This window comes from Triturus cristatus, chromosome 9 (genome assembly GCF_964204655.1).
Source record: "Triturus cristatus chromosome 9, aTriCri1.1, whole genome shotgun sequence".
NCBI classification, from domain to species: Eukaryota; Metazoa; Chordata; class Amphibia; order Caudata; family Salamandridae; genus Triturus; species Triturus cristatus.
In genome coordinates, this window is record NC_140592.1 from 13,936,785 (window position 1) to 14,180,577 (window position 243,793).

Sequence of the window (243,793 nt, forward strand, 5' to 3'; positions counted from 1 at the left end):
GCCTGCTACCCTCCCATGCCGCTCTAGGCTGGACCCTGCTACCCTTCAATGCCACTCTAGGCTGGAGCCTGCTACCCTCCCATGCCGCTCTAGGCTGAAGTCTGTTACCCTTCCCAGGCCACTCTAGTCTGGAGCCTGCTATCCTTCTCATGCCACTTTAGGTTGGAGCCAGCTACCCTCCCATGACGCTCTCGGCTGGACCCTGCTACCCTTCAATGCCACTCTAGGTTGAAGTCTGCTACCCTACCATGTTTCTCTAGGCTGGAGCTTGCTTCCCTTCCCACTTCATACTGGAGCCTGCTACCCTTCCCGTGCCACTCTGGGCTGGAGCCTGCTATCCTTCAATGCCACTCTAGGCTGGAGCCTGCTACCCTTCCCGTGCCACTCTGGCCTGGAGCCTGCTACCCTTCAAAGCCATTCTAGGCTGGAGCCTGCTACCCTCCCATGCCGCTCTAGGCTGGACCCTGCTACCCTCCCATGCCGCTCTAGGCTGGAGCCTGCTACCCTCCCATGCCGCTCTAGGCTGGAGCCTGCTACCCTTCCCGTGCCTCTCTGGGCTGGAGCCTGCTACCCTTCAATGCCACTCTAGGCTGGAGCCTGTTACCCTCCCATGCCGCTCTAGGCTGCAGTCTGCTACCCTTCCCAGGCCACTCTAGTCTGGAGCCTGCTACCCTTCCCGTGCCACTCTGGGCTGGAGCCTGCTACCCTTCAAAGCCACTCTAGGCTGGAGCCGGCTACCCTTCAATGCCACTCTGGGCTGGAGCCTGCTACCCTTCCCGTGCCACTCTGGGCTGGAGCCTGCTACCCTTCAATGCCACTCTGGGCTGGAGCCTGCTACCCTTCACAGGTCACTCTAGGCTGGAGCCTGCTACCCTTCAATCCCACTCTGGGCTGGAGCCTGCTACCCTTCCCGTGCCACTCTGGGCTGGAGCCTGCTACCCTTCCCGTGCCACTCTGGGCTGGAGCCTGCTACCCTTCCCAGGCCGCTCTAGGCTGGAGCCTGCTACCCTTCAATGCCACTCTGGGCTGGAGCCTGCTACCCTTCCCGTGCCACTCTGGGCTGGAGCCTGCTACCCTTCAATGCCACTCTGGGCTGGAGCCTGCTACCCTTCACAGGTCACTCTAGGCTGGAACCTGCTACCCTTCAATCCCACTCTGGGCTGGAGCCTGCTACCCTTCCCAGGCCGCTCTAGGCTGGAGCCTGCTACCCTTCCCGTGCCACTCTGGGCTGGAGCCTGCTACCCTACAAAGCCACTCTAGGCTGGAGCCTGCTACCCTTCCCGTGCCACTCTGGGCTGGAGCCTGCTACCCTTCAAAGCCACTCTAGGCTGGAGCCTGCTACCCTTCCCGTGCCACTCTGGGCTGGAGCCTGCTACCCTTCCCAGGCCGCTCTAGGCTGGAGCCTGCTACACTTCAAAGCCACTCTAGGCTGGATCCTGCTACCCTACAAAGCCACTCTAGGCTAGATCCTGCTACCCTTCCCGTGCCACTCTGGGCTGGAGCCTGCTACCCTACAAAGCCACTCTAGGCTGGATCCTGCTACCCTTCCCGTACCACTCTGGGCTGGAGCCTGCTACCCTACAAAGCCACTCTAGGCTGGAGCCTGCTACTCTCCCATGCCGCTCTAGGCTGGAGCCTGCTACCCTCCCATGCCGCTCTAGGCTGGAGCCTGCTACCCTCCCATGCCGCTCTAGGCTGGACCCTGCTACCCTTCAATGCCACTCTAGGCTGGAGCCTGCTACCCTCCCATGCCGCTCTAGGCTGAAGTCTGTTACCCTTCCCAGGCCACTCTAGTCTGGAGCCTGCTATCCTTCTCATGCCACTTTAGGTTGGAGCCAGCTACCCTCCCATGACGCTCTCGGCTGGACCCTGCTACCCTTCAATGCCACTCTAGGTTGAAGTCTGCTACCCTACCATGCTTCTCTAGGCTGGAGCTTGCTTCCCTTCCCACTTCATACTGGAGCCTGCTACCCTCCCATGCCGCTCTAGGCTGGAGCCTGCTACCCTTCCCGTGCCACTCTGGGCTGGAGCCTGCTATCCTTCAATGCCACTCTAGGCTGGAGCCTGCTACCCTTCCCGTGCCACTCTGGCCTGGAGCCTGCTACCCTTCAAAGCCATTCTAGGCTGGAGCCTGCTACCCTCCCATGCCGCTCTAGGCTGGACCCTGCTACCCTCCCATGCCGCTCTAGGCTGGAGCCTGCTACCCTCCCATGCCGCTCTAGGCTGGAGCCTGCTACCCTTCCCGTGCCTCTCTGGGCTGGAGCCTGCTACCCTTCAATGCCACTCTAGGCTGGAGCCTGTTACCCTCCCATGCCGCTCTAGGCTGCAGTCTGCTACCCTTCCCAGGCCACTCTAGTCTGGAGCCTGCTACCCTTCCCGTGCCACTCTGGGCTGGAGCCTGCTACCCTTCAAAGCCACTCTAGGCTGGAGCCGGCTACCCTTCAATGCCACTCTGGGCTGGAGCCTGCTACCCTTCCCGTGCCACTCTGGGCTGGAGCCTGCTACCCTTCACAGGTCACTCTAGGCTGGAGCCTGCTACCCTTCAATCCCACTCTGGGCTGGAGCCTGCTACCCTTCCCGTGCCACTCTGGGCTGGAGCCTGCTACCCTTCCCGTGCCACTCTGGGCTGGAGCCTGCTACCCTTCCCAGGCCGCTCTAGGCTGGAGCCTGCTACCCTTCAATGCCACTCTGGGCTGGAGCCTGCTACCCTTCCCGTGCCACTCTGGGCTGGAGCCTGCTACCCTTCAATGCCACTCTGGGCTGGAGCCTGCTACCCTTCACAGGTCACTCTAGGCTGGAGCCTGCTACCCTTCAATCCCACTCTGGGCTGGAGCCTGCTACCCTTCCCGTGCCACTCTGGGCTGGAGCCTGCTACCCTTCCCGTGCCACTCTGGGCTGGAGCCTGCTACCCTTCCCAGGCCGCTCTAGGCTGGAGCCTGCTACCCTTCAATGCCACTCTAGGCTGGAACCTGCTACCCTTCCCGTGCCACTCTGGGCTGGAGCCTGCTACCCTTCAAAGCCATTCTAGGCTGGATCCTGCTACCCTTCCATGCCGCTCTAGTCTGGAGCCTGCTACCCTCCCATGCCGCTCTAGGCTGGACCCTGCTACCCTTCAATGCCACTCTAGGTTGAAGTCTGCTACACTTCAATGCCACTCTAGGCTGGAGCCTGCTACCCTCCCATGCCGCTCTAGGCTGAAGTCTGCTACCCTTCCCAGGCCACTCTAGTCTGGAGCCTGCTATCCTTCTCATGCCACTTTAGGTTATGTTATGTTATGTTAAATAGTTTATGAATCACCCCGAGGGGGTCTGTCAGCGCTTGCGAAGCTGTGCAAGATGGGTGGTGTGATGTTATTCTGCGAAGAGGGTGGTTTTCAGAGTCTTTCTGAACTTGAGGTAGTCAGAGCATTGTCTTAGAGGTAGGGGGAGCTGATTCCATATTAAAGGTGCTTGGTAGGAGAAAGATTTACCTCCTAACCATGTTCTTTTTATCCTCGGGATAAGCAGCAGGGATTTGGAACGGGATCTCAGGTCGCGTCTGGGAGTATATTGGTGGAGCCTCTCAGCAAGGTACGGAGGGCCAGGGCCCCACAGTGCTTTATGTGTCAAGCAACAGAGCTTGAACTTGACCCGTTTCCGCACTGGCAATCAATGAAGTTGTTGGAGCAGAGGGAGTGAGGCTGATCTGTACGGTGCATTGGTGACTAATCGTGCAGCGGTGTTTTGCACCACTTGCAGACGGCTAAGGGCAGATTCATTAGCAGCGACCATGAGGGCGTTGCAGTAGTCCAATTTACTCAGTACAAGGGCCTGTACGAGTGTCTTGCGGAAAAAGTCCGGAAGATAGAGAAGGGCTTTCCTCAGGAGGCTCAGTGCCAAAAAGCAGGCACTGACTGTATGAGAGACATGGTCTTTCATAGACAAAGCTTGATCAAGTCACACACCAAGGTTTTTTACGGTCAGTTTGGGCGGAGGAGCAGGGCCCAGTTCAATTGGCCACCAGGTAGGTGACCACATAATGGGAGCATCTCTATAGAGGATAATCTCCGTTTTGCTGGCGTTCAACTGAAGAAAGTTGCCGCTCATCCACTGCGAGGTGGCCAGCATACCTGAGGAGAAGGATGCTTGGGCTGTCAGAGGGGATTTGTCAAATGGAAAAATAAGTTGGGTGTCATCCGCATAAGATACAGGGATGAACCCTAGTGTTCTCAGAAGTGAAGCAAGGGGGGCCACATAGATGTTAAACAGCGTAGGGCTCAAACAGGAGCCCTGTGGCACGCCCTGGGTCAGGTTTTCAGTGGTGGAACGAAATGTGCCCAGATTAAGAGTTTGTGTATGGTTAGAAAGGAAGCTGGTTACCCAATTCAGCGCCCTTCCCCCCAGTCCGGTCTCCCTTAATCTCCCAAGCAAGGTCGGATGGTCCACCGTATCGAAGGTGGTGGAAAGATCTTAAAGGACCAGTATGGCAGACTGTCCTTGATCAAGTGTGAGTCTGATGTCGTCGGTGACGGCTACCAAAGCGGTCTCCGTGCTGTAGTTTGCACGGAAACCCGATTGGGACGGGTCAAGGTAGCCAGTCACTTCGATATGGTTCGAGAGATGTTTGTTCACATGCTTTTCAAGGACCTTGCTCAGATAGGGGAGGAGGGAGATAGGACGAAGGTTGGAAAGGTCGTCCATTGGAATTTTGTTGTTTTTGCGCAACGGAATGACCTGGGCTGCTTTCCAGATGGAGGGTACCAGGCCTTTTCCTAAGGAGGAGTTGAGAAGAGAACTGACAGAGTCTGCAAGCATATGTGCAAGGGATGCCGAGATTTTTGCAGGCATAACATCTAGGGGGGAACCAGATTTAACCTTGCACATAAGTGCAATAGTCTCCTCCCATGAGAGGGGGGGGAAGGACAGCAGGGTTGCGTGGTCGGCATTCTGAGGTTTGAAGGTGTCGTCAAACATTGGTGTGTTACGGGTTTTTGAAAATTTATCGTAAATGGTATCAATTTTTTGTATAAAGAAAGAACTAATTTTAATACAAAGAGGCTGGGAGAGGTTGTCGTCTAAGTCACAGGCTTTAGAGCAGATAAAATCTTGCAGAATTTGCTGAAGAATTTTGGGGGTGTTGCCTGCCTGCCTTAGCTGCCAAGCTATGTATGATCTGCGGGCCTGTTTAATTTTGTTGTGGTCCAGAGTGAGAGCGGCTCTATAGTTCACTTTGTCAGTGTCTCGGTGGGTGCGACGCCACCTTCTTTCCAGGTTTTTGCAGCGGCTTTTAGTCATGCGTAGTTCGGGAGTAAACCAGATGGCCAGGGTACTTCTGGGGGCTTTAGTACAGATCTTTAGAGGAGCAATAACATTGATGGTCGCTAGGGCGGTGGTATTGAAGAGGGTAAGATTTTCTTCAAGGTTATTGGTCAGGGGATACCTGGGGGGTATAAAAGCTAAGGGAAAAGACTCCGGGCTGATTTTGTGCCATTGTCTATAGGAAAATTGAGTGTGTGCTGCCGTTGTAGGGGGCGCGTGGAGACACTGCACTTGGAAGTTAATGAGTGCATGGTTCGTCCAGCACAAAGGGCGGGGGGCTTCGCAGGTAAGCCGGTCAGTATTAGTGAAAATAATGTCAATGGTGTGACCTGCTACATGCGTAGGACCATCATTCATTTTAGTGAGGTGCAATGTGGATAGGTCGGCAAAAAAGGATGATACTTCAGGAAGCGTAGAAATTTCGCTGTGTATATTAAAATCTCCTAACAGTAAAACATTACTGGAGGCCATCACATGAGGGCCTATTATTTCCATTAGTTGGGTGGAAAAATCCTTAATAGGGCCCGGAGGACGATATACCAGTGCCCCTCTCCATAAATCATGTGGGACCATTTCCATCTTGAAGATCAGAATTTCGATTTGAGCGTTAATGCATTGTTCGAGATTCGTAATTTTTACACGCTCATTGTGAATAATGGCAACCCCCCTCCAGTTTTCAACTGCCTGTCAAGTCGCAAAATCCTATAGCCTTCTGGAATGGCGACCGTAATTGCAGGGCCACTGGTAGGTTTCAGCCAAGTCTCGGTCAGGAAACCCACATCAGATGAGTCGGTGTTTAATATATCCCAGATCTCTATGGCGTGTTTTGGGAGCGATCTTACGTTACCCAAAAAGCCTTTCCATGAGCTACAATGTGTAATCTTGGGGATCGGGATATGGCTGGTGGTGTTAGTAGCCCGGAGGGCATAGGACGCTGTAGCGTGCTGCCCAAGAGTAGGTGATAGAGGGGCATTGTGTAGGATTTATGTATAAGATTTACTTTGGAATCTGCATTGAATACAGGAAAAAGGCCCTTCCAAAAATTGCAGCCCCACATTGGGGCAAATCATGCTGGGCGAGAGATACTTATCTCGAATAAGCCTGAGTTCTGCCCCACTATATGCGGGGTTGCTCTTACAGGAATTGGATGCTGCATTGGCATAGTCGCTGGCGCCTGGCGATGTCCTGGCGCGGATGGGCACAGACGGGCTTGCCTTTGGCGCGCCCGCTGCGCGCGCCCGCTGCACGCGCTCGCTGCGTGCTTGCACCATGACCCTCTTTGTAGCGTGTGGGAAGCAGACGCTAGACTGCTCCCCACGTTACTTCCAAGATGGCGGGCGGGCGGGCAAGAATCGAATAATTCAGCGTTTTTTAGAGGAACGTGAAATAAGTATGCCACAGTGAAATAAATGCAAGTTAAAATTTCTGAAAATGAAAAGCACTGTTAAAAACTCAGAGATAAAAGCTACCTTGCAAACAAAGATAAAAGCGCTCCAACCCCTCACGCAAACGATGCAGCCTCGATCTCCCGGCTCAAGCCTCAGGCGATGTCGAGCCTCGAGGTTGGAGCCCGCTACCCTCCCATGCCGCTCTAGACTGGACCCTGCTACCCTTCAATGCCACTCTAGGTTGAAGTCTGCTACCCTTCAATCCCACTCTAGTCTGGAGCCTGCTACCCTCCCATGCCACTCTAGAATGGAGCCTGCTACCCTACCATGCTTCTCTAGGCTGGCGCTTGCTTCCCTTCCCACTCCATACTGGAGCCTGCTACCCTTCACATGCCACTCTAGACTGGAGCCTGCTGTCCTTCTCATGCCACTCTAGACTGGAGCCTGCTGTCCTCCTCATGCCACTCTAGAATGGAGCCTGCTGTCCTTCTCATGTCACTCTGGGCTGCAGCCTGCTACTCTTCCATGCCACTCTATGCTGGAGCTTGCTACCCTTCCCATGCCACTCTAGTCTGCACCCTCCTACCCTTCCATGCCACTCCAGGCTGGAGCCGCTATCCTTCCATGCCGCTCTATGCTGAAGCCTGCTGCCCTTCCTATGCCAGTCCAGACTGGAACTTTCTACCCTTCCCATGCCTCTCTAGACATCAGCCTTCTACCCTTCCATCTCACTCTAGGCTGGAGCCTGCTACCCTTCCATGCCACGCTAGACTGGAGCCTGATACCCTTTCCATGCTACTCCAGGCTGGAGCCTGCTACCCTCCCATGATACTCTAGGCCTGATCCTGCTTCCCTTCCATGACACTCTAGGCTAGAGCCTGCTACGCTTCCCATTCGACTCTAGTCTGGAACCTGCTACCCTTACCATGCCACTCTAGGCTGGAGCCGCTACCCTTACCATGCCACTCTATGCTGGAGCCTGCTACACTTCCCATGGCACCGTGGGCTAGAGAGTGCTACCCTTCCTATGACACTCTGGGCTGGAGCCTACTACTCTTTCCCATGACACTCTAGGCCAGAGCCTGCTACCCTTCCCATGCCACTGTATGCTGGAAACTGCTACCCTACCATGCTACTCAAGGCTGGAGCCTGCTACCCTTCCCATGCCACTGTATGCTGGAAACTGCTACCCTTCCATGCTACTCAAGGCTGGAGCCTGCTACCCTTCCCATGCTACTCTAGACTGGAACCTGCTACCCTCCCATGACACTCTAGGCTGGAGCCTGCTACCCTTCCATGCCACTCTGGGCTGGAGCCTGCTACCCTTCCATGCCACTCTATTCTAGAGCCTGCTACCCTTCCTACTCGACTCTAGGCTGGAACCTGCTACCCTTACCGTGCCACTCTAGGCTGGAGACGCTACCCTTCCATGCTACTCTAGGCTGAAGCCTGCTGCCCCTCCCATGCCCGTCTAGACTGGAGCCTGCTACCCTTCTCATGTAACTCTAGGCTGGAGCCTGCTACTCTTCCATGCCACTCAATGCTGGCGTTTGCTACTCTGCACCGTCCACGCTAGACTGGAGCCTGCTACCCTTCCATGCCACTTTAGGGTGGATCCTGCAACCCTTCCATAACACTCTATGCTGGAGCCTGCTATCCTTCCCACGCCACTCTAGGCTAAAGCCTGCTACTCGTCACATGTCGCTCTAGGCTGGAGCCTGCTACACTTCCATGCTACTCTATGCTGGAGCATGCTACGCTTCCCATGCCACTCTACACTGGATTCTGCTACCCTTCCTGTGCTACCCTAGGCTGGACCTTGCCACCTTTCTCAAGCCACTATAGGCTGGATCCTCCTACCTTTCCCATGCCTCTAGGATGGAGCCTACTGCCCTTCCCACTCTAGGCTGGAGCCTGCTACCCTTCCCATGCCACTCTAGGCTGGAGCCTACTGCCCTTCCCACTCTAGGCTGGGGCCTGCTACCCTTCCCAGGCCACTCTAGACTGGAGCCTGCTACCCTTCCTGTGCCACTCCAGGCTGGAACCTGCTACTCTTCTCATGCCACTCTAGACTGAAGCCTTCTATGCTTCCGTGTCACTCTAGGCTGGAGCCTGCTACCCTTCCCACTGCAGACTGGAACCTACTACCCTTCCCACGCCACTCTGAACGAAGCCTTCTACGCTTCCGTGCCACTCTAGGCTGGAGCCTTCTACCCTTTCCTGCCGCTCTCGGCTGGAGCCTGCTACCCTTCCATGTCACTCTAGACTGGAGCCTGCTACCCTTTCAGGCCACTCTAGACTTGGGGCTGCTACCCTTCCCACTCTAGGCTGGAGCTTGCTACCCTTCCCACTCCAGACTGGAGCCTGCTACCCTTACCATGCCACTCTAGGCTGGAACCTGCTACTCTTCCTGTGCCACTCTAGAATGGAACCTGCTACCCTTCTCCTGCCACTCTAGGCTAGAGCCTGCTACCCTTCTCATGCTAATCTAGACTGGAGCCTTCTACCCTTCTGTTCTGCTTGGGTTTTCGGATCAGATAGAACCCGCTCATCAGAGCCTCACTAACCCAGCCAGAACGTTACCCCCTCCCTAGAACCTATTTACAATAGTGCAACCACATATATCTATCACCTAAGGACAGGGAATTCCTACTATACATACCACGACCTCTTATAATCGGCGGCCTCGCGATCCCATACGGATCCAGACCTCTCTACCCAGACGGCAGTCTCAGCACAATCGGCGGCCTCGCGATCCCATACGAATCCAGACCTCTCTGCCCATACGACAGTATCACAAGTGGCGGCCTCGCGATCCCATACGAATCCAGACCTCTCTACCCAGACGGTAGTCTCAGCACAATCGGCGGCCTCGCGATCCCATACGAATCCAGACCTCTCTGCCCATACGACAGTATCACAAGTGGCGGCCTCGCGATCCCATACGAATCCAGACCTCTCTACCCAGACGGCAGTCTCAGCACAATCGGCGGCCTCGCGATCCCATACGAATCCAGACCTCTCTGCCCATACGACAGTATCACAAGTGGCGGCCTCGCGATCCCATACGAATCCAGACCTCTCTACCCAGACGGCAGTCTCAGCACAATCGGCGGCCTCGCGATCCCATACGAATCCAGACCTCTCTGCCCATACGACAGTATCACAAGTGGCGGCCTCGCGATCCCATACGAATCCAGACCTCTCTACCCAGACGGCAGTCTCAGCACAATCGGCGGCCTCGCGATCCCATACGAATCCAGACCTCTCTGCCCATACGACAGTATCACAAGTGGCGGCCTCGCGATCCCATACGAATCCAGACCTCTCTACCCAGACGGCAGTCTCAGCACAATCGGCGGCCTCGCGATCCCATACGAATCCAGACCTCTCTGCCCATACGACAGTATCACAAGTGGCGGCCTCGTGATCCCATACGAATCCAGACCTCTCTACCCAGACGGCAGTCTCAGCACAATCGGCGGCCTCGCAATCCCATACAAATCCAGACCTCTCTGCCCATACGACAGTATCACAAGTGGCGGCCTCGCGATCCCATACGAATCCAGACCTCTCTACCCAGACGGCAGTCTCAGCACAATCGGCGGCCTCGCGATCCCATACGAATCCAGACCTCTCTGCCCATACGACAGTATCACAAGTGGCGGCCTCGCGATCCCATACGAATCCAGACCTCTCTACCCAGACGGCAGTCTCAGCACAATCGGCGGCCTCGCGATCCCATACGAATCCAGACCTCTCTGCCCAGACGACAGTATCAGCACAATCGGCGGCCTCGCGATCCCCTACGAATCCAGACCTCTCTACCCAGACGGCAGTCTCATACAACAGTTCATCCTATGATCACCATAACATACAAAAAGGGAATCAGTCTCACTATTCATCAGATCACACAAGGATTGCCAGTTCGAGCATAGCCTGTTCTCCGGTTCGAGGGGCTCCTCTTTCCCTTATTCAGTTACCACTTACCTGATCAGGGTTAACATCTGTTCATGTAGCCGCAGCTGACTAGAAGAATAGGCTACCCTCTCATACAAGAACACGCAGCACATGTTGGTTCACTACAAACTGGGTACTTTATTACTCATTACATACGCAATCACATAACATTACAATATAACACATAACCTGCAAAGAAAAGTGAAAGATTAAGTTGTACACTCTAATAAGAAAGGGTCGACATCACCTTAGTAGTGTGTAGCCTGCACTCAGTGGTCATCTAGGTTCCCTTCTCGTCTGTCCCTCGGCTCGCCTGGAAGTCACACCTCCGCAGTCACGGATACATGTCTGCACCACTATGCGCTGTTCTCTTCACCCTTCTCCGAGTCACTGGGACCTCTTCCTTATCGGCTACTCTCTCCTCTCTGGCTATTCTGCTAGGAGAGTATCTGTCTCTCGGTTCTTCTCCGCCTTCAAGATGGCGTCTGTCTTCCCTGGAATAAGTAATAGCTTTACTGCTAACGGCTAGATGCCGCCTACGGACTGAACATGTAACTGCCTCAGACTTTCACTAATATAGAGGTGCGTTTCCTCATGGAAAATTCCGGCCCGTAACCTGCCGCCCACCAAATTCTTGTACCTCCCCGTACCAAGGACACTTTCCCAGCCGGCCGGCCTGATGTAGTGTCTTCGGCATGAAGAAAAATACAATCCTTCGATAAGGGCCGGCCTGAACCGGTTCTCTCCAAGCGAATAACACCTCATAACTAAAACATTACATTTGACCTAGAAGCATCCCAAGCTGCCGGAGCAGAAAGAAAGATGGAGTCTCTCCCGTTTGAGGCCTACCAGGCCTGAATTCAGCACGGCTCCATGAAATACCCTCACTACAGGACAGGTTATCCCTAATACTAACGAATCTATCCCCTAGGCTATGTGTGCAAGCCCTGATCTATGGGGAAGAGCACAGGATCATGTCGAAGTGCCTAGTAAATAGGCTCCATTCACTACTCTAACCCTTAGACTTGAATGGTAAGAGACTGAAGTCACATTCAATCACTTTTCAACACAAGAAGGCCGGGAAAATCGAGCAGAACATTTCACCCTTGACTTCAGTCTATTATACATTCACTAAACAGAACTAATATCTGTGGAAGAATAATATGAAACAAGACTAACGGATCTATGTCTAGTACCAGGTGTGCAGAATTGAAATAGTGAAGGAATACACTGAATAAAGCAACAGATAGAAATCAAAATGCCGATAGTAATCAGAATACCTCCTAATATCTGACGTAACATATGCAAATCAGGTAACCAATTAAAGAGCCAGTCAAACCAGCCCTGGTCAATGTGTTTTCTAACTTCTTCTGTCAAGTCATGTAGTTTATCAATGTGAGCTTGAATGGATTTTGTATGATCCGACAAGTTAAAACAACAAAGACCCTCAAAATCAGAACAATCGTGTCCATGTTTAAGCAAAAGATAATCAATGGCCGCTCGATTTTGCAAGATAGCTCTACGTTCACCCTGGGCGTCTAATAGCATGTCAGACAGGACTGTAGAAGTATGATTAATGGATTTTACCATCCAGCAGGCCATTTTCCCAATAGATTTGGCATTATAAACTGCCAAGGCAGGAACACCAACAATTGAAACAGCCAGGCTAAGGTATTCAGACTTGGAATATAAATGCAAAGATGAGTCACAATCCTCCTGTAACCTCACTGTATCTCGAATCACACGAGAGTTGGCATTCGGATGTGATGAAAACATTAACAAGCTCAGTCTAGTAATGGCACAAGGGCCTCCAGAAATATTGGCGGGGATATATGGCCAGGAAGTATTACCACATGAGAAAAGCCATCCGGCAGGTAGTAACATCGTGCGATAATGACTGGGGGTAACTACCATACTCTTGCAAGTCATGTCATTCTGAACAGAAGTACATGTTTTCGGTGTCCTTTGAAGGCACAAAGTTCGTTCATGAGCGGTGAATGAAGTGGCACCTTTCAATCTTAAACGCATACATTCAGAAATCGCACTAGGATCACAAGTAAGGAAAAAACACAAATCACCCTGTGTGATATTATAGGTAACTATTTGGGACTGGATGGCGGGTATCGGGTCTGACAGTACAGTACACAAGGGGCAATACTCATGGGTAGCGAAGTCGCCCAGAAGAACATTGGGGCGAGCATTCGATATATTAAAAATATGAGTCAAAGTCTCTAATGAAGCAGGGACAGCAACTAAACAAGTCGCTAGAATGTCAGTCACCGATCTCATCGGTGTCAAGCAGAAATGAGGGGCTTTAGTTACTCGTTTGGCTAACGTAGTCCAAAAGTTCGACGACGAATCCCACGCAGCGAAGGAACGCGACACTCTGGTTCTCAACTCAGCCCGGGTTGATGGGATCCCTCCTCTCTCGTCGTACCAGCCCAAAAGGAGTCCAACACCGACACATCCTGCAGCAACAGTCCAAAGAATGATCTGAAAGAAAATCAAATACAGGCATTATTCATTCTCGTAAGTAACATTTGTCAGCCGGGACTGCTTCCCAGCTATCTTTCCCTGGTCTCATAACTAAAATGGTGTTGTCTTGACCGGTTGCAATGACTTCTGCTTGTTCAGGGGGATTCTTAGGCGACTGCACCCAAACTCTGGCCCCAGGATTATCTGTGGAGCCAAAACCTTTCTGGCCTCGTACAGTTAGCAACGTTGGGGCAGTGCCTTTAGTGATCTCACCACTGAAAACAGGCATAATTAGCAATTGAGCCACTCGGTCAGTCTGATGTATCAGTAAGTCAACCTCACTGCTATTCAGCAGGAGCACCTTAATCTCTCCCTGATAATCACTATCAATGATTCCTCCAAGCACCTGAATGCCTTTTACAGCCAGCCCCGATCTAGGGGCTATTAATCCGAAATTCCCAGTTGGTATATGAACACCAACACCAGTTTCAATGATGACTCGATCCTTACTTTTTATAACGGTGTTATCCATGGCATGCAAGTCTAAACCTGCCGACCCTGGGGTCGCTCTACATGGAGCCAAAGCTCCGGGAGTAATCTCCCAGTACATCACAGTCTCTCTGATTTCATTGGGCTTAGCATCAACATTCGGAGGAAACAAACGCATAAGTGGGGATTCAGCATTTAGAAAAGGACGGTTATTCAAAATCAATAGCGCTTGAGGCAAAAAGTCTCGCCAATTCTTATACTTGTCATCTGTTAATTTACGTAACTGATCTTTCAGCAGTCCATTCAACCTCTCCACAAGACCCGAGGCCTGTGGATAATATGGTATATGAAACACCCATTCAATATTGTTTTCCACACAGAATTCCTGTACCAATCTTCCACGAAAATGGGATGCATTATCAGATTGAATTTGGAATGGCACACCATAATACATCATAATCAATTCCAATGTTTTAATAGTATTCAATTGGGTAGCTTGCTTACAGGGAAGGGCCACCAACAGGCCACTGTATGTATCAACAATAGTGCAAACATATTGACAATTCCTACTCCTAGGAAGTGGACCAATGTAATCAATCTGCCAAATTTGAGCGGGCAATTTCCCGCGATGTAAATGACCTTTAACAGTTTGGGGCACTTTGCGCTGCCTGATATGCTGACAAATGGGACAATGTAAAATAACATTTTTGATTAAATCTAGGGGAATATAAATTCCTCGATCAGCAGCCCACCTGCTAGTGGCTTTCTCTCCAAAGTGTCCTGCTTTCTGGTGGGCCCATTTCGCCAATCCCGCAATATCAGAATCTTGCCTGTCCACCACTGCCTCAGCAATTTTAGATTTCTCATCTGCAATATTATGAAAGAATTTGTCAAGAGAGTCTATCGGGGTATGAGCATCCACATGGAAGATTGTAACAGTACTCTGTGGGAGCATTTCCCAAATCTCCTGCCATAATTCTTTTCCCCACAGTTCTTTTGAATGGATTTTCCAACTATGGGAATGCCAAGTCGGTAACCAAACTGCCAGTCCATTGGCAGTAGACCAAGAATCGGTGAAAATATGACATGTGCCAGGTAACTCTTGTTTCAGAACTTGATAAACAGCATAGAGTTCAGCAAATTGACTGCTCTTACCCTCACCAGTTGTGCTCAGCAATTTTTGTGTGATCGGATTATAGGACACCGCCTTCCAATGCCGTTTCGTCCCTATGAACCTTGCTGAACCATCCGTAAACCAGACATGGTTTCTGTCCTCCGCCGACAAATCATCAAAAGGTCTACCCCACTTAACAGGAGACTCCTGTACTAAAGGTACGGAACATTCACTCTCAGTCTCAGTCGATGGCGCCCGCGCCACCTGCTCATGCAAAGATGCAACTCCTTTTTGTCCCACACGTGCCCTGTCTTGTATATACCATTTCCATTTAATCACACTCGCCTCTTGAGCATGTCCAATTCGGTGAGTTTTCGGCAAACTCATAACCCACTGCATGATAGGAATTTCAGGTCGCAAAACTATATCATGTCCCAAAGTCAATTGCTCGGTATCCACCAGAGCCCAATAACATGCAAGTAACTGTTTCTCAAAAGGTGTATAACGCTCACCAGCATCAGGTAACTTTTTAGTCCAGAAACCTAACGGTACTCTACTCTTGCCTTGTTTCTGCCACAAACTCCAATTCGCATAAAGGCCTTGTACAGACACATTCAAATCCACATCACCATCACATACAGGCCATAAATCCAGAGCATGCTGAATTGCTTCTTTTGCCAGACTGAACGCATCTTGCTGTGGTTTATCCCATTGAAATGCATTCTTTTTACGAGTGACCTGGTAAAAAGGGGCCAATATTTGACTCAAATGAGGAATATGCTGGCGCCAAAAACCAAACAAACCAATGAAGCTTTGGGCTTCTTTCCTATTCCTCGGAACTGCAAAATCAAGATTTTTCTGTTTAACCTGAGGGATCACTTCTCGGTGCCCCTCATGCCAATTAATACCCAAAAATTTCACAGCCTGGGACGGACCTTGTAATTTATCCGGGTTGATTTCCCAACCTTTCTCACGCAGGCACTCAATGACTCTGTCCAATTGGGTCTGAACTTCCTCTTGTGTTTCGCCTTGGATCAAAATATCATCAATATAGTGACATATCTGAATTTGCGGATGAACCGGTACCTCAGCCAAATGCTCTGCCACCAGCCGGTGACATATCGTAGGACTATGCACATAGCCCTGGGGAAGACTTCTAAACGTCATCTGACGCCCGTTCCACGTAAAACTGAATTGTTCCTGACACTCAGGGGCAATCGGAATCGAAAAGAAAGCATTAGCAATATCAATGGACGCATACCATGTACCTGGATGTTTTTGGTTTCTTTCAATTAGGGTAATAACATCCGGTACTGCAACAGTCAAAGAGGGTGTGTGTCTATTCAATTCTCGATAATCAACAGTCATGCGCCAAGAATTATCACTCTTACGTACAGGCCAAACAGGATTATTCCAAGCAGAAGTAACTGGGGTTATAACTCCTGCATCCACCAACTCCTGAATAGTGGTACTAATCTCTTCATGACCACCTGGAATACGATACTGCTTCTGACGAACCACTTTTGTCGCCTGGGGAACTTTTATGGGGGGCATTCTTAAACGACCAACCCGTACAGGCCTGGACGATATATAATGTTTAGTTCCAAATTGGTAACATCCATCATCTAAGTGCAAAGTCATTCCTTTCAAAATATCAATTCCAATTATGAATTCTAAGAGTGGTACCACTAATACAGAGTATTCTTTTCTAGGAATTCTACCTATTCTCATTTCAAGTAAAGTTTGGACTGCGGGAGTTTCCTTTCCACCTAATCCGGTAATTGTAAAAGGCTGACCTTTAAACTTCTTTGATTTTCCATGAATAAGAATGGCCTCCGCTCCTGTATCTACCAATGCTCGGGCCCTTTGGACATTACGATGTCTCCAATAAATATCAATATCTACATAGGGTCTATTATCTCTGTGAGCCCATCTGTGTACTGGAGCTTGACCTATTTCCTAGTCATTTTTACTGCGTTCTGTGTACCAGGATAAATCAGGATAAAGACTCTCACGTTTCCCAGGTATCGATACCTCCTGTTCATATCCATCTCCATTACGAAATGGATTCCTGTTCTCTGCATTGTACTGCGGGTTTCGATCGGCCAATATGTGTCGATCCTCTCTCCTTCTCAACTCAGGGGATTGATCCCTATCATCTCTACGTCTGCTGTTAACATAATCATCTCTCCCCCTCTCTCTTTCCCCCTCTCTCTCCCTGTCTCTCTCACGACGGGGGGACAAATCACGTACATAACGTCGATCATCACGACGATCAGAGCGCCCACGGCGGTCGTCATCACCGCTACCGTCAGAAAAACCACGATCACACTCAGTTGTCCGAACACGCCGGGCACCCTCCTTTCGATCCAAGCCACGTTTGCGAAACATTTCCCACAAACGAGAAGTAGTCTCACCATCAATGTCCTCCTTCCGCACACCATCGGCCATAAGACCAAAAAACATATCACGTCTAGTAAGTTTATCGTCACCAGGAGTACGAGTGTCAGGCCGGGACTGCCGTTCAGGTTTAAACCACTCACCCAACTCACCGAGTTGGCGTACCGATTCCAGTACCACAGATAACATGTTACCAGTCTGATTAATCAATAAAGTCATCATGACCTGCTTATAAGCAACAGGGGAAGAACGAATAATACGATTCCGCACAGAAGATGTCAAGAAACCATCAAGCAACCTGTCAGCAGTATTTAGAAAAATTGCCGTTTTCATCACCTCCTCTTTGAGACGTTGCGCAGCATCGCGCAAAGTATACCACGGTTTGTCATTCACAGGCCAGTCAGACTCAGTAGGATATTTTTGATTACAACCCTCAGTCGCCAATTGAAGCAAAGAAATTTGACCACCAACATTAAAGTTACGAAAATGATCCTGTACAGTAGAATCCGAACTCAAGGAACAAAACTTCAAACAATCGCCAGCATCCAACATAATGCCAGCAGCGCCCAGTTCATAAAGGCGCACCATCCATGTGAGTAAGGTCTCACCAGCTCGCTGCCGAAATCGCTGCAAAATATCACTAATTTCTTGTTGAGTAAAATCCTCCAAAGAGTCTAAAGCAATACCATTCGGAGCACCGGGAGCCTGCTGCAACTTCCGCCGAAAAACTGGATGCACCGAGACCGCGGGACGAGCATCACAAGGAGCTCGACCAGTACACGTAGAGGAACAATCAGTGTAAGAAGCATCGACCCCGCTCGAAGGACGAGCGCAATCACGGGGTGCACCATCAGAGGCGCAAGAAGCAGACTTACAATCACGGCCGGAGCGAGAGGACTCGCGCTTGGCAGACTCCTCACCCGAGGAAGGAGAATCACTCGAGTTCCAGATATTACCATCCCATTCATCAGGATTCCAATCCAGTCCGGCTTTCGCCACGACCAGACGCACCTTTCGCGTCGAAACCCGACCACGCCGATTCTTGTATTTATAACGAGCAATTCGCACAGCCGCCCTCTCGGCAATAGTTTGGTACGTCTCAAGTTTATCAGCAAGCAACTTATTTTGACACCGCAACAAAGTATGAGCATTCTGAATCTCAACAAAGTTCGCTTCCAAATCCTTATGCAAGTTCTGTAACTTCAACAACCTCTCATGCAGAATCCTGTACGCAGACAGAACAATCCAACCTCTGCGCCCCAAAACGGGAAGCTCATCACCCTTAGATACCGGCGCCTTCTGTAAACAAGTAATCACATTAGCCGGCTCCGCCAGCTCCAAAAAAGAATTCCAATTCTCACTCAAACCAGTAGAATCAGCCCACTCACGGGCTAAGGCTTCATAAGGCGTTGAATCCCAGCCGGGAATATCAACGGGCAACTTAAAAGTAGATTTCGACTTTCTAGAAAACATCTCGGAAAAGAAAGAAAAAGAGAAAAAGAAAAAGAAGAAAGAGAAAAGAAAACTACACACAATTATATACAAATAATATACAAACGAAACCACGCACGCGCCGAAAGCAAACACGATACAACCACAACGCACACAGGTTTCGTAAACGGTTCGTGACGCCAAATGTTCTGCTTGGGTTTTCGGATCAGATAGAACCCGCTCATCAGAGCCTCACTAACCCAGCCAGAACGTTACCCCCTCCCTAGAACCTATTTACAATAGTGCAACCACATATATCTATCACCTAAGGACAGGGAATTCCTACTATACATACCACGACCTCTTATAATCGGCGGCCTCGCGATCCCATACGGATCCAGACCTCTCTACCCAGACGGCAGTCTCAGCACAATCGGCGGCCTCGCGATCCCATACGAATCCAGACCTCTCTGCCCATACGACAGTATCACAAGTGGCGGCCTCGCGATCCCATACGAATCCAGACCTCTCTACCCAGACGGTAGTCTCAGCACAATCGGCGGCCTCGCGATCCCATAGGAATCCAGACCTCTCTGCCCATACGACAGTATCACAAGTGGCGGCCTCGCGATCCCATACGAATCCAGACCTCTCTACCCAGACGGCAGTCTCAGCACAATCGGCGGCCTCGCGATCCCATACGAATCCAGACCTCTCTACCCATACGACAGTATCACAAGTGGCGGCCTCGCGATCCCATACGAATCCAGACCTCTCTACCCAGACGGCAGTCTCAGCACAATCGGCGGCCTCGCGATCCCATACGAATCCAGACCTCTCTGCCCATACGACAGTATCACAAGTGGCGGCCTCGCGATCCCATACGAATCCAGACCTCTCTACCCAGACGGCAGTCTCAGCACAATCGGCGGCCTCGCGATCCCATACGAATCCAGACCTCTCTGCCCATACGACAGTATCACAAGTGGCGGCCTCGCGATCCCATACGAATCCAGACCTCTCTACCCAGACGGCAGTCTCAGCACAATTGGCGGCCTCGCGATCCCATACGAATCCAGACCTCTCTGCCCATATGACAGTATCACAAGTGGCGGCCTCGTGATCCCATACGAATCCAGACCTCTCTACCCAGACGGCAGTCTCATACAACAGTTCATCCTATGATCACCATAACATACAAAAAGGGAATCAGTCTCACTATTCATCAGATCACACAAGGATTGCCAGTTCGAGCATAGCCTGTTCTCCGGTTCGAGGGGCTCCTCTTTCCCTTATTCAGTTACCACTTACCTGATCAGGGTTAACATCTGTTCATGTAGCCGCAGCTGACTAGAAGAATAGGCTACCCTCTCATACAAGAACACGCAGCACATGTTGGTTCACTACAAACTGGGTACTTTATTACTCATTACATACGCAATCACATAACATTACAATATAACACATAACCTGCAAAGAAAAGTGAAAGATTAAGTTGTACACTCTAATAAGAAAGGGTCGACATCACCTTAGTAGTGTGTAGCCTGCACTCAGTGGTCATCTAGGTTCCCTTCTCGTCTGTGCCTCGGCTCGCCTGGAAGTCACACCTCCGCAGTCACGGATACATGTCTGCACCACTATGCGCTGTTCTCTTCACCCTTCTCCGAGTCACTGGGACCTCTTCCTTATCGGCTACTCTCTCCTCTCTGGCTATTCTGCTAGGAGAGTATCTGTCTCTCGGTTCTTCTCCGCCTTCAAGATGGCGTCTGTCTTCCCTGGAATAAGTAATAGCTTTACTGCTAACGGCTAGATGCCGCCTACGGACTGAACATGTAACTGCCTCAGACTTTCACTAATATAGAGGTGTGTTTCCTCATGGAAAATTCCGGCCCGTAACCTGCCGCCCACCAAATTCTTGTACCTCCCCGTACCAAGGACACTTTCCCAGCCGGCCGGCCTGATGTAGTGTCTTCGGCATGAAGAAAAATACAATCCTTCGATAAGGGCCGGCCTGAACCGGTTCTCTCCAAGCGAATAACACCTCATAACTAAAACATTACATTTGACCTAGAAGCATCCCAAGCTGCCGGAGCAGAAAGAAAGATGGAGTCTCTTCCGTTTGAGGCCTACCAGGCCTGAATTCAGCACGGCTCCATGAAATACCCTCACTACAGGACAGGTTATCCCTAATACTAACGAATCTATCCCCTAGGCTATGTGTGCAAGCCCTGATCTATGGGGAAGAGCACAGGATCATGTCGAAGTGCCTAGTAAATAGGCTCCATTCACTACTCTAACCCTTAGACTTGAATGGTAAGAGACTGAAGTCACATTCAATCACTTTTCAACACAAGAAGGCCGGGAAAATCGAGCAGAACACCTTCCATGCCACTCTAGACTGGAGCACGCTATCCTTTGGTGCCGCTCAAAGCTGGAACCTGTTATCCGTCCCACGCCACTGTGGGCTGGTGCCTGCTACCCTTCCCGTGCCACTCTGGGGTGGAGCCTGCTACCCTCCCATGCCGCTCCAGGCTGTAGCCTGCTACCCTTCACATGTCGCTTTAGGCTAGAGCCTGCTACCCTTTCCATGCCACTCTGGGTTGGAGCATGCTTACCTTCCCACACCACTCTGGTCTGGAGCCAGCTACCCTTCCATGCTGCTCTGGGCTGGAGCCTGCTACCCTCCCATGCCACTCTCGGCTTGAGCCTGCTACCCTTCCATGCCACTCAGCTGGAGCATGCTCCCTTCCCACGCCACTCTCGGCTGGAGCCTGCTACCCTTCAAACGCCACTCTGGGCTGGAGCCTTCTATCCTTCCCATGTCACTCTGGTCTGGAGCCTGCTACCCTTCCATGCCACTCTGGGCTGGAGCCTGCTACCCTTCCCATCCACTCTCGGCTTGAGCCTGCTGCCCTTCCATGCCGCTCTCGGCTGGAGCTTGCTACCCTTCCCACGCCACTCTCGGCTGGAGCCTGCTACTCTTCCATGTCACTCTCGGCTGGAGCCTGCTAACCTTTCATGCTACACTAGACTGGAGCCTGCTACTCTTCCCATGCCACTCTGGACTGGAACCTGCTACCCTTCCATGCTACTCTGGGCTGGAGTCTGCTACCCTTCCCATGCCACTCTTGGCTTGAGCCTGCTACTCTTCTCATGTAGCTTTAGGCTAGAGCCTGCTACCCTTTCCATGCCACTCTCGGTCGGAGCCTGCGTACCTTCCCACCCCACTCTGGGCTGGAGGCTGCTACCCTTTAATGCTACTCTGGGCTGGAGTCTGCTACCCTTCCCATGCCACTCTCGGCTGGAGCCTGCTACCCTTCTCATGTTGCTTTAGGCTAGAGCCTGCTACCCTTTCCATGCCACTCTGGGCTGGAGCCTGCGTACCTTCCCACCCCACTCTGGGCTGGAGGCTGCTACCCTTCCATGCTACTCTGGGCTGGAGTCTGCTACCCTTCCCATGCCACTCTCGGCTTGAGCCTGCTACCCTTCCATGCCACTCAGCTGGAGCTTGCTCCCTTCCCACGCCACTCTCGGCTGGAGCCTGCTACCCTTCCATGTCACTCTCGGCTGGAGCCTGCTACCCTTCCATGTCACTCTGGGCTGGACCCTGCTACCCTTCCCACGCCACTCTGGGCTGGTGCCTGCTACCCTTACCAAACTACTCTGGGCTGGAGCCTGCTAGCCTTCTATGCCATTCTGGGCTGGAGCCTGCTACCCTTCCCGTGCCACTCTAGGCTGGAGCCTGCTACCCTTCCCATGGCACTCTCGGCTTGAGCCTGCTACCCTTACATGCCACTCTCGGCTGGAGCTTGCTACCCTTCCCACGCCACTCTCAGATGGAGCCTGCTACTCTTCCATGTCACTCTGGGCTGGAGCCTGCTACCCTTCCCTTGCCACTCTGGGCTGGTGCCTGCTACCCTTCAATGCCACTCTAGGCTGGAGCCTGCTACCCTTCAATGCCACTCTCGGCTGTAGCCTGCAACCCTCTTATGCTGCTCTAAGCTGGAGCCTGCTACCCTTCCATGCCACTCTGGGCTGGAGCCTGCTACCCGTCCCGTGCCACAGTGGGCTGGAGCCTGCTACCCTTCAAAGCCACTCTAGGCTGGAGCCTGCTACCCTTCCCGTGCCACAGTGGGCTGGAGCCTGCTATCCTTCCATGCCACTCTGGGCTGGAGCCTGCTACCCTTCCCGTGCCACAGTGGGCTGGAGCCTGCTACCCTTCCATGCTACGCTAGCGTGAAGTATCCAAGTGTGGGGGAAGCATGCATACAATGACACCGTTCCTATGCCTCCCCTAGCGAGGAGTGGAATTCTGACACATTCCCAGCTTTACAAAACTCTGTAAATCTAGATGCGCATTAGGGTCCATGGATGTTGCGTGGAAACATCCACAGCAACACCCATGGAACTCCTCTTTCACGCAGAGTAATGAGTGAAAAGGAGCCATATTTACAAGGACAAGAAAAGTTACACAGCGTGACTTAATGTGGCTTGTAAATGTGGGCAGGCACAGTGCGCTGCCGGTGTGTCAAAGAAAAGAGGGGCACCTCAGCCGTATTTATTAAACATTTAATAATCAAACCATTTTATACACAGTATGCAGAAAGTCCGGTGTGTTACGGTACATATGTCTTGTTTGCTATCCTTAACGTATTTCTAATACATAGACAGTCCTATCCTAAGCTAAGCATTCACCACAAATACATTATCTTTCTGCGTATCTCTGTTTGAGCCTACGGCAAGGTCAATGACTGGCCCCAGATCCTGAACAAACTATGCCCGCACCCCACCCGGAGTGCCCGTGAGCAAGGGGGGCCCGTTCACCGGGAGGGTACTTCCCCCCGAGCACCCCTTATGCCCCGCCGATTATCTCCATAAGGGGCCCTTGCAGTTATGCGCAGTTTACTTGCACCCTTGTGCGAGTGCGGGGTGGCAAACCAGCCTACCGGAAAGCGTAACTCCCATCCCGCTACACCCTTCCAGCCAACCGGCTGTAACTGCCCCTCGACTTCTATGAGAGACCACTTGCCCTTCCCTCTGTGGCGTCCCCATTAAAAAATGGTGCAGCCCGCTAAGAGACCTTAAATTTAATCTGACCAATCATGACCTTACCGCCACAGGCCTGCATAGTTGCCCGACTATCAGGCATCCCGCCGGGGAGGCAGCCGGACACCTCCAGAACCACTACGGCTGGTGGTGTCTCCCTGCTGGCTAGATGCAAGCTGCGTTCTAATTGGATGACTGACTCGTCCAATCATACATCAGTGCGGCTCTGTACGATCATTAGTCTGCCCCATACACCCGGTCTCTGTTCCGGAAGAGTCTCAGACCTTATTTAGAAAGGAACGCCCTTTAAATAAACTGCAGGCAGTGCAGGCCCCTGGCACTGCTGGGCCCCGGTGGCACTGCACTGGCTGCACCTTATTTTTTATGTGCTTCATTGAAGTTGCCGCATCTCTGTAAATCAGCCCTGGTTTGCGTTATAAAGACTGTAAAAATATAAGCAGCAAGCTTAACTTACTAAGCCAACGTAGGTTAGCACGGTGGCACGCATTAACTCGCTGAGCCATCCTGGCAGCTCTCCGTAGATTTCCCGCCATATCGAGGATACACAGGGATATCCACATTCTCTCCGAAGGACACCTGGTGACTTTAAAGCTCTGTGGTCGAAGGAGAGCATCGCTTTCAATGAGACATCTCTCAAAGATGTTCACCAATCACACCCTCGTTCTGCCGCTCTTGGCTCGTCAGTGTCTATCCACGTGGGTATTTGTACAGCACACAGCATACACCTCTGTGCAGTTTGCACGATTCGACAGCACTGTCCTGTCCCCTTCGCACCCCAGGTGTGGGGCAACGCTTTGTCCTGAAGCCCCCCTCCCCCCCCCCCCCCCCCCCATGCTCTCTGCGGTGTGTGACAGTCTCTTCACACACCCTGGAAGTGTCTGTCTGCTGCGAGAGGCCCCTCCTCTTGGGCTGCACAGAGCTGCACTCAAAGCGCGGCAGCACACTCAGGGCCATCTTGAAATGAAATTGTGAGTGCCCGCGGGTGTGAAGGCGCCAGGACCCTCAAGCAGACAACGAGAGTGAAGACAATAGTTCACCCAAATATAAGAGTGAAGGAGCCATGAAAACAAGCCTGAAAAACCCTGTTAATTGTTAAACAACCCTGTTTTGAGAGTCGTGTGAAAGGTTAGTAGGGTGTGGATACATGGCACCCCATGCTTGAGGGGCATGGGGTGCCATAGTTTGGCAGTAGCCACTGCAACCCTCCCGCCTCCCCAAGTGGCTCTTCTGACTTTTAGTACAAGATTAGCCAGAGAGGATGAGTTTAATGTTCGTTGGGTGCACCCTTGCAAAGCTGGCTAATAGATTCTGCTCTGTCTATCTATCTTAGCAGCATTATAGGCCCCGCCTACACAACCACTCACAGGAATAAAAATGTCTAACGGAAAATTCGTGTTAAATTCTGGTCTGCTTGGGGCCCCTATGCAACTGCCCCGCGTGCCCATGCGTTAAGAGGGCACTGAGCGCACTGCAGCGCCCTGCGTGCCAGGCAGCTGAGCTGGTTTCCTCCCGGACCCTCCCTGGTGGTCTGTGGCCGCTGTTCAGAGCTCAGGTGAGCATTGTACAAACACCTCTTGCATTTGGTGAAAGACTATAATGCTGCATTATGCATAATACAAATCTATGCCACAGACAGGGTACCATGACAACTGACTCAAATCACTGGTGACGTCGTCATGGTAGATGGAGGGCACCAGTGTTTCTAAGTTGATGTTAAAAAAACAGTCCGTTTTGATAAGCGCTTCTCAATGCCTTGGTATCATCTGCAGTCTTAAGGTGAAACGATTCCTCGCGTTAATAAACAGACTGTTTTTGAATTTTGAACAGACTCTGGCTTTTATTACATGACATCATTTGCGTGATTTACATGACAAATATTTTCAATGTTCATTTGGTGCACGGACTCTCTGAGGCAAGCCCGGCTTTTCAACACTCGGCTCTGGCTCCCTCTAAGAACTTGTCGACCACCTCTGATGTTATACCGTTTACACCCCCGACCCCCTCCCCACTACCATCCCCCACTTCACCTCCGAATCCAGTGTGGTATGCTCTCAAAGGTAGAAGCCTGCCTGCAGCCCTCTGCCCCTCCACCCCCCCTGCTCCCCCAGCAGTGTGCACGTTCAGTGCCAGTCCGCAACGCTCTGCCCCCAGCGGCATGCACGTTCAGTGCCAGCCTGCAGCCCTCCTTCCCCAGTGGTGTGCACGTGCAATACCGTGACAGCCCGCAGCCCTCTGCCCCTCTTACCCAAGTGGTGTGCACGCTCAGTGCAGCCCGCAGTCCTCTGCCCCCCAGAGGTGTGCACGCTCAGTGGTAGCCCGCAGCCTCTGCCCCCCCCCGCCCAGCGGTGTGCACGCACCCGTGTGAACCCACCTCACCTCCCCCCCTCGCCCCAGCGATGTGCCGACGTGCACACAGCCCTGTGCCTCCCTCCTCATCCCAGTGGTGTGCACGCTCATTGGCAGCCCAAAGGCCTCCCCCCCTCCCTGTGGTGTGCACTTTCAGTGCAGCCCGGAGCCCCTAACCCCTCCCCCACCCCAGCGGAGTGCACGCATAGAGCTAGCCAGAGCCTCCACCTGCTGACAGTCGCAGACTACAGCGCATGGTGCGCGCGTGTGAGAAGTTGGCCTGATATATGCTGTCCACTAGTTCTAGTGGGCACCTTGTATCAGTCCAAACATCCCCTTATGGTGATAGGTTAATGACAACCTTTATTGAAAGCTCTCCTAGTGGTAGCTATGGAGAGCAGCCTTCAGGCTAAGTCTTGAAGGAGTGTAAAGCAGCTTGTTTTACCAGTCTATAATCTCTTGAATGACCAAATGAAAGGACAACCACACCAGGTATATATTTTAAATATATGTATTTAAGATAAAACACACCCCTCTAGTCTCTTTATGAGGCTGGAGTTCGAAGTACTTAAGTTACAAGTCAGTGTTCCACAGTAAAAGCACAAATACACGTTTGGGCCCGAGGGGCGTACCAAACCATATACCAATAAAGTGGTATAAGAACCACGACTGAACTAGACACAAGGCCTACAGCCTGTAGAAGTGCTTGGACACCACAAGGAACCACCCAAGGTAGTGACACAGGGGACCCACGGGGGACGCGTGCAGTGTGAGAACACAGCCGCGAATCGACGTTAACTTCAATGGGGAAAGTCGCGGTTGGAAATTTAGAGCTTAAGGACACTTAGAGGATGACTACGAGCGAACCCTTTTGGACTTAGAGGTGTCTAGGGCCAACACCCACGGGAGCAACGGACTACTCGAGTTACCTCACCAAGGGAAGCCGGGTGGATAGGTGTCTTTTGGTGTCGGGTCGTGTCACTGATTTCAATGGAAGCTGCTCAGGAAGTGCTGCTGCCGAGAAGACGAGAAGTGTCTGAAGCGATCCAAGGCCGGATCGAGGATGGAAGGAACCTGAAAGCAGAGGGGACAGAGTCTGGGTCTGGGTCACTTGCCAGTGACCAGGGGCATAGTCCAATGCCCACAGATGTCGGGTGCTTCAGGTGAGTTGATGGGTGTCTTGATTCTGCAGCCACGAGGTCCAGGAGGTGTCGAAGATGACCAGGAGCTGGATTCGAGCTGTCCCACGAAGTCTGTTGAATGCTGCAGTGTCGGCGACCAGATTGGACCCAACAAGCCTTGGCAACGGCAAGTCACTTGGAAATAGAAAAAGGAAGTTGGTGCAGACCAGTGAGGTCTGGGGGACTCACCCAGCGAGGGTAAGTCGGGGCACGTCTGGAGCAACCAGGAAAGCCCAATCAGAAGAGGAGTTGCCTTCGTGGGGGCCTACTAGCCAACGGGCTAGCGATCACGAAGGAAGCTCAAGCGGTCACACTGGAAACTGGCCCATGGGTCACTCGTGGAGTGGAGGCCAGAAATCTTCGGTGCAGGAGGTGCTCAAGGCTGGGGCTACTCGGAGCCCAAAGCACAACTTCAAGGAAGACCAGGAAGATGATGGATCAGCAAAAGATCACGGTGTCCAGGGATCACGGTTCCACGTCACCCACGATAGCCACAGGTCTCAGCTTTGCTGTGGACTCAGGGTAGCCTCGGGGAAGTCTGGAAATCCACCCCTGGGGATGCAGAGACTTCGGCGTCCGGAGAGAGCTTCAGAATTGCAGACCGGACAGTTGCTTCTTTGGTGCCTGCCAAGCAAGGGAGTCACTCCTTGACCTCAAGGGAGATTTCTTCAGTCTTCTAGTTAAAGTAGAACGTCGAAGGTCCAGGATATATGTTGCAGAGTTTCGTCCAGGGTAATCTAAAGTCGGAAGGACTGGGTTCCCATACGTATACTAAGATTGGGGGTTGGACATACTCTAGGGACCCACCTATGGGAGGGTTTGGAAAGAGGGGTGGGTACACCCATTTCCTTTTGTCCATTTTTGCGCCAGAGCAGCAAACTGATTGCAGACAGGTGCTCAATCAGTTCAGAAACATGTTTTCTCTGACTCCAAGTCAGACTACCTGGTGCACTCATGAAGTGGACACTGGGGACAGTCTGCCTATTAAAAATAAGATTTATAGGCAACCTGACCATGTCAGGGACTGTATCGGGACAGAAGTCCAGAAAATGTTGGATTTGGGAGTTATTGAACCCTCAGATAGCCCTTGGGCTAGTCTAGTGGTCCTTGTGCCAAAGCCTCACACCAGTGGTGGGAAAAGAGAGATGAGGTTTTGTGTGGACTACAGGGGTCTCAAGGCAGTCACTAGGACTGATGCCCATCCAATTCCAAGGGCAGATGAGCTTATAGATACTTCGGCCTCAGCCAAGTACCTTAGCACATTTGACTTGACAGCTGGCTACTGACAGATCAGACTAGCTGATGATGCAAAGCCCAAAACAGCATTTTCGATCCCAAGTGGGCACTACCAATTTGTTGTGATACCCTTTGGTTTGAAGAATGCACCTGCCACTTTCCAAAGGTTGGTGAATACAGTTCTCACAGGTCTGGAAGCCTACAGTGCAGCTTATCTAGATGATATTGCTGTCTTTATCTCCACCTGGGAGGATCACCTGGTCCACCTGAGGAATGTTTTGGAGGCCCTGCAAAAAGCAGGCCTAACTATCAAGGCTACTAAGTGCCAGATAGGGCAGAGTCAGGTTGCGTACCTGGGCCACCTTGTAGGTGGAGGTCAGGTTCAACCACTGCAGAGCAAAATCCACACCATCATGGACTGGGTTGCTCCAACTACCCAGACTCAGGTGAGAGCCTTCTTAGGCCTGACTGGGTACTATAGGAGATTTGTCAAGGGGTGTGGATCAATAGTAACACCCCTGAATGACTTAACTTCTAAGAAAATGCCCAAAAAGGTTCAGTGGGCAGCTAGATGTCAAAAGGCATTTGATGACCTGAAGCAGGCCATGTGCACTGCTCCCATTCTACAGAGTCCTGATTACTCCAAGAAGTTCAATGTCCAGACAGATGCATCTGAATTGCGGGTAGGGGCTATACTGTCACAATTGAATGATGAAGGTCAGGATCAGCCAGTAGCTTTCATAAGCAGAAGGCTTACCCCTAGAGAGAAACGTTGGTCAGCCATTGAGAGGGAGGCCTTTGCTGTGGTTTGGGCTCTGAAGAAGTTGAGGCCATACTTGTTTGGTACTCACTTCCTAGTTCAGACAGACCATAAGCCCCTCTTATGGCTAAGACAAATGAAGGTTGAAAACCTCAAACTGCTTAGGTGGTCCATTTCCCTACAGGGGATGGACTTTACAGTGGAACATAGACCTGGGAGTAACCATGCCAATGCAGATGGACTCTATAGGTATTTCCACTTAGAACATGAAGACTCAACTGGTCAAGGTTAGCTTAATGTCCCTGCGTTTGGGGGGGGGGTGTGTAGGAGAGTAGGATCTGCTTCACATGGGTACCCCCACTTTTTGCTGGTGTTTCACTATTTTTCGACCTTAGTCTGGCTGTGGCCCTGCCAATCAGGACCACAGCCTAGCTGCTTCCTCTCTCAAATGGGTTCCATGTACATTAGGTACATTTCTAATTGGATTCTGGAGTGCCTTATAAGCCCCTAGTATATGATATACTATGTACCGAGGGCATAGGTACCTCAGAGGCCTACCAGGGGATGAAGCATGTATTATGCCACCCCTGGGAAGGACTCCAAAATTACACCACAGGTCTGCTACTGCAGCCTGGGTACGGTGGTGCTTGCACCCCTTACTGTGGTATAGGCTACCTATATCACTACCATTGCACACACATATAAAACCTATAAGTCACTCCTATGGCAGGCCTTAACAATCCTGGAGGCAGAGTGCTTGGTTTTTATGTGAGAGGGTGCCCCTGCATGGGCAGAGCCCCTCTACAGCGTTCGGAGTACCTCCTCTGATACTGTTTGTGTTGCAGCCTGACCATATACTCTTAAGTGCATTAAAACCTTGCGGTAAATGCTAACTTTGAACTGGCTGCACGGAAACATGTTGTGTTTGGTGTCAAATGCTTTGGAATACTATTTTTTTTCTCTCAAAACCCTAATAAAACTACACTTTAAAATTCAGGAAGACGGACTGGCGGGGAATGTAATTCATCAGGAAATTACATCTCCCGTACAGGTGAATGATCTAATCTCGTTGCCAGGGGAAGCGGGGGGGGGGTTCTAATGCGTGTGCAGCAGTATTTACTTCAGGGTGTCCATCTGGGTCATATATGAATCCTGACTTTGTAGCTTTAGGCGCCCCTGCACAATCTTCAGCCCCTATGAATTTTAACATCCCCCCAAATTTGGCAAATCGGCCACAGCGTCCTGACAAGCCTAGCCTTGCGCGGTGTTCTAGCGCTAGTAACAACATGGGAGGTAATGGGGGGCAAAGCTCCATCTCAGCTCTTCCCCCCAACACGCAGCTAGTGGAAGAGGAGGGGGCTATTATTACTCCCCAGGTTAATTTACAGCCCGATTGCCAACCCTTTGTTGTGGTGCTTACTGGGGTCCCTGTGCTTAAAGCTGGTAAACATGAAACGTATAATGAATTAAAAAATAAAACTATGTTCTGGTTGAGGGAAAATAGACCGCTTCCTAGTTTTTTGGATGGTCAGATCCTTCATGTAAGACGGGTTACTTGGCTGGGAGTCAGGCCCAAAGATCTGTGGGGTGAATGTATTATAGTTAATTTTTCAGACGCCAGGGTAGCCAGCTTCATCTGCAGTCATTTTTACAGGGATGGTAACTCAGGAATCAACACCTGCACCCTGAACTACTTCTATCCGTATCAAGCAACCCTTTGGCCAGATAGCACTTCGAACTGGGGGGGAAGGGTTAAATCGTATCCTCAATCCACCTTTCCTCCCCATAGTTTGCTTTCAAAGTTTTCAGGTACAGATTCTCGTTGGCAGAGGTGGGGCTGTTGACCTAAAGTCTTGCATACTGCGGGGAGGGCTGCTATTCCAGTTGTTTTTCCTGTAAGCCGTAGTCTGATGCATTTAGCAGGTTCAATGGTGCCTGCTAATCCCTATGCTCCTTTGTCTTCCCCTTCTCCTGGTTTATTGAATGAGGCTGTACTGGATTATTGCCATCTAGAGAACAAGTGTACGATGATAGGGTCTGAGGGCACAATATGTGAGTCGTGTGTTGGGCCCAGTATGGCTCCACAACATCTGCAAGTGGTTCAAGATAAAATTAAAGGTGACTTGAGGATAGTTAGCTGGAACATAGCTGGCATCGCCAGAAATTTAGACCTTCTGGACTGGAACATCTTCATTGAGTCTTTTGGAATATGTATTTTCCAGGAGACTTGGTGTCTGGAGCCTTGTTATAAGGTTGGCTATGCCACCTATTTTGTTCCCGCAATTTCCTCTATCACAGGGAGAGGTCGCCCTTCGGGTGGCCTGCTCATCTGGGTCAGTATTGCCTTGGGCCTCCAGATTAGGTCTGGGGTTTCTAAGTCCCCAGATTTCATGAGAATTTCGCTTACCGGATCGCACAGAGGGCGGTCCCTGGAAATCTTTAACATTTATGTTAGAGGTGGTAATAGTGGTATGTCATTGCCACTTATATCAGGGCTGGAAGACGAACTTATTCGGTGTAGTCCTGATATGCATATTTTGGTTGCTGGAGATTTTAATTGCACTTTTGAGCCTCTTGCTGTAGATGACATTCTGGGTATTGCAGAGGAGGATCTGAGGAGAGATATCCCACCTTTAGCAATAGCACCTATAAAAAGGTGGACCAAACGGGCCATGCAGCTTAATGCCCTAGTTTTGGAATATGTTTTAAGGGCGGCAAATGGCAGAACAACTTCGGACCGCTGTGGAGCACATACGTTTAACAGGGTCGGCCATTCCTCTAGAATAGATTATGTTTTATTGGACCTTAAGCTCTGGGTTCATATGATTGACATGGCTGTCCTTCCATCTATAGACAGCGATCATAACCCACTTTCTTTGTCACTCTCCCCTATGCTGTCAGCCCGTATTCGCTCTCAAGAAGTTCCAGTTTTGCGGTCAACTGGGGAAGTCTGTCCAGCAAACTGTGGGAGGCGCCTTAAGTGGCAAAAGGTCATTTTGGACGTGGGGAAGGTTCAGGAAATAGGTCTGACCTTGACTAAGGCTATGTTAGGACTAGGAACCGGCCCCCTGACCTACCCTGACGTTTCCTCCATCTTTTGTGACACTATTGAAGCCCTGGGAGAGTTATTTGTGATACGGAATAAGGGTTCTTCAACAAGAGTCTGTAGGGAATCTGGGGGCAACTATGGATGGTATTCCAAGGAATGTCGGAGAGCGAAAAGGGTTTTAATTGAAGCTGTGAAGTCCAAGAGTTCTGAGTTGATTGGCGTGGCTAGAATGGAATATAGGTATGCTATCAGTATCGCTAAGAAAGAGTGGGACGATAAGTTCTGGTGTGATTTGAAAATGGCTAGTGCTGGGAGGAACTCGAGGGTTTTTTGGGACCTAGTTAGGTCGAGGAACAGGCCGGCTGACTCTCTGTTAACTTGTAACATCTCTGAGGAGATGTGGTTTAATCATTTCTCCAAACTTTATTCTCCCTCCCAGGACGATACCAGTGGGATGATTGTCTTACCTTCTCTGAGCCCTCCTGGTTCGAGCGAAGATGTTTCTTTTACGCCTAAGGAGGTGGAGAAGGTTATTAACTCTCTTGTCCCCAACAAAGCTTCAGGCCCAGATGGGATACCGGGGGATCTGTTCCGTCTTAACTTAACGGAATGGGGGTTACTTATCTCTTCATTATTAAATGCTTCGTATTGTGGTGCAGCACTTCCTGATTCCTGGATGGGTGCTGAGGTCTTTCCGATCTTCAAGAAGGGGGGCCGGGACGACCCAGCTAATTACCGGCCCATAAGCCTAATTGACTCTTCCCAGAAAGTGGCGGGAAGGTGGTTCTGGGGAGAGTGCTTCAGTGGGTGGATGACATGAAAATTCTCTCAGACCTACAGGCTGGGTTTAGATCAGGTACCGGGACTATTGAGCAGACATTTAGACTGATGCTTTTGTATTGGAAAGTGGTTGTCCTGGGTAAAGGCAGTTTGTATCTTGCCTTTATTGATTTACGTTCCGCATTTGACCTTGTCTCTCGGGGCTGTTTGTGGAAGGTTCTGTCGGAAATGGGAATGCCCGCATATTTATTATCCTTGGTAATGAAGCTCCATACAGGAAATTTTGCACAGGTGAGGTGGGGCAAGCAGGGGGAGAAGACTGCTAGAATACCGGTGAATAGGGGTGTCCACCAGGGGTGTGTGCTTGCTCCCACTCTGTTCACCTTGTATGTGAACGGTGTGGTGGAGCATCTTTTTGAAAATCCTACCGATTCACCATCCCTGGCGGGCAAGAGAATACCCACCTTACTATTCGCCGACGACACCCTGCTTATCTCCAAATCCCCGATGGGCTTACAAAGTCTCCTTGACAGTTTCCAAACTTTTTGCGAGAAAAGGGGTCTTCAAATTAACACAGATAAAACTAAATATCTGATCCTTAATCCCCCGAAGAAACTTGGAAAATTTCCAATTTTAAATGGGGTGCCTTTGGAAAGGGTCAAGGAGTTTGATTACCTTGGTATCCGTCTCACTGATACCATGCGGTGGACTTCCCATCTCCAGAAGATGTTGCTGAGTCATAAAAGGGTGATAGGGGCTCTTCTTAAAGAGCAACGATTATCCACCTCAAAACCCATCGCTCCTGTGTTGAACATCTACACAGCCAGAGGGGTTAGTGCGGCCCTGTATGGTGTTGAGCTATGGGGTTTGCAGAACACTGACCTACTAGCATGTTCAGAGAGTAAATTTCTGAAAGATTTGTTGTCCCTCCCTTATAGTACCCCGTCCTTACCTCTATTCATGGATATGGGCTGCCGCTCTATTAGCGATCAGGCCAGGCTTCGCCCCTTGCTCCTCTGGGCTCGCCTATGGAGAGTCCCTGAATTAGTGAGTTATGCAGATGGGCTGAGGGAGATTTTATCGCTGCCTGGCTGGTCAAAAATCGGGTGGTTAAGGGATGTTAAATTTTTGCTGGGGGAATTGGGTCTCTGGGAGTCATGGTATTCCAGGTCTGCCCCTCCCAAATCCGCCTTGAAGAAGATTTTTTGGAATTGGGTAGTGGGTAGGAACAATTCTAACCCAAATTTATGTAGATCTTCCAGCGAATTCTTCTTGGTTAAGGATGTGTCGTTTCGGGAACCCTATCTCGACATAATTTCAAAATCCAGAGACAGGGCCTTGTATATCAAATTTAGAATTGCTGCTGAGCAGTGAGGCTGCCTGCCAAGGCCACGCCATCAACTGACCCATCATCAGGGTTCTGTGAGAGGAGATCAGGGAGTGGGTCACTCTCTTCCTCCTGTCCCTCATCAGTAGCCATGAGCAAGCCAATGTCAGCCCTGTCTACATATGGCTTTAGCCTGTTGACATGGAGAACCCTGTGGGGACTCCTGGGGGTTCCTAGGGCTACCAAGTAGGTAACCTCTCCCTTCTGTCCAACAATAGTGTGGGGTCCACTCCTTTTGTCTTGGAGAGCTGCTGGGGCCACAGGCTTCAACACCCACACTTTCTGTCCTGGCTGGTAAACAGTCAGTACAGCATTTTGGTCATGCCAGGCTGTTTGCAGTTTCTGGCTAGCCTCAAGGTTTTTTGTTGCCTTTTTCATGTACTCAGCCATCCTGGAGCGGAGACCAAGTACATAGTCCACTATGTCTTGCTTTGGGGGCTTGAGAGGTAACTCCCATCCTTCCTTCACCAAACACAATGGACCCCTGACAGGGTGACCAAACAAAAGTTCAAAGGGGCTGTAGCCAACCCCCTTTTTTTAAGGCAGGGCAAGAGAAGGTCCTATTTTCGCCTAAGCTTTTCTGGGAGCCCTTTAATCATGCCCTTTAAGGTTTTGTTGAACCTTTCAACTAAACCATTGCATTGTGGGTGATAGGGGGTGGTGAATTTGTAAGTCACTCCACACTCCTTCCACATTGCCCTTAAGTATCCAGTCATGAAGTTGGTACCTCTGTCTGATACCACCTCCTTAGGAAAACCCACTCTTGAGAAAACTCCCAACAGGGCTCTTGCCACCACAGGTGCTGTAGTGGTCCTAAGGGGTATAGCCTCTGGGTACCTGGTAGCATGATCCACTACTACCAGGATAAACATGTGCCCAGATGCTGTTTGGGGATCCATGGGACCAACAATGTCAATCCCCACCCTTTCATAGGGCACCCCCACCACAGGTAGTGGTATCAGGGTGGCCTTTGTAGCCTTTGTAGTGCCACCTGCTTTGCCACTGGCTTGGCAGGTTACACAGGAGCGACAAAACTCCTTTGTGTCTTCAGACATGTAGGGCCAGTGAAAGTGAGGGACCAGTCTGTCCCAAGTCTTGTTCTGGCCCAGGTGACCTGCTAAAGGGATATCATGGGCTAGGGTCAATAGGAAGCCCCTGAACTTCAGAGGTATAACCAACCTCCTGGTGGCACCAGGCTTGGGGTCTCTACACTCTGAGTACAGGAGTCCATCATCCCAATACACCTTATGGGTACCACTAGCACTCCCAGCAGCCTCAGCAGCAGCTTGCTGTCTGAGGGGTCCAAGAGAGGGGCAGCTGTGCTACTCCTGGCTCAGATCTGCCCTGGAAGGTCCCCCTGTCCCCAAGAACTCCACCTGATCAGGTTCAAGCTCCTCTGGGACAGTTCCTTCTTCAGGACTGTGATCATCTCCCTCAAGAGACTGATCCTCCTTCTGAGTCAGGGGGGGAAGGCTCTGCCTTAACCCTTCTGCTCCTCCTCTTGGATGGCACTTGGTCCATTATTCCAGAATCCAAGACCTGTTCAGTTTCAGACATTTTGGCCTGTGACCTGGTCACAGCAAACACATCTGCAGGGATGCCCACCATTTCTGCATGAGTCCTGAGCTCTACTTCTGCCCAAGCTGAAGTCTCTAGATCATTGCCAAGCAAGCATTCAACTGGTAGGTCTGCACTCACCACAACCTTCTTAAGGCCAGTTACCCCTCCCCAGGAAAAGTTAACAACTGCCAGAGAATGGTCTGTTCTGACATTGCTAGCATTGGTCACTTGGTACATTTCACCAAGTATAATCAGCCCAGGGTCCACAACATCTTTTGTCACCATAGTGACACTTGCTCCTGTGTCTCTGAATGCCAAAGCCTGTACTCCATTGATTAAAGGCTGTTGCCTGTACTTGCCCAAGTTACTGGACTCACAGAGGGGGTCATATCCATGCCCCCCTCACAGAGAAGAACAACCTGAGTGGTTTCTCTGACTAGGCCAGAACCCAACTCAGTACCCAGGGTCAACCCTACTAAACCCTTTGGCTGTGTATTCCCACCACCAATTGTAACTGCACTAGGGGGAGCAGGTGCCTTATGGGCATTGGTGCGGGCTGGAGTATTCTCTTTGGACTTGGTGTAGTCACTGGTACCGTGTGTCTTTTGCTTACAGACTTTGCACCATGGTTTCTTTTGGCCTTTCCCTTTGTTAGTTCTTTGGGTCACCACCTTGGTTCTGTACCTTCTGCCTCACCCTGGTTCTGACCCATTTGTCTGCCTTCTTTCCCAATTCTTGGGGAGAGGTCAGATCAGAGTCTACCAGGTACTGGTGCAACAGCTGATTTTGACAGTTATTAAGAATAAGCTCCTTCATTATCAGATTGCACAATCCTATGAAGTCACACACTTTACTGCCCAATAACCAACATTTCAGAGCCTTAGCAGCACAGTCAACAAAGTCAACCCAGTCTTGATTTTGTGCCTTTTGGGTATGCCTGAACCGTAACCTGTATTGTTCAGTGGTTAGGCCAAACCCATCAATCAGAGCACTTTTCAAGACCTGGTAATCATCAGCATCCTCTTCTCTTACAGCGAGGAGCTTATCTCTACCTTTGTCTGCAAAGGAGAGCCATAAGATTGCTGCCCACTGACCTTGAGGGACCTTCTGTACTTTACAGGCCCTCTCCAAGGCAGTTATCCATTTGTGAATGTCATCCCCACTCTGGTAGGGAGGGACAATCTTACTTAGGTTTCTATGGTCATAAGACCTCTTCTTATCTCTAGGGAAATTGCTGCCACCAAGGGACTCTAGTCCCTCCTTTTTGCTAGCTCTATAGAGCTCTAAAGCTTCCCTATCTAAGGCCATCTGCTGCTTTCTGAGGTTGAACTTGTCTTGCTCATACTTCAGCAGTCTCTCTCTCCTCTCCCGGGAGGTTTCCCTCCCTCTATGAGAAGGAACAGAGGTCCCAACAGATGAGATAGACTGGACAGACTCCATTGAAAGAGATCTATCCCTTCTAACCCTAATTTCAACTCTTCCTGGAGGGACAAAGAGGGGAGCATTGTTGTCATCCTCCTCATCCTCATCCAGGGGAACTGGGTTCACCAGATCCTGATCATTGTCATCAGTCTGGTCAGCAGTAGAGGTGGGGTCAGGGGAGTTTCCACCCCTAGGTCCACCTTCAACTGTTGCCCCACCCACTCTGCCTACCCCTTCAGGCCCACTAGGCCCTGAGAGATCATCTAGCCTGAGTATCTTTAAGAGATGCTGGGTGGTTGGGCTTTTGCCTGTCTTCAGCTTCCTAATGGAACATAAGGCCCTAAGCTGTGCAAAGGAGAGATCCTCATATTTATAGGGGAGAAGCTCACTGGCTTCTGGCAGGGACCCAATGGTTCCTGGCTGATTAGACATTACTAGTGTGGTGTGGTGTATTGCACTACCTACACTAGTGTGACCTACTAAACTCTCTTGAGTTGTAGAAAGGGTGTGCTATCCCTTAACACACAACTCTCAGTTCAGTCAAACTTACTGTATACTAAACTTAATATTAAATGTACCTAAGGTACCTTTAGTGGTTTTCAGTTGATCAATTCAATTGAGATTATCTGGTAAAACAATAGCAAGCTGGAATCCCACACGCTGCACACCAATGTGAGAAGTTGGCCTGATATATGCTGTCCACTAGTTATAGTGGACACCTTGTATCAGTCCAAACAACCCCTTATGGTGATATGTTAAAGACAACCTTTATTGAAAGCTATCCTAGTGGTAGCTATGGAGAGCAGCCTTCAGGCTAAGTCTTGAAGGAATGTAAAGCAGCTTGTTTTACCAGTCTATAATCTCTTGAATGACCAAATGAAAGGACAACCACACCAGGTATATATTTAAAATATATGTATTTAAGATAAAACACACCCCTCTAGTCTCTTTATGAGGCTGGAGTTCGAAGTACTTAAGTTACAAGTCATTATTCCACAGTAAAAGCACAAATACATGTTTGGGCCCTAGGGGCGTACCAAACCATATACCAATAAAGTGGTATAAGAACCACAACTGAACTAGACACAAGGCCTAGAGCCTGTAGAAGTGCTTGGACCACAAGGAACCACCCAAGGTAGTGACACAGGGGACCCACGGGGGATGCGTGCAGTGTGAGAACACAGCCGCGAGTCGCCGTTAACTTCTATGGGGAAAGTCGCGGTTGGAAATTTAGAGTTTAAGGGCACTTAGAGGATGACTATGAGCGAACCCTTTTGGACTTAGAGGTGTCTAGGGCCAACACCCATGGTAGCATCGGAGTACTCGAGTTACCTCACCCAGGGAAGCCAGGTGCATAGGTGTCAAATGGTGTCGGGTCTCGTCGCTGTTTTCAATGGAAACTGCTCAGGAAGTGCTGCTGCCGAGAAGAGGAGAAGTGTCCGAAGTGATCCAAGGCCGGATCAAGGATGGAAGGAACCTGAAAGCAGAGGGGACAGAGTCGGGGTCACTTGCCAGTGACCAAGGGCACGATAGTCCAATGCCCACAGATGTCGGGTGCTTCAGGTGAGTTGACGGGTCTCTTGATTCTACAGCCACGATGTCCAGGAGGTGTTGTCGATGACCAGGAGCTGGATTCGAGCTGTCCCACGAAGTCTGTTGAGTGCTGCGGTGTCAGCGACCAGATTGGACCCAACAAGCCTTGGCAACGGCAAGTCACTTGGAAATAGAAAAAGGACGTCGGTGCAGACCAGTAAGGTCTGGGGGACTCACCCAGTGAAGGTAAGTTGGGGCATGTCTGGAGCAACCAGGAAAGCCCATTCAGAAGAGGAGTTGCCTTCGTGGGGACGTACTAGCCAACGGAATAGCAATCACGAAGGAGCCTCGAGCCGTCGCACTGGAAACTGGCCCACGGGTCACTCGTGGAGTGGAGGCCAGAAATCTTCAGTGCAGGAGGTGCTCAAGGCTGGGGCTACTCGGAGCCCAAAGCACAACTTCTAAGAAGACCAGGAAAATGATAGATCAGCAAAAGATCACGGTGTCCAGGGGTCACGGATCCACGTCACCCACGATAGCCACAGGCCTCAGCTTTGCTGTGGACTCAGGGTAGCCTCGGGGAAGTCTGGAAATCCACCTCTGGTGTCTGGCAGGAGGTTCAGAATTGCAGACCGGACAGTTGCTTCTTTGGTGCCTGCCAAGCAGGGGAGTCACTCCTTGACCCCAAGGGAGATTTCTTCAGTCTTCTAGTTAAAGTAGAACGTCGAATGTCCAGGATGTGTGTTGCAGAGTTTCGTCCAGGGTAATCTAAAGTCACAGGGACTGGGTTCCAATACTTGTACTAAGTTTGGGGGTTGGACATGATCTAGGGACCCACCTATGGGAAGGTTTGGAAAGAGGGGTGGTTACACCCATTTCCTTTGTCCAGTTTCGTGCAAGAGCAAGGGCAGGTAGCACCTGCAACCGGTTTGAACTGGACTATGCACAGGGACACCAAGTGTGCCCCCAGTGCAGGACTTCAAAGCACCAGAGAGTGCTCCCGCTCAGCCCCAATACACATCTGCCTGTCTGGGGAGGTGGTTACACCTCCCTGGGACAGGAAACCTATTGTCCCGGCCTCCCCTGCCGGAGTTTCGGTCAGCAGCAGGAGGCCAGACCCGTGTCTGTGGCGGTGGCATCCATTTTATGATGCCAGGGCTGTAGAAAGTCTTTACCGGGTTAGACCAGTGTGAACATGTCTCTCCCTCTAGAAGGGTGGAATGCAACCCCGCCGCCAGAAGTGGCGGGGGGTAGTATTCCAAAGCATTTGACACCAAACACGACATGTTTCCGTGCAGCCAGTCCAAAGTTAGCACTTACTGCGAGGTTATAATGCACTTAAGAGTATATGGTCAGGCTGCACCACAAACAGCATCAGAGGAGGTACTCCGAACGCTGCAGAGGGGCTCTGCTCATGCAGGGGCACCCTCTCACATAAAAACCAAGCACTCTGCCATCAGGATTGTTAAGGCCTGCCATAGGAGCGACTTATAGGTTTTATATGTGTGTGCAATGGTAGTGATATAGGTATTCTATACCACAGTAAGGGATGCAAGCACACCCTTACCCAGGCTGCAGTAGCAGACCTGTGGTGTCATTTTGGAGTGCTTTCCAGGGGTGGCATAATACATGCTTCAGCCCCTGGTAGGCCTCTGAGGTACCTATGCCCTAGGTACATAGTATACCATATACTAGGGGCTTATAATTCACTCCAGAATCCAATTAGAAATGTACCTAATGTACATGGAACCCATTTTAGAGAGGAAGCACCTAGGCTGTGGTCCTGATTAGCAGGGCCACAGCCAGACTAAGGTCGAAAAACAGTGAAACATCTGCAAAAAGTGGGGGTACCCATGTGAAGCAGATCCTACTCTCCTACACAGCGCTTCCCGGAGTAGAGATACCTGGGATGTACCGCAGGCAGGTGCTGGCGCCGTCTCGCGCCCTGGATCTGTTTAAAGGGGCACCTGCAAGAGCTATTTACTCTGTTTCACCCAACACCATGCCACACCTCCCTCACCCGACCCACGCACCACTTCTCCGGGCTGAAGGTGACTCCGTTCCAGGTGTCACAAACTCAATAACTGAAGGATAGTTATTAACAAGATAAATCTATCCAGCTCGGCCACTAGAGGGTTCCACCGGAAGTCTGTTTTTGCAGTCTTCTTTCATGACAAAACTTCACAGATCAACGCTCGGAGGATATTCTCATTAAATAAGGAATCCGCATTCAAATGCACACATGCGCGTGCATATTCAGCGTTTTAATGTCATATTATTCATATTCACACTATCTTTCGTCCGACTATGCATTGGATGCTCAGTGAGTCGGGCAGGAGACAGGGGTCATACAGTGCCCGCAGACCCCCCCACCGCCTTCAACAGGGAGACACGCTCCCCCATCTCTAACAACCAGCATCCACATCTGTGCAGGAACTGGGTTATCGCACAATCCTCACGCCAGCTGCACTTATAGGGGGGCCGCCTCTCTCTCTGGGGCTCTCTGCAGTTTGCCCTAGCCTAGAGCATACGGAAAGCAAGGGGCCGGAGGCAGGTGTAAACGGTACTCTACTGCACCTCACCGCCCGGCACAGAATCCTCCGGACGGCAGAAGACCGAGCCCCCACCCCTCCCCTGCGGTAGGGCTTCACTCAACGAGTTAGTGATAAAACTACCAATGTCAACACCCAGACAGAGCAGAGCGAGCATCACCGCCCAAAGAAAATGACTTTCCCTCCCACAGTACAGCAAGTTTCACCACCCAGACAAACAGCACGTATTCCCGTCTGCACAAGAGCAAACTTCACCACCCAGACAAACAGCACACATTCCCGCCCACACAAGAGCAAACTTCACCACCCAGACAAACAGCACGTATTACCGCCCGCACAAGAGCAAACTTCACCACCCAGACAAACAGCACACATTCCCGCCCACACAAGAGCAAACTTCACCACCCAGACAAACAGCACGCATTCTCGTCCGCACAAGAGCAAACTTCACCACCCAGACAAACATCATGTATTACCACCCGCACAAGAGCAAACTTCACCACCCAGACAAACAGCACACATTCCCGCCCACACAAGAGCAAACTTCACCACCCAGACACACAGCACGTATTACCGCCCGCACAAGAGCAAACTTCACCACCCAGACAAACAGCACGTATTACCATCCGCAGTATAGCCAACTTCGAGAGAGAGAGTGTGTGTGTGTGTGAGTGTGTGCGTGTGCGTGTGTGTGTGTGTGTGTGTGTGTGTGTGGTTTAAGCTATTGGCATTGTAAATTACAATGCCTTTAATTGATGTTTTTAAAAAGAAAACAAAAAGAAAAGGCATTGTTATTTGCACTACCAATGGCTCAAACTTGCGCCAATGCGAGACCTATTGCATTGTAAATGTTTGTTTAAATGTGTTATCGAGCACCCCATACAATTGCATCTGCAGGCCGTCTTCTCCCCCAGCCGTTGTTTTTAATTAACCCCCCTTTTAACCCACCACGTCGTACTCCCAGCTCTCTGTTGCTTTACTCACCCCCCTGCTTCAGCCATCTCTCGCACCCTCACTCCTGTCACCAGAGGTACTGGAGCATTTTACATGAGCTCCATTTACATCACACGCAGGCACTTTCATTTTTCTTGCTATCATGTACGGGAGTATTAAGTGGTTTGCCCAGGATCACACGATGTGGCTCTTTTAGAGTGGTTCACCACGCTTGTGTGAGGGAGAAGTGATTTGCCCAAGATCACAGGATGTTGAGCCGATGCCGAAACTCGAACCCGCTTCCCCAGTTCCAAGGAGAAGGCAGGAATGACAACCGCCTGAAAATGAAAGGGGTCAGCTTTCTTCCAATAACTTTTCCATGTGTATCATTTACATTCCCATGCCACGTGCATAACACTCACTGCGCCTGCAATCTATTCCACCCATGAGTCATGTTTACTTCTCAGTCAGGCCGGCAGTAAAGCTTCCACTTTTACATTGCTTCACCACACTTGTCTGAGGATTAGGTGATTTGCTCAGGATCACATGATGTTGCGCTGATGCCAAGACTCGAACCCGCTTCCCCAGTTCCAAGGAGGAGGCACGAATGAGAATTACCTGAAAATAAAAGGGGTCAGCTTACGTTTAATACCTTTCCATGTGTATTATGTCTCTTCCCGCCCCCTGCATAATGCTCACATCAGACACTCCATGCCACCCGCAGACCATAAACAAATATAAATCCTTTACCCAAACTCTACCCAACATTAGCCATGCCAGTTCGTATATGTAAATGTTCACACAATACTAGCCAAGCCGTCAGCACAAGCAGCGTGCATACTTGCACAGTATTTGTGTAGCTTAGACCCTGCTCTCAAGCTGCAGCGCGTTTTTGTTTATAGAAAACACCCCCTGCTGCTTTTAACGCACCACTTCCTAGCCACAGCTCTCTGCTGTTTTACCCACCTCCCTCCTTCAGCCACCTCCCGCGCCCTCTCTCTTCCCCAAAGGTATTGGAGGGCTTTACAAGAGCGCCATTTACATTACACACAGCCACGTTCATGTTTTTTTAATTACACACGGGGGATTAAGTGATTTGCCCAGGATCATAGGATGTTGAGTCGACGCCGGGACTTGAACTCGGTTCCCCAGCTCTAAGGCCGGCAGCTCTGCCTTCAACATGCGCGTGTTAACCCACAAACCCCGCCCAGCGTCATTGTTTTTAACAACCCTCCTGCTTTTAAAACACCGTCTCCCCCTCCCGCGCTCTGTGATTTACCCCCCCTCATTTCCAAACAGAAAAAACATGCATAAGTAATTGAAACGCTCTTAAGGGCATAATCCGAACGTCAATATTTCCTGAATACTCCAAAACAACAGTAATACAAGCATTGATAAAGCCAAAAGATCTCGCATAGGATTTGCCAATGCTTGTTTCCTTTTTTTAAACACACTCAATGTATGGGCATGTTTTTCCCACTTACTGTGTGTTTTCCAACTTCTTCCAGCACATTTCTTTTCATAACATTATTAACGTCAATTTACAACACCTTTTTCCATCAAGACCCTCTCAGTTTTGTACAGATTTCCCCTTCCGCTTTTTCTTCTGTGCACTTTAAGATTGAAGCCTTTGCGATACTTCTAGTTGCACATTTCAAGCCTCATTTACAAGCCCTTTGCGCCGCCGGTGCGTCACTTTTATTGACCCATCGGCAGCACAATGGGCTTCTCCATATTTACAAGGCCATGTAAAGCCACCCTGAGTGACGTTCATGGTCTTGTAAATATGTCTCCCTTTCGCACATTACTCTGCGTGAAGGGGGCGTTCCATGGGAGTTGCTGTGGGTGCTCCCATGCAACATACATGGAGCCTGACACATTCCCAGATGTTGGAAATGGCCCTTTTTGCAGGGGTATCCTCAAACATTTTGCTTTTCCTCCTATTTTTTCCTGACCTGTCTATGTTGGTTTTAGGACTCTGGACACTTTGCCACTGCTGATCAGTGCTGAAGTGCTTATGCGCTCTGTGTAAACAGTATTATGGATTGGTGTTTCCATGATTGGCAGATCTGGTTTACTGGTCAGTCCCTAGTAAAGTGCACCGAGTGCGCCAGGGCCTGTAACTCAAATGCTGCTAGTGGGCTGCAGCATTGATTGTGCCACCCACATGAGCAGCCTATAAATGTAACTCAGACCTGTCACTGCAGTGTCTGCGTGCAGTTGTGACTGCCATGTCGAACTGGCAAGTGCACCCACTTGCCAGGCCCTAATCCTCCCTTTTCTTACATATGGCACCCCTAAGGTACGCCCAAGGTACCCCTGTGGGCAGGATGTGGTGTATGTTAAAGGTAGGACATGTACTAGTGTGTGTGACATGTCCTGGTAGTGAATTACAGTGCATTTCGTTTTTCACTGTGGAAAGGCTATCTGTCCCTTAGGGTAGAATGGGAGTTTATTTATAACATCTTATAAATGGAACTTTCCATTGGGACAAGATGGGATAGTAAAGTTTAGTATGCCTGAACTCAGAATATTAAGATGCATCTTCTTGTAAAGATAATTTTTATATTGTGTGTTTGAAAATACCACTTTTAGAAAGTAGGTATTTTCTTGCTTAGCCATCCTGTGTGCCTCTGCAGGTTTGTGTATTGACTATCTGGCTTTAGAGTGACAGGGGCTGGGGATGTGTATTCTCTCAGACTGCCACCAGGGGGAGGGGGTGATGTGTGTCTTGCCTTTCCTGAATGAGTCTGGGTTGGGCTGAATAGATCTGGTCTGCATTCAGGGTAGTGGGAGGAGTTTTCACTAGCATCTGAATAGGCCAGGTCTGCATTCAGGGTAGTGGGAGGAGTTTTCACTAGCACCTGAATAGGCCAGGTCTGCATTCAGGGTAGTGGGAGGAGTTTTCACCAGCACCTGAATAGGCCTGGTCTGCATTCAGGGTAGTGGGAGGAGTTTTCACCAGCACCTGAATAGGCCTGGTCTGCATTCAGGGTAGTGGGAGGAGTTTTCACCAGCACCTGAATAGGCCTGGTCTGCATTCAGGGTAGTGGGAGGAGTTTTCACCAGCACCTGAATAGGCCTGGTCTGCATTTAGATTGGTTGGGGGAGATTTCCCTTGCACCTGAATGGGCCTGGTCTGCCTTGAACAATGTTGCCTCCACCTTCTGCCGGGAAGCTGGACCAGAGAGGACAGAACTGGTTTGTACTAAGCACAGACACACTGCCTGAGAGAACAAAGGGATTTTGAGTATAAATAACGGGGCCCAGACCCCAGAATTTTAGAACTCGCTGGAATCAAGGAACCTGCCAAGACGAAGAGCTGGAAGAGCTGCCAGGAAGAGTATTGCCCCTTTGCTGTGTTGTTGCTGTGTTGGGTTGGCCCTCAGCTGCTGCTTCTGCCTGGGCAGTGAAAGGACTGGACTGAACTTTCTTTACTTGTACTGAGTATCTCCAAGGGCCTGAACCGAGCTGGCCTCCTGTTGAGAAGTCTCAGGGACTGCAAAGACTTCACCAACCTCTGGGTACCACTGTTTCTGTTGCCACAGAGAGGGGAAATGCAACAGACTCCATCGCCGACTCCGTCGCTGACTCTGTGTCCTGATTCACCGCAGAAGGCACCGTTCGCATCTCGCACCACAACCCTAGTCTCACCGACGACGACCGACGCCACTGCCACCAAGCCGCTGCTTGCACCATGACCTGCCACCAAGCCGCTGCTTGCACCATGACCTGTGGGCACCGCACTCTGCACCGCCTTGCTTCACTTCGCCATCATGGTCTCACTGACGCCGTCGCTGCTGCTGCTGACTTCGACACCTGTGACCGCATCATTTCTGGGGGTACCTCTCGTAAGTTTCACGACGCACTGCCTCATCCCACGAAGCAGTCTGGGCTGACAAATGCCAGCTCCCGCTAACCGGCTCTGTCGCTTGCACCGCACCCTGCCATCACCGCATCGAGCACCGCCTTGCCCTACACCATAAGCCTTTGTCTCACCAACGCCGTCTGGACGATCATCACCGAGCCGCTGCCTGCACCACATAGAGAGGGCACCACACCCTGCACCGCTTACATTTTGCAACACAACTGCAACGGTTGTCGCGACTGGCTCGAACCAACGTGCCAGCCGTAATGAGAAAGGGACTGTCACAGAGTCTGTCCACGCTTTCGCTGGTCCGTATCGACGCGGTTGGCTGGAACTGTTAGACTCTGTTGTTTTCAGCATCGAGGTAGCCCGGACGGAGCTACTGACTTGTACAAACTGTGTTTTTAGGTATTTCTGCAAGTTTAAGGATATCTTGCAAAGTATATATTTTTAAGTACTGTATGTTGGATTCTTATCGGTTTGGTCTTGTTTTGGAATATTAAAATATTGGATATTTATCTAAACTGGTGTGGTGTCCTTTTGTAGTGTTTTCACTGTATTCCTGTTGGTTATGTGCAAATGCTTTACACACTGCCTCTGAGATAAGCCTGACTGCTCGTGCCAAGCTACCAAGGGGGTGAGCAGGGGTTATTTTAGGAGTGTAACTCCCTTACCCTGACTAGGAAGAAGGGTCCCTACATGGACAAAGGTACCTGCCTCTGCCAACTAGAGACCCCCATTTCTAACACCAGATTTACACCATTTTGTAAAGCTGGGAATACATCTGAATCCTATGCTTAGGGGTGGCTTAACGAGAAGAAATACTTTTATTTCTCCACATTCTTCGTCATTCTACTGCACGCATAGAAAGAGGAAAATGCCATCAAAGATTGTTTTTGTACAGGAAAGTGTCCCTTCAATCCCCACAATAAAGGCACCCTTGCAATATGACGCAAGAGTGCATGTGCTGACGCATGGTAGCCAATTGTGCGCCAGCGCAGGGGAAAATACACGGATGCATCGTATTTTTATTAATACGACGCATCCCTGTGCTTTTAAAATGATACATCTCGGCACAGGAAAACGGTTGCGGTGCCGCACTACATTATTTTGCAGTTAGCACTCTCATAATAAAAAATATATATATAATACAGTTTTCTTAAGCATTCCATGAGAGTACACACAATTTTACCATTGTGTGGGGCTCATTTACACGCCCTGTGCACCTCTGAAACATCACTTTTTGAGACGTTCCGGTGCCACACTGGGCGTAGCCATACCTACAAGGCTGGGATCAAGGTGTGCCATGCCTCGCCAGTACCACAGCTGCCCAGTGGCCACTTGTCATACACCACACCTCTGAAGCTCCTGAGTTTTTAGTAATAAAAGGCACATTTTACTCTGGAACTTGTGGTTTCATTATTAGCATTGTAGGTGTGAGCTCAAAACTCAAGCTCAAGAAACAAAATCTGCTTCAGTATAAAAAATGGATTCTGTTGAGATGACTCATTGAAGCACTGAAGAGATACACGTTGGTACAACCCCAGCTCCAGGACGAAGGTGACCGTCGCAGTCACCTCAGAGAGGCGGGGGCACCGGAACCCCCCAGTCTCCTGAGTGAGGCAAGGGGCACCGAATGAGGTCCATCAATACAACCACACCCCCTCCCAGTCACCTGAGAGAGGCAGGGGCACTGGAGAAGTTCATCGACACCCCCCCCCCCAACGGAGGAGGTCCATCGGTGCCACCCCCTAGTCACCTGAGAGAGCAGGTGGCACCGGATGAGGTTCATCGACACCCCCCCCAGACACCTGAGAGAGGCAGGGGGCACCGGAGGAGGCACATCAACATCCCCCCCCATCAAATTAGAGAGGCAGGGGGCACCAGAGGAGGCCCATTGACCCCCCCCCCCAACTGGATAAGGTCCATCAACATCCTGCAAGACCCCCCTTGAGAAGTTAAATTCACGCCTGCCGTTGATGTGCTGACTGGAGGGGCTGACATGGACACCCCAGCACTGCCCTCAACAGCTAGAGGGAGTGAGTGTGAAAATTATTCTGGGAATTGTAGTCCCAGCAATATTAGGATTTTACTTGAGCTGAAGTCTGCATGTCCTTACAGCTGTATAATCAGCCATTCCTGCAATGTTAGTGTTACAGTCAGTGGCAGAAGTGGGCGGGATCGGAGGGCACGGCGTGTCCCTACTTTTTAAATTTAAAACAGTCCGTTCCCCTACTTCTTTATTTTTAAAATGCGTCACAGGATGGCAGGGATGGTCCGAACGTAAAAAATATGATGTGATCATCCAGCGCTGTGTGGTGCACATTGAGGAAGGCCTCTGTAGTTGCCACGACCCCCCCCCTCCCCCCCCCCCTCTGTATCTGTGGCCAGGGGCCTGCGCAGCAACACTGTAGGAGCCCTGCTGCACTGTAGGAGCAACCAATCAGCGCACAAAAGCGGCTTCCTATGATGGCCCTGCTGCTACAGTGTGATTTACACTTCATTTAGTGAGGAGGCCACCAGCCTGCCCCCACTTTGACCAATACAATGGTCACATTAGGACGCATTGGCGGCCCCGCCCTTGACCTCATCTGCCCTTTATTTTCGGGCTCACCCAGACTGATGACGCCACAAGGAAAGGAAGAGCACTCCAGTGTAGAATTCCTGGCAGACTGTACCCAAACCTTGGCGCTTTTAACATAAATAACTGTAGAAAACATTTAATGTCTTATAAACTGTTTTCCTTATTTTATTTTATTTTATAAAATGTGTACTGCTGCTCTGTCTGTGTTCAGGGATGTGGTCTTTTTAAAAATACTGTTTACCTTTTTTTAAGGATATAACATAACAGCAGCCGGAGGTGTCCAGTTCTGTGACACCGAGCACCAGAGCCCCTTGTAGACTCCATCCAGGGTCGGACTGTGAAAATAAATAGGCCCAGGCACCAAGGCCAGACTCCTGAATGGGCAGCGAGCTGGAGGGGTGGGACACAGGTTTTGTTAATGGGGGCTGCAAAACCGGCCCCAAGTAACAAAACAAGCATTGAAAATGCAATAGGTCTCGCCTTTGATTAAGTTAAAGCCATTTGCTTTGCTAATAGTATTGTATTCTAGCTTTGCATTATTTAGTTTATATTTGTGATATGTGCATATTTGTATATATTTGGTCTCCCCTCGCCCCTTTCGTCTGCCTCATGCTATTGTAATCCTCACTATACGAAATTAACACTTACTATTCTATTCATTCACCTCCCAAATCTGAAACACTGCTCTTTTCCTACTAACACTATGCTTTAAACTACTACACAGCTAACAAAACAATTCTAACTACATACAACTAATCACAAATATACACTAAATAATGCAATGCTAGAATCCAAGACTTATTGCATTTTCAATGCTTGTTTATGCTATCTTTATCCATTCACCTCTCCTCCTACTCCCCTGGTCCCACCTGAGGGGACAGAAGTACATCGCGCGCCCTTGTGTTTCTTAAAGAGCCCCCGTTTGTAATCTGTGAGCAGACACGTTTGTCCCGACCCAGCTGCAAGCTGCCGGAGACAGTCAAACTACAGGATACTGGGGCTGCATAAGAGGGTCACACTGCAGGGTACTGGGCTGCGTGAGAGGGTCAAACTACAGGGTACTGGGCTGCGTGAGAGGGTCCCACTGCAGGGGACTGGGGCTGTGTGAGAAGGTCACACTGCAGGGTACTGAGCTGCGTGAGAGGGTCAAACTACAGGGTACTGGGGCTGCGTGAAAGGGTCACACTGCAGGGTACTGGGCTGTGTGAGAGGGTCAAACAACAGGGTACTGGGGCTGCATGAGAGGTTCAAACTACAGGGTACTGGGGCTGCGTGAAAGGATCACACTGCAGGGTACTGGGCTGCATGAGAGGGTCACACTACAGTGCACTGGGGCTGCGTCAGAGGGTCACACTACAGTGCACAGGGGCTGCCTCTGGTGAAGACGCTCACAAAACTACGAACAATTTTCTATAGATTCATTGTGTACTCCCTCCCCCCAGCAAGCTCTGTCTTCACTCCTAGATGGACCTGCCCTCTAAGCACGACTAAAAATATTGCAAAAGGGCAGGCATGCCGCACAGCCCGGGTGTGCGTGGAGCGGGGAGGGGGGTGGTGACGGTCACGATAAGCAGCTCAGAAGATGTTGTCTAGAGTGACTCTTTCTATGCAAGGAGATGTAAATGCTGCATTCTGCTCCCAAAAGCTGTCCAAAATATTTAATATATAATCTGGCACTTTCCATTGAAAAGCATCTCACGGCAGCTCTGCCTGCTGTTGCTTGGGGGTGGAGGGTTGTTAATGGTAAAATATTAGGAAGATTAACCCCTTCATTCGCTTTGGTCTGTTTCAGAAACACAGCCCCGTGCTTAAGAGTCACAAGATATACTCTTAGCCCCAGATCACCCGGAAACAATACGAACTACACACAACTCATTCTCAATCGTTAAACTACACACATGCCCAGAAGGATACATATTGCACCATTCAGTCGTAACATACATGAACGCATGGACAGTCATCCCAGATTGCAAACTACACACACACACACACACACACACGCCACAGAATATACGACAAATGTATCACTATGACACAATTTACACTTAGCAGAAATCACCAGAGATAAACTACACTCGTCACCACAAAACATGAATTTGTTAAAGAAGAATAAATATAAAAGGCACGCATCATTACCGAATAAACGCTACAAACGAATGTAATCACTAAATATTAAAAAATGCCACGCACATCTTCGTATGGAAATATGTGGTGCACACACATCATCATCAAATACCCAAAACTACAGATAACCGTCACCATCAAAACAAGCCTAAAAACTAGAATAAAGAGTTGAATGTGCACACATACTTTTCAGAGCTAATACATTGCTCGGCCCATGGTCAACAGGATAAACAACATACAAAACCACCTCAGAACAGAAGCTACACAAACATCAGCGAAAACGTTTTGAAGTTCAGTCGTCTTTGTCGCCAGAGTAAACAAGTACCGTCCCCGGAAGAAGGTCAAGGCAGCCAACCCGGCTGCCAATCCGGGGGAGAAGCTGTGCAGTGCCGGCAGGAGTAACAGCTTCAAGCCTGCCGTGAAGAAGAGCATCAGCAGCGGCGGCTGATCCGAGGGCTGTCCACATGGGCCGTTGGAAAAGTGGACTTCAGCGCGCAAGTCCATTTAAACAAAGATGGCGTTGGGCTGTCCAGGCGAGCACATGTGCACATGTGTCTGTCCGTGCGCGTGCATTTTTTTGTCCCTCCATACGCGTTTACATCTAGCTTTCAAATCTGAATCGATTACAAAAGGTCCTTGCATGGCGAGCGTTGCGCTGCACACTACTAACGCCAGGCGAGACCTAAACAGCAGGACTGTCCAGCACAATGACTCACTTCTCACTCTCAAAAACGCATAAATCACTGCAGAGTTCCTTGTAAACCCAGCAGTTTTCATGCAACAATAAAAGAGTCCAGATTGATGGTTGATTTTCCTGTTGCAGAGAGATCAAAGTATCGTCTATTGCCAGTTTTGACTCATCTATTGTAGGGTTAATATGCCTGCGGCAAAGAACGTGTACTATACAGATCACAAAACTGTATTTAATGTGCATAGCTCAGTGAGTTACTGCTTTTGTCACAGAGATCCTTTAGTTACTTGCAATCGTAATAAATCTAGCACCTTGAGCTATGACCTGCCATCAAAGAGCTGCATGTGAGCTGCATGGTTCATGTTTGGAAGTTTTGTTTTCTTCCCCAGTCTTTCATTATCCTAATACTGCTAAAATGGGTTTGTTTGGGTAGAAATACATTCTTATTAGTAAATCCAACCACTGTGTTACATTTTGAATCCTGGGTCTGGGCTTCTCCAGATCTTTAAAAATGCCTACCAGAATTGATGGCATGTGAATCCGACACCTTGTAGTCCCTTTTGTCTTGTATAACATTTTCTAAACACTGATTTACACACGTATGATTCATTGTCTCTGTATGTGTGCATGATGTAAAGTGCTCCAAGTCCCTACACTGGTATGAGAGGCGCTTTAAAACAAATGAAATACTTGTGCGAGGAAATATGGGGAGAGGAGGGGCAGTGTTGGAGGGTGATAGTGACAGAAACATTCAAGAGCCCCATCAAGATGTTGTATCCCTTTTTGTTTTTCTTTACTTTTGTTGATATTTATGTAAAAAGGGTATATCCTGAAGTCCCTTTTGTGCAGTCTGATCTTCTGTAATTTAGCGGAGCCCCTGTGGGCCAGTCAATGTTTTTTGACCTGCTCGATCTTTTTTGAATACTAGCGGCCGGCCCAGGAGGTTGTAGGCCCGTGCTTGTACCCTTTTTCTCTGCACAATAAAAACTTTAAAAAAAAAAAAAAAAAAAAAAAAAAAGATTGTTGTATCCTGGTGCACTGCAAGGTCATCATATACTGCGCCCTAAAAGCAAATACGATTGAATATATAATAAAATGTGTTGTAGAATGCACCATTTATGTCATTTTTTTCAACATTTTCTTGTAGTGGTCAGGGTCACTTGCTGCGTTTGCTCGCAACACACCGTACAGGGAATGGACACAATTTGCCAGGGCTGCTTCGGGTTCCCAGTTTGGCCCTGTCTGGCACCAAATTAAAAGTGCCCCATTTAGCAAATGAGATATCTAAACAAGCATTGGCCAAGCCAATAGGTCTTGCCTTTGGGACCTCTTAGGTTTGTGAATTTCTTTTAGCCTTTTACTCTCAAGAGCTCTCTCAAGTTTTTTGTTGATAGGAGAATTAGCCAAGCAGGACAGTTGCAACGGTATCCTTTGCAGGACACTTGAATACATAATGTCGATGTTTGAGCAGCTAGCTGGCTGACATGAATGTGGAGCAGCCCTTGTGGGTTTCCGTGAGTCAGATCAGATTCTCTTTAAGAGTCCCTTTATCTTCTGAGCCCCGCTTAACCCCTTTCTTGCTGTCCACAAGTGCAACAAAGGCACACCTGTGTACAGGAGGAGACCTGTATTCATGTCCTGAAAGTTTGAGGCAAAAAACACTCATTGATTTCTGAACAATGAGCGTAAAAGCGTTAAGGTAACCATGTCGTTCCTGCTTATATTTTGCATGCTTTACATAATCTTGCATTGCCTATGAGTGTTTGCTTTTTTCATGATGTTGTTACTTTTTTTCAGGCAATGCATAGTTTGAATTGAGTCACATCCAGGTGTTTATAATGTGGAACAATTGGGCTGTAGCTGAAGGCAGTGCAAGTTTCTCTCAGGGGGCAGAAAGGTGCTCAGGGGGGAGAGGATGGTGCACTATGCCCGAATTTGGAACTGGGGAACCAGGATCAGGGTTCATGGTCAGACCACCAGGCCACACTCTTGAGGGAGCACATTCCCCAACTAGACCATAGAAGCGCTGGTCTCTTAGCACCGGCAGGTGGACCCTACCCGTGGCCAGTGGGGGTTAACCTTGAAGACCGGCCACCACAATCCATACTGAAGGTCACCTCCAGTCTTGCGTGCAGGCCTACGAAGCAGCACACCCTAGAGCAACAGTGACTTTGCCACTGAGGTCGCAGGACCCTTGAGGCCAGTCCGCCTCACCCATTGGTGCCTCCGTTGGCCTTGTTCCCGCAATAGTAGTGTAACTCACCAGGGATCGGCAATGGAGGAACGGCACATTTACGAGGCGCATGCAGCAATGGAGGACAAAATGATGTTGCAGCGTTGACTAAAGTATGCCGCAAAGAAAGACTGCAGTGCAATGTGGTGCATTTTCTGATACTTTATTATTTTGACATTGTTACACATACTAAGAGTCTCTGCAAAGCTTTCGCCTCATTAATACCAGTTTAACATTCAAGTGCAGCGGTGAGAACGGTGACCAGGCAACCTTTGTAGAGGGCCCTCCACTTCACAGCAACACAAGTCATGTTCTTTTGATCTGTTTGAGCTACAAACTAGTTTTTTTAGTTACAACCATCAGATTATGCAGCAGATGATGTATTATGTGGCAAATACGACAGAGCTATAATTATGTTGAAAACATTTGGAAACTAGGATATTTTGCCTTTCATGTTTGAACTTCTCTCACGCAGTCTCTGGTGGGTGGTATTTCTGGACATCTACAGGGCTCGTGAAGAGACAAAGGTGGTTGCAGGGGATGGTAGTCTGAAGGGAGAAGATAACTGGTTGAGATAATCCGAGGACCACTACCTACTTCTGACTCTACCAATGTTTGAGTCTCATAATTTCAGAATTGATAAACTTGCAATTCTCATTGCTTACTACCTTCAGTAGTAATTACACAAACTGCTAATATAATAGTTGTGTCTCGTTCATCTGATACTGTTAAAAGCAAATGCAAACCCAACAGGTCTGGGTTGTTTTAGGTGTATACATTATTTTTTTGGAGCTCTTTCTAGATACAATAACAGGAAACTAAGAGGCAATTAAGAGGCATCCAATGCTGGCTTCAGAATGACGTAATCCCCGGTGCTCCCCAAAACATGGGGTCTCCTGTCATAGAATTTAAACCCACATTTTATATTCAGAAGTGGTTAGAAAAAGGGAGGAGAAGTGCTAATGAAGGAAACTGCATGGCTCAGAGACAACTGGCGCCTGGTTCCACTTAGAAGAGTATTTGGGACATTCTGTGACTGAAAACCTGTCCCACATTGTAAATGTATTTTAACGTCAATAACTCATTTATTAATCCTCAAATAAACGTGTATCCATTGGTTGTATTAAGTAACGTTATAAGCTGTAACTGGTCAGTGAAATGCCAAATATACTAAAAATTGGTTTGTTTTGCTCTTTCTAGCGACACCTCTGACTCCGCCCACTGACCCAATCCTCTGGTTATTTCCTCCCCCTGATGCTCCGCCCACAGTTCCCCTACGTTTCTTTCCTTACTTTGACCACTGCATGGAAGAGACGTGTGCACCCCGGCAGCTGCTCACCCTGGCTGCCCCTGGAGGCCGAGAGGTGCACGGAGCTTAGCACTGCCCATGTGCGTCCTGGCCTGTCTTATGAGTGTGTCTCTGCCTGAGAGCATGGCCTCACTCACTAGTGAGTTGTGAATATATTTGGTGAATGAGTCTAGTGGTCACATTTCCCAGGACTCTTGCGTCTGTGCTCTGCCCCTTTCCAGCCTCCTCCTCCTGTCTCCATACAGTGTCAGCCCCCTCCCGCTGCTCACAAGAGCCTTTTGTTGAGACCTCGACGCCACCGGATACTGAACCACTGATCCCTTGTGCACAGGACACTTTGGGTTTTCAGGGGGGTCCCGAGGTCTGCCTCTGGTTCTGAGGGTGCCTGCGCTACCTGAACCCCCATCTTTTCTTGTCAGCAGGTTACCAACACGGATGTCCCCGATAGCTACCTTTGTGACTTACCGCCAACCCATGTGAGGACACGGGATGACGACGCATGATGTGACCATGGCTATCTTTGGCGCCCGATGCAACACACCGGATTGGATGAAATAGATAAGCTGCAACCAGTGGCTGAGGCTGTAAATGGAACCTCCTCACGTGTCAATCATCAGTGTCTCTGCCTTTAGGAATGTGCCCTCCCTCCTCCCCCCTCAGCAGGGAGTGAGCAGCCCCTCGCCTGCTTGGGTCCTGTCTGCTCGGCCTGAGCACCGGAGGCCCGGCTCTCCTGCTTGTAGGGTCCCTGCTGCTGCCGGCGCCTGCCGCGCCACAGGACTAGGAAGTACAGGTGCAGGATTCAGTGCCAGGAGCCCTGCATTACCAAGGCCAACCTCCCACTTCACTTGCAGATAACATCAGGGGAATGTAATATGTGCCGGTCGTGCCGTACAAAGGCAATGTGTGCCGGTAATGCAGTACAAAGGCAATGTGTGCTGGCCGTGCAGTACAAAGGCAATGTGTGCTCATCATGCGGTACAAAGGTAATGTGTGCTGGTCATGCAGTACAAAGGCAATGTGTGCCGGTAATGCAGTACAAAGGCAATGTGTGCTGGCCGTGCAGTACAAAGGCAATGTGTGCTGGCCGTGCAGTACAAAGGCAATGTGTGCTCATCATACGGTACAAAGGTAATGTGTGCTCATCATGCAGTACAAAGGCAATGTGTGCCGGTAATGCAGTACAAATGCAAGGTGTGCTGACCATGTAGTACAAAGGCAATGTGTGCCAGTAATGCACTACAAAGGCAGGGTGTGCTGGTCGTGAAGTACAAAGGCATTCTGTGTTCGTCACCCAGCACAAAGGCAATGTGTGCTGGTGATGCATTACAAAGGCAATGTGTGCCAGTAATGCAGTACCAAGGCACGCTGTGTCGGTAATGCAGTTCAAAGGCAATATGTGCCAGTAATGCAGTACAAAGGCAGGGTGTGCTGGCCGTGCAGTACAAAGGCAATGTGTGCTCATCATGCAGTACAAAGGAAATGGGTGCCAGTAATGCAGTACCAAGGCACGCTGTGTCGGTAATGCAGTTCAAAGGCAATGTGTGCCAGTAATGCAGTACAAAGGCAGGGTGTGCTGGGCGTGCAGTACAAAGGCAATGTGTGCTCATCATGCATTACAAAGGCAATGTGTGCCAGTAATGCAGTACCAAGGCACGCTGTGTCGGTAATGCAGTTCAAAGGCAATGTGTGCCAGTAATGAAGTACAAAGGCAGGGTGTGCTGGGCGTGCAGTACAAAGACAATGTGTGCTCATCATGCGGTACAAAGGAAATGTAGGCCAGTAATGCAGGTCAAAGGCAAGCTGTGTCGGTAATGCAGTACAAAGGAAATGTAGGCCGGTAATGCAGTACAAAGGAAAGGTGTGGTGGTAGTGCAGTACAAAGGCAACGTGTGCCGGTAATGCAGTACAAATGCAAGGTGAGCTGGTCGTGCAGTACAAAGAAAATGTGTGCCGGTAATGCAGCTCAAAGGCAATGCGTGCTGACCATGTAATACAAAGGCAATGTTTGCCAGTAATACAGTACAAAGGAAAGGTGTGCTGGACGTGCAGTACAAAGGCAATGCGTGCCAGTAATGCAGTACAAAGGCAAAATGTGCTGGCCGTGCAGTACAAAGGCAATGTGTGCTAGTCATGCAGTACAAAGGCAATGTGTGCCAATAATGCAGTACAAAGGCAAAATGTGCTAACCGTTCAGTACAAAGGCAACGTGTGCTCATCATGTAGTAGAAAGGAAAAGTGCGGCAGTCATGCAGTACAAAGGCAATGTGGGCTAGTCATGCAGTACAAAGGCAAGGTGTGCTAGTCCTGCAGTACAAAAGCAGTGTGTGCCAGAAATGCAGTGCAAAGCAAGGTGGACTGGTTGTGCAGTACAAAGGCAAGGTATGTTGGTCACGCAGAGCAAAGGCAATGTGTGCTGGTCACACAGTACAAAGACAATGTGTGCTGGTCATGCAGAGCAAAGGCAATGTGTGCTGGTCACACAGTACAAAGGCAATGTGTGCTAGTCATGCAGTACAAAGGCAATGTGTGCCAGTAATGCAGTACAAAGGCAAAATGTGCTGGCCCTGCAATACAAATGCACTGTGTGCTCATCATGTAGTAGAAAGGAAAAGTGCGGCGCTAATGCAGTACAAAGGCAATGTGTGCTAGTCATGCAGTACAAAGGCAAGGTGTGCTGGTCGTGCAGTACAAAAGCAGTGTGTGACAGAAATGCAGTGCAAAGCAAGGTGGGCTGGTTGTGCAGTATAAAGACAATGTGTGCTGGTAATGCAGAGCAAAGGCAATGTGTGCTGGTCACATAGTACAAAGGCAATGTGTGCTAGTCATGCAGTACAAAGGCAATGTGTGCTGATCATGCAGTGCAAAGGCAATGTATGTTGGTCATGCAGTACAAAGGCAATATGTGCTGGTCACACAGTACAAAGGCAATGTGTGCTGGTCATGCAGAGCAAAGGTAATTTGTGATGGTCACACAGTACAAAGGCAATGTGTGCTAGTCATGCAGTACAAAGGCAATGTGTGCTAGTCATGCAGTACAAAAGCAATGTGTGCTGATCATGCAGTGCAAAGGCAATGTGTGCTGGTCATGCAGTAGAAAAGCAATGAGTGCTGGTCATGCAGTAGAAAAGCAATATGTGCTGGTCATGCAGTACAAAGGCAATATGTGCTGGTAATGCAGAGCTAAGGCAATGTGTCCCAGTCATGCAGAGAAGAGCCAATGTGTTCTGCTCGTGCAATACAAAGGCAATGTGTGCCGGCCTTGCAGTACAAAGGCAATGTCTGCTGATCACACAGAGATAAGCCAATGTGTGCTGCTCATGCAATACAAAGGCAATGTATGCCGGCCGTGCAGTACAAAGGCAATGTGTGCTGGTTATACAGAGCAAAGGCAATGTGTCCTGGTCATGCAGTACAAAGGCAATGTGTGCTGGGATTGCTGTACAAAGGCAATGTGTGTTGGTATTGCTGTACAAAGGCAATGTGTGCTGGCAATGCAGTGCATGGATAATATGTGGTGGTCGTGCAATACAAAGGCAATGTGTGCTGGTCATGAACAGCAAAGTCAATGTGTGCTGCTCATGCAGAGAAAAGTCAATGTGTGCTGCTCATGCAGAGAAAAGTCAATGTGTGCTGCTCGTGCAATATAAAGGCAAAGTGTGCTAGTCATGCAGTACAAAGGCAATATATGCTGGTCAAGCAGGGAAATTCAATGTGTGCTGCTCGTGCAATACAAAGGCAATGTGTGCCGGCTGTGCAGTACAAAGGCAATGTGTGCTGGTTATACAGAGCAAAGGCAATGTGTCCTGGTCATGCAGTACAAAGGCAATGTGTGCTGGTTATACAGAGCAAAGGCAATATGTCCTGGTCATACAGTACAAAGGCAATGTGTGCCAGTAATGCAGCACAAAGGCAAGCTGTGTTGGTAATGCAGTACAAAGGAAATGTATGCTGCTCGTGCAATACAAAGGCAATTTGTGCTGGTCATGCAGTACAAAGGCAATGTGTGCCAGTAATGCAGTACAAAGGCAGGGTGTGCTGGCTGTGCAGTACAAAGGCAATGTGTGCTCATCATGCAGTACAAAGGCAATGTGTGCTGGTATTGCTGTACAAAGGCAATGTGTGCTGGCAATGCAGTGCATGGATAATATGTGGTGGTCGTGCAATACAAAGGCAATGTGTGCTGGTCATGAACAACAAAGTCAATGTGTGCTGCTCATGCAGAGAAAAGTCAATGTGTGCTGCTCGCGCAATACAAAGGCAAAGTGTGCTGGTCATGCAGTACAAAGGCAATATATGCTGGTCAAGCAGAGAAAAGTCAATGTGTGCTGCTCGTGCAATACAAAGGCAATGTGTGCCAGCCGTGCAGTACAAAGGCAATGAGTGCTGGTTATACAGAGCAAAGGCAATGTGTCCTGGTCATGCAGTACAAAGGCATTGTATGCTGGTAATGCAGTACAAAGGCATTGTATGCTGGTAATGCTGTACAAAGGCAATGTGTGCTGGTATTGCTGTACAAAGGCAATGTGTGCTGGCAATGCAGTGCATGGATAATATGTGGTGGTCGTGCAATACAAAGGCAATGTATGCTGGCCAGGAGGTACAATGGCAATGTGTGCTGGCAATGCAGTGCATGGATAATATGTGGTGGTCGTGCAATACAAAGGCAATGTGTGCTGGTCATGAACAGCAAAGTCAATGTGTGCTGCTCATGCAGAACAAAGGCATTGTGTGCTGACCAGGAGGTACAAAGGCAATGTGTACTCATCGTGCAGTACAAAGGCAAAAGGCTGTCTTGGTCATGCAGTCCAAAGGCAAAATGTGATGGTCATGCAGTAGAAAGGCAATGGGTACTGGTCATGCAGTGTAAAGGTAATGTATGCCGGTCATGCAGTGCAAAGGTAATGTGTGCCATTAATGCAGTGCAAAGGTAATGTGTACTGGTCATGAGGTAGAAAGGCATTATGGGCTGGTCATGCAGAGCAAAGGCAATGTGTGCTGGCCGTGCAGTACAAAGACAATTTGTGCTGGTTATGCAGAGCAAAGGCAATGTGTCCTGGTCATGCTGTACAAAGGCAATGTGTGCTGGTAATGCTGTACAAAGGCAATGTGTGATGGTCATATAGAGCAAATCCAATGTGTGCTACCATGTAGAGCAAAGGCAATGTGTGCAAAGGCAATGTGTGCTTATCTTGCAATACAAAGGCAATGTGTGTTGGTCATGCAGTACAAAGGCAATGTGTGCTGGTCATGCAGTAGAAAAGCAATGAGTGCTGGTCATGCAGTAGAAAAGCAATATGTGCTGGTCATGCAGTACAAAGGCAATATGTGCTGGTAATGCAGAGCTAAGGCAATGTGTCCCAGTCATGCAGAGAAGAGCCAATGTGTTCTGCTCGTGCAATACAAAGGCAATGTGTGCCGGCCTTGCAGTACAAAGGCAATGTCTGCTGATCACACAGAGATAAGCCAATGTGTGCTGCTCATGCAATACAAAGGCAATGTATGCCGGCCGTGCAGTACAAAGGCAATGTGTGCTGGTTATACAGAGCAAAGGCAATGTGTCCTGGTCATGCAGTACAAAGGCAATGTGTGCTGGGATTGCTGTACAAAGGCAATGTGTGTTGGTATTGCTGTACAAAGGCAATGTGTGCTGGCAATGCAGTGCATGGATAATATGTGGTGGTCGTGCAATACAAAGGCAATGTGTGCTGGTCATGAACAGCAAAGTCAATGTGTGCTGCTCATGCAGAGAAAAGTCAATGTGTGCTGCTCGTGCAATATAAAGGCAAAGTGTGCTAGTCATGCAGTACAAAGGCAATATATGCTGGTCAAGCAGGGAAATTCAATGTGTGGTGCTCGTGCAATACAAAGGCAATGTGTGCCGGCTGTGCAGTACAAAGGCAATGTGTGCTGGTTATACAGAGCAAAGGCAATGTGTCCTGGTCATGCAGTACAAAGGCAATGTGTGCTGGTTATACAGAGCAAAGGCAATATGTCCTGGTCATACAGTACAAAGGCAATGTGTGCCAGTAATGCAGCACAAAGGCAAGCTGTGTTGGTAATGCAGTACAAAGGAAATGTATGCTGCTCGTGCAATACAAAGGCAATTTGTGCTGGTCATGCAGTACAAAGGCAATGTGTGCCAGTAATGCAGTACAAAGGCAGGGTGTGCTGGCTGTGCAGTACAAAGGCAATGTGTGCTCATCATGCAGTACAAAGGCAATGTGTGCTGGTATTGCTGTACAAAGGCAATGTGTGCTGGTATTGCTGTACAAAGGCAATGTGTGCTGGCAATGCAGTGCATGGATAATATGTGGTGGTCGTGCAATACAAAGGCAATGTGTGCTGGCCAGGAGGTACAATGGCAATGTGTGCTGGCAATGCAGTGCATGGATAATATGTGGTGGTCGTGCAATACAAAGGCAATGTGTGCTGGTCATGAACAGCAAAGTCAATGTGTGCTGCTCATGCAGAACAAAGGCATTGTGTGCTGACCAGGAGGTACAAAGGCAATGTGTACTCATCGTGCAGTACAAAGGCAAAAGGCTGTCTTGGTCATGCAGTCCAAAGGCAAAATGTGATGGTCATGCAGTAGAAAGGCAATGGGTACTGGTCATGCAGTGTAAAGGTAATGTATGCCGGTCATGCAGTGCAAAGGTAATGTGTGCCATTAATGCAGTGCAAAGGTAATGTGTACTGGTCATGAGGTAGAAAGGCATTATGGGATGGTCATGCAGAGCAAAGGCAATGTGTGCTGGCCGTGCAGTACAAAGACAATGTGTGCTGGTTATGCAGAGCAAAGGCAATGTGTCCTGGTCATGCTGTACAAAGGCAATGTGTGCTGGTAATGCTGTACAAAGGCAATGTGTGATGGTCATATAGAGCAAATCCAATGTGTGCTACCATGTAGAGCAAAGGCAATGTGTGCAAAGGCAATGTGTGCTTATCTTGCAATACAAAGGCAATGTGTGTTGGTCATGCAGTACAAAGGCAATGTGTGCTGGTCATGCAGTAGAAAAGCAATGAGTGCTGGTCATGCAGTAGAAAAGCAATGAGTGCTGGTTATGCAGAGCAAAGGCAATGTGTGCCGGTCATGTAGTAGAAAAGCAATGTGTGGTGATCCAGCTGGTAATGCAGAGCAAAGGCAATGTGTGCTGCCCGTGAAGTACAAAGGCAATGTGGGATGGTTATTCAGAGCAAAGGCAATGTGTGCTGGCAATGCAGTGCCTGGATAATATGTGGTGGTCATGCAGAAGAAAGGCAATGTGTGCCTGTAATGCAGTACAAAGGCAATGCAGGCCAGTCATGCAGTAGAGAGGTAATGTGTGCCGGAAATTCAGTAGAAAGGCAATGCGTGCCGGTCATGCAGTAGAGAGGTAATGTGTGCTGATAATGCAGTACAATAGAACAATACCCAAAGGAGTAGGCTTGAAATGCAGTTTGCTATCAATGTTGCAAACCATCCTTTAGGAGGTTACCTCACAAATCTCGTCAAGGTAACACGTTTTCCACGTTAGGACCAGTGCAGTGTGTCCGCTGTGTTTTGGGATGCACTATTTCCCACCAAGACAGTGAAGGGAGTTCACCACAAGTCATTTTGACCTGGGCTTTGAAGAGGTCTCCGCCCCCTCCGTTTGAAGTGTTGACCCCCACACTAGCTTTGCGTCTTCTTACCATCCTGATCCGGTTCTTCCTGTATTCTTCCTACTCCGTTCCATAAATGGACTTCAATAAGTATGACTGAAGCCTTTCACGGCTGTGTTAAAATCTCTAAAAGTGATAAAGAAGGCTGGGTTATGGGCTTGCTGTGGGTCTGAGGGAAGCTTTTATTGCAGTTGTAATGTGAAGGAAACTTGTACCACAGATGTGGTATGAGGGAAGATTGTAGTACAGCGGTGATGTGAGGGAAGTTTCTACTTCAGATGTCATGTGAAGGAAGATTGTACGACAGATGGAATTTGAGGGAAGCTTGTACTGCTGCTAAGATATGAGGGAAGCTTGAACTACAGGTGTAATGTGAGGGAAGCTTGTACTACAGCTGTGATGTAAGGGAAACTTGTATTGCAGCTGTGATGTAAGATTGTACTACATCTGTGATTTGAGTGAAGCTTGTATTACAGGTGTGTTGTGAAGAAGATTTTACTACACTTGTGACCCAAGGGAAGCTTGTGCTACAGATGTGATGTGAGGAAAGATTGCACTGCAGTTGTGATGTGAGGGAAGCTTGTCCTACTTCTAACTGTGATGTATCTTTGTGCCCGAGTAAAGTTTGCACGACTGCTGCACCTGTGCTGCATGTGAGGGAAGCTAGCATTGCTGCTGCAAGTATGCAGCTGTTCTTTCAGGGTTACTGAAGCTTGCACTGCAGCTGCTTTCGTAGAGATGCTGCTTGTGACAGATACTAATATTGTTACTGCATATTATGCTTGCAGTAGTGAATTAGAATAAAAACTCTAGGGCCCCGTTAGGAAGCTGGCTCTGTATATACTATAACAAAGTAGGGTATAGTGTGCACAGAGTCCAGTAGATCCCCAGAGGTAGGCAGAGGTAAAAGTAGATAATCACTAACGGCTCTATTTGTGGTAGTGTGGACGAGCAGTTAGGCTTATCAGAGGGTGTGTTAAGCATTTATTAGAACATTGGAATGTGGAGCCCTCCATTAAATACAATGGAGTGCTCCGGGCTTCTACGGGCTGGTAAAAGCCTGCAGACCACCTTGTGTTTGATCACAGCTGCTGCTGTGAACAAAGGCCTCTCGGAGCCCGAGGGGATTTAAGCCCCCTCGAGCTTCGAGAGGGCTTTGTTTTATTTGTTAGAACATTCTGCCCTCTAGTGGCAGAATGTTCTAATAGCCTTATAGCCCCCCGTAGCTGGGCTATAACGGCCATTAATGCCCCGCTCGCTTGTTGATTTGATTGATTTGTTGTCTAGTATAGCGCTTGAATCACTCTCGGGAGGGTGTCTCAGCGCTCGGGATATGCAGTAGGAGCAATGGCATGGGGCTTCAGGCTTAGGACAGGGCTGTTTTCAGGATTTTCCTGAACTTCCAGTGGTCAGGGCATTGTCTTACATCAAGAGGAAGTTGATTCCAGATGAGGGGGGCCTGGTAAGAGAAAGATTTTCCTCCCGTTCTTGCTTTTTTTATCCTGGGGATTTTGAGGAGCGATTTGGAGCTAGAGTGCAGAGTCCGGTGTGGGGTATAATGATTAAGTTTCTCCGCCAGATAGGAGGGTCCTTTTCCCCAAATCGCTTTGTGTGTAAGACAGCATATCTTAAATTTCACGCGTTGTCGTATGGGCAGCCAGTGTAGTTGGTGAAGGAGGGGGAGAGAGACTGATCTATGAGGGGGCATTGACTCGTTGGCTGCGATCAGAAGGGCAGTGCAGTAATCTAGTTTACTCAGTACCAGGGTCTGAGTGAGGGTCTTTCTGGTAGAGTCGGGGAGGTAGGGAAAAGCTTTCCTTAGAAGGCCTAGGATGTGGAAGCATGAGCCCACTGTGTGTGTGACGTGTTTCTTCATGGAGAGGGTCTGTTTGAGGTACACTCCGAGGTTCTTGACGGTGGTCGCCGGGGTTGGTGGGGTGCCTAGTTCTGGGGGCCACCAGTGGTGTGTCCAGAGGAGAGGGGCGTCTCCGAAGAGCAAAACCTCCGTCTTCCCGGCATTCAGCTGGAGGAAATTGCTTTCCATCCAACGAGATATAGCCAGCATGCTGGAGGAGAAGGTGGATTGAGCTGTCTGTGAGGTTTTGTTAAAGGAGAATGTAAGTTGGGTATCGTCCGCGTAGGATATTGGGACGAACCCATGGTTCCTTAAGAGAGTTGCCAAGGGGGCTATGTAAATGTTGAACATAGTTGGGCTAAAGCACGGTCCCTCTGGTACCCCATTGGTGAGTACTTGTGGTTTGGAACGGAAAGGGCCAAGGTTGATGGTCTGGGAACGGTTGGAGAGGAAGCTGATCATCCATTTCAGGGCCAACACCCCAATCCCTGCCTCCCTGATTCTCGTGAGCAAAGTCTGGTGGTCGACTTCGGCTCGGGCCTTTAATGCTGGAGCGGGCCTTTAATGGCCGGTATAGCCGGTATGGCGGGCTATAAGGCTATATTGTACTCACTCAGACAAGAACTGATGGCACACACACAGGACTGAATCTAGACCAACTAGGTAAGTATAAAAAAGTATACTTATGTTTTATTTCTGGAACCAAGCAGGACTTGGCACCGGTAGGTAAAATGTACTTTGAAAGGCAAGGCTGTACGCAGAAATGGAATTGGAGATGAAATTGGTATTGTTACAGGTTTGTATTTGCTTTCAAAACAGTACAGAATACGTTGAAAATACTTTGGATTACCTTTGCATTACTTTTTAGTTACATCGACTACTCAGCATGATATGCCTAGATATCACACTGTGGGTCCTACAATACAGAGGTAAGTAAGACAATTTACTTTTCAAAGCACAGGTACTTTTGTGTCATACAGAAAAGACATCGACAAAATATTTCAGAGGAAAAACCACAACATGGGTTCATATGGAGAAAAAGATATTGGCTTGCAGGTAAGTAAATGACTTACAAGGTTGTGTGTCTGGGGTTAGAACCAAGGTTCAAGGAGGCACTTGAGTTGCACCACCAGCGGCACGGGGGCAGCCGGATACAGTGTGCCAAGGAGACGTCGGGAGCCCCGTTGATTTCAATGGAGATCTCCAGTTCGGAAGAAAGGCTGGAGGCTCGGGCAAGGAGGTTTCCTGTGAAGGACATCTAACCTGAGCTTCAATTGGAATTCCATAGAGCATATTATCAAGCCCATTATCGCCGTTTTAGCGGCAGTTTTCTGCCGCTAAAGCAGCGATAATTGTATCGCCTGGCTTGATAATATGCCCCTTAGTGAGGATTGATAGATAGCTCGCCGGGTTTGTGTGCCTGATTCAGCTTACCATTCCAGTGACATCATCTGCGCTGCCCGTATAGAAATGACCCCATTGGCGGTGCTTTCTCGGGGGTTTACCGCTGCCACGTACCGAGACTGTCAGTTTGACCCAACCCCTCTGCGTGGGACCGGCCTCCAGGAAGTGAGAGCTGGAAGTATTCAGAGGGTTAACCTCGGAGAGAGAGCGCCCTGCTGGGCCTGGGATCCGTAGCTCCCTGTGAAGCCATCAGCCCTGCCAGGCTGAACCCCCATCCTTCCCTGCGTTGCACACCCTTGGCTGTCGGGCTCCCGTCTCTGCAGCTTTGGATGCGCCTCTTTCCCCCGGATCGGGCTGTCGAGGTTCTTGTGTTTTGTGCTCGGTGAGACAGAGCTCTCTGATCGGGGAGGCCTGCCCATCTCACGCATGCACCGCAGGGGCGGCCCTTATCTGAAGCGCCTGCTAACAGCAAGCGAACCTTCAAAGAGCAGCCTGCAGGGGGCGCTGTCAGCTCCCCTGCTGAGCAGTGCGTCTGGCAGCAAGACAGCTATGCTGTCAGTCGGCTGATGCCTGGGGGTTACATGTGAAGGGGTGTCCCCGACCTATACAAGGACATAACAAATCCCAGAGGAGCCCAGCGCTGCAGGATGTGTGCATTACATATGGAGTGAGGCACCCCTCCAGCACATTACAAGGGCATTACACAGCCCTGAGGAGCTCAGTGCTGCAGGATGTGTGCATTGCATATGGAGTGAGGCACCCCTCCAGCACATTACACAGCCCCGAGGAGCTCAGTGCTGCAGGATGTGTGCATTACATACGGAGTGATGCACCCCTCCAGCACATTACAAGGGCATTACACAGCCCTGAGGAGCTCAGTGCTGCAGGATGTGTGCATTACATATGGAGTGATGCACCCCTCGAGCACATTACACAGCCCACAGGAGCTCAGTGGTGCAGGATGTGTGCATTACATATGGAGTGATGCACCCCTCCAGCACATTACAAGGGCATTACACAGCCCTGAGGAGCTCAGTGCTGCAGGATGTGTGCATTACATATGGAGTGAAGCACCCCTCCAGCACATTACAAGGGCATTACACAGCCCTGAGGAGCTCAGTGCTGCAGGATGTGTGCATTACATATGGAGTGATGCACCCCTCCAGCACATTACAAGGCCATTACACAGCCCTGAGGAGCTCAGTGCTGCAGGATGTGTGCATTACATATGGAGTGAGGCACCCCTCCAGCACATTACAAGGGCATTACACAGCCCTTAGGAGCTCAGTGGTGCAGGATGTGTGCGTTACATACGGAGTGATGCACCCCTCGAGCACATTACAAGGGCATTACACAGCCCTGAGGAGCTCAGTGGTGCAGGATGTGTGCATTACATATGGAGTGATGCACCCCTCCAGCACATTACACAGCCCCGAGGAGCTCAGCGCTGCAGAATGTGTGCATTACATATGGAGTGATGCACCCCTCGAGCACATTACAAGGGCAATACACAGACTGAGGAGCTCAGCGCTGCAGGATGTGTACATTACATATGGAGTGATGCACCCCTCGAGCACATTACACAGCCCCGAGGAGCTCAGCGCTGCAGGATGTGTGCATTACATATGGAGTGATGCACCCCTCGAGCACATTACACAGCCCCGAGGAGCTCAGCGATGCAGGATGTGTGCATTACATATGGAGTGATGCACCCCTCCAGCACATTACAAGGGCATTACACAGCCCTGAGGAGCTCAGTGGTGCAGGATGTGTGCATTACATATGGAGTGATGCACCCCTCGAGCACATTACAAGGGCATTACACAGACTGAGGAGCTCAGCGCTGCAGGATGTGTGCATTACATATGGAGTGAGGCACCCCTCCAGCACATTACAAGGGCATTACACAGCCCTGAGGAGCTCAGTGCTGCAGGATGTGTGCATTACATATGGAGTGATGCACCCCTCCAGCACATTACAAGGCCATTACACAGCCCTGAGGAGCTCAGTGCTGCAGGATGTGTGCATTACATATGGAGTGATGCACCCCTCGAGCACATTACACAGCCCACAGGAGCTCAGTGGTGCAGGATGTGTGCATTACATATGGAGTGATGCACCCCTCGAGCACATTACAAGGGCATTACACAGCCCTGAGGAGCTCAGTGGTGCAGGATGTGTGCATTACATATGGAGTGATGCACCCCTCCAGCACATTACACAGCCCCGAGGAGCTCAGCGCTGCAGAATGTGTGCATTACATATGGAGTGATGCACCCCTCGAGCACATTACAAGGGCAATACACAGACTGAGGAGCTCAGCGCTGCAGGATGTGTACATTACATATGGAGTGATGCACCCCTCGAGCACATTACACAGCCCCGAGGAGCTCAGCGCTGCAGGATGTGTGCATTACATATGGTGTGATGCACCCCTCGAGCACATTACACAGCCCCGAGGAGCTCAGCGATGCAGGATGTGTGCATTACATATGGAATGATGCACCCCACCAGCACATTACAAGGGCATTACACAGCCCTGAGGAGCTCAGTGCTGCAGGATGTGTGCATTGCATATGGAGTGAGGCACCCCTCCAGCACATTACACAGCCCCGAGGAGCTCAGTGCTGCAGGATGTGTGCATTACATACGGAGTGATGCACCCCTCCAGCACATTACAAGGGCATTACACAGCCCTGAGGAGCTCAGTGCTGCATGATGTGTGCATTACATATGGAGTGATGCACCCCACCAGCACATTACAAGGGCATTACACAGCCCCGAGGAGCTCAGCGATGCAGGATGTGTGCATTACATATGGAATGATGCACCCCTCCAGCGCATTTCATGGGCATTACACAGCCCTGAGGAGCTCAGCGCTGCAGGATGTGTGCATTGCATATGGAGTGATGCACCCCTCGAGCACATTACACAGCCCCGAGGAGCTCAGTGGTGCAGGATGTGTGCATTGCACATGGAGTGATGCACCCCTCCAGCACATTACAAGGGCATTACACAGCCCTGAGGAGCTCAGTGGTGCAGGATGTGTGCATTGCATATGGAGTGATGCACCCCTCGAGCACATTACAAGGGCATTACACAGCCCTGAGGAGCTCAGTGGTGCAGGATGTGTGCATTACATATGGAGTGATGCACCCCTCCAGCACATTACACAGCCCAGGGGAGCTCAGCGATGCAGGATGTGTGCATTGCATATGGAGTGATGCACCCCTCGAGCACATTACAAGGGCATTACACAGCCCTGAGGAGCTCAGTGGTGCAGGATGTGTGCATTGCATATGGAGTGATGCACCCCTCCAGCACATTACACAACCCAGGGGAGCTCAGCGCTGCAGGATGTGTGCATTACATATGGAGTGATGCACCCCTCCAGCACATTACACAGCCCACAGGAGCTCAGTGGTGCAGGATGTGTGCATTGCATACGGAGTGATGCACCCCTCCAGCACATTACAAGGGCATTACACAGCCCTGAGGAGCTCAGCGCTGCAGGATGTGTGCATTACATATGGAGTTATGCACCCCTCCAGCACATTACACAGCCCAGGGGAGCTCAGCGCTGCAGGATGTGTGCATTACACATGGGGTGATGCACCCCCACATACATTACATATCGAGTGATGTCTCTCAACGGTACATTATAAGGATGTTACAAGTCGCCAAGGAGCTCAGTGTTGCAGAAGGTTTGGATTACATATGGAGTGATATGTCTGCAATTCTACATTATATATTGGATAACATACCCCCTTCTGTCACCGAGGAGTGACGTAAAAGGATGGACAAAACTGTTAATAAACCGGATGAATTTTGACAAACATCACTGAGTACGTGGGTATTTTCTCACAAGGCTGTGCAACTCTTCCGTGACACGCAAAGGGCGTGTTACATGCGTGTGATTATTTCAGAAGGCGCATTCGGAACGGAACGTCCAAAGATTGTATGCACGCCAAACTGCCAAACAAACATAATGAATTTTTGGGAACTTTAAGGGTGTGCTTCAGGTCTATTTCTAACGTAACTTTATAATGCCGTTCCAACCATGTTAGCACCCCAACTACAAAGCAATTGGAGTCATGAAGAACAATGGAGACACGTCAAAGATTCTCCGAACTAACATCAGTGAAAAATAAGGGTCTAGCCACACTTGTCGTGAATGTCTTTTGAATAATTTTGATATTTGTTTTTTATGCATACCGTGTTTCATTGTTCAATTTCTGTTAACACATCACAAGAGAATTATGGGATATTGAGTATTTTTGTTACGCTGCCAACGAGGGACGGCCGTCATTGCTGCTGAAACTCTAGAGGGGTGGGGCATGGGAGCCATGTGACACTAGTTGAGTACAGGTGAGGAAGGTAGCGCTCAATTTAAAAATGGTGACGCACCGCGATCGCGTTTAGTATGGCGCTTGAGTCCTGGGGCGAATAGACTGCTCGTGAAGTTGCCAGTCACTTACAGGAAAACATAGGGGATTGTTTTGTTTCATCACAGGAGGTTGGGGGTAGATGAGGGAATGTGTGAGTGGGAAGTCCAACGTTTGTTAGAGTGAAAGTTTAATCACAAGGGATTCGAGGGAGTCAATTTACTTTTGGACACTATCTGGTTCGTTTATGTTGAAGCTAAAGGGGTTCGTACAATAGTCTCGCAGAGATAACGTGGGTGTGAGGGAGTCTGTTTCGAATTATTTTGATGTTCTAGAAGGGAGGATTATGCTTTATGTCATGGGAAAATAAGAGGTATAAAATGAGTTCAATATTGTAATTTTGTATTGAATGTCAACTTGTGGGATTGACGCATATTTTAAAATTATTGTAGATACCCGTGAAGAAGGTCGTTGACCGACAGAAATGCATTGGGTGAACTAAATGTGACGGAGTAATGAAGTTTGTTCTACGTGCCTATGAATAGGCCCGGTTGGGCAATTCTTGTGCAATTTAAGATGTTTGAAAAGACGATAACTTTGTTTCTTTGGCGTGACGTAAAAGGATGGAGAAAACTGTTAAAAAACTGGATGAATTTTGACAAACATCACTGAGTACGTGGATATTTTCTCACAAGGCTGTGCAACTCTTCCGTGACACGCAAAGGGCGTGTCACATGCGTGTGATTATTTCAGAAGGCGCATTCGGAACGGAGCGTCCAAAGAGTGTATGCACGCTAAACTGGCAAAACATGATGAATTTTTCGGAACTTTAAGGGTGTGCTTTAGGTCTTTTTCTAATGCAACCCATCACCTTTCCCACAAACCCCTTACATCCTTCCTGCAAAGCTGTATCATATGATAGACAGAGCATATTTGCACACGTGAAGACTAAAAATAGAATCTCTGGTGGAAGATTGAACACATCAAATAAGCTGATAAAAGTTTGCTGCAAAAAAATATCAGAATAAGTTTATTACGTGATTTATTTTTTAACAAAATGGTACAGTAGCTCAGAACGTGTACAAATATTCCATCAGTTCTGTAATTGCCTAAAGAGTGCAAAAAATAAACGTATTGCCTTAAATATTTCCTTATCAAGGTATAGCTAGAAAAACAGAGCAGACAAACGAAAAGCAAGTTTTATTTTGCCCGTTAACCAGCTGTTTTAATTATGCTCCCTTCTTGACTTGACCTCACAGCAGTCAATGTGACATTAGCACTCAACAGTAACCAGGTATTACAGTTGAGTTCTGAAGTAATTTATTTTACAATAAGCGACTGGGTGTGTCACAAGTCCCCTATAAAGGGATTAGAGAGGGGTTTTTATACTGAGATTACAGAGTCCATGGGATACACGCAGGGCCGGACTGTGAATCGAAACCTGCCCTGGCAAACTGCTCGGTCATCCCCCAGGAGGGAGAAGTGGGGGGGGGGGGCGGGCGAGCGGTTTGCTACGGCCGGTTTCGGCTGATTTTGTTACAGGGGGCCGATATTGCCAGCCCCCAGTAACAAAAACAGCCCCCAGGGGGGCCAAATCTGGCCCCCACCCTAGCGGCCCACCGTGGAAATGCCCGTAGCCTGCTATGGCCAGTCCGGCCCTGGTTCCACGGCTGTCGCCAGTGGGCGTGACCCTAGTGCTGCGGAATGTTTTATGCCCAGGAGGTAAGAACCATGCTGTAGTGTTTAGAAGAGCTGTTGTTTGTCAATGTGTGCACCTGAATATGACTCGTTACTACGCGAGTCATTACATCGCGTGGCATTACAACGCGGTCGTTTCAAGGACCGCGTTGTTACCATGCAATGTCATTACTACGCAAGTCATTACATCGACTTGCAGTAGATGGCGCGCTGACATTAAAAATATATAATTTACTATTCCAACTCCAACGTACGCAACAGTAGGGAAGGTGTTGGAGTAGTAAACTATAGTATTTCTAATGTTAGCGCGCCAACTACTGCAAGTCGATGTAATGACTTGCTTAGTAATGGCATTGCATGCTAACAACGCGGTTGTTGTAACGACCGTGGTGTAATGACATCGCGGTGTAATCACCGCGATGTAAAGGTCGTTTCCCTGTGCACCTATGTGCTCCCTGGTTATTTTTCCTTTAGAGACGGGGGTACTTGTTGTTAATAGTTTTTGTTTTCAGTCTGTAATAAGTAGAGCTGCACATTACAGTCTGCCAGGGGTTGGTTTGGACCCTGGGCTCGGTGTGGGGGGGGAGGGGGCAGTTCTGGTAACCAAGTGCAACAAGCACTGCTTGTGGGAACAGGGTTGGATGAAAAACCCAAGAGACAGCTGTTGTCTTTTTGATGCTAAATGTCTTTTTTGAGTTGAAGTGCATATTACGTGAGCTGAGCAGGGCAGGTGGGGTGTTTCACGCAATAGATTACATATGATAAACGTTATATTATATTTCAAGCCACAGGGAGGTCTGTGATTATATAGAGGGATGAGACTCCTGGTTCAGTGACTTGAAACACCCATTTTATGTAGAGCTAGGGCATTTTATTCCATATAATACATGGTGCTAGTGGCTCTCCTCTGCATTTGTACATAAAACGTTTTTTCTTGTGTGGTGACCACTCCAAGCCCAGATACGTCTAGTTACTCACGATTCTATAGGCAGACAATGGGAGTGAGTGGCAGTGAGAGGCGGTCATTCGCTCAGTATCAGACACTGTGACCTGGGGATCTGCTTCATGTGAACATCTGATGAGTGCTAGTGCTGTGCCAGGGGATCACAAAAAGATCCAAGACGATGGAAGGGAAGATAGAGGTGGGGCTGGTGGTTTGGACTCATCGCAAGAGCAACGAGGAGATCCAGGCCGTGTCCGCATCCTGTAGGTCCCAGAGAAGACCAGGCGAAGGAGAGCGAACTGCGGCAAAGTTTGTGGCTGGCTGCACGCTTGCATCTGCCTGGGGTTTGAGGTCTTCCCAGGCAGCAATGAGGGATCCTCCTGTCCCATGAGAAGAACGCGGCGAATGCGGCGAATGCTTTCATGACTCCTGTGAACGGCAGCAGGCCACCCTTTGAATTAGATTGACCTAAGGCTTTAAGTGGGAGGAAAAAAGTGAGGCGTCTCTAAAGGGGGTGTGGCCTATTCAATTAAGGGCGTGGCTGACACACCTACATTTCTACGCTTTCTATAGTGCACCACTGACCATTTTTGTGGTTTCTCTCTGCACGCTCTGTTATTGCATCCAGATGTATAACACAACAACTGACTTGCACCTAAAACTAGCCAGGACGATTGGCTTTGTCAATGCTTGTTAGTTGTTTCAGATAAATGTGTAACAACAATCATATTGTTCTAAATAATATATATTGCAAGGGTTTCAATTCTGTAACTGTGAGACTTTGTATTAAAGATTACTGAGGCCTGAGGAAGGGCTAGTGGTCTTCAGTGTCTCGGTCACTCCCGTTATGCTCACTCCCTTTTTCTCTTCACTCCTCCCTCTGCGTATCTCACACCTCATCTCTCTCCTCTTTGGCGCCCTCTTTTCACTCTCTCGTGAATGCACCTCCTCCCACCACCTATATTCCACTACCCCCAAACACACAACACACCGACTCATTCTTTTACTTTAACGTGTCAACATTTTGACAACTGTTTACTTTCTTCACACACATTTGCACAGAATTACAGTTGCATCTGGAATATGCGACCACTGCTCTGTGAGATCTACAAATAGGCAAAGGATTGGATGACCATATATTCTGTACACCTGACCCACTGACCGGCACTGTGAGGTCGCACAACTCCCGAGCTCTCAATCGCGACTCGTTATAGACACCCGAAGGAGACTCGGTTCAAAGTACGCACTGTCCTCAGAGGTGGGCGAGCCACTTATAGCTCGAGCCTGAAGTTTGGCTCTGGCTCAAGGTTCTGTTCGACCCTCGAGCCGATAACGAGCCGAGCTTTCATGTGGCTTCTTTCTGCCTTTCTCCCTCTGCCCAGGATGTGGTGTTACGGCCGGAGCGGCAGACTGCGGAACTGAGAAGCCAAGTTCGAGCCTCGGCGTTGGATCAATATCTTGTGCTTTTGGGCGAACCACTTAATCTATAATCTCTCCCCGTGCCTATAAACAAGGCACGTGACCTTGTTTAATGTAATTGGTGCTCTCGTAATGCTCTTGAATACCTTCCGGTCGAGTTTGAGTTATAATTGAAAAACTGCTGAAAAACGCACTAAGAGGTAAAACCAAAGGGGCTTTATTTATCCGCACCTTGCACCTCTAGAGCGCCACTTTCTGTGATGCTCTGGCAGCGCAAGGTAAAAAAATCATGTCTATAAGGCCATGCAAAGGCACTTTGCATGGCTTCGAATGGCCTCATAGATGTGGAGTAAGGCAAGGCAGCGCAAATCGCTGTGTTACCTTACTCTGCATGACGGAGGCGTTCCAAGGGCGTTGCGGTGGGTGTTCCCACGCAACACCCATGTATTTTGACGCTTCCCCAGATTTATAAGATCATGTAAACCTGGGGATGCGCCAAAGACTTATGCCTCCCAAGGTGAGGCATAACGAGGACAAATAACTTTATTTCTCCTAGTTTCTCCCCTCTTTCCATGTGTGCTACATTCTGCAGCACACATAGAGGAAAACGCCTCTCATGAATGTTTTTGTGCAGGAAGGTGCCCCCTCCTTCCCCAAAACAATCCTGCTGACAGCACAGGCACCCTTTCATCATGGTGCCAGAGTGCCTGTGTTGGTGCAAGGCTGCCGAAATGGCACCAGCACAGGGGAAAAGGACAGGAATGCACTGTATTGGATAAATACGGTGCAATCCTGTCCTTTCAGTTTGGCGTAGGGCAGCGTAGCAAGGTGACTTGCTGCGCTGCTGTGAGAAAGTGCCTCTTTTGCCTGATTTTGATGTGGTTTTAAATGTAGTGCACAGGGTTCCTGCCAACCAGGTCCCCTGTACCAGTGCTCTTTCCCCAAAAACAAATCACTAGATGGCACTTCTGCCCTCCGTAAGTCCCTAGTAAATGGTACTCTGAGTACCTAGGTTCTGGGAGCTGAAGAGGGTCCCATGGGTCCCACTTCACTAGGACCATGCCACTGCCCTTGCAGCTTGCATGCCCCTATGAGGGAGAAAACAACAAAGTCGATCTGGGTGCCATGCCAGCTAACACTGTCTGAAGGCACAGGCAAGTCACCCCTCTGGCAGCCACACAGCTCTAAGACAGGGTGCACTATACCACCGGTGAGGGCATATCTGCATGGGCAGGTGTGCCCCTACAATATTGGGGTCCATTTCCTAATATTGTAAGTGCTAGTGAAGTCATAAAGAGTACATGGGCTAGAAACTCGACAACTCGAGTTCCACAGCACAATGATGGCTTCACTGAAAACAGGAGTGTTTGATACCAAGCTATTCCTCTCAATACATCCACACTGATTCCAATGTGGGATTTATTGTGCCATGTACCGAAGGCGCGCTTAAGGCAAGCTCGTCTGCGCTCGTCCGCGACGAGAACGCGCCTAGCGCCACAAACCCTGCCCAATTCAGCCCGCAATCCCCCTGCTACACCCGGGACGCACTGCTCAATCTACGAGGGTACGCGCACGAAGGTAAGCTCACCTTTGAAGAGACTGCTTCTCCCTTAACTGACTTCACCCACAAGGGCCTAATCGCAGGAGGCCTCCTGAACGTCAGATCTCTACCGAAGCATGCCACTGAAATCAATCTCCTTATAGAGTCACACCACCTAGACGTACTTTTTCTAACCGAGACTTGGACACATGCCAACTGTGAGACCGACTTAGCATCCGCTTGCCCTTTAAACTTTAACATCCTACATCTCCCCAGATCCAAAGGCCGCGGTGGCGGAGTTGGCGTCATCTTCCGAGCCTCGTGGCAATTGAACACCATTGACATAGACCCTGTACCCAGAATCGAGCTCTTTGGTCTGACTATAAACTGCCACCCAGGAGTCACCTTTACGGTGATCATCTGCTATCGACCGCCTGGTGCGTTTTCCCTCTCGCAACAGCAAGCGCTCCTCACGATCATCACAAACATGGCAACCTCCCATAACAAACTTATTATTCTAGGAGATTTCAATCTCTGGCCAAACGGCAGCCTAGACATAGGTTTAGACAACCTTCTGCTGTCCTGTGAGAGCATGGGGCTTCACCAACTGATAAAGGACCCCACTCACTCCGCAGGCAACCGTCTTGACCTTATCTTTTCAAGTCCTGGTCTATCTCAAGTAGGCGACATTCTGCCTATGAGCTGGACAGACCACTCGCTCATTAAACTTTACATCAACAACGCCACAATAAGAAAGCCCAAGAATCACTCTCCACCACAATTTTCTTATCGAAACTGGAAAGCTCTAGAAAAACTCAGCACCTCCACCAAAGTTTTCGAGGTGCAGGATAGTTTCTCTCCTACCAGCTCGGTGGAAAACAATTACAGATCCCTTAGCTCGAGAATTACCTCCATCGCGGACTCGGTTGCCCCTCTAAAACACTGTAAACCCAAAGGTAGAGCACCTGCTCCCTGGTACAATGACTCCCTGAAAACCCTCAAATCAGCCTGTAAACAGGCTGAGAGAAAGTGGAGACACGGATACTGCGACAACAACAAAGCCCTCTGGAAAAACTCACTCCGTGATTACAAATCTGCCATCGCAGAGAGTAAATCGAATTATTACTGCTCCACCATAGCCAACGCGGCCAACAGTCCAAAAAGTATATTTCAGATCCTGGATAATATTATACATCCTGACTGCGTCAAAAACTCCATTCCCCCTTCTCAGACCCTTTGTGATAACCTTGCTCAGTTTTTTACCGACAAAATTGAGACTATCATCAACAATCTGGCAACGCCCCCGTTACATATCCACCCCACCCTTCCTGAAGCTGGCTCCACCAATCTTGATTCTCCGAGGTCAGCCTGCCCTCCTATGAATAGGCTCCTGGCTTTCCCCTTGATCTCTCAAGCAGAACTTGAGAAAGTGGCACTGGGCATCACCTCGGGATCTCCCCTTGACCCTCTGCCTCCGAAAATCTGGAAAGCATGTGGGCACGAATTATTCCACACTCTCCGGATGATTTGCAATCAATCTCTCAGCTGTGGTCTCGTCCCCATCCCCTGGAAGCAGGCGCTCATCACCCCGCTATTAAAGAAACCTACGCTAAATCCAGAATGTTTGTACAACTTCCGCCCCATATCACTTCTGCCTTTTCCGGTGAAGGTGCTTGAACGTTGGGTCAGCAACTGCCTCTCAGCCCACCTCGAGCAGCACCACGTGTTGGACGAATTCCAATTTGGTTTTCGCCCAGCCCATGGCACTGAAACTGCTGTGCTCACTGCCATGGAGGAGCTTCGAATGCGTGCAGACAGGGGCCAAGCCGTGGCCTTGATTTTATTAGACCTGTCTGCCGCATTCGATACTGTCAATCATGGGACCTTGCTTGAGAGGCTGAGAGAGGCAGGGATCGACGGCACGGCCCTGCTCTGGTTTCATTCATATCTCAGTGACAGGAAACAGGCTGTATTCCTTGCCCCCTTCCGATCGGTCTTCTCCCCTGTCCCTCACGGTGTTCCTCAGGGCTCCTCCATCAGCCCGATTCTTTTTAATGTTTACTTGAAACCACTGGTCACTTTAATCAAATCGCACAATATGACCACAGTAAACTATGCGGACGAAACCCAGCTCCTTTTCTCTTGGGAGGGCGAAGACTCCATCTCTTTAGAAGCCTTCCATAACTGTTTAAGAAACACCGCAGGCTGGTTGCACCGGAACTCCCTCCAGTTCAACTCCTCGAAAACCGAGGTTCTGTTCTGTCCCGCGAACCGCATACCCCGCCCTCTGCCTGCTGAGTTCTGGCCCCCGGAAAACTCTAACAACCCGCCACCTGTTACCAGTGTTCGCAACTTGGGCGTCATGCTAAATCACCAACTGAGCATGGAAACGCAGGTCTCAAGAACAGTCGCCACCTGCTCAGCCCTTATGCGCTCACTGCGCAAAGTCCTGCCTCTACTACCACCTTCTGCCCGAGCATTGATAGTCAGGTGCACTATTCTTAGTCGCCTTTGTAGGAAGGTGGATATCTGACTATGGTTACCCCCAACTTTTTGCCTAGTGTCTAGCTGGTTTTTCGACTTAGTTGGCCTGAGATCCTGCCATTCAGGGTCTCAGGCTGTCTGCTCTCTCTGTAAAATGGACTCCATGTACCCTAGGTACATAACCAATTGGTAAGGATCACCTTATTGGACCCTGTACAGTGTACCCTAGGTACCCAGGGCATAGGTGTACCCTAGGCCTCCCAGGGGCTGCAGCATGTATTATGCCACCCCTGGTCTGGCCTTCCAATCAGACACAACTGGCTGATCACTCAGCTGGGGCAAGGTCGTGTAATCACCCCTTGCTTAGATATAGTATGCCTATATCTACCCTTATATATAGACACATGTGTACCTATCAGTCACTCCTATGGCAGGCCTTAACAATCCTGGAGGCAGAGTGCTTGGTAACATGTGAGATGGTGCTCTAGCATGAGCTGAGCCTGTCTGCAGCTTTCGGAACCATGTCCTTATAGCTGTTCTATGATATAGCCTACCATATACTCTTAAAGTGCCTTATAATCTTAAACGGTTATGGTAACTATGGTTTGGCTTTATCAAAACATGTCGTGTAAGGTGTCTAACACTTTGGAATAATACCCCCATACCATTTCTGGTGATGAGGATATTATTCCTCCCTTCTAGAGGGAGAGACATGTTAAAATCCTACTTTGCTGTTTAACTCTAACCAAAGCCTCAGCATCACAAAATGGATGCTGCTGCCACAGACACAAGTCTGACCTCCTGCTGCTGGGAGTGATCCCAGCCAGGGAGGCCTGGACAATAGGTTTCCTGCTTGGGGAGGTGCTAGCACCTCCCCAGACAGCCTTTAGTGTATTGGGGCAGGGTGGGCTGAAAGGAATGAGACATGCCTGGGGCACACAAGGTGTTCCTTGCATAGTCCAGTTCAAACCGGCGCTGGGGCACTCCAGCCCCAGCTCTGGCACGAAACTGGACAAAGGGAAGTGGGTGTAACCACCCCCTCCCAGGTCCCACCCATAAGGCGTGACCTAGCAGGTATCCCAGCCCCCCAGATTAGTATAAGAGTGGGAGTTGGGCCTCAAGACTTTAGATTATCCTGAACCTGCAAAACTGAACAGAAACTCTGGACCTTCGACATTAGACGAAAGAAGAAGACTGAAGAATCTCCCTTGTAGCCAAGGAGTGGCTACCCTGTGCAAACAGGCACCACCAAGAGACTACCCTTTGCTTTGCGACCGTTCTACGAGGAACCGACTGCAGAGCCCGACCAGAGCCTTGACTTCCAGACTTCTCCGACCCTCATCCACATCTGCAGCAGAGCTGAGATCCGTGGAGGCGACGAGCGACGTGGGACCGGCTACCTGGAAAAAGTGGCTAGTAACTTACAGCGCAGCTTCTGAGGTACCCTCGAAGTTGTGCACCGGGGATTGAGAAGCCCCAACCCCAAGCACCATCTGCACCGAAGATCAGCCCCCCACACTCCACGAGTCCTGCGTGGGGCCCTTCAGCATTTTCCTGCTTGCCGCGTCTGTCCGGTTGCTTGCCCGCTGGCTAGTGGCCTTTGTGACGACGCACCCTGAAATCTTCTGCGCTGGTTTGGCTCCTCCAGACTGGCTCCCGCTTCTCTGCAAAGAAGAAGCACCCCAGACCTTCCTGGTCTGCACCAGAAGCAAGTCCTTTGTTCTTCGTGGGTTCCGCTTGCCAAGGCTTGGTGAGTCCTAGTCCAACTTCGACGCCGCCGACAGCAAGAGCCTTCGTGGGACAGCTCGCCTCCTGGTCCTGGTCGCCCTCGACGCTTCCTGGTCCTCCTGGCTGCAGCGACAAGCTTCACCTTCACCTGCAACTCTTCACGACATCGCCTGGTTCCTTCCTGGTTCCACGTGGTCACTGGCTAGTGACCTTGACTCTGTCCCTTCTGCTTGCAGGTTTCTTCTCTTCTTGATCCCAGCCTTGGGATCCACCGGACACTCTTCACTGACTGCCTGTCAGCATCTTTCTTCAGGCATCCATAGGAGTCGACGACGAAAACGACGCATCTTCACCCCTATGCACCCGCAGCCTGTGGGCTAGGTAACTTGGGTACTCCGGTGCTCATCAGGATAGTGACTATCCTAGTGTCTAGTTTTCAAGTCTCAACTTCCTAGCTACTCCGGAAGTGTCCTAAATCTACCGTTTTCTAAACTGTACTATTGCTATTGACTTTTACGCATTACGCGTGAGTGTTTCCACTCTGCACACGAATCCCGTGGGCCTCCCACTTCCTAACTAACGCTAGTGTAGTGTAGCCCCAGCGATTCCCTAGGCCTAGGCCTATTCTATTTCCGTGACAGTGGTTCTTATACCACTTACTTAGTATATGGTTTGCGTGGCCCCTAGGGCCTAACTGTATTACTTACCTGTGTGACTTAATGTATGCATAAATAAGACTGTGTTGTACTTACCTCTAATCTCATAAAGAGTGCTGAGGGTTTGCTTAGAATAAATACACTTTATTTTATATATATATCTGTTGTGGTGTCCTTTCATTTGGTATTCAAGGGATTATATATGGTATCACAGCTGGCTTCACATGCCATTCAGAGTTTAGCCTAAGACTGCTCTTGTCCATGCTACCACTAGGATAGCTGGTCTATAAGGTTGACTTTACAACCAATCACCATAAGGGTATTTGGACTGATATAAGGTGTACACTATAACTAGTGACATCATACATCAGGCCAACTTCTCACATTGGTGAGCAGCGGTTGGGATCTGAGCTTGCTGTTGTAATACCATTGTAATCTTGAGATACTAAATTGAAAGATCACACAGATATTGTCTAGGTACATATAACATAGATTATAATACTTAAGTCCTACTGGACTTTGTAGTTGTAGGTTGAAGGGAGTAACACACCCTGACTACAACTACTAGAGAGGTTTAGTAGATACAACTAGTGTAGGTAGGTGCACACACCACACCCTCACTAGATCATGTCTCTGAGAGGAGATCAAGTAGATGCTCCCTCAGGAGGATCAGGTCTGCAAAAGACCCCCTCTAGATATGATACCTTAACATTTCAGGAGATGAGACACTTGTGTACCTCCAGAGGAATAAAACAGGGTGCAAACCCTACCCTCCTTCAGTTAAGACAACTCCTAGAGGAGTATGACATTATTAGGGCATCTCAGGCAGGTACCCTAGGTACAGAGGAGGGTCTACCCACCACAGAGGAGTCAGAGGAGACTTCAGATGAAGAGGTAGACAGCCAGGGCTAGGCTAACCTAAGCTTACATGGGAGTTTGCATGGGGTCCCCCCTTACAGACCCCCAAGTAGGCTTACACAGAGAAGCAGGAGGGACATATCCCCTTCAAGGGAATCCATCCACTCCCATGTCTCTAACATCTCTAATGCTTCCTCTCACAGGGGAATGACTTCCCATGAGAGAAAGGAGCATGAAGCCAGAATGAGGGAAGCTAATCTGAGGATTCAGAGGGAAGAACTTGCCCTTGCCAAAGAGAAGCTTGCTCTGGCTAGAGAACAAAAGTTAAGTGGGTTAGAACCCACTGGTGGCAGCAACATTCCTAGAGATAGGGATAGGTCTTATGACCATAGAAACCTAAGCAAGATAGTCCCCCCATATCAGAATGGGGATGACATCCACAAGTGGATGACTGCTTTGGAGAGGGCCTGCAAAGTACAGCAGGTTCCCCAGAGTCAGTGGGCAGCTATCTTGTGGCTCTCCTTTTCTGACAAAGGTAGAGACAAGCTCCTCACAGTCAGTGATGAGGATGCAAAGAATTACAAAGTCCTGAAGAGTGCTCTGATAGATGGGTTTGGCTTAACCACTGAGCAATATAGGTTGTTGTTCAGAGACACCCAGAAGACACAGACACAGGACTGGTCTGATTTTGTGGATTGTGCCACTAAGGCTTTGGAAGGTTGGTTAACTGGCAGCAAGGTGCAGGACTATACAGGATTGTACAACTTGATTATGAGGGAGCAGATCCTTAGTAATTGTCAGAACCAGCTTCTCCATCAACACCTGGTAGACCCAGATTTGACCTCTCCCCAAGAATTGGGAAAGAGGGCAGATAAATGGGTCAGGACCAGGATTAGGCCTAAAAATCAGGGTGGTGACCAAAAGAAAGATACCACCAAGCCTCAAGAGAAGGGTGGGGATAGAGCAAAAGAGAAATCTTCCTCAGGGCCCCAAAACTCCACACAGGGTGGTGGGTCCCAAGCTCCCTCCTCTACCACAGTTAAAAAGCCTTACTGCCATGTGTGTAAAACACCTGGGCATTGGAAAACTGACAGCAGTTGCCCACAGGCTAAAAACAAAACTGTTCCTCCAACTACTCCTGTCACACAACCTATTACTGTCAGCAGTAATCCCCCAGGTGGTGGGAGTGCCCCCAAAAATTTGGTTGGGTTTTTTTGGGGAACACAGGGGGATCCTGGCTTAGCCAATTCCCCTACAGCAGCTACTCTTGTCTGTGATGGTGGCATGGGGTTTGCCAACTTCACTGCCTGTCCCAACACTTTGGGTAGGTACAGACAGGAACCCTACATCAATGGTAGAAAAGCTGAGGCCTACAGAGACACTGGAGCTAGCATCACTATGGTGGCCCATAGGCTAGTTCCCTCTGAGCAGCTTTTGCCTGGTTTCTCATACCAGGTAACTAACATTGATGGCAACCAGAACAGTCATCCCATGGCAGAGGTATGTCTCAGCTGGGGAGGTGTCACTGGCCCTAAAAGGGTGGCAGTGTCTCCAACCTTGCCTGTGGACTGCTTACTGGGGAATGACTTAGAACTCTCAGCTTGGGCTGGAGTTGAACAAGACACCCATTCCAAAATGGTATGCCTTTCACAAAAGGGTAGTGGGATTGTGCCAGCCACAACCCCTGTCCAAGTAGATTTCCTCCCTGAAAAGGTTGGAAGGGCAGTGGTAGCCACAGCCCAGGCAAAGACAGACTTCCCTGTAGAGACTGGCAGAGCTGTGACAGTCACAGCTCAAACCCAAACTGAGTGCCTCCCTGAAAAGGTTGGCAAGGCTGTAATGGTCTCAGCCTATACTCAGACTGACATAGGTGTAGTGAAGCCTGAAACTATGGATCACTCCACACAAACAGAGAGTAGTGGGGAGGAAGAAAAGTCTCCCTCTCCCCAGACATTAGGAAAAGGTCAGCCTCCTCAGGGATCTGACCTCACCCCTTGTGAAGGAACTGCCCCAGAGGTAGCCAGGCCTGGCCTGGCAGAGCCTCTGATGTCAGTGGCCCCTTCCAAGGTGGGACCCAGTCTGGTGCAGGTAGCCTGCCTCTCTCTACCCTGCCTCAGTCAGCCCAGGGCTGCAGAGGTCAGGGAGGCCAGTGGACCCCAAGAGGGCCCCTGTCCACAAGAACCCCCCCATCAAAAGAATGAGGATTGCCTGGCTAGTAGCCCTAGTCAGGTGATGGGTAAAAACATTCCTGAGGGATCCCCTTTACAGGTAGTTAGGGACCTCCCCCAGAGGGATTCTGTTGGGCACAGGCAAACATGGGACCTTAGGGCCCCAGACCTGACCTGTCCCTCCAGTAAGCCCACAAAAGGGACCCAGCCTCCAGCTTTAGGTAGCCAGAGGCTGACCCTGAGAGCACAGTGCAACTCAGTTAGAGAAAGAAAGGCATCCATGGTGGAGGATGATTGGAGGAAGCTGAGGCCTCACTTTGAGGACACTCACTTCAGTACTCCATCTCAACACCAGCCTTTTACTTTGCCAAGACACACCCAAGGTAGAGATTCCCCATGGTGGAGACCCTATGATACCTTTAGGATGAGGGATTGCTTAGTGGACCATGAGACAGGGGGTAACCATGCCAGTGCTGGTTCTTCCTTATATGGCCACTCAGGCAATAGAGGCTTACCTTGTCAAGGCCAGCCTTATCTCCTTTCGTTTGGGGGGGGGTTGTGTAGGAAGGTGGATATCTGACTATGGTTACCCCCAACTTTTTGCCTAGTGTCTAGCTGGTTTTTCGACTTAGTTGGCCTGAGATCCTGCCATTCAGGGTCTCAGGCTGTCTGCTCTCTCTGTAAAATGGACTCCATGTACCCTAGGTACATAACCAATTGGTAAGGATCACCTTATTGGACCCTGTACAGTGTACCCTAGGTACCCAGGGCATAGGTGTACCCTAGGCCTCCCAGGGGCTGCAGCATGTATTATGCCACCCCTGGTCTGGCCTTCCAATCAGACACAACTGGCTGATCACTCAGCTGGGGCAAGGTCGTGTAATCACCCCTTGCTTAGATATAGTATGCCTATATCTACCCTTATATATAGACACATGTGTACCTATCAGTCACTCCTATGGCAGGCCTTAACAATCCTGGAGGCAGAGTGTTTGGTAACATGTGAGATGGTGCTCTAGCATGAGCTGAGCCTGTCTGCAGCTTTCGGAACCATGTCCTTATAGCTGTTCTATGATATAGCCTACCATATACTCTTAAAGTGCCTTATAATCTTAAACGGTTATGGTAACTATGGTTTGGCTTTATCAAAACATGTTGTGTAAGGTGTCTAACACTTTGGAATAATACCCCCATACCATTTCTGGTGATGAGGATATTATTCCTCCCTTCTAGAGGGAGAGACATGTTAAAATCCTACTTTGCTGTTTAACTCTAACCAAAGCCTCAGCATCACAAAATGGATGCTGCTGCCACAGACACAAGTCTGACCTCCTGCTGCTGGGAGTGATCCCAGCCAGGGAGGCCTGGACAATAGGTCTCCTGCTTGGGGAGGTGCTAGCACCTCCCCAGACAGCCTTTAGTGTATTGGGGCAGGGTGGGCTGAAAGGAATGAGACATGCCTGGGGCACACAAGGTGTTCCTTGCATAGTCCAGTTCAAACCGGCGCTGGGGCACTCCAGCCCCAGCTCTGGCGCGAAACTGGACAAAGGGAAGTGGGTGTAACCACCCCCTCCCAGGTCCCACCCATAAGGCGTGACCTAGCAGGTATCCCAGCCCCCCAGATTAGTATAAGAGTGGGAGTTGGGCCTCAAGACTTTAGATTATCCTGAACCTGCAAAACTGAACAGAAACTCTGGACCTTCGACATTCGATGAAAGAAGAAGACTGAAGAATCTCCCTTGTAGCCAAGGAGTGGCTACCCTGTGCAAACAGGCACCACCAAGAGACTACCCTTTGCTTTGCGACCGTTCTACGAGTAACCGACTGCAGAGCCCGACCAAAGCCTTGACTTCCAGACTTCTCCGGCCCTCATCCACATCTGCAGCAGAGCTGAGATCCGTGGAGGCGACGAGCGACGTGGGACCGGCTACCTGGAAAAAGTGGCTAGTAACTTACAGCGCAGCTTCTGAGGTACCCTCGAAGTTGTGCACCGGGGATTGAGAAGCCCCAACCCCAAGCACCATCTGCACCGAAGATCAGCCCCCCACACTCCACGAGTCCTGCGTGGGGCCCTTCAGCATTTTCCTGCTTGCCGCGTCTGTCCGGTTGCTTGCCCGCTGGCTAGTGGCCTTTGTGACGACGCACCCTGAAATCTTCTGCGCTGGTTTGGCTCCTCCAGACTGGCTCCCGCTTCTCTGCAAAGAAGAAGCACCCCAGACCTTCCTGGTCTGCACCAGAAGCAAGTCCTTTGTTCTTCGTGGGTTCCGCTTGCCAAGGCTTGGTGAGTCCTAGTCCAACTTCGACGACGCCGACAGCAAGAGCCTTCGTGGGACAGCTCGCCTCCTGGTCCTGGTCGCCCTCGACGCTTCCTGGTCCTCCTGGCTGCAGCGACAAGCTTCACCTTCACCTGCAACTCTTCACGACATCGCCTGGTTCCTTCCTGGTTCCACGTGGTCACTGGCTAGTGACCTTGACTCTGTCCCTTCTGCTTGCAGGTTTCTTCTCTTCTTGATCCCAGCATTGGGATCCACCGGACACTCTTCACTGACTGCCTGTCAGCATCTTTCTTCAGGCATCCATAGGAGTCGACGACGAAAACGACGCATCTTCACCCCTATGCACCCGCAGCCTGTGGGCTAGGTAACTTGGGTACTCCGGTGCTCATCAGGATAGTGACTATCCTAGTGTCTAGTTTTCAAGTCTCAACTTCCTAGCTACTCCGGAAGTGTCCTAAATCTACCGTTTTCTAAACTGTACTATTGCTATTGACTTTTACGCATTACGCGTGAGTGTTTCCACTCTGCACACGAATCCCGTGGGCCTCCCACTTCCTAACTAACGCTAGTGTAGTGTAGCCCCAGCGATTCCCTAGGCCTAGGCCTATTCTATTTCCGTGACAGTGGTTCTTATACCACTTACTTAGTATATGGTTTGCGTGGCCCCTAGGGCCTAACTGTATTACTTACCTGTGTGACTTAATGTATGCATAAATAAGACTGTGTTGTACTTACCTCTGATCTCATAAAGAGTGCTGAGGGTTTGCTTAGAATAAATACACTTTATTTTATATATATATCTGTTGTGGTGTCCTTTCATTTGGTATTCAAGGGATTATATATGGTATCACAGCTGGCTTCACATGCCATTCAGAGTTTAGCCTAAGACTGCTCTTGTCCATGCTACCACTAGGATAGCTGGTCTATAAGGTTGACTTTACAACCAATCACCATAAGGGTATTTGGACTGATATAAGGTGTACACTATAACTAGTGTCATCATTCATCAGGCCAACTTCTCACAGCCTTGACTACTGTAATGCCCTTCTGTTTGAATCCCCAGCGACACTGCTGGACAGACTCCAACGAGTTCAGTCGGCAGCAGCCAAACTGGCTCTTGGTTGGACCAGGAGATCCTCGGCCACCGCTGACTTGGCCGAGCTGCACTGGCTGCCTTTGCAGCAACGCATTGCCTTCAAAGCCCTTTGCTTGGTCTTTAAGGCACTACACGGCGCAGGACCCAGACCTCTTCAACGTCTGTTCTCGTGGTACATCCCCACCAGAACACTTAGGTCTACAACCGCCTGCCTTGTGAAAGTACCTAGATGTAAGAAGGCCAGGACTGGGGGAAGATCGTTCAGAGTAGCTGCAGCCAAGCTGTGGAACAGTCTGCCTGCCGATATTCGCCAAATCCCCCATCTCCTACCCTTCAGGAAACGAATCAAAACATGGCTCTTTCCTCCACCCCTCTAAGCCCGCCAGCCATAGTTCAACCCCCCCGTCTAAAAACCCAGGAGTTAGTTACCAGCGCCAGGATACCTGCCAGGTGACAGCCGCGCTCTATAAATATTTTAAATTAAATTAAATTAAATTAAATGTACCCAGAGGGTACCTCAGAGGATCCCCCCTGAGAACCTGCCAACCCTGGTGCGGTCTCTGACCGGCTGTAGGCAGCCTGCCACCACCAGGTATGTTTCTGGACCCCTGGGTAGAGAGCCCCTGCTCTCTGGGACCAGAAACAATGCACAACCTGGGCAGAGGTGTCATGCCTCCTTCCCCAGGACAGACCAGTGCTCAAAGGTGGGAGCTTCAAAGGCCTGCTGGCTTTGTAATATGACCCCCAGCCTCTGCTGCTAGCAGCAGATGGCAGCCACTGGTTTACACCCCCACTTTAGGCGGGAAAAGCGGTGGGAAAACTCAAGAAGAATAGGAAGTGTGCCCAACTCTGCCAACTACACCCCTAAGGTGGAGGAGTCGAGGTGAAGCACATCTTTCAGTCCCCACCATCTTAAAGATGGGGGGACCCCTCCAATCAGGGCTAGGTCTATGTACCCATCTCACAGGAAGATGGCATAATAGAGGGCGTTGTCACCCCAGGTAAGATACCCATTGGCCCTACCCACTACTCCCCTAAAATGGCCCCTAAATCTAGTATTGAGATGGCTCCTCAGACCTGAAAGCTAGATCTGCGATGACCTGAGAAGAAAGAAGACGACCCTGCAGAGAACACTGAAGACGACGACTGCCTTGGCCCCAGCCCTACCGGCCTGTCTCCAGCTTCTGATAACCTGCGACTTGACTTGCAGCCACACACACTGCTGCCTTAAAAAAAGACTTCAATCTCCCATGGACAGTAGACCAGTCCAGAAGAAACCTACTCCAAGGACTCCGGATACAGACGGTTTCGCGTTTCCTGCCCTCTCTGCACCTGACGCACACGGCCCAAGTCTAAGTGGCTCACCTGTACAGTGAAGTCTCCCCAGCGATCCTCATGTCCAGCGTTGGCTGACCACTCCTAACCTCCACAACAGCACCTGCAGTGTGAATCCAGAGGCTCCCCCCGACGGATTTAGTAAGAAGACTACGACGTCAAAAGGCAACCCTGCACCTGAAGCTTCTGAGCCTTGGTGAGCTGAACCGATGGCGCCCCTGTGACCCCCTACATCTCTACTTACCTCTGCTATCATTCGTCCTACTCCTGCAACCGCCGGTGCCACGCCTGCAGCTTCTTTGCCGAAAGAACAATCCCCTTTGAAAAACATTGGGCGCCCGATGTCGAAATTTGACCCTGCACACGGCGGCCCCTGTGCCACTGGTGGTGTATATTTGGTGCTGCTTTGTGGCCCTCCCCTGTGCTTAAACTAACCTCCTCATCTTGGCCCCTCCAACAGATATACTTACCTGCAGGCAGTGTGGCTCCTGGCACCCCCTGTCTCCATTGGAAAGCATTGGGCCGAACTCCGATTTTGACCTTTGCACCCGGCCGCCCCTGTGCCTCTGGTGGTGCAGCTTTGGTACTTACCTGACCCCTGTCCCTTGCTGACTTTTGGCTCTGAAGACTGGGGTTTGTAATTGGAGTACTTACCTGTTTAACCACAATATTGTTTTCCCCATAGGATAACATTGGACTGTGTTGAAAAGTGTTTAAGTGTCGATTTTTCAAAGTGAAAATTAATTTTGATTAAAAACTTACTTACCTTATGACAAAGATCTTTCTCTTAAAATAAAATACAAACAAAGTATAATTTTATAAAATTTGTCTGGATCTCCTTCTTGAGTCGTGTGTCCATTATTGGTCAATGTTGTGCAATAAATGCCCTACACTCCTCTGTGTTAGCCCTAAGGCTGCTCGACCGCACTACCACTAATGGAACACTATGGGGCAGATCTATATTGGAGATGCGCCACTTTTACGCCGCCGTTGCGTCACTTTTGTGACGCAGCGGCGGTGTAAACCCTGCGCCACGTTGCGCCATATTTACATCGTGACGCATCTATGGAGATGCGTCACGATGTAAAGCCCTGCGCCACGTAAAACCTGCGTCAGGTTTCACGTGGGCGTGTCGACAGAGGGGGGGGGCGTTCCGTCGCAGGAACGCCCCTGAAAAGTGACTCAGTCAAATCTATAAGATTTGACTGAGTCACTTTCCCAACGCTGATGCGCCAAAACCCTGCGCTTGCTTGAAACAGGCGTAAGGCTTGACGCACCATGTTAGGGATAGGGTAGGTTGGAACAGTGCTGGAGTTGCGTTGCGCTTGCGACGCAACTGAAGCACTGCGCCAACCTTACGCCATCGGATGCGTCACGCATCTGTTTATTCCTGCGCCATGATGCGCCGCATTGTAAATGCGGCGCATCATGTGTGGCGCAAGGGTAAACTTGCGTGACGCATCATTCCTGGCGCATCCTTGCTGATTTGCAGGGATGCGCCAGGAAACATAAATCTGCCCCTATGGGTTTTACATTGAGCCCTGTACACTTTTGGGGAACTCCTGGACTCTATGCACGGTATTACCACCTGGTGGCGAGATCATATACCGAGCCAGCTTCTTAAAGCTGCCCCACGCCAAGCCCCCGTAAATGATGGCCAAAGCTGTGATGTAAAGAAAGACAAACATATATTCATTTACTGGCTGAATTATCCAAAATGAAACCAGCAAGCTTGGATGAATCACAGCTTCCCTACGTAAATTGATTGATCTTGAGAAAATATTTTTTTTACCAAAACAATTTATTTTCCTTATTGTGTGTGAAAGCACTTTCAAATACGTGTGTTCAGACTGCCAGCGTCTATAATGTGCCCTAATAATGTCAAAGCTTCCACGTGTTAAAGAAATGCACTTTATTGAATTTTGAAGTGCCTTTATCATATTTGCATGCGATATTTGTTCAGGGCTCGGCTTGTGCACGGGCTCGAAGATCCAAGGCACACTCTTGGCTCGGCTCTGGTACGGCTTTCCCTGTTAATTTGTTGCTTCTCCCACCTCTAACTATACTAGAGTAATGTGCTACACGAAAACACAAATCTGGAAATAGCTTACTTAATCTTGCATTCCCTAAGAGTGTTAAACATGCGAAATATAAACAGGGACTAAACCGCTGACATGAACTATGTTCACGTTTTTTTACAATCATTGTTCAGAAATCGATCAGTGTTTTTGCCAGTGAGGTTAAGGACATGAAAATAGGGACCAATAGGGACATGGCACACATCCCTATGTATAGAAGTTACAAAAAAAGGGGGTGCACTCCTAAATGCATCAAGATTATTCAGACTGTTTGTGGTGCTGCAGCAAGCAAGAGTTGTCCACGAATGCTGTAAATGATTCAGTTAATAACAAGTCAAAAAACTTGTGTATGCTGCGCACTGTTCACCTGGTGTGAAAACACCGTAATTTAAACATAAGTTCAAAAACTAGCTTGACTGTATTCTCAGAAATACTTCTTTAATTCATATGAACCTTATTTTCCTGTGTGATTCTACAAAACATTTTTCACTGAAACATTTTTGATTACACAGAGAAACTTTTTACAACAGGCATCTATTACTTGTAGATGCTAATTTCCCAAAAGATATCTCACATGTACATTTATATATACAACGATTTGAAAGAGCCCAATGCATTTCGGAACCACTCGGTTCCTTCCTCAGGGGCAGTTCTGAAAAACATGAATAGAACAATATGTTGTCATGTATAATTTTTTGTAAATGAAGGCTCAAGAAACACAATGTACCGTAATGAATGCTGTGTCGTCTTTAAACTAAATACGTCAGCGCCATCAAAAACTATTTGAAACAATTTGTATGTGGAAAATTCATACCTTCAGTGGAAGTTATGGTGATTAATGCCTAACCAACCTATTGAGTAAAGAGCAGGACATATCAGCCGTTATTCTTAGTGAAGAGGCAGATGGTGAAAATTTTTGCAAACAAACCGATGGTTTGTTGAAATACATGTGTATGCGTTTACTGAAGCTTACCTCATTGGCTTTTGCACACCGTCTACAACATAAAACATCAATATTGCCACATTAGTCTGTGCTGAAAACACAGGTGATGAATATATGGTATGTACATAGATCTATAACCCAATGTATGTAGAAATTGGGAAAGCGTCCTTACCTTTAAGGCGCTAAATGTGTCAGGTATGTTCTGAAAAGATAGCAGAACACAAAAAGAAATATGAACAAAGAGGTTATCCTGAGAAGACACTGCAAGAATGTTTACAAAGAGCATCTAACAAAGATCGCCAGGATCTTTTCACCAGTAACCCAAAGACTAAAACTAACAGCATCGTATTTGTATCCAAATATACGACAAGCTCTCTAGCCATTAAAAGAATAATTAACAAGAGATGGGAACTATTAGCTCCCGAGCCAGATTTTAACAACATATTCCAAGAACCACCATTACATGCCTACACAAGAGGGAAAAACTTGCGAGAATTATTGTCTCATACGAATAATCAAGATATACCTACAACGCCTAAAGGAACTCTTAAATGTTCTAATTGCTCTCACTGTAATAATGTAATAGTGGGGCATGAGCTAACACACCCATCTACAGGTAAAATTATACCATTAAGACACACAAGCGATAGTAACACAAACAATGTTATATATGGTATAAAATGTCCGTGCGGCAAATTCTATGTTGGAAAAACAGAGCGCAAAATCAAAATCCGACTTACAGAACACAAGAGTCGAATAGGAACCAAAAATCTTAACTCCGCATTGGCTGCACATTGGGCTGAAGCAAATCATTCAATTTCTCAACTTAGATTTCAGATCATAGAGCAAGTTAAAAAACAACCAGGAGTAGATAATAACATTAAATTACTTCAACGAGAAGTATATTGGATCAAATTTCTGGATACCATGACCCCAAAAGGGATGAATGACAGATTAGACATGTCATGCTTTATATAATATCATGACCCAAGTGGGGATCAGTACAATCACATTAGTAGGATTGTAATAAAATCAAGTACACACAGTGAGTGTTTTAGTAAGCAGGCGCATACTTTGTGATTACTGAATGTATTATTTTATTGTCACATGGGTCTCCATAACATTATGGTTTGCACACAAACAAATTCAGTCACACAACACACTGCAGATAGAAGGACTGTTCATATTTTGTAGGAGCATCTAGCATCTTGCAGACCTACTCAGTGAATTTCACTGATACCCATTTTTTCTTTTTCGGCTCCACTTGCGTAAGAAGATACAACTAGGATTGTTCTGGAGATAGATTTTTTTACAGGTTATTTAAGATTATGGCTCTTCAACTAGATTCTTTATTACACATATATCAACACTCTGGTTGATCCCATCTTGCTGAGTGATTTTGTTGTTTTTCACGCTGGAGTATATAAAACTTATAGCTCATATCTCACCATCATTTAACCAGACTACATATTATACACATATTAATATTCCGGGTGAACCTTATACTCTGAGTGTTCATCGTTGCTAATAACGCTGTTGTTTCCGAATTCCACTTTTTATAATTCATTATCATTTTAGTCAGAGATCATCGTAAAATGGCGTTTAAATTATACGCTTTCTAACCTACTTGTGCAGATTTAGTATCTCTTTTATGTTCTCGTTTAGTATTACACCCACCTGGTAGGACTACGCGAACAGTCACGGTCTCTGTTATCGATCTACCATTTGGTGAATATTAGTTAGCTGTAAGAAAATTATTAGGTCGTCATCATATATACATTTATATTTTTACATCGTTTGAATAGTAGACTCTGAGTGTTTATTGTTGTTTCAAACGCTGACATTCACGAATCTGATCACGTATTTCTTACTGGTACAATTACATTTTAGAGCCAGAGTTCCATGCCAATATGGCGCCTAAGTAATGCGCTTTTTAGATTCAACACATGCAGATTGAGTCCCTCGTTTATGTTTATGTCGAGTACCACATCCGTTCGGTTGAAAAACGTGAGCATTCACGGTCTTTTTCACCAATCGATTTCACGAAGAAAACTAAATTGCCGGATGATCGTTACTTTAAGGTACGAATCTAATGCGCGCAGCATGCTGTTGAATCGATATATTCTATATCTTGGGGCTGATTGACCGACATTGCTTTTCGTATCTTGTTTACAGCTCACTGACACATTTAGCGCCTTAAAGGTAAGGACGCTTTCCCAATTTCTACATACATTGGGTTATAGATCTATGTACATACCATATATTCATCACCTGTGTTTTCAGCACAGACTAATGTGGCAATATTGATTGATTTATGTTGTAGACGGTGTGCAAACGCCAATGAGGTAAGCTTCAGTAAACGCATATACATGTATTTCAACAAACCATCGGTTTGTTTGCAAAAATTTTCACCATCTGCCTCTTCACTAAGAATAACGGCTGATATGTCCTGCTCTTTACTCAATAGGTTGGTTAGGCATTAATCACCATAACTTCCACTGAAGGCATGAATTTTCCACATACAAATTGTTTCAAATAGTTTTTGATGACGCTGACGTATTTAGTTTAAACACGACACAGCATTCATTACGGTACATTGTGTTTCTTGAGCCTTCATTTACAAAAAATTATACATGACAACATATTGTTTTATTCATGTTTTTCAGAACTGCCCCTGAGGAAGGAACCGGGTGGTTCCGAAATGCATTGGGCTCTATCAAATTGTTGTATATATAAATGTACATGTGAAATATCTTTTTGGAAATTAGCATCTACAAGTAATAGATGCCTGTTGTAAAAAGTTTCTCTGTGTAAGCAAAAATGTTTCAGTGAAAAATGTTTTGTAGAATCACACAGGAAAATAAGGTTCATATGAATTAAAGAAGTATTTCTGAGAATACAGTCAAGCTAGTTTTTGAACTTATGTTTAAATTACGGTGTTTTCACACCAGGTGAACAGTGCGCAGCATACACACGTTTTTTGACTTGTTATTAACTGACACATCCCTATGTGCCATGCCCCCATACACTGCATGAGATATAGGTAAGTCACCCCTACTGCACGCCTTACAGCCCTAAGGCAGGGTGCACTATATCTCATGCATGGACATATCTACATGAGCAGATATGACCCTACAATATCAAGTCCATTCTTGGATATTGTAAGTGCACAGGGAAGCCACAGAGAGTACATGGACTGAATACCAAACATCTTATATTAATAAATCCTCACTAATGCCAGTGTTGGATTTATTAATACACGCACACATGGGTCACCTTAGAGGGTCCCCTGAAAACCTACTAAACACTGGTGTGGTCTCTGACTAGTCTCAGGCAGCGTGCCACCACTAGACGTATTACTGACCTCATGGGGTGAGAGTCTGCGCTCTCAGAGGCCAGATACAAAGCCTCCTCTGGGTGGAGGTGCGTCACACCTCCTCCAGGACAGGATGGCATTCCAGGGCAGGAGGCTTCAAAGGCGATGCCACCTTTGAAATGCAACCCAGGCAGCTCCAGCTACTGGAGGATGCCAACCCCCGTCTTCCTCCACATGTTGCAGGAGTACAGGGGGGGAAGTAGGTAAATTAGGAGGTGGGTCTCCATTCAGCCAGCACCACCCCTAATGTGGGGCAGGGAATGTGGACCCCACTGTTCATTTCCCTCCATCTAGGTTTGAGGGGGAATAAGCCAATTAGGGTCAGGAAGTGGTCACTTAGAGGCTGTAGACACCCTAAAGGTAGGTCGCCCATTGGCTACCACCTATCTCCCTCTTTAAGACCCCTGAAGTTAGTATTTAGGTTGCATCCCTGGACCCTGAACTGAGAGTCAACGGGCACAGAGAATTAAAGGACAATGAAGAGCTTCCGGTCCAAAGACTGCAGCCCCGCTGCAGAATGTTTCAGCCAAACCCTGTCTGCTGCCGTAAGGACTCGACAATTGTGGTGTGCTGTCTCATCCTGCAACTGTAAGGTTTCCAAGAAACCTGGAGCTCTTCCAGCCTTCTATAAATCACCAAAAACTCCCTTGCAGTGGAGGTACCTGTAAAGATCTCTCCAACACAGGAATAGAGTTGGTAATCTTTATTTGCAGTACAGAGTTTCAGGTACCTCCAGCTTGCTCCACCAGCCTCTCAGCTCCAACCCTTTTCTTCAAAGAACAACATTCCATCCTAGCAACAAGCCTTACATTTTATCTTAAAGAAATCCCCACATATCTTCCCCCCTACATGGATTGACAATAAAAATTAAAATGCGAAACATAGCCATTCAAGAAATACAACAAAAATGCGGAACTACATTAGTCATGCAAGCTCTCAAGGAGCCTTTGCATTTAGAAACATTCCCAGTACTCCAAGCAGATCCATCTGTTAAAATAAGCACATTTTTCTTAACTGATTTCACCTGTATAGTTTGCGTGAATTTACTCTCCCCTTTAATGACAATTCCTCCTCTCCTCACAGCAACCCAATGTCCTACTTTTATGTCGGAATCCTTCACTCCTTTTTTCAAGTTGTAATAATTTGTAGCAGTTTCTTGCTGCTTCACTACACTATCTTCCACTGCAGCACGGTCAACCCACACACATTCTTTGTTTTTAAGCCATCCAGGAACTTCTTTTACCCCAGGTTCACGTCCCTTTAGAGGGACAAATGGAGAGACTCCAGTAATTGAATGTGGTGTCACTCTATACGACCACACTAATTTCTTAAGTTCCTCAGACCATGACAACCCATTAGTTATCGAGAGTTGAATATTTTCCATAAGCAGGCGATTCATTCTTTCAACCAAACCATTAGCCTGCGGCCTGAACATAGCAACCCTCTCATGAACAACACCTAATTTACAGAGGAAATCTCTCATTCTTTTGGAGACCAACTGGACTCCATTGTCCGATACAAGAGTTTTAGGTATTCCATCATTCATGAATGTCCTTTCCATAAATCTGATAACTTTTTCAGTCTCAATACAGTCAGTAGATTCAACAACAAACCATTTGGAATGGTAATCCACAAGAACCATTAAAAATTTGCTACGTGAACCAAGCTTGGAAATGGGACCGAGAAAATCAATCGCTAACCTCTCCCATGGACGCTTTGGAAATTCCACACAAGCAAGGGGAGGTTGCCTTACAACTTTCATTTTGTCGCTCCTTGCACATGCATAACATTCCTTAACAACCTCCTCTATGTCTCTGTCCATCCCCGGCCACCAGAAAGATTGCCGGACACGCCTCTTAGTCATGTTCCTCCCTAAGTGCCCCTCATGAGCTATGCTCATTATTTTGCTTCTTACACTGGCCGGTGGCACCAATGTGTTCCTTCTCCACAACTTCCCTTCACTTACGCTCAACTCAGTCTCAACCTGGCAGTAACTTCTGAAAAGAATATGTTGGCAGTAATCCTCTCTCTATCCTCCTGATACACAATTCATGACTCGCTGTAGTATCTCATCACTCAACTTGGCAGAATCCCACTCCTCCTTATCAAAGGCTTGTTCTTCATTACATCTGATCACATCCACACTATCATCTAAGTCTTCTTCAACAACATCCACTGGCATTCTAGACAAACAGTCGGCTACTACATTCTTCAAACCTTTCACGTACTCCATTTCAAAATTGTACTCAAGCACAGATAATATCCACCTAGAGATCCTGGGAGTCACATTTCCTTCCAGACCTCTACCACCCTTAAACAAATGCACTAGAGGTTTATGGTCAGTACGGACCTTAAAAGGCAAACCCCAGACAAAATATCGGAAATGCTTGATTCCCCAACAGCACGCCAGAGCCTCCTTTTCAATCATGGAATATGATACTTCCGCTCCCTGAAGCCTTCTAGAAGCAAATCCTATAATTCTTTCCACTCCATCATACACTTGAGACAAAACTGCCCCAATTCCTACAGCACTCGCGTCAGTGGTGATAAAAGTTCTAGCATTAACATTAAAGTGTCCAAGAGTGGGTGCATGAAGGATACAACTCTTCACACTATTGAATGCTTTCTCACACATATCGTTCCATTCAAATGCAACTCCATTCTTCATCCACAACGTTAACGGTTCAACAATCTTTGTAAATTCATTCACGAACTTAGAACAGTATTCTGCTAATTCTAAGAAGGATTTCAGCTGATCCTTATTTTTTATTTTTTTTATTTTTATAATAATATTTTATTAAATTTTGTCAAGCACACAGATAGATTCACATTTGTGTCCGCAGCTCAGCTGATCCTTATTGAGGGGACTAGGAGCATTATTAATAGCTGAAACTATACTTTTTTTTAGGTTTTATCCCTTCCTTGGCTATCTCGTGTCCTAAGTAGGTCACACAACTTTTTTTAAGTTGATATTTTTCTCTTTTTATAGTCAAACCATGACTTTCCATACGTTTTAAGACTTCATACAACACTTCGTCATGATGATTACTATCCTTCCCTACTATCAGCACATCATCTTGGAAGCACAAAACATTCTTTATATTGACAAAAATCGCTTGCATGACTCTCTGAAATACCGCTGAGGCAGACGCCAAACCAAATGGCATTCTACGATAACGAAATGCACCCAGGGGCGTTACAAACGAGGTAAGGTGTCTTGATTCTTCGCTGAGAACAATTTGATGATAGGCCGCAGACATATCAATTACACAAAAAATCACTCCCCCACCCATGGCAGTTAACATCTCAGATATATTAGGTAGGGGTTGCCCGTCGACCCAAATATTCCTACTTAAATCGCGCAAGTCAACACACAAACGAATCTTGGCACCGCCATCCTTGGGCGCGACCACAATGGGCGCCAGCCATTCTGTGGCCTCAATAGGTTCAATAATCCCCTCCCGTAACAATCTGTCGAGTTCATCTTGAAGGGGACCTCTCATCAAATGAGGAACATTCCTCACTTTATGAACAACTGGTACTGCATTCTTTTTGAGAATGATCTTATGAGAAAAATTCACAAGCCTTCCCAACTTATCAGAGAAAACGTTGGAACAACTGTGGATTTAACGGGTTCAATGGCATTGGGATTCAGCATTATTCCTAAATCTTTTTGATGGCGCCAACCTAATAAATTGGAACCTTGTTTTGTAAGATAGACTCCCCCATAGACTTTCCTTCCTGCGAAGCCAATCACCATCCACTTCAGCCCTAAGATGTCAATGGTCTTACCACCATAACCTACTGCTTTAATGTCCGGTTTACTCCAGGATTCTACATCGCTCATGTCACCCCACACTTTAAGATATATATCTTTAGATAGCAATGTGTATAAACTTCCTGAATCAACTAGCATTCTCACATTATTCATATCAAAGCTTATGATACAGTGTGGTTTTTCTAATTTGTCCGTGCTTTCAGTAATGATATCGATACTACAAACAGTGTTGGAACATCCTTCATCAGAAATAGAGAAACCTTCAATACACAACATAACTGCTTGAATGTTTTCGCAAGTATCATCAACCTCATGTACATACTGAGTTTTGAAATTGCACACTTTAGCAAGGTGACCCCTCTTCACACATGCTCATATTGCATTCCTAGCCATTCATCTGGTGCTAGAAACAATATGTACTGGAGCACCACACCGGTAACACTTGAAGACACGTGTGTTGGTCCGTGGAACCATATTGCTGGAATGGGGAACTTCAGCGGGCTTATTGAAAGACTTAGGTTGCAACTTCCCCACAGGGATTAGCAGGGGAGATGCAGTTCACAGCACGCTGGGTAACAGGAACACACCACAACACAAGTCTCAAAAGTAGTGTATCGAGCAGGACACGCAGAGGAGATGCAGTTTCAATACAGAAGGGCATATAGTCTTACAGTCAGAAGCGCTGGCAAAGGGCAGTAAAGAAATAGTGTAAAAATTCTGGATTTTCATGAGATACGATGTACATACCAGTTACTCAGTATCTTGAGTCATCCAGAGAAACGCTGGGTTCTTGAGAAACACGAAGTACATATCAGAAACTAGATATGTCAGTTATTCTTCCAGGGGTGGAGGTACTTGCTGTCTGCCCCCCGCGCAGAACGGTTCACTCGTCGCCAATGTAAGGATCTCTCCAACACAGGAATAGAGTTGGTAATCTTTATTTGCAGTACAGAGTTTCAGGTACCTCCAGCTTGCTCCACCAGCCTCTCAGCTCCAACCCTTTACTTCAAAGAACAACATTCCACCCTAGCAACAAGCCTTACATTATATCTTAAAGAAATCCCACAGTACCATTCCAATTCAGCCTGCAGGCACCGAACCGCAAAATCCGGTTGTACTGACTTGCTGCTCCCCGGTGACTCTGATACAGTACCTAAACCAAAGTGGTACACTAGCTTCAGTGGGTCAGACCTGTCTTCCCACCAAGTTTGGAGACGCCAGGACCTAACAGAGCCATGCTGCACCAATGCTCAGGGCACCAGACCCTCTGCAGCGTACACCGAGATAAAGCGAGTCCAATCTGCACTCCAACTGCCCAGGAAGCAAGCAACCATCAAGGGACATCAAGACCCCTGACACCCATTTTGTGACTGGCCCAGCTGTCCCAGAATTGCCTCTCTAAGCTGCCTGCTCCTGATTGTGAGGACATCTTCACGCGCACAACATGGCTGACCTATCTGCTCTGCACCCAGCCAGGCGGGCCTTGGTAAAAATGATCCAGCTGTGCTTCTGTGGTCCTGAGGCCCTTGTGACCTGCTCCCTCTAGGGGGACCCCTCAGACTTACCTCTAAGTCCACTGGTGCAGTGTGTTTTCAAGTGGCCCCCTTCTTCGTAGTGCATCAGCTACAACATCCTCAGACCGATTCCGGGACGCTCCCGAGAATCCACTGCCGGAACATTGGGCCTGGCCTTGTTACTTAAATCCTGCAGGTGACCCTTGAAATCCAACTCTGGGATTGTATATGCATTTCTATCTTTTCTCCCATTGACTTCAATGGTGCTTAATTGCGTACAAAAGTAATTCATTTCGCAAATTCCTATCCTAAATGTACTTACTGTAGAACTGAGTTATTGGTCTGACAAATTACATAAAAATCTGTGTTATTGTTGTTAAATTAGTCTTGGATTTATTCTTGCTTATGCGTGTCATTTCTTGCCTCTGTGAGTACAACAAATGCTGAGCACCACCCTCTGATAAGCCTATCTGCTCGACCACGCTACCACAAATAGAGCGTGAGTATGATCTACTTTTGCCTCTGTGAACCAATCTGGGTCCCAGGACTCTCGGCACGTGTACTTCGTTTTAGTGCACCATATAGACAGCCAGCTTCCTACAATATATGATTCTATGCTCAGAGTCTCTTGTTTAGATGCTTCTGCTGCTACGAACATGTTGTTTACAACGCGCTTCTTCTTCCTGGTGTGTAGCGCCCTCCCTTGAGCTGGGCAGAGTGCGGCTGGAACCACGCCCTCTGACTGGCATGACTGGCATGGGCTGTGAGGGGTGTGTTATTGTGGGGAAGCAGCTGAGTTGCGCCTTTTGTTTGCTGTTAGTACCATCTGCGCGTCTTTGGCGCTGACGCGTGTGCGCATGTGGTGTTTTTATTGGCGGCCTCCGTTGTGGAGAGCGACACATAAATGTTTTACTTCTGCTTTCTTTATGCTCAGATCTTATTTTACAAGTTATTTTGTACAATCAAAAGTATTTTATTCTGTTTTCTATGTGAGGAAAGCTTTTGTAAAAAAAACACATAAAATGGGCTTAATCAATCTATCAGGCTGCATTAGGGCTTCGATTTAAATTTCACACATTTTGGTAACACCGTGGAAACAGAAACACCCAGCCAAATGGAGCTTGGAGTGAAATGTTTTGATTAATGAATATGGGGAAAAGGCAACGATTGCCTCTAATGAGCTTCTTGCTATACGAGGTGCGAATATTAAGAGAAAATCGCCCATTGTGACCCTTTAATTGAGTGTAAGCGAGAACAGATATACCAGGGCATCATCTCTTATTCAGATTTAATTAGACAGTAAGAGATGTGAGAAAAAACGAACCAGGTCAAGAAATGGAACGTAAAGATGTTTATTTGCGAAAGTCACAATGAGAGTTGGTCAGTAAGTAGCGCTGAGAAGGGCGCCTACTGTTGACGACATCTCTATGTTGTGAATATACGACGTTACATTGCGGTATTTACACCGCGATACCTTTACAACGCAGGCATTACAACTCAAGTCGTTACAACGACTTGCGCTGGAGGACGCTGGACATAGGAATAGCATGATTTACTATTCCGACTCTAGTCTACATACAGTAGGGAAGGTGTTGGAATAGTAAATCATACTATTCCTTAGCTTAGAGCGCCATCCAGCGCAAGTCGTTGTAATGACTTGCGTTGTAATACCCGCGTTGTAAAGGTATTGCGGTGTAAATACATGCTCCTTCAAAATGGGATTTGCTGTGCATATCTAAACCCATTTAGTGATTGGCTAATCCTTTAGTGATTTGCAAAATGGATTAATTACACAATGAAATGCCATTTAGGTGTTGCAAATCCTGTGAGTCCGCGAATTCCAGTGACTGCAAAATGGCTTTGTGCATGTGACCCCAAGTGTGGTATAAAATAAATATGCATTCATGATAATGATGACGTAAGAGTTTGTTCTCATCAAATATGCAAAGGTGAACAACCTACTTATGTTTATTTGTGTGTAAGTAACTTGAGTCGATTTATTTTTTATTTCTAGTGGAAACAATGAATAGACATTGAAAATGAAATAAAAATAATTTGACCCTGAAGCAACAAGTCAAAATATCACAAAACATGTGTAGGCCAGTAAAGTCTTTATTATGCAAAGTTTAGGTACAAAAGAACTGTGATAAGTTTAAGGCTGTCAAATAAATCAAGCAGAAATGTGTACTTGTTTGAAGGACTTGTGCTGTATCAGATACTTCTAGTTGCAAGAACTGTGAGTGCGCGTCTCAGAAATGTTGGGAAGAGTCCACCGACCACACCAGGATGGCACATCTGGGCAAAGCTTTGCTGTCGGCCAACCACAACTTGACATGTGCCACAGCACCTCACATAACTGTGCCAGGCATGCCCACACCGTCTTCACCCAATGTCCTTTGTACCTAAACACTTGCCGCTGCTCACCCCAAGATAAGAATAACTAATAATAGTAATAACTCATGTTTGTAAAGTGTGAACATATCACTCCTTTAAGGGTCTCAAGGCGCTGGAGGCCGTTGGGGAGATTAAGCGAGGTATTGCCCAGAGTGACATGAAGCTGAGCTGAGCTGCCACCGGCGCTGGGTATCGAACCGTGAGCCCGCGCTCCGGAGTCAGCCGCTCTGGCCGCTGCGCCACACCTCTCTAATACTCTCCACTCCAAGCACTAGCACAATATGCCACAACGCCTCGCCTCGCCTCGTGCTATGAACTCCAGCACCTATCCCGATGTGTCACTCGGTAGGCACCCTGGCACCTCGTGCTTTGTAAGCAGCACCTAAGCCTGGAGTTTCGCGCCACTCGCCAACCTCACTGGGAAATCTCCCTCTCCGGACGGGGCCTGGCATCTCTGTCGATCCAGAGCTGTCCTTCGATGCCCAGATCCAAAACACACGATATTCTTACCTTTGCCACTTGAAAGCCTTGGGGAACATTCCTCACTTTCTCCCCATAACAACTAGTCCCTGCTGGTCAGCTTCACAAGCCTTTCTGGATGTATTATGAGAGTTCTTTGTATCTTGGCCTCCCAGGATGCAGTCCTGCCAAGTACCACTCATCAGGGGTTAGACCATGGGTGCTCACAAACTTTCTCTCGGGGGCCAAATTTACAGTGTGGTTTGTGGCCGAGTGCCGCACCGGTGGGGGTGGGGTCAGAGGGGGAGGGGCGGGGATAAAGCAAAAAAAAAATTGTGACCATGAGGTTGAACACAGGTCCCTGCCGCAGACGCCTTCATCCACTGAGCCACCAGACCCGGCATACACACATCTCTCTCTCTCTCCCTCTCCTCTCTCTCTCTCTCCCTCTCCCTCTCCTCTCCCTCTCCCTCCCCCTCACCCTCACCCTCCCTCTCCCTTTCTCCCCCTCCCCCTCCCTCTCCCTCCCTCTCTCTCTCCCTCTCTCTGTCCCTCTCTCTCTCCCCCTGTCTCTCTCTCACTGTCTCTCTCCCTGTCTCTCTCCCTGTCTCCCTCCCCGTCGCCCTCCTCCCTCTGTCTCCTTTCTCCCTCTGTCTCCCTCCTCCCTCTGTCTCCCTCCTCCCTCTGTCTCCTTCCTCTCTCTGTCTCCCCCTCTGTCGCCCTCCCTCTGTCGACCACCCTCTGTCGCCCTCCCTCAGTCGCCCTCCTCCCTCTGTCTATCTCCCTCTGTCTTCCTCCCTCTGTGTCCCTCCCTCTGTCTCCCTCCCTCTGTCTCTCCCCCTCCCTGTCTCTCTACCTCTCCCTCCATCTCCCTCCCACTGTCTCCCTCCCTGTCTCCGTCTCCCTCCCTGTCTCCGTCTCCCTCCCTCCGTCTCCCTCCCTGTCTCTCTCCCTCCCTCTGTCTCCCTCCCTCTCCCTCTGTCTCTTTCCCTCTGTCTCTCTCCCTGTCTCCCTCCCTCCCTCTCCCTCTCTCCCTCTGACTCCCTCTTCCTCCCTCTCCCTCTGTCTACCTCCCTCCCTCCACCTCCCTCCATCTCCCTCCCTCTGTCTCCCTCCATCTCCCTCCGTCTCCCTCCCTCCCTGTCTCCCTCCGTCTCCCTCCCTCCCTCCCTGTCTCCCTCCGTCTCCCTCCCTCCCTATCCCTCCCTCCCTCTGTCTCAATCAATCAATCAATCAATCATAGCACTTGTATAGCGCGCTACTCACCCGGAAGGGTCTCAAGGCGCTTGGGGGAAGGGGGCCGCTACTGCTCGAACAGCCAGGTCTTGAGTTGTCTCCTGAAGGCGAGGTGGTCCTGGGTCAGCCGAAGGTGGATGGGGAGGGAGTTTCATGTCTTAGCCGCCAGGTAGGAGAAGGATCTGCCTCCGGCGGTGGCTCTTCGGATGCGTGGTACGGCGGCGAGGGCGAGGTTAGCGGACCGTAGTTGGTGGGTGGGCGTGTGGAAGGTCAGGCGGTCGTTGAGGTACTCGGGGCCCAGGTTGTGGAGAGACTTGTGTGCGTGGGTGAGGAGCCTGAACATGATCCTCTTGTTGACGGGGAGCCAGTGCAGGTTCCTCAGGTGGCCGGAGATGTGGCTGCGTCGAGGGATGTCCAGGATGAGTCGGGCGGAGGCGTTCTGGATGCGTTGTAGTCTTTTCTGTAGCTTGGCTGTGGTTCCGGCGTAGAGGGTGTTTCCGTAGTCCAGCCGGCTGGTGACGAGGGCCTGGGTGACCGTCTTCCTGGTTTCGATCGGGATCCATCGGAAGATCTTGCGGAGCATGCGGAGGGTGTGAAAGCATGAGGAGGAGACGGCGTTGACTTGTCTGGTCATCGAGAGGGAGGAGTCCAGGATGAAGACCAGGTTGCGTGCGTGGTCTGTCGGCTTGGGGGCGGTGCCCAGGACTGGGGGCCACCAGGAGTCGTCCCAGGCGGAGGGTGATGGTTCAAGGATGAGGACTTCCGTCTTGTCTGAGTACAGTTTCAAGCGGCTGTTCTTCATCCACTCGGCGACGTCTTTCATCCCTTCATGGAGGCTGGTTCTGGCGGTGTCGGGGTCTCTGGTGAGGGAGAGGATCAGCTGGGTGTCGTCGGCGTAGGAGATGATGTTGAGGTTGTGTTTGCGTGCGATGGCTGCAAGAGGTCTCATGTAGACGTTGAAGAGGGTGGGGCTGAGTGATGATCCATGCGGGACGCCTCAGATGACTTCGGTGGCCTCGGAACGAAACGGGGGGAGGCCGACTCTCTGTGTTCTTCCAGCGAGGAACGAGATGATCCACTTCAATGCCTTCTCTTGGATGCCGGTGTTGCTGAGGCGTTGGACTAGGGTGCGGTGGCAGACAGTGTCGAACGCGGCGGAGAGGTCCAGGAGGATGAGTGCGCTGTTTCCCCGTTGTCGAGAAGGGCTCGGATGTCGTCGGTGGCTGCGATGAGGGCGGTCTCGGTGCTGTGGTTGGCTCTGAAACCGGACTGCGAGGGGTCGAGGGATCCATTCGTCTCGAGGAAGGCGGCAAGCTGTCTGTTGGCGATCTTCTCGATGACTTTGGCAGGAAAAAGGAGGAGCGAGATGGGGCGGAAGTTTTTGAGGTCGGTGGGGTCCGCTGTTGGTTTCTTCAGTAGGGCGCTGAGCTCGGCATGCTTCCAGCTCTCCGGGAAGGTGGCGGTGTCGAAGGAGGTGTTGATGACGTCTCGGAGTTGGGGTGCGATGGCGGAGTCGGCCTTGTTGAAGACGTGGTGGGGGCAGAGGTCAGTCGGAGATCCGGAGTGGATGGTGTTCATCGTGCGGGCTGTGTCTTCGGTGGTTACTGCGGTCCAGGTGCGGAGGGTGGCGGTGGGGTGCGTTGGTTCGACGGTTGGGTGCGAGGATGGTGCGCCGAAGCTGTTGTGGATGTCGGCAATCTTGCGGTGGAAGAACGAGGCGAGGGAGTCGCAGAGATCTTGTGATGGGGTGATGTCGTTGTTGCCGGTGCTGGGGTTGGAGAACTCCTTGACGATGCTGAAGAGTTCCTTGCTGGCGCGGGCGTTGTTGTCCAGTCGATCCTTCAGTGATTTCTTCTTGGTGGCGCGGATGAGCTGGTGGTGCTTGCGGGTGGCGTGTTTGAGGGCGGTCATGTTGTCAGTGGTCTGGTCGAGGAGCCGGGCTTTCTCGAGGGTGCGGCAGGTCTTCTTGGATTCCTTGAGTTCGTCGGTGAACCAGGGGGCCTTCTTGCTTCTGGGTTTGCTGGGAGGGTTCTTCAGTGGTGCGAGGTCGTTGGCGCAGGCGGTCAGCCACTCCATCTCCCTCCCTCTGTCTCCCTCCGTCTCTCTCTCTCTGTCTCCCTCCCTCTGTCTCTCCCTGTCTCTCTCCCTCCCTCTGTCTCCCTCCCTCTCCCCCTGTCTCTCTCCCTCTGTCTCCCTCCCTGTCTCCCTCTCCCTCCCTCTCCCTCCCTTCCTCCTTCCCTCTGTCACCCTCCATCTCCCTCCCTCTCCCTCTGTCTCTCTCCCTCCATCTCCCTCCGTCTCCCTCCCTCTCCATCCATCTCCCTCTGTCTCCCTCCATCTCTCTCATCTCCCTCCCTCCCTCTGTCTCCCTCCGTCTCCCTTCCTCTATCTCTCCCCATCTCTCTCCCTATCTCTCTCCCTCCCTCTGTCTCCCTCCCTCTCCCTCTGTCTCTCTCCCTATGTCTCTCTACCTCTGTCTCTCTCCCTCTGTCTCCCTCCCTCTGTCTCCCTCCCTCCTTCCCTGTCACCCTCCGTCTCCCTCTGTCTCTCTCCCTCCATCTCCCTCCCTCTTCCTCCGTCTCCCTCCGTCTCTCTCCCTCCCTCTGCCTCCCTTCCTCCCTCTATCAACCTCCGTCTCCCTCTGTCTCTCTCCCTCAGTCTCCCTCCCTCTCCCTCCGTCTCCCTCCGTCTCTCTCCCTCCCTCTGCCTCCCTGCCTCCCTCCCTCTATCAACCTCCGTCTCCCTCTGTCTCTCTCCCTCCGTCTCCCTCCCTCTCCCTCCGTCTCCCTCTGTCTCCCTCCATCTCTCTCCGTCTCCCTCCCTCTCCCTCCCTCTGTCTCTCTCTCTCTGTCTCCCTCCCTCTATCTCTCCCTGTCTCTCTCCCTCCCTCTGTCTCCCTCCCTCTGTCTCTCTCTCCCTCCCTCTGTCACCCTCCGTCTTCATCCCTCCGTCTCCCTCCATCTCCCTCTGTGCCTCCCTCTCTCTGTCTCTCTGTCTCTCTCTATCTCCCTTCCTCTCCCTCCCTCTGCCTCCCTCCCTCTCCCTCTGTCTCCCTCCCTCTGTCCCCCCCAGACTGCGCCTCTGTCACCCTCTGTCTCCCTCTCCCTCCGTCACCCTCTGTCATCTCACCCCGTGTGTGTCAGCCCTCAGCTCGGGCTGAGACAGCTTCCCAGCAAACACACACAGCCGCACCCCAGTACTTCACAGGTCTTTAAAAGACCATTTACATGTTAACAGTGCTTTAAATGGGGAAAAAAAAGTGCAGGTACTCATCAGATCGAGCTGGGGGCGTGGCAAGGAGGCGGGGCTAGAGGCGGGACTAAGGGTGGGTCTAATGAAAAACATTTGAAGGGCTTAAGAATTTTTGAATGATGACAAATTGCTTCCCTCAGCAATTTATTGTTGATGCCCTTGCATGTATTAAGTTGTACTAGTTGACAGACTATTGAAAGGTAACTATCACGTTTTCCTATTTGTCAGAAACACCTGTATATTAAACAAAACATTAAAAGGTGCAGAGACTTGTTTTACTGAAAATTAATTAAAGGAAAAAAGACTACATCCTAAAATGCAACTCTGACTCGCATCGGGTGAAAGGAAGCCATCAGTTGTCATGCTAGTGATCCTGGGAGAAGAAAGTTCTGTAGTGGGGGATCTCTGTGTATAGTCATAATCTAGTGAATAGTCCCGCCCATGTGCGGGGACCCCGCAGCAACTAAAATAATCTCTTAAATTGTCAAGCCATGCAGACCTGCATCTACACTTAAGAGAGAATTTCAAAGACAGATAATGCAGCCTATATCCACAGGCTACACCGTCCAGTACTTCAACTAGAAAATTCCACCAACATCCAAAAACAGCACTGCCTGCCCAGCTTTTTCCACAGAGAAAAACCTGCCTCCACCAGCAAAAGCCTCTGGAATGATAGAGAGGGAGGCATGGACAGACAAGCCCCATAGGCTGCCATTATGTGGCTCAGAACAGGATACTGTGCCTTTAAGAAAACTTTCCAGAACTTTTCCAGTATCCCAGAATGCACAGCAGGTCCCTTTTACTTTCAGCTCTTTTTTCCGGCTCCTGCTAGCAGGACCCTGGAGCATTGAGCTCTCCCTTTTCAAGGGTTTATTTGGATTTGTTCACTTTTCAAGTGATATATTTAGTACCTTGTTGCCTTCCTTCTTGTGTGTGCTCTGTGTGGTCAACATGCCTGGCTTGTTTGACAGGTACCCAGAGTGCGAGAGAAAAAAGGCCAAGTCGGACCCACACAGGGTGTGCATCGTCTGCCTTCCCCAGTCCCATGTCCCAGAGGAGTGTGACATTTGCCAATCTTTCTCAGCCAGGACCCTGAAGGAAAGGATGAAGATCAGGCTCCTTGGCCTGGAGGACAGAAGGCTGAGGGCACAAGGTGGGTCAGGACGGGCTGATTCTGCCCATGCTGAGGCCCCTGGGGGGCTCCCCAGGGGTAGGAATCCCAGCAAATGTCCCCATTCTCCGTCGACGTCGACTACGGCGTTGAGGGGGATGGCTGCAGTCTGCTCACCGTCTCCCCAGGGCTCTGGGGAGAAACGGCGTCGACGCTCGCCGTTGAGGGAGCTGAGCAGCCCGCCGTCAACGACATCAGCATCTTCGTCGACGCCGTCGACTTCTCCGTCGAGTCATCGGCGTCGAGCACAGCTCCGGCGTAGGCCCATCGCCGTCGAGGCAAGGTCGCCGTTCGCCGTCAGCGAAGAGGAGACAGTCACCGTCGAGGGGATCCCCGACGTCGAGGCCCGCCCCCAGGCGTTCGCCGTCGAGGAGGCGTTCGCCGTCGAGGAGGCGTTCGCCGTCGAGGAGGCGTTCGCCGTCGAAGAGGCGTTCATCGACACCGAGGCAGCGCAGGAGGAGTCCTGACGCCGGGAGTTCCTCGGGGTCACGAGGGGAGAGAATGGAGTCACCGGGCTCGGTGTACTCAGTGGTGTATACCCCTCCTAAGCCGAGGTCGCCATCCTTTCCGCCTTTGTCAAGGAAGCCCTCACCGCCGCCTCCGCCACCACCACCACCACCACCACCACCACCGCCTCCTCCTCCTCCTCCTCCTCCACCGCATAACATTCCGCCTCACACACCGTCGGGCCCACCTGTGGCCCCGCCACGGTCGGTGTCGTTGCCTCGGTATCCGACGACGCCGAAGAGGACTCCGAAGCGGCCGCAGCCGAGCAGATCGCGCTCCCGCTCCGGACGGAGAGGAAGGTCACGGAGCCATGGACGGGCATCGTCGACATCTGGGCGACGCCGCAGGAGGCGCAGCGCCAGATCCCGCACCCAATCGTCTGTCAGGGACTACTCACCGACGCGGTCGGACTCGCCAAGGACGGGAATATCGCCTGTCGACGATATAGTCTCCTTCCAGGAGGTGCTACTGAGGGGTGCTGCCAAACTAGGGATCACAGTGATGGTGCCAACACCTACGACGTCCGTGATCTTCGAGACGCTGCACCAGAAGCACCTGTCTCGCCCCCTGCTGCCACTGGTGCCGGGATTGGTGGAGCCCGCTATGGAGTTGTTCCTCACTCCGGCGGTAACGAAACCAGCCCCCTCGAGGCTCCTGAAGAAGTATCGGGCGCCGGAATCGGACCCGACCTTTCTGAGGATGGACCCGAAACCGGACTCGGTCATTGTGACGGCGGCAAGGAAGCAGCATGTGACCACTCCTTCCTCGAGAGTGCCGCCTGATAAGGATAGCCGGTGGCTAGATTCGGCGGGCAGAAAGGTCTGTGGGACGGCTTCTACCACCATGAAGGTGGCAAGTGCCGGGGCTCTGTTGGGGCGCTACGACCGTGCCCTGTGGGAGTCTCTCCAGCAGTACGCGGAGCTGCTGCCTCTTGACAAGAAGGAGGACTTTCTGGAGACTTTGCGTGAGGGGATGCTGGTGTCGAATCAGATTATCAGCGCGGCGGCCGATGTGTCTCTGTTAGCGGCACATGGCTATTGTCATGGCATCAACCAACGGCGTCACGCTTGGCTTCGCCTTACCTCACTCAAACCGGAGGCACAGCAAAGAGTGGCCAACCTGCCTTTCTCGGGGGAGACCCTGTTCGGCAAGCATGCGGACGACGAAATGGCCCGCATGAAGACGGAGGCAGAGACCCTGATGGCAGTCGGGTTAGAGAAGCCTGAGATGAAAAAGCGCCCGTTCCAGAGGCGGTTCGGGGCGGCAGGAAGAGGGCGTGGGCAAGCCTCGGGACAGCAGCAACAACAGCAGCAGCAGTTCTGCAAACCCTTCCAGAAGCGCTAGAAGGGTAGAGGAGGCCAGCAGTCCGCTACAGCGACCAAGGGCCCGGCTGGGTCTCGGCCCTGAGCGATTACTTCCCCTACAACCGTTACCCACTCCAGTGGGGGGGAAGCGTTCAATTTTTTCTGGCAGAGTGGAGAAAAATTACTCAGGACAAGTGGGTACAGTCTTCGGTTTATCAGCCCGCCTCCAGCGATTCCGCCGGTAAGCTCACAGTATCAACTGCGAGAGCTCCAGGCGGAGGAAGACATCCTGTTGAGGAAAAAGGCGGTGGAAGACGTACCTCTGTCTCAAAGGGGAAGAGGTCTGTACTCTCGGTTCTTCCTGGTTCGCAAGAAGGACAAGAACGAGTTCAGGCTCATTCTGGATTTGCGGCAAGCAAACAAATGGATTCGCAGAGAGAAATTCCGCATGCTATCGTTGCATCAGATTTACCCTCAGCTGCAACGGGGAGACTGGCTCTGTGCCATAGACCTACAGGATGCGTACTTCCATGTGCCCATTGCATGGAAGCACAGGAAGTTCCTGCAGTTCCAAGTCGGCGCCAATCATTATCAATACACAGTACTACCATTCGGTCTAAAGTCTGCGCCGAGGACCTTCTCGAAGTGCATGGCGGTGGTAGCTGCACACCTGCGGAGGAACAAGGTGTTTGTCTACCCGTACCTGGACGATTGGTTGATCAACGCCGCCTCCTTCTCGGAAGCACAAGCGCACTTCCAGAAGACGTGCGTTCTCTTGAACAAGCTGGGGTTGCACGTCAATATGTCCAAGTCTGTCCCGACTCCGGTCCAGTGCATACAGTACTTGGGGGCCTCCATCAATACGCTGTCTGCAAGCGTGTCTCCTTCGGAGGAGAGACGGTTATCACTCCTTCGGAAGGCTCAGGCTCTTGTGACCGCCCCATCGACGACAGTGAGGAAGGTGTCTTCACTGCTGGGATCGATGGCCTCATGTATCTTCCTCACTCCTCACGCACGGCTGCACATGAGACCACTGCAGGAGTGCTTGGAGGATCAGTGGGATCAGAGGACAGGTTCTTGGGACGACAAGATACGGCTGTCTCTGCATGCTCTTCAGTCGCTGAAGTGGTGGTGTTCGGCGGAAAATCTCCTCAGGGGGGTTCCCTTCCACAAGGACATTCCCACGAAGAGGATCGTGATGGATGCGTCTCTCCACGGCTGGGGAGCGCATTCCGGAGACTTACAGATACAAGGAAAGTGGTCCCCGTTGGGGTCGACGTACCACATCAATATCTTGGAACTCAGAGCCATTTACTTGGCATTGAAGGCCTTCCATCCGTCCTTCCAGACCAACTCGCTGCTGGTACAGACGGACAATACAACCACGATGTATTACCTCAACAAGCAGGGGGGGTCGAGATCACGCACTCTGTCGCAGGAGGTGCAGTCGATCTGGCACTGGCTTCTGGCCCGAGGACTGACGATTACGGCCACGCATCTGCCAGGAGTGCAGAATGTTCAGGCGGACGCACTGAGCAGACTGATTCAGGAAAACCACGAATGGGTCATAAACGACGAAGTACTAGGGGACGTCTTCGCAAGGTGGGGGACTCCAGACGTAGATCTGTTCGCCACCGCCGAAAACAGCAAATGCCGAGACTTCGCATCCAGGTACTACCAGCGGGGGACGCTGGGGAATGCACTATGGATCGACTGGTCGAACAGCTTTCTGTACGCTTTTCCACCCATTCCCCTGATTTCGGCGGTGCTCATCAAGCTGTTCCAGTCCGGGGCGCGGATGATCCTGATTACCCCGGAATGGCCCAGACAGTGGTGGTTCACGGACCTGCTTCACCGGTCTCTCCTTCCTCACATACGGCTGCCGTGCAGGCCGGACCTTCTCACGAAGTTCGGGGGGCGGTTGGTGCACCCCAACTTCTCGTCTTTGAGTTTGGCGGCATGGCTCCTGAGATAGTGCAATATGGCCATTTGAATCTACCAGCAGATTGTATGGGTATACTGAAGGAGGCTAAGCGCCCTTCCACTAGGACGTCCTATGCTTACAAGTGGAAGAGATTCTGCATCTGGTGCAAGTCCAAGAACTTTGACCCGACGACATGTAAGGAAGATGTCATCCTTCCGTACCTTTTGCATTTGGCGCAGTCTGGCCTTAATTTCCATTCCATTAAGGTCCATCTCGCTGCTTTGACTGCTTACAGGAAATGCCCTTCACAGACTTCCTTCTTTCAGATCCCTGTGATCAAGGATTGTTTGGAAGGCTTGAAGAAAGTGTTCCCTCCTGTCAGACTTCCCTCGCCTTCATGGGAATTGAATGTGGTGCTGTCCAGATTGATGAAGGAGCCTTTTGAACCTATTCACAAGGCTTCGTTGCAGCACCTGTCTTGGAAGGCGACGTTCCTAGTGGCCATTACATCGGCCCGCGGGGTGAGTGAACTTTAGGCGTTGTGTTGCCTAGAACCTTATACGGTATTTCATGCTGCTAAGGTTGTTATGCGTACTCACCCTAAGTTTCTTCCTAAGGTTATATCTGATTTTCATGTCAACCAGACCATAACTTTACCTACGTTTTTTCAGAATCCCTCTTCTCCAGCGGAAAGGTCTCTACATTCCCTGGACGTTGGGAGGGTGTTGAAGTTTTATCTTGATAAGACCAAAGATATTCGTAGGTCAGCCCAATTGTTTATCAATTATGGATCAGTCAGGACCGGTCTTGCTACCTCCAAACAGTCCATCTCTCGGTGGATTGTGTCCTGTATACAATTATGTTACCTAAAGGCTAATAAGACCTTAGGGGGTAAACCTAAGGCTCATTCCACCAGGGGCAAAGCTGCCACGACTGCTTTGCTGCGTAATGTTCCGATTGCAGAAATCTGCAAGGCGGCCACTTGGCAGTCGGTCCATACCTTTGCTGCGCATTACTGTCTGGACGCGGATGCCAGGGCAGATGCTCAGGTTGGGCAGGTTTCGCTGTGAAATGTGTTCGCACAGTAGTGGTATTATGTTGTAGTCTTCTCCACCGCCGATTTGGTGTGGGGATGGGCTTGCCATTCTATTCACTAGATTATGACTATACACAGAGATCCCCTACTACAGAAGGAGTAGTTTCTTTTCTGTAACTCCAGTTCTGTAGTAGGGGTATCTCTGTTATAGTCATAAGCGCCCGCCCTCCTCCCCGGTGGAGAGGTAAATGTTAATGTAAGGAATGCTACAGGTCTGGCGTGCTACGCCTTCAAAAAGAACTGAAAGTAAAAGGGACCTGCTGTGCATTCTGGGATACTGGGAAAGTTCTGGAAAGTTTTCTTAAAGGCACAGTATCCTGTTCTGAGCCACATAATGGCAGCCTATGGGGCTTGTCTGTCCATTCCTCCCTCTCTATCATTCCAGAGGCTTTTGCTGGTGGAGGCAGGTTTTTCTCTGTGGAAAAAGCTGGGCAGGCAGTGCTGTTTTTGGATGTTGGTGGAATTTTCTAGTTGAAGTACTGGACAGTGTAGCCTGTGGGTATAAGCTGCATTATCTGTCTCTGAAATTCTCTCTTAAGTGTAGATGCAGGTCTGCATGGCTTGACAATTTAAGAGATTATTTTTATTGCTCCGGGGTCCCCGCACATGGGCGGGACTATTCACTAGATTATGACTATAACAGACATACCCCTACTACAGAACTGAAGTTACAGAAAAGAAACTACTCCTTATCTGGGTTACAGAGCAATAATATTTCACCCTTTCACTCACTTTCAGATACTGTGCCACCCAGCAAAATCTAGTCCAAAATTCTGAGGGGCTAGTAAAGGGATGGAGGCACATATAACCATGTACATATGACCACAGAGTCACTGATGATGGTGGTCAGCAGGCCTGCTGTAGCCACGGTTCCTGATATGGGAGGCACCCTGTACCCACATGTGTTTGATGCTCAAACCTTCCCTTAGGCCTGCTCCTTCACCTCAAGTCCAAGGCTTGGCTTCCTCACTTGGGTGCTTTGGGTTCCCTGGTGCTCCCACTCCTACTACGTGGCTCAATTTTTTCATGAATACCAGATACAGCCAGCTGTTGTGTTCAGAAACCCATGAAAAAACCTTAACCACTGTAACACTTCCCATCAAGGACTTGTAGAAGTTGGCCAAATCCACCCACACTGAAGGTATTGTATTGTATTGTAATTGCATTTATATAGCGCTTACTACCCCTGATGAGGCGTCAAAGCGCTTTTTCGGCGAGTAGCGCACTAATCCGGAACCCAAGAAGGATTAGTGTTGAATTAGTATAGTGAAAATCTGAAAGTAATTTGAGTGGTGGATAGGTTAGTCAGTTATTTGGATTCAGAAAGATAGCGGAGGGATAGAAGAGGGAAAAAGGTTTGCATTTATATAGCGCTTGTTACCCCTGATGGGGTGTTGAAGCGCTTTTGTTTGGAGAGTAGTACTTATCGGGTTTAAATAAACAAAGAAATACCAAAAAGTGTGACTGAGCATGTGTATGACAGCAAAAATGCATACTTGACAATCTGGAATAGGCCTCGTTTCTGAGAGATGCTCGATATCAGACGCAAGCATTCTGGAAGCAATTCAAAGCGTGATCTTATATCATAGAAATGAATGAGAAACGTTCACCAAGCCATGGGACGTCATGTCTTAGTCGTGTTTGAATGCTTATATTTTTAGCTACATTCAGTGTTTTCTGGTAAATGCGCATTTTTAACTCTGTGCACATTATTCTTCCCCTTCCAGTGTGCCCTATAAGGTCTATACTGTGTTTAAGTATTTTGGTAAATTCATTCTTCCTCCAAGTATGCGATCTGAATTCTTATGATTGTTTGTTGAGCCTTTCGTTGTTTAACTTTGTTACGAAAAAATGAGTCACAATATGGTAAACTTTATATCAGCTGCTAAAAAAAAAAAAAAACACGACTTAAAAATACCACTGTCCCCTCAAAATGATTTTTCTATTCAGCTGCCGCCCCCGCTTTAGATAACACTCTTTTGGATGACGAGATACTCTCCTACCTCTACCCTCTGATGTCCCTAGCCCTTACTTACTTAGCCCCATGTCCCCTCCGATGCCCCATTTGTCTCTTTACATTTTCTCTTTTTTCAGGTGGTCATGCCACCTTTCATCTTAAATGTCCCCTTGTTCATCTCCTCAAATTCCTTCTCTTGCTTTACTGGGATACCCCTCCCCCATTTAAAATACCAGTCTCTGCCACTGTAGCTGTCGCTCTGTCCTCACACAACAGGCCCCTTCCACCGACCTGTGTCATTCTCGAAAGCCTTGGCTTTCTTGGGACACCTACCCTCCCCCGACTCTCATCAGATGATCCCCATCTCATCCATCAGGTGCTTTATTTTAAGCCCAGGGCCGGGTTTAGTGCTGGTGGCGCCCTGTGCGACAGTGTTTGTTGGCGCCACCCCCAATGACCACCTCCACCACGGATTCTCTCACTAGCACCCTTTAACAGTGACCAAGTCACCATAACCACACTCTCTCAGATGCATTGAATTAGTTATATAGCGCCACTCATACCAGTGTAGGGTGTCCGAGCACTTTGCATCACACACACATTACACAGAGACAATCAATCATACGAGTGTAAATCAGTGTATAGGAATTGTTACTTAAGCCAAAGGACTGAAAGTGTAGGAGTCACATGTCACCCACACTGGTAGGCAGTATAGTTTAAGAGTGCTTGGTGTGGAGAAGCACAAACTCAGAGTCCAAACAGAAACAGCATAGTTGGGAGTTTTCTTTAATAATAAGAATCAATTTCTAGCCAAATTAACCCTTTTTGCAACATTAATCAATGTTCTAATAATGTATACTTTGCAGTGTGTATGCAGTTCTGGGATGAAAGTTAATAGCTCACTGTTGTATATTAGGACTTTACATTATAAATTGCAAGTAACAAAAGGATGTCTCTTTTGAAAGCAGTAACCTGCTGATCTGTTTACATCATACACACTCTGTAATCTACTTGGTACACGTTCTTTGCAGCAGGCACATTAACCCTCTGCACTAACTTCACCTAAGTCAAAACCTCAACTATACAAAACGCTGATCTCTCTCCAGGTAGATAATTAATCACATGAGTTTTCTTGACATTTATGTGAGGCCTGGTGATTGCCGAGGAAAGGAACGCTGCAGCAGGTGCTTCAAAAGCATAATTAACTTTCAAACAGGGCGCCCCCAGGGAGCCAGCACCCGGTGCGGTGGCACCGGTCGCACCACCCTAAAGCCAGCCCTGCCACTGCCTCACGCCCGCAGTGTATTCTCAAATATCTTTGCTTGCCCCTTTCCTTTCTTCTTTTTCAGATAACCCCTCGATTTATTTAGCTGACTGTGCTTATACCCCTTCACTTCTGAAAGCTCTCAGTTGTCCCCTTTTCACCCGCCAGCTGCTGTGCTATCCTCCCCGTCTTTTTCGCACAGAAGAAAGGGAAGGCCAGAGCTAATTGGGATTTGTAAAGAGCTTCCCTTTCTTCCCGCCGCACAGCTTCCTGGTGGGGGGAGGGGGGGGGAGGTCACACCTGAGGCACAACTAGAGTCAAATTTCGTGTGGGGTGGGGGGTCTGATTCTTCAAGCAAAAGGTAGAGTGGAGGTGCAGGGGCTCTAAGGGGGGAAAACATCAAAGCCTCGTTACCGAGCAAAAGGTCTTTTAAAGACCTGTGAAGTACTCGGGTGCGGCTGTGTTTGTTACCGGGGAAACTGTCTCAATCTTTGGCTGCAACACACGAGGGGGGAGGGGGGGGCCAAGGCCTTTGAGTCCGATGGGCGTTGCGCGCCTGGGTCACACGTTGCTCTGCTTCGGCGCCGTGGCGTCACTGCTCTCCTTGTGAAATCACCAATATGTGAGCATGCGCCGCAGTGTAGAAATGCGATGCATGCTCACATGACTTTGTGTGACAGTGAGTACAGGTACTCTATTTAATAACAGAGAAGTGCCGGTACTCTTGGAGGGAGAAAAAATAAGTGCCGGTACTCAGTACCGGTGAGTACCGGCCCATTTAAAGCACTGCATGTTAATAAAGCTTTGTTGTATTTCACCTCTTAGGCCCCTGCATCTCCACTTTGACAATCACTGGAATCCCCCGGACCCCACAGAGCAGAGTCTCTGAGTCCGGGCTGCTGCACCCGGCAGTGTTTGCTAACACTATTTTTTTTTCTTTTTTAAAACACAGGTAGGATGTCCGCCAGGGAAGGCTTGCCGGACCCCCAGGTCAAACAGGATTACTTTAGAAGCAATCCCAGAGTCATTGGATGATCATCCAACTACTCTAGAAGTCATTTTCACATCATCAGACATCATCAAGCTCTTGAAGTCATCAGCAGAGTTTAGAAACTTGAGCTCGATGACTTGTGGATGACTTGAAAATGAGTATCTGATGACTTCACAAGGTGTGACTATTCCTGATGACTTCAGGAGGATTTAAGAATGAGTATGCGATGACTTCACAAGGTGTGACTATTCCTGATGACTTCAGGAAGACTTAAGAATGAGTATGCGATGACTTCACAAGGTGTGACTATTCCTGATGACTTCAGGAGGATTTAAGAATGAGTATGTGATTACTTCATAAGATCCAATTGTGCTTGATGATTTGAAAATAAACATCCAAATCTCCACAAGCATCATTTCTTCTTAACATGATGAAATTTCTCCTTATGTTTTGAGAATGATTATACTTCTAGTGCAAGAGGTAAACACCCATTACAACTAGTCTTTTACCACTACTACCATCACCCCGCATACCTTCACAATGCAATTACCATTACCCATCACTTGTTATCTTCACCATTTACTTTCTCTTGTCTGCATTCTACAGCCCACATGTTCTATCCATGTTCCACTTCCACTGTTCATATCTACACATAACACCCGATTACTAAACACTGTATATCTGTCCTCCACATGAGTGCTACACTCTGTACATGCGTTCCCTACATTCACACTTTATTTGCATGTTCGCTTTCTACCATCCATAATTGTATTCTACCCAACACTTGCACTGCTTGTGTATGTACATTGTTCACCCTCTGTATCCACCATCTACATCTGTTGTTTATCTCACATATCCAATCTAAGCCTTCTGCATCCACTCTCCAAGTACTGTATCCTCTCTGAACCCTGTACATCTGTTCTCGAAACTTGCTCTAGCCACTCCAAACACCACTTCTGCTCTTGGTGCACTACATCCACTCTCCACCATCTTATCTGCTAAATACAAACCTCACCAACTCCCAGCCCTTTTCATTCTCAAAGCATTATGACCGCTGCTAACACCATTTAAGTTCCCTCTGTGGGTATCTTCTAGCCATTAAATTCATCTTCTACATCCACTCTTCTTCCATGATAGGAGCTTTCCACTTCCACTAAACATTTACTGACACGCCACTTCTACTCCTCTATAGCCTCCAAATGCGTACTCTATTTTTCTCTTAGAACTGCTATCTTGCTGCTAGCCCACACTTCAGATATGCTCTTCATAGAAGCTCTCCATATCCAGTCTCAACATCCACTATGCCCTGTTATCTTTACAAGCACTCTTCAAATCATCTGTCCAAATTTACTGCACAACATATTTCACACGCCTTATCCTTACTCTTCTATCCAGTGCTGCACTGTTCTACCATTCACAAACAGTACTCAACTCTATGTATACGGCCTTAGCATGACACGTATACACCTAAAGTCCCATGCCTTTTTGTTCCACACTACATATGTTAATATCTCCTCTTTGCAGTCAGCATCTGCTATCCACATAGACTTTCCACATGAACATCCTCTCACACCATATAGCTGCAGAGTTCAATATCCATTTGCACTTAAATCCCATTCTTAAACAAAGCGTCAGAACAATAATTAAACTATTTGCCAACTGGGATTTAGAACACTTCACTGCATGGCTTACTAACTACACAAATGTAACACTGTGACTATATACAGCTACACAATCCATCACCACGCTCAGTTATAGTACTAAAGACACCTAAGCAATAGCCAAGAGTGCCCATCCAGTGGATACTCTTGGATGTTACGAATTGGGATTACTTCTAAATAATTCCACTGAGTACTCTTGGTTGTTAGGCAGTGATGAGGGGATGTACCGTAGTGTTTTCCCAATACCCTTGTGTACATTAACTCCAATTTGAAGTTGTCATAAAATCATACTACAGTAATGCATAATAATTCTGAAGATATTAGCAAATCATCCAGTGGTTGTAGACAGTAACCATGAGGTTGTCCTGAAATCATCCGGTAGTATTTCAAACTCATCCTGCACTTGTCAGTTAGTATTCCTTGAGAAGTACAAGATCATCACGCATTTTTAATTGAAGTAATCAGGACACCATCCTGGAGTAATTCACACTCATCCTGCAGTTGTCAATTAGTATTCTTGGAGTTGTAAAGGATCATCACGCATTTTTAATTGAAGTAATCAGGACACCATCCTGGAGTAGTTTTTGTGATTACAGTAAGAGTCATCTCATTTAAATATTTCTCCCTGTGGGCAGACTTCAGGATGGCTTGGGATGACTTCCCCAGATAATTACAGGAATAGCCTGGCTGAAGTCATCGGATGACGCTAGAATGAGTCCAGGATGATCTTCCTTTTTGACTTGGGCCGCTGGCAGCCCGCGGGCCGTACTATGAGTAACCATGGGTTAAACTAACGCATTTTAGTGCTGGTATTCACATCATCGCACTGGAATGCATTAGTCACGCATTTAGGACACTGTGGGCATCATACGCTGTTTAATATAAGAATCCCAGGCGAGCTTTGGCACTTGTTGTGCAGCGCTGCTCTACCTGCCCCAGGCAAGTGTTCGCTTTTTAGCCTGTCGGCGGGGCTCAGTGCATGCTACGGCGACTGACACTCTTTTCGAGTCTTGATGTTGATATATTATTTCCGGAAGGAAACACTAAATATGTTCTCTGCGCCCCCCCTGACCCCCCAAGCCTTGTTAAGCCCTGGGGAACTAATCCCTCAGGGCCACTTTTTTATCCCTACCCCAGTGTGCTTGTTTGGGGGAGGGGGTACAAGGCTCCCCCTCCCCACACCAATTTCAGCCCTGGGGGGCCCCAGCCCCAGGGGCCAGCTGCAATTTTTATGCAAAGGGAGGCATGCGACCCCCCCGCACCCCTCCGCCCCATACCGATTTCCACCCCAGGGACCTCATCCCTCGGGCCAGATGCAATTTTTATGGGGAGTGGGACACGTGGTCCCCTTCCCTGGGCTGATTTTGGGATACTTGGAGGAGGAAGGAGGCTTGTAGCCCCCCTCCCCAGGATGGTTTTGGCCCCAGGAACCCTATCTCCCGGTCCTGATGCAATTTTGAAGGGAGAAAGAGGCACGTGGCGCCCTTCCACAGACCAATTTCAATCCTAAGGATCCCATCCTATGGGCAATTTTGAAGGGGAAGGGGGGCAAACTGCATCGGTTAACGGCAGCGAAGGCTCCTCCGCTATGGCGGAGGAGCGGCGCCCCACTGCTTTTAAGCAGTGTAACTAAAGGAAGCATAAAAATATAATCACAAAGTAATTATCATTGTATATTTCCGTGTTGCTCTGCGGGGGGGCTGCCCGGCTCTCAGAGCAGGGAGGGGAGGAGGGGTTTGCCCACTCCAAGTGGGCAATGACTGCTTGGATGGCCTTCTGGGGCCGTCCAAAACAGTCATGCGCACTTTCCCCATTCTCCATACACGCTGCAATACCGCCTGAGTGGAGAACATGCCCAGGCCCCCAGTCCCCGTCTGAGCTTCGAACCACGGTGCTCAGACCAATTTCAACACTGCATTGCAGCATTGGGATTGGCCAGGGGAGCTTGGGTGCTTACCAATCACAATGCTGCATTGCAATCTTGTGATTGGTCTGGGGAGTTGGGTGGTTCCTGGTTCCTGCCCGGCGCCAGCGGAGTCCATATGCAGAGGAGAGAAGCGGCAGCGATATGGTAAGTTATTTTAATTTGCTTTTACATCCCCCCCTGGCCCCTGCCCCCTTTCCCCTGTCGGTGCCGGCCGCAACTGCTCAACGGGCCAATTGTGGCCCCTGGGATACCATCCCCTGTGGTCCGGTGACCTATACACGGCCCCCCTCCCCAGGCCACTTTCATCACCTGGGATCCCATCCCTGGCTGCTTTCAGCCCTGGGGACCCCATCCCCGGGGCTCACCGCAAGAGAAGGTGGGTGCCCTGGAGCCCACTGAGGGCCCCCACCACACTGTCTTTGAGGGCCACGGGGGGAGCCCCAAGGCCCCTGCCACCACAGCTGGCTCCCGATATCCAGCAGGAGCCGCTACTACTCCCGCCTGCAAGGAACAGCGAATAATTCTGCTCCCTGCGGGTGGGAGCGATATTGAGACTTGCTTCCCTGCCCAGAACAGATCTAAATTCTGTTTTCAGCAAGCAAGTGTATTTTTGTAGCTGCCGCCAGCTGGGAGCAAACTTTGTGTTTGCTCCCGCTTAGTGGGAGATTTAGAAATGCTCCCGCCAAGCGAGTGCATACACAGGTTTTCCTACCTTCACCGCTGCGAGTAGGGAAATGGCTATGACCCAGGGTGGGCTCCCTAGGACATAGCCTGAGTGCCTGACCCAGAGGATAGGGTCCCTTGGGCTACTAATGACTCAAAGAGGGGGAGCTGTGCGGCCCCACCTCCCTTAAAGTAATCGGCACCGGGGGTGGGCTGTGTGGCCCCCTTCCCATTTTGTGAATTTTTGGCCCAGGGGGTGGGCTCCCCGATGTCTATAGAGGCACTGGGAGGGGGGCTCTGTAGCCCCCCTTCCCATAAATAATAAGATCAGCCTCAGGTGTAGGCTTCCTTGGGCCTCTAATGGCTGAGGGAGGGGGGCTGTGCATCTCCCCTCTCCATAACAATAGTTTTTGGTTCCGGGGGTGGGCTTCACAGGACTTGTAATAAATAAATGTGGTCCGGCTGCCATTTTTTTTCTATCCCGCAAGACTCTTGCAGGACCACGCCATTAATTGCCATTTCTTTTTTCACTCCATATATTTTTTTTTTCTTTTTAGAACTTCAGGACAGGGGACTAAGTCCCCGAGTCCTACAATGTGATGTGATGTGATGTGATGGGGTTTTTATAAAGCGCAGGTTGCACTCCAAGGAGCATCTTTGCGCTGTAAAGAAGATTCAAGAATCCTAATGAACTAGATGGAGAGAGAAGAAATTTAGACTAGATTTTTGCATTCTTGTTCGGAGAGAGTAAAAATCCAAGTTTTGAGGGCCTTTCTGAAAGTTGCTACTGTGGGGATTTGACGGAGATAAGAGGGAAGGAGGTTCCAGGCCTTGGAGCTTAGTACTGCCAGGGATTTTCCTCCTTTTGTCTTGAGTCTGAATTTAGGAATGGTAAGAAGATTGGCCGCTTGAGACCTGAGGCATCTCGTGGGATTATAATGCTTGAACATTTTCAGTATGTAGTTGAGTCCCTTTCCATTGAAAGCCCTAAAGGTGATCAGTAGAAGTTTAAAGAGCACCCTTTTGTCGATGGGCAGCCAGTGTAGGAAGTTCATTGCTGCTGTAGCTGAGGTTCTCTTTTTCCATCCTAGCACTAGTCTGGCAGCCGCATGCTGTACCATTTGTAATTTATGGCAGACTTCTCTGTAAGTCCCTGCATATAGACTATTACAGTAGTCGATGCGGGAGGTGATGAGGGCTACTGCGACCGTTTTCCTTGCGGAGATGGGAATTAGGTCATAAAATTTCCTGAGCCCTTTAATAATTCCGAAGCAGGTCCCTGCTACGTCTGCGGCTTGCTGTTTGAAGCTCAGGGAGGGGTCAAATTTGATCCCTAGGTTACAAACTGAGGAGGCGGTGCTAGGGGGGGCCATGGCATCCTTAGGCCACCACGATGAGGGATTGAAGGTATTTCCTTTACCGAAGGGAAGGATTTCAGTTTTCTCAGTATTGCACTTGAGATGATTTAAGTTCATCCATCTGAACGTGGCGGTAAGGCAGCCTTGGAGCCTTTTTTCGGCTTCACAGGTGTCATTCTCCAGTACCAGAATGAGCTGCGTATCATCTCCATATGCAATAGTATCTATACCAAAAGATGAGATAAGGGTGATTAGTGGAGCCATATATACGTTGAAAAGTGTGGGGCTCAAGCAGGAGCCTTGGGGGACTCCAGATCCTACTAACTTTTCTTCTGACCTGTACTGTCCTAAGACCACCACTTGTCTTCTATTTGCAAGGAAGCTTTTTATCCAGCTCAGTGCGGTTCCAACAATTCCTGCCGCGGCTAGACGGTCCAACAGAATGGTATGGGACACCGTATCAAACGCCGCGGACAGGTCTAATAGAACCAGGACTGCTTTCTTTCCCTGATCTAGTGCTCCACGAGGGTTTCAGAGGAGAAGATTAGAGCTGATTCTGTGGAATGTTGGAATCTAAAACCTGCTTGATTGGGATGCCAGATGTTATTACTTTCCAAGAAGGCAGTAAGTTGTTTATTAACAGCTTTCTCCGTAAGTTTGCAGAAAGCTGGGAGTAGGTTTGTGAGGGTAGCGGGGTCCGGAAGTGTTTTTTTTGCAAGGGTTTGACTGCTGCGAGTTTCCATTCTTCGGGGACCAGACCATGGGTGAGTGCGGAATTTATGATGTTATTAATGAATGGGTTGACAATCTCTATTAGTGAGTGGAGCACCAACGGGGGGCAGGGATCAAAGGGGGATCCTGATGTAATTTTGAGAATTTCTGTCTGAGTTTCTTCTTTGCTTACCGGTTGGAAAGAAGTAAAGATATTAGTTTTTAATTCGGAGTTAATTACCTTATTCACCTCAATGTTGTGAGGTTGCGGGAAGTCTTTGGTCAGTGTTAAAATTTTTCCCTCAAAGAAGTCTGCAATAGTGTTGCAGAGGCTCTGTGAGGGGGGAATGTCTTTCTGCATGGTTTTAGGGTTAATAAATGCATTAACAATGTTGAAGATTTCTTTTTGTTTGTTATTGCTATTATTAATGGCTTCCGTGTAGTATTCCCTTTTGGCTGTTTTAATCGACCCATGGTATTGGCGACGGGCGATTTTATACATGTCTTGGTCAAGATCTGTATAGTTGAGTCGCCACTTTCGTTCAAGCGCCCTGACTTTCCTTTGTTCCTCTTTTAGGATGAGAGAGAACCACGGGGCGGTAGGTCTCTGTTTTCTCCTGGTCCTCAAGCAGGGAGGGATGGACTCCTGGCCCTTTATGAGTGTATTGATCCATTCCCTAAAAGCCTGACTGTCTTTATCAGGAGCTCCTGACAGAGTCGGTCTGGATTTGTCAGCTCTTATCAGGAAGTCTGGTTGACCTATCAGATCTTTCCAACAGGGTCCTTTCATGGCAGGCCCTGGGAGGTCATTGGTTTTCTTAGTCCGAGAGTGAAATGTCACTGGGAATTCGAAAGGGATATAGCTATGGTCTGTCCAGGTTAATAATTGTGGGGTGTCTACCTTAAGTGCTTCAATATTGGAGCAAATGCAGTCAAGTATATGTCCCGCCTTATGTGTGGCGGAGGTGGTATGAATTTTCAGGCCGAGTACATTCATAGTATCGTTGAAGCAGATTGTAGCCTGGTCTGAGTGGGCATCTAGGTGTATGTTGGCGTCTCCCAGGATGGTGTAATTGGCTGCTTTGAGGGCTAGATTACCTATAGCTTCACCGATGCTATTCGTGAAGTCGGTATGTGTGCCAGGTGGTCGGTAGATCAGAGCCCCTGAGAAAGTAAAAGAGTCGTGTATTTTTAGCGCGAAGCCAACATTTTCCGCCCCTTTGAGGCCAGGTATGGCGAAGGGTTGGCAGTTTAGGGTGTCGCGGTAGACAATAGCAATACCTCCACCCCTCTGAATAGGTCTATCCTCTCTAGAGATTAGGTATCCTGGGGGGAGGGAGTTTGTTATATCAGGGTTACTGTTAGGTGTCAGCCAGGTTTCCGTCATAAAAAGGCAGTCCAGTTTTTGTTCCCCTATGAGATCAAAAATATGTGCGGCGTGCTTTCCCATGGACCTGACATTGATCAATCCGCACCGTAGGTTCCTTGCTTGTAAAGGTGACTGATTTCTCGCTTTGAGGCCAAGACTGTAGCTGCAGCATCTGCAGCTCCAGGAACCAATCCAGGTTGTCAGGTCAAGAGGTCTAGTGCAGGACGATGAGTCTGGTTTGATTTTTAGTAGGGCTTCTCTTGCATAGATGATTTTTTGTGCAGGGGGGGTGGCACTTGGCACGGGCGACGCGCGGACGGGCGCAGACGGGCTTGCCTTTAGCGCGCCTTTGGCGCGCTGGCGGCGCACCCGCTGCGCGCGTCCGCGGCGCGTTCGGAGGGAGCACATTATTTATTGAAAGGGGAGAGGGCGTGGCCTGTGATCGGGCCGAGAATGGCGGCAAGAACTCCTACCCGCGGCAGCCCTTGGATCGGCAGCGCGGGGAATTCCAATCAGGTGAGGTGAAGGGGGAGTGCTCAGGGGAAAGTGCAAACAATGCAAGTAAACAATTACAAGGTCCACAATAGTTAAAACATTTTCCCAATATCCAGTAAGTTTTAAAATAAGTAAAAAAGCTCCCGGCTATCTCGCCTCAGGAGTATTGAATCTCTTTTATGTCAATGACTGTCAGCAAAATTTTTCTCATGTTGCTTTCAGCCAATCAGAGCGCTCGCTCTCCGAGGAGTCTGACTCCCGCGGGAGCAAGATGGCCCAAGGACAGTTAAGCTCCATGGGCCAATCAGAACACTGTATCTTCAAATTGGCGCCAAGCGTCCAAATATCTATTTTTTGTTTACCCTTAATATCTCAAAAACTACTGAGTGAATTTACACCAAATCACAAACAGCACAATCTGCGGACCAAGAGCTAGTGTCCTGAAAGATTTGGTGTAATTCCGTTCAGCAGTTTTTGCTGTAGCCGTGTCTAATGAAGTCTATGGGAAATACATGTGGATTTTGCGTTTTAGGACCTCCCCACCCCCTTTTTCTCAAGCCCCACTTGATGGATCACCCCAAAACTTTCCAGGAAGGAGTGGAGTGAATTTTTGTTTTGAAAAGTCTTGTGAAGATTCGTCAAACAGGGCCAAAGTCTGGAAAAGCAGACCCAAGCATAACTACGCAATGACTGCCACTAGTTTTCATAATATATATATATATATATATATATATACAGAGAGAGAGAGACAGACAGACAGAGAGAGAGAGAGAGAGAGAGAGAGAAAGAGAGTGTGTGAGAGAGAGAGAGAGAGAGAGACCCCAGCCCCACCTTGAGCCCCCAATCTTGAACGCTGATAGACTTCCTGTTGACTTGGTCCTGAGGTTGTTGGCAGGAACAATGAGAAATAATTCAGTGAAATAGCGGATTCCTTCCTCCCAGGCTCCCTGATGGAAAATGCAAAACAGATGTCAGGGGAATGTTTTTCTCCTTAAAAAAATCTAATAAATAAGAGCGCTCTCCTTTCCTGGGCAGCCTCCTGACGTGTAGCTCAAAGAATTCAGTGGAGTAACCTAAAATGGGGCCTCCAAGTCTCCAATATCTCACAAATATTCATAGGCTGTGGGTTCAATGGGGACCCCTTGAATTGTTGGGGGCCCCGTGCAGCACAGGGGCTGCAGGGCGCTGTGTTAGCCCTGGAAGAATTTAAAACTGTGTCCCAATCAAATGCACAAAAGAGAGAGGGAGTATTTACAGAGAAGCAGCGGGTGACCAGGTCCCGGTACCCATGGATTACCACTGCCTTGAAGAGCGGGGATCCGTGGATTACCACTGCCTAGAAGAGAAGGGATCCGTGGGTTACCACTGCCTAGAATAGCGGGGATCCGTGGGTTACCACTGCCTAGAAGAGCAGGGATCCGTAGATTACCATTGCCTAGATGCCTAGAAGAGCAGGGATCTGTGGATTACCACTGCCTAGAAGAGCGGGGATCCATGGATTACCACTGCCTAGAAGAGCTGGGGTCCGTGGGTGACCACTGCCTAGAAGAGCAGGGATCCTTGGGTTACCACTGTCTAGAAGAGCGGGGATCCGTGGATTACCACTGCCTAGAAGAGCAGGGATCTGTGGATTACCACTGCCTAGAAGAGCAGGGATCCGTGGGTGATCACTGCCTAGAAGAGCAGGGATCCTTGGGTTACCACTGCCTATAAGAGCTGGGATCCATGGGTTACCACTGCCTAGAAGAGCGGGGAACCATGGATTACCACTGCTAAGAAGAGCGGGGATCCATGGGTTACCACTGCCTAGAAGAGCAGGGATCTGTGGATTACCACTGCCTAGAAGAGCAGGGATCCATGGGTGACTACTGCCTAGAAGAGCAGGGATCCGTGGGTAACCACTGCCTAGAAGAGCAGGGATCCTTGGGTAACCACTGCCTAGACGAGCAGGGATCCTTGGGTAACCACTGCCTAGAAGAGCAGGGATCCATGGATTACCACTGCATAGAAGAGTGGGGATCCGTGGGTTACCACTGCCTAGAAGAGCGGGGATCGGTGGGTTACCACTGCCTAGAAGAGCGGGGATCTGTGGATTACCACAGCATGGAAGAGTGGGGATCTGTGGATTACCACTGCCTGGAAGAGTGGGGATCTGTGGATTGCCACTGCCTAGAACAGCAGATATCTGTGGATTACCACTACCTAGAAGAGCATGTATACATGGATTACCACTGCCTTGAAGAGCAGATATCCATGGATTACCACTGCATAGAAGAGCGGGTATCTGTGGATTACTACTGCCTAGAAGAGCAGATATCCTTGGATTACCAGTGCATAGAAGAGCGGGTATCTGTGGATTACTACTGCCTAGAAGAGCGGGTATCTGTGGATTACTACTGCCTAGAACAGCAGATATCCATGGATTACCACTGCATAGAAGAGTGGGTATCTGTGGATTAGCACTGCATAGAAGAGCGGGTATCTGTGGATTACTACTACCTAGAAGAGTGTGTATACGTGGATTACCACTGCTTGAAGAGCAGATATGCATGGATTACCATTGAATAGAAGAGCGGGTATCTGTGGATTACTACTCGCTAACAGAGCGGGGATCCGTGGATTGCCAATGCCTAGAACAGCAGATATCTGTGGATTACCACTATGTAGAAGAGTGTGTATACGTGGGTTACCACTGCCTAGAAGAGCGGATGTCTGTGGATTACCATTGCTTAGAAGAGCGGATGTCTGTGGATTATCACTGCAAAGAAGAGCGGGTATCTGTGGATTACCAATGCACAGAACAGCAGGTATCTGTTTATTACTACTACCTAGAAGAGTGTGTATACGAGGATTACCACTGCCTTGAATAGCAGATATCTATGGATTACCACTGCATAGAAGAGCGGGGATCCGTGGATTACCACTGCCTAGAACAGCAGATATCTGTGTATTACCACAACCTAGAAGAGTGTGTATATGTGGATTACCACTGCCTAGAAGAGCGGTTGTCTGTGGATTACCATTGTTTAGAAGAGTGGATGTCTGTGGATTACCACTGCCTAGAAGAGCGGGGATCTGCGGATTACCACTGCCTAGAACAGCAGATATCTGTGGACTACCACTACCTAGAAGAGCGTGTATACGTGGATTACCACTGCCTTCAAGAGCAGATATCCATGGATTACCACTGCATAGAAGAGTGGGTATCTGTGGATTACTACTGCCTTGAAGAGCGGATGTCTGTGGATTAACACTGCATAGAAGAGCGGGTATCTGTGTATTACTACTGCCTAGAAGAGCGGATGTCTGTGGATTACCACTGCAAAGAAGAGCGGGGATCTGTGGATTACCACTGCCTAGAACAGCAGATATCTGTGGACTACCACTACCTATTAGAGCTTGTATATGTGGATTACCCCTGCCTTGAAGAGCAAATATTTATGGATTACCACTGTATAGAAGAGGGGGTATCTGTGGATTACCACTGCCTAGAAGAGTGGATGTCTGTGGATTACCACTGATCAGAAGAGCAGATGTCTGTGGATTACCGTTGTTTAGAAGAGCGGATGTCTGTGGATTACCACTGCAAAGAAGAGCGAGGATCTGTGGATTACCACTGCATAGAAGAGCAGGGATCCATGGTTTACCACTGCCTAGAAAAGCGGGTGTCTGTGGATTACCACTGCCTAGAAGAGCAAAGACCTGTGGATTACCACTGCCTAGAAGAATCGGTATCTGTGAATTACCACCTCATAGAGAGTGAGAATTTGCAGACACCTTTTGCGTTTGAACAGATTTAAAGAGCAGCTCGTGGCATTTTTCTTTCACTTCACAAAACTGACGAAAAGTTTTTTCCTCATTTAGATCTGCCTATGAGTGTGCGGAGTGGCATAGATAACTTCATTGTTTGTTTCGAAACCATAGCAACCAAGTAATGACTAGGAGCCAGATTTAGACCCTGGTTATAATGGAAAACCCTCCAATTTGTGGAGAAGTGATGCATTCTTTGTTGGACGATTCTCTGTCGGTCGAGAATCCTCACCAGAATCTCCTCTAGCATGCTGCTGACACTGCCTTCCATCCTTCTGAGGTCGGTAAATGGAACTGGGTAATAGTAACATCTGTTATTTACAGTGCTTTGGAAATGGCAGAAGTGAAGTTTGAAGCATAAAATACTCACAATATTTAATTACAGGTGCTTAGCCTCGGAGTTCCCCATTAATGCTCCGCCCACAGCTCACGGAGTTTCATGCTGTGCTAAGGTTGTGAACTTGCCTTGTTTTTGTTCACGCTAGTAACATGTAGGCATTGAATACAGCCACGCCTCCCTATGGGTTGAGGGGCCACGCCCCTTCACCTTTTTCTGAAGAAGAAGAGCGCCTGCCATCAGCCTGACAGACACTCTCCTGGTTCAGGTCAGGCAGCCAGGAGCTAGACCCGTGCTAAATGCTAAATGCGCAGGCTGCCAGCTGCCGGAACTGAACTTTGTTGGGTTGAGGGTGTCACTGTCCTGTGGGTGTGACATCCTCGGCTCGGCAAAGGTCCTCTGTTTCCCCCCCTCGTGAAGAGAGGGAATTGCCTGGGACATGGTCACTTCAGTTTTAATCCCTGAAAACCTAGGGCCGAGTGTCAATCAGTGGCATCTCATCACAGAGTTGGGTTGGGTCAGTCGTCTCGATGACCCCATCCCACTCTGTGACGAGTGAGGGACTCATGACTTCCCTAAGGTGGGCCAATGAGGGAAGGCAGCAGTCCCAACCCTCCTTGGGCGTTCGAGGCGTTCCTCTTTGGGAACTGCAGGGAAGGTTGGTATGTTTTTGAATGTTTGGTGCGTTCATGCATGTATGTATGAATGTGTGAATTTGTTGTGAGTGAGTGTTATGGGTAGGTGCATGTGTGTGCATGGGTGTGAGTGAGTGAGTGTATATATGTGTGTGTGTTCAGCCCGCGCCCCCTCCCTGTCTCAATTACCAGCCACCACTGATTGTGTAATCTTCAATTACTTGCTGATAATCCCATCACTGCAAAACTACATCTTCACTGTAGACCTTAAATTAAACCCAAAACTGGGTGCCAGTGGTCAGCCCCCCAAAACTCACCACACCAATGAACCACAGGCAGGGTGGTAGCACAGAGCAGTGTGGCAAATATGCCCAGTCCACAAGCACTGGGTCAACCTCCAAGGACGCACAGCAGGGACACCCAGGCCTAGAATGGGATAGGGGAGAGCCCGTTCCAAATCCCAAACACCACTAAGGAGAAGAAAGAAAGGGGGTCAGAAACCAAGCTGGGGAGAGACTAAGGCAGAGCATGGGTCCCTCAAGCACCAAGGCCCAGCAGGGCACAGGGCAAATGCCATGCGCGAGTCATTGAGTTTAAACCATCAGGGAGGTAGGGAAGGGCAGGGCACACAGCTGAACTAGCCCCATGGAGGCCTCCCACAAGCCAGACAGGGAGGCAGGGGCACTGAGCAGACAGGAGACAGGGAGACAAAGTACTCATCTCACAATCCCACAACCCTGCTGGGAGCACAAGAGGAAGCACAGAGCCCGCCCAACCCACACCAGAAACAGGAGGGGGCACACCTGTACCCCAGCAAGGAAAGCTCCCTCCAGCGCCACACTGAGCAGGCATTGCACAGCCCCAGACCCAGTGGGGAGCCAGTGTAGGGCAGAAGAAACCTCAGAACCAGCAACAAACCACACAGCCATTAGACAGGGAGACAGGGGACACATCCCACAAGCCCATCGGGAAAGGAGGAGTACACACACACAGCCATGAGACAGGGTACACATCCCACAAGCCCATCGGGGAATCAGGAGTACACACACACACAGCCATGAGACAGGGCACACATCCCACAAGCCCATCGGGCAAACATTCCACAAGCCCACCGGGGAAGCAGGAGTACACACACAGCCATGAGACAGGGCACACATCCCACAAGCCCATCGGGCACACATCCCACAAGCCCATCGGGGAAGCAGGAGTACACACACACAGCCATGAGACAGGGCACACATCCCACAAGCCCATCGGGCACACATCCCACAAGTCCATCGGGGAAGCAGGAGTGCACACCCAAAGCCATTAGACAGGGCACACATCCGACAAGCCCATAGGGCACACATCCCACAAACCCATCAGGGAAGCAGGAGTGCACACCCAAAGCCATTAGACAGGGCACACATCCGACAAGCCCATCGGGCACACATCCCACAAGCCCATCGGGGAAGCATGAGTACACACCCAAAGCCATTAGACAGGGCACACATCCGACAAGCCCATCGGGCACACATCCCACAAGCCCATCGGGGAAGCATGAGTACACACCCAAAGCCATTAGACAGGGCACACATCCGACAAGCCCATCGGGGAAGCAGTAGGATGTACACACAGCTGCGAGACACAGAGACAGGGCACACATCCCACAAGCCCATCAGGGCAGCAGGAGTACACACAGCCATGAGACTGGGCACACATCCCACAAGCCCATCAGGAAAGCAGGAGTAGGTAGACACAGAGCCATGAGAAAGGGATACAGGGCACACATCCTACAAGCACAGGGGTTGCTTAAGACCAGTCCACCACCAGTGTAGGGGCTTCCGTGCTGCACACAGGGCATGAGCACCCCATCCATACACTTAGGAGCAGCAAGGAGGCCATAGGGGAGGGTGCACACACCGGCCCTCCATTCTGGGGAGGGGTCCATAGCACCCAGAGGTCCACCACATCTCCAGGCAAAGCAAACCCAACACTGGCCCTACAGAGCAGACATAGAAGCAGCACAGAGGGTGGTGAAACACAGCTGCCAACAAGAGACAGCCAGCCAGGGCACATCCCCATAACCCAGCAAGGAGCAGAGTGTTAGGGCTAAGCCTTGAAAATAACAAGCACTGGCAAAGCTAATAGGTCTCGCCTTTAGGATCCATTGGCTTTGGAAACGTGTTTAGCCATGCTACGCAGCCTTCTCGGCGCCATGCAGCATTGCGAAAGAATTCAATAAAAGCATTTTACATGACCAGCCACGTCATATTGTAGGCACATGCACCAGAAAGATCCGAGTAGGATTAGTAACTAAAAAAGAAAATAAATCATGCCAAAACCTGTTTTTTTAAAAAAAAAACAGATGAGGGAAGCAACGGGCTGGGAGTGTAAGCAACAGGGAGCAGAAGCAACACAGAGGAAGCCAGAAACAACCCCGGGGGGATGAGAGCAACACTCTGGGAGTGGGTAATGCTCTAAACTGCTCCCTCGTCCTATCCGACTCGGTAAAGTCACTAGGCATTACCCTGGATAAGAACTTGTCAATGAAGGACCACATCAAGAACTCTGCAACAGGTGCGCTTTACTCTCTAAAACATCTCAAGAAAATTAAACCTTTAATTCCCCAAGATGATCTCAAGACAATAGTACAATCCCTAGTCCTCTCCAAACTGGACTATGGGAACGCCATCCTAGCAGGGACGCCAAAAGCTCACCTAGCCCCACTAAGGTCAGTCCTTAACATGGCAGCTCAACTCATAACTGTTGTAAAAAGATTTGAACACTTCACATCAACCCTCAACTCACTCAACTGGCTTCCATGGAAGGTAGATGTATTTACAAACTGGCCTGCATCACACACAAGGCCCTTCACGCCCAATCCCCCAACTACCTAAACAGCAAACTGGTAAAAGCAGGAAAATCCAGAACTCTGAGAAGCACCAACTCTCTTCTTCTCATCCCTACGAAACTGAAAAGGAAAACGACCCAGTGCCGATCCTTCTCTGGTGAAGTACATAGGACGTGGAACACACTCCCTATTGACCTCAGATGCAGCCCCTCCTTCCCCTGCTTCAAAAGGGACCTGAAACTCCTTCTCCTCAACCAATACTTTACCGACCAAGTCAACCAGCCTAGGCATCAATACCCTAATGGACCCCCCCTCACTTTGACCCTCAAGGATGGTGGTTATCTGACTATTTCAACCACCTGCGTCTTTCTCCCCTCACTGGATACATAACTATTGTCTTTGCTTATATCTTTATGCATCCTCATGTCCTGCGATGTTATGCAATGTTTCTTTTCTTTTGTGTATGTAAAGCGCTCTGAAACCCCCGGGTCTAGCTAGCACTATATAAAACTTTATAAATAAATAAATAAATAAATAAATAAATAAGTGGGTGGTGGAGGAGAAACAACGGGTGAGAGAGCAACGTGGAGCGGGCGAGGGCGAAGCACCCGGGCAAGCAGGCAATGAGGGGAGTATAGGAATGGGGAAGAGAAGCAACGGGGTGGAGAGGAGGTGTGGGTACTGGGATGTAACATGTAGGGTAAGGGTGGAGACAGGGCACGAGTCGGGAGTCCACCCACTTTTTTTCATACGGTGGACCCCGTCCACCCAGCCTAGAAGTTGGGCGCCACTGAAAAATATGCTGAATTCGTCCCGGAGTAATTTCCAAATACCGCAACACATTCTGCAGCGCCTGCACGTTGTTATCTGCTTTCGATCCGCAACAACGTGGGGCGGGGAGGAGATGGGGCTCTCCTATTTCTGACTCCTGCGGGGCCCATAACAAATGCAAAAACAACAGTTGATGGACAGAATGCAGAACAATGTCATACATTCACCCCAGTACGGAGATCTGGGCCTAAATCCATTGTTTTTTTGCTCACAATGCCATTCCAGTTTGAACTCAGGCTAATGCAAATCAGTCTTAACCCTGTGCCTCATGGCAACAGTCCAGCCCAAACTGCCAAGCCTGGTCCTCCCTGGACTGGAAACAAGCATCCTAGTACCGGTTTCGGGGTTTCACCCCTCTTCAGCCAGGATAGCTTGATTCCAGTGGCATGGAGAGCACAGGACCCACGTCTGGGCATACCCGTCACACTCGGGGTGACAAATGCAAAAACAACAGTTGATGGACAGAATGCAGAACAATGTCATACATTCACCCCAGTACAGAGATATGGGCCTAAATCCATCGTTTTTTTGGCTCACCATGCCATTACAGTTTGAACCCAGCCATATGCAAATCAGTCTTGACCCTGTGCCTCATGGGAACAGTCCAGCCCGAACTACCAAGCCAGGTCCTCCCTGGACTGGAACCAAGCATCCTAGGACCGGTTTCGGGGTTTCACCCCTCTTCAGCCAGGATAGCTTGATTCCAGTGGCATGGAGAGCACGGGACCCACGTCTGGGTGGAGTGAGCTAAAGAATGATGATGGATTAAACCTAGATCACTGGGGGTGAGTGCTTGCAATGTTCAACACTCCGTCCATCATCCCCTTTGGTTTTGCTTTGTTCACCCTAAGTTGGCAGGGTATGCCCAGACGTGGGTCCCTTGCTCACTTTGCCACTGGATTCAAGCTAGCCTGGCTGATGACGGCTGATTAGTCAAAAACTGGTCCCAGGATGCTTGCTTCCAGTCCAGGGAAGACATGGCTTGGCAGTTTAGGCTGGACTGTTCCCATGAGGCACAGGGTCTGACTGATTTGCATATGGCCATGTCTGAAATGGGGTGGCGAGTGAGCTAAAGAATGATGATGGATTAAACCCAGATCAGTTGACTGGGGGTGAGTGCTTGCAATGTTCAATACTCTGTCCATCATCCCCTTTGGTTTTGCTTTGTTCGCCCCAAAGTTGGCAGGGTATGCCCTGACGTGGGTCCCTTGCTCACTTTGCCACTGGATTCAAGCTAGCCTGGCTGATGATGGCTGATTAGCCAGAAACCGGTCCTAGGATGCTTGTTTTTGGTCCAGGGAAGACATGGCTTGGCAGTTCGGGTTGGACTGTTCCCATGAGGCACAGGGTCAGACTGATTTGTATATAGCTATGTCTGAACTGGGGTGGCGGAGTGAACTAAAGAATGATGATGGATTAAACCCAGATCAGTTGACTTGGGGTGAGTGCTTGCAATGTTCAACACTCCCTCCATCATCCCCTTTGGTTTTGCTTAGTTTGCCCTAAGTTGGCAGGGTATGCCCAGATATGGGTCCCTTGCTCACTTTGCCACTGGATTCAAGCTAGCCTGGCTGATGACGGTGGATTAGCCAGAAACCGGTCCCAGAATGCTTGTTTCCAGTCCAGAGAAGACATGGCTTGGCAGTTCGCGCTGGACTGTTCCCATGAGGCAAAGGGTCAGACTGATTAGCATATGGCCATGTCTGAACTGGGGTGGCGAGTGAGCTAAAGAATGATGATGGATTAAACCCAGATCAGTTGACTGGGGTGAGTGCTTGCAATGTTCAACACTCCGTCCATCATCCCCTTTGGTTTTGCTTTGTTGGGCCCATAACAAAGGCCGAATCTGAGGGGTCATCAGGCCTCTTTTTGTTGGACTCTCCTGGCTGGGAGCAGTCAGGAGCCTCACACCTAGATGCAAATGCAGCGGAGGGGAAACAAAGGCTCACACCTTGTTAGCGCTTCACACATACTTGAGAGGCAGCTTTTCACTTTGTTCAGGCTCTTTTTAGGAGATATGCATGCACTGTAAGAAGTCAGATGTGTTGATCTTTCCCAGTATTTACACAAAATAAATTGCATTTATATAGTGCTTACCACCCCTGAGGAGGCGTTGTAATAATTTAAATATCACTAATTTTTCTTTTAAAGCACTATAGGCAGAGGAAGCTTTATGCTGACAAAAGGCAACATTGGTTTATGTGAAGTTTACAAAAGTGTGAATTTTCAGCCTAAATCAGGAGGGTTTGCAAGAATACCCGAAACTTGCTCAAATGTACTCATGACTGACCTGCTAAACGTATGTCAGGGCTTAAGATCTGATGTTACTTCTTGTAATGCCACTTCCTGTGATTTTAAATGCTGTGTTGTCACACGCCGCAATGTCACGTGCCGTGATGCCACTTGCATACTGATTAATTAGGTTAGTCCCCCCACTTTTTTTTTAGGACTTGTTCCCTATGTGGGGAGGAGAAGCAAGGCGCAAGAGAGTAGGTGTGGGTCGTTGGAAGCAACGTGGAGGGCAGGGGGAGGAGAAGCAACTGGCTGGAGAGGAGGCGTGGGAAGTAAGGTGGAGGGCAGGGGTGGGGAGGAGAAGTTGTGGAAATATGGATTTTCCTGGTCAGTTATGTCCCCTATCTTGGACCCCAACGGTTCTATTCACATGTTACAAGTACATGTATGTTCCCTCCAGTACCAGTTATGAAGACGCAAATACATGTGCGTCCACCGTTAACATGTCCTCTTTCAGACCTGCCATGAATGGGCCGGATATTCCATTCCTAAGTACGAAAGGCCACCGCCTTTTTATGGTTCACTTATGCCATTTTACAGTCCAGGCAAGTAGGCCCTGATTCTGTCATCAAGCTTTTCTGTTTTCTGCCTCTGAAAGCTCCAGTCTGAACTCGCATCTGTGACCATGAACTTTGCCTCATCCTCTGCGCGGCTCACGATGCCTGACATCAGCTTGCTGCCTGCCAAGAACTGTATTTCACCTTCGAAATTATCTGCTCCGTTCCCTGCCCAATGCATTCCTGTCTAGTAGTTTAAGTAAACATTCTGCCAGCTACCGAGCAGAGGCCCGGCTTCTCTGTCTTTATACAAGTAATTCATAGCCCTATTACCATGGAAGACTTCTGCCCTCGCATCTAGTGTAGACACTTAGACGCTTGTACACGCACTAACAGTCAGTATAGTCAGTATAGAATAAGATTCTACTCCAAGAAGACCTCTCTTTTGGATAACATAGTTCTTTAAACATAGGATGTTAGATATGATTTGGGATTAGGTTGACTTGACCCTCCAGACATCTGTCGCCGCATGTAGAGCTAAATGTCAAGTCCCCTTCACCCCCTAGCTGCACGTCAATCACACGTCATGCTGCTGCGCGCGCATTTCTGCCAAGTATTTCTGCTGACATTGCGAAATTCTTTCATGGAACCACCCCATTATGACATCATACCTGATGACGTTCCTTTGTTACGCCCAATCACGCCCATTTTCATTACGCATGAATAATGTTATCTTCCTTATCAATTGTTACGCCTCTCGCATTTGCTTCACTGTAATGCCTATTGTATAAAAGTAATTAATTATCAATAATGTATGTACTTCACTTCCTGAGCCTCCGTGGTGATGGAACCTGGAGTCCACGATTTCGAAATCGTCCATTGGAATAAAGCCCGTTCCTAACCTCTAATACCACGGATTCTGCCTCTTATTTATTGAGCTATTTTTATTATGTTCTGTATCAAATTAAGTCCCGGTAATTAAATTATTTACCACATAAATGGCGCCCGAACAGGGACACTTTCTCATCTCACGCGCCGGCGGTGCGTTGCAGGCCCGGTCTCCTGCCACAGCTGGACGGACAACAACGCGTACCAGCAGGATTTCCTGTATCTCCCTCCGGTCAAGCGGGGGCGACTGAGGCTGCGATCAACACCCAGACGAGGCGGTGAGAAGTGCGAAGTATCCCGACCAGAGCCTAGCTGAGAGAGCAAGATCCGAGGTATACAGAGGCCCACCAGGTTTCCGATGTCCCGACGTGTCCGAAGTTTTCGAGTCAAGTCCAGTTCAGTCCGGTCCAGTTCAGTTCAGTTCCGTTCCGAGGCCTTCCGTTCCGAGCTACCCGGTGAGTACCATTACTGGGGAGGCGTTCTGGCGTGCACATAAGTTGTGCCGGTCCAGACGGGTTTGGGTACACAAATCCGGTCTGCACTGTTTTAGCAGTGTATCTGTACTGTTTAGCAGTATATCTAGTATATCAAGTATATAAATTCAGAATAATTCCGTTAATGTCGAGAATTATGTTTTGTGATTAAGATTTCTTAGATCATCATCTTCATTGTTGCTCTTTTAAAATGTTAAATGTTAAATGTATTAATACGTCCTGCATATTGTGGTATGAATGACTGTTCATTATCGTGGTTTATTGTATTAAGTTTTTTCAAAACCAAGTATCAGACCAGTTCTCAATATGCCGCTCTTTTCGAAACTAAGACAGATCACAACTAGAAAAGGGGTACTCGAAGAAGCTGTTCCCATTCCTCCTAGGGACACTCCAGGGTACTTCATGTATCATAAACACGGCCTAGACGCTATATTATTTCTTGATCTATGGGTAGACTACACTAAGGAATTACCAGAAAGTCAGAGGTGGCCCGCAGCTGGGACCTGGGATGCAGATTGTATCGTTAAAGTAGAGGAAGAATTATGGAAAAGGAAAGCCAGACAGTCACAGAAAGACGCCATTGAATTATGGCGTAAAGAATCGTATAGACGCACAGAAAAAGCACGTAGACAGGAAGAGAAGCCGGGTAAGGAGAATTCAAAGGAAGTTCGAGAAAATATATTAATTGAAGAAGGTACACGAGTAAAATCAGAACAAGTAGACAGACAAAGAAATGCCCTTATGAAGGGTATGTATCCCCTTCTGGCCGAAGGATTACCTAAGGCTACTCCGGGGCTACCAAAAGACTTGCCACCCCCGTTATTTCCCATAAAAGTACATCCTAAGGGGCATCCTAGAACCGCAGAAGATGTTTTTCTTTCCTCATATTTAGATGACGCAGCTCCCGAGTATGCTAACCCCGCCCCACATAGACCGTCGGCCGGGGAGGTTCAACGCCAAGATCCTGTATCTGTATCTCTACAACAACAAAACCTGACACAAAATCCGGCAAGCACGTCCGTTTCCACATCTGTTCCTACAGCTACGTCTATAGCTGTGTCCACACCTATAGTTGCTGTATCGCGTTCTACGAATCCTTTCACGCCCGATACTCCAGACGGGGCTACTGGAGGTGCTACCAACATTTTTTCTACGCCACCCAGAGTAAATAAACTTACTTTTCAAGAGTCAGCACATCCGCGTACCCCCAAACTCATAAATGCCCGCACGCTTAAGGAACTTCTAGTAGATTGTAGATATGACCCCGTGCCCGGCAAAGAGGACGAAATGATCATGGCATCATTACGTATCAGACGAGCCGCGGTGTATTTAGGGAAGTTACCAGGAATGACTGTGCATCTAGACAATGTATATCATTATGTCCAAACAGGGCGAGATTCTGAAAGTATTAACAGAGCTATGGAATACCAGAAAGTGGAGGTACAGGGGGAACTGCTACGTTTCCTCATAAATTGCGTAATCAGAAATCAAGACCGACCGGGGGTAGATCCGGAAATAATGCAAACTCTTACCAGATGGAGCCAGAATATATCAGAAGGGAGACATGATAGGCAAAAATGTATAATAGCCATGTGCAGAAAGATCCGTAAAGAAATAGAACGCCTACACGAAGAGAGATTAGCGGTAGACCAGTTTGAACAAAACGAGGAGGAAGAAGGATCAGGACCGTCCACAGGACAGTCAGTACCCATAGCCTATGTAGGTAGAGGAGGATCTTGTAATAGTACTAGATGTTTTACTAACCCGATACGTCCGATATGTCCAGATAATAACAGGAATTTCCAAACACCTATAATAAATATGAGGTCCCCCGAGCATTCGTTCCAAGCCGCTGACAAATTACTGCGAGAACGAAGGGGTTATCATTTACTCGATTCTATGGATGAACAAGAATTAGCCAGGTCAGCCGTTCATTGGGTTGACAGTCCCGGAAAATATGGTGATGATACAGTAGCACACACATTCTTGAACCTCACCCCAGATGAACAGCGTTTAGCTGGGATTTATATGATTCAACAACTTCTTATACTATACAAAAGCCAACATTCAGATCCTGGTCCCTTACCTGATATATTGACTGAATTACTCACGAATAGATGGAGAGGCTCAGGTACTAAGTTAATTAAGGAAATACTAGAATCCAGAAAGCAGTACATTCTTTTTGTATGTCCAGAACATGTTTCACTGCCCATCAAGGAAAGACCGATGTATTACATGGACAGACAGAATCCCTTACGAGAAGTGCACCCAATAAAGGGCGAGGACAATCAGTTTAAACGTGTATATGTATATACGCCCATATCGAAAATAGAATTGTTAGAAATGAAGAAAGTGGTACCCAGTCATGACAAAGACCCAGCGGGTTTCCACCGAGAAATTAAAGACATGTTACTCATGGGAGAGTATACCTATCCCGACATTATGACAATATTAAAGGTATTAATGCCTGCTGGCATTTATGAAAAACTCAAGGAAAAAGAGTGGGAGGTAGGAGACCAAAAGATAGATTGGACAGCATTAGAAAATGAAGAAAAAGCCCGAGGTCCAGGTTCGGGGCTTGGGGACAAAACTAAAGCACTACCAGGTCTACTAGTACAGGTACTGCCACGTTTATTAACTACGAAAAAGGAAGACTGGGGTGCAATCTCAGCCTGTAAACAAAAACAAGATGAAGACACTAGTGATTTCTATGCCCGATTCGAAAAATGTTTTGGTATAAATAGTGGTATAAAAGCAAGTAGCGAGTCATACCCACATCTGTTTGTGACAAAATTAGTTGAAAATTCCTTGCCCCAAGTGAAGAATAGAGTATTAAAATTCGAGAGTACCTGGCAAGGTAATACGCCATCACAAATGTTACAAATGTTACAGTATCATTACAATAGAATTAGAGAAGAACAAGAACATGAACAAAGACGCATGAAAGACACAAAGATGAAAATGCTAGTCTCCCAGACAGTTCCAGCTGAAGGTCATAAAAAGGGTACGATACAGTCCGGTGATTCAGCAGGACCTGTAAAAGGGACATGCAACTATTGTAAACAGCCAGGACATTACATACATGACTGCCCAGTCCTGAAGCGTAATATCGCCATAGGTATTACAAAAGAAAGACCACGGCCACCTAGACAGGATCAGAATGAACAAGGAGCACCGCAGCATGCACAGGCCATGCCAGCTCCACAACAGTCTATACAGTTTGTGCCAGCCGCACCAGCGCTGCCGGCTGCTGCCACACAAACCACGACACGACAGCTGTACCAGACCGCACAGTATGACTATCCTGATTATCAACGATACGCATGAACCAGCCTAGAGAGGGAAGTTGACTTACCCCTTATCGAGGTCCCTGTAGACCAAGAAGGACCTTATGTACATAGTGAATTATTAGGCCAAGATAGAAAATTTTTACTTGATACAGGGGCAAGTCGAACAACTATAAAACGTAGTGAAGTTCCAGGGGCACCCCTCTCAGGCTCACAGAATATTTCCCTTGGTTTTTCAGGAAAACCTGTTGTTAATGAAGTATCACAGCCTCTTCCACTTACGATAGGACCCTTGACCAGAACTACAGATTTATTGCTTACTAAATCATGTCCAGAAAACTTGTTAGGTATAAAAACACTGAAAGCTCTAGGAGCTATAATATGTTGTTCTCCGGAAGGAGTAAGATTGTTTTTACGTGATTTCAAAGGTCACTATGTGTCTCGAGATATGGATTCCCGACTGCAGACTTTACCCACACATTTATGGGCACAAGGCCCTACAGATGTTGGTTGCATGAACATTACACCCTATCGAGTCACACTAAAGGCAGGAGTGGTACTACCACGAATGCGACAATATAAGTTACCCCCAGATGCTGTAATGGCTTTACTGCAAATCATTGACGAGCTTATTGGCCAAGGAGTGGTTGTGGAGACCGACTCCAATATATGTAATTCACCGATAATTCCGATTCTTAAACGAACTGATCCAAAGGCTCCCCCAGTATATCGATTGGTTATTGATCTGCGCGAATTAAATAAATGTATTGTACCACAATACCCCGTAGTTCCAGACATCTCTTCATTACTGACAGCCATTGATTCCGAAGCAACATTCTTTACTGTAATTGATCTCAAGAATGCCTTTTTCAGCGTCCCAATAGATCCAGAAAGTCAATACTTGTTCGGATTCAGTTTAAATGGACGTAGCTTTAAATTCACACGCGCACCTCAAGGATTTACAGAAAGCCCCAGCATCTATAGCCAAGCACTGAAACGAGAACTTGACAGTATACACATGCCAGTCAACACTGCTCTGCTTCAATATGTCGATGATCTGCTGATCACCGCCCGAAGCGAACCTGAATGTGAAAAAGCATCACTGACGGTTTTACAAGTTCTAGCCGCAAAGGGACACAAGGTGTCCCCTTCTAAGCTGCAATTCTGTGTCCAGCGAGTTATTTACCTTGGTCACTCGCTGTCCAAGGAGGGAAGGCAGCTTACACCAGATCGCATCCAGCTAATTGCAAATATGCCAATACCCAAGACACAAAAGGAGGTGCGGGCTTTTATAGGCCTCACTTCATATTGTAGGCAGTGGATCCCTCAGTATGCATTTCTAGCAAAACCACTCATTCAATTAACAACACAGGAGGCAGCCACATCGACTGTCCTCCCTTGGACTCAGGAACACACACTAGCTTTTGAAAGCTTAAAGAAAGCTCTATGCCAAGCACCTGTTTTAGCAACACCATGTTACAGAAAACATTTTACACTCTTTGTTACAGAACGAGAAGGTACTGCCTTGTCAGTACTCACACAGGAACAAGCAGGATCACACAAACCGTGTGCTTATTTTTCTAGTACATTAGATCCCGTAGCTCAGGCTCTGCCTGCGTGCCTGAAATCAGTGGCAGCGACAGCTTTAGCAATCAGACAAAGCGATGCCATAGTGTTAGGACATCCATTGACAGTACAAGTACCACATGCAGTAGAGGTTCTTGTGAATCGAACGCAAACACAACACTTGACTATAGCGCGACTTACAGGTTACGAATTAACATTGTTTCAGCCACATATAGAAATCAGACGTTGTAACACATTGAATCCTGCCACACTTTTACCTGTAAACGGTACAGACCCATTAGCTCATGACTGTATTGAAGTTATTACAATAACGACGAAACCCAGACAAGACTTGACAGATGTCCCATTGTCAGATCCAGACCTGACGTTGTATGTAGATGGTTCATGTATGAGAACAGGTACAGGAGAGTTAGTGGCCGCTTATGCAGTCACAACAGACACTGAAATTATTGAAACAAAGTGTATAAATACCTTGTCCGCTCAAGCAGCAGAGCTCATCGCTCTGACACAAGCCTGTATTCAAGCCACAAATAAAAGAGTCAACATATACACTGATTCACGTTATGCATTCGGAGTTGTACATGACTTCGGCGTGCTGTGGCGAGAGAGAGGTTATTTAACTTCTCACGGTGCCCACATTCAGCACGGACCCCTTATTCATGCCTTATTAGATGCAATACATTTACCCACTGCAATATCGATTATGAAATGCAAAGCTCATACGAAAGTTACTGATATCATTTCTCAAGGCAATGATCTAGCTGACAGAACAGCTAAACAGACTGCTCAAACTCAAACATCCGACATGACAAAGACAATAGTCCAGACACCAACACATTGTATGATGGTTAAGGATCCCGCTCTTGATGTAATTGATATACAGACACATGCTACTCCAGACGAAATAAGGAAATGGACTGAATTAGGAGGGATCCAAACGGATCAAGGATGGATGACGAAGGAAAAATCTGTGTGGTTCCTTCCTGATTCAATGGTCCAAGTCATTATTAACACTGTCCATAGTCCAGCACATCTAGGAGAAAAAGCTATGCTAGACAGCATTCAACACATTTGGTTCAACAAACATTTACGAGCAGCAGCCAAACAAAAAGTTCGTACCTGTATGATCTGTTGTCAGTTCAACCCAGGAAAAAGCATTCCCGTAGAGCAGGGTGGATTTCAGCCTCCTGATCACCCTTTTGAAATTCTCCAGATGGATTATATCCAGATGGAACGATGTCGAGGATTCAAATATGTTCTCGTAGTTGTCTGTGCTCTTTCCCGTTGGACAGAGGCATACCCGGTTTCAGATTACACTGCCCCGACTACTGCCAAACAGTTAGTTCGAGAATTCTTCCCACGATACGGTTTACCACGTGCTGTCTACTCAGATAACGGCCAGCCGTTCTCATCCGAACTAATGAAACACGTTTCACTTTTGTTAGGCTATCAGTGGAAATTCCACTGTGTCCGACACCCCGAGGCAGCAGGTCTCAAGGAAAGACATAATCAGACCCTGAAAATTAGATTGTCCAAAATATGCAGGGAGAAAGGTGTCGACTGGGTAGTAGCATTACCAGTTGCACTCTTTTACATGAGAATGGTAGCACACTCTCGAACAGGGCTATCCCCGTATGAGGTGATCTTTGGCAGACCACCAAATATGTGGGGGACGCCGATACCACGTAAAATAACTGATATTGACTGTAATATGCTGACAGATTATTTGGCTTCCTTGATGTCTGCACTACAATCTTGTCGTTCACAGGTAGCTGCAGCTTTTCCTGACAACACTGAGGTGAAACCCCACGACGTAATTCCGGGGGATCTCGTTTTAGTGAGGAACTTTGATCGAAAGACTCAGCTGGATCCTAGGTGGAGGTCGCCGCAATTGGTCTTGCTCACCACAAGGACAGCCGTGAAGATCGAAGGCAGAAAAGGCTGGGTACATTCAAGTCATATCAAGAAATTTTATGGACTACCATCAGATGTGAAAACCACACCTTGCGTGTCTTCACCCATTGACTCAAAACTTCCTTTGGTTGAATCCAGTAGTCACGAACAATACAAACTAAAACTTAGATCTAATCAGTCGGGCAATTTGATTGTTTAAGTCCTCTCCAAGGTGAAGCGGTTGAATTTGTCTCTGACATGTATCCCTTAGATCTGAATAGAGAAAGAACCCGAAAAATGTTGAAACGACATGTATACTGTAAATCACTGCGTAGTCATTGCACAGTGACGTTATTGATTTTGTTTTTCTTAAGTTTTTTAATAATTATTGCAAGTATATTGTTGCACATATATTATCCTATTTCTAGACATGTTTATAATGTTACTGCTGAACATTCTTTTGGTGAATTACCTCCGCATGAATTGTCATACAGATTTGCGCTGCGCAATAACACTTTTATTAGTATGTTACATCATTCCCATCAGGTTAGCAATGCTACAAATTGTTGGATATGTGGCCGACTCCCTCCCTATCAGAACTATAAAGGAATTTTACCTCTTTTTCCATACCCGTTCACTCACAACGGCTCCTGTGGAGCATGGTTCAGCTTAATTAATTCCTTAGATTCAAATTCTGCAGTTTATCAAGACAACTGGGTATGGGGAAATCTGAACTTAGTTTTACTTAAAGTCTGCCACCCCAACAAGGAGGGACTTCCCAAAAGAACAGGAACTAATCTAGAAAATGAAGTATATGGATTAGGTAATTTTACGCTTAATCTCCTGATCTTGAATGTCGAATCCGAAGCTAATCCAATTTTGCCCGCCATGTCAGTATTTCCAGTAAAAGGTGAATTATGTGTAAGAAAGAATGGTTCCATACATATGGGCCATAGTAGATGCACCATTATAATAGAATTCAGTGATCAAGGCAAGTCGACATTTAGAGCTTCCCGCCATTCCTATTTTATATGTGGTCAGACGGCATATGTACGTTTGCCTCTAGACTGGGATGGTACCTGCTACATTGGATTCCTTTTGCCACCTGTTTTTCTAGCTCCTCCTGATTATCACAGAAATACTCATTTAGTACACAATAGAGAAAGGAGAGATCTCCCAATAGTCGATTACACTGAAACAGCATGGGAAAAATACACAGATTTCAATAAAGGTCTCTTTCCCCATATAGGTACCGTTACTAATAGTAAGCTGATACGTAGATTAACTAGAACCCTTGAAGCAGTAGTGAACGAAACTATTTCCGCCTTAGGCAATTTAACAGAAGAGCAGTCTGCTATGCGGATTGTTGTACTTCAAAATCGTCTTGTCCTTGACGTCATCCTGGCCGATAGGGGCGGAGCTTGTAGGGTCATCGGATCAAGTTGTTGCGTATTCATACCAGAAAATTCGCCATCTGTATATAAAGCTATAACCCGCCTTCATAAGATTGTGAGCCAGATACACCAGAATCCAGGCACTTGGACTTGGTCCGGGTGGTTTTGGAGCGTGTTATCAGCCTGGGGATGGAGAGTTCTATCCTTCCTAGGTATTGGCCTTCTCATACTATTCAGTTGCTGCTTATGCCTGCAATGTGGACCAGCAATTTGTGGTCTGTGTGCCACATCGTGTATTCCACATCAAGATTTTCGTTCAAGATCCCGGAAGAAGAAAGAAGAACAAATGATGCTATATGAACAGATCAATGGATTAATGAAGATTGATATCTCTTGACGGGCAAGTAGGGGACAAGGAGGGAATGTGGAAATATGGATTTTCCTGGTCAGTTATGTCCCCTATCTTGGACCCCAACGGTTCTATTCACATGTTACAAGTACATGTATGTTCCCTCCAGTACCAGTTATGAAGACGCAAATACATGTGCGTCCACCGTTAACATGTCCTCTTTCAGACCTGCCATGAATGGGCCGGATATTCCATTGCTAAGTACGAAAGGTCACCGCCTTTTTATGGTTCACTTATGCCATTTTACAGTCCAGGCAAGTAGGCCCTGATTCTGTCATCAAGCTTTTCTGTTTTCTGCCTCTGAAAGCTCCAGTCTGAACTCGCATCTGTGACCATGAACTTTGCCTCATCCTCTGCGCGGCTCACGATGCCTGACATCAGCTTGCTGCCTGCCAAGAACTGTATTTCACCTTCGAAATTATCTGCTCCGTTCCCTGCCCAATGCATTCCTGTCTAGTAGTTTAAGTAAACATTCTGCCAGCTACCGAGCAGAGGCCCGGCTTCTCTGTCTTTATACAAGTAATTCATAGCCCTATTACCATGGAAGACTTCTGCCCTCGCATCTAGTGTAGACACTTAGACGCTTGTACACGCACTAACAGTCAGTATAGTCAGTATAGAATAAGATTCTACTCCAAGAAGACCTCTCTTTTGGATAACATAGTTCTTTAAACATAGGATGTTAGATATGATTTGGGATTAGGTTGACTTGACCCTCCAGACATCTGTCGCCGCATGTAGAGCTAAATGTCAAGTCCCCTTCACCCCCTAGCTGCACGTCAATCACACGTCATGCTGCTGCGCGCGCATTTCTGCCAAGTATTTCTGCTGACATTGCGAAATTCTTTCATGGAACCACCCCATTATGACATCATACCTGATGACGTTCCTTTGTTACGCCCAATCACGCCCATTTTCATTACGCATGAATAATGTTATCTTCCTTATCAATTGTTACGCCTCTCGCATTTGCTTCACTGTAATGCCTATTGTATAAAAGTAATTAATTATCAATAATGTATGTACTTCACTTCCTGAGCCTCCGTGGTGATGGAACCTGGAGTCCACGATTTCGAAATCGTCCATTGGAATAAAGCCCGTTCCTAACCTCTAATACCACGGATTCTGCCTCTTATTTATTGAGCTATTTTTATTATGTTCTGTATCAAATTAAGTCCCGGTAATTAAATTATTTACCACAAAGTAACAGACTGGAGAAGAGGGGTAGGTCGTGGGAAGTAACTTGGAGGACAGGGGTGGGGAAGAGAAGCAAAGGGCTGGAGAGAAAGTGTGGGTTGTGAGAAGTAACGTGGAGGGCAGTGGTGTGGAAGAGAATTAACTGGCTAGAGAGGAGGTGTGGGTCGTGGGATGTAACGTGGAGGGCAGGGGGAGGAGAAGTAACGGGCCAAAGAGGGGCTGTGGGTCATGGGAAGAAACATGGAGGGCAGGGGTGGGGAGCAAAAGCCACGGGCGTGAGAGGCGGTGTGTGTGGTGGGAAGTAATGTTGATGGCAGGGGTGTGTAGGAGAAGTAATGGGCTCGAGAGGAGGTGTGGGTCGGTCGTGGGAAGTAATGTGGAGGGCAGTGGTTAAGAGGAGTAGCAACGGGCTGGAGAGGAGGTGTGGATCGTGGGAAGTAACGTGGAGGGCAGGGGGGAGGAGAAGCAACAGGCTGGAGAGGAGTCATGGGTCGTGGGAAGTACTGTTGATGGCAGGGGTGTGTAGGAGAAGTAATGGGCTGGAGAGGAGGTGTGTGTCATGGGAAGTAATGTTGGGAGCAGGGGTTTGTAGAGAATCAACAGACTGGAGAAGAGGTGTGGGTCGTGGGAAGTATGGTGAGGGCAGGCGTGGGGAAGAGACGCAACAGGCTGGAGAGAAAGTGTGGGTCGTGGGAAGTAGCGTAGAGGGCAGGGGTGTGGGAGAAAAGTAACTGGCTAGAGAGGAGGTATGGGTCGTGGGAAATAAGGTGGAGGGCAGGGGTGTGGATGAAAAGTAACAGGCTGGAGAAGAGGTGCGGATTGTGGGAAGTAACGTGGAAGTCAGGGATGGGGAGGAGAAGCAACAGGCTGGAGAAGAGGTGCTGGTCGTCGGAAGTAATGTGGAGGGCAGGGGTGTGGAGGAGAAGTAATGGGCTGGAGAGGAGGTGTGCGTCATGGCAAGTAACATGGAGGGCATGGGGAGCAGAAGCAACAGGCTGGAGAGGAGGTGTTGGTTGTGGCAAGTAACGTGGAGGACAGGGGTGGGGAGGAGAAGCAACGGGCTGGAGAGGAGCTGTGGGTCGTGGGAAGTAATGTTGAGGGCAGGGGTGTAGAGGAGAAGTAACAGGCTGGAGAGGAGGTGTAGCTCGTGGGAAGTAATGTGGAGTGCAGTGGTTCAGAGGAGTAGCAACGGGCAGAAGAGAAGGTGTGGATCGTGGGAAGTAACGTGGAGGGCAGGGGGGAGGAGAAGCAACAGGCTGGAGAGGAGGTGTGGGTACTGGGATGTAACGTGAAAGGCAGGGGTGGGGAGGAGAAGCAACGGGTTGGAGAGGAGGTGTGGGTCATGGGATGTAATGTGGAGGGCAGGGGTGGGAAGGAGACGCAATGGGCTGGAGAAGAGGTATGGGTACTGGGATGTAACGTGAAAGGCAGGGGTGGGGAGGAGAAGCAACGGGTTGGAGAGGAGGTGTGGGTCATGGGATGTAATGTGGAGGGCAGGGGTGGGAAGGAGACGCAATGGGCTGGAGAAGAGGTGTGGGTACTGGGATGTAACGTGAAAGGCAGGGGTGGGAGGAGAAGCAACGGGCTGGAGAGGAGGTGTGGGTCATGGGATGTAATGTGGAGGGCAGGTGGGAGGAGAAGCAATGGGCTGGAGAGGAGGTGTGGGGCTTGGGAAGTAAGGTGAGGGCAGGGGTGTAGTGGAGAAGTAACGGGCTGGAGAGGAGGTGTGGGTCGTGGGAAGTAACGGGGAGGGCAGTGGTGTGGAAAAGAAACAACGGGCTTGAGAGGAGGTGTGGGTCATGGGATGTAATGTGGAGGGCAGGGGGGAGGAGAAGTAATGGGCGGGAGAGGAGGTGTGTGTCGTGGGAATTAACGTGGAGGGCAGGGGGAGGAGAAGTAACAGGCTGGAGAGAATGTGTGGGTCATGGGAAGTAGTGTGGAGGGCAGGGGTGTGGAGAAGAAGCAACGGACTGGAGATGAGGTGGGGGTTGTGGAAATTAATGTGGAGGGCAGGGGTGGGGAGGAGAAGCAACGGGCTGGAGAGAAGGTGTGGGTCGTGGGAAGTAACATGGAGGGCAGGGGTGGGGAGGAGAAGTAACGGACCCAAGAGGGGCTGTGGGTCGTGGGAAGTAATATGGAGGGCAGGAGTGGAGAGGAGAAGCAACGGGCGGGAAAGGAGGTGTGTGTTGTGGGAAGTAAAGTAGAGGGCGGGGGTGCGGAGGAGAAGCAACGGGCTGGAGAGGAGGTGTGGGTTGTGGAAAGTAATGTTAGGGCAGGGATGTGGAGGAGAAGTAAAGGGCTGGAGAGGAGGTGTGGGTCGTGGGAAGTAATGTTGAGGGCAGGGGTGTGGAGGAGAAGTAACAGGCTGGAGAGGAGGTGTAGGTCATGGGAAGTAATGTGGAGGGCAGTGGTTAAGAGGAGTAGCAACGGGCTGGAGAGGAGGTGTGGATCGTGGGAAGTAACGTGGAGGGCAGGGGGGAGGAGAAGCAACAGGCTGGAGAGGAGGCGTGGGTCGTGGGAAGTACTGTTGATGGCAGGGGTGTGTAGGAGAAGTAATGGGCTGGAGAGGAGGTGTGTGTCATGGGAAGTAATGTTGGGAGCAGGGGTTTGTAGAGAATCAACAGACTGGAGAAGAGGTATGGGTCGTGGGAAGTATGGTGAGGGCAGGCGTGGGGAAGAGACGCAACAGGCTGGAGAGAAAGTGTGGGTCGTGGGAAGTAGCGTAGAGGGCAGGGGTGTGGGAGAAAAGTAACTGGCTAGAGAGGAGGTATGGGTCGTGGGAAATAAGGTGGAGGGCAGGGGTGTGGATGAAAAGTAACAGGCTGGAGAAGAGGTGCGGATTGTGGGAAGTAACGTGGAAGTCAGGGATGGGAAGGAGAAGCAACAGGCTGGAGAAGAGGTGCTGGTCGTCGGAAGTAATGTGGAGGCAGGGGTGTGGAGGAGAAGTAAGGGGCTGGAGAGGAGGTGTGCGTCGTGGCAAGTAACATGGAGGGCACGGGGGAGCAGAAGCAACAGGCTGGAGAGGAGGTGTTGGTTGTGGCAAGTAACGTGGAGGGCAGAGGTGGGGAGGAGAAGCAACGGGCTTGAGAGGAGGTGTGGGTCATGTAAAGTCTTGTGGATGGCATGGGTGGGGAAGAGAAACAACTGGCTGGAGAGGAGGTGTGGATCCTGGGATGTTATGTTGAGGTCAGCGGGAGGAAGGAGAAGCAACGGGCTGGAGCAGAGGTGTGGGTCGTGGAAAGTAACGTGGAGGGCATGGGTGGGAAGGAGACGCAATGGGCTGGAGAAGAGGTGTGGGAACTGGGATGTAACGTGAAAAGCAGGGGTGGGGAGGAGAAGCAACGGGCTGGAGAGGAGGTGTGGGTCATGGGATGTAATGTGGAGAGCAGGGGGAGGAAGGAGAAGCAACGGGCTGGAGCAGAGGTGTGGGTCGTGGAAAGTAACGTGGAGGGCAGGGGTGGGAAGAAGACGCAATGGGCTGGAGAAGAGGCGTGGGTACTGGGATGTAACGTGAAAGACAGGGGTGTGGAAGAGAAACAACGGGCTTGAGAGGAGGTGTGGGTCATGGGATGTAATGTGGAGGGCAGGGGGGAGGAGAAGTAATGGGCGGGAGAGGAGGTGTGTGTCGTGGGAATTAATGTGGAGGGCAGGGGGAGGAGAAGTAACAGGCTGGAGAGAATGTGTGGGTCATGGGAAGTAGTGTGGAGGGCAGGGGTGTGGAGAAGAAGCAACAGACTGGAGATGAGGTGGGGTTGTGGGAATTAATGTGGAGGGCAGGGGTGGTGAGGAGAAGCAACGGGCTGGAGAGAAGGTGTGGGTCGTGTGAAGTAACATGGAGGGCAGGGGTGGGGAGGAGAAGTAACGGACCCAAGAGGGGCTGTGGGTCGTGGGAAGTAATATGGAGGGCAGGAGTGGAGAGGAGAAGCAACGGGCGGGAGAGGAGGTGTGTGTTGTGGGAAGTAAAACTAGAGGGCAGGGGTGCGGAGGAGAAGCAACGGGCTGGAGAGGAGGTGTGGGTTGTGGAAAGTAATGTTGGGGCAGGGATGTGGAGGAGAAGTAAAGGGCTGGAGAGGAGGTGTGGGTCGTCTGAAGTAACATGGAGGGCAGGGTGTAGAGGAGAAGCAACAGACTGGAGAGGAGGTTTGGGTGGTGGGAAGTAACGTGGAGGGCAGGGGTGGGGAGGAGAAGCAACGGTCTGGAGAGGAGGTGTGGGTCATGGGAAGTAATGTTGAGGGCAGGGCTGTGGAGGAGAAGTAACAGGCTGGAGAGGAGGTGTAGGTTGTGGGAAGTAATCTGGAGGGCAGTGGTTAAGAGGAGTAGCAACGGGCTGGAGAGGAGGTGTGGATCGTGGGAAGTAATGTGGAGGGCAGGGGGGAGGAGAAGCAACGGGCTGGAGAGGAGGTGTGGGTCGTGGGAAGTAATGTTGATGGCAGGGGTGTGTAGAAGTAATGGGCTGGAGAGGAGGTGTGGGTCGTGGGAATTAATGTGGAGGGCAGGGGTGGGGAGGAGAAGCAGCAGGCTGAAGAGAAGGTGTGGGTCGTGGGAAGTAACATGGAGGGCAGGGGTGGGGAGGAGAAGTAACAGACCCAAGAGGGGCTGTGGGTCGTTGGAAGTAACATGGAGGGCAGGAGTGGAGAGGAGAAGCAACGGGCGGTAGAGGAGGTGTGTGTCATGGGAAGTAAAGTAGAGGGCAGGGGTGCGGAGGAGAAGCAACGGGCTGGAGAGGAGGTGTGGGTCGTGGAAAGTAATGTTGGGGCAGGGGTGTGGAGGAGAAGCAAGAAGCTTGAGAGGAGGTGTGGGTAGTAGGAAGTAATAATAATAATAATAATCCACATTTGTAAAGCGCGAGCAATCACCCGTAAGGGTCTCTAGGCGCTGGGGTCCGTCGGGAAGATTAAGCAAGCTATTGCCCAGAGTCACATGGTGCTGGGCTAACCTGCCGCCGGCGCTGGGGATCGAACCGTGATCCCCAGATTCCGGAGTCAGTCGCCCTGGCCGTGGCACCACACCTCTTCCCTACCGTGGAGGGCAGGAGTGTGGAAGAGAAGTAAATGGCTGTAGAGAAGTTGTTGGTGGTGTAAAGTCTTGTGGATGGCAGGGGTGGGGAGGAGAAGCAGCGGGCTGGGGAGGAGGTGTGGGTTGTGGAGAGTAACGTGGAAGGCAGGGGTGGGGAGAAGAAGCAGTGGTCTGATGAGGAAATATGGGTCCTGGGAAGTAATGTGGGGGGGCAGGGGTGGGGAGGAGAAGCAACTGGCTGGAGAGGAGGTGTGTGTTGTGGGAAGTAAAGTAGAGGGCAGGGGTGCGGAGGAGAAGCAACGGGCTCGAGAGGAGGTGTGGGTCATGGTAAGTAACGTGGAGGGTAGGGGTGTGGAGGAGAAGGAAAAGGAAAAGACTGGAGAGGTGCTGTGGGTCAGGGGAAGTAGCGTGGAGGGCAGGGGATAGGAGAAGCAACGGGCTGGAGAGGAGTCGTGGGAAGTAACGTTGAGGGCAGGTGTGGGGAGGAGAAGCAATGGCCTGGAGAGGAGGTGTGGGAAGTAATGTTGAGGGCAGGGGTGTGGAGGAGAAGTAACGGGCTGCAGAGGAGGTGTGGGTCGTGGAAGTAATGTTGAGGGCAGGGGTGTGGAGGAGAAGTAATGAGCTCGAGAAGAGGTGCGGGTCGTGGGAAGTAACGTGGAGGGCAGGGGGAGGGTAAGCAAAGGGCAAATGAGTAACATGCAGTGTATTGGGGAGAATGGAATGGAGGGAGGTACACAGGGACGAGACCAACATGGAGAGGAGTGGGGAGAAGCACACAGAGAGCAACACAGAGAGCAGTGAGCAGAAGTACACCAGAGAGACAGCTGGAGAAAACATGCACTTTCATGGAGTGCTTACCCGATTGCTTGAAAAGCAGGCAGTGGAAGCATAGAAGCTAGCCAATCAAAAGTGATGGAAAAGTGCGGATGCTCCATGGGAGGGGCAACACAAGATTGACAAGTTGGGACATGAATAAGAAGCAGGCAAATGGGAGTGATGGGAGAGCCAACGGATGGTAAGCAATGGGCGGGCTCTGAGCTCCTCTGGGTTCTTGGCAAGCCACAATATGCCCCGCAACAGACAGAACTTGTGCTCTCTAGTAATTGAAGCCTAAAAAAGGGAGGGCTTACCCTATGCTCCAGAGAGGAGCACTCCATGGCCACTCACTGGACAGGTACACCTCGCCCCCATAGTCTAGCAGGAAGCGCACAAAGAAGAAACCCCACATCCGGTCTCCGGGGGAGAGGAGGGAGGATCAATATCTGTTATGAGAGGTTCATCAGGGAGACGAGAATGGGCAGGTTGGCACCACACCAGCAGCTCCACACCAGTATCGCGACACCAGCAGCACCACGCAACACCCAGCAGGGTGTCTGGGGCACACCTTAGCTGAACAAGAGACAAAACTGAAGCAAGAGGCCCACACCCATCAAAACACAATCCCAGCAGGGAGCATAATGATAAACCTATGCCGAGCCCGTACCCCAAAGAAAGAAATGGGGTGCTCGTGTATCTTCCAGCGAAGTGGACTTCAGCACAGTGAACAGGTTCACCCCAGCCACAGGCTCCACGGAGAGCACAGACAAGGGAAGGCCTACCCGCAGGAGTTTGACCCCAGAGTGGATTCGACACCCATGGGGGATCTATCAGCAATATTCAGAAACATAACCACAACCTCAAACCCAAGGCCCGCAGGGGGTTATGAACGAGCAGGCCACACACAACTACCACCCCCACAGCAGCAAACAAGCCCAGCAGACACATGTGAGTGTACACAAAGCCAGCAGCAACCAGGCCACATGGCCAGGGGGCGAAGACAAGCCAGGAACACCGCCCACCACAGCCACTAGAAAAGAGCTCAGAAGGTAAGCAGGAAGTCCCGCCCACGGGACAGGAAGCAGAGGGCGGCTGACTCCCAGAGAGCTAACAGGAGCTTTGTGTCAAGGCGTGCTCCTTCAGAGGCGCACCTGTGGGTGGCGGGAGTGTACATGTTTGCTCTTAGGTAGGGAGCAGGAGGCCTGTCTCCAGGGCGTGGACACACGTCATGACGTAAGGATTGGGACGAGGAAGTGACCTTAGTTCTCTGAAGCCATATTGTACTGGTGACACGCGAGCATTATGCCAGCCACGGCATATCTTGCTTAGCTTCGCCTCATGAGCGGCTCAACACAATTACACTCATGTAAAAAATAGTTGTTGAAGTCCTGAGTTTTATGTGGCGGCCCTCGGCACGGAACTGCAGGTACTTTTTGTAATCTTTGCATACAGCACTCTTTCTTCACAAGCTAAAAACCAAACACCCTGAGAGGTAAATACTGAAAATCTCAGTGTCTGCCTAGGACGGAGTCACAGAACTCAAATTCAGACGTGTTTTAAGAACTTTCTGCAGATGCGGCCGTGGTGCAAGGAGGGAAATGTACAGGAGAGAAAGATAAAAGAGAAAGCGCATGGGGCATACATACTTTTACTATTTTCCGTGATTGGAGGGTTGGTATAGACCGAAACACTTTTGATTTATTCTGGGCAAACTACGTAGAAGTGAAGATACATGAAACGTCGGAGTGTGAAGACAGGGCACAGATCAAACTTAGGGGCAGATTTATGTTGCACTTGCGCCACTTTTGCGCCGCCGTTGCGTCACTTTTGTGATGCAGCAGCGGCGCAAATCCTGCGCCATGGTGCGGGGTATTTACAACGTGACGCATCTGGGAGATGCGTCACGTTGTAAAGCCCTGCGTCACATGTAGGCGTTCCAGGGCAGGTGGGGGCGTTCTGGCGCAGGAACGCCTCCTAAAAGTGGCTGAGTGAAATCTACAAGATTTCACTCAGTCACTTTTAGGCCCATGCTGCGTCAAAACCCTGCACCTGCTTGAAGCAGGCGTAAGGATTGACGCAGCATTGTACAGATAGGGCCCCCCAGAGCATTGCTGGAGCTGCGTCGCGCTTGCGACGCAACTCCAGCAATGCGCCACTTTTACGGCACAGATGCGTCACGCATCTGTGCTGTTTTTGCCCCATGGTGCGCCGCATTATAAATGCGGCGCATCCATGGTGGCGCAGCTGTGGCGCATAATAACTGGCGCATCCCTGCTGATATGCAGGGATGCGCCAGTTATCATAAATCTGCCCCTTAGAGGTTTAAGAGTTAGAAGGACGAACAGTGGGTTGTTCAGCTGAAGCGCCAGCTGCGCCATCGAAATATTTCGGGGCAGATTTATGTTGCACTTGCGCCACTTTTGCGCCGCCGTTGCGTCACTTTTGTGACGCAGCAGCGGCGCAAATCCTGCGCCATGGTGCGGGGTATTTACAACGTGACGCATCTGGGAGATGCATAAATAAGAAAAACAGGAGCAAGCCCGTTAACCCAGCTGAGACCGGGTAAATGTAGTAACAAAAACAATGTCTCAACAGGGAAAATAAGTCCGGGGACCAATCGATACACAATTTAATCAAAAGATCAAGGAGGGACAAGAGAGACCAAGAAATTGAAAAAAGAGACAAATTTTATGATTAAATACACAATTGGTATGTACAATTTAGAGTAACCATAACGAACATATGTGCACTGACAGTGAAGCGAACAAGTGAACGACGCAGTGACATAAGTGTTAAGATGACAACATGGTGCGGCAAAATAAATCGAATAAATACAGGGTCGAGGAGGAATATATACAATGAACAGTTTGCAATTTATCTTTAAGGTCACAAAAGACCCTTTAGCTAGCCGCAAATAATGCTGTCCAGTCGACGACGTTTCAACCTCCTTGCGTTGAGGTCATCATCAGGACTATGGTTATCAAAATATTTAAAATACCTATGTGTAAAAGAAGAAAAAAGCAATAATGAATTGTGAAGCCCAGAAAAGCCAACGACGTAGATCGCAAGGATGAAAAAATAATAAATAAATCAAAAAGAAAAGAAGGAAAAGAGAAAAACAAGAAAAGAACTAATCGTACCTGGGAGATGCGTCACGTTGTAAAGCCCTGCGCCACATGTAGGCGTTCCAGGGCAGGTGGGGGCGTTCCGGCGCAGGAATGCCTCCTAAAAGTGGCTGAGTGAAATCTACAAGATTTCACTCAGTCACTTTTAGGCCCATGCTGCGTCAAAACCCTGGGATTGACGCAGCATTGTACAGATAGGGCCCCCCAGAGCATTGCTGGAGCTGCATCGCGCTTGCGACGCAACTCCAGCAATGCGCCACTTTTACGGCACAGATGCGTCACGCATCTGTGCTGTTTTTGCCCCATGGTGCGCCGCATTATAAATGCGGCGCATCCATGGTGGCACAGCTGTGGCGCATAATAACTGGCGCATCTCTGCTGATATGCAGGGATGCGCCAGTTATCATAAATCTGCCCCTTGTAAATTGCGCAAGAAATGCCACGTGAAAGTCTGGCAAAATAATCCCATTAAAAAGCTTGCTTTTGTACGGTAAGGTTTGGAAGTCTTCCCTTTCACTTTAGATGACATCATTGCATTGAGTGGCATTCATTAAAAGTGAATGTCCCTAATCACGAACCTTAAACATCCCTAACCCCGCCCCCGACCGCCACAACTACGTCACGAGGGAGCGAAGAGACACGTCACTTGTGAGCCCGCACGTGGCCAGGGTCGCTCTACAGATGGAGCAATGTGCACTGTACGGAACCGCACGCGGGGGACAGTGCAGTGTAGGGCACGTCCGGAACGGAATGACGTGAAAGTGCTCTCACTGTGATTACCAAGGAAAATGACACCTCGTGAAGTAAAGTGCCTCGACTCAGCTCCGAGCACCCTTTGGCCAAGTGGGAGGGCGGGGCTCGAACCTCCCGGAATCCTGTCACTAGGTTAATATATTCTTCTACATTCCATTTGGACTGAACTTGTTTTTTAACTCATCAAGCCTCGTCACGCATGTGAAAGGCACAGGTAATATTGCCAGAACCTCTAGGCGCTACGCCCGAGTCGTGCGTCTACGCCTGTGAGTCATGTAGTGTGACAGTTTCCCAGATGCACAAGTGCCTCTTATTTCCCCTTCACGCATGCAACACATATTTCCATGTGAAAGGCTGTGTCCCCGACGCTCCCGTGTGTCGCATTTCACTCCCTTCCCTTCATTCATAAACGTGTGCTTGGACGCGACAGTAGTAAGGGGGTGGCAAGTGTGCGAAACTCCACCACGATTGCAATTTCTCGCAGACGGGGTGGGGGCAGAGAAGACTTTTCATGCGAAATTCTTTTGCTTGAAATAAAAAATGTAACAATCTTAATTTTTCACATTTAACTCATTTACTAACTTTATATGTTTTGAGAGTGCTTAGAAACCGTCTAATGTCAGGATAAAATCCAATGTGAGTCACAGAACATCGACATGTATTCTTCCTAAGAATGTCCCTGAATGTGAGGTTGTCTCGCAGGAGAATGCGCCAGAAGGGCTGGGGATGGGGTCGCCATGGCAACTGCCTCCTCAGAATGCCTTCCCAGGCCCTGCGCTGGGAGCTCGTTCAGGAGGCGAGGCAGAGGGGCGGCTCTACCTGGCCCCGTTGTTCATTTCTCAGCCGCGAATGTTCATTAAAAGTGTCATTTCCACCGCGAATGGTAAATAATTAACCATTTCACAGCCTCTGGGATTCACAATGGAAGGGAACTCTGCCGTAGAAAGAGATCTCCTCTTCGAAGGGACAGAGCGCGGCGCTGCTGCTGAAGTCTGGCTTTCAAGAGGCATTTGTCGGGCCTAATGTAGCCGACAGATGCGCTGCGGAGTCATGAGGCTGCTTCATACCGAGCTGTGTACAAGAGTACGAAGTTCCTCTGTGATTCGGGCGGAGATGAGGGAAGCTGTAGAGATGAGTGCGTCACTGCTGACCACTGTTATGTATGCAAAGAAGGGGGAGCTCCCCTTGTCGGACCTAGGGCCCTCACACACCCCGCAAGCGCGGTGTCATGCTTCATCATATGAGCCTGCCCCTCGTCAGGCCGGCGCTGCAATACCTGACGGACACCCTGACCGGGGCTTTATCGGAGATCTTTTGTTCCTGCCGGTGGGTGCAGTGGGGGTGAGGGGCCTAGTGTGTGTAGATGTGAAGAGATGCGAGTTTAAAATAGGTCAGTTAGTCCTAGCCAACAATTTATTAAGGAGGTAAACTAATATAAAAAAGCGAGAGGGGCAAGGGACTAGTGGCAATGTATCTAGTTGTGTAAGCCCTGCTCTCGAGCGATCGACATGTTTCGTGCCATAAGTGTCAGTTAGATCAGGGCACTTCCTCAGGATCAAAGAAACGCTATCTACACTAGACAGGGTAAGTGAATTCTACATACCACGTTCTCTGGTTGGTAACCTATAAGGTAGAGAAAAAGAAGAGAAAAGAGGGGGGTAACATGTTGAAAATACATGGTTTGTGCAAGCATACAGTATCTCATCAATTTATTCCCTATTATTTATAATGGTGAACGTGCTGGCGAACAAAACCTAAACACACAATGTCATCACTGTATCACGCGGTGCAGGACAGTGAACTTGTACTGGTTACCAATGTGCTCAGAATACTGTTCATTTTAAAATATTTGACAATGGCTAGTGGAATCAATAGGAGTGCGGACAATGATGGAACTCACCTATACTGTCAACAAGCTTTGGCTTTCAACAGTAGCCGGCAGTTAAAAAGGACACCGATTGGGTCCTGTGAGAGAAAAAATGGAAATCAAAGATATTGGGAAATTGCAGGACACTCAATGAGCTAATCTCAGCCAGTAGCCCGGCAGGTAGCTGGACCACTGAAGGGGTGGTCGGTCAGGAGTCCCGGTCGAACGCCAGTGACCCGACCCACATAGAGGACCTCACCCAGTGTGCACTGTGGCGCGTGCGGCCGCCAACACACGCCGCATGAGCCCCAAGGGGACATCGGTCGAACCGATGTGCCCCGAGAGCGCCATGGGACCTGGGCGAGCGACCGTGGTGTCCAAAGCAACCCACAGATGTCAGGCGCCCCAGCGGGTAGATCAGGGTTATGGATCCGTTCCAAGTAGAACGCACTCACCTCCGATAGCGGTAAAGACAACCTTCAAGTCGGGAAATATGAGGTCACTCACCGGCATGTTAACGCTCCTCGCGTATGACCTACCCTGCCGCCGACACTGGGATGGTAGCTCATTGCCGGTGGACAGTGTAGATGTAGTGTCGATCCCAGTGACGTAAGAGTAGTCACATGGGTAATCAGTGGCGCATGATTGCTGGCACTGGGTGTGACCTGCTGGGGATCGGATGGTGAGCCCAGCGGCCATATTGGAGTGTTACAACAATACCGGTGACTATGAGGGATTCCTCCTTATCAACAACTATGTATTGAGAGCGGTGTAGGGATCTGTTGTCTATATGATCCTGTGAGTGATCTCAGAAGCACAAGCAAGGGTTACAGGTGGCTGTGTATGCTAATAGTAAACACCTGTCTACAAGTGAGTATGGTGATGTATGGCGGTTACAGTGTACATAAACCACATCAATCAGAAAAGATCTAATAATGACCAAACGAGCTTGGGAATGACTACTCCGACTGACTGTTCTACCACAACCCATCGGTGTGAACACGTATGTCAATGTATGATCCGTGTGGGTAGATCGATAGAAGTACCTGCATGGATAGTGGCATGTGCGCTCCAGTAACCACCCAACAATCGGCGTAGAAGGCACTAGAGCTCCTGATATGTGCATAGAGTAAACTTGGTGGGGTGGATCCCAAGTGAACATGTTTTAAGTCAGTAGGCCCCATGGTATGTCGTCATTAAGTCCAGCAGTCTGTGTGGAAAGTCTATGAACCCATCTTTGTTCAGCTTTAACAATGCAGTCTTGGTGATGTATGAGTGGGCTTCTAACACTATCCAGCGTAGTGTTTCAGGAGAGTGTTGTGCTTCCTTAAAGTGTGTATATAGTTCCGTGGTGACCCTTTGGCACCGAATGTTGCTCTTATGTTCGTTATCCTGGTCTTGACGGGTCGCATGGTCATCCCTATATACTTCAGGCCACAAGGGCAGGTGATCATGTAAATGCATTGCTTGGTGTTACAATTGGTGTGTTTCTTTAAAATCCATCTGAAGTTGGACAGCAGGGGTATTTCTTTAAATGTGGTGGTAAGCCCATCACAGCGCACTGACTGCCCCTCGCGTGCTAACCGGAAGAGCTGCTGGGACATTCCCTCTCAAGAGCTGCTGGGACACCCCCTCTCAAGAGCTGCTGGGACACCCCCTCTCATGCTAACCGGAAGAGCTGCCGGGACATCCCCTCTCAAGAGCTACTGGGACACCCCCTCTCATGCTAACTGGAAGAGCTGCTGGAACATCCCCTCTCATGCTAACCGGAAGAGCTGCTGGGACATCCCCTCTCATGCTAACCAAAGAGCTTCTGGGACATCCCCTCTCAAGAGCTGCTGGAACATCCCCTCTCATGCTAACCGGAAGAGCTGCTGGGACATCCCCTCTCAAGAGCTGCTGGGACATCCCCTCTCATGCTAACCGGAAGAGCTGCTGGGACATCCCCTCTCATGCTAACCGAAGAGCTGCTGGGACATCCCCTCTCATGCTAACCGGAAGAGCTGCTGGGACATCCCCTCTCATGCTGACCGGAAGAGCTGCTGGGACATCCCCTCTCATGCTGACCGGAAGAGCTGCGGGGACATCCCCTCTCATGCTAACTGAAGAGCTGAGCTGCTGGGACGCCCCCTCTCATGCTGACCGGAAGAGCTGCTGGGACATCCCCTCTCAGGCTAACCGGAAGTGCTGCTGGGACATGTTTGCACATACTAACATACATATTGCACTATGGGGGTAATTAGGTTGGCATACACCAGTGAGGTCAGTAAACCAGGGCAGCCTCCAATGCATTTGGGCGGCTTCCTGCTCTAGCGCCTTTCATGAGCTTAGCACGACTGCTGCTCGTGTTTCACCAAGACACTTACCATCAGAGTTAGCTGGTGAAAACGTACCTGGCAAAATGCTAAGAATAGGACATTAACACACATTAACAGCCTCAATAAACGTTTGTGCCAGTGAATCCCCGGAGAGTTGGATGCAAACACATCTGATACCAGCAACGCAGTACCTAAGTTAGATGTCCCAACCAACACACGGTCGCCTTGTGTGGCCCTGCGTTGCTTGGTAAACCTGGAGTAGTGTAAGTCAGCACAAGTCACTGCACTGAGTTACTCTGCCCTGGGAAGGCGTTTCATGGGTGGAGCGTGGGCCTTCTCACGCATCCACCCATGGATTCTGGTACAGTCCCAGGTTTACTAGTGCAGGTAACCCTAGGAATGCATCAGAATGCTACGCCTTCCCAGGGGAGGTACAACGAGAAATATCTTTATTTCTCCTCGCTGTTTCCTCTTTCTACGTGTGCTGCGTTCTGCAACACACCTTGGAGAGGAAAAGACCCTCAGAGGATTGTTTTAGTGCAGGAAGATGCCCTTTCCTGCACAAAAAAAGCCTGCCTGCAACACAGACACCATTGCACCATAGCGCAGGGGTGCCTGCGGTGGCACTAGGCACCAGTTGGCAGCAGCCTGCACTGGCAGAGATCAGGAATGCACCATGTCTTGACAGAGATGGCGCGTTCCTGCCCTCTCCCTGTCTTGCTGTGTTGTGTTGCATGAAAGAATGATAAACCGTCTGCCCTATTTTTATCCGCTGATTTTTACGCTGCATTATGCTGGTACCTTTTCCTTCAGGCACTTACGTCTGACAATAATCTTTATGCTGTAGATGTAGCGAGACCCTCCATACTGGTGATTCTGGCCTTGTTGAACTTCCAAAGACCTTTCATCAGAAGTGCCAAAGCCTGAAGGATGCTCTTGGGGGCAGTGATGTGTGTGTTGTTATTATGATGTCTGACACATCGATCATCAGGCATTACATCTGTAGCGATGAGACACGACCAATACTTGTACGGCTGTTCTTAGATATTATTCAAGAAGAATGCTTTACTTCATGAAGCAGGGAGAGAGGGTACCAGGAGACTTCCTCATTTCAAGGTTGTGGGTTTTGAAGCTAAGGCTGGAGCCTGTCTGTAGACGTCCAGTGCGTTACGAGCTGTCGGGAGGCTTAGGGTTGATGGCAACCATTTTCATTGACGTTGTCATTTGCACTTGGCTTTGCTTGTGTTGCTGTCAATCAGAACAAAGTCTGTCTTAAAGGAGCCGAGTTGGATCACTGCATTTCATATCCAGTTTTGGATTCTGACAAATGCAAAAAGAACAATTAATGGACAGAATATTGCACGATCTCAAACATTCACCCCAGTACAGAGATCTGTGCCTAAATCCATTGCTATTTTGCTCCCCTACCATTCCAGTTTAAATCCAGCCATATGCAAATCAGTCTTGACCCTACGCCCAATGGGAACAGTCCAGCCCGAACTGCTAGGCCAGGTCCTTCCTGGACTGGAAACAAGCATCCTGGGACTGGTTTTGGGGTAACACCCCTCATCAGCCAGCCTAGCTTGACTCCAGTGGCGTGGAGAGCACAGGACCCAAAAGAATGATGGATTTAACCCAGATCTCTTGACTCGGGGTGAATGTTTGATTTGCTCCGCATTCCGCCCATCATCTGTGTGTCTTTAGGATTCTGAGAAGGCAGCCCCTAAGATGACAACTGTCATGCAACATGGGATTTTCACAGAAAGCCGACTGTTGTCGCTTACCTCCGGAGCTTGGTGTATTTGGCCCGAGGTTTCATGGGGTTTCTCCAAGAGGTCCCGCATCTCCACTCAGAATGGAGCCTTGCTGGATGCGATAGGACTTAGAGATGGACGTTGACCTGTGCGAGCTACGATCTCTTCTTCAGGTAGTATGACAGCAAGAGAATGATGTCAAATTCCATTCTCAAAGCAGTGGTACAGGGCAGCACTTGATGGCTGCCGCTCTGAGAAGTATTCGAAGGGTAGATGTTCAGAACGCAGGGAAGGTTCGCCGTTGCTGGCGATCTGATGTGCATCGTCGACTAAATGAATGACCACCCTCCTTGCGCTTCACTGAGGTTTGAGCCCAATCTGGCAACCTTGAAGGAGAGCATTGCTTTGATCTCTTTTCTGGCTGACAACAGACTTCTCTATGATCTTTCCAAGGATGGCAAGTGGGCAGGATCCAGGCTGGCTCCTTGTGGGATTTCTCCACTCCAGGGAAGAGTCAAGGACTGTGCCCTATCGGAGAATGAGTTGATAATGTCCAGAAGTGGCCTCAGAGCTTCACCCAAAAGCTCTTTACCAGATGTGGAGTGGATGTCCTCTTCTTTGGAAGCACCCCTCAGTGAGTGAAGGAGTTTTGCTAGCTCGTCAGTGTCCGGGATGTCAATGGGCCTCTGTTCAGATCGTTGTGTGGTGTCTGGTGGCTCGGTGTTGTTGATGTGCGCTCCAGTTTTGTGGATCATTTTCTTGATTTCATTTTTCCTCGGAATATCCATGTGGTCGACTGGGCACGGGGCGGTGTAGGTTGGACGATGCTCCGTTACTTGCTATAAATGTAGTGAACTCGGAGATTTGTTACACAGTTCGGGAGGTTTACTCAAGTATGGTACGCGGCCCTGTCCCAGTCAGTAGTTAGCCTTAAATACGTGTGGATGGATGTGAAATGCCTCCCGCGAGCAAACATTAGCCTGACGTGAATGGACAGAGATAATTCCTCTCACCTCCGCTGAATATGCGGGGTGGGGGCTGCAAACATCCTAGAGTGTCAATCCCTGCTTGATAAGTCTGCTGGGTTTACACATAACTTTTGAGCACACTTGAAAGGGGAGCAAATAGGAGCCAAGACCATTCTTGTGGAACTACTGTCTGTTTCTTGAAGAGCTCTGATCTTGTCTTATGAGTCTTCTGTCTCTGTGCTCTTTTTGGCCACAAACTGGATTTTATTGTTTGATGTGGGAGTACACGCCGCACACATGCCCCAGCCCTAAAGCCAAAGTTTATCACGACCTAAGGCTTTTGCAGTTTGAAAATGCTCAGAGTGAGTCGGCTCGATGCATATTTGGAGCCAGTGGTTGCCGGTGGGGCCCCTGGCGCTCATTTTTGGGGAATTGCGCTTATTTTTCCTCATGAGACATTGATGGAGAGCAAGAGAAGGGAAAAAAAACACAGGAGAAAGAATAAGGAAGAAAGAGTTGAAAAAACGCCACCAAGGGAGAAAGAAGGAACATGAAAGAGTGAGGTAAAGAGTGTGTCTGGTGGTTGATTAAAGAGGCACGAGGTGGATTAAACACTAAGCATTCAGCAAGCCAACATTTAATAGCACCGTCTGCGGGCTTCGGAGCTAGACTTTGGGTACCGGCACTCATTCTTTTACAAATTAAGCAGTGGTGGGTTGTAGCTTTTGCGTACAGCCTTTTAGGTACAAGCTACAGAGGTCAGAGGTATCTGGAAGACGAACGTTTGTGCCACAGGACTAAACAACCGAGCACAGGTAAAGGAGATGAAAAGCATGAAGGCTGATGCGCTAATGGGCTGATGCACTGATGCGCTGATGCACTGATGCGCCGATGCTCTGATGCGCCGATGCTCTGATGCGCTGATGCTCTGATGCGCTGATGCTCTGATGCGCTGATGCACTGATGCACTGATGCACTGATGCGCTGATGCACTGATGCGCTGATGCACTGATGCGCTGATGCTCTGATGCGCTGATGCTCTGATGCGCTGATGCTCTGATGCGCCGATGCTCTGATGCGCCGATGCTCTGATGCGCCGATGCGCTGATGCGCTGATGCGCTGATGCTCTGATGCACTGATGCTCTGATGCGCTGATGCTCTGATGCGCTGATGCACTGATGCACTGATGCACTGATGCGCTGATGCTCTGATGCACTGATGCGCTGATACTCTGATACACTGATGGGCCGATGCTCTGATGTGCTGATGCACTGATGCGCTGATGCACTGATGCGCTGATGCACTGATGGGCTGATGCACTGATGCTCTGATGCGCTGATGCTCTGATGCGCTGATGCTCTGATGCACTGATGCGCTGATGCTCTGATGCTCTAATGCACTGATGTGCTGGTGCTCTGGTACACTGATGCACTGATGTGCTGATGCACTGATGGGCTGATGCGCTGATGCGCTGATGCTCTGATGCACTGATGCGCTGATGCTCTGATGCTCTAATGCACTGATGCACTGATGCACTGATGCACTGATGCGCTGATGCTCTGATGCACTGATGCGCTGATGCTCTGATGCACTGATGCGCTGATGCTCTGATGCTCTAATGCACTGATGCACTGATGCACTGATGCACTGATGCGCTGATGCTCTGATGCACTGATGCGCTGATGCTCTGATGCTCTAATGCACTGATGTGCTGGTGCTCTGGTACACTGATGCACTGATGTGCTGATGCACTGATGCGCTGATGCGCTGATGCTCTGATGCACTGATGCTCTGATGCGCTGATGCTCTGATGCGCTGATGCACTGATGCACTGATGCACTGATGCACTGATGCGCTGATGCTCTGATGCACTGATGCGCTGATACTCTGATACACTGATGGGCCGATGCTCTGATGTGCTGATGCACTGATGCGCTGATGCTCTGATGCACTGATGCGCTGATGCTCTGATGCTCTAATGCACTGATGTGCTGGTGCTCTGGTACACTGATGCACTGATGTGCTGATGCACTGATGGGCTGATGCGCTGATGCGCTGATGCTCTGATGCACTGATGCGCTGATGCTCTGATGCTCTAATGCACTGATGTGCTGGTGCTCTGATACACTGGTGCTCTGATGCGCTGATGCGCTGATGGGCTGATGCGCTGATGCGCTGATGCGCTGATGCTCTGATGCACTGATGCTCTGATGCGCTGATGCTCTGATGCGCTGATGCACTGATGTGCTGATGCACTGATGCGCTGATGCTCTGATGCACTGATGCGCTGATACTCTGATACACTGATGCGCCGATGCTCTGATGTGCTGATGCACTGATGCGCTGATGCACTGATGCGCTGATGCGCTGATGCGCTGAAGGGCTGATGCACTGATGCTCTGATGCGCTGATGCTCTGATGCGCTGATGCTCTGATGCACTGATGCGCTGATGCTCTGATGCGCCGATGCTCTGATGTGCTGATGCTCTAATGCACTGATGTGCTGATGCTCTGATGCGCTGATGCTCTGATGCACTAATGCGCCAATGCACTGATGCGCTGATGCTCTAATGCACTGATGCGCTGATGCTCTGATGCGCTGATGCTCTGATGCACTAATGCGCTAATGCTCTGATGTGCTGATGCGCTAGTGTGCTAATGCACTGATGTGCTGCTGCACTGATGCGGTTGGTGTCACTTCAAAGGCTGAGGAAAACGTGCTTCACCCAACACTTCATTGGCTGCGGCTGCATAAGAGCCCGTGCGCTGCAGTGTTTGGCAAGGATATATCTGAGATTGCAGCCTTTGAAGACGTACATAGCAAACTGCGGTTCCTCCTTGTGACAGGCAGTCAGGCTGAGGGAGACGGGTCTGGAGGGTCTGAGGCTTCTCCCTTCTCTGTGAAATCTTACTCCATGAAATGGTCAAGAAGTCCCGGAAGTCCTACAAAAGAGCAAGCATGCGTCTCTGACCACCTAGGGGCTTATGTACAAGGAAATGGCGGAGCTCAGAGCTGCACCAAATTTTGCAGCGCTGCGCTGCGACATTTCCAAAACTCAGGGCTGCACCGTATTTACAACAATATGGCCCACCCCTGTGTTTCCCTAGCACTGGTGCTAAGCTTAGCTGTTACAACAAACAAATGATGGACGGAATGCTGACAATGCATACATTCTCCCCCAGTCAAGAGATCTGGGTTAAATCCATCGTTCTTTTGCCCACTACGCCACCCCAGTTTAGACATGGCCATATGCAAATCAGTCTTGACCCTGTGCCTCATGGGAACAGTCCAGCCCGAACTGCCAAGCCATGTCTTCCCTGGACCGGAATCAAGCATCCTAGGACCGGTTTCTGGCTATCAGCCGTCATCAGCCAGGATAGCTTGACTCCAGTGGCGTAGTGAGCACGGGTCCCACGTCTGGGAATACCCATCCCACTTAGGGCGAAAAGCGTTACAACAAACAAATGATGGACGGAATGCTGACAATGCATACATTCTCCCCCAGTCAAGAGATCTGGGTTAAATCCATCGTTCTTTTGCCCACTACGCCACCCCAGTTTAGACATGGCCATATGCAAATCAGTCTTGACCCTGTGCCTCATGGGAACAGTCCAGCCCGAACTGCCAAGCCATGTCTTCCCTGGACCGGAATCAAGCATCCTAGGACCGGTTTCTGGCTATCAGCCGTCATCAGCCAGGATAGCTTGACTCCAGTGGCGTAGTGAGCACAGGTCCCATGGTGGAATGGCATGGTGAGCAAAAAAACGATGGATTTAGGCCCAGATCTCTGTACTGGGGTGAATGTATGACATTGTTCTGCATTCTGTCCATCAATTGTTGTTTTTGCATTTGTCACCCCGAGTGGGAAGGGTATGCTCAGACGTGAGTCCCTTGCTCTCCATGCCACTGGAATCAAGCTATCCTGGCTGATGAGGGCTGAAAGCCCGAAACCGGTCCTAGGATGCTTGTTTCCAGTCCAGGGAGGACCTGGCTTGGCAGTTCGGGCTGGACTGTTCCCATGGGGCACAGGGTCAAGACTGATTTGCATATGGCTGGGTTCAAACTGGAATGGCTTTGTCAGCAAAAAAACGATGGATTTAGGCCCAGATCTCTGTACTGGGGTGAATGTATAACATTGTTCTGCATTCTGTCCATCAATTGTTGTTTTTGCTAAGCTTAGCTGGTCAGCACCGATGAAGGAACCCTTGCACAATAGTGCAAGGTTGCCTGCATTGCAGGGAATGATTGTTTACATGCAGGAAGGTGTCCCTTGACCAAAAATAGCAATTTGTTACTTCTATGTGTGCTGTATTTTGCAGCACACAAAGCAGTAGCATATCGTCATTATTCCTGCACATAAACAAGCATTGATGGCGTACACATAGAAAGAGCAAAAACGAGGAAAAATAAAAGTATTTCTCCACATTTCGCCATTCTAACGCTTGCTCTTGCACGGCATTAGTATTTGGCGCTACCTCAGATTGACAGGTCCTTGTAAATCTGGGGCAACATCAAAAAGTAATGAGTGTTGCAGTGGAATGCCCACAGCAACGCCCACTGCACGCCCCTTTCACTCAGACACCTGCCTGAAAAGGTACCATATTTACAAAGCAGCGTTAACGCACCTTGTAGATATGGAGCAGGGCATGCGCCACAGGAACGGCGGTAAAAGTGACATTCCTGTGGGCACGATGCCCTTGTAAATATTCCCCTAGTGTCTTCATTTTAAAAGAATCCTTTGGCAGTAAAACTCACTTAAACAAAATGTATCCAGAGGCCTGTTAAAACCTCTACCTTGCATTGCGTCGTGGTGCAATACCTAAGCAAGGCTAAAGGGGCAGTGTTTCCCCACAATCTATCAAAAGGGGTCCTGCGACTGCGCCCTTTATGGTACGGACGCCATAGTACATTTTTTGATGGTGCAGACATCAGCAAGTTCTAAAGTTTATGGAGAACTTGATGCGTATCCTTATGCTGCCCTGAAAGTACCTCAGTGTGAGGATTGTGCTTAGTTTGCAGACAAAGGGATTTATAATTGGTAATGATTCTCTTATTAATGCCTCCTTGAGGGAGGGGAGTGTCCCACGCACCTGGAAAAGGGCGATGGTGATCCCCCTCCTGAAAAAGCCCGGTTTGGACGCCGAGGTCCTGGCCAACTACAGGCCAATTTCTCTTCTTCCGGCTCTGGCGAAGATTACAGAGAAACATGTGCATGGCATCCTGTCGGGTTTTCTAGAAACAAACAATCTACTTCACCCATCCCAATCCGGATTCCGTCCTAATTTAAGTATGGAAACGGCTTTGTTGGAGGTCTCGGAGGTTATTCGCGAGACTCTGGATGTTGGAGGCAAGGCCATGCTTGTCATGTTAGACCTGTTGGCGGCCTTTGACACCGTCCCCCATGCGGCGCTCCTTGCCAGGCTCCATGCCATCGGCCTTAGGGGGACGGTGTTCAAATGGTTTACATCTTTTCTTGAGGGCCGCCGCCAGACGATCTGGGTTTCCCAGAGCGCCGCCGAGATGCCGCCATTGGGAGTCGGAGTTCCACAGGCTTCTGTGTTGAGCCCGACGTTGTTTAACATCTTCATGTCTCCCCTGGCGGCCTTGGCGGAGGCTCATGGGGCCCAGATCGTGTCTTACGCAGATGACACGCAACTCCTCTTCACATGCGGAAAAGATCAGGCATTTGATGGAGAGAGCATTCGGGGGTGCCTGGGGATGGTCTTCGACTGGTTCCAACAGAATAGTCTGAAGGCCAATTCCAGTAAGTCGGAGGTTTTATTCTTCGGCTGTGCCACCGACCCGGAGGGGCAGGATTGGTGGCCGTCGGACATGTGCCCTCCTGCACAGTCATCGCTGGTTGCCAAAAACTTGGGAGTTAAGCTGGACAATAAACTTTAGTTGAGAGCGCATGTTCTTGGCTTGGCTGGTACCTGCTTTGGCATTCTGAAGATGCTCCGCAAGTTTTTACCATTGCTTTCTGTGGAGCACAGGCGGATCACTGTGCAAGCTTTGATTGGATCCAGGCTGGATTACGCGAATGCCCTTTTCCTTGGTCTCCCGGATTATTTGGTCCAGCGCCTGCAGGTGGCGCAGAACTCTGCTGCTCGTGCCATTTTTGGCCTTCACAGGCGAGCGCGAGTATCTGGGCTGCTGCAGACACTCCACTGGCTGCCTATCCGGAAGCGGATTATGTTTAAATCCTTGACGCTGATGCACAAAGCACTTTTTGGCTCTGGCGCAAGATATTTGCAACGGAGGTTGTCTTTTTACCGTCCAGCCCGTTCACTGCGGTCAGATTCTCTTTTCATGGCCGTGGTTCCGCGTGTGAGGAAGGCTCGCACTGGGGGGCGCTCTTTTAGCTTTAAGGCTCCCCAGCTTTGGAATTCGCTCCCGTTGGCTCTACGCAGCTCTGCTAATTTGCTGCAGTTCAGGAAGAGCCTGAAGACCTGGTTTTTTAACCTTTAGGTTTCTTTTCCCCTTGTTGCCTTGTGCTTTGTTATTTGTCTGTTGTGTTATTTTACACTGAGCTGCATGTGGAAAGCGCCGGGACACTCTTTTGGAGTAGCCGTGTGCTATATAAACACATTATAACATAACATAACATAACATTTAATACTTTTGCTTTTCTTTGTGAATGTAATGAAGTTGTTACTTTGTAAGAGAAAGGTACCAATTGGTTTATCTGATATTTATAAGGTATCTATTGTGAATATTTTTTGTCTGCGGTGGCTTTTAGCTGAGAACAATGGAGTGCAATGATCTTCTGTAAATCAGGGCTTCATTTGAGCCGGTGTTTGCCGTTTCTCGGCACCATCACATAATTGTCAACTCTAACACTTACAGCAGTTCACCACAAGGTGGCGCTGTTTGCCTATTTTAGAGGTGCGCACGTTATCAGTGATTAACAATTCAATGAACTTTAAAAACAAATAATCTCAGTGCGTGAAGGCCTTTCTTACAGCTTTGTGTGACAAGAACCGCCCTTTCTACTTGTAGGTGCGAAGGTTAGTAGTTATGTTGGGACTGGCATTTGGCAGCGCTAGTGGGGGCATGGGGGGGGGGGGCTACAAAGTGCAGGGGCCTCCTGAGAAGTACCTTGGGCCCCCGCACCTTGCTATTTGACAAATTAAGCACTGCGTCAAGTGGTCCTCAGACTGAATCTGTGCATCAAGCCATGTTTTCTCAAGTCACTGCACATGGCATTACCATGGCATGTGACCTCGACACTACAGTAATACATATGTAAATCTGTCTTTATTAGCACACCGGTACCACATCTGTTCACCTGTGTGTGCCTGGACCCTCTGTGGGCGTGCACGTGCCCTCGCATGTCAGCTGCCCTGTGTGAACACACTTTAGAAAAGTCATTAGCATTGGCTTCGACAGTGCTTGTTTAAAGAGCTCGCACCAGCCCCCCTTTTAATCAACTCTTCATTAACCTCCAATGAGACCATTCCCGGGTTTCCTCTTCTTTAGAAAGCGCTGCTCGTTGCGCTCTCATTGTAAGTAATTAAGTGAGAATAAGTGGCTTCTGCGGGGCTCCTTTAAGCAACATCTAATTATCCCCGACCCAGAGGTGACCCGCGATCATTATCCCATGAACTGTGTGATGCTGGGGCTGCTGGGGCTGCTGGGAGATTTGTCTGGAATGGATTCAGCAGCTGAGACTCCGGCATCCCCCCTTCCCCTAAACACTCTGGTGAACGCCCATCATCAGAGGCCCCTACGCCTATGAAAGGGCTGCGTCACATTTGCACCGCGCCACTGTGCGCATGCGCTACGCAGTCTTAAATGCGCGGCCCTGAGTGGTTTGATAAATCTGGGGAAACGCCTCTTCCTGCACAAAAACAATCCTGCTTGTAACGCAGGAACCCTTGCACCAAAGTGCACCACAGTGCACCAAAGTGCAAGGGTGCCGGCATTGGAGCCAGAGAGCACATTGTGCACCTGTGCAAAAATTCAGGAATGCGCTGTATGGTGTTAAATACGGCACTTTCCTGCCTTTCCAACTACGCAGCACAGCAGAGCATGGTGGATTGCCGCGCCGCGGGACTTCTTCATACATACGCCCCCTTCGTGCCCATGCCAGGGTGAGATGAGACACATGAGACTCACTTTCACGCACAGAGCCCCAGACGTGAGTGAGCAGTGAACAGCTACTATAAGCAGCACCCCAACCTCAAAAGCCTGAAGGATGAGGAAAAGCCCCCGCTCGGCTGGGGGAAGCCCCAGAGATGGCAGCGGGCCCCAGAGCTCCTCACAGCTGGTGGTGCCATCAGAGACACAAACACACGTGTAAACAAGTGGGCTCAGAGTACCCAGCGCTTTGCGCCGCATTCCTCGTGCAGCCAAACCCTGCACAGTGTGTTAGGGTGGGATACAGGGCCGGCTTTAGCACTGGTGGCGCCCCCCAACCACCACCTCTGCCACGGATCCCCTCACCACCGCCCTTTCACAGTGCCTCTTAAGTCTCCATAACCACTGTCTCTCAGATTTATTTAGTTACATAGCGCCTCTCAAACCAGTGTAAGGTGTCAGAGCACTTTACATCACACGCACATTGCACAGAGACAATCACACATGTGTAAATCAGTGTGCAGGAAATGTTACATCAGACAGGACTACAAGGTGTAGTGTAGGAGTGACGTCATCGACTGGTAGGCAATATAGTTTAAGAGACCTTATTCTGGAAAAGCACAAATTCAGAATTTAAAATGTAAAACCATTGTTAGGGGTTCTGTTTAATGATCAGAATCGTTTTCTACCCAAATGAACCCTTTTGGGGACATTACGATAATGAAAGACTGGACAAAAAACCCCATACCTTGCAGTTTGCAGCGGCTCTTTGATGACAGTTAATAGCTCAATGATCTATATTAGGATTTTGACTTATAAACTACAAGTAACAAAAAAGCTCTTTTACAGAAGCAGGAACCCACTGACCTATGTACATTACATGCACTTTGTGATCTGCATGGTACAGTTCTTAGCAGCAGGCATTTGAACCCTCTGCACTACCTTAGGATGAGTCAAAACTGCCACTAGACAAACATCTGGTCTCTTTCCAGGAAGACAATTAATCACTGGAGTTATCTTGACATCTTAATTGATGCCGGAAGATTGCTGAAGGCCAGGGCAGCAGGTGCTTTTAAAATGTTAATACCCTTGCATTAATGACGCCCCCACCCGAAGTCAGCGCCCGGTGCAGTGGCACTGATCGCACCGCCCTAGGGCCGGCCTTGGTGGGATATACCGTCCAACTCAAATCAGGCTTTCCACCGGATAATATCCCAAATCAACCAAAGTTGTAGAACGCGCGGCTTTGCATCAAACGGGCGTTCCGTGGGTGCTGCATGGAAGTTCCCATCAACCACTCATGGGTATGGAAGCAAGTCCCTATCTACAAGCATAGGTTGGCAGATTTACGTCAACATCTTATGCCTCCTCGAGGCAGGTGTAACGATGAGAAATGTTTTAATTTCTCCTAATTTTTCCAACTTTGCATGCACTCTGCATTGTACGGGACAAGTACAAAGAGGGAAAAGCCTTAAGCCGTAGTTTTTGTATTGGACGTGACTCCTTCCAGTACAAAGCCTGTGCTTCAGAGAACGCGCACCCCCTTGCACTATGATGCACTATGATTCTGGGCGCTGGAAGCGGTGCTGGCTCATGCTCACAATCAGGCTTGCACTATGATGCACTATGATTCTGGGCTCTGCAAGCGGTGCTGGCTCATGCTCACAATCAGGCTTGCACTATGATGCACTATGATTCTGGGCTCTGCAAGCGGTGCTGGCTCATGCTCACAATCAGGCTTGCACTATGATGCACTATGATTCTGGGCTCTGCAAGCGGTGCTGGCTCATGCTCACAATCAGGCTTGCACTATGATGCACTATGATTCTGGGCGCTGGAAGCGGTGCTGGCTCATGCTCACAATCAGGCTTGCACTATGATGCACTATGATTCTGGGCGCTGGAAGCGGTGCTGGCTCATGCTCACAATCAGGCTTGCACTATGATGCACTATGATTCTGGGCGCTGGAAGCGGTGCTGGCTCATGCTCACAATCAGGCTTGCACTATAATGCACTATGATTCTGGGCTCTGGAAGCGGTGCTGGCTCATGCTCACAATCAGGCTTGCACTATGATGCACTATGATTCTGGGCTCTGGAAGCGGTGCTGGCTCATGCTCACAATCAGGCTTGCACTATGATGCACTATGATTCTGGGCTCTGCAAGCGGTGCTGGCTCATGCTCACAATCAGGCTTGCACTATGATGCACTATGATTCTGGGCGCTGGAAGCGGTGCTGGCTCATGCTCACAATCAGGCTTGCACTATAATGCACTATGATTCTGGGCTCTGGAAGCGGTGCTGGCTCATGCTCACAATCAGGCTTGCACTATAATGCACTATGATTCTGGGCTCTGCAAGCGGTGCTGGCTCATGCTCACAATCAGGCTTGCACTATGATGCACTATGATTCTGGGCGCTGGAAGCGGTGCTGGCTCATGCTCACAATCAGGCTTGCACTATGATGCACTATGATTCTGGGCGCTGGAAGCGGTGCTGGCTCATACTCACAATCAGGCTTGCACTATGATGCACTATGATTCTGGGCGCTGGAAGCGGTGCTGGCTCATGCTCACAATCAGGCTTGCACTATGATGCACTATGATTCTGGGCGCTGGAAGCGGTGCTGGCTCATGCTCACAATCAGGGCATCGTCCTCTTCCCTTAGAAATATTGCTGATCAGAAGCCCGCTCCTGGTAGGTGGAGACCTACTGTGCCCCTTTATTGGACCAGTTCTTGCTCAGAATCGCCAGGTTACATTGAGGATGTTTACTGTGATGTATATGTAATGTGGGTTCAGGCAAACTATTAATGGTCCTTATGATAATCCCGCATTGATGGTGGATCGAAACGTCATCGACGGAATCCCACTGACCCGCATGTCCGTGTTTAGTTGACTCCTTGGGTGTAGTAGTGATGTTGGAATATGAAGCGTGGCGCTTGCATTTTATGTCATCTCTTTTGTAACAAATTTCTTACCTGTGTTAAAAAATCCCTGTTGTTGCCATACCCACAAAAAAGGGGGGTTGTTACCCCTCAAACTTGTTTTTATCTTCTGTTTGAATAAATGACTGATTGAGTACCACTCTTCCTGGGCATAATTGTATACCCAGACTGTGTTTTTTATGTATGGTACTTAGGGACCGCTGTTCTTTATAACCTCTGACTAACCTTGGTCCTTGGGCATCTGAGGGTCTCCCTTGCTTTGTTTTAAAGGAAGTATTTGGAGAGGCGTCTGTTGATGATTGTCACTCAGGCCTTATTCAGGAATGAAGCAGGGACATTGTTCTGTATTTGGTGAGGCGTCTGTTGATGATTCTCACTCAGGCCTTATTCAGGAATGAAGCAGGGAGATTGTTCTGTATTTGGTGAGGCGTCTGTTGATGATTGTCACTCAGACCTTATTCAGGAATGGAGCAGGGAGATTGTTCTGTATTTGGTGAGGCGTCTGTTGATGATTGTCACTCAGGCCTTATTCAGGAATGGAGCAGGGAGATTGTTCTGTATTTGCAGAGGCGTCTGTTGATGATTGTCACTCAGACCTTATTCAGGAATGAAGCAGGGAGATTGTTCTGTATTTGCAGAGGCGTCTGTTGATGATTGTCCCTCAGACCTTATTCAGGAATGAAGCAGGGCGATTGTTCTGTATTTGGTGAGGCGTCTGTTGATGATTGTCACTCAGACCTTATTCAGTAATGAAGCAGGGAGATTGGTCTGTATTTGCAGAGGCGTCTGTTGATGATTGTCACTCAGACTTTATTCAGGAATGGAGCAGGGAGATTGTTCTGTATTTGGTGAGGCGTCTGTTGATGATTGTCACTCAGATCCTATTCAGGAATGGAGCAGGGAGATTGTTCTGTATTTGGTGAGGCGTCTGTTGATGATTGTCACTCAGACCTTATTCAGGAATGAAGCAGGGAGATTGTTCTGTATTTGCAGAGGCGTCTGTTGATGATTGTCCCTCAGACCTTATTCAGGAATGAAGCAGGGCGATTGTTCTGTATTTGGTGAGGCGTCTGTTGATGATTGTCACTCAGACCTTATTCAGTAATGAAGCAGGGAGATTGGTCTGTATTTGCAGAGGCGTCTGTTGATGATTGTCACTCAGACCTTATTCAGGAATGAAGCAGGGAGATTGGTCTGTATTTGCAGAGGCGTCTGTTGATAATTGTCACTCAGACCTTATTCAGGAATGAAGCAGGAAGATTGTTCTGTATTTGGTGAGGCATCTGTTGATGATTGTCACTCAGACCTTATTCAGGAATGAAGCAGGGAGATTGTTCTGTATTTGGTGAGACGTCTGTTGATGATTGTCACTCAGAACTTAATCAGGAATGAAGCAGGGAGATTGTTCTGTATTTGGTGAGGCGCCTGTTGATGATTGTCACTCAGACCTTATTCAGGAATGGAGCAGGGAGCTTGTTCTGTATTTGGTGAGGCCTCTATTGAAGATTGTCACTCAGGCCTTATTCAGGAATGGAGCAGGGAGATTGTTCTGTATTTGGTGAGGTGTCTGTTGATGATTGTCACTCAGACTTTATTCAGGAATGGAGCAGGGAGATAGTTCTGTATTTGGTGAGGCGTCTGTTGATGATTGTCACTCAGATCTTATTCAGGAATCGAGCAGGGAGATTGTTCTGTATTTGGTGAGGCGTCTGTTGATGATTGTCACTCAGATCTTATTCAGGAATGGTAGCAGGGAGATTGTTCTGTATTTGGTGAGGCGTCTGTTGATGATTGTCACTCAGATCTTATTCAGGAATGGAGCAGGGAGATTGTTCTGTATTTGGTGAGGCGTCTGTTGATGATTGTCACTCAGACTTTATTCAGGAATGGAGCAGGGAGATTGTTCTGTATTTGGTGAGGCGTCTGTTGATGATTGTCACTCAGACTTTATTCAGGAATGAAGCAGGGAGATTGTTCTGTATTTGGTGAGGCGTCTGTTGATGATTGTCACTCAGACCTTATACAGGAATGGAGCAGGGAGCTTGTTCTGTATTTGGTGAGGCCTCTGTTGAAGATTGTCACTCAGGCCTTATTCAGGAATGGAGCAGGGAGATTGTTCTGTATTTGGTGAGGCGTCTGTTGATGATTGTCACTCAGACTTTATTCAGGAATGGAGCAGGGAGCTTGTTCTGTATTTGGTGAGGCCTCTGTTGATGATTGTCACTCAGATCTTATTCAGGAATGGAGCAGGGAGATTGTTCTGTATTTGGTGAGGCGTCTGTTGATGATTGTCACTCAGACCTTATTCAGGAATGAAGCAGGGACATTGTTCTGTATTTGGTGAGGCGTCTGTTGATGATTGTCACTCAGACTTTATTCAGGAATGGAGCAGGGAGATTGTTCTGTATTTGGTGAGGCGTCTGTTGATGATTGTCACTCAGATCTTATTCAGGAATGGAGCAGGGAGATTGTTCCGTATTTGGTGAGGCGTCTGTTGATGATTGTCACTCAGATCTTATTCAGGAATGGAGCAGGGAGATTGTTCTGTATTTGGTGAGGCATCTGTTGATGATTGTCACTCAGATCCTATTCAGGAATGGAGCAGGGAGATTGTTCTGTATTTGGAGAGGCGTCTGTTGATGATTGTCACTCAGGCCTTATTCAGGAATGAAGCAGGGAGATTGTTCCGTATTTGGTGAGGCCTCTGTTGATGATTGTCACTCAGAACTTATTCAGGAATGGAGCAGGGAGATTGTTCTGTATTTGGTGAGGCGTCTGTTGATGATTGTCACTCAGACCTTATTCAGGAATGGAGCAGGGAGATTGTTCTGTATTTGGTGAGGCGTCTGTTGATGATTGTCACTCAGAACTTATTCAGGAATGGAGCAGGGAGATTGTTCTGTATTTGGTGAGGTCTCTGTTGATGATTGTCACTCAGACCTTATTCAGGAATGGAGCAGGGAGATTGTTCTGTATTTGCAGAGGCGTCTGTTGATGATTGTCACTCAGACCTTATTCAGGAATGAAGCAGGGAGATTGTTCTGTATTTGGTAAGGCGTCTGTTGATGATTGTCACTCAGATCTTATTCAGGAATGGAGCAGGGAGATTGTTCTGTATTTGGTGAGGCGTCTGTTGATGATTGTCACTCAGGCCTTATTCAGGAATGGAGCAGGGAGATTGTTCTGTATTTGGTGAGGCGTCTGTTGATGATTGTCACTCAGGCCTTATTCAGGAATGGAGCAGGGAGATTGTTCTGTATTTGGTGAAGCGTCTGTTGATGATTGTCACTCAGACCTTATTCAGGAATGAAGCAGGGAGATTGTTCTGTATTTGGTGAGGCGTCTGTTGATGATTGTCACTCAGACCTTTTTCAGGAATGAAGCAGGGAGATTGTTCTGTATTTGGTGAGGCCTCTGTTGAAGATTGTCACTCAGACCTTATTCAGGAATGAAACAGGGAGATTGTTCTGTATTTGGTGAGGTCTCTGTTGAAGATTGTCATTCAGATCTTATTCAGGAATGGAGCAGGGAGATTGTTCTGTATTTGGTGAGGCGTCTGTTGATGATTGTCACTCAGACCTTATTTAGGAATGGAGCAGGGAGATTGTTCTGTATTTGGTGAGGCCTCTGTTGAAGATTGTCACTCAGGCCTTATTCAGGAATGGAGCAGGGAGATTGTTCTGTATTTGGTGAGGCGTCTGTTGATGATTGTCACTCAGACCTTATACAGGAATGGAGCAGGGAGCTTGTTCTGTTTTTGGTGAGGGGTCTGTTGATGATTGTCACTCAGACCTTATTCAGGAATGGAGCAGGGAGATTGTTCTGTATTTTGTGAGGCGTCTGTTGATGATTGTCACTCAGAACTTATTCAGGAATGGAGCAGGGAGATTGTTCTGTATTTGGAGAGGCGTCTGTTGATGATTGTCACTCAGACCTTATTCAGGAATGGTAGCAGGGAGATTGTTCTGTATTTGGTGAGGCCTCTGTTGAAGATTGTCACTCAGGCCTTATTCAGGAATGGAGCAGGGAGATGTTCTGTATTTGGTGAGGTGTCTGTTGATGATTGACACTCAGATCTTATTCAGGAATGAAGCAGGGAGATTGTTCTGTATTTGGTGAGGCGTCTGTTGATGATTGTCACTCAGGCCTTATTCAGGAATGGAGCAGGGAGATTGTTCTGTATTTGCAGAGGCCTCTGTCGATGACTGTCACTCAAATCCTATTCAGGAATGGAGCAGGGAGATTGTTCTGTATTTGGTGAGGTGTCTGTTGATGATTGTCACTCAGATCTTATTCAGGAATGGAGCAGGGAGATTGTTCTGTATTTGGTGAGGCGTCTGTTGATGATTGTCACTCAGGCCTTATTCAGGAATGGAGCAGGGAGATTGTTCTGTATTTGGTGAGGCGTCTGTTGATGATTGTCACTCAGATCTTATTCAGGAATGGAGCAGGGAGATTGTTCTGTATTTGGAGAGGCGTCTGTTGATGATTGTCACTCAGGCCTTATTCAGGAATGGAGCAGGGAGATTGTTCTTTATTTGGAGAGGCGTCTGTTGATGATTGTCACTCAGAACTTATTCAGGAATGGAGCAGGGAGATTGTTCTGTGTTTGGTGAGGCGTCTGTTGATGATTATCACTCAGATCCTATTCAGGAATGAAGCAGGGAGATTGTTCTGTATTTGCAGAGGCGTCTGTTGATGATTGTCACTCAGAACTTATTCAGGAATGGAGCAGGGAGATTGTTCTGTGTTTGGTGAGGCGTCTGTTGATGATTGTCACTCAGACCTTATTCAGGAATGGAGCAGGGAGATTGTTCTGTATTTGGTGAGGTCTCTGTTGATGATTGTCACTCAGACCTTATTCAGGAATGGTAGAAGGGAGATTGTTCTGTATTTGGTGAGGCGTCTGTTGATGATTGTCACTCAGACCTTATTCAGGAATGAAGCAGGGAGATTGTTCTGTATTTGGTGAGGCGTCTGTTGATGATTGTCACTCAGGCCTTATTCAGGAATGGAGCAGGGAGATTGTTCTGTATTTGCAGAGGCCTCTGTTGATGATTGTCACTCAGAACTTATTCAGGAATGAAGCAGGGAGATTATTCTGTATTTGGTGAGGCGTCTGTTGATGATTGTCACTCAGGCCTTATTCAGGAATGGAGCAGGGAGATTGTTCTGTATTTGGTGAGACGTCTGTTGATGATTGTCACTCAGAACTTATTCAGGAATGAAGCAGGGAGATTGTTCTGTATTTGGTGAGGCGTCTGTTGATGATTGTCACTCAGACCTTATACAGGAATGGAGCAGGGAGCTTGTTCTGTATTTGGTGAGGCCTCTGTTGAAGATTGTCACTCAGGCCTTATTCAGGAATGGAGCAGGGAGATTGTTCTGTATTTGGTGAGGTGTCTGTTGATGATTGTCACTCAGACTTTATTCAGGAATGGAGCAGGGAGATTGTTCTGTATTTGGTGAGGCGTCTGTTGATGATTGTCACTCAGATCCTATTCAGGAATGGAGCAGGGAGATTGTTCTGTATTTGGTGAGGTCTCTGTTGATGATTGTCACTCAGACTTTATTCAGGAATGGAGCAGGGAGATTGTTCTGTATTTGGAGAGGCGTCTGTTGATGATTGTCACTCAGATCTTATTCAGGAATGGAGCAGGGAGATTGTTCTGTATTTGGAGAGGCGTCTGTTGATGATTGTCACTCAGGCCTTATTCAGGAATGGAGCAGGGAGATTGTTCTGTATTTGGTGAGGCGTCTGTTGAAGATTGTCACTCAGGCCTTATTCAGGAATGGAGCAGGGAGATTGTTCTGTATTTGGTGAGGCCTCTGTTGATGATTGTCACTCCGAACTTATTCAGGAATGGAGCAGGGAGCTTGTTCTGTATTTGGTGAGGCCTCTGTTGAAGATTGTCACTCAGGCCTTATTCAGGAATGGAGCAGGGAGATTGTTCTGTATTTGGTGAGGCGTCTGTTGATGATTGTCACTCAGATCTTATTCAGGAATGGAGCAGGGAGATTGTTCTGTATTTGGTGAGGCGTCTGTTGATGATTGTCACTCAGACCTTATTCAGGAATGAAGCAGGGAGATTGTTCTGTATTTGGTGAGGCGTCTGTTGATGATTGTCACTCAGACCTTTTTCAGGAATGAAGCAGGGAGATTGTTCTGTATTTGGTGAGGCCTCTGTTGAAGATTGTCACTCAGACCTTATTCAGGAATGAAACAGGGAGATTGTTCTGTATTTAGTGAGGTCTCTGTTGAAGATTGTCATTCAGATCTTATTCAGGAATGGAGCAGGGAGATTGTTCTGTATTTGGTGAGGCGTCTGTTGATGATTGTCACTCAGACCTTATTTAGGAATGGAGCAGGGAGATTGTTCTGTATTTGGTGAGGCCTCTGTTGAAGATTGTCACTCAGGCCTTATTCAGGAATGGAGCAGGGAGATTGTTCTGTATTTGGTGAGGCGTCTGTTGATGATTGTCACTCAGACCTTATACAGGAATGGAGCAGGGAGCTTGTTCTGTATTTGGTGAGGGGTCTGTTGATGATTGTCACTCAGACCTTATTCAGGAATGGAGCAGGGAGATTGTTCTGTATTTTGTGAGGCGTCTGTTGATGATTGTCACTCAGAACTTATTCAGGAATGGAGCAGGGAGATTGTTCTGTATTTGGAGAGGCGTCTCTTGATGATTGTCACTCAGACCTTATTCAGGAATGGTAGCAGGGAGATTGTTCTGTATTTGGTGAGGCCTCTGTTGAAGATTGTCACTCAGGCCTTATTCAGGAATGGAGCAGGGAGATGTTCTGTATTTGGTGAGGTGTCTGTTGATGATTGTCACTCAGATCTTATTCAGGAATGAAGCAGGGAGATTGTTCTGTATTTGGTGAGGCGTCTGTTGATGATTGTCACTCAGGCCTTATTCAGGAATGGAGCAGGGAGATTGTTCTGTATTTGCAGAGGCCTCTGTCGATGACTGTCACTCAAATCCTATTCAGGAATGGAGCAGGGAGATTGTTCTGTATTTGGTGAGGTGTCTGTTGATGATTGTCACTCAGATCTTATTCAGGAATGGAGCAGGGAGATTGTTCTGTATTTGGTGAGGCGTCTGTTGATGATTGTCACTCAGGCCTTATTCAGGAATGGAGCAGGGAGATTGTTCTGTATTTGGTGAGGCGTCTGTTGATGATTGTCACTCAGATCTTATTCAGGAATGGAGCAGGGAGATTGTTCTGTATTTGGAGAGGCGTCTGTTGATGATTGTCACTCAGGCCTTATTCAGGAATGGAGCAGGGAGATTGTTCTTTATTTGGAGAGGCGTCTGTTGATGATTGTCACTCAGAACTTATTCAGGAATGGAGCAGGGAGATTGTTCTGTGTTTGGTGAGGCGTCTGTTGATGATTATCACTCAGATCCTATTCAGGAATGGAGCAGGTAGATTGTTCTGTATTTGGTGAGGTCTCTGTTGATGATTGTCACTCAGACCTTATTCAGGAATGGTAGAAGGGAGATTGTTCTGTATTTGGTGAGGCGTCTGTTGATGATTGTCACTCAGACCTTATTCAGGAATGAAGCAGGGAGATTGTTCTGTATTTGGTGAGGCGTCTGTTGATGATTGTCACTCAGGCCTTATTCAGGAATGGAGCAGGGAGATTGTTCTGTATTTGCAGAGGCCTCTGTTGATGATTGTCACTCAGAACTTATTCAGGAATGAAGCAGGGAGATTGTTCTGTATTTGGTGAGGCGTCTGTTGATGATTGTCACTCAGGCCTTATTCAGGAATGGAGCAGGGAGATTGTTCTGTATTTGGTGAGACGTCTGTTGATGATTGTCACTCAGAACTTATTCAGGAATGAAGCAGGGAGATTGTTCTGTATTTGGTGAGGCGTCTGTTGATGATTGTCACTCAGACCTTATACAGGAATGGAGCAGGGAGCTTGTTCTGTATTTGGTGAGGCCTCTGTTGAAGATTGTCACTCAGGCCTTATTCAGGAATGGAGCAGGGAGATTGTTCTGTATTTGGTGAGGTGTCTGTTGATGATTGTCACTCAGACTTTATTCAGGAATGGAGCAGGGAGATTGTTCTGTATTTGGTGAGGCGTCTGTTGATGATTGTCACTCAGATCCTATTCAGGAATGGAGCAGGGAGATTGTTCTGTATTTGGTGAGGTCTCTGTTGATGATTGTCACTCAGACTTTATTCAGGAATGGAGCAGGGAGATTGTTCTGTATTTGGAGAGGCGTCTGTTGATGATTGTCACTCAGATCTTATTCAGGAATGGAGCAGGGAGATTGTTCTGTATTTGGAGAGGCGTCTGTTGATGATTGTCACTCAGGCCTTATTCAGGAATGGAGCAGGGAGATTGTTCTGTATTTGGTGAGGCGTCTGTTGAAGATTGTCACTCAGGCCTTATTCAGGAATGGAGCAGGGAGATTGTTCTGTATTTGGTGAGGCCTCTGTTGATGATTGTCACTCCGAACTTATTCAGGAATGGAGCAGGGAGCTTGTTCTGTATTTGGTGAGGCCTCTGTTGAAGATTGTCACTCAGGCCTTATTCAGGAATGGAGCAGGGAGATTGTTCTGTATTTGGTGAGGCGTCTGTTGATGATTGTCACTCAGATCTTATTCAGGAATGGAGCAGGGAGATTGTTCTGTATTTGGTGAGGCGTCTGTTGATGATTGTCACTCAGACCCTATTCAGGAATGGAGCAGGGAGCTTGTTCTGTATTTGGTGAGGCGTCTGTTGATGATTGTCACTCAGACTTTATTCAGGAATGGAGCAGGGAGATTGTTCTGTATTTGGTGAGGCCTCTGTTGAAGATTGTCAATCAGGCCTTATTCAGGAATGGAGCAGGGAGATTGTTCTGTATTTGGTGAGGCGTCTGTTGATGATTGTCACTCAGGCCTTATTCAGGAATGGAGCAGGGAGATTGTTCTGTATTTGGTGAGGCGTCTGTTGATGATTGTCACTCAGACCTTATTCAGGAATGGAGCAGGGAGCTTGTTCTGTATTTGGTGAGGCCTCTGTTGATGATTGTCACTCAGGCCTTATTCAGGAATGGAGCAGGGAGATTGTTCTGTATTTGGTGAGGCGTCTGTTGATGATAGTCACTCAGACCTTATTCAGGAATGGAGCAGGGAGATTGTTCTGTATTTGGTGAGGCCTCTGTTGAAGATTGTCACTCAGGCCTTATTCAGGAATGGAGCAGGGAGATTGTTCTGTATTTGGAGAGGCGTCTGTTGATGATTGTCACTCAGACCTTATTCAGGAATGGTAGCAGGGAGATTGTTCTGTATTAGGTGAGGTGTCTGTTGATGATTGTCACTCAGATCTTATTCAGGAATGAAGCAGGGAGATTGTTCTGTATTTGGTGAGGCGTCTGTTGATGATTGTCACTCAGGCCTTATTCAGGAATGGAGCAGGGAGATTGTTCTGTATTTGGTGAGACGTCTGTTGATGATTGTCACTCAGAACTTATTCAGGAATGAAGCAGGGAGATTGTTCTGTATTTGGTGAGGCGTCTGTTGATGATTGTCACTCAGACCTTATACAGGAATGGAGCAGGGAGCTTGTTCTGTATTTGGTGAGGCCTCTGTTGAAGATTGTCACTCAGGCCTTATTCAGGAATGGAGCAGGGAGATTGTTCTGTATTTGGTGAGGTGTCTGTTGATAATTGTCACTCAGACTTTATTCAGGAATGGAGCAGGGAGATTGTTCTGTATTTGGTGAGGCGTCTGTTGATGATTGTCACTCAGACTTTATTCAGGAATGGAGCAGGGAGATTGTTCTGTATTTGGTGAGGCGTCTGTTGATGATTGTCACTCAGACCTTATTCAGGAATGGAGCAGGGAGATTGTTCTGTATTTGGAGAGGCGTCTGTTGATGATTGTCACTCAGGCCTTATTCAGGAATGGAGCAGGGAGATTGTTCTGTATTTGGTGAGGCGTCTGTTGATGATTGTCACTCAGATCTTATTCAGGAATGGAGCAGGGAGATTGTTCTGTATTTGGAGAGGCGTCTGTTGATGATTGTCACTCAGACCCTATTCAGGAATGGAGCAGGGAGCTTGTTCTGTATTTGGTGAGGCGTCTGTTGATGATTGTCACTCAGACTTTATTCAGGAATGGAGCAGGGAGATTGTTCTGTATTTGGTGAGGCCTCTGTTGAAGATTGTCACTCAGGCCTTATTCAGGAATGGAGCAGGGAGATTGTTCTGTATTTGGTGAGGCGTCTGTTGATGATTGTCACTCAGGCCTTATTCAGGAATGGAGCAGGGAGATTGTTCTGTATTTGGTGAGGCGTCTGTTGATGATTCTCACTCAGACCTTATTCAGGAATGGAGCAGGGAGCTTGTTCTGTATTTGGTGAGGCCTCTGTTGAAGATTGTCACTCAGGCCTTATTCAGGAATGGAGCAGGGAGATTGTTCTGTATTTGGTGAGGCGTCTGTTGATGATAGTCACTCAGACCTTATTCAGGAATGGAGCAGGGAGATTGTTCTGTATTTGGTGAGGCCTCTGTTGAAGATTGTCACTCAGGCCTTATTCAGGAATGGAGCAGGGAGATTGTTCTGTATTTGGAGAGGCGTCTGTTGATGATTGTCACTCAGACCTTATTCAGGAATGGTAGCAGGGAGATTGTTCTGTATTTGGTGAGGCGTCTGTTGAGGATTGTCACTCAGGCCTTATTCAGGAATGGAGCAGGGAGATTGTTCTGTATTTGGTGAGACGTCTGTTGATGATTGTCACTCAGAACTTATTCAGGAATGAAGCAGGGAGATTGGTCTGTATTTGGTGAGGCGTCTGTTGATGATTGTCACTCAGACCTTATACAGGAATGGAGCAGGGAGCTTGTTCTGTATTTGGTAAGGCCTCTGTTGAAGATTGTCACTCAGGCCTTATTCAGGAATGGAGCAGGGAGATTGTTCTGTATTTGGTGAGGTGTCTGTTGATAATTGTCACTCAGACTTTATTCAGGAATGGAGCAGGGAGATTGTTCTGTATTTGGTGAGGCGTCTGTTGATGATTGTCACTCAGACTTTATTCAGGAATGGAGCAGGGAGATTGTTCTGTATTTGGTGAGGCCTCTGTTGATGATTGTCACTCCGAACTTATTCAGGAATGGTAGCAGGGAGATTGTTCCGTATTTGGTGAGGCGTCTGTTGATGATTGTCACTCAGGCCTTATTCAGGAAGGGAGCAGGGAGATTGTTCTGTATTTTGCGAGAGTTGATGGGTCCACGGAGCGTTTCTTCAGCAATGGACGGACAGTTGATTGTTTCCAAGTGTCTGGGAAGGTCAAGGAAGAGCCAAAGGCATTCAGAATTGGTTTGAGCACGGGGCTGATAGACTACAGTTCCCTGAAGTAGGTGTAGTGGGGGCACGGCTCCGATGGGACCCTTGAGTAGATGGACTTCATGGTGGGGGCAGTTTCTTCTGGGGTGATGATGGGCCATGTGGTAAGTGCTGGTTCTTTGGATAAGATCAGGAGGTGTTTAGCAAGATACTTTTACCTCCAGCGTACAATGCTCAGTCCATGGAAAGGTAAACCTACAAACTGGGGGGACTACACTGTGCCCAGAAGAGATCTAGCCACGCAGGGGGACGGGCAAGCTGTACCAGGGACTGGCTACACTGCCGCAAAATGTGCAATGTGAGCCTGCTTCCGACCATTCTCCAATGCTTCAAACCAGCTGACAGTGGAATGACAACTCCTAGTTTAGGGGAGTTGGAACATTGACAGACCACGGGGTGGTCTACCCTATAGTGAGGTCCAAGAGGCTCAGACTTACAGTGAGGCACAGGGGCTGTAACGTAAAGTGAGGTACAGGGGCTGTAAAGTAAAGTGAGGCACACGGGGCTCTAACTCACAATGAGGCACACAGGCTGTAACTTACAGTCAGACACAAGGGGGCTCTCACTTATAGTGAGGCTCAAGGGGCTGTAAATTACAGTGAGCCATAGGGGCTGTTATCTACAGTGAGGCACAGGGGCTGTAACGTATAGTGAGGCACAGGGGCTGTTACTTACCGTCAGACACAAGTGGGGGTCTAACTTACAGCGAGGCTCAAAGGGCTCTAAGTTACAGTGAGGCAGAAGGGGCTGTAACATACAGTGAGGGAGAAAGAGCTGTAAAGTACAGTGAGGCACAGATGCTGTAACTTACAGTGAGGCAGAAGGGGCTCTAACTTACAGTGAGGCACAAGGGGCTGTAGCGTACAGTGAGGCACAAGATGCTTTAACTTACAGTGAGGCCTGATGGGCTGTAACTTACAGTGAGGCACAAGGGGCTGTAACTTACAGTGAGGCAGAAGGGGCTCTAACTTACAGTGAGGCATAAGGGGCTCTAACTTACAGTGAGGCACTGGGTCTCTAAGTTACAGTGAGGCACAAGAGGGCTCTAACATACAGTGAGGCACACGGGGCTCTAACTTACAGTGAGGCACACAGGGCTCTAACATACAGTGAGGCACACGGGGCTCTAACTTACAGTGAGGCACACAGGGCTCTAACATACAGTGAGGCACACGGGGCTCTAACTTACAGTGAGGCACACAGGGCTCTAACTTACTGTGAGGCACAAGGGGCTCTAACTTACAGTGAGGCATAGGGGCTGTTATTTACAGTGAGGCACAGGGGCTGTAACGTATAGTGAGGCACAGGGGCTGTAACTTACAGTCAGACACAAGTGGGGGTCTAACTTACAGCGAGGCTCAAAGGGCTCTAAGTTACAGTGAGGCAGAAGGGGCTGTAACATACAGTGAGGCACAAGGTGCTGTAACTTACAGTGAGGCCCGATGGGCTGTATCTTACAGTGAGGCAGAAGGGGCTCTAACTTACAGTGAGGCACGGGGTCTCTAACTTACAGTGAGGCACAATAGGGCTCTAACATACAGTGAGGCACACGGGGCTCTAACTCACAGTGAGACACGGGTTCTCTAACTTACAGTGAGGCACAAGGGGCTCTAACTTACAGTGAGGCATGAGGGGCTGTAACTTACAGTGAGGCACACGGGGCTCTAACTTACAGTGAGGCACATGGGCTCTAACTTACAGTGAGGCACAAGAGCGCTCTGACTTACAGTGAGACAGAAGGGGCTCTAACTTACAGTGAGGCACAAGGGGGCTCCAACTTGCAGTGAGGCAGAAGGGGCTCTAACTTACAGTGAGGCAGAAAGGCTCTAAAATACAGTGAGGCACAAGGGGGCTCCAACTTACAGTGAGGCATAAGGGGCTCTAACTTACAGTGAGGCACATGGAGCTCTAACTTACAGTGAGGCACACGGGCTCTAACTTACAGTGAGGCACAAGGGGGCTCCAATTTGCAGTGAGGCAGAAGGGGCTCTAACTTACAGTGAGGCACACGGGGCTCTAACTTACAGTGGGGCATGAGGGGCTCCAACTTACAGTGAGGCACCGGGGGCTGTAACTTACGGTGAGACACGGGAGGCTGTACCTTACAGTGAGGCACAAGGGGCTTTACCTTACAGTGAGGCATGGGGCTCTAACTTACAGTGAGGCACAAGAGGCTCTAACTTACAGTGAGGCACACAGGGGCTTTAACTTACAGTGAGGCACAGGGGGCTCCAACATACAGTAATGCTGAAGGGCTCTAACATACAGTGAGGCACACGGGGCTCTAACTTACAGTGGGGCACAAGGGGCTTTAACTTACAGTGGGGCACAAGAGGGCTCTGACTTACAGTGAGGCACAAGGGGCTCTAACTTACAGTGAGGCAGAACGGGCTCTAACTTACAGTGAGGCAGAAGGGGCTGTAACTTACAGTGAGGCAGAAGGGGCTGTAACTTACAGTGAGGCAGAAGGGGCTCTAACTTACAGTGAGGCACAAGGGGCTCTAACTTACAGTGAGGCAGAACGGGCTCTAACTTACAGTGAGGCAGAACGGGCTCTAACTTACAGTGAGGCACGAGGGGCTCTAACTTGTAGTGAGGCACGAGGGGCTCTAATTTACAGTGAGGCACGAGGGGCTCTAACTTACAGTGAGGCAGAAGGGGCTTTAACTTACAGTGAGGCACACGGGGCTCTAACTTGCATTGAGGCAGAGGGGGCTCTAACTTACAGTGAGACAGAAGGGGCTCCAACTTACAGTGAGGCACAAGGGGGCTCCAACTTACAGTGAGGCAGAAGGGGCTCTAATTTACAGTGAGGTACGAGGGGCTCTAATTTACAGTGAGGCGGAAGGGGCTCTAACTTACAGTGAGGCATGAGGGGCTCTAACTTGCAGTGAGGCAGAAGGGGCTCTAACTTGCAGTGAGGCAGAAGGGGCTCTAACTTGCAGTGAGGGAGGCAGAAGGGGCTATAACTTGCAGTGAGGCAGAAGGGGCTATAACTTGCAGTGAGGCAGAAGGGGCTCTAACTTACAGTGAGGCATGAGGGGCTCTAATTACAGTGAGACAGAAGGGCTCTAACTTACAGTGAGACAGAAGGGGCTCTAACTTACAGTGGGGCACAAGGGGGCTCCAACTTACAGTGAGGCAGAAGGGGCTCTAACGTACAGTGAGGCACAAGGGGCTCTAACTTTTAGTGAGACAGAAGGGGCTCAAACTTGCAGTGAGTCAGAAGGGGCTCTAACTTGCAGTGAGGCAGAAGGGGTTCTAACTTACAGTGAGGCAGAAGGGGCTCTAACTTACAGTGAGGCAGAACGGGCTCTAACTTACAGTGAGGCACAAGGGGCTCTAAGTTGTAGTGAGGCATTAGGGGCTCTAACTTCAAGTGAGGCACGAGGGGCTCTAACTTACAGTGAGGCATGAGGGGCTTTAACGTACAGTGAGGCACGAGGGGCTCTAACTTGCACTGAGGCAGAAGGGTCTCTAACTTACAGTGAGACAAAAGGGGCTCCAACTTACAGTGGGGCACAAGGGGGCTCCAACTTACAGTGAGACAGAAGGGGCTCTAACTTGCAGTGAGGCAGAAGGGGCTCTAACTTGCAGTGAGGCAGAAGTGACTCTAACTTGCAGTGAGGCAGAAGGGGCTCCAACATACAGTGAGGCAGAAGGGAGCTCCAATTTACAGTGAGGTAGAAGGGCTCTACCTTACAATGAGGCACAAGGGGCTCCAACTTACAGTGAGGCACAAGGGGGCTCCAACTTACAGTGAGGCAGAAGGGGCTCTAACTTATAGTGAGAAGGGGCTCTAACTCGCAGTGAGGCAGAAGGGGATCTAACTTTCTGTGAGGCAGAAGGGGCTCTAATTTGCAGTGAGGCAGATGGGGCTGTAACTTGTAGTGAGGCAGAAGGGGATCTAACTTACAGTGAGGCAGAAGGGGCTGTAACTTGCAGTGAGGCAGAAGGGGCTGTAACTTACAGTGAGACACGAGGGGCTCTAACTTGTAGTGAGGAAGAAGGGGGCTGTAACTTACAGTGAGGCAGAAGGTGCTCTAACTTACAGTGTGACAGATGGGGCTCTAACTTACAGTGAGGCAGAAGGGGCTCTAACTTGCAGTGAGGCAGAAGGGGCTCTAACTTGCAGTGAGGCAGAAGGGGGCTCTAACTTGCAGTGAGGCAGAAGGTTCTCTAACTTGCAGTGAGGCAGGAGAGGGGTCTAACTTGCAGTGAGGCAGGCAGAAGGGTCTCTAACTTACAGTGAGGCAGAAGGGGGCTTTAATTTGAAGTGAGGCAGAAGCGGCTCTAACTTGCAGTGAGGCAGAAGGGGGCTCTAACTGGTAGTGAGGCAGAAGGAGGCTGTAACTTACATTGAGGCAGAAGGTGCTCTAACTTGCAGTGAGGCAGAAGGGGCTTTAACTTGCAGTGAGGCAGAAGAGGGGTCAAACTTGCAGTGAGGCAGGCAGAAGGGTCTCTAACTTACAGTGAGGCAGAAGGGGGCTTTAATTTGCAGTGAGGCAGGAGCGGCTCTATTTTGTAGTGAGGCAGAAGGGGCTCTAACTTGCAGTGAGGCAGAAGGGGCTCTAACTTGCAGTGAGGCAGAAGGGGCTCTAACTTACAGTGAGGCACAAGGGGTTCCAACTTGCAGTGAGGCAGAAGGGGCTCTAACTTGCAGTGAGGCAGAAGAGGGGTCTAACTTGCAGTGAGGCAGGCAGAAGGGTCTCTAACTTACAGTGAGGCAGAAGGGGGCTTTAATTTGCAGTGAGGCAGAAGCAGCTCTATTTTGTAGTGAGGCAGAAGGGGCTCTAACTTGCAGTGAGGCAAAAGGGACTCTAACTTACAGTGAGGTAGAAGGGTCTCTAACTTACAGTGAGGCAGAAGGGGGCTTTAATTTGCAGTGAGGCAGACGGGGCTCTAACTTGCAGTGAGGCAGAAGGAAGGGGCTCTAACTTGCAGTGAGGCAGAAGGGGCTCTAACTCTCAGTGAGGCAGAAGGGGCTCTAACTTGCAGTGAGGCTGAAGGGGCTCTAACGTGCAGTGAGGCAGAAGGGCTCTAACTTGCAGTGAGGCAGAAGGGGCTCTAACTTGCAGTGAGGCAGAAGGTAGGGGCTCTAACCTGCAGTGAGGCATGAGGGGCTCTAACTTATAGTGAGGCACGAGGAGCTCTAACTTACAGTGAGGCACACGAGGCACTAACTTACAGTGAGGCACAAGGGGCTCTAACTTACAATGAGGCACAAGGGGCTCTAACTTACAGTGAGGCACACAAGGCACTAACTTATAGTGAGGCATGAGGGGCTCTAACTTATAGTGAGGCACAAGGGGCTCTAACTTACAGTGAGGCACACGAGGCACTAACTTACAGTGAGGCAAAAGGGGCTCTAACTTACAGTGAGGCACAAGGGGCTCTAACTTACAGTGAGGCACACAAGGCACTAACTTACAGTGAGGTATAAGGGACTCTAACTTACAGTGAGGCAGAAGGGGCTCTAACGTACGGTGAAACACAAGGGGCTGTAGCTTGTAATCTGAAATCAAAGGAAGTACATTGCATGACTTTTGACTTGGTGCTCTCACAGGAAGTGATACATCTAACTTATGGTTACTAACATCACACACAGAGGCTGGAAAATCTCTGCAGATACCAAAGAAGTCCACTTTAAACAGAAATACTTCAAGTTCTATTGAAAATGGAGCTGCATACATTGTTTCAGCCAGTATCTTCAGATACACGAGTAAAATGTAAAATTGATTAAGAACCGATCAAATATTGTGCAACAATGGAGAATACTCTAATTATGATGAAATCAGCCATTATCATATCAAATAATTTTTCAAATAGGAAGGTTGATATGCCTGTAATGTTCAAAACAAGTTCACTTTATCATTTGTTTTAGAAACTAAGAGTACCGTGTAATTAAATCTCAGTCTTGGAAGGTAGATAACAGTGCTGTTTGACACCAAGAACTGTTGAAGAGGGAGCGATGCTGCCGGAAGCGCGCCTGCGGGGAGCTGCTGCATGTCTGTCTACCTCTCGGAAATATTTCTACTAAAGGGACTAGAGCAGTTCAGGTTTGTATTCACCTGCAGGTGTTCGTAGATAGCATTCTGAGAACTGTCGGCGCAAGGAAACAAATGAGAGTCCAACCTGTTTCTGCTGGGTAGCGTTTGCAATGCCACCTGGCTAAACCCTTGCACTGTGCTTGGAGTATCAATGCTGCACAATGCAGAGTCCATTCACAAACATTTGCACAAATCATGGCTGCACTGTAAACAACTGCCATTGTAGAGATGGGGACATGCAAGGGACATCAGAGAGATGACTGTGGAGAGGTGCCATGAACACTCCCTGGTTAGGAGTACTGAGGCCCAGGGATCCCAGGTCCTGGAGAGTATTGCTGAATTTAGATGAGTTCGTTACTGTGTTCTCGAGGGAAAAGACTCAAGGCACTGGACCTCTATGGCCTTAAAAAATCATAAATCCTTGTAGTAGTGAGTCAGTTTCCCTCTCTCTGTAATAAGAAATATCCAGTCGCTTGGTAGATCCAAAGAATTCTTTATTCGTGACAAGAGTGAGCAAGAACAGCCAACATGTGTTTCGCCCCTTTGGCACGATTTTGGCCAGGGCTTTCTCAAGGCTGTACGTGAAAGAAAGGGGAGAAGAAGAACAAAAAGGATAAATCCTGAGGGAAAAGAAATGTATAAAGTGAAAAGAGTTTATGTGACGACACCATGTGAAGACTTTGAGAGATAAGGTTGAATATGTGATGTTTTAGAAACCCGTATCCATAAGTAGATGTCGATGTGACTTATCTCTTTCAGGTTGTTGTGAACAAGTTAGTATTATTTAGTACTCCTCATCAATTTCGAGGGTATTAGGCTTGGTAGTAGTTAGCACGTTTGATTAATTGCATACTGTTCTAATAGAAAGTCACATGTAGAGTGAAATGGAAACATATGCAGGGAGAGAGGTGCTTCACCAGAGAAGGTTAGTAGGGGTTGGTGAGGTATGGGGTCAAAATGCAGGTGCCAGGTTGAGGCAGATTGATATGATCAAGCTTTTACCTGGGAGTATATTTCAGAATAATTTCCCATGTGTATCATCTCACGTTTTTCATTATTTCTTCATTATTTCTTACTCCCTGACTGCCTGACAGTGGACTGTGGAGAGGAGCGTTGAAGACTCCCTGACAGAGGACAGTGGAGAGGAGCGTTGAAGACTCCCGGACAGAGGACAGTGGAGAGGTTTGTTGAAGGCTCCCTGACTGCCTTACAGTGGACTGTGGAGAGGAGCGTTGAAGACTCCCTGACAGAGGACAGTGGAGAGGAGCGTTGAAGATTCCCTGACAGAGGACTGTGGAGAGGAGCGTTGAAGACTCCCTGACAGAGGACAGTGGAGAGGTTTGTTGAAGACTTCCTGACTGCCTAACAGTGGACTGTGGAGAGGATCGTTGATGACTCCCAGACAGAGGACAGTGGAGAGGAGCATTGAAGACTCCCTGACAGAGGACAGTGGAGAGGTTTGTTGAAGGCTCCCTGACTGCCTGACAGTGGACTGTGGAGAGGAGCATTGAAGACTCCCAGACAGAGGACAGTGGAGAGGAGCATTGAAGACTCCCTGACAGAGGACAGTGGAGAGGTTTGTTGAAGACTCTCTGACTGCCTGACAGTGGACCGTGGAGAGGTGCTTTGAAGACTCCCTGACTGCCTGACAGTGGACAGTGGAGAGGTGCCTTGAATACTCCCTGACTGCCTGACAGTGGACCGTGGAGAGGTGCGTTGAAGACTCCCTTACTGCCTGACAGTGGACCGTGGAGAGGTGCCTTGAAGATTCCCTTACTGCCTGTCAGTGGACCGTGGAGAGGTGCTTTGAAGACTCCCTTACTGCCTATCAGTGGACCGTGGAGAGGTGCGTTTAAGACTCCCTTACTGCCTAGCAGTGGACTGTGGAGAGGTGCGTTGCAGACTCCCTGAGTGCCTCACAGGGGGCAGTGGAGAGTTATAATGATGACTCCCTTACTGCCTGGCAGTGGACCGTGGAGAGGAGCGTTGAAGACTCCCTGACTGCCTGACAGAGGACTGTGGAAAGCTTTCCCCCTCTTGCTTGAATCTCTGTACCAGAGAGATGATCCAGGGATTCTGGTGGGAGCTTCTTGCTGACCCACTAGATACTAGGAATCTTTTATATTCAGTGAACTTGACCCATATATTGAAAAGGTGTTCATGTGGAGGAGGTATATCGATGATATACTAATGATTTGGACTGGTGACTCAACCGAATTGGACAATTTCCATTCATGGCTCAACGGAAGGAGCCTGGACATGCAATTTACCATACACTCGGATCCCAGAGAAAAATACCTCTTGGATATCACCATCAAAAGTGAGGAGAACCAACTGTGAGAAAGTGGGTTTCTGTTGCAGTAACCCCCCCCCCCTTTTTTGCCTAATAGCTGATGCACTTTTCCTTGTTGTGCCCTGGGCTCCTGCCAATCAGGTGCCCAGGACCTGTGTTCCTTCCCTAAAATACAAACTCCCAATTGGCAAACCCTGGCCACATGTCAGCCCCTAGTAAATGGTACCCTAGGTACCCAGGGCCTTGTGACCAGGGAAGGCCTCTAAGGGCTGCAGCACTCATTGTGCCACCCTTAGAGGCCCTGTACCCTTACACACACACACTGCCTTTGCAGGCTGAGTGTCTGGGTGCAGGACAAAAAAAAGAGTCGACATGGCACACATCTCTGTGTGCCATGCCCATCTCCTACACTGCCAGGCATATGTCAGCCACCCCTCTGGCTGGGTGCCTTATGCCTATGGTGTGGGCACAGGAGCAGGAGCCCTGTGCCCCTACAGTACCCAGGTCCATTCATGGGCACTGTAAGTACAGTGCTGCCTCTTACAAGTACATGGTGCTGGGAGCTCGTCAAACACGAGCTCCACAGCACCATAATGGCAACACTAAAGACTGGGAAGTTTGGTATCAAACTTCTCAGCACATTAAACCCACACTGATGCCAGTGTGGGATTTAATGTACTAAGCACCCCAGAGGGCATCTTAGAGATGCCCCCTTACAGCTAACCTACAATCCACGTCTGCTCTGAGGCTGCCCAGGCTGCCACACAGCAGACACGTTGCTGGACCCCTGGGTGGGAGAGCCCCTGCTCTCCCGGGCCTGCAACAATGCACATCCTGGGTGAGGTGAGAAATCTCCTCCCCCAGGATGAGCAAAGGGAAGCTTCAAAGGCATGCCGCCATTTGGAGTTTCCCCAGGCCACTGCAACCCCCCACTCTGGCGGGAAGCTTGGCCGGAAACCCCATACAAGGACAGGGGATGTGCCAGCCTGCCCACCCCACCCCTCAGGTGGGGGAGGCGAGGTGAAGCACATCTCCGGGCTCTCGCCATCTTGAAGATGGGAGGCCCTACCCTATCAGGATTAGGCTACTGCCCCCCTCCCACAGGAGAGAGGCAGGATAGGGGGTGTACCCACCCCAGGACAAGGACCCATTGGTCCCTGGCCTTCACCTACCTGTAACGCCCCTAAATCTAGTATTTAGGGGCCCCCTGAACCTTCCTTCCGGAGATTACAGATAGAAACCTACAAGAAGAGCAAGAAGAAAAAAGACCTGCCCTGCAGCTGCTAAAAAGAGGAAGACACCAACTGCTTTGGCCCCAGCCCTACCGGCCTGTCGACCCTCGAACCTGCTCCTGCTCCAGCGCGGCATCTCTTGTGGCCAGCAACCTCAAAAACCCCGGAGGACCTGGCTACCTTTGAACTCTGATTCCCTGGGACTCCCATGAGTAGAGGCTCTACTCGAGAAACCTATTCCTAACTCCTGGCAGCAGCCCGGAACCGCGGACCCAACACACTCTGCACCAGCCAAGCCTGGCCAGTGCCGGAGTGGACAAAGACCCCGAGGACGACCCCACGGCGACTGTGACCCCGAGTCCGGCACCCAAGGACCTCCCTCGACATCCTGGACGAAGCCTGCAGCCTCAGAACCGAGTGCCACCCCAGCCGCGATCAACCAGAGGGTAAGATTCCCGACGTCAAAAGGCACCCCTGCACCCGGCGCCCTGCGGCCCCCTGTGCCCAATCCCGGGGTACCCACCTAACCTACAACTACCCAACTTACCCCTCGAAGTGGTGGTGGCACCGGAAACATCCTCGTCCCCGAGCCTGCAGCCTTTTTCCAAACCGGAACATTCCCATTGATTTCCATTGAGCGCCCGAAGGCTCAAAAGCACCCTGCACCCAGCCGCCCGAGTGGCCCTGGCAGTGCACTCTCTACACTAACTTACTTCCCCACTTGCCCTGAGTAAGTGACCAGGAGCCCAGCTCCCACAGACGCGTGGCTTGCCAGACAGCAGCCACCAACTAAGGCCCCCCTATCCCTCATAGGATAACATTGGGCCTAACTCACTCTGCACCCGGCCGTCCTGAAACCGCTGAGGGTGAACCAACTGTACCTACCTGACACTGGGGGACCCCTGAGTCTATGCCCGGAATTTCAACTCTGCCGGTCGAGTACTTACCCTTAAACCGCTAACTTCATTTTTCTCATAGGGTAACATTGACTGGCTTTTTCTTCAAAAATCTTCTAAGTGTGAACTTTTCAAAACTGTAAAAATTCACCAAAAATCAGCCAAGTGACAAAAACGAATTTACTCACCTGTTCCTGGGTGAGCTCCCAGTGCTGGATCTTGGTGCCCAGCCCTGACCCTGAAAAGTACTCACAACTATACTTACCTCTAACTCATTTTTCTCCCATAGGAAACCATTGTCTGCTTTTCTGTGAAATTTCTTCTAAGTGTCTATTTTTGCAAATTTGAAATATTCTTTTAAAATCGTACCATTTCTGCAAACGAAATTACTTACCTGTTTTTGATAAGGACCCCAGTCCTGGGTCTAGGCACCCAGTCCTGGATTACTAAAGTAACGATAAAGTACTCTTCCTGCAATGTGAATTTCTTGCCATAGAGATCCATTGAATGTTTTCTTTGAAATATTTTCTAAGTGCTAACTTTTGAAATAGCTAAATATTATTTAAAAATCATTACAGTTATTAAGTCGACTTTCATCACTTGATTCTGAATACTGACCCAAGGCTGGTTCTAGGAGCCAGACCTGGAATTCCAAAAGTAATCTGAAAAGTAATTTATTACAAATAACCTGAATGTACCATTGAGCTCAATGCATTGTGATGTTTAGGAAATAGGATTGTTTATTGCAACCAACTGTGACTGTTTACAAAAACTCATTGCTTAAGATAAAAAGTATTTATATGCAACCTCTCATTCTGAGAAAGTATATTTTTATCCCCTTTGTGGTTCTAAAAATAAAACAAGCATATATTTTATATATATAAACCATTGGCCTAGAGTTCAGTTATTGAGTGTGTGAAACCATGTGCTGACTGAGTGTGTACAATAAATGCTTTACACTGTCCTCTGGTACTGCCTTACTGCTCGACCAAGCTACCACTTTTGAGAGTAAGGTCATACCTAACTTTGACCTCTATCAGCCTCTGGGGGACTGGGGACTCTGTACACCCTGTACCTATTAGGGAACAGTATATACAGAGCCACTTTCTCACACCAACTATATACCATGCTGTATCGCAAGCCGACTGAGAGGAATTCTCTGTTGAGATACAACAGCTATCACCCTAGAGGACTCCGGGATAATGTCCCCTTTGCACAGTTCCTACGGATCCGTAGGAACTGTTCCAAGAAAACCGATTACTTGAGTGAATCACAGGACTTGACTAATCGACTGTTGGAGAGAGGTTACCCAAGACGGTTGATCAAGAGGGCTCATTCATTAGAACCGGACTCTGTGTTTTATCTACGTGAAATGAAAATGGAATAAAAAGAAAAAATTGAGAACTCTCTTTTCTGGATATGTACTTTATACCTGTCCTTATTGATCGAGCTCAGTTGTGTGGTGCACCTGTGCTTTTGTTCTCAATCGTTAGGTTCCTGAGGGAACAAGCACTGTGACGCTGGGTGCCATTCAGTGTGCACACAGATCCCAGCTAGTAAAGAAGGGACAAGATTGATGGAGTGATAATAGGTTAGGTGCTGGCAGCTAGAGGGTTCCACTGTTAGGTCCATTTGTTTATTGGCTATTTTATAATTCATCCTTGCATCGTGGCCACAACGGTACTTTCCCCGCTTTCCCGAGTGGATGGCTTTAATTTTAATGTGCAACCAACCTAACTAAGCAGCCATAGTGGTGGTGGCTTTTAGACCCTACTGAACACCCCGTAATGTCTCTTTCCATTCAGAACCGGATTCATTCCGAGGCCCAGCGGATGCGCTGGGCAGATTTTCCGGTACATTTTCTCATACAAGTGAGTGATGGTGCCCTGCTTATTTCATTCCCGATTTTGTGCATTTCCATAGGGCCGTTTCTGATTCTGCACCTCATTTCCGCAGGTGCTCTCGCTCCCGCCTTGTTTTGGAGGCTACGTGCCCACGCCCATCCCTCCAACATTTGTGGAGTGATTTTCCAATGGTCCATTTTTGAGGCTCTTGCCCCGTCTTTCTAATGATCGTAATGTAGAATTCAACACTAAGGCCAATTTATGTTTTTTCCCTAGGGACCAGCCCCTTCCCCCTTGACCCTGTCCTGATGAAGACCCCGCTGTAAGGGATATATTTACCTACCAACCAGGGGTCGAACGTCGACATATTTTATTTTTAGCCAGTTTGATCAACAGTGATCCAACACTGTGTCAGTGTCAAAAATCATGGCTATTTAAGGTTTTGGTATATTGCAAATTTGTGGGGTTTTAGATATAAGCCCCTGTGTTTTTTGTAAATAGTATATGTGTGTGATTTACACTTCCTACTCACCTTTCTATCCTCACTTCAAACACGTCACCCCCTGTTTCCCCTCTCTGCTCTAGGGGAACTTTTGAAAACAATTGAATAATACTATTAACGTATATACGCCCAGTGTGGTTACATAACACTGTCTGTCAACCAAAATATGTGTTTTTGAATAATTGCCGTTGATTGATATACTTTGTGTGTTTACTTATTGTTTACCTGGACCATTGTTCCTATGCACTGCCACTAGATACAGGGGCCCTTCTTACATCAATCTAGTTACAACTGGTCATGTGGACAAAGGAAGCTGTTGCATAGAAATTCAGTATACGAGTTGCTATCGACCCGTGCATAAGTGTACAGCTCTCCCCCGCCCCACCCCCACCCAAAACTAAACATTATTGAATAATGTCTGAGGACCCTGCCCTGAAGATTTGGACACTTTCTTTTAGCAACATAGGTTCTACCAAACTCGGTTCTTGTTCCAAAGGGACAAACCTTTTGGGCAGGGCTCCTCACGCCACTTTTTAAGTATGCCTTCCTTACAGCCATAATTCCACCGTCACGGCTGGAATCACCTTCACCCAATCCACAAAAGGGGCGACTGCTCAAACCCAGCCAACTATCAGCTAACAGCGCTATTGGACACCGGAGCTAAGGCCTACGCCTCCATCCTACTGGCCAAACTGTAAACCAGGGACGCCGAAAAAAGCATCCTTTCTCATAGCCAGTCAGGATTCAGATCAGGCAATATAATAGAGCTGGCATATCTATCGTGGAGAGCCACTCAGGATAAGCAGCCAACTCTATCCTACTGCTTCGTGCACAACAGCGCGGCGTTCGATAGAGTTGACCGAAGAATTTTATGGTACAAATTAAATTCCTGGGGAATACACCCGAAACGTCTCACAGCAATATTGCCACTTCATCAGGGGACTGGGTTAGGTTCAAAACCAGTCCTATGACAGTATCTGTAGAAATTCCATCAACTAATGGCCTAAAAGAAGGCTGTGTAGTAGCTCTGTTACTTTTTAATCTTCATACCGCCGATCTGCCAAAGTCTTTGGAAGGCGCAAGCCTGGTTACCCCAAGACTTCGGAGCTTACGCCTTCAGGCCTTGCAATACGCTGACGTCATCATCATAGACCAAACAAGAATGGGTCTACAGAGAGCCCTCAACGCCCTCAACACGTACAACACGACGAACAAACTCCTGGAGAATCAGTCTAAAACCAAAGTAATGGTTATCGGCAACCATCCACGAAAGAAATCCTTGCTTTGGCGAATAGGCGAACAGCGAATCGCAAACTACACCAATTACAACTACCTGGGTGTTTGGTTCAACGAAAGGGCTAACCAAGTGACCCACCTCAAACACCTTAGGTCCAAGGGAGCTGGGGTCATACACAGCCTGAGACGCCTGAACTGCCAACTTTACAGCCCAACAGCCCAACAGCTGAGCCAATATTAATCGTCCTACGAGCCTAACTGCTGTCCTACGGTCACCTAGCCTTTCCAGGAAAAATGTGCCCATGCCTTACGAACTACCAAACAACGACTTATAACAAAATATTCTCCTTTCTCCAGCATGTAAGGAGGGCCGGGATAAGGCAGGAGCTGGGCCTGGTAAGTGCAGACCGTCACTGTCTAGGAGGGTTGTATCACGTTACAATGCATTGCGTTGCAACACATGCCTTTTCCACGCATGCGTTACAACGTGAATGCCATTACCACGCATATCCTTTACCACGAAAATGCCTTTACCACGCATACCTTTACAACGATTTTTGTTGTATATCTATGCATGATGATGGCATTTTCATGGTAAAGGTTTTCTCCGATCCCTGCCCCAATTCCTTACATGTTCCCTTGTGCCCTCCTTTTGTATAATTCCCCTTCCCTGTACCTCTGTGCGACCCTCCGCCCCCCAGCCCCCAATCCAACCACACCCTTACCCAGGGGCGGCTGGTGACATTTGAAAGTGGTGAGGCGTAAATACTGTGGCGGGCGAGCGAGCCCGAACCACCTACGGTGGGGATCAGGGGGTCTCCCCCGAGAAAATATTGAGAAAAGTGGGGGGCAAATGTTGCATTCTAAAGCAAATTTGAGAAGGAGGTGGCTTGGCGAACACATCTCTGGGAGTAGCCAGACAAGTCTCTTTGTACTTGCACAGATACATCACTCTCCCTGCATTCACATAGGCACACTACTCACCCTGCACTCATAGAGCCATTACTCACCCTTCCCTGACATCACTAAGCCAGCATTCACCCATCCACATCACTCACCCTGGACTCTCACAGGCACACTGCTCACCCTGCACTCACACAGACATCACTCACCCTTCGCTGCACTGCACTCAATAGGTTTAATTTATTACAGTCTAGGTATTTGTGATACTATTTTAAAAAAATTAAATAATTTTAACAATATACAGAGAATTCCTTCAATAACATTGCTCACGGTGACCATAATGTGCCATATAGCCAAAGCATTAAAACAACAGTGGAAATGATAACACCCTTATAGCATTCTGATTCGGTCCTGCAAAAATTCAGTCATTCCAATGTTGGTTTTATGGAAAATAATTATTTAAAAAAATAAACTTATGTGAAACAGGAAACAGACAAAAATTAATTTACATGTGCAACATCATAAAAGCGCATATAGATATCCTGCTTGGATCATAGCTAAGGCAGCCGTCAGCTGCAGCGCTTCATGACTTCCAGCCATGTGCATTGCTTAACTATTTATGCTTTTAAAGTGCCCGTCGCCAGTAGCACCAACAGGATTAAATAAAGCAGAGCAAATCTCAGACACAATACCGCAGTCCATCTGCCTCTCCAGGTGCGTGCAATCCTGATTATTGATATAGCGCTGTCATTTATAACAAAGTATAAGGCGCTGAGCAGGAGAGATGTTTAATATCCTGATTAATTAGTAATTGTTACCACAGGTGTGTGTATCCAGCACTGTGCACCGGCAGCGTGTAAAGGGCTGACCTGTATGTACCCAGAAGAACGTTATACCCAGCAAGGGCTATTAAGTAGTATAGGCACAGAATTGTAGGTCTAGCGCCGTCTGCACTCCATGGTGTGTAGAGTTGTGTATCGGGCTGCGCTGCCTATTACAAACTGCTTATACCTGGCCGTTATATACAGCAGTGTGCCATTAACTGAACATACTCTCGCATATGTGCTATCAGTATAGATTTTCATATAGTTACCACCAACATTTACTCACCAGTGGGAATCAGTGGCTGGACAGGGGGGGGAGGGCAATATAAATAAACACACGCTCTCTGTATTTCGGCCAGCTCTGAAACCTTGAGATTAAAACACCAAGTAACCCACCGCAAGCAATGATAATGCTCAGACCGAGCGGTGCCAACTGCCAGAGTCCTCTCAGCCACATCCGAGAGGCTAAGGAGCTAAACATACCAAAAAGGCCCATTTCCTCCCTACCTACACAGTTTACGTCGTGTGTTCCTCAGTAGTGAACGTGTCAGACTGCAGCAGTCTGCTCTCCACCGATACCTACGGTGCCTGTGATGTATGCTGACCGCTGAGCCGCTCTCCACGTCCGAGGGCTTCCTGCGTGCAGGCGCCAGCCGGGAGGCGCGCGTGCCGGAGCGCGTGTCGGTGCCCATTGTTTCTGGATGGAGCCATGCATGCTGGGCTTCTATCTTTAGCGCGCTGCGCTCCCAAGAGAGGGGCTGAACTTTGGGAGGACAGGACCACTAACGCCCACTCTCGGTCTTGTTATCTTCAGCAAAACAAAGGTGTGAACGAGTGGAAAAGTGCCTCTATTTTAATACAGGAAAACTCGCTAACATTCATTTCAAACTGCGTACCACAGCCATTTAAATTAAGGCAGAGAAGTAGAGTTGAGTTTTCTTGACCATCAATCACTACATGCACCCAGTTGCGGCTCGCGGAGGGGGGGGAAGTGGGGGTGGTGTATGTGTCGCACGGGGGGTATGTGTCGCGCGGGGGGGGGTATCACGCATGGGGGGGTGTAAATACATTTTTAAAAATCCTTATCCTACCTGAGGTCTGACTCCTGAGCACGTCCGCGCCGCCTCGGGTCCGTCCGTTGGCGCCTACAGCGGTACAGCCCCTCTCAGGCTCTCAGCCAATCCTGGCACTGCCAGCAGCGCCAGGATTGGCTTAGGGCACGGTTACGGCTCGCCCGCCTGCCCATTAGGAGACCGAGGTTTGAGCCTTTGCTCAACCCTCGGTCTCCTAATGGGCATGTACCAGCCAGAGCAGACACAAGTGCGCATGACTGGGCACGGAGCGAGAATTCGCTCACCTTCCCCACTCATGCGCACTTGTGCTGCTGCCTGTTGCCCCTGCCTGGTCTGTCTAACAATCATGTCAGTCAACATGACGTCGGACCGCCCACCCCCGGGTGGGCGGGCGACGTCATGCTGACTGACATGATTGTCAGTTCTCCTCTTTGAACTTAAGTAAACTGATTCAGTTTACTTAAGTTCAAAGAAGACGCCGATGCTGCGGGCGACGCTGCGGGCGGGGGAGCTACGCCCCAACGCCCTAATGGACGCACCGCCACTGCCCTTACCGACTGCAGGGCTGAATATTTTGTTAAAAACTATCAATATTTTTTTTAAAAGCCTAACATAAAAAATTAGAATAATAAAAAAAATATACTCACAGTTTTTCATAGCTTTCTATGGACGGAATTCTCCTTTTTCTTACACTGTGTTAAGTGGTCCTTTCTCTATTCTTTTGAAAATGCAGTACGTAGCTGCATGTACGTAATAGCGTCGTTAGGGAGGCTCATCGTAGGAAGGACAAGAAGCACAGAAGAGCGTTTTCCAGGTAAGAGTTTTCGGGTTTTTTTTGGGGGGGGGGGGGGGGGAGACCCCCCAGGCCTCCTTTTTAGGTCGTGCCTAGAACAGCGCATGCGCTGTTGCTCAAATTTTTGTAAGGGGATTTTCAAAGTGCTGCAGCCGCTGGCCTAAAGCCTGCGTGCATGTGCGCGTGAACGCACGCAGTCGCCATATGTCTCCGTCACGGGTACTGTACTTCATGAAGGCGCTACATCAAGATATGCCAAGAACAGTCCTCACCTGCCTCGTTTCACAGTCCAGTATCTCCACCTTCATTCTTTGCCTCTTCCTGTTATTCCCCTTTTTCCAGCCCACTCTTCTGCCACTCGTCTTTGTAAAGAAATAGATGTTTGTTTCTATTTGTTTACTTTTGCTATAATCGCGGCTCCGGCGCTTTACTTTTAATGTTAAAAATAAAGCGCCGGTGCCGCGATTATAGCAAAAGTAAAGAAATAGAAACAAGCATCTATTTCTTTACAAAGAACAAGCATTGGCATAGCCAATAGGTCTCGCTTTTGGGACCTTATAAGTATTTATTTATGCAGCACAATTTATTTGGTGCAACAACAACTGTTGCATGGCTAAACACTTACAAGGTCCCAAAGGCGAGACCTATTGGCTATGCCAATGCTTGTTTAATTTTACCTTTAACTCACATGCCTCTACTACGTATCTCGTAGTAAAGGAATGTGTGGTAAAGGCTATACGTGGTAACCACGCATGCGTTGTAAAGCATGTGTGGTTAAGTGTATGCGTGGAAACGGCCGCGTTGTAGTGGCTGTTTCCCGTCTAGGAGACCTAGTGAAGCGTTTCATCCGCATCCTGCCGCCCCAGCCCAGTCCCTGAAAGCAGAATTACAAAATATATTTGCTGACGAGCACTCCCCGGGGCACTCAGAGCTGCACTTACCCCCCCGCCCCCGCACACTAAAGATCGAAATAACAAACCTGTCTCAGCCAAAGAACAATAAATGAACAAACCATTCAAGCATCACATGCAAGAGACATTGAAAGGTTCAACACAAGCTCCGGACTCCTCATACTTCGAGGGGAGAGCCCACCCATTCTTCAGATACCGCCTCCGACCCCAGCTTCACGGTAAAATCACTTCCATGAGGTTGTTGGCCCCTCCGGTTCACGATTTCAACTCTCTCTGGGCACGCGGGGAGGGCAGTTAGAATGCCCCGATTACTTACCGGTAATCTTCATTACTCCGAGTCCTAGTCTTCCTCGCCACAGTATTCACATATGAGCCTCCGGCTCCACACAGAACTCCAAGTAAAATTAAAAGAGCAGCGCTCTAGTCTCCCCTCCCTCCTCCAATATGGCCCCCAGTGTCTTCAGCCAATCCCATAAAGGGATACATAGCAACCAACACGACCTGATAAACAAAGCCGCAGACATGAAGCCACCACCAGGGCCGGGAGGGAAGGGAAACTATACTGTGGCGAGGAAGACTAGGACTCGGAGTAATGAAGATTACCGGTAAGTAATCGGGGCATTACCTCCTCGTCCAGTCTTCCTCGCCACAGTATTCACATATGAGCCGATACCAAAGCAACCAGCTTCATGTAAGGAAAAAGACCACACCAAAGTGCAGTGAAAAACAAAATGTAATATATAGAGGTACAGCAATCAAGACAACCTCTCAAGGCATCCCCGCAGTTAGAACAGAATATGCAAATGAAACAGAACCCCCACCCCCAACCTGGAGGCGGTAATGGGACATGAATGTATGAGGCGAAGACCAAGTAGCAGCCCGGCAAACATCCTCCATGGACACCCCTTTGAAGGAGGCCCAAGACATAGCAACAGAGCGGGTGGAACGCCCCTGAACAGGAAGGGAGGGAACATCAGAAACCGAAGCATATGCCAACAAAATGGCCTCCTTAATCCAGCGACTGATCGTCAACAGGGAGGGTTTCAGTCCCTGACGCGACAAACCATAATTGACAAACAAGTTGTCCACTTTGCAAAAGGAAGACGTGCGTGACAAATATATCAATAAAGCACGACGAACATCTAAGAGGTGCAACAGGGATTCCTCATCCGAGGAAGGATCAGGACAAAGACAAGGAAGCACCACCTCAGAAGACCTGTGAAAATAAGAATCCACTTTCGGAACGAACGTAGGATGAGGGCGCAACACAACCCTGTCCGACAAAACCAACAAAAAAGGAGCAGAACGAAGGAAGGCACCCAACTCACCCATACGTCTGGCAGAAGCAATCGCCACAAGAAACACCACCTTGAGTGTTAAAAACTTCAACCCCACCGACTCCAAAGGCTCGAAGGGAGCCAACTGCAAGGAGCGCAAAACCAAAGGCAGGTCCCAAGGTGGAGGACACATAATAGGACGGGGGCGTTGGAAAGAGAATGACTTAAAAAGTCTAGCAACCAATGGCGAAATAGAATTTAAAGGGAGGACATGGAACGCCTGAATCGCAGCCCACTGAGCCCGAAGAGTCGAAATGGCCAAGCCCAGCACAAAACCATCATTCAAAAAATCCAAAACGCGAGCCGGATCCAAAGAAGCCATCGACAGATCGCGACACAGACACCAAGAAACAAAATTATCCCAGTGTTTCGCATAGGATTTAAGAATAGAAGGTCTCCTGGATTGCTGAATGACCCCAGCCACAGCCAATGAACAGCCAGTTCGCATCAACGAATCCCTCTCAAGAGCCAGGCCCGCAGACCCACGGAACGGAGCACAGGCAGAGGAAGAAGAGGAGCCAACAGAGGATAAGGACTGAAAGGCAAGGCCCACCCCGTAGACACAGCTAATTCCAACATCAGGGGATACCAAGGGCGACGCATCCAACCCGGAGCAATGAGAAGCACAAAGGATCCCTCCCGCTTGATCTTCTGCAAGACCGCCGGAATCAGGGGAACAGGGGGAAAGGCATACAAGAGACCCGTCGGCCAAGGGAACGACAGGGCATCCACCCTCCATGCATCCCGGCAAGGCATAATTGTGCAAAAGCAACGGATCTTGAAATTGTCCTGGGAAGCAAAGAGGTCGACAATCGGACAACCAAACATCCGCCGCAACCTCCTGAACATCACATGTGTCAAGGACAAAGAGCCCATGGAGGGAAACACCCGGCTCAGACAATCCGCCACAGTGTTCTCCGTGCCAGGAAGATAAATGGCAGATAGGGACTCCAGATGCAACTCCGCCCAACAACAAATCCGACGGCTGAGGCAACTGAGGGATTGAACCTTGCACCCTCCTTGATGGTTTATATACGACATCACAACCTGATTGTCCATTCGGACCTGCACATGGTGACCCTGAACCAGATCCGAGAAATCCAACAAACCCAGAAGTACGGCTTTCAGCTCCTTGTAGTTGGAGGAACATGACAACACCGACTGAGGCCAAACCCCCTGAGTCGTCGAATCCCCCAGAGTAGCACCCCACCCCAGCAGGCTGGCATCCGTAGTGACCACGCGGGTGGGAACAATCAGAAAGGGGCGGCCCCTGGACAGATGACCCTCGTCCAACCACCAACCCAGGACCACCCGAACTTCTGCCGACATAGGAACCAAAACAGTCATATCTAGGGAACAGGGGTCCCAATGTGACAAAACGTGTGACACCACCGGGTACATGTGGAGTCGAGCCCACGGTACCGTCAACAATGACGCCGACATCAGACCCTGAACCCTCAGCCATAGGCTCACAGGATGAGAATGCCCCACCAACAGGGCACGAACTGCAGACACCAGGGACAGAATCCTGGGAGGAGGTAGGAACACCATACCCAACCGAGTCCTGAACAGAGCCCCAATGAAAGTCAATTCCTGTGCAGGAACCAGGGAGGACTTCGGTACATTCACTAGGAACCCATGATGCTCCAGGACATGGCACACCCTCTGGACATGCAACTCCGCCTTAGGAAGAGAAGAAGCAGAAATTAAAATGTCGTCCAGATAAGGAAAAACACTAATGCCCTCCCCATGCAAGTGTCCAATAAGAGGAGCCAGAACCTTAGTAAAGACCCTGGGAGCAGAGCAGAGTCCAAAGGGCATTACCTGGAATTGGTAATGCCGACCCATCAGGCAAAACCGGAGAAACCTCTGAGAGTCTGGATGAACAGGGATATGGAGATAAGCATCCCTCAAGTCTATCGATGTAAGGAAGTCGCCCTGAGATATCAGAGGAAGGATCAACTGAAGGGAAACCATCTTGAACTTCTGGTGAGGGATGTAAGTATTCACCCACTTCAGGTCCATCACAGGCCAAAGATCCCCAGTGCGCTTCGACACCAGGAACAGGATGGAATACACACCCAACCCCAATTGATCTACGGGAACAGGAATCACCGCACCCTTGACCACCAGGGATTCGATGCCTTCCAAAAGCGCCAATCTCCGTACAGGATCTCTGGGATAAGGAGTGGCCCTGAAACAGTCTGGGGGAGTCTAGATAAATCCAATACGCAAGCCCTCTGAAACCACCTGCAGCACCCATTTGTCCGAAACAGTCAGTCTCCAAGACTCCAGGAAGAAACTGAGGCGACCCCCAACCGGACCGATACCAGGAGCGATTCAGTCATGACTTTGGTGCAGGATTGGAGGAGGAAGAAGAACCGGAGAACCGGGTTTTTCCAAAGGAAGGAGCACCCCGGCCACGCCCCCTCCCACGAAAGGGCGAGCCAGCTCTACCCCTCCGAGAAGGGCCAAAAGCCCTCTGAGAACCAAAGGAACGGAAGTGACCCGCCCTCTCAGGAGCCAGGAGTTTACGGTCCTCCGCCGTTTTCTTAACCATGTCATCCAGAGGCGACCCAAAAAGTTTAACCCCAGAAAAAGGAATCTTCATCAGTAGATTCTTCTGCGCAGCATCAGCCTTCCATGAACGAAGCCACAACTGGCGTCTCGCAGCCACCGAAGACCCAGCCGCGGAAGCCGCCGCTCCCAAAGAGTCAAAGGAGACATCCGAAAGCAACCGAACTTGTTGCTCCATCATAGCCAGGGTAGAAGAAACATCCTCTCCTTGGTCCAACTATTCAGACAGAGACTGAAAATCCTTAAGCAAGGATTGTATAGTGTAAGAGGCATAGGCAGCCGCCCTGATAGAGAAATTTGCAGCCGCAAAAGTGCGCTTCACCGCACCATCCACTTTACGGTCAACCGGGTCAGCAGGAGAAGAATCCTCAGACACTACAGTTCCATGAGACGCCATGCTGGCCAACAAGGAATCAACCTTCACTGAGGAAGGAAATTGCACATCAAAGTCCAGTAGCGGGTACCTTTTATTCAAAAAGCGTGGAAAGGAACCCTTGTCTACATCTTTCCACTCATTCTCCAGGACCCTCAAGACTGAAGAGTGTAGAGGCAAAGAATCAGGCTCAGGACGCTGGTATTGCGCAAATAGATCGTCTTCCAGAGGAACAACAGAAGCAGGAAACACCAAGTTCTCTCTAATGTGACCCAGCACCTCCTTCAGGTCGGCACCCTGCACAAAACGACCTCTGACATCAACCTCCTCCTCAATGTCAGAATCAGCAGCCGCAGCGCCATCAACCTTAGCCCGCTTCGCAGGAGGAACAGGCATCTGACCTTGCATAGCAGCAGCCACAGCAGAATTGATCATCTGCTGCAATACGTCCATAGATGGGATTTGTACACCAGAACCAGAAGCCACAGGAGCAGAATCAGGCACAGAACCACTCTCCATCATAGTTATACACCAGTGAACGCATGAAGTGAAACACAGGCAGGTAAGAAGACAACACGCCTGGCATAAAAGGCCCCGGGGTTGCTAGGCAACCTAACAAGCCAATACATGCATCAGACAAATTAACATAAATGTCGTAGGAAACAGCCGCGCGCATGCCCATAGACAGACGATGTAACACAGAGACTGTCGTGTGAGGATGGAGACAGATCGAACACCGCCCTACCACTGTAAGGAACGTGCACCGAACCTGCAGCCCAAGAAATGCTAACGGGAATCACCCGCCCCCACAGCAAACACACGCGGCCCCGTCAGGAGGGAAAAACGCCACCTGGAGCCTCCGGCCCCCAGATCAAACGCATCCGGCCGCGCTACGTCCGCTTAGCAGGACGCGCGGCCGGTAAAGTAAATAAACCACCGTCAGGAGGTGATCCAGAGTCACAGCATGACTCAACACAAACGAACGCCACTGAAAGTCCGCTGAAGCAGGACCAGAGGTGCGAAGGCAGTAGCAGGAGGTAAAAGACAGTAAATTAAACTCCCGAATCAACAGTGAAAATTATACTACTACCCCCAATACTAGATACCCCAGGGCATAACGGGTCTGCTGAAGCAGGAACCCAGCCCCACTCACCTGATCAACAGGCAACACAGCACTCGGAGAAGTGCAGAAAAAAAGTACAGGTCGTGTTGGTTGCTATGTATCCCTTTATGGGATTGGCTGAAGACACTGGGGGCCATATTGAAGGAGGGAGGGGAGACTAGAGCGCTGCTCTTTTAATTTTACTTGGAGTTCTGTGTGGAGCCGGAGGCTCATATGTGAATACTGTGGCGAGGAAGACTGGACGAGGAGGTAATGCAGACTTTGCCCCATCTCGAGTCTTGGCTGCACCTGCTGTGCGGCTGCCCTCACCTCGCCAACGATCGACGCCCCCTCTTGGTCCCGCTCTGCCCAAGCATCAGATCTGGGCTTCACCAGTAACACCCCTCCAACCCTCGCACGGTGAGGGAAACTCACTGACGTCATCCAAGCTGCACTGCACACAGCCCAGCTCTGCCAACACTGATGAAGGCGGAGGGTGCCACCCTTGGGGAGGCCAATCCAAGCTGCGCTGCACACAGCCCACCTCTGTCAACACTGATGAAGGCCGAGGGTGCCACCCTCCAACCCTCACAAGGTGAGGGAGACTCACTGACGTCATCCAAGCTGCGCTGCACACAGCCCAGCTCTGCCAACACTGATGAAGGTGGAGGGTGCCACCCTCCAACCCTCGCACGGTGAGGGAAACTCACTGACGCCATCCAAGCTGCACTGCACACACCCCAGCTCTGCCAACACTAATGAAGGCCGAGGGTGCCACCCTTGGGAAGGCCAATCCAAGCTCGTATTGGCACCAGACCAGCTGCTTATCCCGACCTACCTCCTGCTTAACCCAACGAGCCTCACCACCGTACATGGACTGCCCAAATCGTGTTTTTACTTTTTGTCTTATTCTTTTTGGGGAAAAAAGGGAAAAAAACGCTCTCGATTTTCTTAAATGAAAAGAAAAAAATTGACCCTCCGTCCAATTTGCCACATTTGCATTTTCTTTATTCATTTCGCGTCTTCGTGCCCACCTTGGCGCTGGGCGTTCGCTCTCTTCGCTTCTTGCCTGGATGGTGGCCTTGGAGTTCTGCACACGGGGCACGGCACTTCCGACAAGAGTCTCGCTGCTTAGCCAGGCCACAGAGCTTCGCATGAACCAGCTCTCCTTTTAGAGGTGGATTGTTGAGGCCTCGTGGGCGCTCGGTCAAAGGTCACATAACGGTGTCCTCTCCCCCACATGCATATTTATAAAGGATGTTGCTGTCGCTGCAGCGCGGCGCACGTGTGGTGCCAGGGTGCGGGGCATGTGTAGCATGGGTAATGGTTCCTGGGCACCTCTCATTCAGTGGGCCCCACACGTGCATTAAAAGCGGCCCTGCATCCGTATCCACCCCACAGCCTCCCTCTCGGCGCCTGGCACCGGCTCCGAGGCATCTCCCCCCGCTGAGAGTGAACCTTCAGCCGAGAGGCTTGGCTCGGCTCCGCGCCGCATCTGAATAAATCATGGCCGCATTTATAGCCAATAGGTCAATGGCCTCTTTGTAATCGTCTTTAATTAAAAGCAAGAACCCTAAATTAAATTGATTCATCGAACAGCGCTGAAGGGACTGTAGCTGAGCCGGACGTGGGCGCTGTGTCTTCGGGGCGCTAGGTCTTGGTCGGGGCGCAAACAGAGATGCCACGTGGTCATGTCCTGATCTGGCGCGGGACTGCGCACACGCACGTGACTGCGGGTGAAACCAAAGGGGGGGGGGGGGGGGCAGACAGGGGTATGAACATCAAACACCCCTGCGCCGCCTGACGCATTACACTCCTCCTTTATCATAAACAAAGGAGAATGTAACAGAAAATAAACTAAACTAAACTTGCACACAAACATTCCCGCGAGGGCTGGCCCCACACCCATCCAACACAAGCGTCACCAGTCAGGTGACCCTGCTAATAAAAAGGCCAGAGTGCGCGTGCTCGTGGCCAGTGCAGATGCCATACACTCGTGTGTCCGTTGTCATATATGCAGCATGTGGGCTAGGGCCCAAGACTCTACAGACCACTGGTCATATCCTGGACTGGCGCAGGACTGCCCAAGCGCAGCCTCGCCCATGTATTAATGCCGGCAGTCACATGACCCTGGGTGAAACCAAAGAAGGAGGCAGACAGGGGTATGAACATCGAACACCCCTGGGCTGCCTGACACATTATATTATCAACAAAATAAAATATAACAGTGAACTAAACCAAACTTGGACAGCAACTAAATGACACAAGTGCACACAAACATTCCCGCCAGTGGTTCTGCACCACATCTGTGAATAATCAACACATTGTTAGTAGAAGGATTGATGCTGGCGGGTGGTCCCTCTGCCTCTGCCCACCTCCGGTTCCCTTCAAGTGTGACAGAGAGGCATCTACCCACCTCTGGCTCTCTTCAGGTGTGACAGAGAGACCTCTGCCCGCCTCTTGCTTCCTTCAGGTGTGACGGAGAGGCCTCTGCCTGCCTCAGGCGCTCTTCAGGTGTGACAGAGAGGCCTCTGCCCGACTCAGGCTCCCTTCAGGTGTGACAGAGAGGCCTCTGCCCGCCTCCGGCTCCCTTCAGGTGTGACAGAGAGGCCTCTGCCCGCCTCCGAGAGGCCTCTGCCTGCCTCCGGATCCCTTCAGGTGTGACAGAGAGGCCTCTGCCCGCCTCCGGATCCCTTCAGGTGTGACAGAGAGGCCTCTGCCCGCCTCCGGATCCCTTCAGGTGTGACAGAGAGGCCTCTGCCTGCCTCCGGCTCCCTTCAGGTGTGACAGAGAGGCCTCTGCCCGCCTCCGGCTCCCTTCAGGTGTGACAGAGAGGCCTCTGCCTGCCTCAGGCTCCCTTCAGGTGTGACAGAGAGGCCTCTGCCTGCCTGTGGGGCCCATCAAGTGTGACGGAGAGGCATCTACCCACCTCCGACTCCCATCAGGTGTGACAGAAAGGCCTCTGCCTGCCTGTGGGGTCCTTCAGGTGTGACAGAGAGGCCTCTGCCCACCTCAGGCTCCCTTCAGATGTGACAGAGAGGCCTCTGCCGCCTCCGGCTCCCTTCAGGTGTGACAGAGAGGCCTCTGCCTGCCTGTGGGGCCCTTCAGGTGTGATAGAGAGACCTCTGCCCGCCTCAGGCTCCCTTCAGGTGTGACAGAGAGACCTCTGCCTGCCTCAGGCTCCCTTCAGGTGTGACAGAGAGGCCTCTGCCTGCATCTGGCTCTCTTCTGGTGTGACAGAGAGACCTCTTCCCGCCTCCGGCTCCCTTCAGGTGTGACAGAGAGACCTCTGCCCGCCTCAGGCTCCTTTCAAGTGTGGCAGAGAGGCATCGGACCGCCTCCGACTCCCTTCAGATGTGACAGAGGCCTCTGCCTGCCTCCGGCTCCCTTCAGGTGTGACCGAGAGACCTCTGCCCGCCTCTTGCTTCCTTCAGGTGTGACAGAGAGACCTCTGCCCACCTCTTGCTTCCTTCAGGTGTGATGGAGAGGCCTCTGCCTGCCTCAGGCTCTCTTCAGGTGTGACAGAGAGGCCTCTGCCCGCCTCCGGATCCCTTCAGGTGTGACAGAGAGGCCTCTGCCTGCATCTGGCTCTCTTCAGGTGTGACAGAGAGACCTCTTCCCGCCTCCGGCTCCCTTCAGGTGTGACAGAGAGGCCTCTGCCTGCCTCAGGCTCCGTTCAGGTGTGACAGAGAGGCCTCTGCCCGCCTCAGGCTCCCTTCAGGTGTGACAGAGAGGCCTCTGCCGCCTCCGGATCCCTTCAGGTGTGACAGAGAGGCCTCTGCCTGCCTCCGGCTCCCTTCAAGTGTGACAGAGAGGCCTCTGCCTGCCTGTGGGCCCTTCAAGTGTGACAGAGAGGCCTCTGCCTGCTAGTGGGGCCCTTCAGGTGTGACGGAGAGGCCTCTTCCTGCCTCGTAGTCCCTCCAGGTGTGAGAGAGAGACCTCTGCCCGCCCCAGGCTCCCTTCAGGTGTGACAGAGAGGCCTCTGCCCGCCTCTGGCTCCCTTCAGGTAAGACAGAGACGCCTCTGCCTGCCTGTGGGGCCCTTCAGGTGTGACAGAGAGGCCTCTGCCTGCCTGTGGGGCCCATCAAGTGTGACGGAGAGGCATCTACCCACCACCGGCTCCCTTCAGGTGTGACAGAGAGGCCTCTGCCGCCTCCGGCTCCTTTCAGGTGTGACAGAGAGGCCTCTGCCCACCTCAGGCTCCCTTCAGGTGTGACAGAGAGGCCTCTGCCCGCCTCCGGCTCCCTTCAGGTAAGACAGAGACGCCTCTACCTGCCTGTGGGGCCCTTCAGGTGTGGCAGAGAGGCCTCGGACTGCCTCCGACTCCCTTCAGGTGTGACAGAGAGGCCTCTGCCTGCCTCCGGCTTCCTTCAGGTGTGACAGAGAGGCCTCTGCCCACCTCAGGCGCTCTTCAGGTGTGACAGAGAGGCCTCTGCCCGCCTCCGGATCCCTTCAGGTGTGACAGAGAGACCTCTGCCCGCCTCTTGCTTCCTTCAGGTGTGACGGAGAGGCCTCTGCCTGCCTCAGGCGCTCTTCAGGTGTGACAAAGAGGCCTCTGCCCGCCTCCGGATCCCTTCAGGTGTGACAGAGAGACCTCTGCCCGCCTCTTGCTTCCATCAGGTGTGACGGAGAGACCTCTGCCCACCTCTTGCTTCCTTCAGGTGTGATGGAGAGGCCTCTGCCTGCCTCAGGCTCTCTTCAGGTGTGACAGAGAGGCCTCTGCCCGCCTCCGGATCCCTTCAGGTGTGACAGAGAGGCCTCTGCCTGCATCTGGCTCTCTTCAGGTGTGACAGAGAGACCTCTTCCCGCCTCCGGCTCCCTTCAGGTGTGACAGAGAGGCCTCTGCCTGCCTCAGGCTCCGTTCAGGTGTGACAGAGAGGCCTCTGCCCGCCTCAGGCTCCCTTCAGGTGTGACAGAGAGGCCTCTGCCGCCTCCGGATCCCTTCAGGTGTGACAGAGAGGCCTCTGCCCGCCTCCGGCTCCCTTCAAGTGTGACAGAGAGGCCTCTGCCTGCCTGTGGGCCCTTCAAGTGTGACAGAGAGGCCTCTGCCTGCTAGTGGGGCCCTTCAGGTGTGACGGAGAGGCCTCTTCCTGCCTCGTAGTCCCTCCAGGTGTGACAGAGAGACCTCTGCCCGCCCCAGGCTCCCTTCAGGTGTGACAGAGAGGCCTCTGCCCGCCTCTGGCTCCCTTCAGGTAAGACAGAGACGCCTCTGCCTGCCTGTGGGGCCCTTCAGGTGTGACAGAGAGGCCTCTGCCTGCCTGTGGGGCCCATCAAGTGTGACGGAGAGGCATCTACCCACCACCGGCTCCCTTCAGGTGTGACAGAGAGGCCTCTGCCGCCTCCGGCTCCTTTCAGGTGTGACAGAGAGGCCTCTGCCCACCTCAGGCTCCCTTCAGGTGTGACAGAGAGGCCTCTGCCCGCCTCCGGCTCCCTTCAGGTAAGACAGAGACGCCTCTACCTGCCTGTGGGGCCCTTCAGGTGTGGCAGAGAGGCCTCGGACTGCCTCCGACTCCCTTCAGGTGTGACAGAGAGGCCTCTGCCTGCCTCCGGCTTCCTTCAGGTGTGACAGAGAGGCCTCTGCCCACCTCAGGCGCTCTTCAGGTGTGACAGAGAGGCCTCTGCCCGCCTCCGGATCCCTTCAGGTGTGACAGAGAGACCTCTGCCCGCCTCTTGCTTCCTTCAGGTGTGACGGAGAGGCCTCTGCCTGCCTCAGGCGCTCTTCAGGTGTGACAAAGAGGCCTCTGCCCGCCTCCGGATCCCTTCAGGTGTGACAGAGAGACCTCTGCCCGCCTCTTGCTTCCATCAGGTGTGACGGAGAGGCCTCTGCCTGCCTCAGGCGCTCTTCAGGTGTGACAGAGAGGCCTCTGCCCGCCTCAGGCTCCCTTCAGGTGTGACAGAGAGACCTCTGCCTGCCTCAGGCTCCCTTCAGGTGTGACAGAGAGGCCTCTGCCCGCCTCAGGCTCCCTTCAGGTGTGACAGAGAGGTCTCTGCCCGCCTCTAGATCCCTTCAGGTGTGACAGAGAGGCCTCTGCCCGCCTCCGGCTCCCTTCAAGTGTGACAGAGAGGCCTCTGCCTGCCTGTGGGCCCTTCAAGTGTGACAGAGAGGCCTCTGCCTGCCTCAGGCTCCCTTCAGGTGTGACAGAGAGGCCTCTGCCTGCCTGTGGGGCCCATCAAGTGTGACGGAGAGGCATCTACCCACCACCGGCTCCCTTCAGGTGTGACAGAGAGGCCTCTGCCGCCTCCGGCTCCTTTCAGGTGTGACAGAGAGGCCTCTGCCCACCTCAGGCTCCCTCCAGGTGTGACAGAGAGGCCTCTGCCGACCTCCGGCTCCCTTCAGGTAAGACAGAGACGCCTCTGCCTGCCTGTGGGGCCCTTCAGGTGTGGCAGAGAGGCCTCGGACCGCCTCCGACTCCCTTCAGATGTGACAGAGAGGTCTCTGTCTGCCTCCGGCTCCCTTCAGGTGTGACAGAGAGGTCTCTGTCTGCCTCCGGCTCCCTTCAGTTGTGACAGAGAGACCTCTGCCTGCCTCCGGCTTCCTTCAGGTGTGACAGAGAGGTCTCTGTCTGCCTCCGGCTCCCTTCAGTTGTGACAGAGAGACCTCTGCCTGCCTCAGGCGCTCTTCAGGTGTGACAGAGAGTCCTCTGCCTGCCTCAGGCTCCCTTCAGATGTGACAGAGGCCTCTGCCCGCCTCAGGCTCCCTTCAGGTGTGACAGAGAGGTCTCTGTCTGCCTCCGGCTCCCTTCAGGTGTGACCGAGAGACCTCTGCCCGCCTCTTGCTTCCTTCAGGTGTGACAGAGAGACCTCTGCCCACCTCTTGCTTCTTTCAGGTGTGACGGAGAGGCCTCTGCCTGCCTCAGGCGCTCTTCAGGTGTGACAGAGAGGCCTCTGCCCGCCTCCGGATCCCTTCAGGTGTGACAGAGAGGCCTCTGCCCGCCTCAGGCTCCCTTCAGGTGTGACAGAGAGACCTCTGCCTGTCTCAGGCTCCCTTCAGGTGTGACAGAGAGGCCTCTGCCTGCCTGTGGGCCCTTCAAGTGTGACAGAGAGGCCTCTGCCTGCTAGTGGGGCCCTTCAGGTGTGACGGAGAGGCCTCTTCCTGCCTCGTAGTCCCTCCAGGTGTGACAGAGAGGCCTCTGCCTGCCTCAGGCTCCCTTCAGGTGTGACAGAGAGGCCTCAGCATGCCCTCTGGTTCTGTTCAGGTGTGAGAGACAGTCTGCTGTCGTCCTCATAATGCAGGATAGTGTTTTCACACAAATACCCCCAGATACAGAGATAGTGTACTTAGAGGCCTCTGCGTGGTAGTGCATGAGGTAAAGCACCTTGTAAAGCGTGAACTTTAAGGCGCTGATTTCTACCTGCACCACACATGCACTTGCACTTTACTGATGTGTGACGTGCTTTGCATGGGGGGAGCGTGAAAAACATACAAATTGCCCGAATATCTTCCAAATACGGAGTCAGAAGTAGAACTCCTAGTTGCCATGGCAACAGAGCAAAGGTGTGCTTCGCGTCGCATTTTTCTGTGTTTGCATCTCGGTCTGCGACAGCAGAAACTCTGATTAGTAAAAATACTCGTGCTGCACAAGCCCTTTCCGGAAATGTTTCACTGGTGCAAAAGCAGAATGAACCCATGTGCACATTTTCCGTATTTCAATGATTAACGTATGATAAAAGCACATTTTGCCCTCGTCCGTGTGTAGAATAGATATTTGCACCTGGGGTAAAAATAGAGAAACGATAAGAGAAAGGAACGTCTGCAACATAAACCCACTCACTCCCGTGCTTCTAACCGACCTGACGTGTGTCATAGAGAACGTAACTCGACTGCTGCCAGCCGATTTCATATTATTTTTGCTACTTGTGTAATAAAAGTTGAAAGATTGATTTTAGCCTCAAACTTCCTCTCATCTTTCACGCGCCACATGTATTTTCTCCACTTCCGTCTATCTCGGGGGCACATTGCTTGGCTCCATACAGGCTGGAGGCTGTCCGGGGCGGGGCGGGGCGGGGAGGGGCGGGGCGGGGCAAGCGTAAAGACCATAGAGAGGAATCAAACCTCAACCTACCGTAGAGGAAGCTAAGTTAACGCTCCAGTTGTTCAGGGGGAAACAACTACTTATTGGGGATGCGGTGAGGATGCGCAGCGTGCGCGCCGCTGGTACGCCAAAGGCAAGCCCGTCTGCGCCCGTCCACGTCCGTCCGGGGCCAGGGACCAGGAACCCTGCGCGTAAGTACCTAACAAGCATTTGCAATGCAATAGGTCTCGCATTTACGCGAGTTAGAGCTATTGACAATGCCTTTTATTTTTGTTTTCATTTTTAAAACATAACTAAAAGGCATTGTCATTTACAATGCCAATAGCTTAAACTCGCGTAAATGCGAGACCTGTTGCATTGCAAATGCTTGTTGGGTTCGGGAATAGCGTACTACTCGCGGAAAAGCGCTTTGACGCCTCCTTGGGGGTATGCGCTATATAAATGCAATTACAATGCGGTAGAAACGAGAATAGAAAGCTAGTCATGAAATCAGAAGCAGAATATGGGCTGGACATTGAAGCCCTCTCACCACCCAAAGTAAACTCTAACGTGAGCTTTTCATGTTGAAGACAAGGAGTTCATAAAATGTGAGTGACACATTCGCATCACCACCGCTGTCCAATGAGAGAGGGAGTGATCTGAGAGTGGGCGTATCCAGTCTAGGTTTGAACTGCGGGCGGGCTACAGCGTGATTGGATGAAAGGTGACGTCAGAACATGTCGCGAGTCACCAGGCGAGCGTTAAGCATTGAGCGCAGCAAGAAAGAACAACTCGCGGAGCAGCAGAAACTCCAGCGGCCGAAGGAGGAGCGCTACAGCGCGCTTTCCCAGTCCACGACATGTGGCCGCTACAGGCTCCGCGACCTTCTGGTAGTTCAGTGCAACCAGTGCTACACGGTGCTGGGGGACTCTCTGCAAATGTGCGGCCAGGACGAGAAACTTGACTGCGTCATCTGTTTGCGTGAGTTAGACTGGGCGGGGTCAGATGGGTGGGCGAGACACTTAGTAGAGTGGGGCGTGTCATAGGACTTTGATGCCAAGCCAGGCAGAGCAGAGTCTGGTTTGGTGGTGGAAGTGGGCGAGCAACCTCATTAGCAAAGGGAGCAGACTGAGCGAGTTAAGGGGCTGGCTCGGATCTTTGAGCCAGTTCACGATTAGAGTCCTGAAAAGATGAGTTATGTAACCATACATCAAACTTCGTAAAGTATGATAAAGTGTCTTTAGAGTTAAAAAAACAAACAAAATGGTAACATGTGGAAGCTTTGACATCAATAGGGCACGTTAACGCTCTCCACTGAGAAGTACTTATTAAAAGTGATACATTTGTACGAATTGTAGTATGAACACGCATATTTACAAGTGCGGTCATAGCTGATAATGGAAAAAAAAAGTTTTGATGAAATAAAAAATTTGCTCTCGGTCAGGCAATTCAAGCGGGGCAACCAACCGCTTTTTTATCAAGGTTTTATGGTTTCACCCCACAAACCAGCCAGTAAATGGTTATCTATTTGTCTGACCTGTTGAGGGCTTGTTTTAACCGCTTAGTGCGCTCTTCTGACATTTTTAAAATACAGCGCAAACTCAACAAGGTTACATGCGTTCTTGATAGGTCCTGGGAGATTAAGTGATTAGCCTTGGATGTGGAGCCGAGTTCCACAGTCGGCGGCTCTGGACGTAAACCCACATGATGTTTAGACGGAGGGTGGCAGGCAGAAGCCACATAAAAGCGCAGCTCATTAAGGGCTGGAGGTTCCAACAAAACCTCGGCCCAGGGTCCTGGCTCGAGCCTGCAGTTGCCCGCCCACCTCTAGGTAGAAGTGAGTGACGTGGGTAGAGTTGAAGAGCCAGGCATGTGGTCGAGAATCACTGCAATTATTCGGCAATGAAGGGACACTGCAAACAAGACTGAGCTTTACAACAGCAACATGTGCACGCCGAATATTGTAGCAAGAAGCAAATAATTGTTTATTTTTGTGAAGTGCTTGTCTGCATTTTTCGTCGCATACGGACATTTTAATAACGTTTGATCATGTGAGGATGAAGAAATATTGTGATACTATATGCAAGTAGTGGAAAGTGTTGCTATTATGTGGAAACTGCTGTGGGAGCACAACAATAAATAGCATTGATATTTTGGAGTCATACGCTAGCGTGGAGACCGGACAGTGGCATGGGACTGGGTTGGACTTTGGATGTTGATTTTAGATGTTATAGCTAAATACAGTAAAAACAAGCCCGGCGGAGCCTGGCGCGCGCGCTTGGCGGGGGAGCGCATTCCAGGCGGGGGAGCGGACCCTTTGAAGTGCGATGCCAAAAGCGGATTGCATGGCAGTACGATGCGCGTGATTGTGCACTTTTGGGAGCCCCTTACAATAGTCTCGCTTTGCGATCGCTTACGCGATAGCAAGGCGAGACCTAAAAACCTAAAACGTTTTAAGCTACAGTGCAAATGAACTGACACTACTGAGGCCAGCCGGCACCCCTCAGTGCGCACACACTTTTGCAGCTGAAAACCTGGCAGGCAGGAAGACCGCATGCGCCTATTGCAAGGTCATGGTGAGTAAGGAGACTTCTCACAAAAACTTGCATCCATTAAAGACAGAAGGGAAAACCCTTTGGAAAATGGGGCTAATAAATAGTAGATCCCTCCCGGGCCACAAAACAGAGATTAGGCTCTTAATCGAGGAGGAACACGTAGATGTTTTATTTGTGACCGACACTTGGCTCAAAGACTGTTCCACGCCAGTTCTAGTCATGGCCCCCCCCCCAGGACAGGGAGGGAAAAGTCGGGGTGGAGTGGCCATCCTTTATAAAGAAATATACAGATGCAGTGTCTCACCAAAGTCCCTAATAAACTGTGATACAACACGGGTTTTATCGGGTTATCTCCCACCCAGAGCTTCTCAGGAACGCTTATTTTCCGGCCACCAGGACCCTGTAACGCTTTCCGGGACACACTCCCTGATCTCATAGCAAGTACCACCGCTAGTAAAGGATCAGTGACTATACTAGGTCACTTTAATATTCACCCAGGCGAACACAATAATGCATTTACCAACAGACTAACTCAAGACATGGAAGCTATGCAACTCAGACAGCATGTTCAATCGGCCACACATGAAAGAGGGCACACACTAGTCGCAATCTTTTCCAACGATTCCAAATTAAAGGCAGACACCCCTAAACCAGTCCCCTGGTCATACCACTCCTTTATCCCTTTCACGCTGGCCAAAACACATACACAAACTATCGGGGGCAGCGCCACGAAGGCAGGTAGGAAGTGGCCTAGACTCATACCGGACAGCATGATCAATTCCCTAGAAGCATAAATCCCGGCCTTGACAGGAAATTTAGAGGACGCAGAGAGGCTTTGGTCTGAATGGCTCAACTAAGCAGCAGAAAATTGGAGACAGAAAGGGAGGTCAGTGTCCCATCGCACCCGGTTTAACAACCATCTTGCTTCACTGAAAAAAGCATGCAAAAAAAACTAAAGAAACTGGCGGAAATCATATGACCCGAATATCAAGGGCCAATATAAGAAAGCCATCAGACTTTACCATAATGAAATTAAACAAGCCCAAGCCAGGCACTTCGAGGAAAAAATAAATTCTGCCCTCAACTCCTCCAGAGAACTTTTTAAGGTGGTCATATCCCTCACGTCCATAGAGCAAGAAGTTTCTCCACAACCGGGATCCAGAGTAGGGGTAGGATGATCGCTAGTTGCACGCCACCCTTACGACCGAGTAACAAAATGCTCTATTAAAATCCTGTCAGCATTAGACCTCAAATCTTGGGGTCTCAACTAGTCCAGGCTAAACGTCCTGGTACCCTATAATCAACGCTGGTGACAACATGATACCCGGCACCGGCATTGCGGCAGTATAAGAGTTAGGACTACCTTCTCATCCTTCTAGGCGCCGGTCCTGATGAATTGCCGCTTGACTCGTTAGGGGCCGTAGGCCAGAAACATGTCCACCATTTACACCAATCAGACCCTGTAGGATCATTGGCTCCAGACAGGGCTCACGCATTTCAGCTAGGATTGTGCACCCTCAGAATAAAAAAGTTTTTTACATAGGGCAGTACTAGACCTATTTTAAATCACAGCGCCCACTCACCTCACTACCCTGACCACATACCCTCACACACCATACGGCTTCCTCTAAAAGATCTCTGGCAAAGAGCCCATTCGTGGGTGCCCATCGGGCATTGCAACACCGGGCAGACAAGGAGCAAAGACCCGATGATGAAGCAGGACATCCTTCGGGGTGTGTGAGGGCAATCCATAAGAGACCTGAACACTCTTCCACCTTAGGAACTGCACATTAACATTTTTCGATACCTTCAATTAGAAGCGGAACACATCTACAACTCTATGCAAGGGAATACCCACACAGAACCCAGACCTCCCGATAGGATCTCTCGGCTCAGGTCGCAGGACCAGTATTGGTGCATTTTCCGGTACTAAGCAAGGAAACCTCAAGCATGATGCTGCAGCACATTAAATAAGGCTCCCCGCAAGATCCAGTACCCCTACATATCTTATTACAGGGTGGGGACTCCACTCTGGCCATCTCCACACAGCTGTTAGCACTATCTCTCACTCAAGGGAGAGTCCCAAAACATGGAAGCATGCCATAGTGTTGGACTGAGAGTGCGTCTAGCAGACTCCTTCTAGCATTATGCGAGTTAAGTTAGCATTTGGAGAACCATTTTGTATTCAGCTGCCAGTTTGTACCATGGTTGAAACGAGGCTCCTGTCTCATTATGTTTGCCTCAGCAGAAAGCAGTCTCGATTGTTTCTCTTTATCACTCTCAAGGTTGAACTCCACTACCCTAATGAATAGATCGTTCTGTCTCTGCGTACCTTTCCTCTCGAGTAAGCCTGCTCCCACTCCAGACAGACGAGCACGGGCAGAGTAACCTTGAAACTAAGAAAGCATGTACCCGTTCTGAAGATGGTTGTAGGAGAGTAGGATCTGCTTCTTATAGTTACCCCCACTCTTTGCTGATGCATCACTGTTTTCGACTTATATTGACAGGGATCCTGCTATCCAGGACCCCAGTCTAGCTGCTTTCTCCTCTAAATTGATTGCATGTACTTTAGGTACACCACAGATTGGATTCTGGGATACCCTTATCAGTCCCTAGTATATGGTACACCATGTACCCAGGGCATAGGTACCCCGAGGGCCTCCCAGGGGCTGCAGCATGTATTATGCCACCCCTGAGAGACCATTCAAACTGACACCACAGGTCTGCTACTGCAGCCTGTGTAAGGTGGTGCATGCGCCCCTTACTTAGAAATAGGTTCACTATATCTATTCTAAATCACTGCACATATAAACCTATCAGTCACCCCTATGGCAGGCCTTATCAATCTTGAAGGCAGGGTGCTTGGTTTTATTTGAGAGGGTGCCCATGCATGAGCAGAGCCCCTCTGCAGCCTTCGGAACTTATTTTCCGGGGATGTTTGTGATGCAGCCAACCATATATATTTAAGTGCATTATAACCTCGCGGTAAATGCTACCTTTAAAACGGCTGCTTAGAAACATGTTGTGTGTGGTGTCAAACACCTTGGAATCATACCTCCCTACCAGTAACTGGCGGGATAGGTATGATTCCACCCTTCTAGAGGGACTTATGTGAAACACCAGTACACCCGGTACCAGCTTTCTCGACCTGGGCATCACAAAGTGGAGGCTGCCAGCCACAGACACGAGTCTGCAAACCTGCTGCTGAGCCATGCTCAAGCAGGGGAAGGCTTGACAATAGGTTTCCTGTCACAGGGAGGTGTGACCACCTCCCAGACATGATTTAGTGTATTGGGGCTGGGTAGGTGCACTCTGAGAATGTTTGAAAGTCTGCACTGGGGGCACATTTGGTGTCCCTGTGCATGGTCCAGTTCAAACCAGTTGCAGGAGCCAGACGAAGGCACGCCGGAGTTGCGCCTGAGTTAAGCCCGTTTGCGCCCGTCCGCGGCTGGCCAGGGCTGGGGGCACGAGATGCTGCCCGTTCAACTACGTATTCGCCATCTCAACTTTGCTCGTACTGGGCCCCAGGTGCCATCGACCCTTCAGTAACTACTCACTTGATGCAGCTTGGTTTGCTCACCTCCCCTCCTTACCTTCCCCCCAGGAACGTATCACATCTAGCTTCGCTACCTACTATGCCTCTCTTCACTCCCCCACCACCATTTATCCCTCTTGCTCCGGTATTTAACACTTCGGCCACACTCCTAAACACTAGGTCAGCGGTCAACCATCAGTACGAGCTATTCGATTACATCGATACCCATGAACCAGATCTCTTATTCTTAACAGAGACCTGGTTCAAGGCTGACTCCCTGCCCAATGTGTTAGCCGCACTGCCCCCTTCACATTCCGCCATTCGAGCGGACCGCTTAGAGGGCAAGCGGGGCGGTGGAGTGGCCTTAATAGCTCGGACTGATTTCAGCTTTCAGATTCTCCCCTCCCCTTCTATTCCTGACGTAGACTACCTTGTAGCCCGTTCGACTTTTCATCAGGTACCCCTCACTTTTGTTCTAATTTATCGCCCCCCCCAACCAACTCCCTTTTTTCTCTCAAGCATTCAGGCCCTCCTGGCTACTCTGGTGATCAACAACTCATCAGTACTAGTCTTAGGGGATCTTAATTTTTGGCCTAATGACCCTGCTGAGAGTCCTCAATCTAAAGAGTTCACCGACCTCATGATCAGTTTGAATTTCTCATCGCTTATTCACAGTTCCACTCACATACACGGCCACACGCTGGATCAAATCTGGGCATTGAATGTTCCGTCCACATCCCCTACAATATTCCCGTGCTCCTGGTCAGATCATTCCATTATTACCTTTTCCCTTGCTCTGGCCCCGATGGCCAAGCCCCAGCTTCCCAAGAACACCTGGGTCAGGAAATGGGGCAAAACTGACATGCCTTCTCTCTGCTCGACCTTGGCCAAAACTTGTCCTGACCTTTCAGGCCTTGCAGCTACTTCCCAGCTGGCCGCTATTAACAACTGGCTGACCCTGGCGGGTGATGAGTTCGCCCCCCTGAGGCGGCTCACAGTCAAGCGGGCCCATGCAGCCAATCGGTGGTTTACTCCAGACCTAAAAGGAAAGAAATTAGCTGCAAGGAGAGCCGAGCGAGCTTGGAGAAGAACCTACAGCCCCGCGCTAAAGACAATTTATCTGTCTGTTTTACAAACCTATAAAAAGGGCATTCTTGAGGCCAAAACAGAGTTCTATACGAGCAGGATAATGGCAGCAGAGTCCCACTCGAAGGAAATCTTCTCTACGGTCCACGAACTGGCATCATCCCGCAGAGCTACGGCCACTATTCCCCCTTCCCAGTCCCTCTGTAACTCGCTCAACGAGTTTTTCATTGACAAAGTTGCCAATATTAAACTCAACATCTCCCCGCCCTCCCCTACATTTGTCAATCCCTCTCCACCCCCTACGGCCCTTAAATTGAATACCATTCCGTTGCTAACCAATGACACACTTCCCCTGCTGCAATCATCTAGTATGAACCTCTAAACCGGCCTGTATAATTCTTCAACAGATCTATATAGATTCTGTATTTCCCAATCTAGCTATTTAAAGGTTTGTATTGCCACATTATTATTATAGAGTCCACTAAACTACAGTATTTTAGACAAAAATATATTTTTATTTGTTTTTACTCTTTTTTCATCTTAAGACAATTTATACATAATTTAGAAAGTGAAGCTTATCGGTTTTTACACTCATAATTTAGAATACAGACATTTTTACAAAAAGCATAATTGTGAAAGAAGACATCCTAGACATCTACAATGTAAAAAAGCATTTACTATCCATTCATACATCATGCTTGCATTCAAACAGAAAACAGTGAAGAAAATCAGTCTAAAGATAGAAAGCTAAAACTTTGAATTGGTCAGATTTTTCCAGTTCACTGAAAATTGGGAAGATGCTGGTTTTCAATATCTTCGATATTGGCAATTTTTGCGGTCAACGCGCGTTTCAGTGGGTGAACCACCTTCTTCAGGACCAACTGCCGGAATTAGCAAGTGGGAATGTTAAAAAAGGATGTCAGGGTGTCTGTAAAATAAGCACAAGGGATTTGTAATTGGCAAATGGTAGGGAAACATTAATTTTCATTTTAAATTTACAATTTACAAGGAAGGGGATAGCTATCATGCGCTTTAGATGTAGGGTTTTTTTGAGCGAGGGAACATGCGTCTAGAGGTGAAGTGTGGAACTTCAAAGACGACCCAGAGGTGATTTGTGCATAGCAGTAAAGTAGACTAATATGAAAATAAGTGACTAATGAAAGTGAGGTCCCAGAAAAAGGATTCATAGAGATCACAGAAGAATGTGCACAGAAAATACCTATGGATTCATCTCCTGAGATGTAGGTATACGGCCTTGCAAATCTACTATTTCTTGGAGCGAGCGGTACTTGGTATTTCTATAGTAAACAAAGCATTGAGAATCTTAGACAAAAAAGATCAATCTATTGCGGCATTTAAAAGGCTGTAATCAAAGTGTCTATTTAGATACCTTGGAAGGTCTGGATGTGAGCATATGTTCTCACTCCATAGTATATCTGTACAGCTGCCGGTATTTATCAGAGAGAACGGTTCCTGAAATTCTACAAAAAGGAAGGCTTTTATGTCATGCTGTCTTTTGACAATAGTTTACCATAAAGTAGTGTAGTTTAAAGGTCAACAAATGTACCTCGTATTTGGTTTGCTATTACCAAAGGGTTTCACGTTCAAGCAGCAATGTAGGCGGTCCTCCTATCTATCATTCCTCAAGATGCACATTTGATTTAAAATGGTGTGTCCTGTTACGGCATAACGCTGTGGGCGGAGAAAAACGTGATATGACATTTTGAGTAGTGCGTCCGCATAACAACTGTAAGATGTGGTGAAGTTCAAAATTAGCAGCGAATGACAACACAAGTGTGCTGAGAGCTGATAACAATCTCTACAATTGACCACCCCAAATGGCCCGACCAGATCTATAGTATCCCCGTGGCTGTCCTGAGCAAAAAACTCTAGTGCCCTGCATGGGTACATAAGGTAACCTCTTATGCGTGGCTGTAGCGTGCTCACTGGGACAGTCGGCTAAGACAAACAGCAAGCAATCTTTGTGGGTAAATATTATCAGATAGACTTTAAGATGACGTGTTTATTAATCTCTCCGTCTAATAGAAAATAAGCCTGTTTGCATCCGGGAGCTGTGAACGAAACTTAGAGAGGGTCGAGCGCTACACAACAAAGTTTAAGAAACCTCGAATCAAAGTTTGAAGTTTAACAGCCTGCAATAACCTCTACAAGGGATTCCTGCTGATGTTAAGGGGCATACCTGAGTTCGCCTTGACGTCGTAGGGCATCCATCGCCAGGAGTCGACATCTTGTGTTGTGAGATTGTCGAATTTTATGCACAAAGTCAGTCTCGCGAGATGACGTGCCTTCACTGAAAGAGTGGCTGGTATCTAACACGATATCCAGGCGCCATCTTGGAGTGGGGTAGAGGTCTTACTGATTGTACCGAAAGTTGCGTGAAATAGGAGGTAACAATTCATAGCTGTGTAGTATACAGGACAAGTAGGGATTATTAGCTGTTGGTAAACACAGCGGGAAGAGATGAAATTTAATTAAGTTGGAAATTGGCATCCGGCCTAGATTTATCTAAATGCGAATACACGCCTTGCAACACGAATATCCCGTATGTGGTCCATGTTGCGTGCTAGATGTCCGTCACATACTTTTATTTCTAAAGGATGTGAATTGTGAGCGAATAGACATTGTTATTGCGAGACACGCCTATCATTGGCTATAGATAGGATATTACAAAGTCAGCGCCATGTTAGAGTAGGTGATAGTTCTTACAAATTAGTCTCAAGGGAGGCCTAAAGGAAGTGTCAGTTTGGAGGAGCAGTCATACATGCGGGATACAGTAAGGTCACCTGGTCGCTACAAGTAGGTCAGTAGTAACAGGCACAGATTGCCAATTGATACACTGAAGGGGAGCCTGCAAGGTAGGTACATAGGGTGACGTTAGGCTGATGTCAAGCAGGAAGGTATGTGCAGACCGGATGGCCTATATATGTGTGTTATTATGTAGTTATCCAAATAATCTCCTCATTCAGACCTTTTCGGACAGTATCACAATGAAAAATCCAGAAGGTCTCTCTGTTTTTACGCACTTTGTGCGTATCTTGGCCCGACTTTGGAATTACTTTTTCTAAAATGAGCCATTTGAGATCTTGTTCTCCATGGTTATGTTCCACATAGTGTTGAACCATCGGGGCATGTTCCTTTCGGGTTCTAATGGCCGATTTGTGCTCCGAGAGCCTAGTGCGGAATTCACGGCCAGTTTCTCCTATGTAGCCTAGGCCGCAAGGGCAGAGGATGAGGTAGATTATATTGCTGCTCCTGCAGTTTGTATGACTTTTAAGTCTACCTCTTCTGGTTCCATATGCCCATGTGTCTGTGGTGATGGCTGTCGGGCAGGCGTGGCAGGTGCCACATCTGTGGTTGCCTAGAATTTCTGGTAATCCATTTATAGTGCTTTGAACCAAACGGGTGTTAGTTTGTTGCATTCTGCTGTGCACTAACTTGTCCTTAAGATTGGCATTTCTCCTAAAAGCTACTAAAGGTTTTTCAAGAGCTTTACTGCTTTCATTCGCATTAAGAATTTTCCAATTCTTATTCAGTATTTGCTGGACTTTCTGATTGTAATTGGAATGGTTAATTACACAGACAAGTCGTTCTATGGGATTTTTTTCCCGGCCCTGGAAAAGGCTGTCACGGTTGTAGTATTTAGCTCGTTTAAAAGATTGTTTGATGAGGCGTTTAGGATAGCCTCTGAGTAAGAGCCTTTTCTTTAGGTCTTCTGCATGTTTGTTGTATTCGTGTAGATTTGTGCAGTTGCGTCTGATTCTAAGGAATTCCCCGAAGGGGATAGAATCTTTTTGGCAGGAAGGATGAAAACTAGTGTGTTGTAAAATAGTGTTCTTTGCTGTAGGTTTACGGTATAAACTGACCTCCAAATTTCCTGTACCGCCGTTTATCCATATGTCCAAGAATTCCACTTTTTCTGGCGAGTGATGTGCGGTAAATTTTAGATTGTATTCACTATGATTGAGCCAGTCAATGAATTGATTGAGGTCCTCTACAGTTCCTGTCCAAATAAAGAAAATGTCGTCTATGAACCTATGCCAGGTGGCAATGTTTTCGTAAAAGGGGGCAACTTCGTTGTAGATATGTTTTAGCTCGAATTCCCCCATATACGTGTTGGCTACACTCGGTGCACAGGAAGCCCCCATGCTGGTGCCTTGTACTTGCTTATACAGTTGATCTTTGAACTCAAAGTAGTTGTGATGAAGTACTGTATCTAAGCATTCCAAGATAAAGGCATTAGGTCTCTCACCCTGTGTTCTATTCAGAAGGGTTTCCACTGCCTGTAATGCTCGGTCTTGGGGTATATTAGTATAGAGAGACTCTATATCCAATGCAACCAAAAGTTGGCTTTCTTTGTTAAATGGCATGTGTTCCACAGTTGCAATCATGTGGCCTGTGTCCTTGATGTATGACCGATATTGTTTAGTCAGGGGGCAAAGAAACGAGTCTACGTATTGTGACAACGGTTCTGTGAGCGAGTTGATAAACGAAATGATAGGACGCAAAGGGGGATCCCGTGTATCTTTATGGGTTTTAGGAACACCATAGAGTGTCGAGATTGTCGCGTTGGTCCTGAAGAAGGTGGTTCACCCACTGAAACGCGCGTTGACCGCAAAAATTGCCAATATCGAAGATATTGAAAACCAGCATCTTCCCAATTTTCAGTCAACTGGAAAAATCTGACCAATTCAAAGTTTTAGCTTTCTATCTTTAGACTGATTTTCTTCACTGTTTTCTGTTTGAATGCAAGCATGATGTATGAATGGATAGTAAATGCTTTTTTACATTGTAGATGTCTAGGATGTCTTCTTTCACAATTATGCTTTTTGTAAAAATGTCTGTATTCTAAATTATGAGTGTAAAAACCGATAAGCTTCACTTTCTAAATTATGTATAAATTGTCTTAAGATGAAAAAAGAGTAAAAACAAATAAAAATATATTTTTGTCTAAAATACTGTAGTTTAGTGGACTCTATAATAATAATGTGGCAATACAAACCTTTAAATAGCTAGATTGGGAAATACAGAATCTATATAGATCTGTTGAAGAATTATACAGGCCGGTTTAGAGGTTCATACTAGATTTTTGTACTTGCTCCCTCCTCTAGGGCCTCAATTCAAACAGGGAGACCCTCTTCCCATTGTCTTTACTTTCGGTTTTTACCGAAGGCTGCTATTTTGAATTCTTCCTTTTTGCTGCTATCATTTTGCGTACTTAGATGTAACTCTGTGGGAACTAAACACTAACAAGACCTCTACACAATTGGTGACTATCCTGCTCCCTCTGCTCACGCTGTAAAAACTCACAACTATAGGTCATTCAACTCTTTCTCCTATTACTCATTCTGTCAGATTGCACTATAACAACATCAAAGGTCAATATAGATTATCTCTATCCCTCCATATTCCACTATGGAAGGTCTCAAAACTTTTGGCTTCACAGATGCTGATTTTGCAGCATTAGTGGGACAACTAACAGACACCATGCAAAACACTGGCAGCACTGCAAAAGACAGCAGTGAATGGAACAAACTTACCAACCTCAAGAAGAAAGCTAAAAGAATGGAGTCCCACGCACATTACATGCTGGAATACTTGAAAGCAGGGGTCATACCATCAGGGCGTAGAGTTAGAAATATCCCTGCACTCTTTGTACAAGTGCGCCAGTTCCTGGAGCGATGGTCGCACATCGCGAACCGCTGCTCCAGGGACTGGATGATACTTATTATCGAAACGGTCAAGGAAATGATATCAGTCCTTAACCAGGAAATCACAGAGTTAGAGGAGAAACTTAAAACTAACACCAGCGTAGAAGAAGGTAAAAACAAGCTCCTAAATATGAATCAAGAACTTCAAGAATTTGAAGACTACCTTATAAAGAAAAAAACAGAAAAACTAAAAAAGGATATAAGGTGGTTTTCACAAGAAAAAATTTACCCCTATCTACAGAGTAATTTCTTCCAACAGGAGGAATTGGAAACAGGACAGTCGAACATGTACCCCAATAAAAGACAGAAAATAGTTACCTTTTCAGATACCAATTCCTCTGATTCTGAACATGAGAATGCATACCTGAACGATGAATATGAATACAACCCTAGAAATCGTAGGGGAGCCATGCATAATCATCAACAGTATGGCCATTCCCCTTTTTTAGAGCAAGGCAGGGGCAGGGGACGAGCAAGATTTCAAAGACGAGGCAGGAGCAACTACCATCCAACAGAGCAAGCACATCCTCAGCCATACATGAGAACGAGGAATCAGCAATATTGGAAGTCGCAATAGGCAGTGATGTAGAAACCATACCTATATTCAATCTTTCAAGACACCAATTAACCAATGCTGAATGCACGCTTCTCAGTAAAGGTCTCTCCTTTGTCCCCAGCACCCCCCCTGACATTTTTACTTTAAATAAAGACTTATTCTCCTTCTTTAGGAAAGTCCGCTTACAGAAGTTTATGTCAGATCTAATTCCGCTAGAAGAGGAAGAAAATCACTCTGGTTGCAAACCACCATCTAATTTCACACCAACGTTGGAAATGGTAGGACCTGAAGTTGCAATTTTTGAAAAGATGGTAATTAAAGAACTGGAGAGAGTTACCAAATTCATTCGAAAACCAACTCCAAATTTGACAAAATCTGAAACCACAGCCCTCAAGGAACTAGCTGGCAACAACTCCATAATAATCAAACCGAGTGATAAAGCAGGTGGCATCGTCATCCTCGACAGTGACAACTACTCACAAAAAGTGGAAACCATGCTCAAAATACCAGAGCACTACCAACCAGCGCGTAGATCAGCCTTGAAGGAACTGCAAACCAGAATAGAGACCAGCACGTCAAAAGCTTTCAGAGATGGCTACATTTGCCAAAAAGAATTGACTTTCTTAAATAAAAACAACGCGACAATCTCGACACTCTATGGTGTTCCTAAAACCCATAAAGATACACGGGATCCCCCTTTGCGTCCTATCATTTCGTCTATCAACTCGCTCACAGAACCGTTGTCACAATACGTAGACTCGTTTCTTTGCCCCCTGACTAAACAATATCGGTCATACATCAAGGACACAGGCCACATGATTGCAACTGTGGAACACATGCCATTTAACAAAGAAAGCCAACTTTTGGTTACATTGGATATAGAGTCTCTCTATACTAATATACCCAAAGACCGAGCATTACAGGCAGTGGAAACCCTTCTGAATAGAACACAGGGTGAGAGACCTAATGCCTTTATCTTGGAATGCTTAGATACAGTACTTCATCACAACTACTTTGAGTTCAAAGATCAACTGTATAAGCAAGTACAAGGCACCAGCATGGGGGCTTCCTGTGCACCGAGTGTAGCCAACACGTATATGGGGGAATTCGAGCTAAAACATATCTACAACGAAGTTGCCCCCTTTTACGAAAACATTGCCACCTGGCATAGGTTCATAGACGACATTTTCTTTATTTGGACAGGAACTGTAGAGGACCTCAATCAATTCATTGACTGGCTCAATCATAGTGAATACAATCTAAAATTTACCGCACATCACTCGCCAGAAAAAGTGGAATTCTTGGACATATGGATAAACGGCGGTACAGGAAATTTGGAGGTCAGTTTATACCGTAAACCTACAGCAAAGAACACTATTTTACAACACACTAGTTTTCATCCTTCCTGCCAAAAAGATTCTATCCCCTTCGGGGAATTCCTTAGAATCAGACGCAACTGCACAAATCTACACGAATACAACAAACATGCAGAAGACCTAAAGAAAAGGCTCTTACTCAGAGGCTATCCTAAACGCCTCATCAAACAATCTTTTAAACGAGCTAAATACTACAACCGTGACAGCCTTTTCCAGGGCCGGGAAAAAAATCCCATAGAACGACTTGTCTGTGTAATTAACCATTCCAATTACAATCAGAAAGTCCAGCAAATACTGAATAAGAATTGGAAAATTCTTAATGCGAATGAAAGCAGTAAAGCTCTTGAAAAACCTTTAGTAGCTTTTAGGAGAAATGCCAATCTTAAGGACAAGTTAGTGCACAGCAGAATGCAACAAACTAACACCCGTTTGGTTCAAAGCACTATAAATGGATTACCAGAAATTCTAGGCAACCACAGATGTGGCACCTGCCACGCCTGCCCGACAGCCATCACCACAGACACATGGGCATATGGAACCAGAAGAGGTAGACTTAAAAGTCATACAAACTGCAGGAGCAGCAATATAATCTACCTCATCCTCTGCCCTTGCGGCCTAGGCTACATAGGAGAAACTGGCCGTGAATTCCGCACTAGGCTCTCGGAGCACAAATCGGCCATTAGAACCCGAAAGGAACATGCCCCGATGGTTCAACACTATGTGGAACATAACCATGGAGAACAAGATCTCAAATGGCTCATTTTAGAAAAAGTAATTCCAAAGTCGGGCCAAGATACGCACAAAGTGCGTAAAAACAGAGAGACCTTCTGGATTTTTCATTGTGATACTGTCCGAAAAGGTCTGAATGAGGAGATTATTTGGATAACTACATAATAACACACATATATAGGCCATCCGGTCTGCACATACCTTCCTGCTTGACATCAGTCTAACGTCACCCTATGTACCTACCTTGCAGGCTCCCCTTCAGTGTATCAATTGGCAATCTGTGCCTGTTACTACTGACCTACTTGTAGCGACCAGGTGACCTTACTGTATCCCGCATGTATGACTGCTCCTCCAAACTGACACTTCCTTTAGGCCTCCCTTGAGACTAATTTGTAAGAACTATCACCTACTCTAACATGGCGCTGACTTTGTAATATCCTATCTATAGCCAATGATAGGCGTGTCTCGCAATAACAATGTCTATTCGCTCACAATTCACATCTTTTAGAAATAAAAGTATGTGACGGACATCTAGCACGCAACATGGACCACATACGGGATATTCGTGTTGCAAGGCGTGTATTCGCATTTAGATAAATCTAGGCCGGATGCCAATTTCCAACTTAATTAAATTTCATCTCTTCCCGCTGTGTTTACCAACAGCTGATAATCCCTACTTGTCCTGTATACTACACAGCTATGAATTTTTACCTCCTATTTCACGCAACTTTCGGTACAATCAGTAAGACCTCTACCCCACTCCAAGATGGCGCCTGGATATCGTGTTAGATACCAGCCACTCTTTCAGTGAAGGCACGTCATCTCGCGAGACTGACTTTGTGCATAAAATTCGACAATCTCACAACACAAGATGTCGACTCCTGGCGATGGATGCCCTACGACGTCAAGGCGAACTCAGGTATGCCCCTTAACATCAGCAGGAATCCCTTGTAGAGGTTATTGCAGGCTGTTAAACTTCAAACTTTGATTCGAGGTTTCTTAAACTTTGTTGTGTAGCGCTCGACCCTCTCTAAGTTTCGTTCACAGCTCCCGGATGCAAACAGGCTTATTTTCTATTAGACGGAGAGATTAATAAACACGTCATCTTAAAGTCTATCTGATAATATTTACCCACAAAGATTGCTTGCTGTTTGTCTTAGCCGACTGTCCCAGTGAGCACGCTACAGCCACGCATAAGAGGTTACCTTATGTACCCATGCAGGGCACCACAGTTTTTTGCTCAGGACAGCCACGGGGATACTATAGATCTGGTCGGGCCATTTGGGGTGGTCAATTGTAGAGATTGTTATCAGCTCTCAGCACACTTGTGTTGTCTTTCGCTGCTAATTTTGAACGTCACCACATCTTACAGTTGTTATGCGGACGCACTACTCAAAATGTCATATCACGTTTTTCTCCGCCCACAGCGTTATGCCGTAACAGGACACACCATTTTAAATCAAATGTGCATCTTGAGGAATGATAGATAGGAGGACCGCCTACATTGCTGCTTGAACGTGAAACCCTTTGGGAATAGGAAACCAAATACGAGGTACATTTGTTGACCTTTAAACTACACTACTTTATGGTAAACTATTGTCAAAAGACAGCATGACATAAAAGCCTTCCTTTTTGTAGAATTTCAGGTACCGTTCTCTCTGATAAATACCGGCAGCTGTACAGATATACTATGGAGTGAGAACATATGCTCACATCCAGACCTTCCAAGGTATCTAAATAGACACTTTGATTACAGCCTTTTAAATGCCGCAATAGATTGATCTTTTTTGTCTAAGATTCTCAATGCTTTGTTTACTATAGAAATACCAAGTACCGCTCGCTCCAAGAAATAGTAGATTTGCAAGGCCGTATACCTACATCTCAGGAGATGAATCCATAGGTATTTTCTGTGCACATTCTTCTGTGATCTCTATGAATCCTTTTTCTGGGACCTCACTTTCATTAGTCACTTATTTTCATATTAGTCTACTTTACTGCTATGCACAAATCACCTCTGGGTCGTCTTTGAAGTTCCACACTTCACCTCTAGACGCATGTTCCCTCGCTCAAAAAAACCCTACATCTAAAGCGCATGATAGCTATCCCCTTCCTTGTAAATTGTAAATTTAAAATGAAAATTAATGTTTCCCTACCATTTGCCAATTACAAATCCCTTGTGCTTATTTTACAGACACCCTGACATCCTTTTTTAACATTCCCACTTGCTAATTCCGGCAGTTGGTCCTGAAGAAGGTGGTTCACCCACTGAAACGCGCGTTGACCGCAAAAATTGCCAATATCGAAGATATTGAAAACCAGCATCTTCCCAATTTTCAGTGAACTGGAAAAATCTGACCAATTCAAAGTTTTAGCTTTCTATCTTTAGACTGATTTTCTTCACTGTTTTCTGTTTGAATGCAAGCATGATGTATGAATGGATAGTAAATGCTTTTTTACATTGTAGATGTCTAGGATGTCTTCTTTCACAATTATGCTTTTTGTAAAAATGTCTGTATTCTAAATTATGAGTGTAAAAACCGATAAGCTTCACTTTCTAAATTATGTATAAATTGTCTTAAGATGAAAAAAGAGTAAAAACAAATAAAAATATATTTTTGTCTAAAATACTGTAGTTTAGTGGACTCTATAATAATAATGTGGCAATACAAACCTTTAAATAGCTAGATTGGGAAATACAGAATCTATATAGATCTGTTGAAGAATTATACAGGCCGGTTTAGAGGTTCATACTAGATTTTTGTACTTGCTCCCTCCTCTAGGGCCTCAATTCAAACAGGGAGACCCTCTTCCCATTGTCTACACTTCCCCTGCTGCTTCATCGGGTTAAATCGGGTTCCCCCCTGGATTTTGCCCCAGCCCATATCCTCAGGGAAATCTATCTAGCTTGCCCCACCCCACCCCTGACTCTTCTTAACGACGCGCTTAGAAAAGGCATTGTCCCCAGCTCACACAAATCAGCGGTTGTCATTCCTATTATAAAAAAACCTGACGCCGACTCATCCTCCCCCTCCAACTACCGCCCTATTTCCCTTCTGCCCTACCTAGCAAAAGTCCTTGAAACTCACGTCACGACTACCCTGAGTACCCATGTAGAGGCTAACCATTGCCTCTCCCCTTGTCAAGCCGGCTTTCGCCCCCTGCACTCTACGGAGAAGGTGGTGATCTTAGTAATGGACGAGCTGCGTGAAGGTATTGACATCAACCTTCCGCAAGCCCTGATCCTCCTGGACCTGTCCGTCGCTTTTGACACGGTGGACCACTCTATCCTCCTTAACCGTGTCAGGGCGGCGGGCATAGAGGGCTTGGCCTTCTCATGGCTTGAGTCCTTCCTGGCCGGGAGAGCTCAAGCTGTCCATCTGGCTGGCTTCACTGCGGCCTCCCGTAAGGTGGAGTGCGGGGTCCCTCAGGGCTCATCACTTTCCCCTCTTCTATTTAATTTATACATTTACCCCCTTATTTTTATGTTACAACAGCTGGAGGTCACGGTGTTTAATTACGCCGATGACCTCCAGCTAATCTTCAACCTTTCCCACTCATCTTCATCCGCCCAAAATGTTCAGACAGTCATGACGTTCATTCAGGATTGGATGAACTGCAACCACCTCAAACTCAACCCGGACAAGACCGAGCTGGTCTTGACCGGAGGTGGTTGCAGTCCGTGGTCTCCCTCCTGTTGGCCCCTGTCACTTGGTGCCCCCCCACTCCCCGTACCTAAAGATAAAACTCTTGGGATTTTCCTGAACTCACAACTTTCTGTTCATTCACAAGTTGGTTCAGTGGTCTCTTCTTGTTTTTTTTCCCTTAGAATAATTAGGAAAGTCTCCCGCTTCTTTTCTCCCTCTGCTTTAAAAATTATTGTGCTGGCCATGGTATTATCGCGTATCGATTATGGCAACATAATCTATAATGGGGCTCCTGCCTATGCGATCCACCGCTTGCAGTTGGTACAGAACCAGGCTGCTCGCCTGATCCATGGCCTACCTAAATACCATCGGGCCACTCCACTGCTCTAAGCACTACACTGGCTTCCAGTGAGAGAGCGCGCCCTTTTCAAACTTGGCTGCCTCACTTTTCAGGCTAGGTAGGGTACTGCCCCCGAGTTCATATGCTCAGCTATTAAGCCCTACCTTCCGGGCAGAGAACTTCGCTCCACTCATATGGCTCTTTTAGCTACCCCCCGTTTTAAGAAACAGAAGTCTGGTGGAGCGAAGTTCGCTGTTCTTGCTCCAGTCTTCTGGAATTCCCTTCCTGCTGCCCTTCGCACATCGCCTTCCTATTTACAGTTTCGGAAGGATCTCAAAACCTTTCTATTTGTGCGAGCTTACACTGCCTAGCCCTTCCAGCTGCTGCCGTCCACTGCATCACACATAGCGCCATGAAACCGCTTGGTAAAAGAGCGCTCAATAAATGTTTTTAAATTCAAATTCAAATTCAAATTTGCTCCTGCTCTGGCGCGAAACTGGACAAAGGACATGGGTGTAGCCACCCCTCTGTCCTAACCCACCCATAGGTGGGTCCCCAGAGTTTGTCTCACCCCTTCCCTGTGTGTAAAGTAGGAACCCTGACTACAGGACTTTAGATTCTACCTGGACTAAACTCTGCTACAGAAACCAAGTACTTTGATGATCTACACTTCACTGGATGACTGAAGAATCTCCCTTGGAGTAAAGGAGTTACTCCCCTGCAGCAGCAGGCACCTAAACGCATCTGACTGGTTTGCATCTCCCAAGCTCCTGAGGACTCCGAAGATTTCTGCAACACAGGAGGTGGGTTCTCGAGCGTCCCTGAAGTTGATCTGACCTCTCAGCAGTTCTGAGACCAGTATCCCTCGTGGGGACTGTGCATCCTGAACCCCTGTGCACCGCGTACTTTTGCAGCAGCATATGCTTTTTGGTGACCCCTGAGGCTGTGCTTTGGGCTACGTGTAGTCCTGACCCCAAGCAGTATTTCCACAAAAGATTTTGGGCCTACATTCCACGAGTGTTCCGTGGGCTGGTATTTCGTGATTCAGCTCGAGGTCCCTTTGTAATCCCTGGTCAGTTGGCCTGTGGGTCCCTGTGAAGGTAACTTTGACTTAACTTGGGCTTTCCTGGTTGCTACAGATGTGCCCTGACTCTCAATTGCTTGGAGAGTCCCCAGAACCTTACTGGTCCTCACCGTAGTTTGTTTGCTCTGCCCGCGTGGGTTGCAGTTGCCAAGGCTTGTTGGTGTTCGATCCGGACACTGACCCCCCAGCACTCAACATCCTTCGTGGGACAGCTCACCTCCGGACCTTGCTCATCATCGACATCTCCTGGTCCCCGTGGCTGCAGAGTTAAGCATCCTATCTTCTCACCTGAAGCACTCGACATCGGTGGGAATTCGTCTATCGTGCCCCTTGTCTCTCTGAAGTGACCCAGACTCTGTCCCCTCTGCTTTCAGGTTCTTCTCAGCTCCGATCCAGGCTTGGAATCCACCGGACACCTTTCATCTTCCCGGCAGCAGCACTTGTTCGCATCACGCCATTGAAAACGAGGAGATTTTCCGACACCACTTGACCCTATGTACCCGGCTCCTCTGGGATAGGTAACACAGGTACCTCGGTACTCACAAGGATGCTGGCCTTAGAACCTTTTATGTTCCAAAGGGTTTGCTTGAAGTCCTCTCCGAAGTGTCCTTAAACTGTAATTTTGGAACTGTGACTTTCCCATAGGGTTGTACAGAGCTTGCGCCTGTGTTCTCACACTGCACCCGTCCTCCGTGGGTCCCCTGTGTCACTACTTTGGGTGGTTCCTTGGGGTCCCAGCGATTCTACGTGCTCTAGGCACTGTGTCTAGTTAAGTCGTGGTTGTTATACCACTTTCTTAGTATATGGTTCGGTCTCCCCCTGGAGCCCGCTGTGTATTGTGCTATTTACTGTTGTTCTAGTGATTTAACATTGTGTGCTTTGTGCTTTGTGCTCTAATCTCATAAAGAGGTTAGTAGAGAGTGTTTAGTAATAAATACATATATTTGATATATCTCTTGTGTGGTTCTCCTTTCGTTTAATCATTCAACAGATTATAGACTGGTAAAACAAGCTGCTTTACATTCCTTCAAGACTTAGCCTGAAGGCTGCTCGCCATAGCTACCACTAGGATAGCTTTCTATAAAGGTTGTCTTTAACCTATCACCATGAGGGGTCGTTTGGACTGGTACAGGGTGCCCACTTTAATCAGTGGACAGCATATACCAGGCCAACTTCTCACAATGGTAGCTTGCCTTTCTGAACTCCTTTTGTTCGTTAGTGCCCAGGCTGGAAAATTCCAGTCTGGGCGGGACTTTAGAGGTATTGGAAATGTATATTTTGTGTTACTGTGTGGACAGGGGTCAGCCCCTCTGGAGCTGTCTCGGGAGGCTGGTCAGACCGGACTCCGCCGGAGCGCATACTAATAAATAACTTTGGTTTGTATTCTCTACTGTCTGACCGACTCTGTCAAGGGGGCCCCACTGAGGCACGACTGTGGACTCAGGGAGGTCCAACTGTGGTACCACTTCAGCATCTGAAGGCCCCACTGAGGCACAACTGCAACGCAGCAGCATCTGAAGGCTCCACTGAGGCACCACTGCAACGCAGCAGCATCTGAAGGCCCCACTGAGGCACCACTGTAACGCAGCAGCATCTGAAGGCCCCACTGAGGCACCACTGCAACGCAGCAGCTTCTGAAGGCCCCACTGAGGCACCACTGCAACGCAGCAGCATCTGAAGGCCCCACTGAGGCACCACTGCAACGCAGCAGCATCTGAAGGCTCCACTGAGGCACCACTGCAACGCAGCAGCATCTGAAGGCCCCACTGAGGCACCACTGCTACGCAGCAGCATCCGAAGGCCTCACTGAGGCACCATTGCAACGCAGCAGCATCTGAAGGCCCCACTGAGGCACCACTGCAACGCAGCAGCATCTGAAGGTCCCACTGAGGCACCACTGCAACGCAGCAGCATCTGAAGGCCCCACTGAGGCACCACTGCAAAGCAGCAGCATCTTAAGGCCCCACTGAGGCACCACTGCAACGCAGCAGCATCCGAAGGCCTCACTGAGGCACCATTGCAACGCAGCAGCATCCGAAGGCCCCACTGAGGCACCACTGCAACGCAGCAGCATCTGAAGGCCCCACTGAGGCACCATTGCAACGCAGCAGCATCCGATGGCCCCACTGAGGCACCACTGCAACGCAGCAGCATCTGAAGGCCCCACTGAGGCACCACTGCAACGCAGCAGCATCTGAAGGCCCCACTGAGGCACCACTGCAACGCAGCAGCATCTGAAGGCCCCACTGAGGCACCACTGCAACGCAGCAGCATCTGAAGGCCCCAGTGAGGGACCACTGCAACGCAGCAGCATCTGAAGGCCCCACTGAGGCACCACTGCAATGCAGCAGCATCTGAAGGCCCCACTGAGGCACCACTGCAAAGCAGCAGCATCTTAAGGCCCCACTGAGGAACCACTGCTACGCAGCAGCATCCGAAGGCCTCACTGAGGCACCACTGCAACGCAGCAGCATCTGAAGGCCCCACTGAGGCACCACTGCAACGCAGCAGCATCTGAAGGCCCCAGTGAGGGACCACTGCAACGCAGCAGCATCTGAAGGCCCCACTGAGGCACCATTGCAACGCAGCAGCATCTGAAGGCCCCACTGAGGCACCATTGCAACGCAGCAGCATCTGAAGGCCCCACTGAGGCACCATTGCAACGCAGCAGCATCTGAAGGCCCCACTGAGGTACCACTGCAACGCAGCAGCATCTGAAGGCCCGACTGAGGTACCACTGCAACACAGCAGCATCTGAAGGCCTCAACACAGGCACCACTGCAGCCTCAGGGAGGCCCAACCACGCATCGCAGCAGCTTCTGGGATGCCCCACCCTTAGGTGCCACTGAAGTGCTGTAGTCTCAGGGTGATCCCACTCAGGCAGCACAGCAGCCTCTGAGACAGCCCACCCACGCACCACCAGAGCCAGGCAACCTCTGTGAAGCCACACCCATTCATAAGCACAGCACAAAGGTCCCTGGGTGGTACGACCGCAGTGCAGCAGCCTCTGAGAGACCTCACACAGGCACCACCGCAGCACATCAGCCTCTAAGAGCCTCACCCAGGCACCACTGCAGCGCAGTAGCCTCTGAAAGGCCTCACCCAGGCATCACCGCAGCACAACAGCCTCTGAGAGGCCTCACCCTAGCACAGCAACCTCTGAGAGGCCTCACCAGGCACCACCGCAGCTCAGCAGCCCCAGGGAGGCACCACCCGGGCACCACTGCAGTGCAGCAGCCTCTGATAGGTGCTACCGCAGTGCAGCAGCCTCTAAAAGGCCTCACCCAGGCACCACCACAGCGCAGCAGCCTCTGAGAGGCCTCAGCAGGCACTACCACAGTGCAGCAGCCTCTGAGAGGCACGGCCACAGCGCAGCAGCCCCAGAGAGCGACAACCCAGGCACCACCGCAGTGCAGCAGCCTCTGAGAGGCATCACTGCAGTGCAGCAACCTCTGAGAGGTACCACCGCAGCGCAGCAGCCCCAGGGAAGCACCACCCAGGCACCACCGCAGCGCAGCAGCCCCTGAGAGATACCACGCAGTGCAGCAGCCTCTGAGAGGCCTCAAAAGGCACCACCGCAATGCAGCACCCTCTGAGAGGCACCACCACAGCTCAGCAGTCCCAGGGAGGCACCACCCAGGCACCACCACAGTGCAGCAGCCCCTGAGAGGCACCCTCGCAGCGCAGCAACCTCTGAGAGGCACCATCACAACACAGCAGCCTCAGGGAGGCACCA

General features: G+C 49.1%; 1 long non-coding RNA gene across 3 annotated transcripts; it reads left to right on the top strand.

Moving 5' to 3' along the window:
• The first annotated feature begins 93,640 nt into the window (after window positions 1-93,640).
• On the top strand, window positions 93,641-237,528 carry LOC146797264 (uncharacterized). Of its 3 annotated transcripts, XR_014968459.1 has the most exons (7): window positions 93,641-93,757; window positions 93,852-93,878; window positions 94,000-94,021; window positions 236,417-236,541; window positions 236,628-236,718; window positions 236,811-236,889; window positions 237,181-237,528. It is a non-coding gene; the product is annotated as an uncharacterized LOC146797264 (long non-coding RNA). The 3 variants fall into 3 exon arrangements; XR_014968460.1 differs by lacking the exon at window positions 94,000-94,021 and having other exon boundaries at window positions 93,669-93,757; XR_014968461.1 differs by lacking the exons at window positions 236,417-236,541; window positions 236,628-236,718; window positions 236,811-236,889; window positions 237,181-237,528 and adding an exon at window positions 94,343-94,567.
• The last annotated feature ends 6,265 nt before the right edge of the window (window positions 237,529-243,793 follow it).